General features: G+C 38.7%; 3 protein-coding genes across 7 annotated transcripts; 1 reads left to right on the forward strand and 2 right to left on the reverse strand.

The window, feature by feature from the left end:
* Positions 1 to 45,585: 45,585 nt before the first annotated feature.
* BZW2 (basic leucine zipper and W2 domains 2) lies at positions 45,586 to 102,982 on the reverse strand. 2 transcript variants are annotated; one of them, XM_070470598.1, is made up of 12 exons: positions 102,863 to 102,982; positions 84,460 to 84,524; positions 73,204 to 73,380; positions 66,523 to 66,626; positions 65,353 to 65,418; positions 62,376 to 62,511; positions 59,045 to 59,154; positions 54,692 to 54,862; positions 52,649 to 52,795; positions 51,212 to 51,350; positions 46,676 to 46,798; positions 45,586 to 46,046 (listed from the first exon to the last, which is right to left on the reverse strand). In XM_070470598.1, the coding sequence occupies exons 2-12, from the start codon at positions 84,515 to 84,517 to the stop codon at positions 46,018 to 46,020; spliced, it is 1,260 nt and encodes a 419-aa protein (XP_070326699.1). In that variant the 5' UTR covers positions 84,518 to 84,524; positions 102,863 to 102,982; the 3' UTR covers positions 45,586 to 46,017. The 2 variants fall into 2 exon arrangements, with proteins under 2 accessions (XP_070326699.1, XP_070326696.1); XM_070470595.1 differs by having other exon boundaries at positions 102,847 to 102,982.
* Positions 102,983 to 103,341: 359 nt separating this feature from the next.
* ANKMY2 (ankyrin repeat and MYND domain containing 2) lies at positions 103,342 to 142,114 on the forward strand. 2 transcript variants are annotated; one of them, XM_020912555.2, is made up of 10 exons: positions 103,342 to 103,635; positions 112,823 to 112,887; positions 118,018 to 118,156; positions 121,036 to 121,134; positions 126,553 to 126,713; positions 131,777 to 131,991; positions 132,988 to 133,123; positions 137,280 to 137,408; positions 139,372 to 139,501; positions 140,927 to 142,114. In XM_020912555.2, the coding sequence occupies exons 1-10, from the start codon at positions 103,569 to 103,571 to the stop codon at positions 141,112 to 141,114; spliced, it is 1,329 nt and encodes a 442-aa protein (XP_020768214.2). In that variant the 5' UTR covers positions 103,342 to 103,568; the 3' UTR covers positions 141,115 to 142,114. The 2 variants fall into 2 exon arrangements, with proteins under 2 accessions (XP_020768214.2, XP_020768213.2); XM_020912554.2 differs by having other exon boundaries at positions 103,343 to 103,635; positions 140,924 to 142,114.
* A 5,943-nt stretch (positions 142,115 to 148,057) lies between these two features.
* Positions 148,058 to 200,113, reverse strand: LRRC72 (leucine rich repeat containing 72). 3 transcript variants are annotated; one of them, XM_070470613.1, is made up of 10 exons: positions 198,700 to 200,104; positions 193,139 to 193,212; positions 187,884 to 187,953; positions 187,154 to 187,249; positions 165,993 to 166,074; positions 165,165 to 165,275; positions 156,715 to 156,804; positions 155,543 to 155,695; positions 150,535 to 150,562; positions 148,058 to 149,599 (listed from the first exon to the last, which is right to left on the reverse strand). In XM_070470613.1, exons 1-10 carry the CDS (start codon positions 198,790 to 198,792, stop codon positions 149,434 to 149,436), a joined length of 963 nt encoding a protein of 320 aa, XP_070326714.1. In that variant the 5' UTR covers positions 198,793 to 200,104; the 3' UTR covers positions 148,058 to 149,433. The 3 variants fall into 3 exon arrangements, with proteins under 3 accessions (XP_070326714.1, XP_070326731.1, XP_070326720.1); XM_070470630.1 differs by lacking the exon at positions 165,165 to 165,275 and having other exon boundaries at positions 198,700 to 200,113; XM_070470619.1 differs by lacking the exon at positions 187,154 to 187,249 and having other exon boundaries at positions 198,700 to 200,096.
* Positions 200,114 to 202,000: the final 1,887 nt, after the last annotated feature.

Raw genomic sequence — 202,000 nt, forward strand, 5'->3', positions numbered from 1 at the left:
AGGGGCAATCTAAGGGAGCAGTTGCCAAAACCAGGCAAGAGCTACAAGTGGAGGAGTGCTCTTAGAGCCTGGCCTGTAAGAGAGAAAACAAAAGACTGCAAATTGGAAAAGAAAACAAGTTAACATGGTGGGATTTCTTAGAATTTGGGTGTAGAAGTTTCAGATGATCTCACCCTAACAAGAATGAGCTAGAAAAGCTACAAAATAGTTTTAAAAAAAAGAGAAAGAAAACCTACCAGGAAACAAAGCAAATGAATAGACGAAAACCAACAATAACAACAAAAATAAACTCACAGATACAGAGGACTGATTGGTGATTACCAGAGAGGAACGGAGTGGGAAGGTGGGCAAAGAGGGTGACCAGGATTAATTGTATGATGATGGATGGTAATTAGACTTTCAGTAATGATCACTTTGTAGTGTATATGGTTGTAGAATTATAATGCTATACACTAGAAACATACATAATGTTATATACCAATTTTACCTCGATTAGAAAAAAAAAAATTCTCATAGAAATGAAGAACCAAAGACATTTAAAGGGAATGAAACCCAGGAAGTAATAAGACATTCTTAGGAAGGAAAAATCCCACCGTGCTTTGAGTCTTGAGTGTAAAGTCACTCAGTCATGTCTGACTCTTTGTGAAACCATGGACTGTATAGCCACCAGGCTCCTCTGTTGGAGTGGGTTGCCCTTCCTTCTCCAGGGGAACTTCCCAACCCAGGGATCAAACCTGGGTTTCCCTCATTGCATGCAGATGCTTTACGATCTGAGCCACCGTGGAAGCCACAGCTTTCACTCTGAGGGATTAGCTATTAGGGGCGCCCCTGGTGGCTCAGCCAATAAAGAATCTGCCTGCAATCAGGAGACTGCCTGCAATGCAGGAAACACGGGTTCCATCCCTGGGTCAGGAAGATCCCCTGGAGAAGGAGTGGCAACCCACTCCAGTATTCTTGCCTGGAGAATCCTATGGACAGAGGAGCCTGGCAGGCTGCAGTCCATGGGATTGTAAGAGCTGGACACAACTTAGCGACTAAACCACTACGGAAAGAAGACTGCCGCACCGCCTGGATGGGAAGAGAGTCTGAGGGAGAATGAATGGATACATGCACATGTATGGCGGAGTCCCTTCTCTTCACCTGAAATGATCACAACATTTATAATCAACTGTTGGTGTGTGTGTGCTCAGTCATGTCCAACTCTTTGCAACCCTTTGGACTGTAGCCCACCAGGCTCCTCTCTCCATGGGATTTTTCAGGCATGAATACTGGAATGGGTTGCCATTTCCTCCTCCAGGGCATCTTCCCGAACCAAGGATCAAACCTGCATCTCTGGTGTCTCTTGCATTGCAGGCAGACTCTTTGCCCACTGAGCCTTCAGGGAAGTAAAATAAGAAGTTTTTTTAAAAGTTTTTAATAAGAAAGAAGAGTGCCATAGAAAGGGATAAAGAGAAGCTAGCTGATTATTTTAAACCATCTTTTAATGTGCACCTGTGGACTAGTGTTATAGTCTATAATTCTAGGGTCCTAAGCCTCAGAGTGAGTGTACAAATATTTGCCAGCTCTAGCCCATGGGCCTTCACTTAGTATAAGGATTGGAAGCTCTGTAGTCTGTGATCTGACAAAAGTGCTCCCTCCACAATATTTCAGGATAGACAAACATCCTTGAGTGTGACAGTGGCTAAAAGCTGAGAGTAGGACAGGAAAGACAGGGCAATTTGGGTCTTTACCCAATGCAAGCAGTGGCTGCCAAAGGCTAAGGAATTAGCCCAAGAGGAAATCTCTTTACAATGGGCTGCAAGAGCCCTCCAGGACTGGGATAGAACAGCAGGAAAGGGAAAGAACTCACAAGGACATGAGTGAAATCCAAGGACATGATTGATGAATGAAGAATGCTACACACACACACACACACACACACACATAAAAGTAACAGCCAGGTTGTAAGCATGTCTCCTGAGGCTCAGAGTGCTGGTCACTGCACTGTAAAATACAAAGAGATTTGTATGAGGGCTCCTTCGTATAGAAAGAAAACCTTGATTGTAACCTCAAAAATAATTGAAGCCAGTGCTGAAGTGAATCCAACTAAACCTGTAACAAGTCCTGACCCAGCTCAGTGGCAGTGTGCATGACTTAGGTATCCATAGTAGTACCCTGGTAGAATAAAGGATGTACTGTTTTCTGTTGGGAAATACTACTTGCTTCACTCTCAGTGTTCTTTTATATACACTACCTGACACAAAATAAAAATTATGAAAGATTGAATAATCAAAAAAATTGACTATGGTCAAAAGAAGGAATGGAAGCAAAACCAAAGAAGATCCAGATGTCACAGTTATCAGACAGATCCTCAAAACTCAATCAGGACTGGATTAGATGTGCAAGAGGTTTATTGGGAGAAACATCTGTTAGGATAGGTGGGAAAGTAACTATAGGAGGCTAGGAGAGTTAAGAGACATCACTTTGTTGACAGATGACCATATAGTCAAAGCTATGGTTTTTCCAGTAGTCATGTACAGATGTGAGAGTTAGACCATAAAGTAGGCTGAGTGCTGAAGAATTGATGCTTTCGAACTGTGGTGCTGGAGAAGACTCTTGAGAGTCCCTTGGACAGCAAGGAGATCAAACCAGTCAATCCTAAAGAAAATCAACCCTGAATATTCATTGGAAGGACTGTTGCTGAGGCTGAAGCTCCAATACTTTGACCACCTGATGCAAAGAGGCAACTTTTTGGAAAAGACCTTGATCCTGGGAAAGATTGAGAGCAAGAGGAGAAGGGGGCAACAGTGGACAAGATGGTTGGATGGCATTACTGATTCAATGGACATGAGTTTAAGCAAACTTGGTGAGATAGTGAGGAACAAGGAAGCCTGGCATGCTGCAGTCCATGGGGTCACAAAGACTCAGACACGACTGAGTGGCTGAAGAACAACAGCAAAGGATAGTTAAGGGAATGCAAAATAGGTCTCACCTCTAAGGAGGAGAGAGGAAAGGAAGGATAAAGGAGAGGGAGGAAGGAAGAGGGACGAAGGATGGATGAAAGGAAGGGAGGAGGGAAGAAGAAAGGAAGAAAGGAAAGAAGGAAGGTCTTGGACTGCAGTGCAGTTTTTAAAAGCTTTGGCCAGGCCGGCAAGGAGTCTTTAAGCCAAAGCCAAACATCAGAGACATCCAGCACACCCTCCTGTAACGAGCCTGCCTTAAGTACTGCCGCAGTCACTGGTTGGAGACATCAGCACAAAGGCTCTGAAGGATTTCAGAGGATAGCCTAGGGGCTGGCTCAACTACGCCGCCCACAAGAGGAAGGGTGTTTTCTTGTAATAATTCTGACTATATTTTCCCCTTTTGTCTTAAAAATATTTCTCTGGTCACATCTTGCAATTTTTCAGTCTTCATCATCTTACCATGAAGGAATTCTCCAACTTCATCTAGGTAATCCTTTTTAGGTTTTAACAATCCATATTTTAAAACTCTTTCTTTGTGGCTTTGGTTTTTGTTGTTGTTGTTTGGTTGCTAAGTCCTGTCTGACTCTTTTTGCAATCCTATAGACTGTAGCCTGATTTCTGAGGCAAGAATATGGAGTGGGTTGCCATTTCCTCCTCCAGGGGATCTTCCCAATCCAGGGATCAAACTCGTGTCTCCTGTGTCTCCTGCATTACAGGCAGAAAGATTCTTTACTTGATGAGCCACTGGGATTTGGGTTTAGCTTGACACCACCTTTATTTTTTAAATTTTTGGGTTTTTTTTCCTATCAGTTCAGTCAACATTTCTTTTTTTAATAATTCAACACCAAGACCTGATTTTGTTCAACAAATCCTAAGCAAAATTATTTATAGGCTGTTGCACAGAATTTTTAACTCTTACCAAAAGTCTTCCTAAACTTCTCAGAAATATGAACATAAAATTGCTCATGCACAATTTATAGTCACATAAAACATCAGTAATACAGCAAATTTTGAACTGCTTCAACTGCAGTGAAAGTGAAAATCACTCAGTCGTGTCTGACTCTTTGTGACCCCATGGACTATACAGTCCATGAAATTCTCCAGGCCAGAATACCAGAGTGGGTAGCCTATCCCTTCCCCAGGGGATCTTCCCAAGCCGGGAATCAAACTGCGGTCTCCTGCATTGCAGGTGGATTTTTTTTACCAGCTGAGCTGTCAGGGAAGCCCTAAACTACAGTACACTTGGCTATACTATATCTCAACCCCAGGATATTTTCCTTAGTCAATAAAATATTAATATATAAATTAAGTGCCAATTTTTAAATTATCTGTCAGTGATATTACTAGAATTGATCTAGTCAAATTATTTACAATGACAGCTTTTTTATTACAAAAATTTTTGTTCACTCTTTCTTTGATATTCTTGTGTCTCCAGGGGAAATAAAGGAAAGAACTGTAGAAACTTTCTTCTGGAATGATTTGCAGCTTGGATTGAATGAAGCTCAAGATGGGAGTTTCTTGGCCAAGAATGAGACAAAGGAGCTGATCAATAGCTGCCTGTCTCCTTCCAAGTCCATCTCTTGCTCTGTTTTCTCTATTATCCTTTTTGATGTTTAGCCAAACTTTAGCAATTAAATGCAATACATTCATCCTGCCTACAATAATATTCAGACTCCCTTCTGCTTTGCAGAATGTTTCACAATTCATGCTAAAGGACCCTAAGTTATAATTCATTATCAGAAAATGTTTTTCTTCTAACTACAAGTTTAATTTGAAGTTCTTTTTTTTTTTCTTGCTTTTACTTGCTTCTTTATTTTCCTGTCAATGTGATGCCAAGAGGATGAAAACATATGGCTATATATGATTATCTTGTCATATATAGCACCCCAAAGTCTCAACTCTAAATTTCTGGGACTATTTTGGGTGGCATATTCAGCCATTAATGGGCAAATCCAGCTTGATGGTCAGACAAATCCAGCTTGACTTCCGATCAGCTGACTTAAAAGAGGTGGGACAGTCAGCTTCAGGGGGGACAGTCAGCTTCAGGGATGGAATAATCTGCTTAACCTTTGCCTCTTTTGTCTCCACATCCTCCCTTCCAATTTTTCTTTATTCACTATGCTAAGAATGTGCCAGGAAGATAACAATTTAGAAGGAACTGATGACATTTATAATGTTCCATCACATCTAAGACAAAACTTTCTGGAAATCTACCCTATTTCAATTCTGAGCCCTGAATGTGTTTCATTTTGAGTAGTATAGATCATTATGTGTTCCATTAATATTTATTTAGTCCAATGGCTACTTAAGTAAATGTATTATTTTTCATTTGAAAGCTAATAATACTGCCTTAATTAATACAAATACATCAGAATGAATAGGAAAAGGTGCAAGTAAAGTGGTCAACAATTTTATAGCTTATTTAAATAAGCTGTCATTGTGTTTGAGAAAAACAGAAGGAAACCCAGCATTTATAAGAGTAACTATTTTTGACTTGCAAAAAAATGTATCTTTCTGGCTTCTAAAAGTGAGATCAATACAGTTTAATGCAGCTTCTGGTACACTGGAAATCATCCAAGCTGGAAATAACTCAGGCATCTATCCATACTAGAAATGGGTGACTAAGTCATGGTATGCCCATTAGTGGAAACCAACCCCAAACCAGAAAGGAAAAATATCCAGCCACCTCGACCATATGGATGCATCCTACCCAACATGGATTTGAGTAAGAGAAACCCAAATGCAAAAAGGCAGATTTTATCATTCCATTTATATAAAACTCAAAAACATAAATTTAATGACAGTATTTAGAGATGATTGCATTTAGAGATGACTAGTAAAAATTACAAATAAAATTGAGGGACTGATGGCCATAAAGATCAGGTAGTCACGCATTTGGGAGGGTGTGTGTGGAAATAGTGATTGGAAAAAGGTGACAGGGGATTCCTGAGATGCTGACAGTGTTACTGAATGATCACTTCACAACCTAACTATGAGAGTTGAGAGAGAGGAGAGAAATATTAATAACCTAAAGTAGCAGTAATCTCATATTTTATATTACGTAAACAATGTTATTCTGGGAAAAAACAGTAAAACCATCTGTGTATTTTTCAAGCTTGTTTTCTTGCACAAGTTTTTCTTTAAAACAGGAACTGTACATTAGAGAGTGTACTTCATAAGGTGACTTTTGTTATTTTTGTCATTTCAGGGGGGTTTGTATATTAGCTGTTATCACTGCCATAAAATGCCAATGGTGTCTTCATGATATTTTTCTTTCTTTTTCCTCATGATATTTTTGGCAATCTACCAGGTACAATTTAGGGCAAAGAGACAATTTTTAGAAATAAAAGCACATCTCAGTTAAGTCATATCCTGTTTATAAGTTCAAGTACACTGGAACACATTGTTAAGCACTTTCCTAAAACAAAGGAACATGGTAAATTTTTGGAGACTTTAAACATCATTCAGAAAAAAATGTTTCTACTTTTTGGGCCACGCATCTTGCGGGGATCCTAGTTCCTTGACTAGGGATCGAACCTGGGCCACAGCACTAAAAATCTCTGAGTCCTAACCACTGGACTTCCAGGGAATTCCTCAGAAAATATTTCTATTCTTCCCTCTCACTTTATTGAAATTGCCCAGTGTGTTGAATTCTAGTTTGGATATTATTTCTTATTAGAAGTTTGAAGTTCTTTCTTATTAAATTATTATTATTAAATTTTATCTTGCAGTGCTGTTAAAAAGTCCAAAGCCATTCTGACTCCTGATACTTCATTTATGACCCTTTGCATTTTTTTGTTCCTCTCTTTGAAAATTTGTAGATCTTCTCTTTGACCTCAGTGTTCTAAAATTGGAGGAACACTTTGAGAAAAAGATTATCAAAGTACAAAAAACAAAATTTGTACAAAGTGAACTTGTCTAAAATGGATAAAGAAAACACAATAAATTATATATTTTTTAAAATAAATGATCAGTTCTAAAACATCACAAAATCCTTAAAAAAATAGAACTTTTATTAATCTACTGTCTTACGTAACTATATATTTTCTATTTTGGGGCTATTTTTTAAATTTTATTTTTAATTGGAAAATAATTACTTTACAATATTGTGTTGGTTTCTGCCATATATAAGCATGAATTAACCATAGGTATACATATGTCCCCTCTCTCTTGAACCTCCTGCCATTGGTTGCTTACTTTTGATCTCTTTTTTTAATGGTAAATGTTTTGTAATATATTCCACAGAGAAAATAGAAAAGTTATTCAGTCTTTCTCTAACACAGTTAACTGAAATTTTAATTTTTATTATCAGTAATTTAGATTAACTTTTTTCTACTCTACGACTTATAGTCACAATTCATTAGTGATAATACTATTTAAATTTTAAGAATGTCTAATACTCATTATCTACTTCTGCATAACATATTACCCCCTACATTTAGCAGCTTAAAAAAATTATCAGTTTAGTATATCTCATAATTTCCTAGGTCAAGAAGTTGAGCAGGACTTGGTTGGCTAATTCTTCTGCTCCACGTAATGTTGACAGGATTATTTGGTGATATTCAGGTGGCAAGCAGGCTTGTCTGGACAGTCTGTTTCCACATGCGGGACTTCAGGTGAGATGCTCTCTCCCCATGTAGTCTGAGGCACTATTCGTGTAGCATCTGTGTGCATTTACTACATGATGACTTTGTGCTCTAAGAGATGGAGTGGAAGCTTACGATCCTCTTACAGACAGGCCTCAGAGCTGGCACAGTCACTCTTCCTACACACTGGGCAAAGCAGTAACTTGCCAGGCCACATTCAAGAGGAGAGGAAACAGACCCAATCTCTTGATATGAGTCTAGAAAGATTTTGTGGGGTGGTCTTTATTATACCACAGTGGTTCTAGTTCAGTTGCTTGCTGTCTACTAAGCTGCCTCCCCCAAAATAGACTTAAAACAGTAACTTATTGTTATCTCTCATGGTTCTGTAGGTTTGCTGAACTCAGTTTGGCCTTTCTCACTTGAGGTCTCTCGTTCTGCTGCAATCAGATGGAGGCTCGAATTGACTGGATATAAAAGATGGCACGTCACCAAATGCCTGGGGCCTCAGTTGGCATGGCTGAAATACGTGGGGGATGCAGGCCTCTCGCATGACTAGCTTGAGCTTCCTCACAGCATGGCAATCTCACGGTAATTGGACTTTTTATGCAGTGCATTGCTTCCCTAGAGTACATTTCAAGAGATCCAGGAAGAAGCTGCAAGATTTCTCAGGACTTACCTCAGAACTCACCTACATCACTTTTACCATCTTGGTCAAACCCAAGCAATACAGCCAGCCCAGACGTAAGGGTTATACAAGGCCATGAATACCAGCAGGCATAGAAGGTAGCTTTGACGTTAGCAGCCACACCCTAACAAATTTCTTACATATATATGCTCTTCATTTCAAGGTATTTCATAACCTTAAATTCTCTTGAATTGACAACTCAAAAAGTTTGCATTGATAGCTATATATAGCGAAATATTTTACAAGTTTTATGCAATTCTATGGATATGAAATATCTTCCATTTTGATGAGATATGGTTGAGACAGAATCTTCCATTTATAATTTTACATATCCAATGCTTGAAAGAATTTTTCACAGACTTCCTTCTGTCTCTGTAAATCACATTTCTCCCCCACATTCCTCTTGTGCTGGATTCCACAGGATAAATTCATAACACTTTTCACTTCTGACACTGCATCTCTCTGTTTCATGGGGTAGATTAGTACAGTGGCGATGAGTTTTCCTGGAAGTCATTCCTAGTCCCATGACTAGCTAAACCATATATGCAGTACATATGAAATAGCTATATAGGGAAGTAACTGTAGGATACATAACTGTATCACACTAAACCCAAGCTAAACATGTCCCTAACTGAATTCAGTTATGTGGATGGCCTCCACAAAGCCACCTGATGTGAGGGAGAATATGACAGAGGCAAAGTTAGAATAGAAAGAGTCAGCTGATCAGGGTTAAAACACCTTACATTTACGAATTTTACAGAAACATCGGACTGCGTGAGTACATTGCTAGAACCCCTCCACAAAGCCTTTGAAAGCCTTACTGATAACCTTACTTTGCCCTCCCTGCCCTTTACCTCCAGCTTCCTCATCACCTGAGGACCACTTTCCTCTGATCTGCTGTTACAGCATCTGTCACATGCCTCCTTTGCTCAGCTTTTGGCCTGCTTCAATCTACTGCCTACGCAGCAACAAGAGTCATCACTCTGAAACATAAATTCGACCTGCTTGTCATTCTAGCTTAAAATCCTCAGTGGCTCTTTGGTGATGGTGGTTTAGTCGCTCATTCATGTCCAACTCATTTGCAATGCCCTGGACTGTAGCCCACCAGGCTCCTCTGTCCATGGGATTTCCCAGGTTGCCATTTCCTTCTCCAGGGGATCTTCCTGACTCAGGGATCAAACCTGCGTCTCGGGCGTTGTAGGCCGATTCTTTACTACTGAGCCACCAGGGAAGCCTGATTCAATGGCTCTTTACCATTTTTCAGATCCCTTAATAAGGTTTACAAGGCTTTTCAAAGACTGGACTATACCTCTACCTTTCATCCTAATTCTTCTCATTGGCCTTTCCAAAATTCTTTAATCCAATCACGCTGAACTATTTTTATTTCCTGGTATTCTTTTCACTCTGGGCCTTCCTAATTCCTAGGGTTAGGTACTATATTAGATATGGTAGATTACGCTACAATGAAAATTTGACCCTGAAATTTCGTAATTCTAACAAAAGTGTATGCCTCATATATGCAAAATTAAAAGTCAAAACAGCTACCTTTCATACAGTGACCCAGTAACACAAGCAGCTTCTATCAAATCACATCAGGCTGACCACCTGCAGGGTACACACCTGCTTTTAAAACAGTCATAGGGTGTCCAAACACCTTCTGTCAGTCATAAGGGGTCCAGACACCTTCTGCTCACAGTCCCTAGGCCAGAATAAATCAAACTGCTTGAATAACTGCTGATAACCACTAACAAGATAACATTACCCATAAGCTACTCCCATCACATCTTCTCTTTACCAATCCCATCATCATTTTTATCACTCCCTTTGCCCAAGTCTTTTTACTTATAGCTCTACACATTCTTAATACACTAATAACCTCCATGAGAACTCCCCTGGTAGCTCAGGTGGTAATGAATCTGCCTGCAATGCAGGAGACCCGGGTTTGATCCCTGGGTTGGGAAGATCCCCTGGAGAAGGGAATGGTTACCCACTCCAGTATTCTTGCCTGGAGAATTCCATGGATGGAGGAGCCTTGTGGGCTAACAGTCCATGGGGTTGCAAAAAGCTGGACACGACTGAGCGACTGACACATACAAAACTTCTGTGAGTGCAAGAAGTGTGTTAGTATGGTTCAACATTTTGTTCTCTCCTAGCACCTAGAAAATTCTAGGCATTCAATGACTGTTTATAGAATGACTAAACAAATATACTGACACTATCAAATGTTGACTATAAGACTCCTAGCCCCAACTTTCCATGATCCCCTGAAAAAATTATAAACTATAAGGCTTCATTTTTTTTTTTTTTTTTGGTACTCCACTTAAATCATTATGGTTTCCTATGTTATTCACCCCATTTTAAAGATCACAGAGTTGTGGCTTAGATATCACAAGGGATTCAGAAACATTTCCTTTTTAAAGCAGGCCTGAGTTACTTAAACCTTGCACATTGTAAAGAAAGGCCAGTCTTCACAACTACCCTTAACCAGTTCCCAGGAGATGAGCTAAGCCATGGAATGTTCGACCTGATAAGTGCTTTGCATGCCTGAGGCCTCAGGCCTTGCTGCTTTTGTGGTGAATGCCTGTTCTGCCCTGGCAGGGGCGGGGCGGGGCGGACTCGGAGTTGTGGTCCATCACACAGGGTTAGAGCCCTACCTGCATGCATGTGTGCGTGCATGCTTGCTCAGTCATGTCCGTTGTGTTTGACTCTTTCTGACCCCATAGACTGTAGCCCACCAAGCTCCTCTGTCCACGGGATTTCCCAGGCAAACATACTGGAGTGGGTTGTCATGCCCTCCTCCAGGAGACCTTCCCAACCCAAGATCAAACCAGCATCTCTTGCATCTCTTGCATTGGCAGACAGATTCTTTACTGCTGAGCCACTGGGGAAGCCTTTGTCTACCTGACTCAGTTCAGTTCAGTTCAGTCTCTCAGTCGTGTCTGACTCTTTGCAATCTCATGGACTGCAGCATGCCAGGCTTCCCGGTCCATCACCAAGTCCCAGAGCTTACTTAAACTTATGTCCATCGAGACGGTGATGCCATCTCATCATCTCATCCTCTGTCATCCCCTTCTCCTCCCGCCTTCAATCCTTCCCAGCATCACTGTCTTTTCAAATGATTCAGTTCTTTGCATCAAGTGGCCAAAGTATTGGACCACTACCTGACTCACCCCAATAAAAACCAAAGTAAGCTTCCACGGTCTGAAACATTTTGCATATGTCATCACATATCACTGCTGGGAGAATTAAAGTGTCCCTGTGTGAGGGACAGGGAAGGAACCCGAAACTTGTATCTGATTATTCCTGGACCTCTCCCCATGCACCTTTTTCCCTTTGCTAACTTTAATCTGTGACCTTTCACTGTAATAACCTGTAACCATGCATTTAACAGCTTTTCATAGTACTGATAGTGACTCATTGAGACAGGGTGGACTTGGGGACCCCTGGCACAATATTTAACACACCATGCTTCCTGCCTTGCTGGGTTCTAACCTATATTCATTATAAACTTAGATTTTCTGCTGGAAAATAAATGCTTTTTATAATTAACTTCTTTTTTTTAATTTTTATATTTTTTAATTAACTTCTTTATAATAAAATTTGTCCATGCTATTTTCCTTCTAGTTGGAGATGACTCTTGAGAGTCCCTTAGACTACAAGGAGATCCAACCAGTCCATCCTAAAGGAAATCAGTCCTGAATATTTATTGGAAGGACTGATGCTGAAGCTGAAACTCCAATACTTTGGCCACCTGATGCAAAGAACTGACTCATCGTAAAAGACCCTGATGCTGGGAAAGATTGAAGGCAGGAGAAGGGGATGACAGAGGATGAGATGGTTAGATGGCATCACCGACTGGATAGACATGAGTTTGAGTAAGCTCTGGGAGTTGGTGATGGACAGGGAAGCCTGGAGTGCTGCAGTCCATGGGGTGGCAAAGAATCGGACATGACTAAGCGATTGAACTAACTGATTGATGCTATTTTCCAGAGATATATAGTTTGAGATTAGAAGTTTGTTAGAAGAACTCACCAAATAGCACACAAGAGAGTTTTAAATCATTTCTGTGTCTTGGCAAGCATCAAGTAAATGTCCAGTTTTAACCAATTATCTTGAGGCAATATGAGATAAATTAGTTTATGCTGTGAAAAGAAAGACTGATGATTGCCTCTATTTTAGAAAATCATAGGAAATATGACTATTATATTTATTCAGAGAAGTGGTTTTGACACGTGGCATGATATAAATACCACTTACTTGGCAGTCTATAAATCTTGTTTAGCCATGGATTAGGCCTTACATAAATCTGATCCTAGAGTTTACTCATCTATAACCTGCAATGATACCACTTTTCCAATACCCAATTTAATCAGAGTGAGGAGGAAAAGAGATAAAACATATGAAAAAAAATCTGGAAACATTAAAACGGTACGTGAATGTAAAACATTATTGTTGTGGTTATTGTTCAGTCACTAAGTCCTGTCTGACTCTTTTGCAACCTCACTGACTGGAGCCCACCAGGCTCCTCTGTCCATGGGATTTTCCAGGCAAGAATATTGGAGTGGGTTGCCATTTCTTTCTCCAGGGGATCTTCCTGAGCCAGGGATCAAACCAGTGTCTCCTGCATTGGCAGGCGGATTCTCTACCTCTGAGCCCCTAAAGATGTTCTCAAATTAGTAGCAACAAGGAAGTGTTTTCAATGTAACTCCTTTGTGCTATCTTAGGAAACTGCTTTTAAGAGGACTCTTTCACAGGAGTTACTTGAATTCTTGACCATAAGACTCATATTTAAAAGCTTAACACTTTTACACATAAAGTAATGTGCACTTATATTGTTAACCTCTAGGTCAAGTGGCAGAGTTGGGTAAGGAAAGGCATATTTTATATATTAATTTATAGCTCTAAAAGAGAATAAGATTGGACCATAAAGAGAAGATGTTTCAGTAAGCCAGGAGTCAACCCTCATCAATATAAATACTACTTTATAAAAGCACTTAAACTTGTTTTGTTCAGTCACTCAGTTGTGTTGGACTCTTTGTGACCCCATGGACTGCAGTATGCCAGACTTGCCTATCCTTCACCATCTCCTAGAGCTTGCTCAACTTATGTCCATTAAGTCGATGAGGCCATCCAACTATCTCATCCTCTGTCATCCCCTTCTCCTCCTGCCTTCAATCTTTCCCAGCATCAGGGTCTTTTTCTTTCTCTTCACATCAGGTGGCCAAAGTACTGGAACTTTAGTTTCAACATCAGTCCTTCCAATGAATATTCAGGATTCATTTCCTTTAGGATTGACTGGCTTGATCTCCTTAAAGTCCAAAGGACTTTCAAGAGTCTTCTCCAACATCACAGCTCAAGAGCATCAATTCTTTGGCATTCAGCCTTCTTTACGGTCCAACTGTCACATCCATACATGACTACTGAAAAACCAGAGCTTTCAGTAGATTCACCTTTAATAGTCCTCAAATAATACCAGGTATGATCCAATAATGTGACATAATAATTCAGTCAGGATAAGCTAGGTTATGATGTGGTCATATTAACCCTGAAATCTCATGAATGAACACAACTGAAGTTTATTCCTTGTTTATGCTGTTTTATCAGAGATGGCAGAGCCTTCTTCTCTGCATTGTCACCAGATTTTGGATGATGGAAGCTCAGGAAATCAACCTAGAACATTCATTGGAAGGACTGATGCTGAGGCTGAAGCTCCAACACTTTGACCCCTAATGCAAAGAGCCTACTCATTGGAAAAGACCCTGATGCTGGGAAAGATTGAAGGCAGGAGGAGGAGGGAATGACAGTGGATGAGATGGTTGGATGGCTTCACCAATTCAATGGACATGAGTCTGAGGAAGCTCCAGGAGATGGTGAAGGACAGGGAAGCCTGGCAGTCCATGGGGTTGCAAAGACTACAATACAACTGAGCAACTAAACTGAAAATTGTATGTAACAGACAGGACTTGGTCTATTCTACACATTGTGGGTTGATACTTATCCAGTATCCATTTACTCCAGTTACCTTCTTCCTTGCTTAAAGTATACACTCAATTTCCCAATAAACATGCACTGCAGAGGAACAGATTCCCAGATTGCAGATTCTCACTCTATCTGCAAGCCTGGTTCTGAGATGGTGTGCTGGCCTTCCTTGACCACAGGTTTTGCTTCAGGTATAGACATATGAACTAAGGGGTTTAATTAACGAAACTCTCAGGAGTCTTGCTTGAAATATTGGAACAAAAGTAGCATTTCAGAGTAGGTAGTTGTAAAGCATGGCACATGCATGATAAGGAAACCAGTATGAGAATGATGATAACACAGAGAAGGCACAGCCAGTAGAATAAAAGAGAAATGAAACAAGAGTCACTGACTGGGCTTAGCCAATCACAAAGCCTCGTCCTTTCTCTAAACTTGCAGTGGAGCCAATGCGTGTCTTCATAAGGCCATTGAGTCAGATATTTTCTTATGTGCAGCCAAAGATATTTTAACAGATTAAATATCTAAATTCCAAAAACATCTGCACATCTATACAGTTAACAGTAATTTCAATTATATTCAGTGCAGTGACCAATGAAACGTCATGCAACCATCTGGATAAAACCAAGTTTACATGAGTTCTCATGAGTCTGTGATCCTAAATGAGTTAAAACTGATAACTCGCCAGGAACACAGAAATGAATCCCATTGTGTTGGTCACAGTTCTCCAGAGAAACAGACCAGTAGGACAAAGAGTGAGAGAGACACAGAGAATTTATTTATAGGAACTGACTTAACACATTTATGGAGGTGAGAAGTCCCACAATTTGCTGCCTAAAAGCAGGAGAACCAAGAAAATAACTCAAGTCTGACAGCCCGAGAATCAGGGGAACCAATGATGTAAGTCTGGGTCCAAAGGCCCAAAAATCAGAGCGGGGACCAGTGGTGTTAAGTCCAAGTCTGAACCTGAAGGGTAGAGAACCAGGAACACTGTTGTCCAAGGGCAGGAGAAGGATGTCTGAGCTTAAGCAGAGCGAGCAAACTCGACTTACCTCTGCCTTTCTGCTTTCCACAGGCCCTCAAATGATTGGATGAAACCCACCCACAGTGATCAGGGTGACCTTCTTTACATCCTCACAGGCCAGGAAATGGAGTTTTACCAGCTCTCTGGGCATCCCTTAGCCTAGGCAAGTTGACACATTAAATTAGCCATCACAGCCACTGAGTAATCTCTCAAACTTGATCTGTTCAGACACCCTTTTCTCTTTTCAGGTTTTGCCACTGCCTTCAGAATATTTCCTTCTTAGCTTTTCTCTTTCAAATTCCTCAAGTATCATCCATCTCCACCCCAGGAGTCTGTGTCTTATGCAGCAATATTTAAGACATCCATATATTACTTTTACAAATTACATCTACCAACTACCCATGTTTGGTACAAAAGGTTAATTGAACATTAAGTGAAACTTATCACTAGCAAACAAAAATTTCAGGAAGAAGGAGCTGAAATGAGCTGAACATGATCTTTGAAAATATGGCTACTACATCATGGTGCAAATTGTTGGGGAAACAGAATTAAAAATAAAATCTCCCAATCTAAAAATCTCTCCAGAAAGACAGTAGAAAAAGAAACACTTTTATTATTATTACTATTCCATAAGCATTAAATCGCTCTAAGAGTCTGCAAGAACAGAGAGGAATCTCAACTTTTTACATAGCCTAGCTGATACAAGTCATCCTTTACATGTTCAAAAAAAATACTAACCAGTCCTCAAGTAAGAGGATTTGACAGCATTGTTTGTTACATGTAGTTCATTCCAACTTTACCTGGTAATTATGTGGCCAGCTACATTAGCATTGGCTTGTTGGCTTTACCAAGAAGAAAAGCTAAATTCTTATTTTTTTATGATAGGAGGTAGTTTTGCAACTCAGAACCAAGCACTCACCTAAATAAGTCTACCACTGTCCCCCAGAAACTGGGAGAGAGGGGTGCTATCTTCCTTTATGTTCCTATTCAAAGAGACCGCTCCCAGTTTCTTTAAAGAAACATTCTCGGGTTACAAAGCTGACCAAATGCCAATCCAGTCCTCAAAAGAATTCAAAGCACTTCCAATTATAGCTTTTCTAAAGTAAATATCAAAGGAAAAAAAGAGAAGGAAATCTCTCATTTTCTACAGGGAGAATCAAGCCTCTCATTTCTCATTTTTACTTGTCCTTACATGATGCACATGTTTTGATTTTATTCTAGGTGTCCAAGACAATAAGATAAGTGAAAACTCATTCAGCAAATATATCTAAGAGTGCCTACTATGTGCCAGGCATGTGCTAGGTAGGTCCAAAACCCTTTGTCTTTATTCTAAAATAAAGAAGCTCTACACTCAACATCACTATTTATTAGGGAAATGAAAATCAAAACTACAATAACGTAGAGGTAGGGGGATGGAGGGAGGCTCAAGAGGGAAGGCATATGTATATTATTATGACCGATTTGTGTTGTTATATGGCAGAAACCAACACAACATTGTAATTATCTTCCAATTAAAAAATAAATTAAAAAAAGAAAAAGAAAACTACAATAAGGTATCGTCTCAAACCAGTCAGAATGGTCATCATCAAAAAATACACAAAAAATAAATGGTGGAGAAGGTATGGAGAAAAGGGAGCCCTCCAACAATGTTGGAGGGAATGTAAACTGGTACAGCCACAGTGGAGAACAATATGCAGCTTCCTTAAAAAACTAAAAATAGAGTAATCATATGACCCAGCAATCCCACTCCTATTCAAATATCTGGAGAAGAGCATAATTCAAAAGGATGCATGCAGGGATTCCCCGGTGGCTTAGTGGTATAGAATCTGCCTGCCAATGCAGGAGACGCAGGTTCAATTCCCGATCTGGGAAGATCCTGCATGTTGCAGAGCAGCTAAGTCCATGAGCCACATCTATTGAGCCTGGGAGCTACAGCTCTGAGTCCAGGTGCTGCAGCTACTGAAGCCCAAGCACCCCAGAGCCCGAGCTCCTCAATGCAAACCTGCATGCTGCAACTAGAGAAGGGCCTGCGCAGCAATGAAGACCCAACACCATCAAAAATAAAAAGTTAAAAAACAAAAAAGGGATGCATGCACCCTGATGTTCATTGCAGCACTATCTACAGTAGCCAGAACATGGAAGCAACCTGAATGTCCATTGACAGAGGAATGGATAAAGAAGTTGTGGTACATATATACAGTGGAATACTAGTCAGCCATAAAGAGGAATGAAGTAGTGCAGTGTGCAGACACGTGGATGGACCTCGAGACTGTCAAACAGAGTGAAATCAGAAAAAGAAGAACAAGTATTGTGTAATATCATTTATATACAGCATCAAGAAAAATGGTAGAGATGAACTTATTTTCAAAGCAGAAATAGAGTCACAGATACAGAGAACAAACATGATTACCAAGTAGGGGGGAGGAAGGTGGGATGAAATGGGAAACTGAGACTGATACATATACATGACTATGGATAAAATAAATAACTCTTGAGGACCTACTACATGCCATCGGGAACTCTACTCAGCACTTGGTGGTGACCTAAATGGGAAGGAAATCTAAAAAGAAGAGTGGATATATGCATTGTTTGTTCATGCAAGTGCTTAGTCGTGTCCAAATCTTTTCTACACTTTGGACTATGGCCTACCAGATTCCTTTGTCTATGGAATTTCCCAGGCAAAAGTACTGGAGTGAACTGCCATTTCCTTCTGAAGAGGATCTTCCCAGCCCAGGTATCAAACCTGAGTCTCCTGTGTCTCCTGCATTGCAGGCAGATTCTGAACCCACTGAGCCATTGGGGAAACTCCAGGTATATGTAAAACTGTTTCACTTTGTTGTATAGCAAGAAACTAATATAATATTGCAAAGCAAGTATACTGCAATAAAAATTAATTTTAAAAAAAGTTCTGAAAATAAAGCTTGTTGTTGTTTTTACTTTTAATCAGTCTGGGACCGAGATTCCTTTAGTAAGAAAAATTTGACCTAAAATGCTATGAGACTCTGTATAAACTTCATTTACTCCACTTGCTGTAAATAAATTTTAATACATTTTACTGAGAATTATTAATGTGTTTCAATAATGGATAATATTCCAGCCCCTGCTTAATTAGCTTCAGTTATTGTTTTACCTTGATTTTTGAAGTAGGAAAAAACATCAAAATGTAAGGCAATGGGAAGAGAGAGATTAGCTATATATATGTGTGTGTGTGTATATATATATATGTAAGTTGCAATTATTTTCTTTAATTCTACATTATAGCCAATTAATGGAGGTCAGAGGTCAAAGAAGTAGAAAGAGAAAGACAAACTGAAGGAAAGGGAAAATGCAAGCATCATAAATACATATGAGGGGGAGGATCATGTTTGTTTTACTTTTCTGTTAAATATCCAGAATTTAGCGCAGAGCCTAGTACAAAGTGGAAGCTCAAAATCATTTGCTTCATGAGAGGTACAAGAGAAAGGACAGCTGGAGGAGCATAGACAAGAGAGAAAAACAGACAGTTATATAACAAGCACCAAGGGAAAGGAGACAAACAGCATACTCTAAACTTGTAAAGGGCTAGGGAAGAAAGCGGGGGTGGGGGACAGAGAGAAAGAGATGAGAAAGAGAGGACTGAGAGAGAGAAGAGACAGGAAGGAGAGAGAGAGAGAGAAAAGAGAGGACTGGGGGACAGGAAGGAAAGAGAGAGTAGGAGCTCTGAACTCTTAGCCTGGTGACAGCCAGCTCTTTGGTGCAGAGGCTTCAGAGTTCTATCATCTTTGATCTTTGAAATGCTAATTCATGGATTAGAGACTTTCCAGCACTTGGTATTTAGACTAATTTCTAGAGGAAGCCTCTGAAAGGCCAGGCCACAGCAACTCCCCAGGTGGGAAATGATGCTTTTGGTTGCCCTGACAGTGACTAAAGAACCAGGGTGATGAGGGGAAGCCCTGCCAAGGTCTGAGGCCATCCATCTTTTCCTTAGAACGAGTAAAAGATACTCTGGCATCAGATATGTTTGCATTTGAAAAGAATGTTACACGTACTGCAATAGCATTCTTCTTTCCCACAGGATCCCTTTAGTTTGGTAATATCGTTCAGGGTCATTCATTCGGTAATGGTTAGGAACCTCTGACTATTATTCAGAAGATCCCTAATCTTTCAAGTTGTTCTTTTGATGGTGTCTTCCTTTTTTGATTTTTTTTTTTTCATTGTAAAATTCTGTTGTTCTTGTTGGAACAACAAGATTTCATCTAGCCAGTAAGGAAGAGTGAGATGGGGTACTGGGCCCTAGAGACAAAAGGAAGGGTCTGTAAGGAAGGGAAGCCCATTATCAGCTAAGTGATATTGGAATGTATTCTCCCTGAAACCGAGTCCCCCCTGAAACCAAGTTTCCTCTGCCAAGTGTTTGATGAAACTCTCTATACAAAACTTTGTTACCTTTCTGGTCCCGCCCTTGCTCCCCTCAGGACTGAGGAGTAACAAAGAAAAAGGGGGGTTGAAACCAAGTAGGACCCACGTGGTACAAAAAGTCTCTCCATGTTCCCCATTTCTTGTTTTTAGAAAATGGCTCTAGTGTCCTAGGCCTTCCCTGAGTTCCAAAGAGCAAACTCAAGCAGTTACTAATCAGGGAAGTGAGGGAATGCAGAAACAAAGGAAAAGCAGATAAACAAGAAAAATAATTATAATAATTTAGCTATAGACATCCCGAGTTCCTCCTCAAAGGACATGCATGACAACCTGATACACATCTTTGAATTCTGCAAGAACTTAGATGCCCCCACCCCCAACCCAGTCCAAGTGAAGAATGGTGAGTAAGTGTTGAACAGAAGTTTGTAGACCCCAGACTGGTTGGGACCAGAAGGCTGCTTAAGATTCTTGAAACATCACACTGTTAACCCACCACCAACCAATCAGAAGAAAGTCACACATCTGACAGCCCTCACTCCAAACATGGCCATTAAAATCCTTTCTTGGGGACTTCCTGGGTGGTTCAGGGGTTATGGCTTCACTTTCCACTGTGGGAATGCAGGTTCCATCCCTGGTTGGGGAACTAAGATCCCACATGCCTCAGAGCCAATAAACTGAAACGTAAAATGGAAGCAATGCTGTCACAAATTCAATAAGTCCCCCAAAATAGTCCACATCAGAAAGTCTTATAAATAAAATAAAATCCTTCCCTGAAAGTAATCAGGAAGTTCAAATCTTTGGAAGATGAGCTGCCCGTACTTCTTGGCACATTACGGATAAACCCTGAACTTTCTTCACCAGTAAGCAGGCTTTGCTGCACAGAGGGCAAATGGACCCAAGTTTGGTTCAGTAGGAATGTCAGCATGAAGATTCACAAGAACAAGCGAATATTTGGAGATAGGGCAAAAAGAAACAAGTTAATTTTAGCTGTTTCCTCCTCATAGCCAGGAATTCATAGTCTTAGTTGCTCCTTGAAATCATCTGAAGAAGTTTTTAAAAATATGGATTTCTTGACCTCACATAGCTTGATGCAATGGCTTCAGAATGTGTCCTAAACATCTCATAGTAAGCACACATACCCCTCACACACACACCCTTCCAGGTGATTTTAATAAATATCCACTATTGAGCACCTCTGCCCTAGGGCAGCAGTCCCCAACATTTTTGACACCAGGGACCAGTTTCATGAAAGACAGTTTTTCCATGAACTGGACAGGGTGGATGGTTTCAGGGTGATTCAAGCACATAACATTTATTGTGCACTTTATTTCTAGTATTACTACATTAGCTCCACCTCAACTCAGATCGTCAGGCATTAGATCCCAGAAGTTGGGGATCCCTGCACCAGGGAACCTGATACTCTCCTGTTGTGTTGAATACTATGAATATCCACACAGCCACTGTTCTCGTCTAACTTGTGCACTTGAAACACTGCAGGTGCTGTTTTACTTCACAAAACTCTTGATTTTTACATCAATCTCCCCAAACCCGACTCCATTCTTCTTCCATATTCCCCATCTCCTCCCAAGTACCTTCCATCACCACTAGCTCCTGTCAAAAGCTTCTTGACGCCTTCAGATACCTCATACCATTCTCACATTCAGTCATCAAGTTCTGCTGATGTCACTGTTAGGAAATCTGTCCACTTGTCTATACCTCCGCTGCCTTGCAATGCCCCAACCTCTGCCCTCCGCCAATAACACACACACACTCACACACTCGTTTTGCACTTGAGTTACTAGGATGGTCTCTGAACCAGCTTTCCCTCTCCCACTCTTGTTCTCATAGAACTCATGCTCCACAGAAATTTGTTTATGACACACTCTTGCTGAATGATTTCGAGATCTTAGAACGGTGGTTACCAGGGTCTGTGTGGGGAAAATGGTGAGATATTAGCTAACAGGTACAAACGTCTAGTCATTAAGCTTAGCAAGTTCAGGGAATCTAATATTCAGCATGGTGATTATAGCTAATGATACTGTATTGTATACATGAAAGTTGCTATAAGAGTAGATCTTAAATGTCACCACCAAAAAATGGCAATCATGTGACAGGAAAAGGGCAAATAGATGGGGAAACAAGGGAAAAAGTCACAGACTATTTTCTTGAGCTCCAAAATCACTGCAGGTGGTGACTGCAGCCATGACATTAAAAGATGCTTGCTCTTTGGAAAAAAAGCTATGATCAGCCTAGATAGCATATTAAAAAGCAGAGACATTACTTCTCTGACAAAGGTCTGTCTAGTCAAAGTTACGGTTTTTTCCGTAGTCATGTATGGATGTGAGAGTTGGACCATAAAGAAAGCTGAGCAGTGAAGAATTGATGCTTTTGAACTGTGGTATTGGAGAAGACTCTTGAGAGTCCCTTGGACAGCAAAGAGATCAAACCAGTCAATCCTAAAGGAAATCAGTCCTGAATATTCATTGGAAGGACTGATGCTGAAGCCCCAATACTTTGGCCACCTGATGCGAAGAACTGACTCCTTGGAAAAGACCCTGATGCTGGGAAAGATTGAAGGCAGGAGGAGAAGGGGATGACAGAGGATGAGATGGTTGGATGGCATCATGGGCTCAATGGACATGAGTTTGAGCAAGCTCTGGGAGTTGGTGATGGACAGGGAAGCCCAGCGTGCTGCAGTCCATGGGGTCACAAAGAGTAGGACACGCCTGAGCGACTAAACGGAACTGACTGATGTGACAGGATGGAGTTATTAGCTAAGGAGGTAGTTGTAATCATTTTGTCATCTATAAATGTATCAAATTAAGACTTTGTAAATGTTAAATTTACAGTGTTATATCTCAATTATATGTCAATAAAACAGCTTGAAGGAGGAGGATATTTCTTTTGCTCTAAGGATAAAGTCCCATTTGTTTACTTTGACCCACTAGTCCAGACCATTTCTACAAGTTCATTTCCCACTCCCCTTCCCCACTAATCTTACCTTCATGTCTTCACTGATCTTTCTTCATTTTTAGGCCACATCTAATCTCTGGTCTTCTGAAAGGCCTTCATGCAAGATCACTGTTCATCCTGCCTAAATTGCCCAGTCTCATGTCCTTCCACCCCCACCCCTCCCTACCCCAGATCTTTATATTACTTCCGTGTCATTTTCGGCCTACATTTTATGTACATTTTAGTTCTCAAGCTAAACGTTATCTCATTCTAAATTAAGTTCCTTTCTTAAATCTATATCTAATCTAACATCCTATATTGTTCCTTCAAAACATTTCCAATAATTGCAGTTAAATATTTGTGTATTTATGAATTTTTTCCCCCAGTAGAATGTGAGTTTTACAAAGTCATGAAGCAGGTCTGTCTTGTTAATGTGAAATGTCCACCGTGTATCACAATGTGGATCTCAGAGATCTCAAACACTAAATATTTGTTGAACACATGATTAAAATAGGAGCTTCCTTTTTCCATGTTAGCAGTATTCATGGCATTCTCTTAAGTCTGGATGACTCATGAGCACCCATGATTCCCAGCTTGGCTCTCACAGGAAGAAGGTGAGGATGAGGAAACCAAGGTAAGAAGAAAGTATAGATAGAATCTTAACTGGACAGGCTTACCACTCAAGTTTTCTAGTAATCTGTGCCTTTTAGCTCAGCCTCTGTTTGACAGATTGTTTTCCTTGATAAAAGCACACACTTGCTTGCCCAATGGGTCCTATTGGATTGCTGTCCCGCTGCTGTTCTAAAGCAGAGATCTGGCATGCAGGATATGATGTAGCTCATGGGACATGAGCATGACAGCTTAGAGTGACACCTGGGTCAGCACTGACAGTAGCTGAACTGGAGACTTCCGGTCACCGATACACCTCTGTGATTCCAGAGTCTGTTCAGCATTTTCAATAAATCTCTCTTCTGGAGGAGCTCTGAAGCCCAGAACTGTCTTTACCTTCCACTACATGGACATTTCTAAAGTTACTACACTATTTAAAATTTCTATCTGATTCATATGGTTGACTTTTTTCTGTTTCAGAGGCTACTCACAGAAATATAAAATGCTTCTGCCAGTCTTGTTTTGGCCCCAAAATATATGTTGTCGTTCAGTTGTTAACTCGTGTCTGATCCTTTGTGACCCCGTGGACTGCAGCACACCACGCCTCCCTGTCCCTCACCATCTCCTAGTGCTTGCCCAGGTTCATGTCCATTGAATTGGAGATGCCATCCAACCGTCTCATTCTCTGTTGTCCTCTTTCCCTTCTGCTTTTAATCTACAATCTACTTTTTGATTGGCAGTTTACCCAATCATTCAATTACCAATCAAAAAGCAATCTACTTTTTTTTTTATAGTAATCAGCAAAAAATATATGGTGAGATCCTAGTAGCTAGAACTGTGAAGACAGCACAGTCATAATTTCCTCCAGCCTCTCAGCACTGACACAGTTAACAGGGCTCTAGATCTGACCAAGGAAATTTCTGGGGACTTCCAACGGGATTACCCAGCAGAGGTATGCACAACCCTCATCCTTTCAGGCATCTGATACCATGAACTCATTTAACTGCACGAGGAGCTGCGCTTTTCAAGTTATTCAGCACCTCCACTCGGCAAATACTGCACAGGAAGCAATCTTAGGGCAGTCAACCAATAGCGTCATCCACAGTTTGGAAACCATTCTCTAGTGCCAGGGGATCCTAGAGAATGAGACTCAGATCCTAAAGCACTGGTAGGCACCCCGTGTAACACCAGTGACAGTAGCATTCTGGGTCTCTTGTCTTAACCTCCCGGGGGTGTCTCTACTAATAAATGGGTAGAAGTATAAAGAAAAAGAAGTTATTTATTGCCCTGCATCTTAATTCATTGAGCATAAGCAAAAGATTTATTACCATTCTTTTATCATTTAATGAACTATCAGTATATACATGATCATAGCTCTTTACAACATAGATCTCTGCATTCATTATTAAAAGAATCTCATCTCATTGTTAACGTTATTATCAACAACTAATATGTAGTGAGGGCTTACTAAGTGTCGACAACGTGTTTAAGCATGTTATTTATTGATTATCTCATCTAATCATGACTAAAATTTTGGGAGAAGCTAGGTAATTTTGCATATGAGAGGATCTGTATTACAAAATAAATTTTACCTCATTCAACTGTGACAGCAACCCTGTGAGATGTTAATAAACTCTAGTAGGGACGACAGTAATATTAATAAAGGAGGTTAGGAAACATTTGTGGAAAAGTAATGAGTAAAATTTTTGATAAGTAAGAACAGAAAAGTTTGTTTTAAAGCATTTGGTAAGGAAAGATAACAGACTTTAAATAGGACATAAGATTAGAGACCTCTGTATTAAGATGGCACAAATATTCTAGTGAGTAAGTCATAATAAATAACAACTTAAACTTCCAGAACACATTTTATTCCATTCTATATAATTCTCAAAATATGAGATGGAAAAGGATGAGATCCTAAGTAAGACCCTGTTTAAGAATCCAAAAGAAATAAGCATCCCACCAATGAGTTAGAAATGTTTTCTTTAGTTGTTTGTCTTTAGTTGTCTACTTTAAAAAAATACTGAGAAAATATATTTAAATATAGAGTTGATTCTTTAACAATGCAGCGGTTACAGGCGCCAACCCTCTGTGAAGTCAAAACTCCAAGTGTTATCTTTGTCTTCAAAACAAAGAAATTGATGAACGATTCACCCAAGGACAGGAAGCTGAAACACTTTGAATAAAATCAGAGCTCAAATTTTAATCTTTTTGATCCCACATATTGTGATCTCTAATCCAACACAAGTATTTCCCCCACATTCAGCTGTAAAATGAAAACACGAGTACTGACTGTATTTATTGAAAAGAATCAAGGTGTAAATGGGTCAATGCAGTTTAAATCTGTGTTGTTCAAGGGTCAGTTTAATGCAATCACATAAAGAGCCAGCCTTTCAGATATAGAAATTCTAAGAGTAATTTCCATTTTTAAGTTTTTATGAAAATGATAGGCTTGTAAAATAAATTTATTAAAATTTGTATTTTGAAATTTATGCATTTTCTTTAAGGGTGGTATAGCATTTAAATACCCATACCCAGAAGTCACACATGACTTGTTATCTGTAAAAATTTGGATGAGTAACTTAGCTTTGCTGATCTGGTTCATCAGCTGTCTAATCAGATTAACAATTGCTTTACCCTATAGGGTTGTTTTGAAAATTAAAATTAAATTGATAATTTGGCTTTCGGGAATTAAGTATAATGACTGAAATGACAATTATATTTACCTAGTCACATAGAAGAAGTGGCAAGAATAACAGAAGAACTATACAAAAAAGATCTTTATGACCCAGATAACCATGATGGTGTGATCACTCACCTAGAGTCAGACATCCTGGAGTGTGAAGTCAAGTAAGTCAAGTGGGCCTTAGGAAGCATCATTATGAACAAAGCTAGTGGAGGTGATGGAATTCCAGCTGAGCTATTTCAAATCCTAAAAGATGATGCTGTGAAAGTGCTGCACTTAACATGCCAACAGATTTGAACAACTCAGCAGTGGCCACAGGACTGAGAAATGTCAGTTTTCATTCCAGTCCCAAAGAAAGGCAATGCCAAAGAATGCTCAAACTACCACACAATTGCACTCATCTCACACACTAGTAAAGTAATGCTCAAAATTCTCCAAGCCAGGCTTCAGCAATACGTGAATCATGAACTTCCAGATGTTCAAGCTGGTTTTAGAAAAGGCAGAGGAACCAGAGATCAAATTGCCAACATTTGCTGGATCATCAAAAAAGCGAGAGTTCCAGAAAAACATCTACTTCTGCTTTATTGACTACGCCAAAGCCTTTGACTGTGTGGATCACAACAAACTGTGGAAAATTCTGAAAGAGATGGGAATACCAGATCACCTTACCTACCTCTTGAGAAATCTGTATGCAGGTCAAGAAGCAACAGTTAGAACTGGACATGGAGCAATGGACTGGTTCCAAATTGGGAAAGGAGAACATCAAGGCTGTATATTGTCACTCTGTTTATTTAACTTTTATGCAGAGTACATCATGCAAAATGCTAGGCTGGATAAACCCCAAGCTGAAATCAAGATTTCTGGGAGAAATAATAATCTCAGATACACAGATGATGGCACCTTTATAGCAGAAAGTGAAGAGGAGCTAAAGAGCCTCTTGATGAAAGTGAAAGAGGAGAGTGAAAAAGCTGTCTTAAAACTCAATATTCAAAAATCTAAGGTCATGGTGTCCGGTCCCATCATTTCATGGCAAATAGATGGGGAAACAATGGAAACTGTGACAGACTTAATTTTCTTGGGCTACAAAATCACTGCAGATGGTGACTGCAGCCATAAAATTAAAAGATGCCTGCTCCCTGGAAGAAAAGCTATGACTAACCTAGACAGCATATTAAAAAGCAGAGACATTATTTTGCTGACAAAGATTCATCTAGTCAAAGCTATGGTCTTTCCAGTAGTCATGTATGGATATGAGAGTTGGGTCAAAAAGAAAGCTGAGCGCCAAAGAATTTCTGCCTTTGAACTGTGGTGTCGGAGAAGACTCTTGAGAGTCCCTTGGACTGCAAGGAGATCCAACCAATCCTTCCTAAAGGAAATCAGTGCTGAATATTCATTGGAAGGACTGATGCTAAAGCTGAAGCTCCAATACTTTGGCCACCAGATGCGAAGAACTGACTCACTGGAAAAGACCCTGATGCTGGGAAAGATTGAAGGCAGAAGGAGAAGGGGATGACAGAGGTTGGATGGTATCACCAACTTGATGGACCTGAGTTTGAGCAAGCTCCAGGAGTTGGTGATGGACAGGGAAGCCTGGAGTTGCGAAGAGTTGGATACAACTGAACGACTGAACTAAACTGATGTACTTATTTGATTATTATGTGTTTTAATTTGGCAAATATCTGAATTAGCTCTGACTGGCAAGATTCCCAATACTGAAGCACATTAGAACACAGTTTACACTCATATTTAAATGTATTTGTTTTATTCATCTATCTCTAAAATTAATATCTAATCAATTTTTTGATGCTCAAAATTTGACATTTATAATTATCTTCAATCTTTTAGAAGAAATTTTTATGTCACCTTGATTTCAGACACTCAGTAGGGCTATCTGTACTTCACATTCAACCTGGAGTTCCATGTGGGTTACCCAGTATGTTAGTTGATATCTTAGTCAGCTCAGGCTACTATAAAAAATGCAATAGACTGGGTGGCTTAAACATAAGACACTTCTTTGTCACAGATCTGAGCCTGGGAACCCAAGATCAGGGAGGCAGCATCCTGGGTTCTGGTAAAGGAATTTCTCCCCAATTTGCTGATTCTACCTTCTTGCTGTGTCCTCATAAAGCAGAGAAATAGAACAAGAGAGTGCGAGCTCTCTGATGCCTCTTTCATAAGGATGATCATTCCATCTTGGGGCCCCATCTTCAAGATTTCATGTAAAGCTAATAACCTTCCAAAGGCCCTACTTCCAAACACCCTCACAATGGGCAAGAGGACTTCATCACATGAATCTGGAGGGATGCGAGAGTTCAGTCCATACCATTTGGCTAGGGTTGCCATGACAAGCTACCACAAGCAGGGTTGCTTAAACAATGGAAATAAATTGTCTCACAGTTATGGAGGATGGAAGTCTGAAATAAACATGTTGATAGAGTTGGTTTTTGCTGAGAGTCACGCAGGGGAATTTGTTCCGAGCCACTCTCTCAGCATCTAATGGTTTGCTGGTAACTTTTGGCATTCCTTGTCATCTCTGGGTGTGTGTCTCTGCATTCAATATTCCCCTTCCAGTAAGGACACTGGTCATATTGGATTAGGAATCCATCCTACTCCAAAATGACCTCATCCTAACTAATTACATCTGCGATGATCCTATTTTCAGATAAGGTCACATTCTAAGGTACTGGGAGTTAGAACACCAACATATGAATGGAGAGGGGCATGATTCAATATGTAATGCTTAGTTATCCTTACTATCTATAAAGCATAAAGATATGAAGCATATTTCTGAGCTCCTTAGTAGTCATAGGATATATTGTTTTTTCACATTAATATAAAATATTGTTTAAAACATTACCTGGTCAATGTGTGACATATTGGCCATACTGAAATAAAATTCTGAGCTTTGTGAATTAAAAAGGAACATTCATTTACAGAAGGAAAGTGAACCTATGTTTCATCTGAGAACACTTTACCAAATCAAATTTAGCGATTTGTTGAGTTTCCTGGTATGGTACTTTGAGTGTTTAAAAGTGTTTTCTCAATTAGCTATTAAAAAGCATTTAATTCTACATAAAGCAGCTTTCTCTTCAGCACCTTAATTAAAAGTCAGTATTCAATTATTTATGTACCACTCAGGGTATCAAATGATTTAGAAGGAATAGCAAGTAACATTCCACAGATTTGGGCTCACTCGGGCCTGGTGCACTGGGAAGACCCAGAGGGATGGGGTGGAGAGGGAGGTGGGAGGGGGGACCGGGATGGGGAATACATGTAAATCCATGGCTAATTCATTTCAATGTATGACAAAAACCACTGCAATGATGTAAAGTAATTAGCCTCCAACTAATAAAAATAAATGGAAAAAAAAAAAGAAATAGCATATGTATGATAACATTTAAAATATGGTTATGACCTTCCTTGTTTGGCTTTGTTATCTGTTGGCCTTTATAGAAAGCTGCCAGCTAACGCAGTCTCTGATGAGATCAGCAGCCAAGAAGATGCTGGAAATATTTTGAATACTCAAAAGTCCACAGGAATTTGAAGCTCAGAAAGTTGTATCAGCTTGCAGGAAGACAATGAGATTGAGACATCACTTTAAGAGCTAAGCAATAATCGTGCTGAAAGAAAGAAGACTTGGTTACCTAATGCAGGACAACTGCACCTCCTTGGTAACCAAGCAGGATCTGGGGGCATTACACTCCCCAACTGGGGGCCTCCATCCCTGACTGGCTGCCTTAGACACTTCTGAAGCAAGAGGAGTTCAAGGGCATTTCCATGGTTCCCCAAACAATGAGTGGTGTCAGTACTCATCACTCCACTCTGATAGCTTGATATCTACTGCAGGAGACAGCTACCAAGGGTGACACTGCCCAGCACGGACAAGCCGCCCAGGGAGGAACTGCAAGAGTTGTATCCCAGATGGAAGCAAGTCAAGAAATTTCAAGTGATGCCTAGAGGCATGGTGAGACTCTGACCAGGAATAGCTAAGCAGCAAAACCTTCTCTTTTTTTTACATACTCTGCATCCCAAAAGTCTTAGTTCAGTTTTAAGTTTTAATATCTTCACTAGTATAGATGTCATAAACTTATAAAATCAGCATGATCTGGAAAACTATCTGTACTTATTTAGTTTTTAAATATTTGAAAAATTAATTTTTTGGTTCTGTTTTAGTCCATCTGGAGATGGCAGACACTAAAATAAAAAACTAAATTAAAAATGTATCCTTTGGTCAATAAGCATATGAAAAGATGCTCAACATCACTAATCATTAGGAAGATGCAAAATCAAAACCACAATATTATATCACCTCATATACATTAGGATGGCTACTAATGTAAACCAAAAATTAGCAAGTGTTGGCAAGGATGTGGAGAAATTAAAACCCTTGTGCCCTGTTGGTGGGAATGCAAAATGGGGCAGTTACTATAGAAAACAGCATGGCAGTGTCTCAAAAGATTAAAAATAGAATGACCATATGATCTGGCAATTTTGATTCTGGATATATATCTAAAGAATTGAAAGCAGGGTCTTGAAAAGATATTGATACATTCATCTTCATAGCATTATTGACAAAGCCAAGAGGAGTTAGCAACTCAAATGTCCATCAATGGATGAACCGATAAACAAAACATGGTATATACATATAATAGAACATTATTCAGCCTTAAGAAGGAAAGAAATTCTGATACATGCTACAGAGTGGATGAGCCTCGAGGACATTATGCTAAGTAAAATAAACCAGTCACAAAAAGACAAATACTGGATTATTTCATTAACATGAGTTATCTAGAGTAGTCAAATTCATCAAAATAGAAAATGGGAGGGTGGTTGCCAGGGGCTGTGGGAAAGAGAAAATGGGTACTTGTTTAATAGGACAGAGTTTCAGGGTCCCAAGATGAAAAAGTTCTGGCAACTGGCTGAACAACTACGAATACACTTAATACTACTTAACTGTACATGAAGAAATGGTTAAAGTGGTAAATTTATGTTATGGGATTTTTATCACAATAAAAATTTATTATTCAAAGTTTCTCAAAAGAGTTTGATGTGATAAATATAAATAATTTACATTTTCAATGTTTTTTCTTTTGAAGCATTTATACTTCTGAGATTATGAAAACTTAAGAACATCTAACACCTTTGAGACACCCTACGTTTGGGGTCTTCCTTCCATTTATGGCTGATGGTGCATACTATTTGGTTTAGCCAAAGTGTTATATTATGATACTACATGTTGTAAATAAAAGCTTTAATATTATTTTTGAAAAGCTTGATATTTCAAAAGTTTGTATGGATTTGAAATCCATTTGCATTGTCAGAGAACTTTCAACATTACCAACATTTCTTTGGTAATGAAAGAAATGAAGTACCATCAGATCTTAAAATATAATTTCAAATATATATTTTAGAATCATTGTAAGAACAATTCAAGTTGTTTCACTTTTAATTAAGAAAAATTTCAACTGTATTAAAAAAAGAACAGAGATGCTGGGAAAACTGGAGGCCTATATTTAAGATTCAGTTGCACACTATTGAAAGTTACCAGAAGAATCAGAAGACTCATAAAACTACTATGTTATGAGGAATATAGAATGTTAAGTTGTTATTTAAAAATACCTACAGTTTTAAATGAAAATGAACTGTTTTTAAAATAAAAAAACTGTTTATGTGCAAATTTCACAAATAAGGAGACCATAAGTTACTCTTTTAATTTAAATGATCAAATTTTTCTTTATTTTTTTTTTTTTTTTAATTGACTGAGTTGTTTCCAGAGGATCAGTGAAGTCATATTGGTTATCAGGAGCCTGGTGAATAAATTCAACCTCCTGAAATAAACACTGCCCACAACTTTAAGTGAATACTGTTCTCCAAAACAAATGTTTTTAGAAACACTGTTTTCCATAAAACAAAACAGTTCTAAGGTCAACAATGCTTAGGGGATCTATAATAAAAATAAAATATAAATATAAAAAACAAGTTAGAAAATTGAAATACTGGGGGAAATTTTCCTTCCCATTTAGTAAACAGATGAAGATATTCACTTTTGGATGCTAAGGAGTAGACTAAATGTAGATTTAACTCACTTTTACGGTTGATAAAGGGTAAATATTGTCCTCTACCTTTCTTTCTTTCTCTCTCAACATATGACAATGACTAACCTAGAGATGTAAATTCATGCATCAGTTGTTTCACCACCTTTCTATTTTTCCATCTGTTTCACTGAAGCATTTTTGAAGAGAAGTGAAGTAAAAGTTGCTCAGTCGTGTTGAATAGGGACTTTTTCCTTTGACTTAATCAAGGCTGAATTAAAGTAACCAGGGCTAATAATTTTCTTCTCTTAGTTCATTGTAAATGGGCATTGTAAGCAAACTCTCTGAAATCTTGATTGACATTTTGACAAGTGTTCTAGATTGAATGATTACCCCACACACTTACTCCTGTAAGATATCCACAACCTCATCTCCAGAACTTGTGAATATGTTACTTCCACAGCAAAAGACCTCTGCAAATGTAACTGAATTAAGGCTTTTGATATGGAGAGATGAACCTCAATTATCTGGATATAACACAACCATAAGTGCTATAAGAGGGAGACTAGACATGCAAAGACCAGAGAATATGCCACTGCCTTTGAAGATGGAGGAAGGAACCATAAGCCAAGATATGCAGGCTCGTCTAGAAACTGAAAAAAAGACTCCTCCCTAAAGCCTACACAAGAGTACATCTCTGCTGATCCATGCTAGACTTCTGACCCCCAGACAGTAAGATAATAAATTTGTGTGGTTTTAAGCTTGTACATGAGTTTGCCAATGGGAAATTAGTCCAACAATGGTCTGTGAGCAGCTTTCACTCATCTCTTTTGTGGCATCTACACCTGTTACCTCTTGTGTTCTTTTAGGTGTGGTTTTGAAGCCAGCACCTCTGGTTGCTGTCCTAAAGGTGATTGAAACCCTAGGTGAATGGTGTTGCCTTAGCTGCCTTATAAAAAAGAACTCGGTCTCTCTTGTGTGTGTCTACCTACGATGTAGATTAGAAGGCTATTCACCATAACAGAAACACTAAATAATTAATTTTAAGTAAGATAGACAACCTAGAGGAAGATCCAAGGGAACATCCATAGTTAAGCCCAGTTAGTGACTCTAATTAGTAAGTGGTAGCTCTCCTTCCGGAGAAGGCAGCCCACCCCAGTGTTCTTGCCTGGAGAATCCCAGGGACGGCGGAGCCTGGTGGGCTGCCGTCTAAGGGGTCGCCCAGAGTCGGACACGACTGAAGCAACTTAGTAGCAGCTCTCCTTCATCACGGCTTAAGCCAATCTGAGTTTCTAAAAATTTGAGTGGAATAAACTCATTTTGAACCTATACTGTTCTGAGGTAAGGCTGGAACTATCAGACCAAACTGATATGAAAAATGTTTCCTAACTGCGAGACACTTATGCTGTTTAATTAAATATTGATCTGTGAGGCTTTCTCTGATCATTGTCTCTCCTATTTGGTTCAGAGCCCAGACTACGTGTGGTGTGCTTTGCTTCCATGTAGAATTAAGAATATCATTCAGTCTCCTTTCATTCTCCTGGGCTGGGTTCTGTGTTTGCTTTTACATCTAATCCCTCATTTACCTTGCAGGATAATAACTTCAGAGCTGCTGTATGTGTGTGTGTGTGTGTCTGTCTGTCCAGGTCTTCTAGCCTTTTCTGCTAAAATTCTGCTGAAAGAGAGCCTGTAAGAGATGATCAACTGTTTAGAAAAGGCGGTCACATTTAGGTTACTCTGAATTCTGCAATTCTGAAGGCCAGCCCCACCTCTAAACATTCCAATCCAGTTTCAAAAATTGAATCTTTAGTGCAATATGTTTTACTTTGTAAGTTCTTTTTCAGTGTTCATAAAGTGAAGAAAAGAAAACCCAATTTACCCAAAACAGATAGTAATATGTGCAGCATCTGCAGATAGTAGAGAGTGCAACGGTCTCCCCACACCGACACCAAGAGGCCATATTCTTTAGGTAGCTATTGTGTTGGGCGAATCAAGTTTGTAACCTGAGCTTTTAAAAGCTGAAAGGTACAGGGAGTTATCTAAACTACTCCATATTTCTTAGAAAATAGGCTATTGCTCTTTGAAACAGTACCCTGTTCTAAGGCCAATCCCTACCCGAGAAGGACAAATTGTAAGTGGATCATGAAACAAGCACTTGGTTAAATTAGCCTCAATTCTTCCTTTTAATTCCTCCACTCTCTATACCCCGAGTTCCCTTTACTCTTCATTTCTCCATTGCGAAAATACAAAAATATGTTCAAGGGAAGGAGGAATGGCCCCCAGGATGAAAGCGAGATGCTAACAGGGGACTCGTGTTGACAGTGGCATATCCACTCCACATGAGTGGGCTGTCTGGCTATAATTATCTGCCTGAGCTACCTTGATACCTCTCTTTGGCAAGTTTTTGTCAGCTGCCTGCTTTTTTTTTTTTTTTCCAGAAGCAGCACATTCTTTTGTGAGTTCTATGTAATTTCCCTGAATGCACACATTTCTAACATATTTTGCGGTTCAGTCTTTAGCAGTATCTATTTTATTCATTTAGTTCCTAGCAAACCTTTCACTATTAGAATCATTCTTTATTTTCAGCATGATTTTAAACAAGAATATCTTCCCTATATTTAAAATAATACACAAAAATGAACCTCCAGGAAGTTTATTTACTTGCTTGAAACTTTGTTAGTCGTTGTACATGAAAAATAACATTTTTTTATATACAAACAGAAAAAAATAAGCCTTTGGACTTCATCTAACTAAAATGACTTTAGGAATTAATATTTGACTTACATGATTATTTTAATCCACAGGGTGGCAGAGGAAGGTATCAGTGGCTTTTATGAATTTGATTGAGCATGTAAAAAATTGTGATCTGTGGCTTAAACAAGTGTTATATTTTTCTATGACGATCATTCTTTTAGGGTGTCCTAAGAGCTTATTGATAAGGTTTGAAGAGGTCAGAAGGCAATTCTGAAGCATCTCCAAGAATTATGGAATCATAGAAAGTGAAAGTGAAGATGCTCAGTCGTGTCCAACTCTTAGTGACCCCATGGACTGCAGCCCACCAGGCTCCTCTGTCCATGGGATTTTCCAGGCAAGAGTACTGGAGTGGGGTGCCATCTGTGCTCTTAGAGGTCATTATGTTTAACCTCTGATTTTGCAAGAAGAAACCAACCAAGAGAAAATAACAATGAAGAACAAAGAGACTGTGGCCTCTCTCTTTTTTTTCAAACTAAAAAAAATTTGAGACCATGGTCTTTTGAATCCTGATGCACTGGTTCCCAAAACCATGCTACCATAGACTTCAAATGTAAACATTGTCCCCCAAAACTATTCTAAGAATAGTTTGAAGATTTTCCTTGACAGTTTGGGCATTTTAATCTCAAGACCAACTGAATTCATACTATTTCTAGCACTTTAAAATGGAATTAAATAATACAATTTTATTATTCCATGTAGCTTTCATGCACAATAGTGTATCTATCCCCATGTATGTGTATATATATATATATGTTTTTGTCTATATTTATTGATATATCTCTGTCTGTCTATATACAAATATCCTACTGGTTCTATTTCCCAGGTAGAACCCTGACCAGTACAAGATACGGTATCCTTATATCTTGATATACTTCAAAAGAAAACACTGAATCATGGAAGAAGTTTTGGTATGTAATGAAACCCACAGTCTATTTCTAAAGTGGTTTATCATCATTACCTTTAAGTGCTTTGAACAAACTCCCAGTAGAGGTGATATTAAAATTAACAGGAAATGTGTCAATATTTGTAATTTTGCTTTTCTCTATGAGCTAGAACGTAAGTTATAGTAGGTTTAAAGGTGTCTATAATGATATGAAACTATTGGAGACCTGATAACTAAACCCTCCACCCCAGGTGTGATATTGATGCTCATTCACTGTGATAGTTTTGTGATATAAATTATGACCTAAAGGCATTCTCTCCTCCTGTGGCAGCCATTTCCAGTCCCTGATTATTCAAGAATCTGTTTCTGGTAGTGGCTGATTAATTTCTACAAGAGTATCGCTACCTTCTTGATTAAGTTTTAATACAGATTTGTTTCCTGAGGAAACTACACTGGTTTTTACAAAACATTAGACTTCTCTTACTTCTCCCAAGTAACTAGTAGCTGGCAGAGCTGGTAATCTAAGGTGAAGGAGGATTTCTGGAACCAGGGTCTTCTCTTTGGAGCTGTGAGCAGTCAAGTTAACCATGGGTTAACTGGCTTTCATACATCTCTGACTGGCACTTGGCATGGTGTAGCATGTGAGTTAGTGTTCGAGTGTGGTAGTCAAATGCCAAGTTCATAGCAGGCACACACCCTCCTCTGTTACCTGCTAGATCTCTCGACTTTTGGGGGCTAATTGAACAAAAACAGGTCGGGTACTGTGTGACTAGGCCTTTCTCAGTGGCTCCTACTAAAGAATCCGTCTGCAATGCAGGAGATGCAGGCAGATGCGGGTTTGACTCCTGGGTTGGGAAGATCCCCTGGAGGAGGGCATGGCAACCCACTGCAGTATTCTTGCCTGGAGAGTCCCATGGTCAGAGGAGCCTGCTGGGCTACAGTCCATGGGGTCCCAAAGAGCTGGACACAGCTTGCACTGGACACATCAACACTTGCACACACTGTGTGACTATAGCTTCAGGCCGATCAATGAGAGTCCTAAAAGAATCCATGGTTCAAGATTCGGCTTCTGGTAGTGGCCATTCATGTCTACAAGACCAAGCTCCCCATGGATAACAAACATAAAGGCTAAACAAAATATGAAAAACAATTACTTGGCGGCATTGGAAAGTAACAAAAAAATCAGGCAGATACTGGTACAGGCCCAAAAAATGGGACAGTTGGCACTTGGAGGAAGAGAAGAATATCTGGGGAGTGTATCCCACTCCTCTTTATTCAAAATAATAATATATATATATATGTATATATACAACATAATAATACAATGTATATGTGTATCTTTTAGCTTGGGGGAAGTTCCAGAATAATGATTTGAATCCCCCACCTCCATCACCTTCCCTTCCCCACTCATCAGAAAAAAATGAAGTCATACAGTGGAACAAAACCTTTTAGCACTGAGAGCTAAAAACGGCAAGCCCAGAATACTATATTGAGTGAAAATATTCTTTCACAATGAAAGCAAAATGAAGACATTTTCAAATAAAAGTAAACTAAGGTAGGCCTACACCTCTAAAGATAACAAAACTTAGGGCTTTGGTTTTTGGTTTATAACGGAGAGAAATGGTACCAGATGAAAACTCAGCTATTCAGGAAAGAAGAGGAACACCAGAAATGGCAAAATAGAGAGGGATAAAACATGTTTTTCTTCAATTAAAAAATGCTTATAACTATTTTTAAAGTAGTGTTAATATTATATTCTATAGGTATAATGTTATAGATGGAATATATATGACAACAATTACACAAAGGATGGAGGAGAGGGTAGATAGGTCTATAGAGTTATGAGGTATTTATACTTTATGCAAAATAAAACATTACCTCTAAGTAAACTGAAAATTTAAGATTGCCCATTTTAATCCCTAGAGCTGTCACTAAAATATAAAGAGCTACAGCTAGAAAGGAATAGATAAAGTGGAATTCTAAAAAATATTCAATTAATTCTAAAAGTAGGCAGGAAAATGTAGAAAGAGGACTAAAAACAGAGGGGACAAATAGGAATAAATTCTAAAATCATAGACTTAAATTCAACTATATTAACAATGAACCAAGCACTCCATTTAAATGGAAGATTATCGAGATGGATTTTTCAAAAAGCAAGACTCAGTTATGTTGTGAACAAGAGTCATACTTTAAATACAAATGTACAGATTGAGAGGACATGAATGAAAAAAGATATGCCATATAAATATTAATAGCATGCCTTAAGAGGGTGGAGTGGCTGTACCATCAGATAAAGCAGATTTCAAGACAAAGATTATTACTAAAGGTAAAGAAGGACATTTCATAATGAAAAATTGGCCATTTCATGAGAAAGGCACATTAATCATGAATGTGTACACAACGGATAATAGAACTTCTAGATACATGAGGCAAAGTAAGTCAAATTAAAGAGAAAAATGGACAGTTTATAACCAGAGTTGATTTTAATATCCCTTTCTCAGAAATTGATGCAGCCACTGGGCAAAGAAATCATTAAAGAACATAATCTCTGAACACCATCAACCACCATGTTCGCATTGATATTTACAGAAAATTCCTGTAGATCAGACCTGTAGATCACACACTATTGTCAAGAATACATGGTACTTTCATGAAGACAGATCAAACACTAGACTGTAAAACAAGCTTCAATCAACTTAAAGCTGTGAAATCATACTGTACAAGTTCTCTTATTACAGTGAAATTAAACTAGAAAGTAGCAAACAATATTAGAAAAACAAATATCGGGAAAATTTTAAATGCACTTGTAAATAGTTCATTGGCCATTGTCACAGTTCATGATATTTCAGAAGCCATTTAGTAATCACTCTGACGTGAAACAAGCTCTGATGTGAACAGAAGACTAGAGCCTGTATTGGGCAAAGTAAACACCTTTTCTAAAATCCATGGAAAAGCTTTTAGATTTGGTGAAAAAAAAATAAATAACCAGAGATTTCATTTGCTATTTTATCCTCAGCATCAATGACATTAGAATTTTAAAATCTTTGTTTACAAGCCAGTTAGCCTAAATGTAATCCTATCTAGACTCCTATATGCATGTACATATAAAAATCATCTTTCCCTCTTCTGTTGCCCCTACATTCCTATTATCCAGGAGTCTATTTTGAGAATACTCATCTTCCAGTTCTATTGTATTTAGAAAAGCTGCTGCTCTTTACTACTAAACCTATTTCTATGCTTAATGATGGTAAGCTACTATGAAGAAGAAAAACAAAAATCCGAATAACTTTTCATTTCACTGCTCAATAAGAAGATAAGAAATTGAGGGAAAAATAGTTTTTAGAAGAACTATAACTTTTCAGAAGGTGTTTTTTCCCATGCACCTGGGTAATGAGTTCATATAGGATAGCAGCCACTTCCATAGCTTGGTCTGAGTTATGTAGTTACAGGGCATTGAAATCCTCTATTCTCTTAAATCAGGCAAGAAAGAAAAAAAAAACACCCACTTACCTGAAGCATAATGGATCATCTTTCCCCCAAAGGTATTCTCCAGTCTCTGATCCAGCCTTCAAAAAGAGTAGTGAAATCTATTGTCTCCCTAACCCTTTACCTTGTACCAAACCTGCTCCTGCCTTTGTTCTAATAGTCCTCCTATCTTCATGTCTTTTATGGATGTGTTTCAAGATAATCTGGTACCCGATTTTAAGTTATGCCAGTGGTTTTTTAAACCTAACGGTGGGTCAGAGTCACCAAAAGGGCTGGTTAAAATAGATTGCTGGGTTGACCTCTAGAGTTTCTGGAGTGGATCCTGAAATTTTCCACTTCTGCCTCCCTCCCAGGAGATACTGCTGCTGCTGGCCTGAAGTCTACACTCAGAAAACCATTGGGTTTTCCTGTTTAAGAGGAAAGAGAATGCTAAGAAAGGTTCGAGGATTTCCTCAGAGGAGTTTTTGTATTGCAAGAAGTCAAGACTGTCTGAATTTAGATTTTTCAAACTTTCTCATACTTCTTAAGAATACTTAAGGATTCAGGGAAGACAGGAGCTTGAGAGAGCTAGGGAAGAAATTTTACAAATTCAGTAGCTTTTGAGTTAGTCTAAATTAAAAGTCCCATTCTGTGAGGCTGGGTTGCTTCAACATGCCTACTCCTAAGGGTAACTAGCCCAGTGGGTCTCAACATGTGGTCACCAGTTCAGCAAGAACAGCATGACCTGGGAACTTGTTAGAGAATGCAAATCCTCAGGTCTTGCCCCAGGTGTACTGTGTCAGAGACTCCGGAGCTGTTGTTTACAACCCATAATTAACAAGCCCTCCACGAGATTTTGAGTGACTAACACTCACTTTGCCATGTGATTCAGATGGTTTTCAGAAAAAGTTTGAAAACCAGCAATCTAGTGCAGTTAGAGCTTCCCTCTCTTAGACCTGTTCTAGGATGGAGAGATCGGGCTGAGGGGTTCACAGTTGGTCAATATCCACAATGTACTGGTGCAGATAGAGCCTGGTTAGACAATCCTCATGAGAAAGTATTTTTGCTACTTTTGGAAAAAAAAAATAAAGGACAGGGTCAGATCATTTGGTAAATCATGGCCCCACGTTTTCTTGGCTCTGCTTCAGAGAGTGCTACAGTCAACAGTCGTGGATTTCTGTCTAGCTCATTAATTCAAATTCTTACTAAGTAGCAGTCAGACAATGGTCCCAAAGCTGAACTTTTCAAAGAAGATATAGGAACACATTAGGATGAACTTATGATCAACACTTTAAAAAGGAATTCTTAATGCATATTTGTTCATTTATTCATTCAAACATTTTTTCAAACACCAACTTCCTGCAAAGGTATGCTGAATGGCAATACAGAGGTGAGCAAAATACAACCCACCTCCTTTATTGAAGACCTAGTGGACTGCAGATTGCCGCACAGGAGTGGACCTTGGTAACCATCTGGCTCTGTGGCTGTCAGTGTGGTCCTGACACCAGGGGAATCACGTATCACTGGAAAGTTGTCCTCAGACCTTGTGCCACATCTACTGAGCCAGAAACTCAGTGAAGCAGGGAGGTGAGGTCAGCAATCAGTTTTCAGTCATTTGGGTGCCCCTGATGCATGCTGAAATTTAAGAACCCACAGTCTAGCCTAATTATATTTTACCATTTTCAGGTCACAGACCTAAGAATCTGAGCATCTGGTGAAAACAGTCTTACTTTTCACTTTGGATGTTGTGAACTGTGAGGGCCCAATTTAAGGACTGATCTCGTACAAGCCTTTATTTTACAATTAAGCAAAGTAAATAGCAAGAGTTGAGCAAACTCAGGGAGATAGTGAAGGACAGGGAAGCCTGGCGTGTTGCAGTTCATGGGGTCACAAAGAGTTGGACATGACTTAGCAACTGAATAAGTGACTTACTATTTAAGCTAATCAATTAATTAATGACAGAATGGTGCCTCCAGGCTCAAACCAACCAATTCCAAATTCATTTCTCTCCTCCTCTATTTACACAGAAGGAAAAGCCAAAATATGGGTGGAAGGACACCCAATTCCTGGTCACAGGAATCTATGATGTCACTAAAAAATCTATCCTGCCAATATAAAATGCAACTAGTCCTTCAGAGAAGGCAGGCATAGTTTTCTTTTTTGTAATGACTACTATAAGGAAATACATGTGATTTCCAAAATGATCTCTGATGAGCAGAAATGCACCTAGGAATTCTTTTCTGTGCTAAAAGAAAACAGGGCAACATTTTGGCTCAGTAAAAAATAGTGTCCTTATGTTTCTTATGTTTTTGCTGAAAGAGCTGGGTATTATTGTCTGTAGATTGACAGGGTCCACTTAATCACATATCAGAAAAGAACTCAACATAGAAACTGACAACAAAACTAGGTAAAGTTGAACAAAAGAAGGCCTAAGTGAACCGATACTATATGCGGTCACTTCAAACACAGGGGAAGTGAACCTATGCTGTCAGAAGTCATACCTAGAGGAGGGAGAGGCGGAGGCTGGCAGGGGGCCTCCTCTAGGCCTGTGCTCATGTTCATGGTCTTCATTGCAGCACTGCTCACACAGGTGTGCTTAGCTTCTATTCAGTCCACAGACTGCATTTTCCTTTCTTATATGTAAATATACAGTTGAAACACACACACAGAACAAGGTGTTTAAGGATGAAAGATTAGCTCTAAAAAGTTGTTTTTCCTGGAAGAAATATTTTAATCCCATGGAGGTGTAAAGGCATCTATCAAGAGGAACCTTGAAGTTAGTAATTTTTCAGAAAAACTTAGTGTAAAGAAATAATTGCCTATAGCCATGTTGGACCTGATGGATTTCCAGACAGCTGCTTTTCTTGGCTTAAAAAGATATTCTCTATATTGCCAACGCAGGGGGCCCAGGTTTAATCCCTGGTGACAGAACTATATCCCACATGCTGCAACTAAAGATTCTGTGTGCTACAACTAAGACCTGGTGCAGGCAAATAAAGATTTTTTAAAAACGCAAATTCAAAAGTAAGACTCCACTGTGTTAAAATCATTCAAATCCCTTGACCCATATTCCATTTCTATTTTTTTCTGAATAACCAAAGATGAACAAAACCTTATGTCAGAATATTTTAAATGGTTATTTTTAAAAGCAAAACATTTGAAGATATTTTGAACCTAAAGAGTAGTAATTGAACTTACATTGAAGATAAAGAGCATTATATTATGCTCCATCCATACCAAGGATAATTATATATATTTTAAAATCATGTACTTGAAGGATAGTCATTGACGTGGCAAAATGGTATCAAACACTACTTAATAAAGAGCAGGATAAAAATGGTACAGAATAGACTTAAGTTTTTAAAGAATCAAGCAAAGCCGTATTTGTAAAAAGCCACTGCACTGCCAGGCAGCCTGCGCTCTGGAAACCGCTCGCCACATGGAAAGAGCCCACAGGCCCCAGCGAAGACCCAAGGCAGCCGAATAAACACATATTATAAAAAGGATATTTCCCACATTGTCTTTTAGTGCTTTCATTAACATTAGTTTTAATCTATTCAGATTAAAAACTCTGTTTACATACAGTTTTCACCTAACTAGAAACTATTTTACTATGTATTAATAGAGACGTCCTACTGCGGTCACCAGCCTCCAAGAGGGCCCTGGGTCTCCCCACTGTCTGGAAGCCACACCCGCTGTGGTCCCCTTCCACACTGCACCCCAGCTGGTCTGTGCCGCCAGCAGAACCGTGACTATGGTAGGTCACTTCAAATACTTAGTTATCAAAGCCGGCTTCCTTGCTGCCTTTCTCACACCACTCATCCTGGGGAAAGCCAGGGGTTATGCCGTGAAGACTCCCAGGCGACCTCAGTAGAGGACCTATGGTTGAGGGACGCAATTTTTTCAACAAGGACCTGAGGTCCAATCCTGCTTTGGGGCTGCACCCCCCAGGCCTCCAGCCCCACACTCACCCGGCCTCGGGACTGAAGAAAGGGCTCCACGGCAGCAACAGGGACACGAATGTTTTAACGGATGGGGGAGCTTCTTTGTCTGAAGCAGGATCCTGGAGCAACACCCACCATGTCGGTAGACACCAGCAAAGACACCAGGGCAAGATGCGACAGTCTTTGGTACCAGGGGCAAAGGGAGGGTACCAGGTCCAAGGGAATTGACACCAGGTGTGCGCATCAGTTACCAGGAAAACCAGCAGAAAGGCCGCCCCTTTTAAACCGTGGGAGTAGAGGGATCTGATCTAACGATTAGAACAATCAGCACCTGCGGCCTGGAGCAAGGAGGCATTTACTGGTTAGACTAAGACAGAAGGTGTCATGTGATGAGGGCGTACAGGAGGCAGGGACTTACTGAGCAGGCGTTCCCTGGGGGTGGCTCAGATGTAGAATCTGGGACCCAGGTTCGATCCCTGGGTTGGGCAGATCTCCTGGAGGAGGGCATGGCAACCCACTCCAGTATCCTTGCCTGGAGAATCCCATGCACAGAGGAGCCTGGCAGGCTATAGTCCATGGGGTTGCCAAGAGTGGGACATGACGGAGCCACTAACACTTTCACCTCCTTTTCCCCAATCTGGACCTGGCCACACAGGAGGTGGTGGGAGGCCAGCAAGCAAGAGCTTCGTCTTTACAGCCACTCGCTATTGCTCAGGTTACTGCCTGAGCGCTGCTTCCTGCTCAATGAGCTCAATAAATGTAACCCACTTGAATCATATCGAAGCCCCACCCCTGTCCCACTGTTCGTGGAAAGACTGTCTTCCAGGAAACTGGTCTCTAGTTCCAAAGTGGTTGGGGAACTGCTAATGTAGACAGAGCAAAAGAGCAGGCATCTTGAGTGGCTTGACCTTAACACCACCGTCAGCTTGGAAGCAATGCTGCCTTCAGAGGGCTGCACGCGCCACCAACAGCCTGACTGCAACCTCAGGAGAGGCCAAGCTGGAAGCCAGCCTGCCGAGTTGCTCATGGATCCAAATCACACTGAGCTGATAAGTGTCTGTTGTTTAAAGTTGGTAAATGCGGGGATAATCTGCTGTGTAGCAATAGATAACTAATGCAATTAGTTTTACAATTAGGACAAGTTTTATTTTTAAAAAGTAAAAGAGACACTTGTCTTTCAGAAAAAGAAAGGGCTTTGGTTTGAGGCTTCCCTAAGTTTTTGCTGATAGGCATCCTTCCTCTCTCCCATGACTGGGCATGCCTGCTCAGTCACCTCAGTTGTGTCCGACTCTTTTTGAACCCATGGACTGTAGCCCGTCATGTCCCTCTGTCCGCGGGATTTTCCAGGCAAGAATACTGGAGTGGGTTGCCATTTCCTTCTCCAGGGGATCTTCCTGACCCAGGGATCAAACCACCTCTGGCGTCGCCAGCATTGCAGTTAGCTTCTTGACTGTTGAGCCACCTAGGGAGCCCCTCACCCATGATTACTTACCTGAAAATCACTATCTTAAGCTCTGTTTGGAAAAAATACTATGCGCTAGAAGACATTAAGTCATTTATACATTAGAAAACTGACTTCCCAGATGTTTGCTCAGTAGAAGTGCTACTGAACCTTCTTGAAAAACCTGATTGAACTGTAGAAACATACATTTCATTATAATTTGACAGCAGAAAATAGGGGCAAAACGGCATAGGTGTGGAACTCAATAATGGGACTTTTAGTTCCATCTTGGTCACTAATTTGGTCACTAAGACCTAAGACAGTAGGTCTCAGTGTGGATACTTTGGAAATTGTGGGGCAAAGTCAAATAGCTTCTTCACACATCTTACTCAAGATCCCTAAAATAACAGGGAACATGCTGATTTAAACTTAAATCTAAAATACATAAAATTTGACATATAAAATTATTACAAATTGAATGTAATTTTTAATATTTTAATCTTTAAATATATCTGTCCAAACATCAGAGATGAAGATTTAATTTGCGGAGTGTGCCTGCCATGTATACTAATTGGCAGTCAGTACTTGTCAAATTAGTTGGCCAAGTTTGTTTTCAATAAAAATTACTCATTTTTTCATGTCAAATAAATACATTGACTATGCACTCTATGACGTGAATACCATTTAACTTCATAATTCTTATTTTTAGATAGGCAGAAGGAGAGGCAGATGGAGGCTTGCCATGAATTAATAGACTGGAAGAAATAAGATGCAGGCTGAAAGGAAAAACCAGAATGAAAGAGGGGCATTTCCCAGGAGAACAATTTTAGGAAAGAATATATAAGCGCCCCCTGGGGTATGCTAGTCACTTCAAGGGGCTGTAAAGCTCTTTATCCTATGACTTCTAATCATTCTTGGGTACAGTTATTCTTGTCCTTATTATTTCCTGCATAAGGAAAATGACATCCTCGCACACAGATAATATTATTATTGTCAATTTATGGTATTGGTGCTAGTGTGTCTATACTTTCGGGTGGATTTCTGTTACACTACAAAGATCAGTGAAATATATTTGCCAATGATACAAGGAGTAGAAGTGCTTTTATCGACAAGAACCATTCAGCATTTTGGACGAGAAAGAAATCCTGACACTGAAATGTCATCTGTACAAGAGATCAGGACAGTAAAGAAATAAAAGCGTTGAAAATATAAGCCCAGATTTTTAAAAAGCCATTTATTTTAAAAAACTGGTTTGTCAAATCACATACACGAGCAGATACACAACTACCAAAGTGGCCCTGTAATAGACACCAGTGGGGCGTTCACCACACAGTACCTGAAAAATACAGCTAAAAAAAGAGGAGTCTGTGGAGTATTTCGCCTCAGATACTGGACTCCCTGTTGAATGGCTTTAAGTTAGCGAATAGTGAGTGAGAGGTAGAGTCCCAAGTATAATCGCTGATGCCTCAGGGCTCCATTGAAAAACAAAACAAAACAAAAAACCATTTCCCCCTCGGCAAAAGGGAAGCCTATCCTATTTTTTTTTCCTTTGTGAAAAACGGAAGCCAAGTTTCTCTTCTCAAATGGCTCAGCATTCCCAATAAAAGTGTTGTGTGGTGACCTAGGTATTGTGCTTCTTGAGCCACCTAATTCTCTTCACCTTCAGATTCAGACTCTACGAGAGAAGAAAGAGAAAAGTCAGGTAGTTTCTTCTGAGACTGTTAAACAAGGTCAGGAAACAGTTTTTACTCTTATCTCCCTATCCCCTAAAAAAAGACATTTTTGCCTGGGTGTCCATTGACTAAGATAGAGTCATAGAGCAGAGAGCAAACTTTTCTCCTTTTCGATTTTTAAATGAAATGGACTTTCTAAAAAGGCAACATACTCAGAAATATTATTGGTGACGATAACTACTTGTATGTTTCTGGATCATCAACTTCTCACGCCTAGTTGGATTAAGTCTCATCATTACTGCTCTTCCAACTTGTATTCCCATTTTAAGCACCAGTCAACCAGTAAAGGCACTATAAAAAATTGATATAATCCCATAAATGTAATTATTTTTTTCCTTTCACATCTGATTATTTCTTCCTCTTTGTCCTCCACTAGGGATAATTTAAGAGATTTTGTTTTATCATGCAGATATTTTCATTGCCTTCATTTAGAAATGAAGGCTCAGAACTTCAGGTTTACAAAGCCAAAACCCACAAAAACACAAAAAAATCTGTGGCGGGAGGAGCTATTTTGAATCACAGTAAGAAAGGATCTGCTAAATGGCCACCACGTTGTTAAATACAATCATACCTTCTTCTGCATTTTGTAACCATTCCACAAATTTCTTCATCTGGTCAAGGAAAACACTTTTGCCTTTGGCAACATGTGCTTCTTTGTACCACTTCAATATAGCTTCTTCACTCAGCACATCAGCTGCAATTTCAAATCAAACATTTCAAAGTTATTACATACATATCATGTTTTAAAGCAAGTTCATGTCTTAAGAGTTTAATAGAAAGCAATCACTTCAAATTTTAAAACTCTGTTATAAAGAAACTCATATCGAAACTTACCGGAAGACAAGAACCAAGCTTGTTCCCACATAGCACAGTGTCCTGTGTATGTTAGTAGTTAGGGCGGTGATGTTGTTTAGTTGCTCAGTTGTGTCCAACTCTTTTGTGACCCCATAGACTGTAGCCCTCCAGGCTCTTCTGTTCCTGGGATTTCCCAGGCAACAATTCTGCAGTGGGTTGCCATTCCCTTCTCCAGGGGACCTTCCTGACCCAGGGATGGAACCCTTGTCTCCTGCATTGGCAGGTGGGATCTTTACTTCTGAACCACTGGGGAAGCCCAATAGATAGGATCATCAGTACTTTAGTGATGACGGTGGGACTGGGACTTGGAAATCTTACAGTGCTAATTTGCTGGGAGGAAACTGGGTTATTTTGTAATTCTGCCAATGAATCAGCAATTCCAGCATTTCAGAATACCCTTTGTCCTGCCAGTTTCAAACACATCTTGATTAAGCAGTGACCTCAAATGACTGGTCTTTTAAGGGGATTTACTTTAGGAGAAAAAAAGGGCAAATGAAAAAAAATATATTGTAGATAGAATGCAATAATGATAATGATTAAATATAAAGATGAACTTCCTGGGTATAACATGGGACCAATATACATAGGATCCAAAGTTCTACATCAGTCTATCGCTGTCCTAAATTTATTTTCCCACAATATCTAAATCACATGAGCAATGGTTTCCTTGTACACTATTCAGAGAGAAAGATGTGTTAGACTTCCTACAGGTTTTTAAGAACAAGTGTTATCTATTAACTATCTACTACCTAAAAATCTAAATTCCACAAATATACCTTGATACCCTCAAGTTATCATTAATTTAGAATAGTTAATGTTAAGAATAGAAAGGGGAATGTGGAAACAATAGCCTACATACTTTGTCAATGTTCTAATGGGTTGTCTTTTGGGATTTTGGAATGTGAAATGAAACGGAAAACATATAAAAAGGATTTATTATTATCCCCAATGCCTGCCCAATCCATTACAAACGCTGATAAATCATTCTAATGATGTTTTTGGAGTTAAAATATACCTTTAACTTATAAAAACAAGATAAATGATTTGATATTGTTTTCATTCATAATATCACTGATCTTTTCATAACAAAAGCCTTGTTTTTTTAAATTAATAACTGGCTCTCAGATTCAATTGAAGAGATTAAACTGACTAAAAATGCACATGATTGGTTTTAGAAAATATAAAAGTGTGTTTTATTCTTTATTTTGATCATTAAATACACTACGTTTTGCAAAGGAAGACAGAAATCTGGGTTTATTCACTTATAAGGACTAGACTTAGAAATTATAATTAGGAGTCCTAAGGAATTACTCTTAGCTTCTAGTCTTTTAGTTTCTCTTGTTTCCAGCTCTGCACTCTCCATTCCCAATGATGAAACAACTTTCCTACCTCTGGCCATCAAAGCCCAGTTTTCATAGCTGTAAGAAGATGGTTCACAGCTAGAGGAAGTGATTTGTTACTGGGCAAGAATGCTTTGCAGAAAATTTCCAGGAACACTAATTATCTCAAACATGAATTTTAAAAGTCCCTTTTCTAGAATTTGTTTTTATGACATCCTTAAGATGCCTGTGATTTATACTAGTAATTTCCAAACTGTTTTCATCGTGTTCTCCTATCAGTATGACAATGTTGAGCACATACATTCCCAAAATATATATATTTTTTGGTTTATAAACTATATGCACGTACTAACAACTACTACTGTTAATGGTATAAAATAAAAGAGAGAACTAAACATGTAAAGGGAAATTCTATTTTTTCTTCTCACCATAATGAATCATGTTATGATACAATGTATAGGTCGCAAAGGTGACAAAGTGTAGCTTGTCTCCTGTCCTCCTTATAAAGGGTGAGAGCTCACTCCTGCGTTTCATTGCCACACAGAGGCCAGAAGAGACCATGCAAGTACTAGAATCCTTGTCGGTGACTGCTTGTGAAAAGCACTGTACATGACCGGTAAAACTTACCGGATATATCATCCACTGAAAAATCAGACCAACTTTGTGCAGAGCTGAGCTCTTTGAAGAATTTAATAACAAACACCTGCGGCAAGACCAAATTTCTAGGGAAATAAATAATAAAAAAGGGACAGAAGCAATGACACAGGGCGACTTTGAGGCAAAGTGTGAATATCAAAAAGAAAGTTAACTGTTGTGTAGGAAAAAACCTAATCACAAATGGAAGGAGCTCCTTGATAAATGTAGGAGAGAGAGAACTTGTGTTTTCCACCAAGGAAAAGTAGAGAGAGGAGTTCAGTATAACTGGGAGATGGAGATGACAAAGTGTTGGGATCTCCCCCAAATACCTACTAGGAACACAGAGGATCAGTAAAAGTGCAGTAAGAAAGGAGACACTCCACAATTGCACTAAGGCCCCTCATATTACAGTGCGTTTCTCTCCCTTCTACGTGGTCAACTTCTTCATCACCTCTGGGAAAAAACTCTGGTCCCTTGAGAGCCTTCCCTTTTCCTTCACCAACTTAGCTTCAGCTCTGAGTTAGGGGCCCCTTCGCTGACATCCGTCCACTTCTCATCATCATTTATTAGTACCAGCCTTATTTTAGCCACTGATATGGTGATTACAGGAGAGGGAAATGGCAACACTGCAGTATTCTTGCCTGGAAAACACCATAGGCAGTGAAGCCTGCCAGGCTACAGTCCATGGCGTTGCAAAGAATCAGACACAACCAAGTGACTGAACACACACACATACACTGTGATTATAATTTTGGATTTTCTTCTATTCTCTGAAATCCAGGCAGTCAGGGACTATTTTGTTCATCTCATTTCCGGCATTTAACATAAGACTTGACAGCTAGTTTGCATTCAGTACATGCATAATAAATAACCTGATGAGAAAATCTAAATAGGTCTCAATGCGTAGAATTTTAATTCAAAATTTGGGTTTTCATGAGGGTCAAAGAGACAATATCCTAAGAGTGTTATGACAACTGCATTGGGTGATGTCAGTTATTCAAATATTTAAGTTGAAGACTATGTCACTTGAAACTTACAAAATTCAGTACTTTTTATGAGCAGTGTCATATAGGGACACGAGTCAAATATAACTTACTGTAAGAAAGCTGGGACTATATGTGAGAAGGTCAATAATCTTTTAGAATAAGAAACTTCTTTTAGAAAAATGTGTGTGAGGAACAGAATTTAACCTAAGAAATATCTGCAAACAATAAAAGCCATAATAGAGATACTAACAGTACTTGAGGAGATAGTTTTATATTTTTCAGACCTACATGCTGAGAATATAGTACTTAGTTTTAGGAAGAAAAGAAGAAAGAAATTTATTTTAGAAAGTAACTGTAGCCTGCCAGGCTCCTCTATCCATGGAATTATCCAGGCAAGAAAACTGGAGTGGGTTGCCATTCCCTTCTCCACGGGATCTACCGGACCCAGGGATCGAACCCAGGTTTACTGCATTGCCGGCGGATTCTTTACCTTCTGAGCCACCAGGGAAGTCCATTAATTTATATTTTAGTTTTCTTCTGTGTTATGCCATTTAAGATAGCAGTAATTTCTAATAAACATTTCACCATGTTCAAAATGTATCATTGTTTAAGTGTTCCTTCCCCCCTCCTCATAAAACTACACAAAGCTAGACCAAAGAATAGTCTAGGATCATTTTTTAAAAATATACTATAGGTATGGAGATTGAGATCAGTTAAAACCCTAGAGCATTCATTTTTTAATAAACTGGCAGTACCAGTTGTCATGGCAACCTAATCCTATAAACACAAAGAACAGACAGTAAATGTGAAAATCTAAAAATAGTCATTTCCTGGCCAAACAGGAGACTGGGTGAGCCAAATTACTAAAACACAAAGTTTAAAACTAATTTAGAGCCAGCTTGATGGTGTCTGAAAGGGTTTGAACATGCTTCTGGTGATCATTGTTGTTAGAACTAATCCTTACAATTGAAACACATACCTTCTTTTTAGTAATTACAGTCTTTTTCACCACCCTCCCCAACACCTCCCAAAATTATAAGTTCATCACCAGTCTTCCAGCCATTTCCATCAATGAGAAGTGCACGGGGGCCTAATCAGACTGGGACCTGGGGCCACAGGCATCTATGGGGTTTGTATTAATACCTTTTCTCTCCACATAATATGGCTGCCTCACTAGAATTCAGAGATGAGCAGAAACCCATGTCCCCCTCTGCATCACCCCTTACTCTGGCCCAAAAAGAGCTTCAACAAAACATGGAAATACAGTGGCAGAACAACACAGATACATACCTTTGTAAAAGAGAACCACAATCTTCTGAAAGGCTTTCATGAAATGGATGTTGTCGTAACAGTATTCCTGAACCTTCTGCAGAAGGATCAGCTCTGACTGGCCTTGGGAACTGAACACAGCCAGGAGTGGAGCGTATTGCTGGAACAGGAGAGGGGAGGAAGACCGTTCACTTTTGTGGGAGGTGTAGGGCTGATGCCACTTGAAGCATAGCGGTCACCTGGAGATGTGCTTAGAAAACTTCCACTTTGAGGATTATCTTATTATAATATTGTGTCCAACCAAAATGAAATTTTTATTCCCGCACCATATCAGATTTCTCTCATTGTACCCGCTAAAAGAGACCAAATAGGAACTCCTGACTCCACCAGAGACAATTGCTATGTTACTGTGTTTGTCTAATGGATATTGTGAAAATGAGACAGAGATCCTAAGTTCTGAAGGCTCCCAGGACTGCTGTGATTCCTGCACTCCTGGAGTGTGGCTCTGCCACTGGAAGATCCCCTCACAAAACAGCTTTATGGTTTTGTTCAGATTGTTCCTTGTCTTAAATGACCTTGGCTTCTAGTTCTTGACGTGTGTGTCAGTCTCTCAGTCCTGTCTGACTTGTGACCCCATTGATCGTGGCCTGCCGGGCCATAGAATTCTCCAGGCAAGAATACCGAAGTGGGTTGCCATTCCCTTCTCCAGAGGATCTTCCCAAACTAGGGATCAAACCCAGGTCTCCCGCATTGCAGGCAGATTCTTTACCATCTGAGCCACCGGGGAAGCCCCTAGTTGCTGATGTTTGGCTATTATTTTCTCTAAGAGTTACTGAGCTCAACACAAACTCCTCCTTTGATCCTTCCCTGCATAGGCTACCCACTGCTCTGCTCTCCTAAATATTGAAGGGTTATCTGATTTACATCCTGCCGAGTGTATACTATGTAGGTGTTCGCTTCCCAATTCAAGGGTAAACTCTGAGGGCAGGTTCTAAGTCTTCTACATTTCTTAATAGTTTTACAGGGAGAGGATGATAAAAGCAAACACATATGTATCCCCATACAAAAATATACAATTTATACAATCAGTTGATTTCTTCCACCACTCACTTTTTAAACTCTAATGTCAACTTGTAGCTTACTTAAAAAAAAAAAAACCTCCTTAAGAATTTTTGTGAGGTAGAAGGAAAACTAACAGACTATATTTCTCTTTAACTAACACTGAATATATGACTATTCTGTGGATTTTCTGATGTTGTTTTTAGTAAGAACTTACCCTCAGGTATTTCATAAGTGCTTACGTCGCAAACATTTTAGGTAGTGGCATATTTGACAGGAAAAACATCAGAAAATATGTGTTTGGACTGAACCTGGGGGCATTATGCTTAGAACCCGTCTGTCACGCTGTTAAAGCTGCAGCTGGCGGGCGGCCGAGACAGCCGCGCTGGGACCCTGTACCTTTAGGTGTTTGAGGGCCTGCTCCGCCACGAGTTCCTCCTTCTTGTTCCACTCCACAGCGTTCATTATACAGGTCCACAGAAGTCCAATCACTGCCGTTTCTGGAAGATCATTCCTTTTCATTTCTTCTTTAACATAGAGAACCACCTACATTTCACGAAGAAAGGAGTCAAAAGAGGCACGCAGGTGGGGAGACGCCCCTCTCTCCTGCTTAGTCAGTAAAAGGTTGGAGGCAGACAAATACTGCTGCTCAGTTCCTGCCTTCCTGGCATATGCTCTCAGGTTCCAAGGCAGAGGAGAACACAATGGTGTGTTCTCAGAGAAGATTTATTTTTAGTCTCCTAATTAATAGGCTTGGCTCTGGCCAGGAGCTGCTCGGTAATGAAAAGAACAGCGAATCTTGGTTTCTCAGGGTTAGTCTTTTACAGGCAGGACCCCTGTTGAGTCCAGCAGGGCAAGGATTATTTAAGCCAGCCTGACTTTCTGGGGTTTGAAGAAAGCAGCAGAGCTGTGAATGTCTACTCCAATCCTCAACTTAAAACCTCTTGATGAAAAAATGCCTTGGGTTGGTACAAGGCATTCTCTACAATTTATTCTTTAATTATCACTTTTGAATATCCTCATGCCTCGCGTAAATAACTTATAAAATTTTACATTAAACTTGTTTGAAAAAATCTTTCTCCTTTTGAAATAAAATCCCAAGTAAGAGCTGAGGACTTCAGTGTATGCATGAATGCTAAGTCGTTCAGTCGTGTTCGGCTCTTTGCGAACCCATGGACTGTAGCCCACCAGGCTTCTCTGTCCATGGGGATTCTACAGGCAAGAATACTGCAGTGAGCTGCCACTTCCTTCTCCAAGGGATCTTCCTGACCCAGAAATTGAACTTGCATCTCTTAAGTCTCCTGCATTGGTAGATGGATTCTTTACCACTAGCGCCACCTGGAGGGCTTAATAAATAATTAAAAACCATAATGAATCTTATGTACCACTTTGTGAGCAGTACAACTACTTTTCTCGCTTCCTTTTTAAAATGAAAATACCCTGCTTTCTTTCCTGCCAGACTGGATTGCAGTGGGTAAAGCAGCCTTCAAGAAAAGAAGGAACTGAGGAGTCCCAGTCCTCCAGCTGACAAGGAGAAGCTGCAAAGAAATGTGACATCTCTATACCAGAAAGTATCACAGTGTTAAGTTATAGTTTGCTTTTTTCTTTTTTTCACCATGGAAAATCATGTTCAAGATTTTTGCTTGGATAAAGGTTACTGAATATATTGCTGACCTTAATGCAATGAGACTTGGGACCAACACCTCCATCTGCTGGTCAGAATCCATCTTCAAATTTTAAACCATATACAGTACCTTGCAAGGCTCTAGGCAAGCAGGGTGGTGAGGGCTTGGGACTTGAGAGTAAGTGGCAAAAGGAAAGGACTCTTAATGCAGCTTTTGAATTATTACATAGAAGTTTTTTAAAGTTCAAATGGGAAGTTTTCTTCAGCCATGACTTAAAAAAAAAAAGATACAGTAATAGCCACAAGAACTATAGCTATGCAAAAATATAGCATTTATATTATGCAGATATTGTGAGTTATTGTGAGTGGGAGCCAACAAGTCACTGGTCCAACTGGTCTTTATCCATGATGTGAATGCAAAACCTCCCCCTTTTTGTCTTAAAATTGAAATCTATATACATTAAGCTAATACTTAACCATATTATATAATCTGCAATAAAATGGGAAAAATCACCTTAAACCGAGGTATAATGCTAGTGGATAGCAGTGGACAGTGAATCTATTAGGCAGATGAAATATTTTGACAAGCACAGCAACCTGGTAAATAAGCCCTTTGTGTGGAAATAATCATTATTTTCTGGAACATCCTGGAGGAGGTTTTTGATATTGAGCTCATTTAAATGGTATGAAAAGGACCTCAAGTTCACAGCAAGGAACGAAGGGCAGCCTCCTGTGCAGGAGGTAAAGTTTGGACTGCACAGTCTAGGACACGCCCCTCGCCCGTGGTTTTGCAGGGAAGGGAGCCCATGGTGCCTCACCTCCTTGATCGGGCATTCCTGAGAAAGACGCTCCTGGAGTTCCTTCTGCAGCTCCTTCCTGGTGCCCAGGGACTGCTGGACTCGGAGGAAGTCGGAGAGCTCCTTCAGGCCTGCGTCAGTGAAGTATTTAGCAAAATGATCCACACTCTGTCTGTTAACTGGAAAGAGTTCCTGAGAGATAAAAGACGAGAGACTGTCATACAATAAGCCATTCATATTCAGCAAGCATAGAGAACAACGTTTTCATAGTAAAGGAGCGCTTAGACTATCTCATGAAGAAAAGAGTAAGGATTGATTTTTCAAAGGAATACATCTCAAGGCATATTTCTTGAGCACTTGCTAAGACACCTTTCAAAATTATGCAATTTGACAAAGAATAAAAAATGTTAATCAACTTTAGTTTTCCTCATTTGGACTACTATTTACGTCTTTTACTTTAATCGAAGTGTAGCATATGCAAAAACAGAGGCAAGTTTGCTAAACTAAGAACAAATAAGGTGATAACTGAGTAAGGCTGGGATTATTTTAAACCGATAAGAAAAACTGAAATTATCAATCATACTGTTTCCTTAACTATGAGTGAATAGACAAAAACCAGTTTTAGTAATGCTGAAATGATTTGAGATACTATTTAAAAAAAAACCAATATTGACTACTATCATCTCATAGACCTTGATTCACATTCTGAGAAAATGCTGCTATTAGTCTAAAATAGCTCAGAGCTACAGGGAATTTTTGCTGTCTCTCTTAATGATGGAGGCTCTAAATTAAGTTCATGGTGAGATCTAATCTCAACCTGCCCCACCGGCTCTTCAATCCATTACATAATTCTGTTGGAAATTTTTAAAAACCGCAGCACACCACGGCTGCTCTTACATTTTCACTCATTTCCATTTCACCTTATACAGCTTGGCAGGGGCTTAGGAACACTTAGTCATGTTCTAATCCTGCGTGACTCCCAACACTCAACCAAGCAAGCAAGGCAGTTTGCAAAGCTCTCACATTTTTCAGACTGCTGAAGAGTCTACAGAATAGATCCAAACTTTTCTGATGACTAGATTTGCATATATATATATATATATATATATATATATTGGCCAATGGCTATATGGGCTTCAATAAAAATCTCTGAAGAAAGATCTGTAATGAGTTTGCCACCAAGTATAGGGACGTAGCCAGATGGCTTCTGTCATGATTCAAATTGCAATATTCTCTGTACCATCATCCCATAACCTGCCTTGAGTTGAGTCATGAGTTTCAAAATGTCAGAACAGAGTTGGTGGGAACAGCATTAAAACATACATTCATGCTAAAGCAAACATCTCAAAACTGCCTGAAGTTCTGTCATTGATATTTGTCAAGAGGTCTTCTAAATTTGTTGGGGGCAGGGAACTCACTTAATTTTTAGTTCCTTCTATGAATCTAGATATGAGGTATTTTGCTAATAATTGTATACAATAGAAGTTTTACAGAAAAATAAACTGAACCTCAACAAGGTTAGACAGCTAATTAGGCAGCTAGAAATTTAAGGACATGGCTGCATGACTCCAAAGTCAATAATTACTTGTGCCAGCATTCTGTATTCAATTTAGGAAGAATGTGACTGCAAAGTCTGATCGCAAGTTATGTTCAGAGTAATACATCATCAAAAGTGATTTTTAAAATTTACTTTTACGAACTATAACCATAGTCCTTATGAATGACACGTAATATCTTGAAAGTTATTATTCTGAGCTGATCTACACACTTCTGCTCCTACTAAATTCTCTCTTTTGCTGCTCCCAACATGCCATGTCTCAAAGGCTTTGTTTGAAAGGCTCTTCCTGGATATATCTAGATAGTTAGCTTCCTCACACACGTCACCTTATGAGAGACCTTCCCACACCACACAGACACGCTACACTGTTTCCCTACTTGGTTTTCCTCTCAGAGCACTTTTCACTTTTTACTATGCTACACATTTAAATTAATTATTCAGTTTATTGTTCCCCTGCAGTAAACTATAAACCCCATAAAGACAAAGGTTGCTTGTTTGACTTTCTTCAATAGCTTCAGCTCAGTATCTTCCTTTTCCACTGATGGGAGAATGATGTCTCCCATCTCCGCTCTTCTGAGAGTTGCTATATATTTTTCTTGCTTCTGTATTACAGAAGTAGGTAATTGCTAAACTTTGAGAATATGCTATTTTCCCCCCAAATGTGCTAACGCAGAGGGAATTTTGCTAAGCAGGTTAGTGAAACAAAAATCTCCTCCTAGATGGTAGAACTGACACTCTAGCTCCTCATTCATTTGTAAATCAGCAAACAGCATGCAGGCATGGTCTAAGACATAGCCACCCTGTCCTCACAGAGTTTCTGGTAGAAACTGCTGCCTAAGCTTTTCATGCTCAAAATATAAGTAGACAAAGAACCCTAGTAGTAACTATTAAATGATATGCGTTTCTCAAAAAGGAAATACATTAAACACTTTTAAAATGAAGTAACCTAATCGAGTTAACCAAGCTGTGCTTACTGGTGTCTTAAGGAACCATACTTTAAGTTAGAAGAGCATAGCTTTTTCAAAAGTTTAATATGGGAAAGAAAGGGTCACTTTTACCCCCACCCCACACTCATATACAGTGCCTTGTAAAACACCTGATAATAAGCATAAAGTTGTAAGGATGAATGAACAAAACATAAATTGGTATTAAAAAAAAATAAAGTGGATAACCAACAAGGGCCTATTTGTATAGCACATGGAACTCTGCTCAATGTTATGTGGCCACTGGAATGGGAGGGGAGTTTGGGGGAGAACAGAAACATGTTTTAGTATGGCTGAGTTCCTTTGCTGTTCACCCTAAACTATCATAACATTGTTAATTAGCTATATCTCAATACAAAATAAAAGTTAAAAAAAGAGAAAGAACTGAGTCTTCTGTGTTAAGTAGTAATCGATTGTATCTTTTTTCCTAATAATAATTCACCCAGCTCTCCTTTAAACAAGTGCTCAGTGAAGCCCCTCCTCGCTGTATCTGTCTTCACAGGTGGAGAAGTAGCCCATTAGTGGATTAAATTTTTCTACCCCGCTGGCAGGCTTCTCACTGACTTCTTTTGGCCAAAGAAGGCGAGCTTCTACACCACCAGAAGGGCTCACTTCAGTGTCCTGGATTCCTGTCCTCTGACATGAGGACAGAATGGCTCCGGTCGGAGCTGTTCCTTCACTGTGGGTCCCAGAAAGAAAGGGCATGTAGATCTCAGTGGGCCTTGCTGAGCTAAGATACAGCTACAGACTCAGGGATGAGAATGCACTCTTGCATATGAACTTCCACCGACATCAGCAACCTATTCATTTGTCTTCAGTGACTTCCATATACCCTACATGGCTAGACAGTAGGTTCCACAAAGGCAGGAAACTTTTCTATCCTGTCTCTACTGACTCTACAACTTCCAGGCTGGAGCCTGGCCAGAGCAGGCACTTAATAAACACACACTAAAATGAAAAGTATTATCAGTGGCAAAAATCAGCAAGAATTGAGAGCTGAACTTTACTTCTTTATCAAGTTCTAAAGACTTCCAACACACCAAGAGAGCTATTTTAAGGTAAATTTCAAAAGACAGAGGAATTTTAAGTCATTGAAAATGCAGAAGTTTACAATGAGCCAGATTTAGACTTATCCCATGGATCAATACCCTTGCACAGTAGGACACGCTGGAAGAGAAAACAGATAAGAAACTAGGTAAAGAGAACATGGCAAGCATGTCTTTCAACTTTAGACTTTGTCCTAAAGTTGTAAAGGCAATTTCACTTGGAGCAATCTATATCACAGCTGTGGCTTCTAGCAGAAAGAAATTACGGGGGCAGATAGAAATTATGAGAGCAAATATTTTTCTTGATTTTCTTTGAAAAATACAAAGATACATAAGTAACTACAGTTAACTTGTTCACTTTCATAGGTATCTAAGCATTTCTAAGGAATTTTGGTATAAATAAGGAATCTTGTTTAAACTTTTATTTTGTTAACAAACTAACCTGTATTTGAGATCAGTGTCATTCAACTATGACCCAAGATACCCATAAATGTCTAATTAGGTGAGATCAATGCGACCTCAAATTTCATATTAAAACTTTAAATTTCTACAATTATTAGCTGCAAAGAGGTAATTCTGATAAATGTTGTCACTATGTCAACAAACTTCCAAATTTGAAAGTCTCCATATTCCCTGTGACTCCTTAATTTTATCATTCCATTTATGTATGCGACAAAGATTAAATTGGAATTAGTTTCTACCACTTCATTTGTGTATTACGTTGCACACACTGACAGAGCCATGTCACGAGCATGAAACATACAACCTTTGCCCAAATAACACTCACAAGCAGCCTTTTGTCTAAGTTGGCTTTTCTCAAAGAGGAGGTAACAGAGTTGGCATCCTTTTCTGCCATCCATGCTTTAAAAAGTTTGACAGCAAATGAGGCCGCAATGCCTGTTAAAAATAAGAGAGAGAGAGTAAACCTTTTATAAGAAAAACTGCTTGTGATAATGCATAAGGCAACATTTCCCATTAGGTGCCCTGAAATGACTAAATAACTTAGAGACATGATTTGGTACAAAGGAAAAATGGAAAGCTCTCTAGGCTATTCATTACTCAAAAGAGAATATTTTCATGAGAAGGAAAAAAAGAAGTTACAGTACTTTTCACACTCGGACTCCTGAATTCCAACCTGTTTTAACTGTAAGTTTATTTTTACCTTGGTTAAAACCATATTCAAAGCCAAGGATGTTATAATGTTGTGCCTCTATTTCACCCTGTGGTTTACCAATATTCCATGTTTATAACAGTTATCCTGAAGTACACCAAATAAACCATGAGCCATAGAACTGAAATGTCAACATGTCAACCAATCTGCTGATAAATGATGCCAGCAAAAGAACATCAATAGTGACAGGTATAAATAAATAAAGTTATAGATGAACAGGCATCATTTACTTTACAGTTTTACTTTTTGTAAAAAGCATTTTAAAATATTCATGAGTTAAGCTATAAAAATGTCAGCTCTGTTTTCAGCTGAAATCTTTTCTGGATATTTTTAAAGAGATTTTAAAAACTGCTATGTTAATCAGGAATCCACTCAATTACATACTCATTTATAATAGGATTTATTTCTAAATATAAGTAATCAGATAACTAATAGACAGCTTTTCTGTGAACACTCTAAATGTCCAAATTAATGTTGCATTTATTTAATGAAAAGTTAAGGAGGAGTTGATATATTAAACTGATTTTTCTGAATCGAAGGCTTCACTGTCGTTGGTGGTCTAAACAGTCTCTAGTCCCCTTTCCTAAGAGAATTCCCATCTTACTCAGGCCAGCTGACTTCTAATTACTCTAAGCCCTGGCACAACCCTCCTTCTGCAATGGTTAGTAATGGGGGGAAAATTTGAGTCCTGAATGATATTGTTGTTCACCCTGAAGTTTTTTTGACTTTTATATATATTGTTACATAAGAAATAAATGCCCTTAAATGGGGGAGGGACTAAATTAGGAATTATGGGATTAACATTTATCTACTACTATATACAAACTAGATAACCAACAAGGACCTACTGTATAGCACAGGGAACTATACTCAATATTTTGTAATAACCTATAAGGGAAAAGAATCTGAAAAAGAATATATATCTGAATCACTTTGCTATATACCTGAAACTAACACAACATTGTAAATCAAATTTGCAAAAAATGTAAAAAAAAAAAAAAAAAGAAATGCCCTGACACAGAAATTTATGTCCTATCTTCCAGTTACTTTCAGGTAAACAAGTTCAACTAATACAGACACCAGCTTTACCCAGTGTTTTTCTTTTGAATAGCAGAGAAACTAAGCCCCTCCAGTCTCAAACTAAGACAGTAAACATGAGCTAGAGAATTTTATGTTGTCAACTTGTTGACCTGGATTTTCAATATTATGATTACTTCATAGTCAATATAAAATTTAATATAAACTTATAATTAAAAAATTTAAAAAGGACCTTGTAATCCTCATTGTAGGTAAAAGAAAGTATGCCTGAAACTAGGAGTCTAAAAATAATCAGGCTCAAACCCATCACTTTGCATTAAAAGTGGCTCCTGGTGGAAGGATTGGAGAAACTTCGTACTTGAGATTCTGCAGAGTGGATGATTCCCCTTAGCCATTTGTTGGGTGGGAAGTTGGGGAAAAGGTATAATTTCATAACCCTTTCCTATTTGGGAAGAAAAAGTTTAAGACTTTAGTTTCTAAAGATGGTGGAGTATTAGGAAAAACCATGTGACAGAGGCCCTATGTCACTTCTACAGCAAAAGTATTCTTTCCTACCCCTAACATTTTACCATAAAAAATTTCAAGAACTTCTTACAGAAGAACTGAACAAACTGAAAAATACTCACGTACTCACCATCTTGATTCTGCAGCAGTTAATATTTTGCTGTATTTGCTCTATCACGTTTGTCCATTTATCTTTCTAATAATTTATTTTTTAATACATTTCAAAAGAAATTATGTCATTTAAGTTTTTAATACAACCAGAAAGAATTATTTTCTGTTAGAAATGCTAGGGATAAATCTGATGTAACTAACATTTACTGTTTACGTTTTATCTTTTTCTCCTAGTATAAAATGGCTAGTACCATAAATAAAACATGAAGGATCACGAATTCTCTTCAGAAAAACATTTTAAAGTGCTATAATATTTTAACAATATATTAATAACAATTAGAGAGTCTAAAACTATAGAGAATCTCTAAATAATATGATTTGGCTCTTGATTTACTATTCTTTTCTCAGTTATAAGAAAATTATAACTCATTTCACTGCAGGCATGAATGAGGCTGGGACTTCACATCTGTAGGAGTAAAACCCAATTCTAAGAAGAAACAGATGTTTTCACAAAAGCTCTTTTAATTTGTCTTTAAGAAAAAAAATAACTCTTTGTTTAACACTGCATTTAAAGCTTGAATATCATTATCCTCCTACAAGAAAAAAAAAAAAGCCTACTTCTGTATTATTCTATAACCAAGTAATTGTATGTATGCCCATCAAACTCTTAATGCCTTAAAACTAAAGCAAAACTCTTAGGCAGTAGTCTGGACTTTTAAAACAGACATAATGAATACTTTAAAAAATGTGATCATAATGAACATCTGAGCATAAGATCTTGAGGGGGAACAGTTCAGAACAATTGCCCAAACTAGTGAAGTGACAGTTTAGGGGGCCTTTAGGAATGTGAAGGGCCATTTTTGGCTGTTCTACTTAATGAAGGCAAGTGTTTTAGGCTGGCATTCTGTTTCTGAGGGCAAAAAAAGGCTACATGTCCCACAAAGCATAAAGAGTCCTGCACAATGAAGCACTGTCCCAACAAAATATGTCAGCAAGCATCTATGTTGAGAGAAACAGTTTAGAACCGATCAATTTCAGATCTTTGACCTAGGCACTGAGACTTATGCCACAAATTCTAGTTTATTATTATTCTTTAATTGTCTTTGTATAGGTGTGCATACTTTTCTCTTAAATTCCTACAAGAAACACACACAATCCTTTTATTGTTTGAACACACACACACAGTCTCTTACATGGAGCATGGATGGGCCATAGAGAACACCAATAGATGGTACTGGTATTTATCTTTGGCTTTCTTTTCCCATCTGACAGGTAAGAAAATGAACATACGTACCTTCTTTGACCAAGCTGTCAGTGAAGAGACTGGTGAGGATGGTGGCAGGCAGGGTACCACTGCCCAGCAGGATCCCCGACAGCATTGCCAACTTTGTCTGCTCTGTTTCGGAAAAGGCTTTAAGGAAGAGGAGAAGCTGTGGGTCAAACAAAAGAAACCATGTCTATAAAGCAAAGGACTAAAGTAGGAAAATAACAAACAATGCACATCCATGGCACAACAATAACAAAAAAGAAGTCAGTAAGCTTTGACATCTAGCATATACTTTTCTGAGCCCACAGCGTACTCTTTTAAAACAAGACTGGGTGAAAAAGGATTTTCAAGGTTCTTGATGCCTCTTTTTAAAATGGTGAGATTCAAACTAGGTATTTCTTAGATCACAGAGTTTTACCACCAACCCTGGTGATCAGGTAATGGAGGGTATAAGATAAAGAAAAGTTACGAACGGAGAAAAGGCCACTGCTGCGGGTTGGAAAGAACAGTTGTAACGAGGGTGTCACTGGTGTCTGGGTCCTTCTGGGTCCTTCTGGGTCACAACACTGCCATTGTCACATCCCAGCAGCAGAGGAAGCGACAGAGCAGCAAGCCCAGAAAAGGGAAGGGGAGGCCAAGCAAAGTGGCTAAACCCCACTCGCCACTGTGAGTTCTGAGTGTCCAGGCGTGTAGAATGCCCTCCTCCACCTGGTGCTTTGACTGTACTATATTTGTATTTCATGCCTACTTTCCTCTGTTTCAACAGACTTTAGGCATGTTACTGAGAGTCCCCAGGGCCCAAAATCACTGGAGCCCTGCAGTGATCAGCTGGGGCTCTGCAGACTTTATTACCCTGCACCGATGAAAACAAAATCACTGGCATAAATACAGACTTATTAAGTGCTTTATGGCCAATGAAATTCTGTTAACTCTGTGCAGTGAATAGGGCTATATTAATGTACCATTCCCAACAGTTACAGAATTATTACAGAGAGGTCATGTGACTCTCCAAATATTTATATGATGAGTAAGTGGCAGAACTGGAATCAAACTAGCCCATTTCACTCCCCATTTATGCCTTTTAAAGTCTCAATGATTTAAAAGACGTCACTTTCTAAGCTCACAAGAAAAGAAGGAGTGAGGGAAATTGGTATCAATGGTTAAAGCTCCAGGGGGCAGCAGGAATGGGGTAAGAAAAAAACTGACAAAACTAGATACTTTATATCAATCTGGCTTTCTTCTCATTCTCAAAATAAGAAAGATTCAAGTAAATAATGAAAAACAGCCAAGATAAAAATATTAACACTATTTAAGAACATTACTATACTCATATTCATCAAAAACTCAATTACATTAGCAAAATGGTACAAAAGTTATCTTTTCTTAAAATTAATATCCATATTGCTCAATTAAATGAACAGGTATTAAAATCAGACACTACATGTATTACAACAGAATGTTCTTTTAAAAAATGGATACTCTGAAAAATAAATAATTCTTGAAAGCATATTCATCAAATGAATCAAGTGGAAAGTTCTCAAGATTCAAATGAACTAGGAGAAGAAAAACATGAGTGATATTATTAGGCAAAGTGGTAAGATGTTTATTTGAATGCTTTAATATCATTTTTTGGTCATATCTATCCCTCTATTTTAATGACACACTTCTTATTTTCCAAGCATCTAGCAAAATAAGGGACCACTTTAATCCACTCAAATGTTTTTCCATGGTAAAAAAAAAAAGTAATACATGTTAGTAGAATAAATCTAACATAGAATAATATGAAAATGTGAGTAATCTCTTTAACCCTATTTCCTTAGAATAAACATTATTAACAGTTTGAGATGTGTCCTTTCAGATTCTTAAAATGTACTTCTATATGCCTACATTTTATAAATAACTACATGTATACACATGCTTTAACTGAACTATACATTGATAACAGCTCAAATTTGCTGAGTGGAGCAGAAAGTTTTCTGAACACTTTGTGTGCATATGACTATTTAACAAAGTCTTGATCCTCGCTTTCAACAAAGAAATCTGAGGCACAAAGAAATTAAATAACTTGCTAAGGTTAAACTTCTGCCAAATGGTTGCTCTTTTACTTAACAATTTATCATAGACATTTCCTCTCATCAATTCATGTGGTTATGCCTCATGCTTTAACTGACTGCATAGTATCCCACTATAGTATAGAGAGACCATGATTTAATTAACCTCTCTCCCACCATGAAAATTGAGGTTACATCTCAATACTGTGATGAACATCTGTATGCATATATAGTTGTATGTTGCAAAGTAACAAAGTAGATGGTTTCTTTATTTCCTTGGTTTATAATTTAGGCAGATGTCTAAAATCAGAAATGATGGCAAAGCAGCATACAAATCTGTAACTGCCATATATAAATAAAGAGGAGCTACAAATTAGAAAGGAACATACTGCAATTTCTGAAAAGAGGGCTTCTTTAATAAGGTGCTATTGCTTATTTGGCTATTTATTAGAGGTCAATTACTGTGCTAAGTACCTTACAGCTCATAGAAATTATCCCTACAACAACCATACATAAAATCTATACTTTTATTGCAGCTATTTTATAGACGAGAAAAACCAATGAGATTTACACCCAGATGCTATTTCCAAAGGTATGCGTCTATCTCCTTTGCTAAACAGCATCTTCCATAATTAAAGAATTTTAGTGATTAATAGCTGCTGTGCTATGCTCTTTCATAAGCTTTAACTAATTATATATTCTATAAAAATATTCCTTTGAACAAAGCATGCTGGCTTACATTAAACATGAAGGAAAAATTCTAGGCTAATCATGTATTTCTTTCTACAGCTATTAGCTAATGATCTGTCATACTCATTTCTTCACTCAACAAGCATTTATTAAAAGCTTAAAGAAGTCTGTGGTACTCTGGACTATCACTATAAGAGCAAAATTTTCATCCCTCTTCATGTCATCATTTTAGCAAACAGACTATATTACATTTGAATTCTTACCTTTTTCATTTCATCCTCAAATGCTTTTTCCAAATACTTATATCTCCTGATGAGTTTGTTGAAGACCTAAACATAAAAGAAACCAGTCACTATTATGTAAACAATTTTAAAAGGCCAACTCACCTCAACTACACAGGTCTACACTAATAAAAACATGTAGTTAAACATTCTCCTACTGTGATATGAGAACTACAAGCATTTCAAAAGAGTTATTATGACCTGGGGGATAAAACAGGATCAAAATGCACGTAGAAAAAACACAAATCCATTTGAGAATATAATTGGTGAGAAAACAAAAATGACTTTGATGAAAATAAAATGAATATAATTTTAAAACTGTGTGACACAGAGATGGAAAATATTAATACCTGAAACAAAGGGGATTACAGATATAATCACTGAGCTACATGACAGGAGGAGATCAGAGTTCAGGGGAGGTTATACTCCAGGTGAAAACAAACATGATTTCAGCAGATGAGCAATATAGACTACTGGCCCCCACAATCCAGTTAGAATTCTCAAGCAGGATTTCCAAGTGTGTCAGTGGAATCCTGGACCGTTTTCTAAAGAGGAATGATGTTGTTATGGACCGAACGTCTGTGTTCCTCCTAAATTCATACACTGAGGCCCTACCCCCAAAGTAACCCTAACCTCTGAGCTCTAATGCCTGACAATCTGAGGTAGAGCTAATGTAACAGTAATAGGAATAAAGTGCACAGTAAGTGTGATGCACTTGAATCATTCCTTTGCCTAATAGGCTGCTTCTCCTTTTCTTCTTGACTTACAGTTCTTTATTTAATCTGTATATAAATCCTTTATAGGCTTTATGTATTACAAGTATCTCCTTGTCTCTTTCTTTTGAACAGCTACCTGATAGTTTATTAACATGAATTACCAAGCTCTACTTAATTAGTAGCCGGTGGATCAACTTATGGATTTTCATCCTTTGATGTTTTAGTTTTGAAGGATAGTGCTAAACTACTCTCCCTAAAGCTGGGGCCAACTTATATTCCAACCGAAATTATGATTCCTCATGTCTCTTATGGATGAAAGGTAAAAACATTCTATCTTCCAGAAGTTTTAATGATCACTGTCTGAATCTTAACTTTTCTTAAATCTTATTTAAAGGTTTCCCTTTCAGCACAACAATCTCTCAGTGACAGGCTCTACCTGAGCATAGTTTCGGATGGTTTCATGATCTTCATTTGCTGAAAACACACAGTGGTTGGTCATCTTGGTCTTGTCACCATCATCTATGCGTGTCCCTCCAGGGGCTAATAAGAGAATGGTTAATATCCATTAGGACAACACTGAAATCAGAAGAGCATGTGTAGAAGATATCAATTCTTGCACATCTAGGAAAACAGTAGAAGTAGGTATCACATAAACGTTTATAGAATGATGCACATGTGTAGATCCAGAGTATTTTAAGAAGATTATCACCTTAATAAAATTCTGTTCAAGTGGTTGGGTTTATTACAAAGGGCTAGTTAAACCTTATGAATAAATTAATTGCATCAAAACAGACTCTTGAAGGAGTTAACTTTTCTAAAAACTAATTTAATGATAAAAGATGTTTGTATGGTTTGATTTGTGTTTTGGCTGTGCTGTGTAGCATGCAGGACCCTAGTTTTCTAAGCAGGGACTGAACCCATGCCCCCTGCATGGGAAGCAGAGTCCGGAACACTGGGCCGCCCTTGTTTATGCTTCTAGCATAATGCAAAATGGTTATTCGAATGTGTATTCCTACCATAGGGTATGAGCTTGTTGATCTACGTACTTGACTTCTCTGTACCCTGTAAGTCTGGTTCTTGCCAAAGTGTATCCTTAACCATGATAGCTAAACAATAACATTTATTAATTTGATTGTTCTCAAAGTAGTTCCTGATGTTTCCCACATCAGAACATGGTTCACTTTCCAGGTTTGCTAATAATATTTTGCTGGACTCCAGTTCACCAACACTAGTACTACCCAGACCTGGCTTTTATAGTAGATCTTCATGGTTTCCACTTCAGTAGGTATCAAGAATGTTTCCTCCTCACTGACCCAGTTCTCCACAGTGTTGATCAGTATACACTCTGACCCCTTGTCATTTATATTTGATTACCCAGCAGTTGCATTGGCTAGGAAAGAGTGTATTTCATTGTTGCTCATCTTTGCCCCTATACCCTAAACAGTATGGAGGAAATGGACAAATAAATGGATTAAAACAAAGAATGCCTTTTTTCTACCACTCAACTTTCCTCATTCAAAGGGCTTCCCAGGTGGCACAATGGTAAAGAACCCACCTGCCAATGCAGGAGACCCAGGTTCAATCCCTGGGTTTAGAAGATCCCCTGGAAAAGGAAATTGCAACCCACTCCAGTATTCCTGCTTGGGAAATCCCATGGACAGAGGAGCCTGGCAAGCTACAGTCCATGGGGTTGCAAAAAGTCAGACACTCATGCACACATGCTCTATCAAAGGCTCCTCCTATAAGTTTCAATGGTTGCCATTACAAACATCGGTTGATTAGAAGACCAGAGTCAGAACACCAGGTAGTTTTGTCTTCTGATTTTACTTCATCAAAATTAGGGTGGAAATTTGAGCAAGTCAAATTAGGTTAATAACTACTATATACTCAAATATTTGTTGAGTAGTTATTTATACAGGCCATATCTTAGTGTTTTGATTTGAGTCATATTTCAGATCTTTGGATGAGATGAGCTACAAATAGCCAATTGTTTCTTATAGTTTTGTAAGCAAACTTGTTGTTAGAAAAGTCAGCTCCTTCAGGAGTCTGTTCTCATGCAATTAATTTATGCACAATTTAATTAGCCCTTTATAATGAATACAACCACCTGGAACAAATATTTTTTGGGGGGGAGGGGAACAAAAAATTTTTTTCCCATTTATTTTTATTAGTTGGAGGCTAATTACTTTACAATATTGTAGTGGTTTTTGCCATACATTGACATGAATCAGCCATGGATTTACATGTGTTCCCCATCCTGATCCCCTCTCTCGCCTCCCTCCCCATCCCATCCCTCTGGGTCTTCCCAGTGCACCAGCCCTGAGCACTTGTCTCATGCATCCAACCTGGGCTGGTGATCACAAAATTTTATTAAGAGGATAATCTTCTAAAAACTCTGGACTAATGATTCCTATCTGATAGAAGTTACATAACTGAAAAGTCTGATTTGGAAACTACAGTCTTTTAAGGGGTAAAATTTTAAAACTGCATTCTCTTACAAAACAAAATATTTGTTACACATTAATAATATTGCTACACCTTGCTTCCCCCCAACCCCCCTGATAGTGGGACCAAGTATTAATTGCCATTTCTAAAAATTTTGTGAAATTTTCTATTTTTCTCAAAGTAGAAGTAGAAGAAAAGTAAAGTGTTTCTTGTATCTACTCTTCAACGTGTACAACTGAAAAGCCAAGATAACTATTGTCTCAAGAATAGTAGTGGAAGGTAAATATTTCTGTGGATGTGAAGAAAATTCTTACATACTAAATCAGCAAACAAAATGTTTATATAAAAAGAACGCACCTGGCTAACTATTTTCATTACATCATAGGTCTGGCCTCAGTAGATATCTGGGGTTATACTAACTGAGGTCATATGAAACATTTTGTCCTAGGCTCTTTTGGATGTATGAATGTGGCGTGAAAACATGAATTCTTTTTTTCAAACATGTGGGGTTTATTAGGAAAAAAGCCTAACAGTGGAAAGGGGGAAAGACTGATAAAGAGTGCTCAATGTGTGTGTCTGTAAAATGAAGGTGGTGGTGAAGGAACCGCCCCTTGAGCTCTGAGTTCTACAAGTAAGAGAGAGGCAAGATACTACAGACCTTGTGATCCTGGTATAGGCTGCAGGTATAAATTTGCTGATCATCATTACAGAGATGGTAAATGAAATCTTGAGATAACCAATGCAAAGCATATAACTTGGAACATACGTGAGGTGGCAGACATGGAAACCTAGGAGCCCTGTGAGAAGTGCTACTAAGAGAGAGAGTAGGGAGCCTAAATGGTCTATGGAAGGAAAGAAAGGAAAACCCTTCAAGGATGATCAAAGGGTCAACAGTGCTGCCAGGAAGGCACTAAGAACTGAAAAGTGTGCCCCAAACTGACGGGTGAAGTCATTTGTGACTTTGACAAGAACCCAAACTGACCGAAAATTATCCTTGCATACAACTTACTAGTGTATCAGTAAAGGTCTATAATAGTTAAGGAAATTGGAAAAGCCACTAATCACAACAGGAAGGTTCAATCTCACTCTTAATTACGGTTTTCATTCTTTTCAGAATCGTTTAAAGTATCACTTATTATAGTAAGAAAGACAACAACATACTACAGAGTAAATACAAAACAGCAGAGAGAGTTACTGTGTTTGTATAGTATCATCCCATCCTCCAAAGTTTATGCATTTAGGTAAAGAAACCTGTAGAAAATAATTAATCAAATATTAACAATAGTTATCTCTGGGTATTGGCATTTGAGCACACTTCAGTTCAGTTCAGTCGCTCAGTCGTGTCCGACTCTTTGCGACCCCATGAACCACAGCACACTAGGTCTCCCCTGTCCATCACCAACTCCTGGAGTTTACTCAAACTCATGTCCGTTGAGTCGGTGATGCCATTCAACCATCTCATCCTCTGTTGTCCCCTTCTCCTTCTGCCTTCAATCTTTCCCAGCATCAGGGTCTTTTCAAATGAGTCAACTCTTTGCATCAGGTGGCCAAAGTATTGGAGTTTCAGCTTTCACATCAGTCCTTCCAATGAACACCCAAGACGGATCTCCTTCAGGACGGACTGGTTGGATCTCCTTGCAGTCCAAGGGACTCTGAAGAGTCTTCTCTAACACCACAGTTCAAAAGCAACAATTCTTTGGCGCTCAGATTTTTTTATAGTTCAACTCTCACATCCATACATGACTACTGGAAAAACCATAGCCTTGACTAGACGGACCTTTGTTGACAAAGCAATGTCTCTGCTTTTTAATATACTGTCTAGGTTGGTCATAACTTTCTTTCCAAAGAGTAATCGTCTTTTAATTTCATGGCTGCAATCACCATCTGCAGTGATTATACTTGTTTTAAAACATCTACTTCTGCTTCATTGACTATGCTAAAGCCTTTGACGGTGTGGATCACAAAATGTGGAAAATTCTTACAGAGAGATGGAAATATCAGACCACCTCATCTGTCTCCTGAGAAACCTGTATGTAGGCCAAGAAGCAACAGTTAGAACTGGTCATGGAATAATAGACTGGTTCCAAATTGGGAAAGGAGTACATCAAGGCTGTACATTGTCACCCCGCTTATTTAACTTACATGCAGAGTATATCATGCAAAATGCTGGACTGAATGAAGCATAAGCTGGAATCAAGATTACTGGGGAAAATATGAACAACCTCAGATATGCAAATGATACCACTCTAATGGCAGAAAGTGAAGAGGAACTAAAGAGTCTCTTGATGAGAGTGAGAGTGAAAAAGCTGGTTTGAAATTCAACATTAAAAAAACAAAGACCATGACATCAGGTCCCATCACTTCATCATTTCATGGTAAACAGATGGGGAAAAACTAGCAGATTTTATTTTCTTGGGCTCCAAAATCATTGCTAATGGTCACTGTAGCCATGAAATTAAAAGACACTTGCTCCTTGGAAGGAAAGCTATGACAAACCTTTGTCGGCAAAGTGATCCCTCTGCTTTTTAATGACAAACGTAGATAGTGTATTAAAAAGCAAAAGTGTCACTTTGCCAACAAGTTCTGTCTAGTCAAAGCCATGGTTTTTCCAGTAGTCATGTATGGATGTGAGAACTGGAACACACAAGAGGCTGAGCGCTGAAGAGCTGATGTTTTCCAATTGTGGGGCTAGAGAAGGCTCTTGAGAGTTCCTTGGACTGCAAGGAGACCAAACCAGTCAATCCTAAAGGAAATTAATCCTGAATATTCACTGGAAGGACTGATTCTGAAGCCGAAGCTTCAATACTTTGGCCACCTGACGGGAAGAACTGACTCATTGGAAAAGACCCTGATGCTGGCAAAGACTGAAGGCAGAAGGAGAAAGGGACGACAGGGGATGAGATGGTTGGATGGCATCACCGACTCAATGGACATGGGTTTGAGTAAACTCTGGGAGATAATAAAGGACAGGAAGCCTGGTACGCTGTAGTCCACGGGGTTGCAAAACTTAGTCACATGACTTAGTGACTGAACAACAACAGCAATTTCTGAGTATTGCGAGCACATGGCAAAGAGCTTTTATACATGGACTTGAATTACCTACAGTGACAATGAGATTGTCATAAACAGTAGCAATAAAAATAAACTTGGCACACAGTGAAAACTAGCAGTTCAAACCAAAAGGGAGTCTGGAAGTGAATGGGGCCATGAACCAGCACAGATAGATATAAAAGCTCAGAGTGAAGAATTGAAGGATGGCTCTACGCAGAAAGGGCTTCTCTGGCGGGTCACATGGTAAAGGATTCACCTGCAAGGCAGAAGACCTGGGTTCAGTCCCTGGGTTGGGAAGATTCCCCGGAGGAGGGCATGGCAAGCCACTCCAGGATTCTCGCCTGGAGAATCCCCATGGACAGAGGAGGCTGGCAGGCTACAGCCCATGGGGTTGCAAAGAGTCAGACACGACTGAGCGACGAAGCATAGCACAGCACAATCTAGAAAGGTGTGTATACACCCTGTCTTCAAGGAGGTTGGCCTAAGCAACGTTTCTCAATGAAAGGCACTCACAGCACGCTGTGCAGAGCAATTTTTGATTGCACAGATCCTTGCATAGCAGAGTAGGTGGCATACCTGGCCTCCACTCCCAAGTCTTTGTGACAACCAAAACGCTTGCATATATTTGCCTATGTCCTCCAGGTAGTTGAAAATCACTGACCTGGGGATATGACCACTTCCAGTGATTTATGATGACCATAGGAACTAGTTACGAAAACCAAGTTCTAAGAACCATGAGAGGAAAAATGAGTGGTTGTGATACCTAATAAACATTTAGGTAAACATACCAAGACACTTAAATAGTATTCTGAAACCTTTTCTCCTGATGCCCCTGCTCTGTAAGACATAGTTTTTATTTTGCTTTTTACCTATTTTTAATAATTTCCAAACTTCTATCTTTAATCCTTTTAGTTACATACTCACAATTATGAGGATTTTTTAAAAACTAAATATAAACTATATTTCTTAGACATTTTATTATTGATTGATGAAATGATGTTTAGTGAAACACTGGGACTTCTTTTTAAATTTGTTGATCAAGTTAAATCTCACTGCTCATTGTACCAAAAAAAGGGGTGGGTGGGACTAAATAGAAAGGTGCTATGGCAATTGGGATTTAACTTGCAGGCAGATTTTATTGTCTGGAATGATCTAGATAAGTAAGCCCCTTAAATATACTGGAATGATCTAGATAAGTGGTCTCCAACCTTCCTGGCACCAGGAACCGGGTTCATGAACGACAACTGTACCACGGACTAGGGGTTGAGGACCCCTGATCTAGATGATCCCTGAACTATAATGCAGAAATTACCCCTACTAAATCCACTCCAGAAACATTCAAAGATTAGGGACATATAGGAAAATTGGCTTTTAGCTACAGACAAGTGGCCAACTGTGTTGTCTGTCAACAAAAGTTCTCTCTTAACCAACAAACATTTCACAGCCACATCAACACCATTCCAAATCATGACCTAGGTAAAATTTTTATAGACTCCCATTTGTATTTTTCTAAAATCAACAATCATACATGTAAAGCTTATAAAGATTCTGTCTCATAAGAAAATATTTCGATAGAATTGAAAGTACATAATACTACAAGATGCTCTAGTATATGGCTTACCGAGCATACTGCCAGCCACCAGGATATCGAAGAGTGTGTCTGCATAGCGACGATAATCTAATCTTGAGCCTGTAGAGTCCAGAAACTTGGCTACAGCTTCAAGGTCATCACCAGCTTCATTAAGCCCCTGGACAAGTGTATCCCTGAAGACTGTGGGTTCGAATTTCTCTTTTTCATCTAAAATAATAGATAATACAATGGTTCTCTTACTTATACATCACATTCCCAAATGCAACCATACATTTTCTTTGCTCACTGGTTTTTATGTGATAGCATGATTATTTAAAAGTTGAAAGACAATTAAGATTTTCTACTAATTTTTCATGTTAAAGTCCTTGTTTAAATATTCATTTAAGCAACTGATTTCTGCTAAATGGGGCCACACTTTAATACATGAAAAAGTTGATGATCAATCATTTGTATCACTCATAGGACAGGCCAATGTAACTATTAACTCTAACTCTCTAATAAAAAATAAAGTATAACAATCAAAAGTTTAAAAAATTTGTTCTATCCAGGATAAAAAAAAGAAAATCACTCAGGGAGAATCACCTAAGAATAAGGGAGAATATAAAAACAAACAAAATAAAGACTGGGAGGGAGGAAATTTAGAGGGGTCAGTTGAGTCAGTTCAGTCGCTCAGTCGTGTCCGACTCTTTGCGACCCCATGAATCTCAGCATGCCATAGAGGGGTACCTCTTTTTAAAAATTTTTAATTGAGATATAATTGATATATAATAATAATGATTTTATATCTGTACATATTTCAAAATGATCACCATTAAGTCTAGTTAATATTCATCACCACACATAAGTCATAAATTGTCTTGTAATGAGAACTTTTAAGATCTTCAAGTATGCAACACAGTATTATTAACTGTAGTTATCAGGCTGTACATGACATTCTCATTACTTACTCTACAGTTGGAAGTTTGTTCTTTTTGAATACTACCTTCACCCATTGGCCCACCTCTCCATACCCTCTCTTTCGCAACCATCAATCTGTTATCTATGAGCTTTTTTGTTGTTTTTATGTAAAGATTTCACATATGAGATCATATAGAATTTGTCTTTCTTATTTCAGTTAACATAATTCCCTCCAGATCCATGCATGTCACAAACAACAGGATTTCCTTCTCTTTATTGCTGAGTAATGAAAACTTAGGTTGTCTTTATATCTTAGCTATTATAAACAATGCTTCAGTGAACACTGGGGTGAATGTATCTTTTTGAGTTAGTGTTTTCATTTTCTTCAGATAAATACCCAGAAGTGGAGTTGCTGAGTCATATGTAGTTCTATTTTTAATTTTTTTTTTTAATTTTTAATTTTTTAAAGGAACCTCCATACTGTTTTCTATAGTGGCTGCACAAATTTACACTCCTACCAAGGGTGTTCAAAGGTTCTCCTTTAACCACATCCTCACCAACACCTGTTACTTCCTGGAGGGATATTTTTTTTAACAAAATAAATTATTCCAGAATATTTAAATATTTAATAAATATCTGAGCTATATGTTTATAAATCCAGCTTCAGAGAAGATGTTGTCAACCCTCCTGGTTGCATGACCCCTTAAAAACCTTCAAAAGTACTAAAGATTCCAAAGAACTCTTGTGTTTATGTTTAACATGTTATATTTATGTTTAACTCTTGTGTTTGTTTAACATCCAAGGAAACTTATTTTATAGAAATAAAATAAAAAATATTTATTACATGAAAGGTATCAGTCAGAAGAGAGGCACTGTTTTACACTTTCGCACTTCTTTAAAAGTCTGGAGTAACGGCAGATAAACAAATTCTCAAATGTGCTGCGTGCAATTTGTTGCAATATCACACATCCTGAAACCACTGTTAAAACTCCTGAGACAATGTGTGAAAGGGGCAAATAGTATCTCCGGTATTTTATTATGATAACAGTTTCAATTTTGTAGATGCCCTGATGTATTTCAGAGGATTTAAGGATACAGATACTATGTAACTTTCTCTCCTCAGCACACTCTAGAGAGACTTCTTTGTAGAAAGTCACTTTGGAGGAAACTGTTGAACAAAGTAAGGATCACTTGAAAAAAAGTGAAGATAAACTAGATGCCAGATGAGGAGTTAAAAATAAAAAAGAGACTAGATAAGACACCTTTTCCTCCTTACAAAGACTGAGTGTGCATATGGGGAAAGGGGGCAAAGGAATGACATCCCCCTCAAATATTCTATCATAAATGTCTTTAGAGAGAGAAGTAGATATTGCAACTGTTTTTTTTTTTTTCCTTTAAAGGAAGAAAGAGGAGAAGAGAATGCTATAAAAAAAGAAACATTTCATGAATAGAAAAAGTTCTTAGAAATGAAAAATATGATAGAAAAACTTAAGAACTCAATTGAAGAGTTAAAAGAGAAAGCAGAGAGTATCTCCTAGAAACTGAGAGAGACCTATGTAATAGGAGTGTAAAGATAAGAAAAAGAGCAGACTAGTCAAATGTCCAAAGAAGTGAATAAAAAGAAAATTTTCTTAAAAAGGGAAGGATTTTAAACTTTAAAGAAATTTCAAAGGAGATGTGAGTTTCCCAATGAAAGACTATCTATGGACACAGCACAAGGTTTGAAAGTGGATCTACAATGTGCATTCATTACTGTGAAACTTCAGAATAAAGCAACTCTCTGAAGTTTTAGGGGCAAAAAACCAAATCACATACAAGGTATCAAGAAACAGAACAACCTTGAATTGCCCAACAGAAATACCAGAAGCCAGGAGATATTCCTTCAAAATTCCAAGGAAAAACAATTTTCAACCCAGAATTCCAGTGTTTGGTCACTCTATTAATTAAACATAGTTCAGTGGAATTCAGTTGCTTAGGCTAGTCTGACTCTTTGCGACCCCATGGACTGCCAGGCTTCCCTATCCTTCATCAACTCCTGGAGCCTGCTCAAACTCATGCCCGTAGAGATGGTGGTGTCATCCAACTCTCATCAACTCTCATCCTCTGTCGTCCCCTTCTCTTCCTGCCTTCAGTCTTTCCCAGCATCAGGGTCTTTCCAGTGAGTCAGTGCTTCACATCAGGTGGCCATCAGGAAGCACATCAGTGCTTCAGCTTCAGCATCAGTCCTTCCAGTGAATATTCAGGACTGATTTCCTTTAGGATTGACTAGTTCAATCTCCATGCAGTCCAAGGGACTCTCAAGACTCTTCAACACCACAGTTCAAAAGCATCCATTCTTTGGTGTTCAGCTTTCTTTATAGTCTAACTCTCACATCCATACATGACTACTGAAAAAACCATAGCTTTGACTAGACAGACCTTTGTTGGCAAAGTAATGTCTCTGCTTTTTAATATGCTGTCTAGGTTAGTCATAACTTTTCTTCCAAGGAGCAAGGGTCTTTTAATTTCATGCCTGCAGTCACCATCTGCAGTGATTTTGCAGCCCAAGAAAATAAAGTCTGTCACAGTTTCCATTGTTTCCCCATCTATTTGCCATGAAGTGATGAGAACAGAAGCCATGATCTTCACTTTTTGAATGCTGAGCTTTAAGCCAGATTTTTCACTTTCTTCTTTCACTTTCATCAAGAGGCTCTTTTAGCTCCTCTTGCTTTCTGCCATTAGAGTGGTATCATCTGCATATCTGAGGTTATTGGTGTTTCTCCCACCAATCTTGATCCCAGCTTGTGCTTCATCCAGGCTGGCATTTTGCATGATGTACTCTGCATATAAGTTAAATAAGCAGGGTGACAATATACAGCCTTGATGTACTCCTTTCCCAATTTGGAACCAGTCTGTTGTTCCCTGTCCAGTTCAAACTGTTGCTTCTAGATCTGCATACAGATTTCTCAAGAGGCAGGTCAGGTGGTCTGGCATTCCCATCTCTTGAAGAATTTCCCACAGTTTGTTATGACCTACACAGTCAAAGGCTTTGGCATAGTCAATAAAGCAGAAGTAGATGTTTTCCGGAACTCTCTTGCTTTTTCTATGATCCAAGGGATATTAGCAAATTGATCTCTGGTTCCTCTGCCTTTTCTAAATCCAGTTGAACATCTGGAAGTTCTCAGTTCACATACTGTTGAAGCCTCACTTGTAGAATTTTGAGCATTACTTTGCTAGCATGTGAAATGAGTGCAATTGTGTGGTAGTTTGAGCATTCTTTGGGATTGCTTCTCTTTGGGATTGTAATGAAAACTGATCTTTTACAGTCCTGTGGCCACTGCTGAGTTTTCCAAATTTGTTGGCATATTGAGGGCAGTACTTTAACAGCATCATCTTCTATGATTTGAAATAGCTCAGCTGAAATTCCATCATCTCCACTAGCTTTGTTCCTAGTGATGCTTCCTAAGGCTCATTTGACTTCACACTCCAGAATGTCTGGCTCTAGGTGAGAGATCACACCATTGTGGTTATCTGGATCATTAAAATCTTTTTTTGTATAGTTCTTCTGTATATTCTTGCCACCTTTTGAGTTGGACTATAAAGAAAGCTGAGCCCCAAAGAATCAATGCTTTTAAACTGTGGTGTTGGAGAAGACTCTTGAGAGTCCCTTGGACTGCAAGGAGATCCAACCAGTCCATCCTAAAGGAGATCAGTTTTAGGTGTTCACTGGAAGGACTTGTGTTGAAGTTGAAACTCTAATACTCTGGCTACCTGATGCGAAGAGCTGACTCATTTGAAAAGATCCTGATGCTGGGAGGGATTGGAGGCAGGAGGAGAAGGGGACAACAGAGGATGAGATGGTTGGATGGCATCACCGACTCAATGGATATGGGTTTGGGTGGACTCCGGGAGTTGGTGATGGACAGGGAGGCCTGGCGTGCTGCGGTTCATGGGATTGCAAAGAGTCGGACATGACTGAGCGACTGAACTGAACTGAACTTTCTTGATATTTGCTGCTTCTTTTAGGTCCATACCATTTTTGTCCTTTATTGTTTTCATCTTTACGTAAGAGCAGATTAAGCATATATGAAAACATTCAAGGCCTCAAAAATTATGTTTCTCATTTACTCTTTTTAAAAAGCAATGGAAACAGACACTCCACCAAAATAGAAGAATAACTCATGATTTCACGATCTTATTAAGTTATGAGATCCCAGGAAAAAGAGAAAAAAATCTAAGAGACAGACAATAGTACTTTTCAGGATAGTAGGAAAAGGGACATTTCAAGCTGTACCGTTAACAGCTGGACAACTGGCCTAAAGAACAAACTGAATGGAAGAGGGTTTTTCAATACAATCATACAGTATGAAATGATACACAGTTAGAATTCTTTCAATAAAATATCATTGTTAGAATTCCAAAAGTGCTTATATGAAGAGATTTATGTAGCAAAGTGTAGTGCTGCCTAGTTTTAAGATACAGAAAGCTAAGCAAAATAAATAAATAAAATCAATTACTATTAAACTCATTTAATCCAAAGAGAAAATAGTGTTCAGAAAAATAAATAATAGTTTAGCCCCTGAAGAAAATGTACCAGGTCACAATGATATAACCTCTAATTAGGAGTCTAGCTAAAACTGATAAAATGAAAGAACACAGAACAAGAAGAGGTTTGCAGGTGGGTGGGGGCATGAAAGAGATGAATCCTCATCTTCCACAGCAGGAAATGCATCCATAATATACTTCTCCAACAGAAACATCAAGAAACAGCCACATAGAAGTGTTACGTGGCCACAGGAATGCAAATGCTAAAAGAAGCAGTTAAAGGTTAGAAAGAATACTGCTGGCAAACAGACTTGCTGCTGTTACAACATGTTTGACTATTTAAGCCATGTATGTGTTGACTATTTAAACCATGTATGTGCATGACCTAGATACAATTAAAAACTACATTTAAAACCAGACAGCAGCTATCTGGTTTGTACAGACTGCCTACCTATGGTCTAACAGAAAGGATGTGTTCTAAGAGGTTAATAGCACAACCTCAGAAGCAGAGAAGAATGGCATTCCCAGTACCAGTCAGTCACGCAGCATAAGATTTCACGAAGACAAATGTAAATTAACTTGAACACTATTTGCCATGAACAAGAGATAAAAGTCCCTTTGATTCCATAAGCAAAACATTATGCAGACAAGAACATGCAAATGTTGACTGCGGGGGGGGGGGGGGGGGAACGGAACATAATTAGGGTGTTGTTGTGAAGTGGGGGAGGGAGAATGGGCACCCTACAAGAACAGATCATGGGGTGTGGGAGAAGCAGGCAACTGTGACCAGAAGGACAAACTCATTGGCAAGCACCATCCCCCTACGGGGGGGTCTAGCTAAAGCGTAATTCTCCTCCCGCCTTGGGAAAAAGTTCTGTTTCCTTTAATACAAAAACGCGAGAAGTAAAAAATTTAAACCACAGGTTGCTTACTAAGTGTTAGTCACTCAGTTGTGTCCAACTCTGTGTGACCCCATGGACTGTAGCCAGCTGGGCTCTTCTGTCCATGGAATTCTCCAGGCAAGAATACTGGAGTGGGTTGCCATTTCCTGCTTGGGTCTCCTGCATTGCAGGCTGATACTTCACCATCTGAGCCAATGGGGAAGTCTATTAAGCTTATTAAAACTTGTGACCAGCTCCCAAAATCAACTGAGGCCACCCACATAATGGCACCGCTACATACTAGGATGCTGACTCAGGTGGCAGAACACTTTTTGATGGTTTGAAAATTGCCAATTCGAAGCACTGGAAAATATAACTTGGTCAATAAGGTACAATCCAGACCAAGCTACAAATACAGACAGCTTTGTTTTGAATCTAACAGACAACTTAAAAACTTTTGCTTGTGAAAAGGCCTTCACCCTCCAGCTATACTTTTTCAAAAGACTTGCTAAGGGAGAGGGAGAGTACAGGAGGAAGGCAGTATATTACAGCCAGAGATATTTCAACAGTGAGTAATAATGCAGTAGGTCAAAATGCTCACGTATAGCTTGGGAATCTTAAAGTCATGACGGCCTGGGAGGATTAATAATCCTCTTGCAGGATGAAGAGCAGAACTCCCACGTGCTAAGCTAAGTGTCCATCTGCAGGAATATAAAATTCCTGTACAGGAAAATGGCAAGAACGTTAATGGAAGTTTGGGGAACAAGACAATACTTTTATCCAAATGTTCTTTTTCACCTTAAACCACCAACAGTAAATATGGTATGTATTTCATTTGAAGACAGTGGAGCAGAAGTATCAGCAAAATTGTAACAAAAATATGACATTGCTCCCTTGAGTTTCCATTTGGCAGGTCAAAGCTCCCTTGAGGTGGGAACATTTAGGGTGTGATGTTCATACCGTGTTGGAGAATGACAAGTGTGACACTGAGGAGTTAGTCATAATCACCCTTCTATGACGCAGAGAGAAACAGGCCTATTTCTGACATGCCTATAAGTTATCTAAATACTATTGCTTTCTCAAAGAACTATGGTAACTGGGAAGATATGCCAACATAGTGACAAATAACATAAGCTACATCTTTTTCTGCAGGTCACTGAGGTATAGTAAAAGGCGAAGTATCATGCATTTTCTAACCATACACACAGAATGACTTTCAATATATATTACCTTAAATATATATTTAAAGATTTACTTCATCAGTTCCTAATACCATTTATTACAAATCTAAGAGTTATTTAAAACCGCCAACTTGGATCTAAAGCTTCAGACAGAAACCTGAGTATGTGGTCACTCTGGATGCCTGATGTTGGGTCATTTTTTCTCACTCCTATTTTCACTAATTTTAATTGTATTTTTCTACAAAATCTAGAGGGGGACCACTTGAATTATTAAACATTTCATCTCGCTCATTTCATCTAAGGGTAACAATGGCTCAGGCGAGAAGTGTTCATCCTTCTCAGATTCCCAGAAGTCACAGCAGAAAACATAATTTCTTTGGAGAAAATATTATAAGTAAGATGTGCATATGTCATAAAGGATAAGTTCTATATGACATGTCCTACTATGATGTTTGGGTTTCCCAGGTTGTGCTAATTGTAAAGAACCCACCTGCCAATGCAGGGGACATGAGACCTGGGTTTGATCCCTGGGTTTGGGAAGATCCCCTGGAGGAGGGCATGGCAACCCACTCCAGTGTTCTTGCCTGGAGAATCCCAAGGACAGAGGAGCCTGGCAGGCTACAGACCATGGAGTCACAAAGAGTCAGACATGACTGAAGCAACTTAGCATGCACACACCATAATGTTTTATTTTGATGTTAAGCAAAAAAAAAAAAGAACAAAACATTTTTAGACTAACTTGGAAGGGAAGAGCATTAGCTGCGCTAGGGAACAGTTACAAACTGAAGACAGCCTATTAAAATGACCTTGAAATATCCTCTGCAGATCTCTTTTCTCCGCTCTATGAAATTGCCATCCATTTATCTGAAGTCAGCCCCATCATAATAGCAAAAGAAAAACCAAAGCACAATGAATTGTCAGGAGGCAGTTCGCTGTTATGAAAAGCAGAAAATGAGGCTGACTCCATTTCTCCCCGCCCCCCCCAGTCAGCAGTTTGCACAAAATTGCTCAAATGCAGCTTTAAATCCCCGACAGACCTGAGTTATATAAATCCAGATCAACTGGCAAATTATAGATAACATATTTCTGGGTGGCTCTCTGTGCGTACTCCTGAAGCAATGAGATGCAGGCACGATCTTGCCCACCAAATGAATCAGAGGCAAACCAGTTCAGTATGAGAGGCAACCTTTCTGTTTCAGAAGTGAGTGTAAGGGCCAGTATACTTGTTGATTCATGTTTGCTCTTGTGCAATCCATCCTAAGGCCTTCTCCTGGCGTTGGAGCTCAGCTACCGTGAATCAGCGTCACGTTAAGAAAGCTGCTTGAGCTGAAGATCCAGGTCTGAGATTAACACGTTCCCTCAGTGGGCAGGTGGTGGCAAACCTCTCTTCACCTCACAGTGGGGCATACGTTAAATATTATCACATTACCAGGAGCAACAATACCTTAACTGTGACTAGGTTTCTGATTAAGCCCTTTAGAAATCATCGACGTCATTTATTTTTTTTTTTCCCAAGACTGCTTTACACAATGAGACAAAGAATGCATGCTGGTTTCGGCACCTTGCATGGGCTATCTGCTTCCAGATTTCAATCCTCATTGTGTAAGCGGGGACACAGTTTCTAAAAGGACTAAATACAGGGGGTGGTTCAGGCTATACTTGTACTTCGCTTATGGGAATGAGTCAAGGATGCAAAAAATAAAAACATAAAAATAAAAGCATATAAGACAGAAATACTGTACAAAATAACTAGTTTTTTGGCTTTTAAAACTTTTTTCATTTTTTTAGAGAGAATGTGAAGTTTTTTTTGGCAGGCAGCATTTATAGTTAAATTTAGCCTTATTGCTACTGAGTGATTCTTATAATCTCTTCTTATTCAATTGACCCACTGTATTGAGAAATCTTTTCTTTCTACATGACCACACTTGGTCGCTTCTTACACAGACAGCACTACAAGAGAACTTCAGCTACAGACACTGGTGGGGAATGCCAAAGGCGTCCGACACAGGTTAACAATTCAACAATTGAGTGCTCGAGGACCATTAAATGGCTTCTGTTTCATAATCAGCAATGAGGCCTTCACAAAGATATTCCATCATCCTTTCTCTTTACACATGATAATTCCTTCAATATTTTTCAGTCACTCTCCTCAGTGTTAGTCATACCATGTTTCATATCCTAAAAAGTTTCCCCATCAAGTTTTAGCTCAACTATTCTTAAATCCAAGAGGATTTCTGGATAATTATGCAAAACTGGTTACATATTTAGAATACTTAAAAATTCTTTACATAGAGAAATGGTAAGATGAACATGAAAGGAGTCACTCACATACAGATGTTTTAAAAGCCACCGTCAAACTGGCTTTATCACTACTTTTCCCACAATAAAAGACACTTGAAAATATCATGAACTTTCAAGTTTTAAAGATATTTAGGTAAATTTCATTCGACTTTCTAAAATTCTGAAACAGTTACAGCTCTTTGATATCTCTCCCTAATTTACTCTTCCCTTAGTTTTACTATCTTCGCATATGAACATTTTCTTAAAAACATAAAGAAAGCAAAAACCAAGTGGAAGTGTCAAAAATAGTAAAGCTTATCAATTGCCTTCACAGACTCACATGAGACTAAGGCAACCTGAACAGACATAATTACCCTCATTTTGTAGGTAAAGACACAAAGCTCTCAGACAAGTCAAATGACTCGTTCAAAATCAAACACCTAAATAACTGGCAGTTCTGAAGCTTGAATGCAGAACTTTAGATTTTACAGTCAGAGCCCAAAAGACAGGAATTAGTGAGGTTAGGTGGAAACAAAGATAATTCTTCTCTATGGAGTTAAGAAACCTCACCTAGAACTAGGCTTCACTGGTAGCTCAGCTGGTAAAGATCCCCTGGAGAAGCGAACGGCTAGCTACTCTAGTATTCTGGCCTGGAGAATTCCATGGACTGGTCCACGGGGTTGCAAGGAGTCGGACATAACTGAGTGACTTTCACTTCACTTCACTTCAGCTACAACTGGAGTCCAGACATGCCTGTAGGGGGAGCTCTTACACCCTCTCATGCACCATCAATTATTCCAAACAGGAAGAGAATGCCTTCATCTCTAGTCTCCAACAGAAAGCTGTTGCCTACTTTACTATCCAGAAGGAAGAAGAAAACTTTTCTCCACCTAACCACAGCCCAGCCAATCCGAGACTGTACCAGTGCAACCTATGAGAAGCCTCCATACTTTGGACTTCCAGCTTCCTAATGTGACTCTTGGGTTATTACAGCCCCTCTCAGCTTCCCTCTTTTCTCTACAAGTTCCTCATCCTTGTTCTGATTTGCCCCATAGTTCAGATATCCACAATTGCAATTTCTTTGGGCTATTCCTGAAGAAACTGGTTTTTGCTAGTAAAATAACTGGTTTTATATTGTTAAATTTGACATTCTCCAAACTTATATATTGATTAGAACTTTATTTTTTTTTTCATTTATTTTTATTAGTTGGAGGCTAATTAATTTACAATATTGTAGTGGTTTTTGCCATACATTGAAATGAATTAACCATGGATTTACATGTGTTCCCCATCCTGATCCCCCCTCCCACCTCCCTCTCCACCCGATCCCTCTGGGTCTTCTCAGTGCACCAGGCCCGAGCACTTGTCTCATGCATCCAGCCTGGGCTGGTGATCTGTTTCACCCTAGATAATATACATGTTTCGATGCTGTTCTCTTGAAACAATTAGAACTTTAAACAACAATCCCCACCTCCCTGCCTTCCTCGCCGCTGCCACACACACACAAACACAACACAACTTACCCCTTTTCCGAGTTTTGAACCGCTGGCCTGTTAGCACTGGCTTCTGATGCTTATTCATAAAATTTCTGAAAACAAAAAAATAAAGATTATGTGCTTCAAATAAACAGTCCATATAATATATTGCCAGTAAGTATATGTTTGACTTTACTCATCTAAATATACTTCTCAAAATGAGATAATTGTAACTACTGAACTAGCAAAACTTTTGAAGTTTAATAATATCTAGTGTTGACAAAAGACACAAGGAAAATAACCACAGACATAAACTTTGGCATAAGGGATAAACTCCATGCAATACTTTTGGAAAGCATTTGGTGAATATAAATATTTACATGTACAAAACCTATGGTCCAGCAATACCTTTACAAGGAATTTATTCTAGTTATACCCACATAAGTATGTAAATATATGCATGTGTATATAAAAGGATTTAGTTGCAACATTTGTTGGATGCATAAATAAATGAAAAAGTCAAATACCCATAAACCTTGATCTGGTTCAATAAGTTATAGTAAGCCATTGAATGGAACTATGAAGTGTTACAAAATAAATTAGATCCAAATGTACCATATGGCCCTGGCTACCTCTCTGATTAAGTTCCCTACACCTATCTTTTCCCATTACTCACTCCTCTAGTCACCCTGCCCTCTGCTTTTCCCACTGGGCCAGGGAAGGTCACTTTTCTTCTGGGAAGACTCTTTCCCAAGGCATTCATGTGGCTTTACTCTCTGCACACAAACACCTCCCTCTCAGAGAAATTCCCAGACCATCCTGACTAAGAAGGCTCCGTGTCTTTCTCTAGCTTTATTTCTCTTCATTGCTCACAACAGCCCCTGGCATTTTTTAGTATTTGTTTGCCATGGTCTATTCCCCTGATGACAGTGTAAGCTCCCTGTGGGCTGGGACTTCACAGGTTTTACTCAAAATTGTATCTTTAGCACCTAAAACAACACTGAGAGCAAGTATTGAATAAATAATTGTCAATAAGCTGTCATACTGAGATGGAAAGATGTTCTAGGTAAATTGCGAAAGGAAAAAAGCAAATTGAATAAAAGAGTGCAAAGCATAAATTTTTGGCTAAAAGGGGGTTCATGTAATATTTGCTTTTCTAGGCAAGGAACATTTAAGAACTAGACAAGAAACAGTTTTTCATGTGTTTGTTTACTTCAGAGGATACATGTTTGGGCTTTTTAATTCTTCTACTGGATTTAACAATTTAAAATATCATAAATTATCTTTAAAAAAAAATGAAAAACCTGCTCTAAAAAGATTTTTTACAAACTAAGAATAACCTTGCTGACATAAATATCACAATCTGAAAATGTATCTAGATTGCCTAAGTTATGAAGACCAAACAATTCAAGATAATGTCAAGCAAATTATTTCTCTTTCAAAGTTTTTTAAAATTGCAATTAAAAAAATTCTCAAGAATGTGGAAAAATTACTATTCAATTTATGTACCAAAACTTTCTTCCCACCCACCCCATGAAAGAAGAGAAACATTTTCTGTTTTCACATAGAAAGCAATCTACTTATCATGGAAAACTTGAATCACCATTTCACAAGTGAAATTCATTAAAAATCAAGTAACAAAGCCCAGAAGTAATTTCTTTCATGGTTAAAGAGAGAATTTTTATCAGTCTTATGAAGTGAACTTACTACATTCTGCTTTTAGATATAAAGGTGACTAAGCTAGATTCGAAGCCCTGAAAGAGCACAGAGTCCAGCAGAGATAAAATACAAACATTTACAGTACAATGAGGCAGGTGAAACAACAGTGCAGCTCACCTAGACCAAGAATAGAGAAGGGATTGATAGATGTTCGCGCATGGGGCAGCAGCTGCATAGCGAAATAGTTACAAGTGCAATAACCTTAATCAATGAAATCTTATTTCACTTGAGAGGCACTGGAAATAGAGTTTCTAATGCATTATGTATATTTACAGAAAAATTCTTTCATTCAGGACTTTCCCTGTTGGCATTTTCAACAGATCCACTCTCTATCAGAAAACATTTCCACTGGGGCACAAGTAATGAATATACCTAAGTGTGCATGCGGTTTCCTTAACGTTTCCACACCTCCCCAAACACAACAAGTATCACACAAAATATTTTCTTGTGTTAGCAAAGAAAAAAATACCTGTTAAAGGGTTTGAGTCTTGTACTGAGATACAAAACCAAAAATAGAACCTGAAACTTCTCCAGTATCTGAACGTCTAACTAAGGCATTACCCTTTGCCAAAGATGTTTTTATTTCAGAATTTTAAAATATTTTGAAAGTGTGTGCTCCTTCTATTAGCGTCTACAGTATAAATACATAGGATTCTCTAATTATCTTAATATCTTATTTCTATTTTCCTCCTAGTGGAGAATTACCAGCAAACACAATGTACCTAGGAGTGAATTACTCTATTTTAAAAATTCTTTAGCTCCACTTATAATGCTTTCTTTAGTTTTAAACACGAAAGTTTGTTTCTTCAAAGTTCAGTTATGTGGGCTTGTTTTATACAACCTGAACATATTCTATGTGGAAAATAATGTAAGAACACATAAATGTTTTAAAAAAAGTATGCAAAGATTTTTGACATACACAACATGAAAAATTAAAATAAACACACACACACAAATAAGAGATTCACCTAGTGGCATTGAAAGACTAAGTGAAGATATTCTGTTCACTAAAAGTCTCTATCACTTAGCTGTTACTATTTGGAGCAGAGGCTTGGCTTTTCTCTAAATTTAGCTCTGGTGCCACATTATAATCTGCTCCAGAGAGGGTCAGCCTTTAAAAGGCATTCACTGAATCCTGGCCGAAGAGGAGCAAGGGCGCACAGACTAAGAAACTGCACTAGCTTAAACCTGGGCAAGTCATCTCTTAGGCCAACCTCAAAAGCTCACAGTTATTAGATTGCATTACAATTTATAACTTCGTATCCACTAACTAACATCATGATAATTTGGCTTCCATTCAAAACACTGTAACTCAAACATTCACAGAGAAAAATAAGCTCATGTCCCACCAAAATGGAAAAGGTCCATGGTTTAAAACAGTATGTATTTTTTTTTTTAAATTGTATGTAAAATTGGAAATGTTAGAAGATAAGGTCATAAAAATACTAAAATGATCCACTCAATCACACATTAGAGACCAGGTACTCTATTAATGAAATGACAATTTAAAATCAATTTCTATTTGAGCCTAAATGGCTAACTGATCTCGTGCCCTTTTCACGTTCCATCTCTCACCTCCAACCAGACTCTGGGCTGCAGTGTGACAAGGGGCCCGCAGCCCTGACAAGGGCCCCCAGTCTCCTGGCTGATGGAGACTAATTCTGCCACTTGCCCTGCCCCCCTTGAGTAGGCTGACAGCTAGTGTGTTGCCTTCCCTTATACTCTTCTTTAATTCTCTTCATTTGGTAAGTGTCTGATCAATCAGAGACAGACATATCTTCCAGTTGTCCCTCCGAGGGGAAGCCTGTTCTGAACCAGTAGTTAGGAGATCTGGCCTGATAACACTGTTCTTGCCTTTCCTGGTCTGGCTCATCTTTGAAGTATGATAACCTACTTTATGAAGGCATTTAATACCACTGATATAGTCTACACATAAAATAACTGCTATTCAAACAACCTCGACGTTATGAATATGGATACTCTAAAGTGGGGTCACAATCTTTTTCTATAAAGGGACAGAAAGGAAAGATTTCAGGCTCTGTGAGCTACAAGGTCTCTGTTCTAACTCTTCAGTTTCGCTGTCATAGCCCGAAAGTAGCCACAGGCAAAATGCAAAGAGGTGGTCATGGTTGCATTCCAGTAAAACTTCATTTACAAAACAAATGGTGGCTCAAAATGGGCCTTCAGGCTGTAGTCTGCCTGGAAAGGTGTACCTAACACGACTGTCTGTGACGGTGAAAATGTTCTGTATCTGCACTGTCTAAAATGGTGGCCACTAGACACATGTAGCATCCTTGAAGTGTGTGTGGCTAGGGTGAATGAGGAAAAAAATGTTTAATTTTATTTAATTTTTATTAATTAAAACTGAAACAGCCAACATGCCTAGTGGCTATCATGACCGGCAATCCAGTTCTAAAGCATTCCCCATGGCTCAACACACAAACTTGATAAAACTTGGTAAGAAGATGAAAATATACTCAAAGAAAAGCAATTTTTTTACTTAGCATTTTTTTTCTCATTGGAGACATTTTAATATGTGTGAAAGAGCATCGGAGACTTACCCAGCTCATTAGTGATTTCAGTTTTACCGCAGGTCAAACCACTGCTTGTGAGCTGTCAGTCCCTTCATGATAATGCTACTGCATGACATTCTTTTATTTTCACTTTTTCTAACGTCCACTAGGTAGAAATTTTAAGAGATGAAATTGAAAGTTTTATGTCTTCCTATGTATTTATTTTCATAAATTCTTAACACATTTTAAAAATTTATAAATATACTACACATATTAAAGCATTCACATTCTTATACACACAATCCATGTACAGATGCATTGGGGGAAGAAAATAAATGATTCATTTATGGTTGGTATATGAATGAAAACCATTTCCTTTATTAACATTTCCATTATCAATAGAAAATATTTCCAGAGTTTTGGTCTGATTTGGTCTTTGACAGGAAAGAATGAGACAATGAGACATATACACAACTCCTCAAGGTAAAAGCAGAAAACTATACAGAACTTCTTAACTCAATGAATTCTAAATGATGGAAGTGGGTAGTCAGCTTTCTGATGTTATGAAAAAGATCTTCATTCTAGGAACTTAAAAAAATCACTCATTTTCAGCCTTCCTCATTAATCCCTAAGTAGTGTAACTCACCCTAGATGGGATAAACCATCAGCTTGAGGCAGTTCATTAAGCCTACCAAGTTTATGTGGTTTAAAATTAGTATCTGGCTTTTCAAACTTGAAATTTTGTTGCTTCTTTACTTCAAAGATTTATTTTTGATAAAACAAGAGCAAAATGATAGGTTACTATTTTGATAAGCCCTTTCCTCTTTCCCAAAGCAGGAAAGCTTTTTCACTTTTTAAATCTCTGACTAAAACAAAGAAGAATGTAAGGCCAAATTTTATAGTCATTAAAAACAGTTTTTATGGTTAGGTTGAACAAACCTTGACTGAGGCCATCTTGACAAGATGTCTGCTTGATATCCAAGTTCTCCAAGGTATCTCCTTTAGAGACCTCACCAAGAGATGTCCTTCTCTCAAAGATATTGTTGCTGTTGTTAACTTGAGTCCCATTTTGCTTCAGTAGCCTGAACACCTCAGCTTCCAAATCTCTAATCCGTACTTGCAAGCCTTGAACTTCCACAAGATGAGCTTTTTCCAAATCTTCTATTTTCTTTCTTTCTGCTTCCTGTCTTTTGATGAAATCAAGTTCTTTTTGTTGAAAATCCTTGATCAGTTTCTTCGCCTTGTTGTACTTCTTTTCCAAGGCCTGATACTGGCTTTGAGTCTCTTTGAGGTGTTCGTTCACTGTGTGGCAAAATGTTTGAGCCTCAACCCAGCAGCTCTCCAACTTCATCATTCTTTCTTTATTCTCTTCTATATTCTGTTGAAGTTGGGTTTTTTCTAGTTCCCACCTCACTTTCTCATTTTCTGCAGCTTGGTCTTCAATTTTTGAATCTCTGCTTCTGTAACTGCACGTTTGATTTGCAACTTTTGTTATCTCCTCCTTCCTCACTGCGAATGGATCTGTACTTGGCATTTTTCAAATAAAGTAACTGCAGAGCATTTAGCCCAAATTTCAAAACTACGTGTCTATGGCAAGAAAGAAAAGAACAAGTACCAAACTCCAAAGGGAAACTCTCTGTGTACAATCAATATTACTTAAGACAATGGAAAGAAAAAGACTTCCGATTCTGATACTAAAAATTATTTTTCCTGCTGTGTGTTGTGCCTGACTCTTTGTGACCCCATGGACTGCAGCCCACCAGGCTCCTCTGTCCATCGGATTTCCCAGGAACACTTTATTCTTTGGGTATAATATTATTGCCCTACAAAATTATACCCAAAGAATAAAGTGTGTTGTAAAGATGCAATAACACCAGCACACAAAACTCAAGATATAACTGAGCCACTTCACTGCAATATTCTAGGGAAATACTCTGTGTTTAGGAGCAAGTTTCAAGAATTACCTTTTATTCTATCTTCCAAATAGGGAAAATAATTTCCATAAAAAGAACTAAAAATATGTCCATAATTATAAACTATTCTCCCTTCCATTAAAGCTAATATGGCAAGAACAAACATCATAAAATCCTGTATAAAACATTGTCTTGGGATCATTTGGATTGATAATATTGCAGCATCATTCTCTCAGAAGAAAAGAAATTAAATTGCTCTGTGAAACCTTAAATTATGAACATTCTAAAGCAATAAACTAAATATATACCTATAATAATAAGATACAACTTTGTTACCCAGCATAACATTAGTTTGGTCAATATCCTTATGATTCCTCTCTGGAATCAAAATCACCCAGCCTCTCCAACAAGCTTCATTCTATCTCCCATCAAATTCTATGTAAGTTTCAGTATTTATTATAATTGAAATAACATTAAAAATTTAAAATAAGTAGCCTACCTATAGAAGAAAAATGTTTCTAGTCAAATATTTCTTTCTTTAATATAAATATTATTGTTATATTCATATCCTCTTCACTTTTATAATTAATAATATCAAAGGACAAAATATTTATCTTAGAAAGTACAAAACAATAAACTATAGTTGTCTTCTCAAAGTTTTACAACAATAGTTTTCAGCCAGGAACATTAACAGTTGGAACTTAAATTGTGCTAAGCAATGATTTTATAAGAAACAGGGATCAAAAGCCTAAGGAATTGTGCTGTGAAAAAAAATACACTAAGAGTTAATTATGTTCATCTAAATCTTCCTTAAGAAGACATAAAAGCATCATGATTAAATTTTTATTATAACATTTCCAAATCTATTTCATGTCTTAAACTTTATCTGGTTTTTGAATACTGGATTTTTGCTTCCCTTCTAATAAAAATATTTCAGAAATTACATTTTAAGTATCACTGTACAACCTCTTCATTGAAATAAGATGATTACATAATGTCCCTTATTTCATCTCAATGAAGTTATTTTCAAAAACTCCCAAGAAGTATAAATAACTCCTAAATAGTTTCACTCTGCTTGTCCATTCATGCTATCTATTTAATGAACTCTATACAAAGTCCCTGGGGCAAGCACACCTCCTTCTCTGGGAGCTTCCACTTTCCCCGGATGCAATCTCTCCTGGGCCCTTCCCTTCCCCCAGCAACTGACCAGCCCCTCTCAGCTTTCCAGATGGCCTAATCTTGCTGATGTCATTCTTATGTCTCAACACTCTGAAAAACACAAACACACCTTCAACTACACACACTGTATATACTTCAGCTTTTAGAAAAGCCATCCCGCAAACATAACATCTCAGGGTGTTTTAATAACAAAATGTCCTAAAACCTTTGTGCTAGATGAGACCCTTAGAATTTTTATCTACAAGACAAGAGGATGGTGATAAGAGCTGCATACCTACTATGACACTCCGAACTCGGAGAATTTAGAGGAAATGGCGGCATGAAACAGAGAAATATCCAATGTTTCAATGTCTAGCTGTGGTTTAAACATATTTATTTATAAATTTGTCAAGTATTTGAGGGGAGCTTACTGTGTATATTAAAAAGCAGAGACATTACTTTGCCAACAAAGGTCTGTCAAGGCTATGGTTTTTCCAGTGGTCACATATGGATGTGAGAGTTGGACTGTGAAGAAAGCTGAGCGCCAAAGAATTGATGCTTTTGAACTGTGGTGTTGAAGACTCTTGAGAGTCCCTTGGACTGCAAGGAGATCCAACCAGTCCATCCTAAAGGAGATCAGTCCTGGGTGTTCATTGGAACTCCAGAAACTCCAGTACTTTGGCCACCTCATGCAAAGAGCTGACTCATTGGAAAAGACCCTGATGCTGGGAGGGATTGGGGGCAGGAGGAGAAGGGGACGACAGAGGATGAGATGGCTGGATGGCATCACCGACTCAATGGACATGAGTCTGAGTAAACTCTGGGAGTTGGTGATGGACACGGAGGCCTGGCGTGCTGCGATGCGCGGGGTCGCAAAGAGTCGGACACGACTGAGCAACTGAACCGAACTGAACTGACTGCTGTGTATCAAGCACCATGCTAGAGCAGTGGCTTCACTCCAGGGTTAATTTTCTTCCCCAAGGGACATTTGGCAGTGTCTGTGGACATTTTTGTTTGTCATGCTGGGAGGATTGGGGTGCTACTGGAATCGAATAGGTTGAGGCCAGGGATGCTATTGAACCATGTATAATGTTGTAGGAGAGCCCCCTACAGCAGAAGCTTATCTGGTCCAAATTTTCCAGCGTCCAGGTTGGAAAACCCCACGCTAGAGAGGAGAAAAGGCAATCGAAGCCAAAGATGGGCCTTGCTCTCAAGAACTGAAAATTGTACACATATCAGAGCAGCAATCAGGCAGATATTTCCTTGAGTGATTTATTTTTGTTTGCCAAACAATAATGTCAGTTTTAGACAAAACAAATGTATCACTGGTAGCTCTGGTGAGGAGTGATGATAATGAGGAGGCTATGTATGCGGGCGGAGGGTATATACGAAATCTCTGTACCCTAAACTTTGATGTGAACCTAAAAAAACTAAGTTTAAAAAATCTGCAGGGAGTGGTGTCAAATGCCAGAGTGCAAACCAGTTGGTTTAGGCTAATTCTGTATCAAACACAAAAGTGATGGGAATGTTTATGACTATCAGTACAAACAGAAGATTAGATGGTAAGTTATTATGGCAAGGGGGATTGAAATTTGTTCCTCTCTTAGCATTTTAATCAAAGAGGAGAAGAAAAAAGAATTATCTGAAAAACAAAACAAAACAAAACAAAAACACTAGACTGGTAACTAGTGGGAGAATGTTGCTTTGGAGCAATGGCTTAAAAAACATGAGAATGGATCCTCAGGAAGTTCAAACGTGGTGGTGGGCACAAGCCCAAATGTCTTCTCACTTGTGAGTTCTCCCAGGAGGGAATCTGCCCAAGCCTGTCTAGCAGATGAAGCTTTATTTGAAGAGTTGCACACATACAAAAAATTACACATGCCTATTTCACAACGAGGAGAGCATAAACTGGATAGAAATATCCAATCTTAGCCTGGGACTTATGGGACACAGCACACTGATATGAGACTGCATTCCCAGGTACAATTTTAAAGGAGTGAATTATACAAACTCAAATTAAAAGGGAGAAAGATGACCAGAGCACAATTACAAACTCTCATGTATACTTTCTTAAAAAGCCTAAACATATAGCCAATAACCCCTTTGCATTCACTTATTAAACATACATTTTTCTGTGCTGTGCTAAGTCACTTCAGTCTTGTCCGACTCTCTGCGACCCCGTAGACTGGGGCCTGCCAGGCTCCTCTGTCCATGGGATTCTTCAGGCAAGAATACCAGAGCAGGTTGCCATGCCCTCCTCCAGAGGATCTTCCAGACCCAGGGGTCAAACCTGAGTCTCTGACATCTCCAACACTGGCAGACGGGTTCTTAACCACTAGTGGCACCCGGGAAGCCCTATCTGGTACTGGGCAATAGGGATGCAGTGGGAACCAGACAAGATGCATAGATAAGATGCATGGTGCTCACCTTCTAGCAGGTGGAGTTCTGACCAAGTGCTGCACAGAATTACCTGGAAGTGTGAGTTAAGAAGGAATGGTCTCTAGTATGTTAAAGTCTATCACATGATGAATTTGAGTTGCAAATTGTGTTTATTAACGCTTTAACAATTCGATGTGCGCTACTGTTGTTGTTTTTTACTTCTTAACTTGTAATGACTACCCATGAAGCTTGGAACACTTTGAAACCCGAAGAACTAAACCTAGACCCACACCTCACACTCTGATAAGACTCTGAGATGGCATGCCACTTGTCTGAGGCCATGCATTCCATTCGAACCTTGATGATAACAGCAGAGATCAAAGAGGAAAAATCAAACACAAAACAGCCAGGGCCAGAACCCATCAACTGTCTCCTCACAGTGCACTTCCTCCAAAGAACCAACCAAAGTTGTTGGGTAACAATTTACACGATCCTTGACGGCAGCTTTTTCATTATTTGCCTCATGGATTTTATGGGTTTAGAGTTAGAGAGAGTGAGGCATAAATATTAATTTTAATGTCTAGTTCAGCACTTGGATAAACTACATTAGCATATGTTAACTCCAAAATGCCAAATAGTTCTCTGTGGAGTTCTAGTAAGGAAAAACACATTCATCTTTAGCGAGAGGATTTAACAGAAATCCTAACTCTTACGGACATGTAAATAGTAGGAAATTTATGGCTCCCTGGTTTCTGGTACTATGGGAGCCAGTGCTCAACTTGCTTCCTGCACAGACTCGACCCTAATGTAAACACCATCTTCACACTCCTCCACGCTGAGAAGTGGCATCCTTTCCTCTAGCCAGCAGCAGCCTCTGTACCAGCAGCATGGGCTTCTTCCTGTTTACAATAACCTCTTTCTATTACCTTGTATGCTGAGAAGAACGTATGTCCTGTTCTTTTTTTTTCTTAGAAATGGTCACAAATCCAGGAAGCCATAGAGGGTGGTTTGAAAACCATTTAAGTCTTTTGTGTGAATATGAGAAAAAGTATGACAGTAGAATATTATAAAATGGCACACCCCACTGTGGCTTGTGATAAAGTCTCCACAGTGCTAAGAATTAATATTCATTACTGTTACCCTTCTCTGCCCACTGGCTGTCTTCAGATTTATTTAGAAGTCCTCAAAATAACAGTGCATCTAACAATTATTTTCTGAAAGTCCTCATCTAACATAAAAATAAGTTGGATTATAAGAAGAAACATAATTCTACATCTCTCACAAATTTGTTATTGTTTTCCTATTAATATATTATTTCTGTAATTAAGACAATTAAAGATAATAAAACAAAAAATACCAAAGGCTACACCTGCAATTAAAAAATCAGGCAAGAACAATGAAAGCACTCTCTTTGGTATTTGTCAAAAGAACGGGTCATTCAGTGAGTTATCTAAACCTTTTATTTTCAAAGTAGTTTACAAATATGACTATCAGAACATTTTTTGGCACTCTTCACACGCCAAATTTAGAACAGGTCAGTTCATTCTAGTTGGCATTTAACTGCCCAAAAGATACTTGCTAAAGAGACCCATGGCCCCAGCACAGACATCAGAGTGAGCTAAGAATGAAAAATATTCTTGTGTATACTGCTAATAGTGGTAGATTTTATATTTTTAAAAATTTAGAAATTATTTTAAATTATCACGTATTTTTTTCCCTAGTAGATATAAAGGAAAAAATGTTGTGGAAACTCCTAATGACAATCACAATCCAGCATTAAAATGATTCACATTAATCTGATTAGTAAATCCCTGAGTTGCATCTCTCAGGTTTAACTGTTTCAGTCTTTATTGCATTCATCAATAAAAGCAGAAAAAAAATCGGAACAATCCAACTGGGAAAAAAAAGTCAGAGAATAAAATTCTTTAAAGGCACTGTATGGACAAAAACAGGTTCCATGGGTTATATTTCATCTGCAAAATAAATTTCATAAACAATTTCCTACTCGTTTGATTGTCTAGCTGTTTTGGCTATTGATATTTTAGCTATTTTGGATAATTTTGCATCAGTTTGTATTCAAGGACACAATATCCTAATAAGTATATGATTTTTCCTTCCATTGCTTCTTTTCATGTCCATTATTAACTTTCCTGCTACCAACAATTCTAAAGATACTGCTTTATAATTTTCAGTTTAGTCGAAAACATGTGATGTCATAAACTACTTGAGAGCAAGAACAAACCTAGTGTGTTTTAAAATATAATCTACCACTTCTATGTCTTAAAAATTTCTAGTTCCAAGATGGTCAGACAGAAAATTATAGAAAATATTTATTTTATAAATATTTGTGTTATAGTATCTTATGGAGTTGTTTTCTTAAGGGTTGTTCTCCCTGGAATGTTTTTCATTTTCTGGCTCACCCACCCAAATTCATCAATCCTTCCAGACTCTGTTCAGAATCTCATTTTCTCCGACCCTCGCACTGAGCTCCACCCATTCTGGAACCTACACATGCGGACTGTATTGCTCAGGTTAGGCATTGGAGACGGCTGTTTGAAGGAGGAGGTGAGAAGAACTGGAGTAAAATGTGATGCAGAAATGGGTGGAGGAGGGCATTCTGGGAGCAGGAAACCTGTGGGTGGATAAGGGAGTAACCACATTGTTCAAATTGAAGTTGAAAGACTGGAAGGAGCCAGACAGCCACTTGAACAGGCAACAGACTCTAGTCCTTATTGTTTCAGAGACTGGTAGGTCTCCTAGAGGACAGTGGAAGCCTCCTGAGGACAAAGATCACATCTATCACATGGGATTTGCTGAAAACAACAGACACACACCAAGATCTTCCTTATTAATATATATATATACATATATATATAATGTTAATCCTGAGATAGTTATTAAATTATATCTTTTATGAAAGTCTCTCTTGAAAAACAAATCTCTTCCAAAATGTAGGAAGAAGGGCTTATATGAACACTAATTTCTATACAATTTTACTTTAAAATGACTTCTTACCTAGGCCTACAACTATGTTATTCATCTACTTCTCAACTGTAAAAACAGGTAGAACCGGCCCTAAAAATATCAATTAGTTTTTATATAACACTTCATAGTTCACAGGGCATCCTCAAGAATCCTCAAAGTCACCAGGTAAGTTTGGTTACCATTCCTGTTTTATATATGAAGAAAGTGAAAGCAAGAGAGATTGCCTTGGAAAAGCCACCTCATCACAGAGCCTTGGCTTTGCCACCCTAATTCTCAGGGCTATGGCTGTGCTTGGCCGTCTCCCAGGGCTCATCCATAATCATTTCCCACCAGGTCAGAAGAGGCTCCTTAATGGGGCTGCTATACTCCACAATCAACAGACCAGGAAGGGATTTTACTCAGAGGCTGATGAATGTAGTTTTAAGGGCTGCTTTCTCTGCTGGGTTTTTCTAACTACCCAGCAAAAGACAATCAAATATCAAGACATAAAAACACCGACTTTCTACCTTAAATGTATTTATTGGGAAGGCAAATACTACCTTTCCCTTCTGATGCAGAAATAGCTTTCTATTTTTAATTATTGGAATTGCTTTACTATACTCAGAGATAAAGAGGCACCAGCCTAGAGTTTTAAATTCCACAGTGACCTAGCTAATATAAATACATATGAGTTGAGGTTGGAAGCACATGATTGCGTGCTTCAACATTACCTGGCAATGAGACTGGATTGGCTGCATTGCCTTAGATATTGTGAAGGCTTGGCTTTGAAGCTTAATTAAATATGCTTTAAAAACCCTTCCAAAAAAAACTGAAAGATTATAAATGATACCAAAATATCTCATGTTGGCCTCTGGAAATATTAACATTTCATAAGTCCAAAACATCATAAAAGAAACGTAAACATTAAGACACTCAAGTTATAAAGTTTTAAGAATTCAGAAAGCAGGTGTCGAAATTGAGCATTTAGTTAAGCAAACCCTGAGGAAGGATGTGGCAGGCACATCTGAGTGTGGTCCTCATTTTCCTACATTGAGATATTTGTTCTAACTACACTGATACTGCTCACAACATTACCAAAGTACTCCTTCTTTGGAAATGTCTTCTGACGTGGTTTATGAGACACAGAAGAAAATTGGTCTCTCCACTTCATTCATATCTTGATTTTCTCAGTTAAACTAAATATATTTGCACCCCTTGTTCAGACTTGTCTGCAAATCACTCTGTCAGAGTTCAAAAAAGATGAAGATTAACTGACAGCAGGATATTCATAAGCCTGTGACACAGCACTGAGATATGCCACCTACCTCTTCTTCATTTGGGGGACAAGTTAAAATGTGACATGAACAGTTTATGGAAATGCATTGTTCACAAGACAATCTTTTGCAGATTTAGGTGTAACTGTCTTAACATTAAGTGGATAACTGCATAAGCTAAACTCCAAGGACAGAGAAAGAACATTGGTATCCATATTGCTGTCTTTATTTTTTTAAACTGAAACAACAGTTTCTTAAGAGGCTGTAATACTTCTGAACCTTCCTTTTTATTTCTTTATTTTTTTAAATTTATTTGGCTGCACAGGATTTTACTTGCTACATGCAGGATGCCTTAATTGTGACATGTGGGTTGTAGTTCCCTGATCAGGGATTAAACCTGGGTCCCCTGGATTGGGAGCACAGAGTCTTAACCACTGGACCACCAGGGAAGTCCCAAACCTTCCTTTTTAAAACTTCATTACAGAAAAATCTCAAACGTATCAAAAGCAGAGAGAATAAGTCTAATGAAGTCAATGTACTCACTGCCTACTTTAAACTGTTAACAGCATGGTGAGTTTTGTCTCATTAATATTCTTACTCAGTTCCTGCCCCTCACTGTCACAAAATTAGATTAAAGCCAGTGTTAGATATCCTATCATTCCCGCCTTAAATAATTCGGTACCCATGTCTAAAACATAAGGGATATTTTAAAATACAACCATAATATTAGTTTCAGACCAAAAGGAAAATGAAATTCCTTAGTATCATCAAATATCCAACTCAGTCAAAAAGTGTACCTAAGACAAAAGGAAGTCAAATGTCAAGGAAAACATTATCCCCAAAGTTACAACACTCAAAAATGAGCTATTCTCCTGCAATAAAAAGCAAACAGCATTCTCTTAAAGCACAGAGTTGGAAGTCAAGGGTTTCAAAGAGAATGGTGTGCAGGAATGTGTGCAGAATGTGCAGGAATGGTGTGCAAAATTTGTAACACATACATATGAGCAATTTTTTTTTCATGCTTGATAGCATTCATAGAATGTCAAGCAGCTCAAGACTGAAAATGTTTAAAGACCTTCTGCCCTTGGTTACGACTGTGTGTGCTTACTGCGACATCCCCTCACATTGCCAGGAAGGATTAGTCAAGTAGGAAAATAAATCTACCTAAAATAACTTAGAGATCAAGCTGAATTCAACTCAGTATGCACTGAGCACATACGAGGTGCAAGACACTGGGTCACGGTCTTGAGAAGCAAAGGTAAGCTAATCCCAGTTAATTTATAGTATAGAAGGAGAACGGATCAAACAGATTAACAAACACTGAACTAGAAAGCCATGAAAAAGGTGCTGGCTTTAGGTTATTTTCATGGAGCTCCAGATGAAGAAGCAAAGATGTTAATTTACGGGTGCGGGGAGGGATCAGGGCTCATAAGGAGATAGGAGAAAAATCAGAGGATGTCAGCAGTTGTACCAGCAACTCATGAGGAAAGACTGTCCTTATCGCCCTTGCTGATGGACAGGAATAAACATGTTTACTAGGGCCTGTATGCCCCTCCTGGATAGGGTAGAAGAAAGTTTCTTGAAAGTTGACACTTGATCAGATCTGGGAAGGAGAGAAACAGTAAAGAGGAAAGGGAGGTCATTCCAAGAAGAGAGAAACGCAGGAACAAAGGGGTAGAAGTTACTGGCATGTTAGGGAATCAGCAATGAGGTGACCTTAGAGCAGAGTGTGTGGGAAGGGCTGGCTAACTGGAAATGCTGGCTGGGACCAGAAGTCAGAGCCTCCCAGACCAGACTTGGGCCTCTATTCTGCAGCTGGTAGAGAGGAACTGGAAGTGGAAACCTCCAGCCCAGACCAGACCAGAGCCTCTCCTCTGTGGCCAGTGGAGCCAAGGACAGGTTTTTAAGTGAATCAGTTCTGTCTTTACAAAGTATGTCTCATCCTTCAGTAGATGATGGGTGCTCACTATCGGCTGAGAGGTCCAGCGTATTAGGAGTAGGCAAAGGGCTGACAGGGACACATGTAAGAATTTCAGAAATCATTTTTCTTTTCAAAGAAGAGGAAAGAAAAACAACATATAAATTCCATTACACAGTGTGCAACAGTGTGTCAGCACACTTCTCATTTGTTTTAAAAAGAGTGGAAATACACCTGCAAGTTATAAACACATAGAGTTTCTCAGTAAAAGTATGAGAAAAATAGACACTATGGGTTGTAGGACATGGAGAAAAACTGGGAAGAGGCTGGAGAGTTTTTTGTACCTTTGTCACATTGAACCACATGAACATGTTACCTATTAGCTAAAGAATACATACTTTCCCTCTTACTTCCAGCCATGTAGATAGAGAATAACGCAAAGAGAAAAGGTTTTGGAGACAGATCTAGGTTTCAGTTTGGGCTGTGATACTTCCTAACTGTAGGGCTGTGGGCAAATTAACTTCCTTTTGTTTCTGTCCTCTTATTTTCAGAAACAGGGGTAATATTGGCTAATTTTTGGGTCATTACAACAATGATTAAACTAATCCTATACAAAGCTTCTGGCGGACTATCTGGTGCCGACTAAGTACCCAGTAAGCAGTAGCTATTTTATTACCAACAAAACTTCTTTGATGTGAACACATTCTTCATACAAAAAAGTTCTTTGAACAAGTCTAAGGTATACTCATTAGCCGATCCTATTCCTACATTAAATATTAACACTGTACAAAACAATGAATGTAACCCATGATAAACACTACCCATTACATTATCTAGAAATTTAAAATTAACATGTTATTTACATGCATTTCAAGGCAGATGTTAGCTGCTTTATTTCTAGCTGCCTAGATTTACTGAATGAATATAGTCACAGAGGACTAAATACCAACAAGGCACCAGGAAAACAGAAAATAAGTTGCTATCCTTCAGAAACTGACAACCTCAGTGAGACAACAGGTGTGACCTTCAAGTAACCATGGCCCCAATTTGGCAGAAGAGATGGAAATTCTGGCAATGAAGCACCCAATTCTGTAATATCCCTTATAGGATGTTAAGTCACATGGTAAGGAAAGGTTACTCTGTAAGCATTTTCTTAGCTTTATGGGTTGCTCCTTCATGAGACTGTGTTTTCAATCAGCTGTAACTGTGGCAATAGCAGCATTCTAAGTGTTACAAAAGATGGGTCACTCAAAAGCCTTACTACTTGTTTGAACAGTCACATCATTATTAAAGCATCCCTGAACAAAAGTTTCTTTGTTATACATTGAGTTGAATAATTTCAGACCATTTTCATGTGAGATGTTCTGGCTCAGATTTGCCCCAGCCTGCAGAGATGAAGCCTTAGACAAGAAAACATCTGGGATTCAGGGGGGAAAATTTTTTTTTGTTAAAGGCAGGAAATAAGGGTGAACATCTTCCAGGATTTCAGAAGTGTTAGTGAATGCTTCCAAGAAATGAAGGTGTTAAGGCCAGAGGAAAATACATTTCACTGCATATATGGCACAAGAGGGGAGAAAGAGTGGTGGGGAGGGATGCTTAACAAAAAAAATCGACATAATCATTCAAATATTTCTCTTGGAAGCAAAAGGGTCTTGGGAGAAACATTAATACTAGACTGTAGAGAAACAGTAAACACTAATTTCTAAAGAAGCTTTCACCAGTGCTGTAAATATGTTATGGATAAGCAGCCGGGAGGAATGACTGACTTTATATTAGCAAGCAAGTCTTGTGGCTGAGCCACAGGGGGGTGCACACTTGTATTTATCCCCTAGCTTCCCATAGTGAAAGCTTGAGGTTACATATTACAGCTGAATGAAGGTTGGATTAAGAGGCTAATCTAATGCTATATATAGACAGCAACACCAATTTAATCTCCGCCCCTTCCCCCTCCCCTCTCTATTTCCATAAATCTCAAGATCTGAGTTACAAAGAGACTGGGAACTCTAGCTGAGTGAAGAGCCTCTTCTTCTCCCCTCCCCCTTGACTGTCTCTCCTAAATCAAGTATTAGTGCACGTGTAAATTGCTTCCAAACACCCTTTACAGGCACACAGGGCGATCAGACCCAGTTTTCTTCTACAGCTTCCACAGGGGCCGGAGGAGATGACAAGTGGGGGCGAGGGGCAGGTTGCCAGAAGAGACTTATTGTCACATGCTTTCACCTCGCTTGTAATGGGGAGCTCTCCTTCGCTCCCCACTCGTAGTTCAGAGCCTAAACCTTGGCTTACCCCGGAGTTGCATCTGGCGGTGCCACGCACGAGACGCTGTGCACCCGCCACTTCCCACCGCGTGGCCGGCCCCTGCCCGCTCTTGGTCTCTCGGGGCGGCCAAACGTGGCGAGTGGTGGGTCTTTACTCTAGGGCACCGATACGCTGTAAAAGCGATGGTAATGGGGTGGAGGGGAGGCTTCCCCACCGAGAGGCAGGAAGCCGCCCGAGCAGGCACATGCTTCCTCCCAGCCAGTTTCGGCCGGAGGGGAAGCTCCCAGTCGGGCTTTGGCTCCGGTGGTCTAAGGCTTGCCGGCTTTCCCCTACCCTACCTGGCTTGCTTCTCACCTGTCCGAGGAGGTAGCGGCGACGCGCGAGGCTGGGGGCTGCGGCGATCCCGGCAGCGGCGATGGCAGAAGCGGCAGTGGTGGTGGCAGACAATGGAGGAGTGAAGGACAGACACATTGACATCGACACACGGAGCTCGGCGCAGCCCCGCCTCCCACGCCGCCCCGCCTCCCAGCCCGCCCCCGGCCCGGGCCGCTCCACTTCCAGGGAAATAAAGGGGGGGTGTATAGCGAGAACCAGGGAGATGCACGCCCCAAGAAGAAACTTTCGAACACAGAAGTTCCAGATAGAGAATTGGATTATTGTGTGTTCTTAAATATCTGAACTGGAAAGAGTGGCTTGGGGGAAATCTGTAAGAAGCATTTAATTACTCCCCCAGTGATTTTCTCCATTTGGTTCTTCCTCCCCAGGCTCTTCCAATGGGACAGCAGCCTCGCTGCTGCCTCCTGCAGCTCCTCCTCCCTGCTGGGCCAATGAGGCGCGGGGGGCGGGGACTACCGCTGGACCTGCGGAGACCGCCCGCCCGGCTCGCCCGAGCTCGCCCGCTGCTCGCCGGCGCCTGGAAGGAGGCGAGAATTCGAACGCTTCCGCGGTTGAGTCCTAGTCGCAAGTTGCCTAACATTGCGGCTGGCTTTCGTAATACAGACGCGTCGTTTCTTTTTAGTACTCCCGAAGACACAGAATAGCCGTCAAGCTGGCGGAAGCAATGGTTCACATAAAGAAAGGCGAGCTAACCCAGGAGGAAAAGGAGCTGCTGGAAGTCATCGGAAAAGGTGTGGGTGCAGGGCTGCGACCGGGGCTCTGCCTGCCTGGCCGGGGAGGGGAGAGAGGGGCGTGGCGGAGCCCGGGCAGCGCCCCAGGCCCGGCTGACCCCGGGTTGCGGTTTTACGAGGTTGACACCCTACCACCGGGAAACAGCGCTCCTCCTTTTGGTCTGGGACGAGTTGCGGGGGCGGAGAGGTGGGGAGAGAGAAGCGCAGCTGGGACGACAGCGGAGGTTGCAGACATTCGTCCTCTGAATCAGCTTTTGGAAGGCGGCACCTTTCCGGTGCCGGGGGTGGGGCCTCAGAATGTGCATTCTTAAAAGCTCCTCAGGTGAATTGACCACGGTCCGCCTGGGCGATAGTGGCCGGAAAGTTTCAGGCTCTTAGACCGGTGTCTACAAGGCCATTTCGACTTCCGGAGGCCGAAGGATCTGGATCCCTTGGCTGTCTCCGCCCCCTTTTGGAGGAGGGCGGGGTGGAGAGAGCGCCTAAGGAGCAGGGTTCTTTATAAGGGCACAAAACGACATCTGTAACTTGCGCTTTGAGCCTTCTGCCTGCAAGGCCTTCCTGGCATCCTTCCAGAAGCCCCCGACCGCCGCAAAACTCGCGCGAAAGCGAAGGGGTTGAGGAGGCGTCCACACCGCTTGGCGCGCTTGGCAGGGCTGCGATCTTGTTTGTGATCGCGCTCTGCGCTCATTCTCTTCCATTCTCTCAATGCGAGTCCCACTTCCACCGCTCCTGGTGCTAGGGAGGGAGACGCAGGGCCCGGGGACGAGCCAGAAACCATGTGTCCCCTCAGTCCCCCAGCGGATATCCCAGAAGAGTTTAATGCTAAGTCCCGTTAGCTGGCAGTTGACAACAGCATGAATACGTGGCTTATGCACTGTCACCAGGCGGGGATGGGGGATGCGTGGGAACCGTGGGCGTTGTTCACGTGGCTGTTTTAAGCTCAAGAATCAGCTTGCCCTCGGTCAGGATCGGCAGAGAGGCTGGTCATAATAACATAAAAAGCTTCCCAATTTCCAGTCTTTATTTCTAAGTAACATGGCTCAGATCTGGACTTACAGAGAGAGAGAAAGGCAAACTTTATCCTGACAAGGAAAGTCTACCTGGAAAAGAGAGAAAAATCGGGTTGGAACTCAACAGGTGCTGATGAGCTGAGCTCACCCGATGTGACCTCAACAATTTTAAGTCAGTCACAGCTGTATGTTTGTCATGATAAGTGTTCTTTGCCCAAAATTTGTGGGACTTAGAGTTAGATCAGTGTGTTTGTTCAGCATGGTTCTCGCTGACCTATTTGGCATGCAGTCTTTCTGTTCTGCTTGTCTCTGTTTAATTTCTCCGTGCCTTTGGTGGCTCTGGGATTCGGCTCACCAACCATGTGAGTCTCAGCTCTGTGCCAAGTACAGTGCTGGGCAAAAAAGGAGACAAAGGATCAACTTACAATCCATCAGGGATGCAAATGCTGTTTTTAAGCCGTCCAGGGCTATCACCTTCTCTCAAAAGTGTAAACAAGAGAGCAGTTTTGTAAAGTGGGTCTCTGAAAGGCATAGATGGGGTGTGTGTTTTGGATGGATTGCAGGGAAGGGGAAAGCTTGGATACATTATTGGGTGTCCACTAGTTTTTATTTGTAAAGATTAAATGAAACAGTTGATGTGAATTTAGCCTGGTTAACACTGTGACTTTTTTTTTTTACTGGGCTCACATTGTTCAACAAATTACATAGACCCTCTTTCAGCTATTTATTTGGTGCAAGCTGATGAGAAAAGAAGTGAGATGGACTTCGTAAGTGATACATTCTTTTTTTTTTTTTTTTTTAGTTGGAGGCTAATTACTTTACAATATTGTAGTGGTTTTTGCCATACATTGACATGAATCAGCCATGGATTTACATGTGTTCCCCATCCCAACCCCCCCTCCCACCTCCGTCCCCATCCCATCCCTCTGGGTCTTCGCATTGCACCAGCCCTGAGCACTTGTCTCATGCATCCAACCTGGGCTGGTGATCTGTTTCATACTTGATAATATACATGTTTCAGTGCTGTTCTCTCAGATCATCCCACCCTTGCCTTCTCCCACAGAGTCCAAAAGTCTGTTTTATACATTTGTGTCTCTTTTTCTGTCCTGCATATAGGGTTATCATTACCATCTTTTTAAATTCCATATATATGCATTAGTATACTGTATTGGTGTTTATCTTTCTGGCTTACTTCACTCTGTATAATGGGCTCTAGTTTCATCCATCTCATTAGAACTGTGATACATTCTTGTCAAGTGAAGGTCGGTGGGACATCACCATACTCTAATGAGAAAACTGTAGCCAACCTTTACTGACTGTTATCATGGGTCTGGCATAATTCTTCGCACTTCACATGTAACCGTGCATTTAATCTTCATAAGCTAGGAATACAGACTTCTCTGTAGCTAAATCTGCCTGCAATGCAGGAGACCAGGGTTCAATCCCTGGTTTGGGAAGTTGCTTTGGAGAAGGGGATGGCAATCTACTCCAGTATTCTTGCCTGGAAAATTCCATGAACAGAGCATCCTGGCAGGCTACAGTCTGTGGGGTCGCAAAGAGTTGGACACAACTAAGCAACTAACACACACACATAACACTGCACAACATTTTAAATGAGTTAGTGTATATTAAGTATTTAAGATACTGTGTTGGCTATGATTATGGTAAATATGGCAGTCTCTGTTATAGATAACAAACCAAGGAATTGAAAAGTTAAATAGCTTGCCCAATGTAACCCAGGTAATAAGTGGCAGAGCAGAAATACCATCTGGTTCACAGTTGTAGAAACATGCTGGACTTGAAAACAAACTAAACAAAAAAATGAAAAAATGAAATCAGCACCATAGCAGTCCATACCATATCTTACTCACTTTGAAAGGTAATTGCATTAAAATATTATCCTCTGTCAAGTTAAATTAATTATAATTGTAAGTGATTTTGTAGTTTTGTGTGTAAGTGGCTCAGGGGTGAAGAATCTGCCTGCCAAGCAGAAGACAGTGGGTTTAATACCTGGGTTGGGGATATCCCTGGAGAAGGAAGAAGCAACCCACTCCAGTATTCTTGCTTGGGAAATCCCATGGACTGAGGAGCCTGGCGGGCTACAGTCCATGGGGTCCCAAAGAGTTGGACATGACTTAGCAACTAAACAACAATTTGTAAAATAGTTGTTGGCTTATAGCCGAACAAAGGTCATAAACAGGGTTTATATTTGTACTCATAAGAAGCATTTTTTTTTTTTAAGAAAGGAGTACAGTTCTGATATTTTCCCCCCCTTTTGGTACATTTCTCGACTTTGAGAAGCACTGGATTAGTCAGTACTACTCTGTGAAATTAATAAGTTTCTAGCCAAGTGTGACCTGTCACCTTGGCCAGTCTGAAATAAGCTCAGCAAAGTTTTGAATGTCTCCATCCTGCTAATCACTGCCCTCCAAAAGTTAAGCAGATTGCAAGGGGGACTTAGAGCCCAGAGAATACCACATATGGCAGTGGACACTTTAAGAACAATTTCTTCTTTTGACTGAATTCATATGCTAGCTACTCTAGAGGTTGTTTATTTGTTGGAATGCCAAGAAGAAGTTCCAGATGAAACTGAGAAGCTGTTTCTCACATATCCATTTAAATCATAGTCACTGACAGCATCCATTTCACAGCATTTCAGAAGAGAAATGAAATCACTGAAGCACAGTTAAGTGGCTTATATTACTTGTAGATTGAGCCATTCTTCCAAGTTCTGATATCTTTTTCACTAAACACTGAGGAAGCACTGTTTCAAAATAAATGAAACCTCCTTAAAAAATATAAACCAGAAGGTCTTTCATTACTTACCTTGTTTAGTACTTGAAATTCCTGGAGTCAGTGTTGCTGATTTCACAAGAAAGTAATGAACTTTCTTTTCTTTTTCTCTTTTTCCATTATTTGTGTTAAAGGGTCTATGAAACAGGCTTGAACAATAAGGTTTATTCTACCAGTCTTACTGGAGTATAATTTAAGTATGATAAACGATGCATATTTTAAATACACATTTTTTAAAAGAGAGTTTTGACATAAGTACACATCCACGAAACCTTCATTGCAATCCACACAGTGACCAGTTGCATTACCCAAAAGATTCTACATACCTTTTCTAGTCTGCCACTCCTTCCAATCCTGTCTCCAGGCAAACAGCAATAGGTATCTGTCACTATTGGTTAGATATATTTATTCTAGAATTTTATAAAAGTGGAATTATAACATAAACATAGTAAATATTCCTTTTTTTTTGCATGACTTCTTTCACTCAGCATCATGATTTTGAGGTTCATCTATACTGTACCAACAGCTTTGTTTTTTATTTTCTTCATTTATTCCCCGTGTATGGATGTATCATTATGTGCTTACCTGGTCACACTTAGGGACATTTCAGTTGTTTCCAATTTGGGACTGTTAAAAGATCCTGCTCTAAGGTCCTGTGGAGTTAATATGGTTATTTCTAGTGCCCCTGGTACATAGAAAGATTCAGTTCAGTTCAGTCGCTCAGTCATGTCCGACTCTGCGACCCATGGACTGCAGCACGCCAGGCTTCCCTGTCCATCACGAACTCCCAGAGCTTACTCAAACTCAAGTCCATCGAGTTGGTGATGCCATCCAACTATCTCTGTTGTCCGTTTCTCCTCCTGCCTTCAGTGTTTCCCAGCATCAGGGTCTTTTCCAATGAGTTAGTTCTTCACGTCAGGTGGCCGAAGTATTGGAGTTTCAGCTTTAGCATCAGTCCTTCCAATGAACACCCAGGACTGATCTCCTTTAGGATGGACTGCTTGATCTCCTTGCAGTCCAAGGGACTCTCAAGAGTCTTCTCCAACACCACAGTTCAAAAGCATCAATTTTTCGGCACTCAGCTTTCTTTATACTCCAGCTTTCACATCCATACATGACTACTGGAAAAACCATAGCCTTGACTGGATGGACGTTTGTTGGCAAAGTAATGTTTCTGCTTTTTAGTATGCTGTGTAGGTTGGTCATAGCTTTTCTTTTAAGGAGCAAGCATTTTTTAATTTTATGGCAGCAGTTACCATCTGTGGTGATTTTGGAGCCCCCCAAAATAAAGTCTTTCATCATTTCCATTGTTTCCCCATCTATTTGCCATGAAGTGATGGGACCGGATGCCACAATCTTAGTTTTCTGAATGCTGAGTTTTAAGCCAACTTTTTCACTCTCCTCTTTCACATTCATCAAGAGGCTCTTTAGTTCTTCTTCGCTTTCTGCCATAAGGGTGGTGTCATCTGCGTACCTAAGGTTATTGATATTTCTCCCGGCAGTCTTGACTCCAGCTTGTGCTTCCTCCAGCCCAGCATTTCTCATGATGTATTCTGCTGCTGCTGCTGCTGCTGCTGCTGCGTCGCTTCAGTCGGGTCCGACTCTGTGCGACAACATAGACGGCAGCCCACCAGGCTCCTCCGTCCCTGGGATTCTCCAGGCGAGAGCACTGGAGTGGGGTGCCACTGCCTTCTCCAATGCGTGAAAGTGAAAAGTGAAAGTGAAGTCGCTCAGTCATGTCCGACTCTTCGCGACCCCATGGACCGCAGCCCACCAGGCTCCTCCGTCCCTGGGATTCTCCAGGCAAGAGGACTGGAGTGGGGTGCCACTGCCTTCTCCCTGATGTACTCTGCATAGAAGTTAAATAAGCAGGGTGACAATATACAGCCTTGATGTGCTCCTTTTCCTATTTGGAACCAGTCTGTTGTTCCATGTCCAGTTCTAACTGTTGCTTCCTGACCTGCATACAGATTTCTCAAGAGGCAGGTCAGGTGGTGTGTATTCCCATCTCTTTAAGAATTTTCCATGGTTTGTTGCGATCTACACAGTCAAAGGCTTTGGCGTAGTCAATAAAGCAGTAGTAGATGTTTTTCTGGAACTCTCTTGCTTTTTCGAAGATCCAGCGGATGTTGGCAATTTGAAATCAATTCAGGTCTCCTAATAATTATAGCATAGAGTTCAAAAACAAATTTAAATTCAAATATATAGAAGCCATTAACTATATGACTGGGCAGGTTTTACAACCTCTGTGGGCTTCACTGTGTTCATTTACAAAACAGCTCTCTTAGATACTATTTTTTTTATGCAGTGATTCATAATCCTAACTTAAGGACATTTGGTTACAAAGTCTAAAAATAGATATAAGTAGGAGAATTTAGAAACTTCACACTTAAACAGATGCAGTATTTCAAAATGCATGTTGTAATTAAAAGTCTATTTAAAAATACATTTATCACTATGTATCTATGATTAAATCTGTATCCATGTATTATTTTTAAATCGAAACACTTTATTTCATACGTGATTTTACTTACACATAAATGTTATAGCAACTAACAAGCGAAATAGTTTTTTTAAATGCTTAACTTTGATATAGATACCTCACAAAAAGACATTCCTTTTGGAAAGTGAAGTGAAAGTCATTCAGTCATGTCTGACTCTTCCAGGCCAGAATACTAGAGTGGGTAGCCTTTCCCTTCTCCAGGATATCTTCCCAATGCAGGGATCTAACACAGGTCTCCCACATTTCAGGTGGATTCTTTACCAGCTGAGCCACCCAGGGAAGCCTGAAACTCACACGTACCCAGATCTCATGATTGTCTGATGGATTACTGGAAACAGAAATGTCATGTTTGTTTCTCCCTTTTTGTTTGTTTTGGCTACTTCTTGTCCTCAGTGAGACCGGTAGTCCCAAGCTAGAAATTAGGAGTGTCACAATAAATTTTATTATGCTGCTCTAAATACAAATAACAGGAGTATGTAATGTGCATGAAAGTTGTACTGTCTGTCCTGCACCAAGACAAGCCCTTAGTCCTAAGAGCCTAGAGCCTATGGGATGGATGTTATTATTTCTGCTTCACCGATGGGAACACGGAGGGTTTTATAGGACTTGTTCATTTTTATAGTGCTACTAAAAGGCCTGTGGTATGGTATAAGAGAGGGCAGTAACAGTGAGAACATCACACTTATCATCATCTCTTTTCTGCTAAAATGCTGGCCCATCCAGATAAGTTATCAATCCCACCCTAACGGAGCAGGTTAGATTGTGTTTTCTTCTCTGGAGTAATTTGGAGAAAGTCTCACAAGGGAACCAAATCATTAAATATTGTTTTCATCATTATAGATCTGTTCATTTTTGTCTCCAATGAAATGTCTCATTTCCTATCCCTCTTTTAGTACCACATTTCTTCATCTTAAGAGTTTGTTACCTGAGATTTAATACATTGCTTTCCTGAGGAAAGCAATTAATCTTTTAAACTTAATTTCAAAATATTGTTTGAGAGTCTCCTATATGCACAGTGAGGAATGGCCAAAAAAAAAAAAATCCTTCTGCATTAACCATGCATTTCCCATTTCCATGCTGTTGACTTGTACAGTTTCCTACTAATGTCATTAAATTGGGAACACCAAATTAGAAATCATCGGAAGTTTCTCTTCTTGGGGGTATTGTGCTCATCTGTTTTCCAAAATCTGTTTTCATTCTCTGGATTCCCAAACCGTTTTAGAAAAATTTTCTAACCATGGTCCCTACATTTCAAAAGACTAACTGGTATTCCGTGGCATGTGAGTGAACGCCTCATCTTTTTTTTTTTTTTAATTGCCCTGTGACTGGGCAGATTTAACATGTATTCTTAGCCGTTGGGCTCAACGTTTATAGAATTATCGGCCTGTTCCCTAACATGAGCCAAGTGTTTATGACTGTAATTCCCATCCTTCCCCTAACATATGGCAGGCTTTGGCATGATCCCAGTCCCTATAGTATTCTTCCTTTACTGCATAAACATCTCTTGGTTGGATGAAAAGTGACTTCAGTTATTCCTCAGTGGATAATGAGGTTCAACTGAAGCATCTTCCTCAAGTGAAATTGGGATGCTGGAGTTTGTTCTAATTCCTTTCCAAAGATGTGTGAGTCTCTGGTGAGAAACCACGGGTATGGATAAGCTTCTGTACAGAACCTTCTTGCATGATGGAAGGCTTTCCCCGCTCCCTCTGTAGCTATAGCCATTCAACCAGTGATACAACTGCCCCTCAGATGGACTGCAGGATCAGACAAATGAACTATTGACAGGATAGCTGTCATAGTCCAGGGCCTTGTAGATCCCTCACTTGACATGTCCCCAGCCGAGCTATTGCAGCATCAGTCTAGGAGACATTTCTGTGTCTCCTCTCTGTTGGTGAGGGGCACTCAGATTATGTGCCTAAGCAGCAGATCAGGTAGAAAGAAGCAGGCTAAACTCGATTCTGCTTTCCACCTTTAACTCTGGAAGAACTGCAGACTTTAGCATGTTCTTGAACGATAATTCTAAATTTAAAAAGAAGAAGTAATTCCTCATTGAGAATGCTTCAGTTCTTCTATGTCCTTTCAGAGGAGAGGCTTAGCTCATCCTTTCTACCTGAGAACGTGCAATTTCATTATCCTGTTCCCCTTCACACAAGAAATTTTTTGGCAGAACATGTGGTTGGCTTCTTCTGGTGATGATAATAGCAGCATTTTCTCCTGAGACTACTTGCTTCTGTCAGTATGTGTTACAGACGGCTGGAAAGCCTGACAGTTGTGGCCCAATTACAGCTTATTTACAAATTTACAGAAACTGACCTTTAGTTTTATATCGGATGACTTTCAGTATGAGAGTCTGAATCCTGGCCGTAACGGCACTTTTATATAGTACCAGCCTTTAAAGATAACGTTTACCTCAGCGTTTCCAAACCAAGAATTCTATTATAAGCATGCCATCAATTCACAGGGCCTAGTGGCGACAAGGTATATAAATACTGACTGTATTTTGAACCCCAGTTATTACATTGACTGCAGTTTAAGCTTTAGATGGGTTGGATTAGATGCCCTTTAAGATTTGTTTCAGTATTAAAAGTCTTATGCCTTGTGGTTTTTGTATTACTGCCAAAAGGAAAATGCAGCCAATTTAATATACTCTGAGGCCAGTGGAAGTAAAAGCAAGATGGAGCTATTTTAGTCTCTATGAGTCTGTTCTTGGGAATAATTACTTTGTGGAAGAAATACTGTGTGATTGATGTTTTATTTCTTAACAACCTAACCTGACTCATCTTAGTTTCACAGATAATCCTTTAAAGTTTGTTTCCTTGGTATTAGATTCTTTTCTAAAGATAAATAAACTTTGCATTTTCTTTCTTTCTTTTTTTTTAAGGTACTGTCCAAGAAGCTGGAACATTGTTAGCCAGCAAGAATGTTCGTGTCAACTGCTTGGATGAGGTAAAATTTAAAATGTTTAATAAGATGTTTTACTTCCTATGAGAATAGATAATGTATAAAATCTAATAGTAAGAGTTGTTTTCTAGCATTTGTCCTCAAGTTATATTAAGCTCTAAAGCAAATATTAGCAAGACAGGTTGCAAAAGACAAATAGCATGTAAAAAATGTTTAATTTTACTGGTAATCAAATAAGTGACAATTAAACCAATACTATATCGTTCTTATGAAGTATGGGAAACACTGGACTTAATATATATGCTAATGGATTAGGTATAAATTGACATCACATTCTGGAAAAAATTTTTAGAATATTTCTCGTTTTTAAACATGCATACCTTCAATCCAGCAATTCTCCTTCTAGGGAAGGTTAACTGAACCTAAACTCAACATTATACAACAGTTGTATCCAAAATAAGTTTCTGAGATGATGGTAATGTCTCTTCCAATCTGTCCAGAATGGCAACCATTAGCCATATGTGGCTAGTAGCTACACTATTATGCAGGACAGTTCTAGTACTATAGACAGTTAACTGAATTTCTGTTTCTCATGCAGAAAAGCAAGTGTTTTGTTAACCCTTTACCCACACATGAATAGCAAAATTAATATCAGACAAAATAAAGCTAAAGCAAAAAACAAAAAAAATGAAGACTCTTTGTTATATGTCATTAATAATCCTTCAAGAACACGACAGCATTAAGCCTTCACTAATAAGCTTTGAGGTTCATAATGAAAAAGAGGAAATCAAAGGAAAAATTTGTAAGACCACAAAAACATCTTCTGGTTAAGTAGAAGTATACAAGGGTCGGAAAATTGGATAACCTAACAGTCTCTGCACTGTGTATAAGACAGAAATAGTACATCTCCATTTTATGTGGAACACTGATAAAAATTTGCCTGTGAATGATACTAGTTTGTACAGGAAAATTTTAGCTAATTTTGAACAAGGTTACCAAATGTAATATAACACTGAAAATAAAAATTTGATCCAAATAATAAAACATATAACCCAAATGCTTGTTAAAATTCTGAATAATTCTTGGTTAATGGAAGAAATAGAAGTAGAAATTACCTGCTATTTGTAACTGAAAGCACAATATTTATCAAAAGCTACTGTTGATCAAAAACTGGTGTCATGTGGCAAAAATCATATTCAGAGGAAGTTTTGTAGCATGTAATTATTGTACTTTAAATCTTTGTGGTGTTCTGAGCTTTCAACTCATGAAGTTAGATGAAAAATAGTATACTCAGAAAATATAGGAAATGAATTAAGAAAAACAGAAATAAAAAATTTTAAAAGTCACTAAACATAAGCAACAAAAGAAAAAACAAAAATGAAAACCTTTGTACTTCACACCATCCAAAAAAGTAAACCCACAGAATGGTTTTACAGATCCTATCTGGTAAGGGATTTGTAACTGAAATGTGTTAAGAACCCCTACAACTCAATAATAAAAATTACAAATCACCCTATTTAAAAATGGGCAAAGGATCTGAATAGACATTGCTCCAAGAAAACATACAAATGGCCAATATGCCCATGAAAAAAGGCTCAAAATTAGCTGCCAGGGGAATGCAAATCAAAACCACAGTGAGAGGCTACTTTATACCCACTAGGATGGTGAAAATAAAAGAGATGATAACAAGTATTGGTGAGAATGTGGAGAAACTGGAACCCTCATGCTTTGCTGGTGGGAATGTAAAATGGTGCAGCTGCTCTTTAAAAATGGGTTGACAGTTCCTAAAATGATTAAACATAAGAGTTACCATATGACACAGCAATCCAGGTATATAACTAAGAAAAATAAAACATATGGCAATACAAAAATTTTGAATATGAATGTTTATAACAGCATTATTCATAACAGCCAAAGTGCCAAAGGTGGAAACAGTTCAAAACATCCATCAACTGATAAGTGGATAAACACAGTGTAGCCTATCTATGCAAGGGAGTATTACTCAGTTATAAAAAGGAAAGACATCTTGATGCATGCTACAACATGGTGAATGTCAGGTAAAATTCTGCCAAGTAAAATAACCTAATCAAACAAGATTAAATATTATACGATTCATTTATAGGAGAATTCAGAAATGAGCAAGTCCAGGATACAGAAAGCAGATTCTTGGTTGACTAGGGCTGGGTGATGGGATTGGGTGGGGGCCAATGGGAATGACGTCAGTGGGCATGGTGTTTCTTTTGGGTGTGACAAAAGTGTTCTAAAATTGATTGTGGTGATAGTTGAACAACTCTGAAAATACTAAAACTTATTTAACTGTAACATTAAATGGGTAAATCATATCACAATGAAACTACTAACAAAGAAAAGATAAAACAAAGTTATCAATTTAAGACCCCCAGCGCCCCCAACAAAAAATAGACAATTCTGAAAGTAGAAGCAAGAAAATTACATGTATGAACACCAAGGAAGAAAGTGAGAGCATAATCTGCAGTGAGAAAAAAAAAATTGTCATAAATTTTTTAAGCTAATTCATTTGAAAACCTATATGAAAGTAGTGATTTTGCAGAAACATTAAAATGAATGTATTCATCTCATATAGAATTATAAAAATGGAAAATAAGAGATTTGTGTAAATGTATTTAACTGTCAACTACCTTTTAAAGCTACAGACCTAAGTAAGTTTTACAAAATGTTCAAGGACCATTTAATTCTCATTTTACACAGATTGTACCATTTTTATTTAATTTATAAAAATATGGGCAGATGCCCAACTCATTTGATAAAATAATCCTAATGCTGATTCCAAAATAGGAAGAAGCCCAAGCGAACTGTGGGCTCAGTGCACTTTGTAAATGAGGATTCAGAAACACTATATAAAATACTAGCAACTTTATACAGTGGTGTATCAAAAGAATAATAAGACTTAACAAAGTAAGGTTTCTCAAAGAATGACAGGATGATTCAGTTTAGAAAATCTTATGTAAATCACTATTTTACAAAGTAAAAGAGAAGTGATCTATAGATCATCTCAATAGATATTATAATGTATTTGATAAAATTTAGCTACTGAGGGTAAAAACTCTTTAACAGATTAGGGTAGAATGGCTCTTCTGTGTCTTAATAAAAGAATGAGTTTCTGGAAACCCTCCACAAGTGCTGGCATCCTATTGAATGTTTAAAACATTAGACACACTCCTATGCTATACCATCCTATATGTGTTTAAACCTGGAGAAGGAAATGGCAACCCACTCCAGTATTCTTGTCTGAAGAGCTCCATGGACAGAAGAGCCTGGCGGGCTACCATCCCTGGGGGTCACAAAGAGTCGGACCCGACTGAGTGACTAACGCACACTAGGAGCATTGGGATCAAGACAAAGAGGGCCTGGACATTCTGTGAGCGAGCTGCACGCAGATTTGGCCTCCTAGGTATTCCTTGAACACAGAACACCAAAGAGTTTTACTCTTGCAGTCTCTTTACTGGAGCATTCTTCTCTGTTTAGTTGCTGAGTTGTGTCCGGCTCTTTGCAACCCCATGGACTGTAGCCCACCAGGCTTCTCCATCCATGGGATTTCCCAGCAAGAATACTGGAGTGTGTTGCCATTTCCTTCTCCAGGGGATCTGCCTGACCCGGGGATCAAACCTGCATCTCCTGCTCTGGCAGGAGGATTCTTTACTGCTGAACCACTGGGGGAGCCCATTCTTCTAGTTACTCAATATTTACATCCTTCCTCCAGGGCTTTGTTCAAAATGCCACCTTGTCAGAGGGATATTCTTTGACTGTCCTTTTAAAAATAATAACCTCCCCTAACCTTCTGGCATTCCCTCTCCTGCTTACGCAGTGTTGTCTCCCTATGGCACTTATTAGCATCATCTGCCTTGTCACCCCTACTAAAATTTAAGTGCCCAGGACTTAGACTTCAGGGGCATGGCTTTGTTCATTGATACCCACAGTGCATAGGTTTGTCTGACATAGCTTAGGCACTCGGTAAGTATTTACTGAATGAATGCTTTTTTTTAATGATAATAGAATTATAACTTAGTAGCCTAATATTGATGAATTCTTTAAGAGTTATGGGAGAGAAACTTTAATTATTTTTAATGTCATCATATCTAAAGTTTTTAAAACTACTCCCTTATCATTTTCCCATTACTGCTGTCAGGAAACTTTGACTGCTTCTACTAAGTTGCCTTTTGTACAACCTCCCAATAATTCTCACGTCAACATACCTCTGATAATATGGAGGACTATGTTCATAAAAATAGTCTAGAATCATTAAAAACAATTCAATTATGTTAGTATTCTAAAATTTGCCAAAAACGCGTTTATATATTTTAGACAGGTTTTCACCCCCAACAACTGAAATTCCAGCACTTAGAGAGTCTCTTTTCTGGGTTCTGAGAAAATTTACTTATAGGAAAAAGCTCATTTATTCATCCACCAAATGGTTTTAGATACTTAACATATAAGGTTGTATGTTCATTGGATATGGACAAAACATGTGGAGACTAAACACTGTGGCCTGGTGTAAATACATTTGATCATTTCTCCATATAATCATATATATGACCAAATCATATTTATGATTAAAATATAAATGTGATTTTGAGGATCATTGTTTTAATATACACTTCCTGCATCTTGTTTTTCTCATTGGCAGTAGTTAATTCGTGAAAATTTCTTCAATTCAGTAGATACAGATGAATTCAATCAGTACATAATAATATTCCATGCTATGGATATACCATATTCAACTTTCCCCTTGATAAGCATTCTATTTATTTTAAGGTTTTTCCTTACTTTTTCTTTTCTTTTGTAGTGCATTTATATCTGCTTGTTCCATTTGTTTCTCCAAGAGCTACCTGTAGGAGAGATGAGAGCTCTGATAAATTTAGTCTGAGTCTTGCTCTGGCCATTTTATTAGTTAAGTGAGGTTGAGCAGTTCTTCTCTGAATCTGTTTGCTAATCTGTTGAAAAGCTGAGGTAATGAAACGATCTTTTTTCCTTAGCAGTTTGTAGAAGATCCAAGTGGGAAGTGAGTATAAAAATGTAGATTATAAAGATGATTTTATTTTCATTTTATTTTGTGTTCTAACTTAATTGCATGAATTGTTCATAGGTGGGGGAAAGGTAAATAAGTAAAATTAATATTTTTTTCCCTTTCTGTTAAAGAATGGAATGACTCCTCTAATGCATGCTGCATATAAAGGAAAACTTGATATGTGCAGATTACTTTTACGGCATGGAGCTGATGTCAATTGTCATCAGCATGAACATGGATACACAGCCCTCATGTTTGCTGCGCTTTCTGGTGAAGTTTTAGCATTTATTCTAATGCATTAATAATAGTCACCTATACACATTTGTTATATGTATATGTATATTTTTTAATTAAGTGCATTTTTGTTGTAGTAATTTTAAGATCATGTCTTACGGAAAGACATGATGCGAATTGGTTTTGGAAAGGTACAATGTATGAAATACGTTATATAGTTAATTTGGTGATGTTTCTTTAGTTATTTAAATCACCCGATTCTGTTGATGGTATGCTTTGTTTAGAGTCATGAAGCTTGATCTGTTATTCTTACAAGTTAGTTGGTTTGATGTTCTATAGTTCTATATTTTGAAGTAATACTGAAGCTTCTTTGTTGTTCTCTTAACAAAATAGCTGCTATGATAGAGCAATTTGCTTCACTGACATTTCTGTATGAAATAGGGTGATCTGTTTAGAAACTTACTCTGATTCATGTTTCTTATAATTTGTTGAATGAAGACAATTTGGGAAGTATCTAAAATTAAGTGGAATTATCTGTACTTGTTGTAGTTTTTAAGAAACTATGTAATATAATATTATCATGCTTTGAAAGCAGTAATCTGTAGTTTTTTAATCTTGGAACTGGAAGGCGTTTCTAAACATAACATAAAATACAGACTTCAAAAAGGGCAACAGTGCCTAATTTGATTACATAAAATCTTAATATTTCCATATGTAGAAAATACCCTACATAGAGTTAAAATATAAATTAAACAATATGGAAAATAGTTATTACGTGTCTTACAGGGTGTTCACTTCAGTTCAGTCATTCAGTTGTGTCCGACTCTTTGTGACCCCATGGACTGCAGCACGCTAGGCCTCCCTGTCCATCACCAACTCCCAGAGCTTACTCAAACTCATATCCATAGAGTCGATGATGCCATCTAACCATCTCATCCTCTGTCGTCCCCTTCTCCTCCTGCCCTCAATCTTTCCCAGCATCAGGGTCTTTTCCAGTGAGTCAGTTCTTCACATCAGGTGGCCAATATATTGGAGTTTCAGCTTCAACATCAGTCCTTCCAATGAATATTCAGGACTGATCTCCTTTTGGATGGACTGGTTGGATCTCCTTGCAGTCCAAGGGACTCTCAAGAGTCTTCTCCAACACCACAATTCAAGAGTATCAATTCTTCGGCACTTAACTTTCTTTATAGTCCAGCTCTCACATCCATACATGACCACTGGAAAACCCATAGCTTTGACTAGACGGACCTCTGTTGGCGAAGTAATGCCTCTGCTTTTTAATATGCTGTCTAGGTTGGTCATAGCTTTTCTTCCAAGGAGCAAGCATCTTTTAATTTTATGGCTGCCATTACCATCTGCAGTGATTTTGGAGCCCAAAAAATAAAGTCTCTCACTATTTCTATTGTTTCCCCATCTGTTTGCTGTGAAATGGGGAACAGATGCCATGATCTTCGTTTTCTGAATGTTGAGTTTTAAGTCAACTTTTTCATTCTCCTCTTTCACTTTCATCAAGAGGCTCTTTAGTTCTTCTTCACTTTCTGCCATAAGGGTGGTGTCATCTGCTATATTGATATTTCTCCCGGCAATCTTGATTCCAGTTTGTGTTTCATCCAGCCCAACATTTCTAGTGATGTACTCTACATAAAAGTTAAATAAGCAGGGTGACAATATACAGCCTTGACGTACTCCTTTCCGGATTTGGAACCAGTCTGTTGTTCCATGTCCAGTTCCAACTGTTGCTTCTTGACCTGCATACAGATTTCTCAGGAGGCAGGTCAGATGGTCTGGTTTTTCCATCTCTTTAAGAATTTTCCACAGTTTGTTGTGATCCACACAGTCAAAGGCTTTGGCATAGTGAATAAAGCAATAGATGTTTTTCTGGAATTCTCTTGCTTTTTCGATGATCCAGTGGATGTTGGCAATTTGATCTCTGGTTCCTCTGCCTTTTCTAAATCCAGCTTGAACATCTTAAAGGGTGATATCATTATATATATAAGGTTCTTATAAATCAATTGGAAAACAACAAATACTACAGTAGACAATTAGACAGAAAATTGAACAGGAACAAAATAAATACAGCTGACTAAAAAACTCAAAACCGCTCTCACAAACAATCAGAGAACTTCAGATTAGGACAACAAATGATAGTTTTTCACCTACAGTATTGGCAGAGGCTAAGGAGGAGTGATGAAGCCCAGCATTCGCGTGGGAACTTTTGTGTACTCTTTTGGGGAGTGCACATGAGCCTAACCTTGCTGGGAGGCTGCCTGGTAAAATGCATTTAAAATATACATAACCTTTGATCCTACAATGTTTTCCAGGAACTGTTCCTAAGGAAATCATAATTCAAATTTGCAAAAAGTAATGGAAAATGCTATTCACTGAATATAGTTTATAATAGCAAATGATCTGTAATGAGTCCTATAGTCAAAGAATGCAAATAAAATAACTGAACGTTTAAACGGACAAAGCCTGGAAAGATAGGTCCTCTGCCATCCGAAGTTATCTCAGGGCGTCTAGGAGTAAGGGAGGGGATGAGTTAGTAGACATTAGTGAGGACTTTGATTCATTTTCTTTTTTCTGTCTTTGTTTTTTTTTGTTTTGTTTTGACTTTATCCTAAGCAAGGAAAAACATACTTTGTCTTGTTTTTTAAAAAAAGTGATATTCAATTCTGTGCCATTTTTGTACTACTTCATGTTTTCTATTCTTTTCTAGACAAAAGGTTGATTTCTCTGTGGGTTCTGTCACATTGTATTTTTTACTGTAGTTATGATAAATATTTGGGGAAAAATGAAAATACCCACTAGATAGAAACCTGAAACTAAGTGGGGAAAAACAGTATGGATTATTTAAAAGGCAGTATTTGAATGAGCATTCCTTATTTTTAACAAATATTTCTTTTCAACTCTAGGTAATAAAGACATCACGTGGGTAATGCTGGAAGCTGGTGCCGAAACAGATGTTGTCAACTCTGTCGGAAGAACAGCAGCTCAGATGGCAGCCTTTGTGGGTGAGTTTTTAGGGCGGTTTTACATTAGGTTATACCCCAAATTTCCCCCATGGAAAAAAATGCCCCTTTGCTTCTCAGAGCGTAAATACTGCCATGCTTCCTTTTAAAAAAGCAAACGTTTACAGTTTTGTCTAACTTAATGAAACACCGAATGACATTTTGGAGAACATGAACAAGCTTTTTCAAATTTCCACTCTGAGACAGTGTGGTGAGGCCTTTTTGTTGCAGTCAAATGCTTGAATGAGAACAGTTTACTCCTCTAAGGAAGTAGTTAAACCTAATATTTAAGAATAAGAACTGTGGAGTCAACGATCTGGGTTGAAATTCTGTTTGTACACCTGATAGGAAGTTACTTAATGATTCTGATCTTCAATATAATGGTTACATGATTATTAAAAGGATTAAATGAAATGATAGACCTAAAGAGCTTTAACTGTAGCTCTCAATGAAGGCCATCAGTTATTCCTATTTATAATAATTATAACAATGATTAGGAATGAGTATTAATGATAATACAATATACAGCTGTTTCAGTATCATCCTCAGCAACCATAAACATTTATTGTGTGTGTCCAGTATTTCTTGGTATGTTAATCCTGTTACTTGATATAGGGGGTTTAGAAGAGAGTGGGAATGAATATTTGATGCTAGGTATTTTGGCCCCACTGAGTTGGCAGTTAGCAGAGTCCACTGATAGAAAAGCAAAAATAGAAACATCTGATTTATTGGGAATACAGTAAATAGCTTTGTGAGACCTAATGATTCATGAAACAGATACTTAACATTCACAACCTATAGATCAAGCATCACTCTAGATGCTTTGGTGAATAAAACAGGATGTTTGTGTATTTATGGCACTAGGTGGCTAATAGGAATGACTGTGGATTCCTAAATATACTCCAGTGGATGACTTAAGGGTTCCATAGAAATACATCAAAGGAAGGGATCTTCTCTCCCATTCCAAGGGAATTTCAAGAGAGAAATTACTTTTAAGCTGAGATATAGGGGGAATTAATCAGATATAGGGGACAGTTATCAGATATATGGTATTAAAATTTATTATTACTTAAAGCTACTCAGAGTAGGTACAGTTGATTAAGTCAAACAGTCACAGAGTCACTTTTTTACAGCTCTATGAAAACAAATATTCTTGTTTTATTTTAACTCAGTTTCAGGAAGATTTGAGAAAGGGATGACCTTGCTGGGCAAATTGCAGAGAAATATTTGTCTCCCATAGTTAAGGGCTCCCTGGTTGCCACCACCTCACCTCTCAGCTAATTTTGAGGGTGTCAGTGTAGTAAGAAAAGAACATTAAACTAGGAATCATGAGACTCATATTTTAGTTCATATCTGCTCCTAATTATTTCCAAGATCATAGGCAAATCCCTTCACTGCCACATCTTCAGTTTTCTGATATGTACAATGACGCCAGGGAATTAGATGAAATTCTATTTAACTCTGCAAGTTTTCATTATGTCCACAATGTAATGAATTAGAGCTCAGATAGAGGTTAAGTATCTTTCCCCAGATACTGAAAATAGTAGAGGAGTTTGTGTTTCAACCATTAATAGAATAGTTTTCTCTCTCTTTTTTTTTACTTTTAATACTGCCGTGTTAATAAAAATCTAAGGTAAAATGTCTGCATTTCCATCTTAGAATGAGGGTAATATTTTCATTCCATTTTAATCTGTTTAGACTAATTTCATAGAAAATTACATTGCAACCTTTCAAGTTGACATTATATTTTCCTTATAGTTAGTATTATTAAAAACTCATTCTCCCACTTTTACGTCCCTCAATCAGGTCGATACATATACATTTGTACTCATATGTGCAATATTTTTTTCATCTTTTAAAAATATGGTCATACAAATATATTCTTGCAGCTTTCTTCACTCTCCAGTACACCATGGAAGTCCCTTAGGTGATGGTTTGTGTGTTTTCATGTATTTCCTTAATGTCATTGGCTTATCCTTGTTAGAGTACACTTCCTTTGTGTTTTTATTAACTTAAAAAATCAAGAATGCTTTTCTGTTCTAGTAGTATGTACTCTCCTATTCACAACGTTCCCAGTTAAACCTGTATTTCTTAGTTATTATCTAGAAACGAACAAAACTGTACCCTGTGTCCCACCCTTAAGGTGTTGTATTTGCCCATTTAGCAACCCCAACAGGATGAAATCATTAAAACTCAATTTATTTCTCCACATTCTCTGTGTTTGCCTTGTCAGGCATCAGGGCTTTCCTTTCCTCCTCCACCACTGCCACTAGCTGTGGCCTTGGCTGAGACAGTCTAGAATTTTTAGTGCCAGTATATTATTAGAGTGTCATCCACGGTGTGTTCTTTCTCCTTTAGCAGTCCCCACCATCTAGTGTATAATTTCTCTGTCGTGCTGTCTCCACCCATTGGGATTAACTGTCTCTGCTACCAAGGGCGGCTGTTCTTTCTCCACACTCTTTTCTCCTTGCTCCGTCTTGATCATTGTTCTCATTTAGTTTTTGATGATAGGACCTTCTCAGATGGTACATAGGTTGTACATGGTTTGAAACCCATCATAACCAAAGCTATCTTTTTTCTCTGAAATGCAAGTCGTATCTTGGCTAGTTTCATGATTCTTGTATCAGTGCTCTGTTCTCTTATATGTAGACATTACTCCACAGTTTTCTAAATCCTGGTTTTGCAAGTGAGAATGTGATTTGTCTTTGTCAGCTTTTCATTTCTTATGCTAGAAGTATGTTTCAATTTCAGTTTATCCTTGAAAGTGGAAAATTGTGCTGGATGTGTCTGATTGTATTTATGTTCTCATTAATCCTGCCTCGGACTGACTCAGTGAGCCCATTTAGTCTAGAAGACTCGAGTCCAGTGACCGTAACGATGGAATTCAAAGTGGTCCCCACCCAGCTCCCACTCCCAGCATTTATTTTCTATGTTAATAGTACTGTTTTTTTTGCATGTATTCCCAATTCATAAATTAAAAACTAATAAAGCTAAATATTTAACAATTTCAGTTATAAAAAATTAAATATACATTAAGAACTTATAAAGATAAACTTTAAATATATATGTATATCACTCTTAACAGAAATTATTGATGGATTATTTAAAATATCAGAATAACCTAAGCAATATCTAAAATGAGAAAGATAAATCTTGAAAAAAAAATAACATTTTCTTCCTTCTCCCAAAGGTGTAATTTTAAAAAACTCCTAGTCTTGTGATAATGTCATTGTTATATAGCCATTATTTTTATGCACAGATATTTCCAACTGCTAACGAGGCTTTTTCTGAGTCTACTAATTAGGGGACTGATGAGAAGACATAGTTACAAGCTAAGTCTATGTTTTTCTCTCTCTGATTCTTTTAACTTCAAATTTTCCTAGGTCTCTTTATATGTTGAGAAGCTTTTTCAGAGTATCTTTTTTTTTTTTAATCGGGAACATCTATTTTTTTGTTGAAGCTGGATGTGTTTTGGAGCTTCCCTGGTGTTTTGAAAAAGCAGTGCAGTTTGTCTTCATCTTTGGTTTCTTCATATGCAGTTGTAAATTCCTGCACACTGTTACCGGCGTTAATTTTGCTGTTGTCATGTTTACATGCTGCTTGCAATATATTTGCTTGATTGCCATTTTCCTCCCTTCTTGAAAATTATGTAGGTCAAAATGATCTTTCCAAACAGAACACTTTATATTTTTAGTATTTCTTGTGACTGTTTGACTTCTCAAGATTATATATAATGGAGATTTCTGGTTTAAAAAAAGAATAAGAAAGTGATGTTTCAGTACTTACAAATAGCATCAAACACCAAAAATGATACATGATCACTGCTAAAATATGCTTTCAAATCATGATTGTGTTGTTTTATCATTTAATTATTAATTCTCCTTCCATTTCTTTTCTTTTTTTCCCCTGAATCTCTTTTTTTTCAGCTCTCTCATCTTTCCTGTAGTGATTTCTATATCCTAATTTTTATCTCTTTTGAGATATTTTATCTACTTCGTCTTCTGCATTACTATTTTAGTTCTCCATTGTAACCAGGATTACCTTTCTCAGTTTGTGTATTAACTTTTAAAACTGGAATTTCTCTGTGGTCCATGAGAGTCTCTTTCCATACAATGATTGATCTGCTTAAGTGTTCTTCGGTGGTTGTCTTTAAGGCTTGGTTGTGGAGTGGTGGTAGTAGATGTTATAGTACATGTTCCATGGAAGAGGCCCTCTGTTGGAGACATTGCATAGTCTTTCGAGATTGGATCCGCTTGGGTCTGCATCTCCTAGGCAGTCAGGTGAAGCTGACAGGGTCATGGAGCCGTGAAGGGCTGTGCCATCTCTCTATACCTATGGCCCAGGGTCAACAAGCCAGGAAATATTTCAGCCTCTGCTGAGACACAACTCTTGGGTTATCCTCGAATTCTTGGGCAAGCTGAGAACTTGACCAGCCTCAAAGATCCACCTGGCCCACAGCACAGTCTCCCTGCAAGTCACCTAATGTCAGCAGGATTGAGCAGATGCTCCCTGGACCGTACACAAGTGGGCAGGGGCCACACGGGCCACCCAGAGCAGACCGCTGTCCCAGAGCCCCGGCATCTGGGTCTGCTCAGCAGGACTCTGTCACCGGTCCCTCAGCCGTCATCAGGCAGAAAGGAGGAAGAAGTCTGTCTTGCCGAGACTCCTAGAAAAGCCTGTAATTGCAGATGTGCCCTGCTTGTCCAGAGGGGCCACTTCCTTGCTCCAGAGAAGCCGTGGAGGGGGAGCCAGCCGGGAGGAAGCAGCAGGAACACACAGTCAGGCGGCCAGCTTCCCCAGGGCAGGTTTTGCTTTCCTAGAACAGTTTTTACCTCTGCTTATGGCTTCCAGAAGTGGCACAGAGATCTGTGAGGAGCCACAGTGTGGATTCCAAGCTTATAGAAGCAAAAGCTTTTTCTCTAATTCATTTCACCAAAAGGTGAGCTTTTCTCAAATCCAAGGGAAGGAGAGATTAGCTTAACAAAATGGGTAGTAATTATAATGACAATAAGAAACTTAATACAGAATAAATTTAAATTTTGTGTAAAGAAAGCCAAATGTGATTAGGGAAGAATGAACATCATTTGTGTAGGAGTGGAAGAAGAAACATTTAAATTATGCGCAGTTTTTATTAAATATTTAGGGTCAGTTTTAAGTAGAACACTGCTTTTTTATTGTTGTTATCCACATAATCTTCTTATGCATTGTAGATTCTGTGTCTTAAAAGGGGATTATTTCTTGACTTCAAAAAGCATGCTTATAGATGTTTCCTAAAACATTTTACCTCTCCCCTTCCTCCCCTACTCTCCTAAAAGTTAAGGACGTTGATGCGTGTTTACTTCAGAAAACAGAAAACATAATTAAAAGTTGGAAAATGTCTTATTTTGAATGATAATACGTTTCCTATTTTCCTATTAAAAGGTCAACATGATTGTGTGACTATAATCAACAATTTCTTTCCTCGAGAGAAACTGGATTATTACACTAAGCCCCAGGGACTGGATAAAGAACCAAAACTGCCCCCAAAGTTGGCAGGCCCACTGCACAAAATCATCACTACAACAAATCTTCATCCTGTCAAGGTACTGTAGTTTATTGTATTTGCTTTCTATTTAAAGTGTGTGTGTGTGTGTGCGCACATGCATGCTTAGTTGTGTCTGACTCTTTGCGACCCCATGGACTGCAGCCCACCAGGCTCCTCTGTCCATTGGAACTTTCCAGGCAGGAATCCTGGAGTGGGTTGCCATTTCCTTCTCCAGGGGATCTTCTCAACCCAGGGATCGAACCCCAGGCTCCTGCATTGCAGGCAAATTCTTTACCGTCTGAGCCACCAGGGAAGCCCATTTATATATTGCTTTAGAATTTTAACTGCTCTTAGTATATGGGGTCCTGATTGTCTTGGGTTGCTTTTTGTTGATGTCAGACTTGTGATAGGCTCTCCCGTTCAGCTGATACAGTAAAGTATGCTCCCGTTTGAAACCTACAAGAGAGTAAGGGACACAGGCCAGAGCCAGAGGAAGAGCAAGGCAGAGAGGTGGGTTCAGCTAAAACCTAGCTTCCGCTTCATCTCACAGTGAGCTCCGTTTATTATTAGCGGCTCCAGAGAGGCAACGAAGCCAGGCTTTCCTGTATCAGTATGTCATGGCTGATGTCTGTCCCCAGGGGGCAAGGACAGCCTCCCAGATGGTGCCATGTGAGGTGGCTCCCTCTGGATGAAGGGAGTTCCCCGAGGAAGGAGGCAGCTCTGAGCCATAGCAGCCAAAAGTCGCAGTTGCAGGAATCTGGTATATGGACCTGGTAACGAGGATCTGGGTGGGGGACCAACAGCATCCAGTACAATAATTACCTTCCAGGCAGTGTTTGGAAATGTAATCATGAACACATTTCTTTCATCCAAGTAGGTATCTGATGCATTTAAGTAGTACAGTTCTTCCAGTAAATAGTCAAATCACACAGATTTTCAAACTTTGTGAACCAGCTCGGAAGTTCACATTCCTTACCTGGGAAACTTCAAGGGTTATCCTGAACTATTCCCACTGCTGTTTTCTTCATATTTTATATATGACCTTTTTGTTTATAAAATGACTATGTTTTAAAAAATTAGTCCAAAAGAATATAATTTTTCCCATGAGTCATCTCAGGAAACAGCACTGACCTTTTTCAGACTTCAGTGTCTGCCATATGCCTTCATTCATAATGTATAGATTTGATAGTAATTCAGAGCTATTTGGGGCTTTCTTTGGTTTGTTTTTTAATATTTATGTATTTATTTGACTATGTTGGGTCTTAGTTGCAGCATGTGGGATCTAGTTCCCTGACTAGGGATTTAACCCGAGTCCCCTGCATTGGAAGTGCAGTCTTAGTCACTGGACCACCAGGAAAGTCCTGAGAACTATTTGTTGAGCAAGATGTATGTTGGGTCAAAAACTGAAGTTTTCCCTTAGTGCAAGTTGTTATTATAATGTACTGAAATGGATTTCCTTAGTATGTTACAAAAGAAAAATCTGGAATATACTAATCATCTTAGAGTAAATGGACAGCTCTCATGAAGTAACTCTTTTGAAGTCTAACACACACTTAAAGATGTAAGTTATAAATTATATGTAATATTATTACTTTATTGCTGCATCCCTTGGCATATGGTCTTTTGAAGCTTGAGGAACAAACAAGTAAATATCTTTCATGTGGCCTTTCCCCCAAGTTTTAATAATGTTCTGGACCATCAAGAGAGATGGCAAAGTAGCAGATCTTTCCCACACAACAGAGAAGTGCAATCTATTTTGTTTTTATTTTTCAAAACTCAAATGTATTACTTAACATTTTGAAAGAACCACTAGAGGCAACACTTGTGATCCTTGCTGGGCAAAAAAAAGAAATTCTGCCATGGAACAGGTGTTTGTCTTTCTAGTGGAAATTTTATAGGACTTAGAATTTAACTGTTAGAAAAATACTTAGCCTCTTCTGTTTCAATCTTCTTTCCCTCCCAGCACATGCAGGAAAGAGAGAACTCCTGGAAATGACAACATTGTCTCTGTAGTATTCTTTCTTGGAGTGGAGTGGAGTGGGCTGGGGTGGGAAAACAGGAGTTTCCCTAGGCATACAGCATTTCTCAATGTAGAACACGTGTGTGGTTTTTATAAGGCCTTCATCACTCCCTCTCCGGTCTGAGCGTGACTCAGGGGTCCCCAACATCTGGGATCTAATGCCTGATAATCTGAGGTAGAGCTGATATAATAATGGAAATAAAGTACACAATAAAGGTAATGCACTTGAATCATCCTGAAACGATTTCCCCAATCCCCCTCTCCCCCATGGAAAAATTGTCTTGCGCAAAATCGGTCCCTGGTGCCAAAAAGATTGGGGACCACTCCATTACAGGATGTTTTGGGTTTGATTGATTTAAAGAAGTTTTCTATATGTTTCTGATTCACTGTGTCTTATGTCTGTTTCCACCCTTTGAGATTGCAGTAATTTCAGTTATTGTGACAGTTGGGTCTGTGGAGTAATTTTTGATGTTTACACAGAACCTAGTCTCTCAGGGTTAAATATCTCAAGAATTATTGTACCTGCAGTTATCTTTAAAGGCACATATTTTGCATAAGTTAGATTAAGGGTATATTTATACAGACAAATTGTAAACTAAAATAGCCTACATTTTATTTTTTTAGAGCACTTGGTTTTATGAGAGACTACTCTATGATTATAGCACCTTCTTTCAGACCAGACCTTGCCTTTTGTAGATATAGTCTATTTGCTTGAAAACCTTTTTTTATCCACACTTCAGTTAAAAGCTGCCCAGTTGCTTTGGTTATGGCCCATTTTCATTGCCTTACCCCTTTTCAAGCTGGTGTGGGTCTTCAGAGGGCATATTATAAAAAAGTAACTAATAGCCACCAGTCAGATCAAAGACCTTTAAAAATAAGCACAGTACAACACTTGATCCAACGGTGCACCTTTTGCCGCAGTGTACCTAACACAGATACATTGGTGAGGAGGTGAAGTGGCTGCTATAGCAATAAGGATGTTTATTTTCAGCAGGGACTTAGGGAGTTGTGCTGATGCCCAGGATATAGACGTTTATAATGGAGAAAAACAGAGGCAGGAGGAAGAGTGACAATAGAGGTTAGCAGGGTCTGTAAGTGATCAGGAGATAGATGTGTGCAAGTGATCCTGTTTTTTTATTATTAACATGATTCTTAAGCAGAATTTATTCATCCTCAGTAATTATTAATAATAATGTTTCCCTTTGTAATAAATATCCCTTTGTAATGCTTCAGAGACTAAAGGAAGGAAACTAATTCAAGTATTCTTTCTTTTGTGTACAGCTTTGATAAATGCTTCCATGAGCTCATGGTTGAGCTGCGGATATCTATCATTTTTTCACTGTGTTTGGGCTTCCCTGGTGGCTCAGATGGTAAAGAATATGCTGGGTTCAATCCTTGGCTCCAGGAGATCCTCTGGAGAAGGGAATTGTAATCCACTCCAGTATTTTTGCCTGGAGAATTCCATGGACAGAGGAGCCTGGCAGGCTACAGTCCATGGGGTTTTTCGCTGAATATTATAAAGTAAATAAAGTCTAATGTCTTAAACAAAAAAATCATTAATCTGGGTTCTATTTGGGTTTTTTTTTTTTTAAGAATTCTCACATGCAAGTTTAGATCCTATGCTTTGATTCATAATGTATACAAAATATTGAGCAAATAGCATCAAGTGATGGCATTTGATAGGAGAAATGTGAGTAATTAATGATTCTTTTCTTCTGTGCCACAAGTTAACTTTTGAATTATATAATGGTAGGGGAAGTTGTCAGCAAATTTATCAATAAGGATTCTGATTATACTTATTTCTTGAAGTCTAGTTTATTATTGAGTGCTATATTTGAAGTAAAATATTGGGCTGTGTATCAATTTAGTAGGGTCAGAAATAAGTAAAAGTCCTATTTTAATTTAACAAGAACATTTAGTTTATGTTAAATTTTCATGTAGGAGGCTTGGGCATGGATTTTTCCTTAAGTTAACAATTGCCTTACTCCTAGTCTCAAGAAAAGGATCTGATTCATGAAATCTGCCATCTGTTGTTTCCTAACGTTTCGGTTACCTGGGAAGGTATTTTACTGTGACACATAGGTTAACAAATACTGAATGACTTTCTGCTCTGAGAATATAGTTAGGCCTCTGTTTCCCACATATTTACATTACTGTTATGTTATATGGATTTGTACAGGTGTCCTATGCAATCAATAAAGAATAAAATACTCCTTCTTACACTGAATTTGGGCTTAATCTGTGTGTATTTGGGAAGTGTAGGACTCATAATGCATAATATTGGATAACTCTCTAATTATCCCCCTTTTAAAGCTATTTTTGCTTTCCTCTTTCATCTATTCATATTAATGATTAGAAGCATATTAGGAAAATTTCCACAGAGAAATATAGTTAGTAAGCAATATACCTTTTATTTTTAGACTTCTGCCTGTAAAAAACCTCATTTCCTTATAATTAACAAGAATGAATGAGAATTGTGGTTTTCCTAGCCCTGAAATCCTAACACTCAGTAATGTTAGCTAAAAGTAATGATTGCTCTGTGATTTGTTTCTATATATAAAGGGTGTGCAAATATGCATGCTTATCTTTAGTAAGAGAGCTTCCCTAGCTCAGGCGATAAGGAATCTGCCTGCAATATGGGAGACCCAGGTTCAACCCCTTGGTCGGGAAGACCCCCTGGAGAAGGGAGTGGTTACCCACGCTAGTACTTGCCTGGAGAATCCCATGGGCAGAGGAGGCTGATGGGCTCAGTTCATGAGGTTGCAAAGAGTCGGACATGACTGAGTGACTAACACTTTTATCTTGAGTAAAAGTGCTTTTAACAGATATAGAAACCATGATTCCAAGTGGCCAACTAATACTTAGTTTAACTGGAGGGCAAATCACACAATAACTTTGATATTCAGAGTTCAAGAGATTTCATGATGTCCTTCTGTTATTAGTTTTACAGCTTGATCAGTGGCAATTTGCATTCTTATTTGAATTAATATAGTGAATATGTGACCATGAGAAATACTTTATTTGGTAATCAAAACTGACTGCCTAAATTGAGCATGGAAAGTCTCTCATGGAATTTCTAAGCTCACTGGGGTTTCTTCTAGATTGTGATGCTTATAAATGAGAATCCTCTTCTGGCAGAAGAAGCAGCTCTGAATAAATGCTACAAGGTGATGGATTTGATTTGTGAGAAATGTATGAAGCAAAGAGACATGAATGAAGTACTGGCTATGAAAATGCATTACATCAGCTGTATCTTTCAGAAATGTATTAACTTCTTAAAAGACAGAGAGAATAAATTGGACACTCTGATCAAAAGGTACAGTTTTTAACCATGTCATGTATAAAATACACTCGAATGGATAGTGTTTTATTATATGAAATCTCGTCATGGCTTTAAAAATTAAACATTTTAGCAGCAGCTGTTACTGTTGAGATCACATTTAATCTGTCAGAAACCAGGGGCCCTATTAAAACTAGATTGATTATTCCATTCTGTACTGTTTACAACATTTTTGCCATCCTAAATTATGGGTGAGGAATCTTAAGTTTGGGGAGGTTAAAAAGCATTTGTAAAATCATACAGCTAGAAGGTAGCCCAAGTCCAGATTTGATGATAGGTATGCTATGCCATAACTGCTGCTCTAGGTTGATCCCAGCCCTCAGTGTATCTATGTTCCTGTAACTGGGAAGGTGTGTGTTGGCCTTGTTCTCTGACTACCAGGGGTCAGATTCTCATGATTTTACTAAGAAAAGAGAACTAAGTCAGAAGGGTGTGACTTAGTCAGAGTTTACATTCTTTGTTCAAATAACTGCCATGGTAATAAGTAACTAGCTAATCTAATAAATGTCTAGTATGTTTTACGTCAGGGGTCACCTTTTTAAATACATCCCTGGGCGCCTAAACCTGATAAGACCTGGCCTAATGGGCAGGTGGAACAGCAGTTTGAATTGAATCGATCCTCATGATGTGACTACGCAGTGAAAATCTTAAGCAGCAAAGAAAAGTGAAAGTGTTGGTCACCCAGTTATGTCTGACTCTCTGCAACCCTGTGGACTGTAGCCCGCCAGGCTCCTCTGTCCGTGGAATTCTCCAGACAAGAATACTGGAGTAGGTTGCTATGTCCTCCTCCAGGGGATCTTCCCAACCCAGGGATCAAACCCTGGTCTCCTGCGCTGCAGGCAGATTTGTTACCCTTTGACCTACCAGGGAGGCCCAGGGAGCAAGGAAGGAACTACTCAAACTTCATGTGTTCAGCTGGGAGGAAATGCTTGATAAGTCGATTCCAGTTACTCTTTTAAAACTATCTTTCAGCTTGTTAAAAGGCCGAGCTTCTGATGGCTTTCCAGTATATCAAGAAAAGATCATTCGAGAAAGTATCAGAAAATTTCCTTATTGTGAAGCTACTCTCCTCCAGCAGCTGGTGCGAAGCATTGCTCCTGTCGAAATCGTAAGGCTCTTCCTAACTAGGTTAACTCCGTTAGTAGGACCTAATTACCATATTTTATATAATTAGAGGCATGTTCTCCTTAGCATTATTTAGTTACCTAATAAAGGCATAATTATCTGAGGGAAAATTTCAGAAACAAACATGGAGATAAATTTGCCTGCTAACACTGTTTCTGTTTATGCGTTTTCCCTCTGTCAGTCCTCTTCTTTCATTTATATAGTTCATGGTTTAATACACAGTATTTCCTTAGGTCAGAACATAGATATTATAGTTACAGTGGATACTCACATTTTTAGTGAGTTGGTGAAACCTCAACGGTGGGATCACACCCAGTACGTAATACAGACCCACGTTTGTTTTCACATGTAGCTTGTGAAAAACCAGCATAAAATCCCGTACTAGATGGAAAGTAGGAACTGAATGTCTGCCTTGATGGTTTCCTGTCGGGGGGATGTGAGGGGATGAGTTATGGGAAAACTCACTGTGTATCCTGCTAAACGATGTTAGAGTATGTCCCGCTTCTTAGATCCTCCCTTAATGCCTCTGATTTTATAAATTTTCCACACATTAAAAAAAAGTCTCTTTATACTTGTCAGTTATGGGAAGTAAATTTGAACTTTATTATCTGCTCTTTACTTACTTTCGTCATGTATTTATTTAAGCGGTATTAAAGACACTTCCTGCCTTCCCTATTTTGGATAGCTTTCAGATCACCTTATCTATACCAGTTATGCTTTTATACATTTCAATGGAATCCCTTATCAGCCTTTGTGTAATCGGCAAGAAACTGATCCTGACACTGTTACCATCCATGCCTTCCTCCCTCCCTCTGACAATGTCTGTTCTTCTCTAGCCTTCTCTAGGCTGCACTCTCAGCCTGAAAAATCAGGACAGAAAATGAGTTCCAGGTGTTCCTTTTATACATTAAGGTTTCATCCACTCAGAACCATTAAAGAAGAAAAACCTAAGCAGACAAGATGATTTCATGAAGTTCATGCATTGATTTATTCCCGAGAGTTCGCCATGATTTCACACAGAGATTCTTTCCGCTTGCTCTGTAATACGCTTGGCTATTTGGTGTTTAAGTTTTTTGGAAGTTTAAAGTTACCATATTATGAGGGTAGCTTATCAATTATGAAATGTGTTTTGGCTGTGCATATCATACTCCAGCCAACCATGAATTAAATAGATAAGAGCTTATTTAATTCACATATACTCAGAAGCCCAAAGGTAGGCAGACCCCGTCTTGTACAGTGGACTAGGGACCCAAATCCTTTCCCATTTTCCCACCCAGTATTCTTTAGCCATATGGATTATCATGCACATGCTAATGACCTGACAGTTGCAAGGCATTTTTCCTTCAAAATCATATCCTTCAAACTCATATTCCTGTCCTAGGCAGGCAAGAAAATGAAATTGGTCTAGAGCTGGAAAGCATAAGCTTATCAGAGAAGCGGTTAGCAGTGGCTGCCGAGGGATACTCAGCACTAATAAGTATAGCTGACATTGTACCTTTAAGGGAGAAAACAGAAAAACTAAAAAGAGCAGGTCGGAGTACTTTTTAAAAAGTCAAAGCAGGTCAGTGTAGGACTCAACAATCCATCTTAGCCCTATATCATAGAACAGTGCAGCTGGAGAGGATAGTGTCTGATGTTTATCCTAGTGATCTGAGTCATCAGTAGTAATCAAGATAATATTTATTTAATGCATTTTAGAAACATTGCTCTCTTTAAAGACTTCTGCTTTCTTGAAGACTTGATCTGCAATGCTTGTGGCTGTGAGTGTCCCAGATAGCCACTGTTGACTGCCTGACAGATTCCAGTATTCTGCAAGTTCAGAAGCCTCTGAAGCAGTATTAACCTTGTCCCATGACACGGTGGTTCTCACGGTCGGCTGCCATGAAGATCACCCATGGTATTTTCTGACAGTGTTAGTGCCTGAGCCCAAACCGCTGCCTGTCGTGGAACTCTGGCTTCTGCTTGTCACAGAGGTCAGCAGGAAGTGTGAGGCATAGTCCTATTTAAGAAATGCTCCCCAAACATTGTAACATGAGACCGTTGAAGATATTTTGCTTTATCATTTGAAGGTGTATATTTTAACTTCTGGAAGGTCTCTGATTTTATAGGATACATATTTAACAAAGTAGATGACAAGGTTTGGTATGGTAAGAAAGAATTCTTATCACTCAACTGTGACAAGAAAGATTTCACATGGTTATTCTGCTGTACCATCAATTTTTTTCTGAGGCAGTAGTTCACATTAATAGCCATATTTCTAGCAAAAAATATTTTAGTTTTACTTCTGGTATATTTGTGAGAATATCATTGTTTTGTGACTCCTACAAAAGTCCCATCTTGGGAAAGATTTTGAACATGTCTCAGTCTTGATTTTTTTTTTCCCCCTTAATTTTTATTTATTTATTTTTAATTTTTGGCTGCACTGGGTTTTCGCTGCTGCAAGGGCTTTTCTCTATTTGAGGCAATTTTTAACAAGCTCTCTGATGCACGCCCTCTTTCAGCACAATTGCCATAGACATTCATTCTGTGCAAATATTCTGCAGATAGTGGAGGCTACTCTGGTTTCAGTGCACGGGCTTCTCATTGTGGTGTCTTCTCTTGTCGTGAAACACAGGCTGTAGGCTGTGCGGACTTCAGTAGTTGTAGCACATGGGCCCTGGGCTCCAGAGCACAGGCTTAGTATTTGTGGTATATGGGCTTGGTTTCTCCGAGGTGTCTGGGATCTTCCCAGCCCGGGGATTGAACCCATGTCTCCTGCATTGGTAGGCAGATTTCTGTACTGCTGGGCTACCAGGGAAACCCTGTCTCAGTCATGTTTATGAAAAGAATATTTGAACATGAATATGTAATTGTAAAAACATTTAAGTACCAGTAATTCTCAAACTTTTAGTATGTTTCAGAATCATTTGTAATAATGCAGGTACATGGACCACATCCTTTGAGACTCTAATATAGAAAGTATAGATCGATCTGAATTTTGAACAAACTATCTGATACACTATCATTTCAGCACAACTGCCATAGACATTCATTCCTGATGAAATCATTAACTTGTAACTAGTATCAAGCTATTATTTCAGCTTTTTTCTCACTGTTATATTATCTTCATTCCAAAAGAGAATTCTTAACTCTTGAACTAAAAAGAAACTTAGTAATTATTTGTTTTCAGGAGGAGTAAAGTGGTTTTGAAATGAGTCCAGTGTAAAACAGTGTTCCAAGGTGGTTATTTGTTATGTATAACTGGTAAAATAAATATTCTTAGAAAGGAAAAGCAAATAAAAATAAAAATATAAATTATGAAAATGTCCACATTTTTAGTTAGGAATAAAAAGCAAATTTGAAAAACTCAGAAATGAGAACTGTTGTGAGTAGGTATGATAGCTCCATACCCTGTAATTGCTCTAAGTAGATCTTAATAGTATTATCCCAGGCAGATAAATATTTAAATAGGTCTTAATAGCATTACCCCAGGCAGATAAATATTTGCCCTTATAATTTCCTCTGTTAAGAAATTTCATAAATCCTCTTTAGCAAGCCATTCTGATTTTCAATAACTGTATAATTTTCATATTTTTGGTTTTCTTAATAACCTAATGCAACCACATGTATAGCTCTTTAATCTTAAGAGTTTGGAGCATTTCAGTGATAAAGGTGATAGTTTTATCTATTAGAATTGCGGATCTACATCAAGTAAATAGTTTTAAATAGACAAGTTCTTTAAAACACTTAAATTGCATTAAACTTTTAAGAATTATGATAAACATTTGTGATGTATCCTATAAATTGTCCCTCAGAATATGTATTATATATTGTCTTCATTCTCAGAAGGAAATTCCACTCTGAGTTCACTGTCCTATATCTGAAATCTTTGTATGCTTACTGAATAATCCCAGTTGAAAAGTACGTTTATTCTAGAATCGAGCCAAATTTTTTCTTTCTGAACATCTGGGTCCACGACTTACCTGCCACGTACTTGGTGCAGAAAAAGGTGTGCTCAGAAAGGTGTCTGTGCCATAAAGTCTGTGCAGGCTCTCTCTCGCCTGAATCGTTTTGTCTCTTTTTCTGGAAGTGTCTTTGCTGCAATCTGTTCATGGTGATTTCAGAGTTTTGTGTTTTTTCCCTCTTCTTGCTTCCTCTAGGGTTCTGATCCCACTGCATTTTCTGTGCTCACCCAGGCCATCACTGGTCAAGTGGGTTTTGTGGATGTTGAATTTTGCACCACCTGTGGAGAAAAAGGAGCAAGTAAGAGATGCTCAATGTGCAGAATGGTAAGACTGAAGTGAAGTTTGTTGACATCTGGTTTAGATTTCATCGAAGTTGATAACTGAGTTTTAATATTCTATAAATGTAATAGTTGGTGTTTTTTTCTAATAAATTCTAATATATTAGATATGAAGTATTGAATCTAATATTTTAAAATAATTTTGAAAAAGAACTGTAGGATACATGTAGTTCTGTTCCCTCTTCTGTCCAGCTCACATGTTGGCCAGCTTCCATGCTGACCACACGCAAAAAAAGAGAGTATGAATGAATGAATGGTCATGAGAAAACTTATTCACAGGGGACTGAGACTGGTGCATATATGAGAACCTACAACGATTCATAAATATGCAGTCTTAAATCTTCCAGTGTTGACTTCAGCTACTCTCTCTTCATCAGCTCTTCCTTGTAAAGTTCTCACTCCCTTCTGACTGTCACTAATCTTTAAGCTTTCTGCACTGCTACCCACTTCTGCTCGAATTATCTTTATAAAGAGCATATCTGAATGGATTCTTCTCACATACAAATACTACCCACATGCATGCATCTGTACGTTCACTTTACCCTATAGATCATGTTAATTTCCTATTGTTTTTAAGGTTGAAATTCTTCGGCACGTTCTTCTGCAACCCATCATGTTCTCCTAGAAACTTCTTCTCCAGTTTCATTACCTTTAATTACTTACCTGTCTGAGCCTCAGTTTTCTTTTGTGTGAAATGGGGCTAGAGTTGTGAGAACTAAATGAGACCATCTATATTGATTAACTATGGCCACATATAAAAACACTCCAAAATTCATTACTTAAAATGAGTCTTTTTTTTTTTAAGTTTTTCTCATGTTTGTGGTTGGCTGGGGCACATCTGTTCCATGTGTTTCTCATCCTCCTTGGGCCAGCAGGCCGGGGTGAACATGTCCCCATGGTGATGGTCGGGCTGTAGATGATGTAGGTGATGTAGTAGGCAAGTAGAAACATACAAGGTCTTTTGAGGTCCAGCCTTGAAATTGCCATGCTGTCTCATTGTTCTGGCCAAAACAAGTTGCCTGGCTTTATTTAAAGTTAATTCTCCTCCCCTTCAGAGAAAAGAACTTTGAAGTCACATGGGAAAATGTATGGGTGCAGGGAAGAGTGAAGAATTGGGGCCAGTAATACAGTCTATAATACCTTCTATGTATAACAGCCTAGCCCAGTACTTGACATATAATTTTACAAAAGTCTCAGCTCTGTTTACACAAATATGTTGCTCTCCTAAACACAGCATTCACTTTCCTATTCCTGCATTTTTGTACAAGATATTCCGTCCACTTGGAATGCTTCTTCCCTGTTTCTCTGTCTGCTGACTCCCTCTATTTAGAGTGAGTCATTGCTTCCTCTGTGTTCCCATTGCTGTTACGTCCTGTTCTAGGATATAAATCATGTTGCTAATTATTAGCCTCCATCCATGCTACCCCATCCTGCTCTAGCTTCCTCTGGGACAACAATTGTTATTTTCTTTGTCCTTGTACCGTATCAATTCTGGCACACAGAAGTCTCTCAAATAAATCATATGTTAGAGTCTTTGGTAGACCATGTGTTATATATTCATTGTTGTTAAAAAGTATAAGCTAAAAATTGCAAAGGTAAACAATACACATTCATACATCATGGTTTTAAAATAAAGCACATTGGGAGTTAGTCACTTAGTCATGTCCGATGCTTTGTGACCCCACAGACTGTAGCCCGCCAGGCTCCTCTGTCCATGGCATTCTCCAGGCAAGAATACTGGAGTGGGTTGCCATTTCCTTTTCTATGGGATCTTCCCAACCCGGGTATCAGTCCCGGGTTTCCTACATTGCAGGCAGATTCTTTACCATCTGAGCCACCAAGGACGCCTAGAAAAGTTAATATTTTCACAGCACAGTACTTGATTTAATGTTGTAGTTGAGAAGTCATGTGACTACACCTCTTGAAAATAAACCTACAATTGCCTTCAGGTAATATACTGTGATCAGACCTGCCAGAAAACACACTGGTTTGCACATAAGAAAATCTGTAAGAATCTCAAGGACATTTATGAGAAGCAACAGTTGGAGGCTGCCAAGGCAAAGAGTGAAGAGGAGAACAGTAAGTGTATAAAAACTGAGACCATAATACTTGTCAGTAGGAAGAGGAAGGATCAATTATATGAACACAGGACACACACACAGGAACTGCGTCTTCTCAGGGAACCAAGGAAGACTGGTGTTAACAAACATCAGGATTACACTTAAATATATCCTTCTTTTGAGTCTCTGGGATAATGTACAGACTACAGTCAGCCTAGATAGCACTAGAAAATGAAAAATGTAAAATTCTGAGGAATGATATTTATTCCCCTTTCTACTTTGTGATTCATGAGACTGCTCTGGAGCCATGTGACTCTTAATGAGTAGTTTACTTATATTTTGCTCACAAAGGATTTTAAGGTCTTTGAATAAGGAAATAATTAAATTTCCCCTAATGGCTACCTGAATATTTTTAAGATTGGAAGCCTTTAAATTTCTTAATTATGAAACTGCAGGTAAAATTATGGAGTAAATTTATAAATTACAAGTTAACTTGCACAGCTTAACTTTCCACAGGTGTGAGGGTAGTGAGTTCCATATTATTTTTCCTCTCCTTTCCTCATAAAGTGTATGACTCATTTTCATCAGAAACAGTGAATTGCTTCGGCAATGATTCACATATTGGAGAAGAGAACCGCCCACGCTCTTACGTCCCACCCCAGAGGATATAGGATATGTATCACACATTCTGGGAAGTGATAGGTTGCCAAAAGGTTACCTGGGTGATTCTGATACTAAGCATGCTCATCTCTATTCCTCAAAGGACCATGTCCCTTTGCCACCTGGTGGAGAAACATATTAATGGAAATGGATGATTTGTAGAAAACTGCATTCATACCAAATAAACTGGTATAAATAGATTATTAATAGGATAGTCAGGCTTTCTGACTATCTTGCTTTCGAGAACTGTTTGCTGAACCAAACCTTTATATCCTGTGTGTTGAAAGCGGTGTATAACGGCTGGTTACATACTCGAGAAGCTGTATGGGAGGGTTGTCAGTGGATGAGAACTTCTGGTTGTTAGACATCAGTTCATCCCACACACTATTGTACTCCTTTATTCTCCACAAATGTGCGATAGGCTTTATTATCCCCCACTTTATAAGGAGACAGCCTTGGATAGGCATTTTACCTAACCAAGCATGTCAAGCTCATTCATGGCAAAGCTGTATTCGAATGTGGATTTTGCTTGTCTGCAATCCTGATTTCAAGGCCTGGGTTCAAATACCAGTTCTCTTATTTTCATTAGCTGTGCAACTATGAGCAAGTTAACAAACCCCCTCTCTTCTGTTTCCCCATTTGTAAAAGAATAATGCTAATAGAAAACTCCCCCTTGTGGTTGTTATGAGGATTAAATGGTTTAATACACAAAAAGCACTTAGAAGAGTGTTTGGCACATGGTAGAAGCCAGATGACTTTTTTTTTTTCTTCTACTTTTTAGCAGATAGCAAACTTGATGTCAATTCTAATTGTGTTGGTGAAGAGCAGCTGGAGGAGGCTGAAACGACAATCTGCCAAGAGGATGACAATCCTAAGAATTCTGAGGAAGGCGAGAAAGAATCCCTGCAGAGTGATGCTGGGCTGGAAGGCTTACCCGAGGCTGCTGCAGGTCCGCAGGTGTCTGAGGAGTAAGGGCCAGAGCAAGTGTCTGAGCAAGCGCGGACAGTCCTTACCTGGCAGGTAGCTGGGAACTCACATGATTGCGTCCTCCTTGGCTCCACACCTGCCTGGCACTGTGGCGGGATTCCACATTTCACAGAACACGTGCTTTCCAACAAGACCCTGTCCACCACGCCCTGACTTCGTACTGATTCTGTTCTATAATAGGACAGATATTCCTAGAGAGAAAAACTTTTTTTTTTTTCAAAATGCAGGAGAAACATTTCTATTCCCTTTCTGAGGCAGGCTTCCCAGCAGTTGTTCTCAAAGGAAAATAAATTTCCTTTTAAAAAAGAAATATATGTTCTTGGGAACAAAGAGGCAAGCAGAACAGTTGTAGGAGAGGAGATTTTCAGGAAAAGAAAGATTGTATAGCCATAGAGATGGGTAGTTAAAAGAATCATAACTTATATGTAAATAAAATGCTTTGTATAAATAGCATTTATGGTAAAGTGCTACTTATTAAGATGCAATGAAATGAAGAAAAGCCACATGTGAAAGGAGCTCTGACAGTTCAGCTAATGGTGGTTTTCTGTAGAATTTATCCTGAGCAGACTGAACTTTATGTAGTTCCTGCAGTGACATTTTATCTACAGTATTTGTACCTTCAGAAATGTCAAATCCCCCAGGAGGAACTAAGGTATAGCCACAGTTATCTCAGCATGTGCATTAAAAAAAGATGTTTGATGAAACTGTTGGTTAAACAAAGGCTGAACATACTGTGTCCACAGTTACTATAAAGCTGATTCATGTGCCATTTTCCACTTGAAAGGCTGTGACCTTCCTGTAAGCTTTTCATGAGGTTCTTCTTGTCCACAAACTGATTTATAACTGTCATTTGTAGGCTGTGCTGGCATCAGTTTTTAGTGTCTGCGTATTTAAATTGAGCTAGAGTGAGATTTGAAGATAGTGCTGTGTTTCAAAGTTCCCGTGTGTTGACTGTAAAATAAATTGTGCCTACTAATACAGCCAATTTAAATCTTTTTTCATAGTTTATTGCTGTCAGGGGGTGGCAAATGGTAAAGAAATATTAGAGAACTTAAAACATTTTAGGAAACAACAAATACTGGAGAATGCAGTAATAATTATTTTAATATTTACAATTGTAAATCAGAATGACAAGAACTCTCACCTCACTTCACTGATCAGATTCTTCTGTCTTGCTGCTTTTTCTCTTCCTTTCACTCGGTTACTGTTCTCCCAGCCCCAACACGTACATCTTCTGTACACCTTGTAGCGTGCTGCTGTAGGGAGACTTCTTGTGAGTAAATCACTGTTTAGGGTTAAGTGCGTAGGAATTCAACAGGCAGATTTTTCCTGCACTTGTGAATCATGACAAGCCCCACTTCTCCATTGAAATCCCTCAATCTACACACACTGATAAACATTTATCTTTGACTAGAAAAATGGCCCTCCCAGGCCTTCCTCTTCCACAAGTAAATTTTTAACCCGAGTTCACTGATTTTAATTACTTTTTGAGTATGTGGTATCATCATGGTCCCTGTTTTTGGATAGCATGAAAGGTTATGAAAAAGCCGAAGGGAGTAGGAGAATCGAGATGTGGCAACATAGAGGTACTTTTCTCTTTATTGAAATGAATGCTAATGTGAGTCAGAACTCCAACACAACTACAGCAGGCATTAGCAGTAACTTTCCAGTTGGACAAAGAGGACTTCAGATATAAGCCATGTCAGTATCAAAAGTTCTATAGACATATTTCAGGGAAGGGTTGGTCAGAAAATGGAGTTTTAGAAAAATGAGGTTGCTTCTGATGGTATTCTTTGTCATCAATAACCAAAAATAGATGATTCCATTATAACACCATCAAAACAGGTGGTCATCCAGCTACCTTTTCCTTTTTTTTTTTAATGTATTGAATTATTTTCAATATGCCATCAAGAAACTTTTCTCAAAAACAAGACCTAAAGGATTAGAATAGTCTTACTATTGTAATATGTCTTGTGCTCAGAGCTGATATAATAGAATATTAAATTAGCCAATGGGTTTATTCAGAAATTGGATTGTGCTTTTTGACCCAGTGGTGGTTTAGTTGCTAAATTGTTTCTGACTCTTGCAACCCAGTGGACTGTAGCTTGCCAGGCTTCTCTGTCCTTGGGATTTCCCAGGCAAGAATACTGGAGTGAGTTGCCATTTCCTTCTCCTGGGGATCTCCCCAACCCAGGGATCAAACCGGGGTCTCCTGCACTGCAGGCTGATTCTTTACCAACTAGGTAATAATAATAGCTAACACTGAAAGCTACTGTATCTCTGAAGTTATTTTAATATTCACAACAACCCCATGAATTAGGCTTCATTTTTATCCCCTCACAGCACAGATAAGTAAGTTAAAGTCTAAAACGGCCCACTCAGTCATCCAAAAGTACAGAGTTGGAACTCAACAGGGTCTACAGTTTGACTACAGCATTGTACACTCTTCATATGTTACCATTGCTGTAGTTTCTCTGCAGACATGAGATAATAATAGAGCTGTGTAGACAAGCCATTATTTTATAGGATGTGGCGGGTAACCCCTTGGCCCTTAAAAAGATGACTGATTTTAGTTACCCATCATGTTTATGAGTTTACTTGAGTTTTAATGTTATTGGATATTAAACTTAACAGAAATACTTGAGTAGTTCTGCAGTGTTTTTATCTTCTCAGGGCCATCTTCCCTGCTTCTGAAGCAAATCAGTTCCCTTCTTGAGTGGGAGATAGATGTCTTCCTAATCTCCCAGTTTTATAACAATCAGTAGTGACCTGTTTCGTTGGCCACAACAAGACCCATCAGAGTACCTCTCAGAGATTTTACATTCCTGAAGCCAAAGAAGAAGGGTTTTTGTTTGTTTCTCCCTTGGGATGATCATAAATTATAGGGATTCAGTTCAGAAGCTGACATGTGGAGGTACTTAGGAGAATGCAGCCACTGAGTACATACAGATAAGAGAGGGATACAAGGAGGGAAGGGTGTCGAATTCACTGGGTTTTGACATAGTCCACAGTGGGTTTGCTTCATGTGGTTACATGAGCAAATTTCTCATTTGGCTTTCTATAAATCAGAAGCAAAGAACTAAGACTTTATTTTAGGGGGCTCCAAAATCACTGTAGATGGTGATTGCAGCCATGAAATTAAAAGACACTTACTCCTTGGAAGGAAAGTTATGGCCAACCTAGAGAGCATATTAAAAAGCAGAGACATTACTTTGCTAGCAAAGGTCCATCTAGTCAAGGCTGTGGTTTTTCCAGTGGTCATGTATAGATGTGAGAGTTGGACTGTGAAGAAAGCTGAGCACTGAAGAATTGATGCTTTTGAACTGTGGTGTTGAAGAAGACTCTTGAGAGTCCCTTGGACTGCAAGGAGATTCAACCAGTCCATCCGAAATGAGATCAGTCCTGGGTGTTCATTGGAAGGACTGATGTTGAAGCTGAAACTCCAATACTTTGGCCACCTCATGTGAATAGTTGGCTCATTGGAAAAGACCCTGATGCTGGGAGGGATTGGGGGCAGGAGGAGAAGGGGATGACAGAGGATGAGATGGCTGGATGGCATCACCAACTCGATAGACATGAGTTTGAGTGAACTCCAGGAGCTGGTGATGGATGGGGAGGCCTGGCGTTCTGCGATTCATGGGGTCGCAAAGAGTCGGACATGATTGAGGGACTGAACTGAACTGAACTGAAGACCTCCTTGAAAAACTTGATGGAATCAAATTTCAAAAGTTAAATGTATATAAATATAACTAAAAGGAAAACGAAGGCACATAAAAGTTTTGAGATCATATGCTCTTAGAAAAAGTACAAAGGCAGGTCAAGTTTTGGATTACAGTTACCATTTTGATTGGAAAAGCTACCACTACAAGGTGTTTTTGCATCCTTTAATGTTTATTTTGGAAAAACATATCTGTTTGCAGTTGTATAGAAATTAATATTGTTTATGTAAGCTGTGATAATATTAAAGCATCATTTGCATGGACAAAAAGCAAGATCTTAATTTAGTAAAAACAACTTTCTTCTTCCTGCTAATAATGATTGAATGCTTTAGCAGATAAATAGATTTTCCCCCAAAAAGGTGGCTCTAGTTTCTATGTCCTTTAAAGACAAAATTCTAGTTTTATAAATCAATAAAGGCATTTTTTTAAATGGTGATCTTAATTTGTCTGCGATGAATCAGGTAGCTATGTAATTGATCAGTTCAGGGCAGTGTAGCTAGCAAATTCATACACTTACATAAAACTACTTAATCTCAGGGATGATGCCAAATAACTAATTTTAAATGTGAAAAAATTGTCAATTCCAGAAGAAACCATGAATGAATTCTTAGTGACTTTGGCATGAAGAAGGCCTTCTTAAATGTGACACTAAACTCAAAAGCCACAAATAAAACTAGTTCAGCTACATTAAAAAAAAAATCTGAACACTTCTGGGAAGATAGTGTATATATAATTTTCCTTATTCCTTCTCCTAAGTAAGACTGAAAACCCTGGACATTACATATAAAACAAACAGAAGAAGGCAGACTGGCTAGGCCCCTCAGGACCAGGCAATGATACTTGGTTTTTTTTGTCTGTTTTCTTTCTGCCTCATATATCACAAATTTGAGGCGGGAAAAGCCAGTAACATGGAAACAACAACCAGAGGCAAAAATAAGCTCCAACAAACAAATATCTGCTCTGTGGATTTGGGACCCAAAACTGAAACATCAAATCATACCTGAATTTCAAGTCTGCACCAGCCTACCCTGCAAATTTTGGACTTGCCAGCCCCACCCCCAATGGCATGAAGCAATTCCTTAAGATAAATTGCTCTCTGTAAATATGCATGTACCCAATTGATTCTGTATCTCTGAAGAACCCTAATAGACCGCATGTCCTAGTTTGAGCTGCTAAAACAAATTACCAGAGGCTAGGGTGGTTTAAACAGCAAACTGATTTCTCACAGTTCTGGAGGCTGGAAGTTCAAGATCTGGGTGTATAAGCATGGTCAAGTTCTTGGTGAGTGTCTTCCTGGTTTACAGAGGGCCACTGTATTGTGTCCTCATTTAGCAGAAAGGGCGTGCTAGCTCTCTGGCCTCTTATAAGCTTGCTAATCCTATTACTCATGAGACTCCACCCTCATGACCTGATTGCCTCCCAAAGGCTTTACCTCCAAGTACCATCACACTGGGAATTAGATTTCAACATGTGCGTTTTGAGTGAACACAAACATCCGTCTCTGATGCTAGGTATAATTCCTAAGGGGCCCAACTGCTCTTGAACAACACAGGGGTGAGGGGTGCCCACCCTCCCAGAAATCCAACTATAACTTTCCAGTCTGTCCTCCATATTCGCAGTTTCACAGCTGTGAATTCAACCAACTACAGAGCATGTAGTACTGTGCTACATATTGGGAAAAAATCTGCCCATAAGTGAGTCTATGTAGTTCAAAGCCAAGTCGTTCAAGGGTCAACTGTAATAGATGACATATATTGAGCACTTTGAGAAAGCCGCTCTACTTAACACGTCACATACATGATCTAGTATAATCCTTGCAACTCTGTGAAGTAACATTATTTTACAGAAGAGGAAATTAAAGCCTCTATAGAAATTAACTAACTTGTCCAAGTAACATAACTGGTAAGTGGAGGAGCTAAACTAGATTGTCCAATTCCAGAGTCCTAGCTTATAACCACAGCCCTCCACAAATCTATGTATCAGTGTTTTCTCTTCCCCAGTTAAAATATCAAGTGATGCATCCTGAAATAAATGTGCTTCCTCAGACCCGCTTGAATGTGTCTTTGTTGTTTGAAACAAATAACTTAATTAAAGACTCTCTCAATTGTGCATTCCATTTTGGTAGAGTTTTAGATTATTTAGGTAAGGATCATGTATTTATTTTCTCCTTCTCTCCAAATTATATTTAATGTAATGTTTTCCTGTCTTGGAACTAACCGGCCTTCATTCTTGAACCAGAACTACCTGGTATTGAGGAGTGCATTTTAAAACAAATCTTTTTCATACAAATGACATATATTTTCCATTAGTTCTCTAAAAAGATTAAGTAAAATTTGTTAGACATATTTTTGCAGTTGGAATAAATTTTTCTTCCATTTTAGAGATTGTGGGATTAAAAATAACTTTTTTCTTTCTTTTTTTTTTTTTTACTATTCTTTTAGTGGTTAACCTGAGTATTGCAATACCCCATCCTCCATTTACTGCAATCTAATTAAAAAGTAATACTGCTTGTGCAGTTTATGAGCCAAATAAATCTGAGCCAAAATACACCATTTCCATCCTGAAATAGATTGTTGCTCTGCCCACCCAACATTATTGGTTGGTGGGTCTCATGGTACTCAGTTCATGATGAGTTCAGCCCAGGCTCCCAGTTCTAGAGTGAATGCAGTGCCATTCCTCAAACTGATCAGTGACTAGCTCTCTGCTGCTGATGCTGTGACGCTTGAAGACCGCACTGTAACCCCTCTCAGCTTCCCAGAGGCTTCACAAGGTATGGTTACTTACAACAAATACTTCTAGCATTATAGATTAGGCTGGGTTATTGTGTTACTTGGGGGCTCCCAGGTGATTCCGTGGTGAAGAACCCACCTTGCCAGTGCAAGAGACACAAGAGATGAGGCTTCAGTTCCTGGGTTGGGAAGATCCCCTGGAGGAGGGCATGGCAACTCACTCCCAAGTATTCTTGCTTGGGAAATAACATGGACAGAGGAGCTTGGCAGGCTAGAGTCCGTAAGGAAAGAGTCGGATGTTACTGAGCAATGGAGCACACACACACACACATTGTATTAATTATCTATTACTATATAGCAAATTATCCCAAAGTTTATCAGCTTGAAGCATCAGTAAGCATTATCTCATGAAGTTCCTGCGGGCCAAAAATAGAAGCAGCTTGATGGTGTGGTTCTGGCTTGGAGTTTCTCAGGAGGGTGTTATGAAGCTTTCAACTAGGGCTGCAGTCCTCTGGGGCTTAAATAGGATCTGGAAGACCCACTTGCAAGGTGGTTAACTGGGTCTGGAGGAAGAATTGTAACTCACATAGTTGTCACAGAGGACTTAGTTCCTTACTTACTTCTGGAAGTAGGTCCAGTTCTTCACCACGTTGGTCTCTCCAGAGGACTGCGTAAGTGTCATGACATGACAGCTGGCTTCCTGCAGGTTAAGTGGGAAGGAGAGAGAGGAAGAGAACATTTTGTTTCTTCCTGTGAAGTAATCTTGGAACCCACATGCCATCATTTTTGCCTTTATATCAGCCACTCATGAAACTCTTTTTCTTTTCTTCAGCTGTAACCTTCTGCCAACCACCAAACCAGACTCGGCAGATGCTAGCTGTGCACAAAATCATATGTGCCCACAGGTAAAAGGAGGTCACAGATTCTTGGCAACGGTTCACTACTCCCTCTAGGGTTTTTAATCTCTTGCTTTTGATTTCAGCCCCATTTCTACAGTGTGTCTGTGGTACAGTGTGATAAGGTCTAGGCACCATCAGATAAGGGGACATGTTGCTCTGCTTTTTATAAGCTTTTATCTAGCTCTTGAGCTTAGCTGGAGAAGATCAGCAATATATTTTGGGTTAGCTTACATGTCCAGTTTTGTGTCTCAGCACCAGGCAATTGCTGGAAACTTTTCTGTTTTTGCTTCCCTCTTACAGAGCGCTTCTGGGTAGGCCAACCACAGATCATAGGCTCACACCCAGAACTGATAAATGCCTCCAAAGGTGAGGGTGAAAGTCATACCTTGTGTCGTGATCATACAGTGGAATACTATATATATCAATGAGCACAACAGAATTATTGCTACTAGCAACAACATGGGTCCATTTTACAGTGTTGAGTAAAAGAAGCCAGAAAAAATAATTCAGCTTCTATGATTCCATTTATATGCCTTTCAAAAACATTAATATATGGTTTAGAAACCATATTAATATATTTTAATATCTAATATATGTGTTTAGAAACACAATACATGGTTTAGAAATCAGGATGATGTAGTAACTGGTCATTGGACTGGTAACAGGAATGAGGTTTCTAGACTACTGGTAATGTTCTGTTTCTTGATCTAGGATGATAGTTACATGTACATGTTCATTTTTTTAAAAATTTGTTAAAACTTATGACTTGCGTATATTTCTATATCCATGTTTAACTTCGAAAGAAACTTAAGAGAAAATGTAGGAATTATTTTTCCTTGGTGTTTCTGTTTACATTGTAATGTTTCAAATAACACCACAGTAAATAAAGAATATGCTAATCAAAGAAAAGTTTAATATATAACTGAAAACTACTAAGATTACTAGAAACACCAGGGGCTATCTCAGTGTGATTGTAAGCATTTGGGCAGGTCCTGTGTCTTTCTCTTCAAGGTATTTTTCCTCTCGTGTTGGCACCGTGTCCCAGTTCAGAGAGGTAATAGACATTGCCGATCGCTTCATGGACCTTACAAAAACAGCATCTTCTGGGTCATCAAACATAGTTCTGCAAAAATGGCAATTACGTCAGGAAAAAATCAATTAGACCAAAACACATATTTAATTTAAAGGCATCAGTGCCATATTTTTCTGTTATTTGTAGTATAGTACCACTGACAAATGACTTTAGAGCCCTACTGACAAATGACTTTCAGGACAAGTAACACTGTTTTTATTGTATATTTTAAAAATACAATGGACATATTTGGTATCAGCTATAATAGATGTCAATATAGATGTGACTATTCTTGCATTCACATTTAAAGTCAATGGTTAAATGAAATGATTAAAATATTTATAGCTACAATATGTATTAGTATCATATACATTTTATTGAAATATTATTATTTCTCTGCATTATTCTACATTTTATAAAAAGTGCTTGAAGATAATATTTTTCAAGACTGAATCCAAAGAAAAAATTCCTTAGTGCAAAATGAAAAAGAATGATGATTTTAAAAATTTATCAATATTCATAAATTAAGATTTTTTTCATAGTTATGAACTGTTTCTTTTAAAAATATAAATTCCAGTGCATATAAAATATTAATAATTGTGCTCACTGAACATATTTGGGGGAAAAGTAAAAAGGAAGTAAGGACCTTCATTTTTAATATCAGGTAATTCTTAAGTTTTATATTTTTATTGTTACTTCTAAGATTTTGTGTTTTTCTTTTTTAACTTTTTTCCTAACTTCTCCCTCCACCTCACTCCACCTCTTCATTTATTTTAGGTTATAATAAGAATACTAGAACCCCTAAATATATCAAATATAAATACATAGCTTGAAATCATTCATCACAGGAAGACAATGTGATTTTTCCTATCGAAGAGTGAGTCATTTTTTAACTCATTAAAATTCATTTGGGGAAATGGGAATAATTTAGGGAATCACAATTATGAAATAATATGATAATAAAGTAAAGTTTAAAAATCACTTACTTGTCTACATTATTCGCAAATGCAAAGTCTGAAAAAGAAATTCTAAATTAGTATTTTTCAAATGTTTATTCAGTATTTTAAAACAATGAAATAATGCTATAAAGGAAAAAGTCTAGAGCATATGTTTCTGGGTTTTGAGCAGTCGTTCAGATAAATAGTTAATAGTAAATAGATAGTAGTAGATAGTAGATAGATAGTAGTAGATAGATAGATAGTAAATAGATAGATAGAAAGTAAATAGATAATAGTAAATAGATAAATAGTTCAGTTCCCAACCCCAAACTGAAATTTTCTCTCAGATATAGAACCTTAGGTGTTTCTAATGTCTTGAGGCAAATTCTTTACTACAATACACGCTTCAAAACTGAGAACAAAATGCTCTATCAGTTTGGTTACCAATGGAACCCATGTGGGGATTTTTATAATTAAGATACTGAGTCTCATGTGCAGAAACGGAGCCTTTTTCTTTTTCAGATAGACATGTGCATCTGTAAATGGACTAATACACCAAATGTGGAAAAAATATTTAGGGCAGTTTAAGCCACTTGGATTCTTGGCATTAACTTCAAAGAAACAGAATAAACAAATCCTAGGTCATATACGTCTTCCCTAGCTTTGGAGCTCAAAGGCTAGTCCTCAAAGCTTGGATTTCCTATGGTATCTTCTGGAGACTGTCATTGCTTTGTTTATTCCTCTGCAGAGGCCCAGTGCCAGGCTAGTGATGGAATGTACCAACACCTGTTGGACCAGCAAAGCCCACAGTCTGAGCTCTTGCCAACCCACAGGCAGAGGGACACTTTGCTTTAGCAGAGGGGTTCATGGCATCGTTCCCATACAAGTGGCTGGTGCAAGTCTTCCATTTCTTTGCTGATCTCCCCAGACTCTGTTTACATTTTCAATTACAAAAAGCTCACATTTTGCTTATGATGAATATAAACCAAAAAACGGTAAAGTCAAATTCCCCTTTGATCTTTCCAGTTCCTCATATCAGTAGTATCACTATTAAGTGTTTTGTATGTATACTTCCAGCCTCCTGTGTGCGTGTACATGTGCACTCACATACATATACAAAAAGATTTATTGCTGACAGAATTCTAATTTTGTCATTACTCCTCATTATATTGAACTTCCCTAGTGACTCAGTTGGTAAAGAAACTGCCTGCAATGCAGGAGACCTGGGTTTGATCCCTGTGTTGGGAAGATCCCCTGGAGAAGGGAATGCATTATATTACTCAAAATGCGGGGTTTTTTTTTTGTGTGTGTGTGTGTGCTCAAGATATATCATAGAATGATTCCTTAATCCAATAGTTTGTATTTTAAGGATGTGCCATAAGTTAACTTTCAATGAGTGACCATTTAGACTTTCTGCTGTTTTTCTTTTACAAAAAAATGTTTCAGTTAGCACTTTATACATATATCTGTTCATGTGTGTGCAGATACTTCTGTAGTAGAGAGATTTCAAATTTAGTTGCTGTATTGAATAGGTTGCATATTTTTTAGGTGCATGGTTACTGTCACATTGCCATATGACCTTGCAAGAAAGTTGAACTAGTTTCCACTCCCACCAATTATATATGAGTTATGCTTTTGTCTCTGCTCCACTTCACCAGCCTTTCCAGCGTTTGCCTAACTGCAGGATGAAAATGGCATCTCATTGTTTTAATTTGCACTTACTTGCTCACTAGTGAGGCTGACTGTTGGATGTCATATTTATTTCCTTCTATAAATGTCCACATCTTTTGTCACTAGTTTTCAAAATGATTTATAGGATCCTTTGACATAATGGGCATTAACTTTGCCTACTGTATATATTGCAAATATTTCTTCCAGTTGTGTTTTTTAATTTTATTACTGGGATTTGAAGAAATTTCAAGTTGTCCTTGCTTCTCAAGCTATTTGGAATACAATTGATTTCTTTCTCAATTTAGGGTGAAGAGTAATAAAATCAAAATGTGGTGTTACAATTGCTTTATAAACATTTTCAAGTATAGTTTATTTCCAATGAAAGAATTTATCATCCTCAATCATCACAGTAAGAACAAATATAGAATCTGTAAAACTATAGGGCACAATTTTAAGAGCTTACGTAGGGTGTTCAACTAAGTTCATTATAAATGTTTGGTTTGTGGAAAATGAGGAGATTGATAGATTAATTAGGGTCATGCTGCCAATTTGGGGTAGGGATAGTCAATCTCTACAAATTAAGAATGTGGATTAAAAAGAAAGAAATACTCTCTCTATCCTTTCTTCCCTAATTTTGTTTTTGAAGATTTGATATGAAAGAAATGGAAAGCTCTAAAGGTAGTATTCAGCTATCCTCCTCACACTGGGAAAACACTCTAGGCATGATGAACAGATGGGGGCGGCCTTATATTGCTTGTTAATAGGTGCACTAGTTGTTTCTAAGAGTGGAGGTTTTCTATCCAGAGGTTCCTTTCCTACTACAGTGTGGCTTATCCTCCCGTCCCCCACGAATCCAGTAGCATTTAGTTTGAGTGTTAGCTTTTACCTGAACGAAAAGAAAAACCAAGTGCCTAGCCAATAGAACAGCCCAACTTATCATGCAGCTGTTATGTGTCAGATCAGGTGTTGCAGTGGTTTGCATAATAAGCATCCTGAAAGCCAAAAGACGATGTCACCCCCATTTTAAAAACCAGGAGGCTGAAGCAAATTCATGTCCAAAACAAAACGTGTAATACTAGCAGAGCTGGTGTTTAGATCCAGGAGAATCTGATCCTCAAACTTATTTCTGGCCTCTAGACTGGTTGTTCTCCTAGAGGGAGTATGCATCAGAATCACCTGATAGCATAGCTTCCTGGGTCAACCCTGAGTGTCTAATTCAATAGATGTGGTTTGGGGCAAGAACGTGCATCTGCAGCAACTTACTAGGTGATCTGCTGCTGATTTGGGGGACCACACTTTGATAATCATTACTCTGCACTATAGCCTTCTGCATCCAGAACATGTCCTCTAGGTATTTCTCCTATTCTATGGGATATACAGAGGATTGAGGAATATGTCAAATTATACTCTGTGGAAACAATCATACAAATCGAGGCATTCTGTAATGTAACTGGCCTGGTCCCTTCAAAAAGTCATGGGGAAAAAATGGAGGCTATTTTAAATTAAAAGAGACTGAGATGGTTGGATGGCATCACCGGCTCAATGGACATGAGTCTGAGCAAATGCCAGAAGAAGTGAAGGACAGGGAACCCTGGCACGTTGCAGTCCCTGGGGTTGCAGAGTTGGACACAACTTATCGACTAAACAACAGTGAAGAACCACAACAACCAAATGTAATTGTGAACCCTGACTAGATTCTGGTTTGAAAAAGCAGTTGTAGAAGTCATCTTGTAACAAGTGGGAAATTTGAATATGGATTATATATTAAATAACATAAAAATTAAACATAAGTTGTTTTTCTTAGGTGTGATTATGGCATTGTGGCCTTATAGAAGAATGTCCTTATTTATTAAATTTATAGGCCAAATTATTTAGGAAGGAAATTTCTTTATGTCTGCTACTGAAGCATTTAAATGGTTCATCAATACTTGATATTTTTGAGTTTACATAAGAAGTAAAGCCTCATAGATGAAGGTGAATATGGTAGAATATTAATTGTTGAATACACATGGACATGTATAAGTGTTTAATATTTTTTCACCCATTTCTGTTGGAAAAACTTTGTGATAAAAAGTTGACTTTTCATCTTGATTTTGCCGTTTTTTTTTTAATCTTGCTCATTCTTGAATAATAATTTAGCTGGCTGCAGAATTCTTGGTTGACTATTTCTTTTCCTTAGTATTTTAAAAGTATTAGATCACTGTCTTCTGATTTCCATAATTGCAGTTGAAGATTGTGTTGTAAATCTATAAATTATTTTTTTGTAGGTAATCTACAATTTTCTCTCTTTTAACCTCATTTTGCCTTTGGTGTGGATATTTGTTGCTGTTTCATGTCTTTTATGTTTTTGAATTAATTTTGTCTGGTGAATCTAAGGATTTATAACATTTAACAAATCTGGAAAGTTGCCAGCCATTATCATTTCAAACATTACCTTTGGCCCAATTTCTCTATTTTTCCCTGTGGGATTACAACATTTATTACTAAATTTTTGTAGGAAGTAAACATTATTTCCGAATGTCTCCTTATCACCTGCTTCTTTTTCTATGTTGCATTGTGAGTAATTTCTTCAAAACTATTTTCCAATTTAATATTTTTTCCCTTTGCTTCTAGAAAATCTATTTAGTTATTTTTCAAATATATGTTGTCTTATTGGCAAAATGTCATGAGGAAAAGGCTTTTTGTCTTTGCACCATTTTTCATCCCCATGTGAAACCTGGTGGTACAATAACCACTTGGCAACCCTTAAAGCACATTAAAAATCACAGAACAAAAGATAGATGTATTCTCAAACACTGAAAACATCATTTAACTTTACACTAACCTTGGACACTCTTTGTTGTGTGTGTAAAGTAAAGCTCTATTTGCTTAAGTCACTGTAGTTGGATTTCTGTTACATACAAGAAAATTAAATTCCAACTAGTGAATACATTATTGAAGATATTCAAGTTATACTTCCATATGATCACAGTGTAACAGAGTACAACCAAATAACAATGTTTATTTCTGGATGGAGGAATTGCAATGATCATTATTTATTTTTAATATTTTTCTATATTGTGGAAAACTTACAGCCTTAATCCATGAAATTGTCCAGAGTCATTGGTAACAGCAGCAATTGCAGCTTATGTCACTGAGCCCTTTATGCTGTGCTGGATACTGGGGTGTGGACTTCAGTGTGTTATCTCATTGCTATCACATTATCTTATTTAATTTAGTATACACAAGTGATGGTGAAGGTTGCATACTTAATTAGGCTAATCAAATTAGAAAATATTTCAGTATGTAAGTGCTTAGCTTACTGTAAATTGAAGTTATTATATTCAAATTAACCAAAAGCTTGTGGAGTTTTAATTTCATTTTTTTTTTTCTCTTTTCAAAATACCTGAAGGTACTCTCTGTGCTGGTTTTTGCTTAAATGGTGATCGAGGATCCCATGAGGCATCTACTTTTCCTCTGAATGCTATTGATTGAACAATATGAGCCTTTTTATGGTTAAAAAGCAGAATCATTGACCTTCTTTCCTTTTCTGTAACTTCTGACAAATGCAAAAAGGTAATGTTATTGCATAGCATTATAAATAGATATGCAGAGTGAGTAAAAAAATAGAATTTCTGTCAAAAATGGATTTGTCCTAACTATGTCGTATGTGAACATCCTGTCATAATAAATTTGTAAAAACTCTACCAAGCTAATTCCTTAATCTTACAAGCTCAATATATGTCCCTCATGTCACAGGGCACAGATCCATCTTATCTCATCCAGACATTCTAATGCATCACCATGGATGATCGAAATTACAACTGTGCTACATCTCTTCTTTTCCTCAAGGTTATGAGGAAAAAGAAGAATAAACATAAGGTTTTAATATATCCTCGTTAAGAAGTTACTCAGTTACAAATGATTAAGAATGTTCACATCTGTAGAAAGATAAGCAGGTAGGTAGGTAAATAGCACTTATGGGTAAAACAGACCTCAAAAAATGTAAAATATAATGCACTGCGGTTGATTATTTTTTTGTGGCTTATACAAGTCAGACATACTAGTTTGTCTGCAATATCTAAAAATATATCACAAAGAGGTTATGATTGATTACATGCTTTAGTATATACATGCATATATACTTATAGAATTTCAAAGAATATGACTTTTAGAATTTAAATAGGCAAAGCCTTAAGAGATTTAGTCCAATTGCCTCATTTTTTAAATAAAAAATTAAAAGAGTGCCAGGGGGTCTGTGAATTAGTATTCAGTACATAACTGACAAAAAAATAAAAATTTAAAAAGGAATAAGGAAAAACATGTATTATTGACAAAGCTAGAATCAAAAGGAGACCTTTCTCCAGGCTCTGTTAGATGGTCTTTCCTATAAAGTGGTCAACAGACAAGCTCCTAAACTAGAGCAAATTTCATACAGCAAAAATTTCAAAAATAAATACTTGAAAAACTCATTTACAAAGACAGTCATTTTCAAAAATCAAAGATCATCAGCATTTTAAACCACTGAGTTATAAGACTGACTCTCCAATATTTCTCTTCAAGAAGAAATGTTCTTACGATTTCGGTCAAGCAACTCGACTCCTGGAAGGTGGTAGATTATATATAGACGATACAGGTTATACTGGCATAAAGGGTTTTGGTAGAGAGCTGCAAAGAAAGAAGCCAATTTAAGATGTCAGATTTTGAAATCAGTTTCATTTAATACATTATATGAAAAATCACAAGATTAATATAAAACAGAACTATATGTGAAGTCCTGCTTCACAGACTTTTGGTTTCACCAAACCCTTACCTATTCATTGCAGGACTTACTTTTTCTATCTGTTAAACTCATTCATTCAACAAATATTTTTGGAATGCTCACTATCTTTTAGGAACGGTGCTAGGTGCTGAGGATGTATCTGTGACCCAAATCTGCCACAAATGGGAAATTTTTTAACACGTCCATAAATTAATCTGTAAAGGAAGAACTTAATATCAGCTCTGGAGGGTTCTGGGAAGATTGAAGGCAGGAGGAGAAGGGGACAACAGAGGATGAGATAGTTGAATGGCATTGTTGTCTCAATGGACGTGAGTTTGAGCAAACTCTGGGAGATGGTGATGGACAGGGAAGCCTGGTGTGCTGCAGTCCATGGTGTTGCAGAGTCGGACACGACTGAGCGACCGAACAACAATGAAAGAGGGTTCTTGCTGCTGCTCTTTAAAAGGATTTGCTCATTTGGTTCTCTTCTTCCACTCTCAAAGGTCACATTGGTGTCTGTGAGGAGATGAGCAGAGATGTGGTACACTGTTTGAATACAGTTTTCTTTCTTGGCTTCACACCATTGTGCCTAGTCCAGAACATGTAAAGCCTGTAGCAGCTTCAGGTCTCAGCAGGAGCAGAGGAACACAGATGCTGGTTTTGCGCCCCGTGTACCTCTGCCCGGCACAGGGGCTCCGGATTTCCTTGTGTGCAGGGGCTAGGATACCTGAAGAACTATGCTTGCTAATACAGTTGCTGGAGGTGGGAGGCATGCTAATGCAGAAGAACGCCTGGCACTTCTTTCATGGCATCCCTTAGGCATCAGAAGATTTTAAAAAATGCATCAACATTTAAAAAATCTCCAACTGGAAGTTGTATTTTATTTTCCACAGAAAAGGTATTTTCCCTCTCCTTCTTTAGATAATATTAAGCAGGGTTATTTCAATACAGTCTTTTATAATTTTCACTTGGATATCTTTAGCTATTGGATTCTGCCTACATGGAATTTCTAGAAAATGTTTCTGGAAAATATACCTAGTGAGGAGAACCACTAGATGGCAGTAACAGAAAGAGCTCCAGCTATTGTACAAATATCTCTCAACAAAATGAGGCTCATTTAATGTACATTTAGCTGTAGCATTTGACTATTTATTAGTAAATGACTATTTACTAGGTTTGATAAAAGCATGAAAGTATTAAGCACGGGAAACCCAGGAAAAAACTGATTAATATTTATAAAGAAGAGTTTGCAACATAAAGAAGACAGGGGCAGAGGGCATGCTTGAAAAACAAATTGTTTAGATAAAAACTGAAGAAGCTAATTATCTGCATGCTTTTTTCTGCAGGAAATAAAACATTCTGATATTTGTTGTATAAACACTAACTTTTCTGGCTAATAAAATCGCTATATATATAGGTATTCCCTGTGGAAAACATGAACTTTAGAGAGACTTAAAGCAGGCAATGGAAGACACCTGGTGCATAATAAACAAAAGTTATAAGAGGAAAGGCATAAAAGAAAATGCAGAGCCAGGGGCAACAAGAAAATTTAAAAGAAAGGAAATATGTATGTATTGGGGGAAACTAGAGGAAAAATAAAATGGATATTTTTCAAGATTTCTTAAGTGACAAAACTGGTTGGAATTTTAATCTTAAAAGACAAGGAATTTAATGTAACAAAATAATTATAACTACAGAATGGGGAATAGAACGGATGTATATTAAACCAGTAATAAGGACAGATTTTAAAAGATCCACAGCGATCATGCATTGTAGTTTGAGCCAGAAAAAGAAGAAAAACGATCACCTTCAAGAATATAAAAGCAAAGCACTGTCGTTTTTAACGAGAGTTTAGGAGGAAGAAAAATTCACATGTGCTTTTGTGCAGAAGGCTGCTCTGTGGTTACTGTCTTGGAGAATCACGTCTGACACCTCATAACCCTGTCCTATATTGTAGCAGCTGGGAGCAGAGTCTGCCTTTGCATGTGATGTTAGTGGAAAATGCACAAGCATCTTACAATGACGTTTACTTTGGGGATACCCTTCATAATCTGTTTTCCCTCTGAGAACATTACTATTTAATTCCTTCTCTTGGTTTTCTTCCTAGTGCTTGGTTAACTAACTTCTTTATGTATTGTAATACTTCTGGCTTTAGCTAAACAAATCACCAACTTTGGATTTACTATTATTACTTATTAAAAAGGTGTCATAATACTAAAAACTCATGCTTATTGTAGTTCAACATTCATCTCATCATAAAATCTAAGTGATATTCAGAAAACTGGGCTATTAATCTCAGTCTCTAAGTTAACTTTAAAAAATAGAATTAAATAATTTTAAATTATTCTGTTTTTATTATTCACTTATTTTCTTACTCAGATTTTAGAAGGAAGCAATCTTATTTCTAATTCTTTTTTCCCCTCCATACTATCAAGCACTTAATATTTTGGATTTGTGAGTTTTGGACTGATGCTACTAAAATTACCATAAATAAAGTTTCTAAGATATGATATCAGTTTCCTGTATCTGAAAGTTCTGAAAGCCTTCTATGATGTATGGGTACATTCTTTCAGGAACTATGAAGTGAAATTGCTTACACTTTCACTTTCAATAGGTTAATACTATTTAATCCACCTTCCCTCTAGGCTACTTATAGAGTACACCTTGATGGCGCCAGCACTGTCCTGCTTATCTTAATTTGGGATTCTGAGTCTAAGCAATTTACATCTACCCAATAATATATGAAAATGTTTCTACTACTTTACTGCACAAGCTTGAGCTCCATGTGTGAAGCTATTTATCGAAACAGAAGAGGAAAAAAAAAATTATCTAAATAATTAGCACCAGTTAATTTTTATTAACTTTTAAAGCAAAATTTTAAATCCCATTTAAATGACCCTGAATATTTTTAAGACCATCTTTGAAGAAAGTTGATGTAATTAATAGTGTATCAGCATGTCCATTTTAATAGATGAGGAAATGATATAGAGAAGTTAAAAGCAGTTCCATCTGTGCCTGTACAGAGAAGCCTGTGGAAGGAAGCTTAGCTGTCAACAATCAGACAGAGGTTCTGGCTCAAGGTTTCTTAGAAGGTCAGAATCTCCACTGTTACCATTTCATTTTAACTAAAATTTCTGGGCCACAGCTTGTCCTGAATATGGAAGTGATACCTGATTTTTGAAAGACAAACTTGAACTAAACCAGGGGTTAAGAGAGTGAGGGATGCTCTTTTAGGATAAACAGCAGTGGAAGATCCAGCTGGCTTTTTTATAGAGTGGACTGTTCTATTGCATTGTATGGGAGAAGTAGTCCTAACCTTGAGGGGCATTTCGGGGTAAAGAGTCTCAGATAAAGTTTCCCTGGTGGTCTAGTGGTTAAGAATTTGCTTTGCGATGCAGGGGCCGTAGGTTCAATCCTTGGTCATGTTGACTAAAAAGTTGTACAACTTGAGAGTTGCAAATTAAGTTTTATTTGGGGCAAAATGAGGACTGCAGCCCAAGACGCAGCATCTCAGATAGCTCTGTGAGATGGCTCCAAAGAGGGAGTAGGGGAAGGTCAGTATATAGGATTTTGGTGAAGGGGGAGTTCAGTAGCATTAAGCATTCATTTACAAGAAATTGCTGCTAGGACCTGATGTCACCATGAAGGAATTTAGTGCTTTTCCAGATATGAGGAGATGCAAGGACTGGGATCATAAAATCTGTTCCTAAAACATCTGTCTAAAGACCTGTCCCACGAGATTGCCTGGAGCACAGTGCCTTACTCCCTGGACTCCCCTGAACTCTCTCAGGGGGTGTTGAAGGTCAACAGTGCGGGGCTTAGTCTCTGATGGCCATGGCGAATGCCCTTGTTGTTCAGTCATTGGCAACCATCTTGGCATGAGCCAATTTGTAGTTGACAGTCAGGGAACTAAGATCCCACAAGCCGTGGAGCAACTAACTAGAGAGTCTGTACATCATGAGGGAAGATCCCACAAGACACAATGAAGACCCTGTGTGCTACGACTGAGACCTGACTTAGCCAAGTAAATAAATAAAGGGACCATTGAAACCACGATCCCACAATGGCCTCCCAGCATCCCTCCTCACTCCCTGACTAGCTGCCATCAGCAGTGGACTGCGGCCAACTGGGGAAGGGCAGGACAGGATATGCTTAAGAGCAGAATCTGTAAAATCTGGAGACTGCACCTTTGAGAAGGGGCATTTCCTGTCTCCAATGGTGAATCCTTAAAGACTCTGCAAGGAAAGCAAGTCTTAACAATTCTGGAATGTGGGAGTCCAAATATACTTTCTAATAGTGGAGCTTAATGAAACACAGAGACAATTAGAAATGAGGAGACTAAAGATTTAGAAACAGAAGAATGGGTTCAGCATTTTGTTGCTGTTTGTTTTTTCCCTGTAGGCAAAGAGGCAGGGAGCCTGAAGGTCAGTGAAAGTCTGCAGCCACAAAGCAGGTCTTCGACCCCTACATTCAGAAAGAGTTTGGAGGAGAGAAGGGAAGAGGAAAGTGAAGCAAGAGAGGAAGGGTGTGGAAAGGTAGACTGCCTGGAGAGAAAAGGTGTGTCCCTCCTGACTCAGCCTGGAAGTCAGGAATTCCAGTTTCCAGGACCTCACACTCTGCCGCAGTTTTAGGCCTCCCTGAAGCTTCCAGCCATGTGTCTCCTGGGCAATCTCTCGGCAGTTCTCTTTATAAATGCCAGTGGAGGGTGCAGTGCTGAAATGGATTAGAGGTTTACCCTCCAGGCTATTTTCTCACCCTCTAAAGAACTGGTAATTGAAGTGGAATAATAACATTTTAGCATTTTATACAGTTTTACAACTTGAAAAGACAAAATTCTTAACACTTGAAAATACATGGATTTCTCATTTTAGTTAATGATCTGAGTCTATTCTGTAATTGCAAATGAACCTTATAGAAACTTAATTTGGGGACATTACTGCACAAATATAATTAGTAGCTAGTAAATGCCAACATTTTTTTTAATAGTATCTTTAACCAAAATGGGGTAAGGGTTCAAACTGCATATTTGGTACCAAAATTTTTCAGAAAAAAATTTTTTTGGGGGTGGGCGATTATACACAGCATTTTCTCCATTTCAAAAAAAAGATCCCTCTTAAGATTCTCAGTTATAACAATTTATATTCATATAATGAATTACATCACTGTGATTTTTAAGTAGAGGTCACTTAAAACGTTGTGACAGGCAATGGTATGGACCTTACACTACCAGGCTGAGCTAACAGACCTTCAGAGAGCCAGAAAAGGCACTCCTGCACCCCACCTCAGGGCTGACACTACTCTGCCCACACAGAGGCTTCGTATGGGAGGCAGGTACTGAATTGAATTTCAGACTCCATTCGCACCCCAGCCCATCCCCTGCCCCCACCAGGCACTTCTGTTTAGGGCATAACCTTGTTGACGATGATGGGACAACCTTGACTGCTAACCTCCAAATCTTGCCTTGTAAAATAAGTTTGCTTAAATTATTGAGCTCTTATATTTGGCAAATTGTCCAATTAGTTTTGCATTCAGGTGCCTCAGGTCTCCAGGAAATACTGTTATAAAACTGTAAGCGCCATACAGATCCAGATGGTAAACAGATCCTGTTTACCTTCATGTCCCCATCTAGAAGAGTATCACTCAGTGAATGCATGATAAATATTTATTGAGTGAATGAATGATAAACAAAAGAAGCACAGTATGAGTTTAAGTTGAAACATTCCTTAGTAGTCTAGTTAAAGCTCCGAGCCCTGCATTTCTACCATTGAAGACAGAATAATTCTAATCACATCATTGGATTGTTATGAAGATTTAAATGAGAATATTATAAGAAAGTATTTTCCAAACATTCAAACATGTTGTTGTTATAATGATTATTATTTAAAATGTCAATTAAAAAAAAAATCTCTTTACCAGTAAGCAGAATTTCTAGACCACGTGCATCTTAATTCATTATCTAACTTTACACAATCCATAGTTAAATAATATTTTTGTTGTTACATCTGGGTTCAGTCCCTGGTCAGTGAGACCCCCACAAGCCACACAGAGCAGTCAAAAGAAAGAAAAAAGAAAGGAAAAAAAAATCCCACATATTTTACAGAATTAGTTTAATATTTGAAGCAATCCTGAGAGGTGGCTATTAGCCCATTTTACAGAAAAGTGAAGGTAAGGTAGAGTAGATCTTGCAATACCAGTCTCTTAACCACAGAAGCACCTGTTCAGCACAGAAGGGCCAGATACAAATATGCACGTCAATCCTGATAAGTTTTTAACAGACCTTATCACATCTCAAAAATGAGCACTGAATTCCCATGAACTTAGGGAACTCTTAATAGATTTAAAGAACCTACCTATAAGCACTTAAATAATTTCTCCTTACAGCAGATAAAACTAATCAACACTGAAAATATTTGAAAACTTTAATAACTATGTATTGATCTGATTAAGACCTCCACCAACAACAGCAGTTTACACATATTTAAAGCACTGTCTCAGGCAATTCTGAGAAAATAATACAAAATAAATAGGGGGAAAGAAAACATCTCTTTTTTGACACTGTATAAAGAAGTTTCAAACTCTGAAATCTGAAAACAGATTCACTGCTCTCTTTTCCCTTGGTCCACCTAGAAACATTTGTTCTGAATTGCCATCATGTACCAGTTTATTTACTCTTCAACACTATAAGCTTATTGAGAGTAGGAACTGTGTATTATTTATTTTTCCAACCCATCTCACACTTTCTTCAAATACTCAGGCCAGTTCCTGGTTATCTATGAATTAAGTTTGTGGTTCACCCAATGAAAAACTTCCATTAAAATATGCTCTTTTGTGGGGGGTGGGTGGGTGTCAGCTTTATTAATATAATTTCCATATGACAGGCTTCACTAATTTTAAATACACAATTCGTAGTTGTTAGTACATCACAGAACGGTGCAACCATTGTTGTCGCTGCTCAGTCACTCAGTTGTGTTCAACTCTTTGTGACCCCATGGACTGCAGCACGCTAGGCTTCCCTGTCCTTCACTATCTCCCAGAGTTTGCTCAAACTCATGTCCATTGAGTCGACAATGCCATCCAACCATCTCATCCTCTGTTGTCCCCTTCTCCTCTTGCCTTCAATCTTTCCCAGCATCAGGGTCTTGTCCAGTGAGTCCGTTCTTCAAATCAGGTGGCCAAAGTATTAGAGCTTCAGCTTCAGCATCAGTCCTTCCAATGAATATTCAGGACTGATCTCCTTTAGGATGGACTGGTTGGATCTCCTTGCAGTCCAAGGGACTCTCGAGAGTCCTCTCCAATACCACAGTTCAAAAGCATCAATTTTTCGGCGCTCAGCTTTCTTTATGGTCCTACTCTCACATCCATATGTGACTACTGAAAAAGCCACAGCTTTGACTAGATTGACTCCTGTTGGCAAAGTAATGTCTCTGCTTTTTAATGTGCTGTCTAGGTTGGTCATAGCTTTTCTTCCAAGGAGCAAGCATCTTTTAATTTCATGGCTGCAGTCACCATCTGCAGGGATTTTGGAGCCAAGAACATAGTCTGTCACTGTTTCCATTGCTTCACCATCTATCTGCTGTGAAGTGATGGGACTGGATGCCATGATCTTCATTTTTTGAATGTTGAGTTTTAAGCCAACTTTTGCATTCTCCTCTTTCACTGTCATCAAGAGGCTCTTTAGCTCCTCTTCACTTTCCATAAGGGTGGTGTCATCTGCATATCTGAGGTTACTGACATTTCTCCCGGCAATCTTGATTACAGCTTGTGCTTCATCCAGCCTTGTACTTTGATGATATGCAACCATTACCACTTTCAATTTCAGAACATTTTCATCACCCTAAAAAGAAATGCCAGGATATCACTCCACAGACCCTCATCCCCCAACCCTGGGTAAACACTAATCTATTTAAAAACAGTTACCTATCAGTGTTGCTATCTTGAGCGATGAGCCCATTCTGGATATTTATATGAACAAGTGGAATCATATAATAAATGCCAAAACTTCCTTTTGAGGTAAAAACCAAAAACACAGATGTAACATGTAACACTTTTTTGGGTCACTTTTGTCATTTTCATACTGTATCATTTCACAAAAGTTTTTCTACCTATTGTTCTTTTGAAAATGTATTTTTAAAGAGATTAAGATCTAGTCTTATTTTCAGGAACATCTAAGTAGTTGTGTTAAAAACACTGATCTAATTTAAATTCAAAACATGAAATAGTGTGTTATCACTTATAAGTTATGGACATATAAAGTGCAGATTAATACTTAGGGTCTTCAGATTTAGCATTCCCTTTAATTCTTTTACTGTTGCATCGAGGTTTATTAACTCATTGTGATGTAGCAGGAGTATATGCAATGAAGGCAAATAGTGCAGGCCTGAAAAAATAAAAATATTTGTGTAAGATTTAAAACTTTTTTTTAAATGAAGGAAAATGTTTTGTACTACACCTCTTTGTATGTCATGATAATGGTATAGCAAGTACTTTAATACCTGGCTTGTAATTATCAGTTTAGAGATTGTTGCAGATACAAAATTAACTCAGAGTGAAACAGATTTCATTGGGAAAAAATATAACCAGTAAAAACATTTAAGATTATTTATGAAGTCATTATTTTTATTAATGCTCCCAAGCATTGTTAGAAAGTTTGCTTCCACAATATCTGGTTTGTGTCCAACAATGCAGTAGAACGGCAAAATTTTTATGTTAAAAAAAAAGATTCTTTAACATCTTGGATAAGACATATGATAATATTGAGCTAAAACCATAATCAAACAGCACCCCTTAAATGAAATATACATAAGAACATTAAAAATAACAGTTTCTATCATATACTTTCAACGGAAATGTTAAAACAGATTTTTCCACGCTATTGGCAATACCATGCGTGTGTATGTGCTAAAAGGCTTCAGTTATATCCAACTCTTTGTACTGTAGCTCTTACAGACTATGGTCCACCAGGCTTCTCTGTCCATGGGATTCTACAGGCAACAATACTGCAGTGGGTCGCCATGTCCTCCTCAGCAATACAATAGTTGAAAATTATTATTTAATTGAAAATCTATTCAATTAAAAGGGAAAATTTAAGACATACCTTCTATATCAAATATTGCATTGTTGTTTAGATATAGTTCTGCCAGACAATAGTTTCTGGTTAGAAATGTTATTCCATGGAGCTGAAAATGAGAGAGAACAATATACTTTCTACAATAATCACACATAATTATATGCACATATATAAATTTAGTTAGGAGCTAACAGTTGCTGTTTTTATTAATTATCTGCAACTTCTTGCCTGGGCTACTGAATTGCCTTTGAAGGTACATGTGATAAAAAGAGTGGGTGGCCACAGGACTGGAAAGGGTCAGTTTTCATTCCAATCCCAAGGAAAGGCAATGCCAAAGAATGCTCAAACTACCACACAATTGCACTCATCTCACACGCTAGCAAAGTAATGCTCAAAATTCTCAAGCCAGGCTTCAGCAATACGTGAACCGTGAAATTCCAGATGGTCAAGTTGGATTTAGAAAGGGCAGAGGAACCAAAGATCAAATTGCCAGCATCTGTTGGATCATCGAAAAAGCAAGAGAATTCCAGAAAAACATTTACTTCTGCTTTATTGACTATGCCAAAGCCTTTGGCTGTGTATATCACAACAAACTGTGGAAAATTCTTCAAGAGATGGGAATACCAGACCACCTGACCTGCCTCCTGAGAAATCTGTATGCAGGTCAAGAAGCAACAGTTAGAACTGGACATGGAACAACAGACTGGTTTCAAATTGGGAAAGGAGTACATCAAGGCTATATATTGTCACCCTGCTTATTTAACTTATATGCAGAGTACATCATGAGAAATGCTGGACTGGATGAAACACCAGCTGGAATCAAGATTGCAGGGAGAAATATCAATAGCCTCAGATATGCAGATGACACCACCCTCTGGCAGAAAGCAAAGAAGAACTAAAGAGCCTCTTGATGAAAGTGAAAGAGGAGAATGAAAAAGTTGGCTTAAAACTCAACATTCAGTAAACTAAGATCATGGCATCTGGTCCTCAGTTCATGGCAAATAGATGGGGAGACAATGGAAACAGTATGAGACTTTATTTTTGGGGGCTCCAAAATCACTGCAGATGGTGACTATAGCCATGAAATGAAAAGACACTTGCTCTTTAGAAGAAAAGCTATGATTAACCTAGATGGCATATTAAAAAACAGACATTACTTGGCCAACAAAGGTCTGTCTAGTCAAAGCTATGGTTTTTCCAGTAGTCATGTATGGATGTGAGAATTGGACTATAAAGAAAGCTGAGTGCCGAAGAGTTGATGCTTTTGAATCTTGAGACTCTTGAGAGCCCCTTGGATGGCAAGGAGAGCCAAACAGTCCATTCTGAAGAAAATCAGTCCTGAATATTCACTGGAAGGACTGATGTTGAAGCTGAAACTCCAATACTTTGGCCACCTGATGGGAAGAACTGACTTCTTGGAAAAGACCCTGATGCTGGGAAAGATTGAAGGTGGGAGGGGAAGGGGATGACAGAGGATGAGATGGTTGGATGGCATCACCGATGCAATGGACATGAGTTTGAGCAAGCTCTGGAAGTTGGTGATGGATAGCGAAGCCTAGCGTGCTGCAGTCCATGGGGTTGCGAAGAGTCAGACACAACTGAGTGACTGAACTGAACTAGCTGACTTAATACAAACTTTTCTTATCACACCTCCCCTAAACTGTGTGTTTTTCAAAGCTTCTGGAATCTGGTCCAGCACTTTTGCTTAGACAACATTTCCTACAGTTCTGCTCCATGTCATAGCACTGGATTTGGCTCTATATATCCACTAGTTCACCACCACATATTATTAAGTGGCTATTATGTGCCAAGGGCTCCCTCCTCAGATAATGCTAAGCCATTTCTGCATCTGTGTATGAGTCATGATTTCTCTTTGCCTGACTGGCTTTTCTTCCTGGTACATTTCTGATTATTCTCAAGGATCTGCCCTAGGCTGGCAATGCCTCTCCCACCATGCCTGAGTAGGCTGCCACAGCACGTTTCCACTGCTCCAGAGATTCATTGAGACCATTCTTTGATCTCTTTGCATCTCACTGCTGTCTTCTTGCTTTGTTTTGACCCACATTTTGTTTCTCTAAACTTCCACCTGCTCCAGGACTTTGAGTCAGATTTCCTGAGAGATGGTTTAATTCAGTAGTTAAATGCTCTATGTGCCACCCACCTGCCCTTCTGCTGAGGTATACCTTCCCCCTCTCACCACTGTTCCCCCTCCCCCCCTCCCAGAAGGCCTAATTTGAATTCTCTTTCTTTATGACCCAGTCTATGAGCCATCTCCTCTTCTCGGGCTCACTGTCCTTCATGTCAACAGATCTCAGTTGAGCCAAGGACTCTGTCATCTGAATACATTCAGGAGACCAGACCCAGGGCTAACAGCTCAACTGACCACCATTTCCAAGGAGCGCATAAGGTACAGCACAGTCCCCTTACTTTACATCTCATCTTTCTTTAATAAGTCCTTTCCTGACAACTCCTAGTCCCATGAACCTTCCTTTTCTTGACCACATCCAACACTTTCTTAGACTTGTGCCATTACTTGATCACTGGTTTTGTGTCTTCCTTAAGGAAAGGAACCATGTTTCTTCAGTCTCTGATCCTTCCCATCTCTCCATTCTCTTAACTACATGGTGAAGCGGGATCTTACTTTCAAGATTAGATTAGAAATTTGGTGTGCTATATGAATTGGAAATAGTCAAAAGCACTCTTGATAATTCCCCTAATGAACCATTACGGTACATAATAGGAGTATTTAACTCTGATCTGAATTCAGAAATGCTTGTTACCTTGCAAAGAGAATCCCACTACTTTAAAAAAAAACAATACTGACTTTATAACCCTGATAAAAGTTGACAGATTTGTTTGAGTTATCAGGATGAGATGTGGTAGAGTCACAGGGTGGGGCAGGTAAGTTCTAAAAGCAGTGCTTAAGTTAAATGTGAACAACGCTCACTTTACAGCTTAATACAGGATATAGCAGGGACAAGAATCTCATGAAATAGTTTTGACCAAGTGCTTACTGGTTTATATATACAGATATATGTGCCCATGACTGTAAATTAGTTTTATATGTTTATTAAAATCTACCGCAGGAAATACTGTCATCAGTTAAATAAAACTGTTTTAACTTTTGATGGAATGATTCAGGTAGACAGATGCCAACTTATCTGACTTAGTGAGGATTTATTAGAAATTTTACTCATGCCCTCTCATAACTCAGAAAAGCTATTTTAGATTTATATTCAAAGTTTGAAAATGGGTTTCTTAGTGAATTTAATTTTTTCTTATTTTTGCAACAGTCCCAAATTATGACTCTATAAAATGCACATGTGCCACTCAACCTCATTGTCTCTCAGCCTTACCTGTACCTAATTATATCAGCACTTGGGAAGGAGAAACACTAGTAATTTCACTTCAGCTTTTTGAGAGGAGCCAAGTTTGTGCCAAGTAGGAGAGACCATTGACACAGTGAGGGGTGGGTCCCAGTTGCTTCCTATCCCTTTCACTCTTCCTGCTAACCTCCTGACAGCCACTCATTACCTTTTTGTCCTTCCCCTCACCAATCCCTAATCTAATGATAGCCGCACTTAACATCAGTATAGAAAGAGAACACCAGGGCAAATCATGACTTTTTCTTCTCTTTTTTCCTCCCAGTTGCCTGCCCAACATTGACAGAACATTACTAGTTAGTTGAGGTTTTCATTTCTCTTGCGTTATGCATTAACACAAGAATACTAATAAACTCAAACCATTTCATTTTGATTATAGAATAATAATTTTCTCGAGAGTGTTAACATCTTTGGACCATGATAATTGGAATTTTAAGATTGCACCACTTGTTGGGATGAAATGATTTGGGGGAAATGGAGTGAAAAGAGATAAAGCCAGATCATGAGAACCTTGGAGAACTATTAAAAGATTTTGTACAGAGAAGTTTTATTGACCAGTTTTATTTTGGAAAGACAATGGCAGGAAAGAGTACTGTTTAGAAGAGACAGTAATGGAAATAGATTAACAAAAATGGTGTTATGCTAATTCAAAAGAATATATGGATCCCAGAGTACAGTAATGACAGTGGAAGAAGATCAAAGTAGAGAAAATTGAGAGATAGTTCCAAGGTAAAATTCACAGGACCTTATAGACATTGCAGTGTACCAAGTTGCTGAAGTTAAGATCCAGGAATGGGAGTTGAAAGACTTGCTGATTATTTTGACACTCAAACTATTCTTAAAGTGAAACATTATTACAATTTTCCACTTAGAAAAATCACACTACTAATTTTAAGGATTGCCATAAAATTTATATTAGCATGTGACATTTCACAAATTATATCAAAACCTCAGATATGCAGATGATACCACTCTAATGGCAGAAGGCAAAGAGGAGCTAAAGAGTCTCTTGATGAGAGTGAAAAAAGGGAGTGAAAAAGCTGGCTTAAAACTCATCATTCAAAAAACTATGATCATGGGATCCAGTCCCATCATGGCAAATAAATGGGGGAAAAGTAGAAACAATGACAGTTTTTGGGTTCCAAAATTACCATGGATAGTGACTGCAGCCATGAAATTAAAAGACGCTTACTTCTTGGAAGAAAAGATATGATAAACCTAGACAGCATATTCAAAAGCAGAGACATCACTTTGCCGACAAAAGCCCACATGGTCATAGTTTTTCCAGTAGTCATGTAAAGATGTGACAGATGGACCCTGAAGAAGGCTGAGCACTGGAGAAGACTCTTGAGAGTCTCTTGGACAGCAAGGAGATCCAACCAGTCAATCCTAAAGGAAGTCAGCCCTGAATATTCACTGGAAGGACAGATACTGAAGCTCCAATACTTTGGCCATCTGATGTGAAGAGCCAACTCATTGGAAAAGACTCTGATGCTGGGAAAGATTAAGGGCAAGAGGAGAAGGGAGAGACAGAGACTGAGATGGTTAGATGGCATCACTCATCATGATTAAGTGGACATAAATTTGAGCAAACTCCAGGAGATAGTGAAGGACAGGGAAGCCTGGCCTACTGCAGTCCATGGAGTGGTGAAGAGTCAGGTAAGACTTAGTGACTAAACAAGACCAACATATCTTAGCTCAGGGTTTGGCACATAGCAAGTGGTCAATAAACAATAGCTGCTATTATTTACTCCCTAACCATTATTACTTTTGATAGAGTGGAGAGGACTTACATTTAAGATAAAGCTCTTATGGGTAACCACTGATGGACTAGTGGGGAAATTTTTATGCCAGCATGAGTTTAAAATTAAGGAGGCATGCTTTTAGGGAAGGACTTCTCAACCTTTACAACTATTGACATTTGAGGCCAGATAAATCTTTGTTGGGATTGGTGGGATTGCTCTGTGGATTGTAGTATGGTTGGCGGCATCCCTAACATCTATCTGCTAGAAGTCAGTAGCATACACACCCCAGTTGTGAAAATAAAAAATGTCTCCAGACATTGCCACGTGTTCCCCTTCTATGTGTGAGATGGGAGAGGGGTTGCAAAGTCATTCCTGATTGGGAACTACTGATTTAGACTCAAGGGAAAAGTCATATCTTTTAAACGTTTATTATGACCCAGGCACTAAGCTAGATGTTTTCACCAATGTCATCTGACTCTTACAGTAGCCCATGGTATTTGTTTTATTCCTTTATTTTTTTAACCTAGGAGGAAACTGAGGCTTAGAGAAGTTAAACAGTTTCTCAAGATAACAGAGCAAGGTTTCAAACCCAAGACTGTCTGATCCTCAGATCAAAAGTTGGCATGTAGTACATCATAATGTGGTTCATTAAATTGGGGGAATTTCTATATAAACCATCCAGAAAACATTAACTTGAATATAATTTCAAGTAATGGAAAACATTATTACTTTGAGTAATGAAAAATATTAAATGAAAAATGAAAAAAAATGAAAAAAATGAAAAGTAATGAAAAATGAAAAAAGCAGGGCAAAGGCTAATAGAGTTTTGCCAAGAGAATGCACCGGTCATAGCAAACACCCTCTTCCAACAACACAAGAGAAGACTCTACACATGGACATCACCAGATGGCCAACACCAAAATCAGATTGATTATATTCTTTGCAGCCAAAGATGGAGAAGCTCTATACAGTCAGCAAAAACAAGACCAGGTCCTGACTGTGGCTCAGATCATGAACTCCTTATTGCCAAATTCAGACTGAAATTGAAGAAAGTAGGGAAAACCACTAGACCATTCAGGTATGACCTAAATCAACTCCCTTATGACTATGCAGTGGAAGTGAGAAATAGATTTAAGGGACTAGATCTGATAGACAGTGCTTGATGAACTATGGACGGAGGTTCGTGACACTGTACAGGAGACAGGGATCAAGACCATCCCCATGGAAAAGAAACGCAAAAAGGCAAAATGGTTGTCTGAGGAGGACTTACACATAGCTGTGAAAAGAAGAGAAGTGAAAAGCAAAGGAGAAAAGGAAAGATATTCCCATTTGAATGCAGAGTCCCAAAGAATAGCCAGGAGAGATAAGAAAGCCTTCCTCAGTGATCAATGCAAAGAAATAGAGGAAAACAACAGAATGGGAAAAACTAGAGATCTCTTCAAGAAAATTAGAGATACCAAGGGAACATTTCATGCAAAGATGGGCTCAATAAAGGACAGAAATGGTATGGACCTAACAGAAGCAGAAGATATTAAGAAGAGGTTGCAAGAATACACAGAAGAACAGTACAGAAAACATCTTCACAACCCAGATAATCACAATGGTGTGATCATTCACCTAGAGCCAGACATCCTGGAATGTGAAGTGAGGTGGGCCTTAGAAAGCATCACTACGAACAAAGCTAGTAGAGGTGATGGAATTCCAGTTGAGGTATTTTAAATCCTAAAAGATGATACTGTGAAAGTGCTGCACTCAATATGCCAGCAAATTTGGGAAACTCAAATGTGGCAGTGGCCACAGGACTGGAAAAGGTCAGTTTTCATTCCAATCCCAAAGAAAGGCAATCCCAAAGAATGCTCAAACTACCACACAATTGCACTCATCTCACATGATAGCAAGGTAATGCTCAAAATTCTCCAAGCCAGGCTTCAGCAATACGTGAACCGAGAACTTCCAGATGTTCAAGCTGGTTTTAGACAAGGCAGAGGAACAAGAGATCAAACTGCCAACATCTGCTGGATCATCTAAAAAGCAAGAGAGTTCCAGAAAAACATCTACTTCTGCTTTATTGACTATGCCAAAGCATTCGACTGTGTGGATCACAATAAACTGTGGAAAATTCTGAAGGAGATGGGAATACCAGACCACCTGACTCACCTCTTGAGAAACCTCTATGCAGGTCAGGAAGCAACAGAACTGGACATGGAACAACAAACTGGTTCCAAATAGAAAAAGGAGTACACCAAGTCTGAATATTATCACCCTGCTTATTTAACTTACATGCAGAGTACATTATGAGAAACGCTGGGCTGGAAGAAGCACAAGCTGGAATCAAGATTGCTGGGAGAAATATCAATAACCTCAGATATACAGATGAAACCACCCTTATGGCTGAAAGTGAAGAGGAACTAAAAAGCCTCTTGATGAAAGTGAAAGAGGAGAGTGAAAAAGTTGGCTTAAAGCTCAACATTCAGAAAACTAAGATCATGGTATCTGGTCCCATCACTTCATGGGAAATAGATGGGGAGACAGTGGAAACAGTGGCTGACTTTCATTTTGGGGCTCCAAAATCACTGCAGATGGTGATTGCAGCCATGAAATTAAAAGACGCTTACTCCTTGGAAGGAAAGTTGTGACCAACCTAGATAGCATATTAAAAAGCAGAGACATCACTTTGCCAACAAAGGTCCGTCTAGTCAAAGCTATGGTTTTTCCAGTGGTCACGTATGGATGCGAGAGTTGGACTGTGAAGAAAGCTGAGCGCCGAAAAATTGATGCTTTTGAATTGTGGTGTTGGAGAAGACTCTTGAGAGTCCATTGGCCTGCAAGGACATCCAACCAGTCCACCCGAAAGGAGATCAGTCCTGGGTGTTCATTGGAAGGACTAATGCTGAGGCTGAAACTCCAATACTTTGGCCACCTCATGCGAAGAGTTGACTCATTGGAAAAGATCCTGATGCAGGAGGAGAAGGGGACGACAGAGGATGAGATGGCTGGATGGCATCACTGACTTGATGGACATGAGTCTGAGTAAACTCTGGGAGTTGGTGATGGACAGGGAGGCCTGGCATGCTGTGATTCATGGGGTCACAAAGAGTTGGAAACGACTGAGCAACTGAACTGACTAATGAAAAATATGGAGTAATATAAAATATTCCACAATTAATTTTTTTCTACTATGTCACCAATAACCAACAAACATGTTTAAGATGTACCCAAAAATATTTGGCATCAAATGAGAAAAAAGAAGAGAACTATAATAATCTCTAAATATATACACAATATGGCAAAGTACTAATGTCTTCTGAAGATACATATATATGTGATATTTACATAGATATGTGGGCTTCCTAGGTGGCACTAATGGTTAAAAAGACCTGCCTGCCAACACAGGAGACATAAGAGATGTGGGTTTGATACCTGGGTAGGGAAGATCCCCTGGAGGAGGGTATGGCAACTTACTCCAGTATTCTTGCCTGGAGAACCCCATGAACAGAAGAGCCTAGCAGGCAACAGTCCATGGGGTTGCAAAGAGTGAGACATGACAGAGGCAATTTAGCATGTATGCACAAAGAAAATTACCTTATTTAATCAATAAGACAGACACAGAGAGGTTGGTTGAGTAACTTGCTCACAGGACTACACAGCTAGTATATAGAGGAACTGAAGTTTGGCCCAGATTCCAGAGTCCTTGCTGGGAACCACTGAAGTTTGTTACCACTCAGGGTGGGAAGCTGAGCTGTCAAGCTCATTCCCAGATGCAGCTTGAGTCACTGGCTTGACTTGCCCCATCCACCTGATCTAATCTCGAATCTCTCAAGGGATCTGGGTTTCTCTCAAAAATTGCTCCAATCTGGCTGCTCCTATCTTAGGCTAACTTTGGGTCACAGGCACGTCCTCTCATGTCTCCAACCCTTAGGAAGTTTTTCTGCAGTTTTATCAATGACCTTCCAGCAGAAACTAGACAAATGCGTATGATTGCAAATCAGCTCAGTTCATTTCAGGCGCTCAGTCGTGTCCGACTCTTTGCGATCCCATGAATCACAGCATGCCAGGCCTCCCTGTCCATCAGCAACTCCCGGAGTTCACTCAAATTCATGTCCATCGAGTTGGTGATGCCATCCAGCCATCTCATCCTCTGTCGTCCCCTTCTCCTCCTGCCTCCAATCCCTCCCAGCATCAGGGTCTTTTCCAATGAGTCAACTCTTCGTATAAAGTGGCCAAAGTATTGAAGTTTCAGCTTCAGCATCAGTCCTTCCAATGAACACCCAGGACTGATCTCCTTTCGGATGGACTGGTTGGATCTCCTTGCAGTCCAAGGGACTCTCAAGAGTCTTCTCCTACACCACAGTTCAAAAGCATCAATTTTTCGGGGCTCAACTTTCTTCACAGTCCAGTCCACACTAAAAAGAATCACCCAACATTGGTGTGAAGCAAAGTAATATGCAAGTAAATGCACTTGCTCTTGGTTTCCTCCAAGTTGCTTTTCAGCATTTCTTTTTCCTGGCATCCTCTTACTCCTGAACACCCCACTTCAAGCCAGTTCAACATGCTCTAGAGTCCCATTTCTGCAGATTGGTAGAGGTAAACTGCTATATTGTTGATAAGGCTTAAGATAGCCATCCCAAAGGTGTTTCTTTTAAATTATTTTGTTCACTATTTTACTTAGAACACTGTCTGCCAATAGTTGCTGCTACTCCTGTTAGTCACAAAGTCGTGTCTGAATCTTTTGTAACACCATGGACTGTAGCCCACCAGGCTCCTCTGTCCATGGGATTCTCCAGGCAAGAATACTGGAGTGGGTTGCCATTTCCTTCTCCAGGGGATCTTCCTGACCCAGGGATCAAACCCATGTCTCCTGCATTGCAGGCAGATTCTTTACTGCTGAGTCATCAGGGAAGCCCTGCTATTTCTTTTAAATTAGAGGATTGTGATCGATGACTCTCCAATTGCTGACTTTCAGGTCAGTCTGAATAGGTATTGTGCTCTGAGAAGATTTCTGAGTGTCTCTCGACTTGTGTTCCATAATAGCTCCCTAGAATACAGCTTGTAAAATCAGTTTTAGAGACTATGTTCACTAAATCTGAATAATGCCATCAATATAGAGTGTCTTAAAAAAATTTCTATTGTTGTAAAACAAGATCACAGACTTGGAAGGAAACTTAAGAATTATGCACATGATTGCTGGTGAGGAAAATGACTTCTGGTTAAAAGTTTATATTATAAACACAAGTTTAATTTTTTCCAGCCAAATATTTATCTAAAATGACAATAAAATAATTGTTTCAAAAAATGTATATTCATGAAGAGAGGGAGAACAGAAAATTAGACCATAGCAATATGGTTTTGGAAAGTATATGATCTAGGGGTCATAGAATTAATAGAAATAAGAAAGTCAAATTCTAAACCAGAAAACAACCTTATATTTATGCCACAAAATTCTAAAAAGGATCAAAGCCTGGACAAAGAGGATAAAGAGGAGAGGATTAACTGAGCAGAGAAATTCTGTTTCTCAATAATGTTCCCAGTATAACCACATGGCAACTAGACCTTTCCCCTACCACCTCAAAAGACTAGAGATTCATTCCCTGGGTGGAATAAAAGACAAGAGTTCCTGGCCAAGTAGCCACTAGACAGATGTAAAGACAGAGGTTCCCACTGAAAACTGAAAGATCAAGGGAACACTATATGTTGAGGGTTCCCAGCCCTCTCTGCTCAGCTTGGCACTCAGAATGTGGGCAGCCAGGTCTTTATAGTTTAATCCTGTTATATATAAAGATAATAGAATAATAACATTTAGAGGGGGTAAAAGAGCCCTTGGAAATTAAAATCATGAATGTAGTCTAAAATGTAATAATAGAGTTAGAAGAGAATGTTGATGAAATTCTCAGAAAGTAGAGCAACCTGACCAAAAAAAATAGAAAACAGAGAAAATAAAAGAAAATTAGAGAGCCAGTTCAGTAGTTCCACATTTGTGTAGGAGTTCCAGAAAGAGAATGGTAAACATAAAAGAGAAAGAAATCAACAATACACTCCAAGAAAAATTCCCCAAATGGAAAGATATGAGTTTCTCGACTGTAATTTCCCCAAGCTCACCACAATGGTTGAAAACAGACCTGCACCAAAGCACATCACTGTAAAATGTCAGAACACTGTCCTCCAGACAGAACACATGTGCACACACACATCATATTCAAGGATCAGGAATCAGAACTAAGAATGGCTTCAGATTCCTCAAAAGCTACACTGAAAACTACAAAACAGTGGAGTGATGCCTTATCTCTAACTTAGAATTCTACCAACCCAATGAGCCAAAATATTTGTCCAAATATGAGCACTGAATATACACAATTGCAGACATACACAATCTTAAAAAAAAAAAATACCACACAGAACACTTTCTCTGGAAAAGCCACTGGAGAAGGCAGTTGAGAAAAATGTAAGACACACAATACAAAAAACAAGAGGGGGCAAAGGGGGCCCTGGTATGGCTATGAAGGGTGATTAAAACTGTGCACCGAGGTATACAGGGCAGGAAGTCCAGAGTGGAGCACGTCAGAAGGTTCTGGGCATACTTCTTCGAGAAATAAAAGCTCCCGAATGATTCATTGAATAGATCTGGTCAGCTGGGAGAGAGTTTGAGTTGAATAGGTAACAGTAACTAGTAAAAAGTATATTCATTTTTTGGGTTGCAAAACAAATATCACAGACTGGGTGTCTTAACAGAAATTTATTTCCTCATAGCTCTGGAGGCTAGAAGTCCAAGATCAAGGTGCTGGCAAGACCGGTTACATTTTGAGGCCTCTCTCCTTGACTTGTACATGGCCACCTTCTGATACCTTCACGTGACTTCTATCTGTATGCACACATGTCTATTCTCTCTCTCTTTCTCTCTCTCCTCCCCCTCGTCTCTTTCTCTCTCTCCTCCCCCTCACCCTCTCCCTCCTCCCTCCTCCCTCCTATTTTAACTCTCACTCTTGCTCTCTCTCTGTATCCTAATCTCCTCTTCTATGATGACACCAGTCACACTGGATTAGGGCCCACCCTAAAGTCTCCGTCTTAACTTCATTACCTCTATAAAGGTCCTAGTAGCTTCCCTAGCAGCTCAATTGGTTAAGAATCTGCCTGCAACGTAGGAGACCAGGGTTTGATCCTTGGGTCAGGAAGATCCCCTGGAGAAAGAAATGGCAACCCACTCCAGTACTCTTGCGTGGAGAATTCCATGGACAGAGGAGCCTGGTGGGCTACAGTCCGTGGGATTGCAAAATCGGACACGACTATGTGACTTTCACTTTCATAAAGGCCCTATATCCAAATACAGTCCCATTCTGAGACAGTGGGGGTCTAGAACTTCAAAATATAAATTTGGGGGCAGGGAAACAATTCAACCCAGAACAAAAAACTACTTAAAGAATCAAAGGGAAATAAAATCCAGGGAAGTAGAGAAAATCCAATAAAGGGAAAATAGCTAGAGTTTAACACATGGCTTAGCTCTGAAGAGAACGGGTTGTCATAATAACATAGCCAGTGAATATTGATTTAACCAAAATCACAATACTGCCACATTAGGAGAATGGGAAATGGAAAGTATGCCTGTGTATGGAAAGTATGGAAGTGGAGGCAGGAAGGACAAAGCATTAAATCCTCATTTTTGTGGAAACTCAACAGCTATTGTCTAAAGCGGAAAAATCAAGCGGCAGCAATACCCGCATGTGACTTTGAGATATGCAGCTAAACAAAAGATTACTTAAAAAACTAAAAGTTGTTGCATCTGGGTGCTAACAAATGAAGGCAGAGTGTGCAGAAATGTTGCTAATGTATAGAATTAGCTAATTCTTTATTATAATAGGGATACATATAGCTCTGTTAAAAGCATTTTTTTAAAAACAAAGAGTAGGTCCTTAATATTCATTCCGTGCTTACTGTATGTGCTTTGTTCAGTACTTCACAGATGCCATCAAATTTCTTCATCATGACACCCCTTAGTTATGAGGAATAAATATCCCATATATTATATAAGGGGGCTTCCCAGGTGGTGCTAGTGGTATAGAACTCACCTGCCAATGCAGGAGATGTAAGAGATGTGGGTTCAGTCCCTGAGTTGGGAAGATCCCCTGGAGGAGGGCATGGCAACCCACTCCAGTATTCTTGCCTGGGACCCTGGTAATCTCAAGGAGCCTGGTAAACTTACAGTCCACAGGGTCGCAAAGAGTCAGAGACGACTGAGCCAACTTAGCATGCATGCATATTACGGAAGAGGAATCAGAGCTCTAGACAAATATTTGCTAAATATTATCAGCTTACTAGTGACAGGATTATAACTATACCTGAGCTCCCTGTTCAGTATCCAGAGTTCCAGACCTTGCCAGGAATTACTATGTAGCTATTGGGATTATTCTTTGGATTTTCATCTTTCTAAACATTATCTTATTAAATATAGGGCACATTAGTCATTATTTTTTAGCTTCCCAGCACTGAATCATCCTCCCAACAATCCAAGGAATTCGTTATCTAATGAGCCTTGGTAGGTATTAGGAGTTACTCCTCATTAGGCAAAATACTTGCTTTTCTAGATTTCCTGGCAGGTAATGTGTGGACACATGACTAGGCTAGGTTGCAATCCGACACATCCCCTCTGAACGTCAAATCAAGAACTAGTAATGCCACCCAGAGGAAATCATAATTTCAGAAGTCACATGCACTCCAGCCTTCACTGCAGCACTAGTCACAATAGCCAGGACATGGAAGCAACCTAAATGTCCATCAACAGAGGGGTGGATAAGACGTGGTACAATGGAATATTACTCAGCCATAAAAAGAAAGAAACAGGGTCATCTGTAGAGATGTGAATGGACCTAGAGACAGAGTAAAGTCAGTCAGGAAGGAGAAAACAAATTTCACCTGTTAGTGCCTATATGTGGAATCTAAAAAAAATGGAACAGATGATCTTATTTGCAAAGAGAAATTGAGACACAGCTGTAGGGGACAAGTGTATGGACACCAAGCGGGGAGGGGGAGGGAAGCGGGTGGGGTGAGTTGGGAGACTGGGACTAACATACACACTACTGTGCATAACACAGGTAGCTGCCGAGAGCCCACTGCGTGACACAGCGACTCCGCTCAGAGCCCGGGGCGACCTCAGTGGGGAGGCAAGCCAAAAGAGAGGGGGTGTGTGCATCTGTAGAGCTGACTCACTCTGCTGTACAGTGGAAGCTAACACAACACTGGAAAACAACTATACTCCAAGAAAAATTTAAAAATCAGGAACAAGTAATGCAAAGAGGCAGAGACAGTTTTGTGTTAAATCTGGTGGTGGCAGAGAAGGAGACAGCAGTGGAAATGGTGGCAGCAGGAATGGGGGACAGGAAAACAGCAGCACAGGTTGGGGCTTCTCTTGCTGATTGGCAAGTCAACAGTGCACGCGGAAGCCGCTTCTGTGATATGGCTTTGGCCGTGGCTTCCATGATCCCAAGAATTTTCTACACTTGGTTCCTAAACTACTTAATATTCACCCAGTATCATTTCAATATATTACTTTCCTGCTTAACTCAGCTAAAGCATGCTTCTGTTAACTGAACTGCTGTTTCCTGTAATTAGCACCTTTGCAAAGTGAAAGTTCAACTTGGCAGACCTAGCTATGATGCTTAAAAAAAAAAAAAAAAAACCAGAAGCTGAAGAAACAAAACTTACAAACTATTTTTGAAGGAACAAAAAAGTATCATATTAAGTAAAATATTATCATTACCCTCCCCAAACTTATAATTTATGATCCGTTACATGACTTTTGTGATTAACTGACAAAATGGAAATATTATATTTATTAGAAAATATTAGAATTTTTATGTACACATTTTTCCATTCAACAAATACTCGTGGAGCAGCTACTGTGTGCCAGCCCTGTGTTAAATTCAGTGGTATAGCTATGAAAAAAAACAGACAAAACCCCTGTCTCTTTTCCTAGCAGGGAAAGAGAAAACAAATAATACTTACAATAAATAAATTGTGTATTATGGAATCAGTTGATAAATGCTATGGGAAAAAAAATAAAGCATGGAAATTCGGGTGCCAACAGGGAGATAATGTATTTCAAATGGGCTGGTCAGGAAGACCTCACAGAGCAGGTAATATCTGAACAAATTCTTGATGAGGAAAAGGGAGTGGGCCGTGAGAATATCTATGCAGAAGCACTTGAAGACTAGCCAGTGTATATAAGTCCAGAGATAATAGGGTGTCGTTGGGTCAGCAAGTTAGGGAGACAAGAGGTATTAAGGTCAGAGAGGTAAGCTGGCAGCCTACATGTGCAGAGCCTTTAGGCTACTGAAAGAACTCCGCTGAAAATAATAGGTAACTATTAGAGATTTTGAGTAGAAGAGTAACATGTTTTGACTTAGATTTCCACAGATCACTCTGTTTACTGTTTTTGAGGGATTCTCATTGAGGAATAATTTTGTACCCCAGGGAGCATTTGACAGTGCCTAGAAACATTTTTAGTTGTTGCTTCTGGGAAGAAATCTGATATATAGTGTGTAGAGGCCAGGGATGCTGCTAAATATCCCCAAATGCACAATACCACCCCCACAATCAAGAATGATCCAGTTCAGAAGGTCGGTAGTATCAGAGTTGAAAAATCTGGGGGATTTAAAGACCCCTAGACCAGAGATTAAATGACATGATACAATTCTGAAAAAGTCTATAATTATGTGTTATTTAAAGGGGTATATTATTGTATTTTGATATTGTAATTACAATAGTCCCTAAATTTACTTGAAATTCTTAAGTATTGGGAACAATTTTAATAATATACACTGAATTATATAGGAGAAAAAAAAGAAAAATTTCAGTATACTTTTAGGATTTATAAGTTCATATATATGGTGTTCCTGTCCAATAAGTGAACATGATGCATTCATTTGGATCAGTTTAAAATGTATATGATACTTGGAAATAAAATCTACACTTTAAAAACATTGAGAAATAACTGTCTTTGTACAATGCAAATAGATCATCATTTTCATGTTTTTCCCTCTTTATTCCATGTTCTTGATATTTTTATATACATCTCCCCCCCCCAAAAACAGGTTACATTTTTTGGATTGTAACTAGATACATTGTTGTTTAGTTGCTATCCGTGTCTGACTCTTTTGTGATCCCATGGACTATGGCCTGCCAGGCTCCTCTGTCCATGGGATTCTTCAGGCAAGAATACTGGAGTGGGCTGCCATTTCCTTCTCTAGGGGATCTTCCCAGCCTAGGTATAGAACCCACCTTCTGCACTGGCAGGCGGATTCTCTACCACTGAGCCACCTGGGAAGCAACTAGATACATGGTGTATATGAATTTCACAACCACACAGTGAAATCTTATTTAGGTTACTTTTTTGAGGAGGTTTTAAATATTTGGTAAAATATAATTCTTTCAACAGAGTGTACATAAGAGAGATAATTAATATTGCACTGAGATAACAGAAACACATAAGAGCCCAAAGTATGAGGAATGTATGCTGGTTCATTTTATTCATTAATTTCTCATATGCTCTACCACAGGGTTTGTGCTGCTCTAAAGAGTTTTTTGGAACAAAGTATGGCATGTATAAATGAATAAGTAAATGTATATATACCTAAACCTGATTAAAGGAACCAACTAAACTTTCATGAGGCAAAGCATGTTGTGAAAACTACCTGAAAAAAAAAGTATTGCCGCTCAAAGAGTTCTTTACAAATATTTAAAACTGTACATTACAAATAATTATTTGACTTTTCAAATTGTGACTTGCTAGTTTTGTACATCAATATACCTTCCTAAAATACACACACATGTGCCCTTTACCAAATTTGCAATGTGTGCTGCCTGTCTGGCAGATAGGGAAAAACAACACATCTTTATGGCACAGAAGAATGAGCTCACTCTTTCTCGCAGTGATTTTGCTTATTTTAGTGTGGAAGATGTTGTTGTAAATATTTTCATTACTTTTTAGATGGTGAAGTATGACTTTGTCAGAAGATGTATTTTCATTTAAATTTACTTTGTAAGAGTTGTCAACTATTCAGTTTTTGCTATGTGGTAGAAACTCAGATTGTATTTTGGCTAGTTCCTTGGTGAGGCATTATACACAGGTTTCTCATCAAATGCTTACTGTAATTTGTGATAAATAGAATATACCCAAGTACTGCTAGGTCTTCCAGAAATAGAAAGACACTCACATTGTGGCACTATTATACACTCATTATTAAACATCTGTTTAAAAAAAAGCTCTTGAGAAAATGAGCCAAAACACAAATAGATCAAATGTATACAGACCATCTGAAACTGTAGTACAACATGCAAATCACTTAGATCACTCATCCGAGCAGACCCAGATTCTCAGGAAAGCTAGAAAAGATGAACTGTGACCTAAAATTCCCTCAGTCAGGCTCACTGGAAGATGAGACAAGAGAGAGTGTTTTGAAGGCTTCAGTTTATATACATCTAGGAGCAGTTGCCTCTCACTAATTACATCAGTGGAGGTGAGAGAAAGATGACTCAGAAAGAGAGTTGCTGCAGAACTGGTGAAAATCCACACAATACAAGGAGAAAGCTAGCCCTTGGAGATCATAATGGAGGAAGCAGGATAGCTTGAACAAACCTAGGAGAGTTGGGGCATTGCAAATCTTAGAAACAACTTGTACTTATTTAATTTGTTGGTTCAGGGTCAGACTAGAAGCTCCAATTTTATCACCCATTGCATAATAATGGGGAGAAGTGTGCACCCTTTGAGCATGTTCGGCTCCAAACACACCAAACCACACTCATTCATTGTCTCCCCAAACCACTGCTTTCTCTCATTCCATTCCAGGTAGTGCAACCACAATGCCCTCACCAGGAATATCACTTCAGTTCAGTTCAGTCACTCAGTCGTGTCTGACTCCTTGTGACACCATGAATTGCAGCATGCCAAGCCTCCCTGTCCATCACCAACTCCCAGAGTTTACTCAAACTCATGCCCATCGAGTCGGTGATGCCATCACCAGGAGTATAGCCACTCCCTAATTCTATCTCTAGAGCAGGTACCATCATATTCATTGTTATATTCTATCAGTAGCCTAAAACAAGTACAGAATAAACCATATTAGATAGTATGCTTTTGACTATAAGTAATCTCTAAGCTCAACTCAAGAAAGTGAAATCACTTAGTCGTGTTCGACTCCTTGCGACCTCATGGACTGTAGCCTACCAGGCTCCTCCATCCATGGGATTTTCCAGGCAAGAGTACTGGAGTGGGTTGCCGTTTCCTTCCCCAGGAGATCTTCCCAACCCAGGGTTTGAACTCGGGTCTCCCACATTGTAGGCAGACGCTTTACCATCTGAGCCACCAGGGAAGTCAAACTCAACTCAAGCTGGCACATAAATTAAAATACTCATTATCTCACATATCTAGCAGTCCAGAAGTTGTAAGAGCCTCAAATCTCAGTGATTCTCTGAGCTCTGCTTTTCTCACAGCTGGATACAGCTCTGGTTGGATACACCCATCAGTTGGAAGGATGGCTTCTGGCTTATAAGCCAGGCCAGAAAATGTCCAGAGGAAACAGTGGACCTCTCTTCCAGTGCTCTTTGAGGAATAAGGAAACCTTTCACAGAAGTCTCCCAGGAGCTACCTCCAATGTCTCTATTGCAACAATTGGATTCTGAGCCCATTCATTGACTAGCCACTCACAAGGAGGATGGGGTTATCCTGACTGGTTTAAACAGTTTAGGCTCCACCCTTTGGAAGTGGGAATGGGACCACCTACCTGAGTAACAACAAGTGTGTACTAAACTTAAAACACAAACTCAGATTCTGCTATACAGGTAAAGGAAAATAATGGATAATGAATTGACAACCGATAAAATGATCAGTACATTTGCCTCCACAAAACTGTTGATTGAATAAACGAATAAACAAAAAAGATGTGTTCATTTAATTTTACTATTTTGTGCCTTAGTTGTTCCTAAACAGAGGGTAGGAAATAAATCTAAGAACATTTATTTATGTTCTACAATAATGTAAGAAAAATGCTGGTCACAGATTCAAACCATTGTTAGCAAAACATTACAATTCTAAATATTGATGTTCATTTGTCAATGTTGATGTTTTTCACCAAGATTCTCCATATCGTTTCTATACTGGCATAGTAACTTCCTGATAGTAGTTCACCCAGAGTAATCTAGATTGTAAAGTAAACTAATAATCACATTTTTCCATAGGGATTTTGATGAAGTACTATCATAGCTAACATGCCCATTAGAGTTTTAGATGCTGAATAAGACTTTAATTTTTTATGGAGTGTGAATACTCCAACAACTTAGCAACCAGTCAACTGCTGATCAACACAAAAATTCACATTGGCTTATTCACTCATCTCATGACCACTTAAAATTTATTTGAATATGATATCTTTTCAGGATTACACGGAATTGTTGTTCAGTTGCTAAGTCATGTCTTACTCTTTGTGACCCCATGGACTGCAGCACTCCAGGCTTCCCTGTCCTTCAATATCTCCCAAAGTTTGCTCAATTTCATGCCCATTGACTTGGTGATGATGCCGTCTAACCATCTGAATAAGTCTATTTTTAAAGAACAAAGTTAAGTGATGGCTATTTGGGAAAGAATATAGTTTGTTAAGCATAAACAACCAAAAACTAGAAGAGAATTTAGCCCTTCTGTTGCACCCTTTCTCCACCAATCCCTCTTCAAAACCGAAGTACAAGTTGACAGTGTGTATAATCCTTTCCTATGTATATAATGCATCTGTACGTCAACTGTATGAAAATTCAGTGACTGCCTGAAGGTGGGATGGTGTCCACTATAAGAGAGCCAAAAAAAATATTAAAAATCCCTAATCACACCTCTCCCTTTAGACATACTGCCAACATTTGTACATGTTCTTTCCTTCAAAGCTGAACACTGAACACCACAAGGAACACACATGAAAAACAATGATTAGTCACTTTTGCCATGCTTGATGAGTTCCATCTTTTTCTAATTGGAGGTCACACACTGTGACCCAGGATAATTTTTGGCAGAGTGTTTAAAAGTTTTGAACTTGTATGCCCTTAAGTAGTTTTTGCACTTTCCATTTCACTTGTTAGCTGCCTGGGCCTTGAAGGTATTTGTGCTTGTTCTCCTAGAAATTATTTCAAGCTTATGCAACTTACCCTGGCACTTAATACTAGTAGAACTTTTTTCCATTTTCCACTTAGTTGGTTAAAAAAAACAGACAAATTGCAATGTAATATTGAAATACTTCCATAAACATGACTGCCTAAAGATTCGGTGCTGTGAATCTGGACTATTGCTTGACAAGCAGACTACTACTGAAAACTCAAATCATTATTTTTTAATCAGCTGGTGTTTGAAAGTTTAAATTTAGAATGCTAATACTGGATCATCAATTTATAATGAACAAGATACAAGCAGTTGGAAAGTCAAACTTCAGAAAATTGAGAAAGACTGACTAGCTAACTATAGTGATTTGGCTTGAATTTTCGTTCACTCCCACTCCTTGAAGAGAGCTTGGAAGTCCAGTCAGACCCCACTCCAGAGGAGGCAGTGGGAAGTCTCTGCCAACTAGCCCTGACCTCTGAGAGCAGTTTCAAGGGCCACACTCAGTGACCTTGATGAGCATTCCTGGCAGCTGGTGACACGGTGGCTTAGTTCCTGGCACTTCCTGAAGAAGCTAGATCAGCTTGGGAGGTAATCAGTCCCTCACATGACAGGACAATGTGTGTGAGTTCTGGGGAATGCATGCAGGACCTTTGGAGAAATGTTGATCTAGGGCACCCAAAGGGCAGTCTGCCAAGGCGAGGAGATGCTCAGATGTAAGAACGACTGGGATACAAGGTTAGGGGAGATCTGGAGTGGCCAGCAAAGAGGAATCAGAGTTGGAGAAACCTAGCAGAGGGGGCTCTGGAATAATCAAATGGGAGAAAACCATAAACTCTGAGAAATGGGAGAAAACAATAAACCAGTGGGTGCAAACTGAATAAGAACTTTGCTTTTCCTTGGCCTTTCCACTGCCTCCACACTTCTCCATTCCATACTCACTTGAGAAGGCTGGGGCAGAGGCGCCAGGCAAGAAAACAAGCAACCACATCCCCTTGCTGATGAAGAAGGCAGATGGCCATCCGCAGTCAGCCCTAGCTGAATAAGAGAGGAGAGATGGGGGATGTCTCGTTTATGAATTAATATATTCATCTCCACATTCTCATTTCTGAACTGAGACTATGACTACGGCTTAAAATGGACTGAAAGTTCCTGAACTACAAAAAAGAGAGGAAAAAAGTCATGAGACTGCACAGGTTTTCTTCCAGGAAACTGGGAAGCAGCAGCTTACACTGAACAGTTTTGAAAGAACATGGGAGGAAAAAGTAAAACTCTCATCTGACAATGTCTCACAAATCGACCTATTCAATATGCACGTGTGCAAAGTCACCTCAATTGTTTCTGGCTATTTGCGACCCTGTGGACTGTAGCCCGCCAGGCTCCTCTGCCCATGAGGATTCCCCAGCCAAGAGCACTGGAGTGGTAGCCATGCCCTCCTCCAGGGGATCTTCCCAACCCAGGGATCAAACCCACGTTTCTTAAGTCTTCAGCTTTGGCAGGCAGATTCTTTACCACTAGTGCTATACCACTTTGTACATACATATAGTTTCTTACCTACATTAAAATTAGAAGTATAAAATATTAATACTTTTAATGATCAGTTCTATTAAAAACATGAAATTAAGATTGTAGTTTAATCATAGAGCCACGTAAAGATCAAATATCATACTACCTTGTTATGATGTAGCCATAAGTATTTTAATTTCTTAAACCTGGAAAGATCAATGACCTCTGTCAGCTCCCTAGAAAGGAAAAGAGAAAGTGAGTGTTAGCAACAATTAATTTATTCATGTCTAAAGTTGCTTATATAGTATGACTTGGGGAGAATTGAAAAGGCCTCTTTCTGTCCTTTCAAAATTATTGGCACATTTATACAAGCTAATTTACTACATTCCACCTTTAAAACTTCATTCTTGGGTCAGTTAAAGCAAATACTAAAAGGAGAGAAATTTATCACATTAGTAGAAGTTATACCTCATTATGACTGAATTTATTGGGACCTTCATTTTAAAAGACTTCACTGAGGAGAGGCCAGAGGAACAAAAGTAAGGGCAGAAGACACCAGACCTAAGGTCAGTGTGGGAAATAGCATTGGCTCCTGCTTCAACACTGCCTACCCAATCTTTAGTTTGAGCTTGTCCAGATCTTGGCCAGACTGGATTTAAGACATGGAAACTGCAGGACCCAAAGAGGCAGAGAGTGCATGAAGGGTTTTATTCTCCCATTGTTGTTTATAATACGTGTGTGCGCTAAGTCACTTCAGTCATGTTCAACTCTTGTGACCTCATGGACCATAGTCCACCAGGCTTCTCTGTCCATGGGATTCTTTACCACTGAGTCACCAGAGAAGTCCATAATTTTTAATATTTTGCCACATTTATGTTCTCTCTCTTATCTGTATACACAATTTACCTATTAGCTAGTTAATAAGTTTCTTGGTGAATCGTTTGAAAATAAGTTGCAGACATGACTCCAGGGCTTTGATTCATAAATACTTCAGCACACGCATCCCTCAAATAAGGACTTTCTCCTGCTTAACCACCATACCAATATCAAACCTAAGAAAATTAAAATTGAATTCAACAATATCATCTAATACACTGCTATTCATATTCAAATTGTTCCTGTTGTCCCTACATTTCTTTTATAGATTTTTTGCTTGTTTAAACCCAGAATTGCATTAACACTGATGCATTGGTATAACCCATTTTCAGTTGGTATAACCCATTGTTGTTTGTTGTTTAGTTGCTCAGTCGTGTCCGACTCTTTGTGACCCCATGGACTGCAGCATGCCAGGCTTCCCTGTCCTTCACTGTCTCCCAGAGTTTGCTCAGATTCATGGCCATTGATTTGGTGATGCCATCCAATTATCTGCTGCCCCCTTTTCCTCCTGCCCTCAGTCTTTCCCAGCATCAGGGTCTTTTCTAATGGGTCAGTTCTTCACATCAGATGGCCAAAGGATTGGAACTTCAGCTTCAGCTTCAGTATCAGTCCTTCCAATGAATATTCAGGATTGATTTCCTTTAGGATTGACTGGTTTGATCTCCTTCCAATGAATATTCAGGGAAGTCCAAGGGACTCTCAAGAGTCTCACAATATGAAGGCATCAATTCTTTGACAGTCAGCCTTCTTTATATCCAACTCTCACATCCATACATGACTATTGGAAAAACTATAGCTTTCACTATACAGACCTTTTTTGGCAATGCTATCTCTTGCTTTTTAATATGCTGTCTAACTTGGTCATAACTTTTCTTCCACGGAGCAAATGTCTTTTAATTTCATGGCTGCAGTCAACATCTGCAGTGATTTTGGAGGTCAAGAAAATAAAATCTGTCACTCTTTCCACTTTTCCCCCATCTATTTGCCATGAAGTGATGGCACCAGATGTCATGATCTTAGTTTTTTAGAATGTTCAGTTTTAAGCCAGATATTTCACGCTCCTCTTTCACCCTCACAAGAGGCTCTTTAGTTCCTCTTCACTTTCTGCCATTAGAGTGGTATCTTCTGCATATCTGAGGTTGTTGATATTTCTCCCGGCAATCTTGATTCCAGCCTGTGGTTCATTCAGCACAGCAGTTCGCATGATATACTCTGTATAATCCCATTAGTCTTCCTAAATTAAAAATAGTCACCTTCTCTCCTTTATTGCCTTCAATGTTTACTTTCTGAAGAGTCCAGGACAGTTGTCTGATAGAATTTCTCATATTCTTGATTGGTCTCATTGCTTCCTCATGATTAAATTTAAGGCAGATCATTTTTTAGTTAGAACAGTGGTAATTACTACACCACGTCAGGAGGCAAAATGATGCCACTTTGTCCCATTCTTTGTGAAGGTTGTGTGTGTATGCTTAGTCACTAAGTTGTGTTCGACACTTTGCAACCCCATGGACTGTAGCCCTATAGGCTCCTCTCTCCATGGGAGTCTCCAGGCAAGAACACTGGAATGGGCTGCCATGCCCACCTCCAGGGGATCTTCCTGACCCAGGGATCTCTTACGTCTCCTGCACTGGCATGCAGATTCTTTACCACTGAGCCACCTGTTCACCCTGTTGGTGAAGCTAAGTTCAGTGATTTGGTTAAGGCTGTATTTTCCAGTTCTCTTCACTGTGAAAGTATTTACAAATTTTATCATTGAAAAGCAATATCTGGGGCAAAATTCTGAGTGATTTGACATTGGACATACTGCAAAATGATCACCAGATGAAATCCAGTTGCTGAAACCATACAAAGTTAATACAATACTATTCACTGTATTCTCATACATTCCATCCCCAAAACTTACTTATTTTACAACTGAAAGTTTGTACCTCTTGATCATGTTTACCTATTTCATGCCCCACCCCCAAATCCCTCTCCCCTCTGGTAACTGCCAACCTGCAGAGAACAGATTGGTGGTTTCTCAATAACTATTTATTCAATGGCTTTAGCTTTGATTAATAATATGGACCTGAATCAGTACATTTGGGATTATGACATGGTAATTTTTCTAATCCTCTCATTCTTCTTACATTTATTAGCTGGTCCTTGGTAAAAAAAAAGATCTGCTTCTCCTCTTTCTTTCTTCATTCCTTCTCATCTCCATCCTTCTCAGATTTGAAGAGCTTTTTCTTAAACTTTCATCATTGTTTTTATTATTCTCAGGTTATCCCAAACAGAAGGCTTTTCAAGTGGACCACCTTGTCCTCTCAACAGGCACCATTAGTCTTCATGCACTTCCCTGACACAACAAAATATTCTGGGCTCCTTCAAAGCACCCTGTAATATACTTGCATACATAACGCATTCCCCTCTTTCACTGAAGATGTGCAGCTAATTTCTGGGATGGCACATTGGACACTGATTGCACTGGACCACAATGCAACAGCTGGACAACAGCTCCATTTTTTTTTTCCTGTGAAAAACAAAGCCGCCATAACGTGGTAGCAGAGAAACTCAAGCCCCATCTAGAGTGTTTCTACAAGGGTTCCCAGAAAAGTTATTTTCATATATTAATGCTATAAAATATCAACTGTGTCACATCACTGTCAAATTAATTTTCTTATAATAGTTGTACTGACACTCTGCTATAGGTAGTATAATAAAATGGCTCTCTTTTAAGGAGAATTTAACTTAAGTCAGAAAAGGTTTATTTTGCATATAAATTTGTCCTAAATTAATAAGAGGCTATTACATTTTAAGGTGAGGCCAGCGGAAGACAACAATAGAAACTCTGCTACTAACGAAGACAATGACTCATGCTGACAATGATACATCAGCTCTGTTGTTACAGTGTATGTTCTCCATGATTTCTCAAGGAAACTTTGACATGATCCTTTCCATTTTCCAAGGGCAACAAGACTTAGGCAAATAACCTAATTCACCCAGTTTATTGGCATCTGGACTGTGAAACATTTTTTATACCTAGATGTATTAAATTATAACAGTATTCTTAGGATACAAAATGTATTTTTCTTGAATTGAGAAGACCACTAATTATCCACTGTCATAAAATCAATATTTCCATTTTTCTAGTGTTTTAAAGCTTTTCTTATTGTTATCTACTTATCCTAATGATCAATAGTGTACAGTTGTTAAAATCATGAAAGGTTTAGAGATGCAATTTTTTGAAGACAAAAAAAATATTTATTGTTACTGTAAGACAAACTGGTCTATAGAGAGGATCAAAGCATGATCTTAAGTTTGTCAGAATTGCCTACCACACTTGCTGCATTCTAAAAAGTTTATTTTTTAAAATCTTAAATTTGTTAGCTATTCAGTCTCTTACTACGAAGAGATTCAGGGTCATTACAAAGATAACTATTATTCACGGCACTAATGAACTAAAACATATTAATATTTAACAAAAGAAATATGTTTATTAATAAAAGATTTCCTCAAATCACCAGAGAAAAAGTGATTAACTTCATTGATAAAGTAGGACGTTTTCTTTAAAAAGTAGCTAAGTTCTGAATATTAAGTACAAGTAGAAATATGCTGTCTCTTTTAAAATAATACATGGAATTCACAAAGATCTAAAGGTATGAAAGAGGAGAAAGAAAAGTTAGGAATATGATCATTGTTATGAAAATGCCCAGTGTAACTACATAGGCATCACTGGTGCACTAGTAAAACCTGTGCTCTCAGCACCCAGCTGAGCACATACTCCACCTTCCATCTGGGTTCCACCCCAGGCACTGTGACTTGCTCTGAAGAAGAAGGACTCACTTTGCTGCCTGCCACGTTGAGAAGTCAGAGTGGAATCAAAGGAAATTGTCACATAAGGGAGAAGTTCTCCCACTTACCAGTAAAATTACTATGAAGGTTATTGGCTAGTGGTTATAGTATAATGGGGGCTATCATTTTAGTACAGTGGCATAATGAGTCGTTATCCTTTAGTCTCAGTTGCAATACTAACTGCACTAATGCTGATTGTTTATTGTGTACCAGACCCTTCCCTACTCTCAATTAACTCAGTTAATCTTCACAATGACCCTGTGAAGCAGGTAGTACTGTTATACGTAGGCAATAGGTTTGCCAGATAAAATATAGGATCCACAGTTACATATGCATTTCAGAGAAACAACAAATGTCCCAATGTGATGTGGGACATATTTATACTAAAAAAATTATATTCATTTGTTTCCTTGAAATGCACATGTAACTGGTATTCTATATTTATATTGGCTAAACTGACCACCTTAATAGGTTTATGACATGCACAGGATCATCCAGTTGGAAGAGAGAGAACTGGGATTCAAACTCAGCCTGACTCCATAATCTTTGTTTTTATCCATTTCAGGATCCTGCCTCTCCAATAGAGACTGTGAATGCCAACAAACATGGGCTACTTGCCAGTCCACACAAGGGGAAAACAATGGAAGAGAACATTTGAATCTATGAAACATAACATGATGCTCTTCTCTTTCTTACATAAAGTACACTTACTTTTGAGAAAGAAACAGCTCAAAGACATCAGCATCCCTCTTGTGGCCACATATCTTTAGCTGCTCTTCAATTGCCTGATAACATATAATTAATCTGTCAAGCCACATTCCACTGAGCAGAAATACTGAGACATTTGCAGTCAATAACAATAATGTCTACAAAAAGATCAAAAGAAAAGTGAATATGGAGGCAACTACTCTAAACTGATAAATTCCAACACTACAATTCAACATTACTTAATCATTTTTGTGGTTGAATTTCATTATCCTTAATCCTGGGCACAGATGTGTAAATAAATTTTAATCAAGAGAAAAAAAAATGTGCGTGTGTACTTATATACCAAAAACAAGCTTTTTATTCTCCATGAGGAAGAATAATTTGGTCTTTAAATATCTGTAATTATTTCTTTAAGTGTGATGGACTGATATTTGGTAGGTTTTCCATTTTCAAAGAAGACAGTGTCAAGGTTGGAGATGGAAGGAGAAGAGTATAATGTACCCTATAAGTTCTCAATAAATGTCAGACAAATCAATGAATGAGTGTATGAATGTTTTTTTTTCCTCTGAAAAGAAATAGTGTCTTCATGTTTCAAGAGATATTAATATACTTGGACCATGGGAATTTTTGGTGGAGAAGAAGCTGTTTTTATTCCCATAGGTTTTTTGTTTGAAAATACATATCCAACAATAGTTATTTAACTGCTTTGCTTTTTCTTCTTAAATTTTTACTAAATTATAAAGTAACATTTATAGGCCATGTCACCTAATATGATATGGAAAAATTAAAGACCATCTACAGTTTGTCAATGAAGGAGTAACGCTAAAAAGACACAGCAGAAGTGGAGAGTATAATCATTGCACTTCTGGAATCTGACAAACACTATAATTATCAGGGTCAAAGCAATCACCAAATTTCAGAAATTTCAGCCTGAATTTGTTGTGGGTGGTGAGGTTATAATGTCAGTAAGTGATTTATGGATTTTTTGACACTGCTTTTATTATTTAGTAGGGGACATTAAAAATATTTAACGGGATGAACAAGTATCTAGAGGTGAGGAAGACAGATATCCCAGGGATGGAGAACAGCTGCTAATTTATACCGCCAACTTTCTTTGTGACCCTGTTATACAAGTTGGATCTTGGGGCTTGGAGAATTTATTGGTTCAGGTGTAGGCATTTCCATTAGGGTATTTTGTGACCATGATAAATGAGCTGAATCTGGAGTTTGAAAAAACCCCATTAGACATCCACATCTGGGTATTTTAATTTAAACATTGAAACTATCAGCTTGTACTATACACAGTCAATCTCAATTTTGCCAAAGTGTTTTGAATGTTAAGGCTTAGTCAAAGTATAATTAAAATTTTGCAGTTATCTATTAAAATTGCAAGATGGCTTCTAACTTAATCTCACAGTTTCAAATCTAACACTCAGAAATACATCAGTACATACACACACAAGCAAAATGTGAATATCATTGCTCATCTCATACATACATTGTCTGTAGTTGTGAAATATGCCCAATTAATTGGAATAGGGGTTATATTAAGATGCAACTTCACAGTAGGACATATGCAGTAGCTTAAAAACAGAGAGAGATGGATATCTAGACCTAAAAAGATATCCAAAATATAATTTTAAGTAAAAATGCCATTGGCAGTATAATATTTATATATGTAACAATATTTTTGTTACTAACGACATTTATATGCACACAAAATGCACACACTCCAAACCATTAACAAGTTATTACTTGAGATTACAAGGGACTGTCACTTTTTAGCAAATTCCCTCTTCAATAATGTTTGAATATTTTGTGATATACACATATTAATTTAGTAATCAGAAATTAATATACATTCCGAACATTTTACCCATGGAATGAATCGTTCAGGACTTAAATTTTGAAAAGAAAAAGATGAAAAAGGGAAATGGAAACTCACAATATGTAAATCACTGATGTAATTAATTATTCATCTACCCAGCTCTTTATCATGGCATACGTCCTTCTAAGCAAAACTTTCATATGAAGAATCTGGTAACAAGAAGGTGTCAAAATGCCAGAGAACTCGAAAATGCGCCAAGAGGTTTCAAGTTTCAGTGAACCCGTGGTGGAACAGTTCCAGTTCCCAATCAACAAACAACTTCACTGGTAGCATATTCCTTTCATCTAAAGAGACACAAGAATTCTTTCCCTGAACTGTTTTGTTTTATTTTTAATTGTGGTAAAATTAAATAATGTCAAATTTACTACTTTAACTGTACATTTTTGTGGTAATAAGTGCATTCACATTGCTGTGCAGCCATCACCACCATTCATTTTCAGAAGTTCTTCATCTTTCTCAGATGAAATTCTGTACCCACTACCTCTTCATTTCTTTCCCTCTTTCCTCTGTTTCTGACACTCACCCTTCTACTTTCAGTCTCCATGAATTTGTCTACTCTAAGTACCTCATATAAATGGAAGCATGCAGCATTTGTCTTTTTGTGACTGGCTTATTTCACTTAGCATAATGTCTTCAAGAATCATCTAGTTGTAGTGTATGTCAAGACTTCCTTCCTTTTAAGGCTGAATAATATTCCACTGTATGTGTATACCACATTTGGTTTTTTCATTTATCTATCAGTAACACTTGGATTGCTTCCACTTTTTGGCTTTTGCGAATAATGCTGCTATGAATATGGGTGTACAAATATCTGAAACCCTGTTTGCACTTCATTTGAGTAGATATTAATACTCAGAAGTGGAATTGCTGGATAACATGATAATTGTATGTTTAACCTTTTGAGGAACTGCCATACTATTTTTTACAATAGCTGTACACAACAGCATACTTTTACATGAACATTTCTACCTAAGTTTGTCTAAACAGGTCATTCAGCTATTTATTGAACCACAAATTACTGTGGTTCAGGCTGTCACTAGTTTAGTCTATGGCTAGCTAGTAAATGTAGCAATGAATCGGGTACAATGTCTATTCCCTATAAGTAAACTTTGAACAAGAGAAGGAAGGATACACAATGTTGCAAAAGAAGGTTGCAAATGTTAAGCGCTATGAGAGAAGAAAAATCCCACTCTAGTGAATTCAGAGGAATAAGAAAGTACTGTGAACCCTGGGAACTTCGAGAGGATTTTAGGGCAAGACTGACAAGTGGGATCAGTCTGAATGATGAGGAGAATTTAGACAAAGAGTTTGATGGATGGGTGTTTTAGTCACAGGGAAGTAAGTATACAAAGGAGGAAAAGCAGGGGGAGAATGTACAAGGCGTTAGGCTGGTACAGTCTTTGGCTGCAGGGAAAAGGAATCCAGCAAGCAACTGTGAGGGATCCACTTTAAAAGGTGAATTGGGGTCATATACTTGTGCTCACTTTGAAATTTAGGCTCAGAAGTATGTACCTACTGCTCAAAGAAAACTTTAATGGTCTTAAGAATTCTAACTTAAAATCACATATTTTATGTAACCTAAAATTAAATTTAATTTTGTATATATATAAATGAAACATATATACTAACAGCATGGTAAAATCAGTGTAAGGAAGTCTAATAAAGTTCTGATTTTTTCCCATGACAACTATATCAATGCTTTTAAGTAATATCCAATATCAAGTTATTTTAAAATCATTTTTCCTCCTTCTCTTTTGGTGCCCTTGCTTTGTTGGGCTGTAAAAGAATGGACTTAATAACGACTGGGTAATTAATCAATGGACTCAACTCTGGGAAGTTTGCAGAGAAGTATTATAGGATTTTTAAACAGGAAAAAAGATGTGACAAAGCATACCATATCTCATGGCCTAGTGTGCAGATAGAACTCCAGACAGGAAGCAAGGTTGCCTCTGGAAAATCAAATCAAGATCTGATAAGCCTGCCCCAGGGACAGAAGCAAGTGAGAATGAGCAGGGAACAGGGATGACATGTGAGCTACAGAGAGAATTGATGAGAACTGGCAGGTAACCGGAGGCAGAGAATAAGGGCAAGGGAAGCCACCGGTGGTGATGATGATGTGATGACTCGGTGATGAGAAAGGTGACCGGGAGGGAAGATGCATGCAGTGGAGAAAGGGTGAACCCCAGGCACTGGTGGAAGAGGTCAAGGCGACCACCAGAAAGTTGCAAGTGGGAGAGTGAATCTCACCAGAGTGTCAGGATAGGTATGTCCAGCCTGGTCGTCGTCAGCCAGCACAGAGGAGAGAGTGGGACCCAGGGAAGACCGTCCTGAAGTGTCTACATTTGGAAGGAGGAGGAGAGAGCCAAGCTGCATAAGAAGATACATGAGGGATTGTTATAAAGTTATGAAGAGAAGCAAAAAGACAGTCGGAACAGAGAGGGCGGGTTTCAAGAAGGTAGAACTTGAATCTGCAATATTGTGTAGCATGGTAGAGAATATCACACAGAAAAGGTATTCAATTTGCAGAGCAATTTCAGGAATCTGATAAGGGGAAAATGTTAGTTTCAAATTAACTGATTGATGAAACAGGATAAAAAAAACTACCCAACACAAAACTTGGATGTAGATCGTTCTAGCATAGAGAAGAAAAAAAGCAGCTACTTCCACTGCAGATACCTTGGGATCTAGATAAAGTAGAATAAAATGTTTGAAAATTGTGGAACTACTACATCCTAGAAGAATGAAGACTTTATTAAGATCTATAGAAGAAAATATCCTCACTTTGATGATTTATCTACTATAATGATTCATTCCTATACCTTCATGCAATACACATGCATCACAAGTTAGTTAGGATTTAGTGTGAAGTTTCCATTTTATTACAGAACGTTCAGCCTTGACTAATTATCATAGCTCCAAGCCTTTCTAGACAAGCGTGAGAACTCGAGAACACCTTGTTAGGTCCTAAACGGTACAACGCAATTGTGACTTTTTTTCATTCCCCAATCAAGGATTCTTTTAGTCATTATCTAAACTGTCCTCAACTCTGCTTGTATTGTCCCTCAAAGAACTTTTCCTCTCCAGTGTGTCAATCTGCACTTTAGGGAAACAACATTTCAGGGCTCTACATGTATATATATATATGAGGGTCAAGATTTCAAATTTATGGTGTTATTAATCTGTGTGCCAGCAGGCATCCTCGGTTGCTTCAGTCCTGTCTGACTTTTCCTGCATTCTGTAGACTGCAGCCCACCAGGCTCCTCCGTCCATGGGATTCTCCAGGCAACAATCCTGGAGTGGGTTGCCATGCCCTTCTGCAGGGGGTCTTCCTGACTCAGGGATCCAGCTGTGTCTCTTACCTCTCCTGCACTGGCAGGAGGCTTCTTTACCACTAGCGCCACCTGGGAAGTCCTGTTAGTCTCTATAAGCTGCCAAAACTATATATGCCTGAGATACTAAATGGGAAAGGGTCAGTGTAAATCAATTAGTGTGGATCGGGACAGTCCTCAAACCCCAGTCAGGAGATGACAGGCTTCTAGCCCCAGTGGAAAGTTTGGCTGGGGACTGTGATTGCGTTATCCCTTCGCCCCGGACCCCGGGGTGGCCTCCAGCGGACTGGAGCTCTGTCAGGATCCCCCGAAACGCTCCATGGCCTGGGGAAGAGGGAGATGTTTACCGTACGGCTGATTTCCAGGGCAGCTTCTGCGGCCTTCGCTTGGATTGCTGGGTGTCGGCAGGCACGCGGCAGATGACTGGGGTCCCTGGCCATCAGGACACCCGGGCATTCAGCAGCACCTGTGATCGACCCAGCCTGGCCCGCGGCTGACTGTTCCGGCGGTTACCAAGAGTTACCACCACCCTGTGGACCAAAAGCCAATCCGAAGTAGGGAAGATGTGAAGCCAAATCCGGACTTCTGTGACGTTTGCGCTTGTGGCCCTGCAACAGCCACTGCGTCCTACCTAGGTCTCCAGTGTTTCTCCTACGCGGGATGCTGCATACCGCGGATGTAGGAGGGATGGCGATCGGGTAGAGACCAGAGACCACGAGTGTATCAGAGGGCCCCACTGAAGTCACCCAGTAATAATAACTCTATTGAGATCTGAATATTAGAAAATTTAGGTTTCTGAAAAGTAGGTGTGTGTGAAACCACAGCCACCTGTGAAGGATAGGAGTGAGGCAGGGCCTGGTGGAGTCCTCCTGGAGCTTAATGCAAAAGGGAAAAAAAAAAATCAATACCAGTGAGACTGTCTTTATTTTAAAATTTGACATTTTTGTTCATCATGTATGTTTTGCATTCATTTTTATTTTCTGAAAAGAAATATTGCATTAGGATTTCTTTTGTTAAGCTGAGCCACTATTTGGCCAGTCTCATCCAATCTTGAAGACCTTATGATTTTATTTATGTGAATTTGGTTCTCCTCTAGCTTGGGAAACTTTTGGAGGCTGGAGTTTTTTTTTTTTTTTTTTTGGCCAGGACCTAACACAATGAATTTAATAACAATTGATTCAACTGAATAGGTTGGTTTCTTGGCACCAAATTTGAACTTGAAATCTAAGAATTAAATGTAATTTTTTGAAATGGATCAAGCTATTGCATTAAAAAGTGTTGGTATTGGAATAGAGCATTAAAAAAGGTCTCAGTGAAGGAGTCAAAACACATTCTTTCTAGAACTTTTTGTAAATATTTGAGTATAAATACTTTTTATAAGTACTTGAGCCTTTTGGGGGTGGGTGGATAAAAGTTCTTCTAGGTACCATGGGGAAAGTAACCATCTGAGAACCATTGTTTAAATAGTTTCTAACCCAGGAATAAAAATCAGATGAAAGAAATGGTCCACTGAGAAAAGCTATAAAATAATTTACTAGCATCTTGTCTCCCATCTTTGCTGTTAATATGTATGACAGCTTTCCAGATATCATTTATTAATATGCTACATAGAAAAATGGAGATGCATACTCCTAGGTCAACTTTGTACATTAGACAAATGTGAGTTTTACAACCACAGGCTATTTACTTTTAGAGAGCATCTTATAGAAGTAAACTACTAACCAGTTAATTTCTACTAAAATCACATTTAAATATTTTATTCTGAAATCTCTTCACTTTACACTGATTCAGAGGAGAAAATAAATTTTAAACAGAGAGCTCTGTTCTTAGGAAAGGAACTCAGAGACTCATATATTAAGAGGCCTTATATGTTCCCTCTTCAAGAAAAATTTACCATTTAATTGATTGCAAGGACTAAAATAATGCAAGTTTAAAATGAAATGTGAAAGATGGGGATTAGTGAAGGCACTTCTTGATTCTTCCTAGATGTCTTCACACACTGGTGGTCTACAGAAGAGGTACCCCTAGCCAAGTGAACAGAGAGAACTTTTACCTCCATTTGATGGGATTATAGCCTGAGGAATCCAGCCTGAAATTTTAAAAAATTCATGTAAAATGTACATTCTCCTTTATAATCAATTTTGTTTCAATATAAAAATAAAGTGGCTCCCCCAACTCCCCTCAAATCTTTGAGTAATATTTACATTGAAGCAAGACACCCTGTGTTTATCCTGTGGCTTCGCCTCCCTGGCATGCTGCCATTGCCTACAGGGCTATGCATATCCCGGTTTGAAAGCTCTATCATAGCATGTATGTGGATTTGGATAAGAAAAAAATCCTTGTGTTCCAAGTCAGGGCATGTGGAGTTTAGTCTCAGTTCTGAAATTAACTATCTGTTGGCCGCCTTCTAGTCATTTAATGGCTCTGAACCTCAGTTTCTTCAACAGTAAAGTGAAGAAGCTGAACATTTACTTCAAAAAATCCATTATTTAATTACACTCTCCCAGACAGGTAGAATGTATTGTTCACAGAATAAAAAGTTCTCATTGAGATGTTGACATGCAATTGTTTCTCAAGAATAATTTGCTAGTAAAAAGTGTGTAAGAAAAAAATTATGCATGTAATGGCCATCATAAAATCTACATAATTTTTTAAAAAATTCTCTTCCTAATTTGTCTTGAATAATTACCTCCCATTCCTACTGTATACAATGACCATAGAATAAGTAATACATCAGTTACTATCAAATCACATTCTTTTATGTATACCTTTTTATGATATATGATGCCATTCTTTACCACGGAACCCCCTGGGAAGTTAAAAACTGTCTTCTTTGCTCTTTTCTCCCTGGCTAATGCCTGTTGCCTCCAGACTTTGAATAAACGTCACTTCTGAATCTATCTCCAAAAGTACCCTTCACTGACCTCCAAGGTCCACGCCCAGAATGCCATCACTTGATGCAGCCATTTCCACTTCATCTTTACATGCCTGTTTTCTCTCAGAATTCACACACAACCCTCAAAATACCTTCCTGTATAGGAATAAGAAGTGATTCAAGTTTGGAAACATGCTATATTGTCTGAAAAAGCTAGAAACCTCTAGGCAGAATCCCAGCTTGATCGAATGATGTAATTTTCAGTTCCAAACCTGAATTTGCTTCAGTGTGATTTCACATCTTTTCCCAAGAACCTATCTAAGCTCTGCCCATCCCCTCTCATAGCCACCTTTTCACTATCCTTTACACCTAGGGCATCACATGTCCATTAGGGTTGTAGAGGGGGCAAGAACTCCAGATGGGTTCATCCACTTGTCCCTCAGTGGAGGGCATGAGCGTGGTGGGACATGAGTCCAGTAGAAGACCTAAGCAGAGTCCTCTAAATCAAGGAGCCTAGGGCAGAAGTCCCCTTGCCTGAAATTAGAGGTGATACTGGGTGGAATTCACACAACTCACAAATACTAATTTTCATTATAGCACTTCATTGTGTAATGTCATCGAAATTACTAACCCTTCTCTTGCTATGCTCAGTTTTGACTTGGTGAGTTACTGATAGACGTTTATCTTAAGCTAGCAGAGAGGTCTTGTTAATGCTATTAAGAATGCTGCATTTGCATAGAGAACAGGCTTAGGGACAGGGCAGCAGGGAGGGA

The sequence above is a fragment of the Odocoileus virginianus genome, chromosome 1 (genome assembly GCF_023699985.2).
Source record: "Odocoileus virginianus isolate 20LAN1187 ecotype Illinois chromosome 1, Ovbor_1.2, whole genome shotgun sequence".
Taxonomy (NCBI): domain Eukaryota; kingdom Metazoa; phylum Chordata; class Mammalia; order Artiodactyla; family Cervidae; genus Odocoileus; species Odocoileus virginianus.

Bases quoted from the DNA above. Each gene is read 5' to 3' on its own strand.
- ANKMY2 (XM_020912554.2), top strand. From the start codon at position 103,569: ATGGTTCACATAAAGAAAGGCGAGCTAACCCAGGAGGAAAAGGAGCTG. The intron at 126,714-131,776 runs GTACTGTAGTTT...GGTTTCTTCTAG, and splicing joins CAAATCTTCATCCTGTCAAG to ATTGTGATGCTTATAAATGA. The intron at 131,992-132,987 runs GTACAGTTTTTA...ACTATCTTTCAG, and splicing joins TTGGACACTCTGATCAAAAG to CTTGTTAAAAGGCCGAGCTT.
- BZW2 (XM_070470598.1), bottom strand. From the start codon at position 84,517: ATGAATAAGCATCAGAAGCCAGTGCTAACAGGCCAGCGGTTCAAAACT. The intron at 66,627-73,203 runs GTAAGCCATATA...TTCTCTTATTAG, and splicing joins GGTGGCTGGCAGTATGCTCG to CCCCTGGAGGGACACGCATA. The intron at 59,155-62,375 runs GTACGTATGTTC...TATTTTTAACAG, and splicing joins TGACAGCTTGGTCAAAGAAG to GCATTGCGGCCTCATTTGCT.
- LRRC72 (XM_070470613.1), bottom strand. From the start codon at position 198,792: ATGGCCAGGGACCCCAGTCATCTGCCGCGTGCCTGCCGACACCCAGCA. The intron at 165,276-165,992 runs GTATGTCTTAAA...TTATTTTTTCAG, and splicing joins TGCAATATTTGATATAGAAG to GCCTGCACTATTTGCCTTCA. The intron at 155,696-156,714 runs GTAAGAACATTT...TGCATTTGTCAG, and splicing joins CGAGTTGCTTGACCGAAATC to AAGTTACAGAAAAGGAAAGA.